Here is a 288,358-nt window from a genome sequence, read left to right as displayed (position 1 = left end):
TTTACATTTCAAACGCATTTAAAGTGCGGAAATGTCAGACGTTCTAAGTTCCAAATTTCACATTTGTCAGGAGAAGCTAATGACAATGTTTTGTTATGCCGGAGCCAAGGGCCTGCAACCCAATCACTCCACAAAGGACGGGGTTGTCTATGTCCAAGGCGTACCAAAAGCACCATGGTAATCACCGGCTATTTACATACAAGATAATGGAAACAGACATTCCGAGCACTACTTCCTGCAGGGGGAGCTCCAGCCACGGCCTGCAGGAAGTATCACTACGCCAAAACCTGATAGGCTGGAGACAGCTTCAAATGGATCAAATGGCTTTGAGCACTGTGCGACTTAACTGCTGAGGTCATCATTCGCCTAGAACTTAAAACTAATTAAACCTAACTAATTGAGGACATCACACACATCCACGCCCGAGGCAGGATTCGAACCTGCGACCGTAACGGTCGCTCGGCGCCAGACTGTAGCGCCTAGAACCACACGGCCACTCCCGCCGGCAAGGAGACAGCTATTTAGGGGCTAGAACCAGCCCCGAATTCAGTTCACTCCCGATGCCGACCTCGTGGATTTAGACCGCTAGTGTGTGTGTGTGTGTGTGTGTGTGTGTGTGTGTGTGTTGCCACGAACCTTTGTGAAAAATCGGAAGTGAACTTTTGTTTGCCTCAATTAGCAGACTTTTACTAGAATCGTTATTGTTATCTTTCTTTCGTTGTTCAGTCATCAGCCTTGTAAACTTACATAAATAAAAGTTCTGTTTGTGAAAAATTGCGAATTGTCAGTCATAACACAATGCACCTCTTTTTTACCTAATTATTTGTATCCAAAAAACTGAGAATGTACACTCCTGGAAATTGAAATAAGAACACCGTGAATTCATTGTCCCAGGAAGGGGAAACTTTATTGACACATTCCTGGGGTCAGATACATCACATGATCACACTGACAGAACCACAGGCACATAGACACAGGCAACAGAGCATGCACAATGTCGGCACTAGTACAGTGTATATCCACCTTTCGGAGCAATGCAGGCTGCTATTCTCCCAAGGAGACGATCGTAGAGATGCTGGATGTAGTCCTGTGGAACGGCTTGCCATGCCATTTCCACCTGGCACCTCAGTTGGACCAGCGTTCGTGCTGGACGTGCAGACCGCGTGAGACGACGCTTCATCCAGTCCCAAACATGCTCAATGGGGGACAGATCCGGAGATCTTGCTGGCCAGGGCAGTTGACTTACGCCTTCTAGAGCACGTTGGGTGGCACGGGATACATGCGGACGTGCATTGTCCTGTTGGAACAGCAAGTTCCCTTGCTGGGCTAGGAATGGTAGAACGATGGGTTCGATGACGGTTTGGATGTACCGTGCACTATTCAGTGTCCCCTCGACGATCACCAGTGGTGTACGGCCAGTGTAGGAGATCGCTCCCCACACCATGATGCCAGGTGTTGGCCCTGTGTGCCTCGGTCGTATGCAGTCCTGATTGTGGCGCTCACCTGCACGGCGCCAAACACGCATACGACCATCATTGGCACCAAGGCACAAGCGACTCTCATCGCTGAAGACGACACGTCTCCATTCGTCCCTCCATTCACGCCTGTCGCGACACCACTGGAGGCGGGCTGCACGATGTTGGGGCGTGAGCGGAAGACGGCCTAACGGTGTGCGGGACCGTAGCCCAGCTTCATGGAGACGGTTGCGAATGGTCCTCGCCGATACCCCAGGAGCAACAGTGTCCCTAATTTGCTGGGAAGTGGCGGTGCGGTCCCCTACGGCTCTGCGTAGGATCCTACGGTCTTGGCGTGCATCCGTGCGTCGCTGCGGTCCGGTCCCAGGTCGACGGGCACGTGCACCTTCCGCCGACCACTGGCGACAACATCGATGTACTGTGGAGACCTCACGCCCCACGTGTTGAGCAATTCGGCGGTACGTCCACCCGGCCTCCCGCATGCCCACTATACGCCCTCGCTCAAAGTCCGTCAACTGCACATACGGTTCACGTCCACGCTGTCGCGGCATGCTACCAGTGTTAAAGACTGCGATGGAGCTCCGTATGCCACGGCAAACTGGCTGACACTGACGGCGGCGGTGCACAAATGCTGCGCAGCTAGCGCCATTCGACGGCCAACACCGCGGTTCCTGGTGTGTCCGCTGTGCCGTGCGTGTGACCATTGCTTGTACAGCCCTCTCGCAGTGTCCGGAGCAAGTATGGTGGGTCTGACACACCGGTGTCAATGTGTTCTTTTTTCCATTTCCAGGAGTGTATTCTGATACGACACAATTACGCTGCTCACCTCATTACGGCAAAAAATAATGAGACAAATTAGAAGATAGATATGAAACTTCCTGACAGATTAAAACTGTGTGCCGGACCGAGACTCGAACTCGGGACCTTTGCCTTTCGCGGGCAAGTGCGGCAAGCGGGTAGCTCAGTTGGTAGAGCACTTGCCCGCGAAAGGCAAAGGTCCCGAGTTCGAGTCTCGGTCCGGCACACAGTTTTAATCTGCCAGGAAGTTTCATATCAGCGCACACTCCGCTGCAGAGTGAAAATCTCATTCTAGAAGATAGATAGTTTATTAAGGACGTTGTAAGTGCCAAATCAATTTACTGTCTGGTTCTAAGAGCCAGTAGCACTGCGTTTTATTTGTGATAATACAAGTACAGAAATAGAGAAGTTATGTTTTAACTAACAGAACTGTAGTGAGGAAGCACCATTTCTAACATTTTTCAAACTTATTTTACAGGAAAACAACAAAATTAAATCGATGAAAAAATTACTGAGTATTGGTTTCTGTTTTTTACACAACTCCATTCTTGAGGTCAAATGTTGCGAAATTTACAGTAGAACTCCCTGTGTTGTTGAGGAAGACATGACAACATCCTCAATAGATCTTTAGGTTTTGCAAATGTAAACATAACTTGTGTTTCAGATAAAGTAAAATATGGCATACGTCAGCCATGGTCTTTCCTCTTTTGAACTCACTGACATTTTTCCATTCTTCTCATTTAGAATAAGAATTTTTAATAGCTATTTGAGCTTGATGAGTACGTGACACTTTGATCGTACTGCATTTAGAGGCCTAACACCATTACGTTGGCAATAATGTCTTGGTTCAAATGGCTCTGAGCACTATGGGACTTAACATCTATGGTCATCAGTCCCCTAGAACTTAGAACTACTTAAACCTAATTAACCTAAAGACATCACACAACACCCAGTCATCACGAGGCAGAGAAAATCTCTGACCCGCCGGCAATCGAACCCGGGAACCCGGGCGCGGGAAGCGAGAACGCTACCGCACGACCACGAGCTGCGGACGGCAATAATGTCTTACCAGTATCTTTAAAATGAAAGAAGTCACCTGTGTGCATTGGAATTAGGTGGAATGGGTTCATAGCTTTGACTGCCTAAAAAAAATGGTTCAAATGGCTCTAAGCACTATGGGACTTAACATCTGAGGTCATCAGACCCCTAGAACTAAGAACTACTTAAACCTAACTAACCTAAGAACATCACACACATCCATGCCCGAGGCAGGATTCGAACCTGCGACCGTAGCAGTCGCGCGGTTCCAGACTGAAACGCCTAGAACCGCTCGGCCACAACGGCCGGCGACTGCCTAAACAAACATGTGTAAATCTTGCGCAACAAAAGCCTTTCATATATATATTTTTTTCATTTGCCTATACCGTAACTGTAAAATACCTGTCGCAGTTCAAAATCCTGTGCCCAATCACACGAAACCGTGCCAGACAAAATGGAGGAGACTTTAATGCATGGCAGTTGGAACTCCAGAGAGAAGCACTTCTTTGCAATAAGATCGCGCGCCACCCAGCAATGAATGTTTGAAATATTTTCTCTATGATTTCATATTTGGAACAAGTTTAGAAACATGCAACAGAATGGTGAGAACACAATAGCACTGAAAACACTTTTTTTGACGAATGCAAACATTTCTAACGTCCGCTCGTTGTCAAATTAATTCCTACTCTGAATTTAACAATTGTGTTGCTGACGAACGCAACAAAAATGCATCTGCGGCCTCAGAGTGAAGTTAGCACGTTAAGCCCTAGATGACAAGGTATAGTCGAACGTAACGCACTGTTGCAGCAAGTGGCAGTTTATAGCGGTGTGCGACATTATACTGACGACCTACCTGCCAGTACTGCGTCCTTGAAGGCCAGCCTCACTTCCTAAACCTGTCAAAGTCACCTGACTTTACCTCCACACCAACACGTGAATTCTGCCTAATTAAGTTTTCAATACAACCACTCTTGGGGAATTTCAATACAGCCACAGATAAAGACAAACTAATTCTTTTGAAAGCTATATCGTAGAGGCCTAATGTTCTAAAAATAAGCGGTTGTACATTCGTAATTACATCGAAACCTAATCAAAGATGGCGCTTATTGGAGTTCACAAAGCTTCCTCAACGTGAGCTTGCCAGTACCAGTGGCACAAATTTCACACAAGTAAACGTCACTCACGTAAGATTTTATGTTTTACTAACTCATGGTTGCACTCGCATATTATTTGCTTTGTTATTTTTATTGATAGGTGAGTAAGTCTGGAACCGAGCGACCGCAACGGTCGCAGGTTCGAATCCTGCCTCGGGCATGGATGTGTGTGATGTCCTTAGGTTAGTTAGCTTTAATTAGTTCTAAGTTCTAGGCGACTGATGACTTCAGAAGTTAAGTCGCATAGTGCTCAGAGCCATAGGTGAGTAAGATGATTATTGTACGTGCAATAACGTCAGCTGACCTCCCGTGTGTACCTGTCTGAGTAAGCATAGCTTGTGATGTCTGACCCTGACCTTCCCCTGACCTAGCTGCCTCAATGCACAATATTATCGAAACATCATAGATATGCTAATGTGTTAATGCGGAACCGATTTACGCCGGAGAAATATTAGTTTCAGTTTTGGCCAGCAGGTGCAGATTTGGCACTCTGAATGCAAGAGCCTCGCGCGTTTAGCCGAGCGGTCTGAGGCGCTGCAGTCATGGACTGTGCGGCTGGTCCCGGCGGAGGTTCGAGTCCTCCCTCGGGCATGGGTGTGTGTGTTTGTCCTTAGGATACTTTCGGTTAAGTTATGTGTAAGCTTAGGGACTGATGACCTTAGCAGTTAAGTCCCATAAGATTTCACACACATTTTTTGAATGCAAGAAAGACATACAGAAATGTTTCCACACGCAATCAAATACAAATTATAAAAACTTTGTATACAACTTTTTAAAATTTTTAAAATGCTCCATATATTGTCCTAATCGGGTTTAATATTAACAATGTTTACATCGAGATGACCAGTTTCGGTCACAAAGATGACAGACTTCCTATAATTACAAGTTACGATCAGAAGGTCATCAGCGGTAGCAATATCATAAGACTTCAGTAGTTAATAGCTTCATGCCATGCCACGGGCAACCTACCTTCATACTCGAAAGGGATGCGCTGCATACGACATAAGCTTCGCTACTTTCGTCTAAGTTTCAGCAGTTTGTCGCGAGCACAAATATACTCCCTGCACGACTTAGACAACACAACCAGCCCAGTATGAGGATTAACAAAGCCGAATGTCCGATCGAGACCGAGCGACACTCATGGCACATCCATCCAGTTCAATCTCCGAGCCGTGTCTCCCAAAGGCCTGTCACCCCACCACTCACTATTCTTATTGACTGTGACACAAGATACTACAGCTTACTAAAAATCAACACTACCTGCAGCTGTATCATTCTCTTCGACTGAATGGGCTGTAGGCAAACTCTTTACTTTGACGAATGGTACAAGTTCTTTAATGGTCACGAAATTAAAATTTATGGTGGACAATTTTCTGCTGTGCTTATTCATTGAGTTGAAAAAAGTCGTGAGATACTTCCTGATATAGAGTCGGACTTCCTTTTTCCCGATGTGGAGCAGCACCTCGTCCTGGCATCGACTCAACAAGTCGTTGGTAGTACCATCCAGAAATATTGGGCCATGCTGCCTCTACAGGCGTCCAAAATTGCGAAAGTGTTCCCAGTGCAAGAGCTTGTGCACGAAGAGACCTCTTGGTAACGTCCCATAAATGTTTGGTGGGATTCATGATGGGCGATCTAGGTGGCCAAATCATTTACTCGAAGTATCCAGAATATTCTTCAAAGCAATCGTGAACAACTATGGCCTAGTGATACGGCGCATCCTCATCCGTAAAAATGCTATCGTAATAGTCTCCAAGTAGCCGAACATAACCATTTCCAATCAATGATCGGTTCAGCTGGACCAGAAGACACAGTTCACAGGCCATACCATTATGGAGTAGCCACCATCTTGTTGACAACTTGGGAACATGGGGTCTGCGATACACTCGAACCCTACTATCACCTCTTGCCAACACAAATCGGGACTCATCTGGAGAGGCCACGGGTTTCCAGTCGTCTAGGGCCATCTCCTATGGTCACAAGTCCAGGAGAGGCGCTGCAGTTGATGTTATGCTGTTAGCAAAGGCACTCGTTCTGTCATCTGCTGCCACAGCCCATTAACGCCAGATTTCGCCGCACTGTCGTTACGGATACGTTCCTCGTACATTGATTACTTGGTTATTTCACGCAGTTTTGCTTGTCTCTTAGCACTGATAACTCTACACAAATTCCGCTGCTCTCGGTCGTTAAGTGGAGGCCGCCGACTATTGCACTGTCCGTGGCGAGACGTAATTTTTGAAATTTGGTGTTCTCGGCACACTCTTGACGCTGTGTATCTCGAAATACTGAATTCCCTTACGATTTCCGAAATGGAATGGCCCTTGTGTCTAGCTCCAAGTACCTTTCCGCCTTCAAGGTCTGTTAATACTGGTTGTTCAGGCAGAATCACGATGGAAACATTTTCATATGAATCATCTGAGTACAGATGACTACTCTGCCAATGCAGTGCCCATGTATATGTCGCGTATGCGATACTACCGCCATCTGGGTATGTTCGAATCGCTGTTCCATGACAAAACTCGTACACAAAATCCAAAGTGAAGGTTGTCCACCCCTGAAAACTATGTCTTAACTTTGGCTTTCAGTCCTCTTTCAGCACTTCTGTCACTGCTCCTCCTCTTTCCAGACAACTCTGGCTTGGCTCGCCATGCTGACCCGCAATACTGCGGGCCGCCGGCTCTATCTGCCGCTGACCGCGCTATCTTGCGCCTTCATGCTCCAACCGCTGCCGAGTAAATTTGATAGGCTCACTGAACTGAAGCTCACATATGACATGTTCAAAAAGTCTCTCCGCAGTGCCGTATGATTGTTAGCCGCGCGCGCCGTATGTCGCAGTGAATATACCGTAATGAAACTCAGGGAAATACAAGTTATTAATTTATTGAATATTCATTTTTACTTACAAATTTTCACATTAAATGTTGAAAGTGTCCCCCCAGTTGTTGAATACACAATTCAATTCGTCTAATCATGTTTACAAACACAAGGCGTAACATTACTTCTGTAATGGCTCTGAGCACTATGGGACTTAACATCTGAGGTCATCAGTCCCCTAGAACTTAGACATCACACACATCCATGCCCGAGGCAGCAATCGAACCTGCGACCGTAGCAGTCGCGCGGTTCCGGTCTGAAGGGCCTAGAACCGCTCGGCCACTGCTGCCGGCTTTCTTCTGTAACAGAAGCAGTGAAAGTGGATATCGCAGTTTTCAGTTCACAGATGGATTCTGGACGGTTTTTATAAACAGTTGCTTTCACTGCACTCCAGAAGAAAAAGTCAGATGATGTTAGGTCAGGCGGTCGTGGAGGCCAAAGTCCCTGTGATATTATGCGATCATCAAAAACATCAGCAAGCAGTGACATTGAAACGCGAGCTGTATGGGCGGTTGCACCATCTTGTTGAAAATAACCGTTCAGTATTTCACTTAATGCAAGTTCTCCTATGAATGGGTACAGAATATCCCTGCAGTATCGTTGAAAAATATGGGACCCACAATCCGACGTCTAGAAATTGCAATCCAAACTCCAATCTTCACAGAATGAAGTGGTTCCTCATGAATACACACTGGATTTGCAGTAATCCACATACGAGAATTTTTCGAGTTCATGTACCCGGATAAATGAAACCTCGCCTCATCAAATGGCTCTGAGCACTATGCGGCTTAACTTTTGAGGTCATCAGTCCCCTAGAACTTAGAACTACTTAAACCTAACTAACCTAAGGACTTCACACACATCCATGCCCGAGGCAGGACTCGAACCTGCGACCGTAGCGGTCGCTCGGTTCCAGACTCTAACGCCTAGAACCGCACGGCCACTCCGGCCACGCCTCATCAGTGAAAAATGTTTCATTAAGAATATCCCTTCCATTTCGTTGAACGAAATTTTTGAACCATTGACAATAATGTAGTCTCTTGCCATGATCAGTATTTTTCAGTTCTTGCACGACTGTCACTTTGTATGGGAAATGTTCTAATTTTTTCCTTACAGCTGTGTGGGCCGTTCGGACACTAACATCGATTTCCTGGGCGAGTTGTCTTACTGACTTGTTCGGACACACGGACATTTTATCAGAAATATCGAGTAGTTTATCCTCAGATAAAACGTTAGGACGACCACTTCTCGTTGCGTCTGCCATTGGACCCGTACTTCGAAATTTGTTAATCAAATCTCGCACAGTATCGCGAATTGGGGGTGTTGTCTCCGGGAAAACTGAATTAAATGTTTGACGAACTGAAACTGTCGATTTACCGCCAGCTTTGAACACTTGTTCGACTAAAACACACGTTCTTCAATGGTTGCCATTTTAACAGTGACAAAAACGAAACAAACGAACAAAGGAACTAAACGTTCACGTCAACACGTAACGACACACACCAACGATACTACTGACGCTGGCTTAGATAAACGAAACAGTGGAATGAGAGTGTCCACTTGAAGGGAAGTAACCCAGGCAGGCGAACAATCACACAGCACGCGAGGCGAACAATCATACGGCACTGTGGAGAGACTACTGGACGCCCCGTAACTCAATTATACTCGTATATACTCCGATCCTTATTCTGTTTTCACTATTCTTATTGTAATGAAATAATGCATCAATTCACATGTTTTCCATCTAATTATTTCTTTTAATTATTATACTCAATTGTTTAATTCGTTTAATTCTCAACGCAAGCATTTACAGTGTTATGGCCATACACTTCCATGTCTCAAAATGGCACTTAGAACGTTTGACATTTCCACTCTTCATTTGCACAAACTGGACAATTTTAATGCTGGAGTCAATGGTTGTTCACAAATGCACATTCGGAACTAATTCACAAATGGCTCATTTGCTGATTGATCTTTAGAGGATCGTTTGCTTCTGTCCTCATATCCTTTCACTTGCTTCAGTTTTCACTATTAATTATGACAGACTCCATATAATGACACCTTTCGCTTTTCTATGAAAATACACGATAGATCTAATGCAACATTGACATTCAAATACTCAACTATTTTCGGAAAAATTTCGTCTGATGTCCATGTTAATTTTTTTTATTGGTTTTATTAGAAGCAAAGTTGGCTACCAGTGAGTAGTTCAAAGACAGGGTTTAGGACTGCCCAAAGAAAGTGACAGACTAGTCATCCTATGTTGACGAACGATTAGTTACAATAAGTAGCAACATGGTACACAAAAGTACTACTTAGAGAAATTATTCATTACATATGTTTGCCAACACTGTTCACCAGATGTTCCATTGTTCCCTGTCACTGTCAAAAGACAGTGAGAAGAATGTCGGCTGTTGGTGTTGGAACCATTCTTCATCTTATGATTTAGTATTGGCAGCTGTCCAGAATTCTGAAAACGTGGAAGTCGCAAACTGACACATCAGTAAGGTAGGGAAAATTAGTGGACGATATAGTGAACTGTCACTTGTCGAGTTTTCTCTATTCTTATATCCAATTCATTAGTTCGATATTGAGCAGCAGAGATTTTTGTAAGACGTAAATACTGATTCCCGTTCTGTCTAAGAATACGTAAGACTCGACTTAACTACACTTCTTAAAAGTCTTAACTAAATAGGAATTAATATAGCAAGGTGATGATGACTTTAATTATTCCAGAAGCAGAGATGATCACGTCAGTAGTGTAAATGAAAAGCTATTACGAAAATTGGATTCCACATTGAGAAATGACAGTATGAACTCCTGCATTTTGTTGTGAGCGGACCTGTAATTGCAGTGTGGAGAACAATGTTCTGAGTAACTTGTGCAGGCGTTCCAAATCAAGCAAACCGTCACTGGAGGACTTCTGAGTGTGTGTTCCTATGTGTTACGGAATTCTGGAGAAGGGAACTGCACATAAAACAGTTAACAGAATGATTATTAAGCCACGAGCTCGTAATCCTCTTTAGAAAACTTTGGTGGCAGTTCCTTTAGAAATATTGCAGAACAGGACTTGTCTATGTGCAAACCGGACAGCAGCATTTCCAGTTCGGAAAATCTGAAGGAGGTGATATTGTATCAAACGCGCTCTGGTGTGCGATTTAATGAGTCAAGACCAGCGGAAAAATGCTCCTGTAGCAGTATAGAAATGTGAAAATACTCCTGTTTATTAAACGATTCTGACTCAAAAGTGGGGTACCAGTTGAGTCATTCTACGAGGGGCGTCCAATAACTAAATGCAACACACTTTTTCTGAAACCGTGTTGGTCTTATTCATAATTCCGAAACACCATATTATTCCCCGCTCTTTTGGGTACGAAAACCAGTTTTTCAATATAATCTCCGTTCAATTCGACGGCCTTACGCCACCTTACTGGGAGGGCCTGTGTACCCGCATCATGGTACCACTCTCCTGGTCGACGTAAGAGCCAACGTCTTGTTGCATCAATAGCCTCTCTATCAAGCGCGTATTTCTTCCAACAGAGAGCTTGCTTCACAGGGCCAAATGGATACAAGTCGTACGAAATCCTGTCTGCAGGGTGGATGAGGAAGAAGTCCAGCGATGTTTTGTGAGCTCCTCTGGATGTGCAGACTTATGTGAGGCCTTGTCATGGCGTTGTCATGGAAAAGGAGAAGTTCGTTTGCGTTTTTGTGGCGAGGAACACGCTGAAGTCGTTTCTTAAATTTCCAGAGCGTAGCACAATACACTTCAGGGTTGATCGTAGCACCGTGAAAGAGGACATCAAACTGAATAACCTTCAGACTTTACCGCCCGCCGCTGTGACCGAGCGGTTCTAAGCAATTCAGTCCGGAACCGCGCTGCTGCTACGGTCGCAGGTTCGAATCCTGCCTCGGGCGTGGATGTGTGTGATGTCCTTAGGTTAGTTAGGTTTAAGTAGTTCTAAGTTCTAGGAGAATGATGACCTCAGATGTTAAGTCCCATAGTGCTCAGAGCCATTTGAACCATTTGAACTTATTGAAAGCACTCGTGTCTTCCTCAGCACCTTTAAAAATTTTTCCAAAAATTTTGGCTTGCGAACATATTCGTACTCTCTTTAACATGCAACTCACCTCTCACTCACACAGGTTCCCCTAACTGCAGCTCGCTCACAGCCACTAGTCTTTCGCTGTAAGTCGTTCACAAACATCCACTCCCATATGCCCATTCTTACCCACTCCTTCAGGCCAATTCATTGTCACAATCTCTTTGTGTCTCTCCATCACTGTGTGCTGTCTCACAGCCACAGTCTCCTTTGTTCTTTCCTACAACTACTGTTTCATTCATTTCCTCCCACTGCTGTTGTCTCCTCTCACTATTACTATCTCTCTCTTCCTTGTTGTCGTTGTCATAGACTGTTTCTCATTATCACTGGCTCTTATTCACTTCCACTTTCTCCTTCTCTTTGTTCTTCTCTCACTGGCATTGTCTCCTTTGCTCTTTTCCTAGCACTGTTCTGTCACTGTGTGTCTGATGTATAGGTTATTTATAAAGAAAATCGAATTTAAAGCATCATGTAGGATATAGTGTAAACATAGTTAAAACTGATTAAGCGATTGCCCACAAAGCTTCTCTCAGGAAGTCCCTGATCACTGACACATTATTAACGGCATGTATAGTATTTTCCAGTACCCCTTCAACAAAACCGTAACCTGTGGCTAAAATACTAAGCATTATTTTTAAATAAGCTTTCAGGAACCATGGGACCTTTTCCGATCGTGTTATTCGCGCATCAGTCCAGAAAAACAACCAAATACGCATAAGGAAGTGCTACATTTCATTGTAGTAAAAACAGATATACTAATTAAGGAGTGTTTTATAATACGCTACAACATTAAGTAGTAGTAGGTTTCCTGAAAATTACAAACAAAATGTCTGTAATCTTTTCCCACTAATACGCAAATCTAGGAAGTTAATAGTACAGTTTTGTTCGAGTTCTAGGATGAACTTACTATTAGTGTGCATGTCATTCAGCAAAGCAGCATAATACTGTATGTCATGCTCGCTACATCTGAACAAAATTAGGACGTCATCAACGTGACGTTTATAATAAACAGACACAATATGGAGCTACTGCATATAGAAAACCGGACTTGTTAGAGGAATTAGAGATTTACAGTGCAATTAAAGAGCCGGCTGGAAGTTTGTGGCCATCGCCACATCTCTTCTGCTTCGCCCAGTCAGAGAGCTGAAATGTCGGGATACAGCTCACGTGCCTATGGAGTGAAGATATTGTGCTCATTTTGCAGCCTAGCCGACGTTCTCTCCTGTTTAATTAATTATTGTATTTTTCGCTGTGTAGTACATAAAAATATTTGTTTTGGTGGCTGTATCTATGATGTGTGTTGGCCGGACATTCGCAGTCATCACAGTAACACTTCAACTTCGCCTACTCCATGACTGTAGACATCAAGCTATGATACCTTATCTGGGGAGTGTTGGCACTGCACTAATTTTGCAGCATATTCTGCGTTGTCTTCCATTTAATTATTTATTGCATATCCCTTTCCTTCATCCCTGTTCTCTTCTATTTATCTCACATACGGATGGCCAAAAAAGACCTTTTATGTTTATATTTTTGCACATATTTTCTTCACTTTTGTATTGTGTTACGAAGTTATAGTTCGATATGTGAACGATGGCGGTTCGCGCAGCTCGAGACACAGACGGGGACTGGATTGTTGCCGGTTCCAAGCGACGGTTGCGGTAAGTGCATACAGGTGCTCCGCTCTTGAAGAAAGCGTACATACTGCAAATTACGTCTCTCGCTTGCTCGTGCAGAATTTGTCCTTTACCATCATCATGATCCGTGACAACTCGCAACAAATGGAATAAAAAGTCACTAAATAACACACTATGACCACGTTTAATGCTCGCATTGACTATGACATTCATAGTAGAGAGCTGAGAACACCAATGAACACTCATTGGCTGTCGGAGGACGCGTGACGTAGATGCGCAAAACAAGCATAAACTCGATCGCCATCGTTCCGGACTCCAACTATAGGTATATAGTGTTTAATACTTTCATCCACTATTTACTTGTTATATTTTATTGTATATGCCATATCTTCGTATTTATTCTGCCCCTGTGCACTAGCGCGCCACCTATCGACATTTTGCATTCCCTTGTGGGCCTATGAAAGCATGGATAGTCGATTAGCCTCCTTACAACCCTGAATGGTGCACATACGACTAGACGCACTGACATTCCTGTACCTAACATTATTTGGTTGACAGGTTACTGGTGTAATGACACTGTATGCAAGATAGTCACGTCCGAGCTGGCTTGTAAGATGGGATTCTACTCTGCATAGCTGTGCTTGTTTTTTTGCATTTAATTGCATTTTCTATTGTATTTTGTACTGACGTCACTGTTTATCATGAATACCTAAAATTTTATCTCGATGCTATATCCGTTATTTTATTGCGATCCGACTATTACACGAGCGTCTGTTGTGATGCACCCATTGTCTCTTACCCTCATTTTACGAGCAGAAACTACACATGTATATTTTATAATCGGTATGTAACTGACCTTAGTTGGTTATAATTAAACTGATAATGTTTCGAGTGCTGTAGTGCGGGCTATATGAAACATCGAATGTATGTTCATTAATTGGGGCACTTATGGATTACGCTGAAAAAATTAATGCATCGGCTTTCTGCCACCAGGTGAAAATACGGCGCTGTAAGCATACAGAACGTGAAATGTGTCCTGTTTTGACGTCAGTATGCTGCTAGTCATTTGCTGACTCGTGTGTATTTCTTTAGTGAAGTGACTCTTGATGTAAAGACAAGAAAGTTGAAGTTTTCCGTACGGAATGCAAGAAAGACCGTGCACGTGGCAGCGCCGCGCTGAGGGAGTATCGCCAACAGCAACAGCTACGAAGAGGTCCCGTGTCAGTATACAGGCTAAAGAATATTATCAAGAAATTTTTAAGAAACAAGTGCATTGGGTGGTTGAGCAGGAAGGAGGAGGTGGCCCATTCCCATGTCAGTTGAAGTCGTTGTAGCTATAGCCGACCGTGCAGCACAGAGCTCAAATTCTGCAGCGTAAAATCTCCTTCTGTGTGACTTTCGTTTACTGGAGGGGATAGAAAAATTGTTGACTGCCTGGTGAGATCAACATCATTTAATAATTTTGAAAATCAGAGACGCCCGCACTTTGAGAATGTTTCTCGATGGAATCATTAGTCGCAGCACACAAAAGGGATTTACATTTGCGAGAAAGGTACGAACGTGTTATTTTCTAGTGCCATATTTCATGATCTAGGAAAAAGAAAACTGTCGCTCTTTTGATCGGTATGCTAGAGGCAGAGGCCTTCTGTGATGACCTGATCTTGACTGTGAATTCGGGAAGTTAAAGATTGCAAGCTCTTGAAAAAAGTGAGAATTATACTCGCTTAATATTTACTTACCGCGCAAGCGGCCATTTTGACACAGTCAAAGCCAGCCTGGAATAAATCCCGTTTCACTAACCTCCTTTTACAGCCTCGAGGAACCGCTGAACTCATTCGCCTTCTCTATAGTAAAAGGTGCCATAAGACAATAATAATTTTGTACTCCGATTTCTTAACTTGAGTGTTTATTATTAAACAATGAACGGACGCACTCCCGCCTGCCCAACCTGTATTCAACGCTAAAAGTAAAGATACGAGAATGTGACAAAATATGATCAACTTTAACATCTACTGTTTCTCTACAGAGACCATAATATTCCATCTGGCTCCGAAATCACGCATTCTAGCTCTTCGGCAGGCATTGCTCGAGCTCTCGCCCCTGGTCGACAGTTCAAACAATTTTGCGCCGCATTTTACACTTGTATTCCTATTACATACAGAATGAGTACCAGATGTAGCCTCGAGATACACTAGAAAGCCGTGACTGCCCTTTTTTTTTGTTCTGATGGAAATGGATATGACATACTCTTTGGATGGACGATGCACATTTTACTCTGAGCGGAGCCGTGAATCACAGCACGGTCGTATACGAAATTCTTCTTAGCCGTGTGTTGTGCAGGAACGTCCACTGTACTCAGCTTATGAGACTGTGAGGTGTGGTTTCCCGAACTCCTTCATTCTTAGTCCGTTCTTCTTCGGCCTGTTAGGTGTACAGTGACAGCTGCGCGTTGTAAGGGCCATCTTGTGTAACACGTGATTAAAGCTCTGCAGGAACGCAACTGTGTCCACATCACTATTTTCATGCAAGACGGGGCAACACCACATGTCGCTTACCAGGTGGAAGACTTGCTTCGAGAAATCTTCTGTAATGAACGCATCGTCTCTAGAAAATCTCAGGATGTGTGGCCTTCCAGATCCCCCGACGTTAATCCGTGTGACTTCTGGTTGGGGGGATATCTGCAACATCGTGTCTATCACGGATATATTCATCTCATCCTGACCTGAAAGGTAGCATACGATGACACATAACTGTCTTTACACTGAATATGCTGCGAGCAACTTTCGACTGCGCTTTGTTATGGCTGCAGCGTGTTGCTGAGTGTGGGGACTATACTGAACACCTGTTGGAACTTGTGACCGTATCCTAATAAACGTGCCAGAACTACCATTATCTTGTGTTTGGTTGCCGCTCCGCTTTTCCTGAACCCACACCACATTCTGACTGCCTACAGGAATATATTTTCACCTGGTGGCAAAGAGTGGAATTATTATTGTTTTCAGCATACTCCGTGAGCGCACTGATTAATGAAAAATACCTACGATGTTTCAGCACCCTACAGTGTATACTGCCTGCGCTGCAGCAGTCGGAACGCCGTCAGTTTAATTACAATCAACCGAAATTATTAACGTTTATATAATCTCCTCTGGTACTTTTCCTTAGTGCAGTTATCAGTTATTTTTCCAGATCTGAAGATGGTTGCGTGATCAGCTAAGATGGCTATTCAACAAATGAAAATTACTTTTCAGCGCAAAAATACTGGTATAAGCATGAGTATTCAAATACAGAGGAATGTAAACAGGCAGAATATGGCGCTACAGTCGGCAACTGTGTCTGGAGCACTTGTGAGATCGGTTACTGCTGGTGAAATGGTAGGTTATCAAGATTTCAGCGAGTTTGAACGTGGTGTTACAGTGGGCACACGAACGATGGGACACACCATCTCCGAGGTAGCGATGAAGTGGGGATTTTCTCGTAAGACCATTTCACGAGTGTACTGTGAATATCAGGAATCCGGTAAAACATCAAATCTCTGACATCGTTGCCGCCGGAAAAAGATGCTGCAAGAGCGGGACCAACGACGACTGAAAGTGGCAGAAATGCAACCCTTCCGCAAAATGGTGCAGATTTCAATGCTGGGCCATCAGCAAGTGTCAGCGTGCGAACCATTCAACTAAGCATCATCGATATGGGCTTTCAGATCCGAAGGCCCACTCGTGTATCCTTGATGACTGCACGACACAAAGCTTTACGCCTCGCCTGGGCCCGTCAACACCGACATTGGACTGCTGATGACTGGAAATACGTTGCCTATTCTGACGAATCTCGTTTCAGATTGTATCGAGCGGATGGGCGTGTACGGGTACGAAGACACCGTCATGAATCCATGGACCCTACATGTCAGCAGGGGACTGTTCAAGCTGGCGGAGGCTCTGTAAAAGACAGCCCTGCAGGATTCATGGTGTCAGTTCTCTCCAGCATTACTTCAGACATTAGTCGAGTTCATGCCACGTGGTGCTGCGGCACTTCTGCGTGCTCGGGGGGCCCTACACGATATTATGCAGGTGTATCGGCTTTTTTTGTTGTTGTTCAGTAAGTGAAAATGTGGTGATTTAACCAGAATTCTCAGATGTATCACAAGTATCGATCAGTTTCCCATTGACAGTAGTTAAGTATAATACTAATTTTTAAACAATGAGGTGAAGTTCTGCAGCCAACACAATAATCAAAAAATGACAGTGAGCTGTGGTTAACCTATATCACAAGGCATCATACTGTGACCAGTGTAAGCATAACACTGGTACCACACCAAAACCTACATCCAGGCTGGCCGACACACCGACGTTCATCGTTAATCCGTTGGGCGAATTTAATGCGGCATCCACAAACCTCCCCATCCTAGAGGCGGCGCTTATTTCGCGCGCGGCTATCCGAGTGGAAAGATGCAGTAAATTACACAGTGAAATATTTGCAACCATAGATAATGAACACAAGTGAACATTGTAAGCTGCAAGCGTTTACACACGTTGACAATATACATGTAATACGAACAAAAAACAGTCACATACAAAAGACAGAATGAAGTGTTAGCTAAATAATTAAAGAGTTAATGAGTAACTAGCATAAGTGACAGACATAGATGCCCATGGAAAGCTGTAGGTGTGTACATGTCTTGAACTTTAATTTGTGGAAAAATGGTAATACAAAATAATAAAGAACAAAATACACTGAAGAGTCAAAGAAAATCATACACCTGCCTTATATCGTGTAGAGCCCCTGCGAGCACGCAGAAGTGCCGCAACACGACGTAGCATGGATTCGACTAATGTCTGAAGTAGTGCTGGAGGGGAATAGACAACATGGATCCTGCACGGCTGTCCATAAATCCGTAAGAATACGAGGGGTTGGAGATCTCTTCTGAACAGCAAGTTGCAAGGCACCCCAGATATGCTGAATAATGTTCAGGTATGGGGAGTTTGGTGGCCAGTGGAAGTGTTTAAACTCATAAGAGTGTACCTGGGGCCACTTCGTAGCAATTCTGGACGTCTGGGGTGCGGTATTGTCCTGCTGGAATTGCCCTAGTCAGTCGGAATGCACTATGGACATGTGATCAGACATGATGCTTACGTACGTGTCACCTGTCAGAGTCGTATCTAGCCGAATCAGGAGTCCCATATCGCTCCAACTGCACGCGACCCACTCCACTACAGAGCCTCCAACTAACTAAACAGCCCCGTGCAAACATGCAGGGTCCATGGTTCAAATGGTTCAAATGGATCAAAGCACTATGGGACTTAACATCTGAGGTCATCAGTCACCTAGAATTAGAACTACTTAAACCTAACTAACCTAAGAACATCACAGGATTCGAACCTGCGAACGTAGCAGCAGCGCGGTTCCCGACTGAAGCGCCTAGAACCGCTCGGCCACAGCGGCCGGCGCAGAGTCCATGGATTCATGAGGTTGTCTCCATACCTGTACACGTCCATCCGCTCGATGCAACTTGAAACGAGACTCGTCCGGGCAGGCAACAAGTTTCCTATCATCAACAGTCCAATCTCGGTATTGACTGGCCCAGGAGAGACTTAAAGCTTTGTGTCGTGCAGTCATCAAGAGGACACGAGTGGGCCTTCGGCCTTCGTTGAATGGTTCGCACTCTGTCACTTGCTGATGTCCAGCATCGAAATCTGCAGCAATTTGCGGAAGGGTTGCACTTCTGTCACGTTGAACGATTCTCATCAGTCGTTGTTGGTCCCGCTCTTGCAGGATCTTTTTCGGTCGCAGCGACGTCGGACATTAGATGTTTTACCGGATTTCTGATATTCACGATACGCTTGTGAAATGGTCGTACGGGAAAATCCCTACTTCATCGCTACCTCGGAGATGCTCTGTCCCATCGCTCGTGCGCCGACTATAACACCACATTCGGACTCACTTAAATCTTGATAACCTGCCATTGTAGCGGCAGTAACCGATCTAAGAACTGCGCCAGACACCTGTTGTCTTAATAGGCGTTGCCGACCTCAGCGCCGTATTCTGCCTGTTTACATATCTCTGTATTTGAATACGCATGCCTAAACCAGTTTCTCTGGCGCTTGAGCGTAGTTACAGTTAAACTAACATAGTTTAGTAGTTGTTACATGACTAAAAGAATGAAAAGGTTAGAAACATGCGTGACGCACACAATTGGAAACTGAAAGCTATAGGTGTGTACAAGACTTGGTTGTATTACTGACTGTATGTTATTAGACTAATAAGTTACGAAGCATGATGAATGTATCTTATTATTACCTTTTTTGAAGATATTTTCGTGCTAGGATGTCTTGAAAATTCTGAAACAAAAATTTATGTGTTATTTCAGTTTGTTGGTACGGCATTTCGTGAGGTGGTCTGAGCTTGTGAATGTATGTCTGTAATTTATCAAGGAGATCTATTTGCAGCCCTTTTTCAGAAATGACAAAAAAGTTGTCATTGTTATCACCAACACAAAATTCACGATGTGCGACGAGTGACACAAAACTGAACTTGTGTAAGGTTTTGAGTCAGAGGGCATCCATATGCTCGTTGTAGCTGATTATAACGGTTCTCCTTCTTTGTCTTATATAGAAGGAAGAACAAGAGCATGTGGGTCTGTACATGCTGGACCCTTTATGCCAATGCCCAGTGTATTTATTATTGTGAATAATTTTATTATGTAGTTTATTAATTTTATGAAAGAGTATTTTTATATTATGTGATCTGCAATGATTTTCGAGATTGTATGGTTCTTTACTGAGGAACGGAAGAGCGGCTAATTTTGGTATTTTCTTTTTCAAATGGCTCTGAGCACTATCGGACTTGATATCTATGGTCATCAGTCCCCTAGAACTTAGAACTACTTAAACCTAACTAACCTAAGAACATCACACAACACCCAGTCATCACGAGGCAGAGAAAATCCCTGACCCCGCCGGGAATCGAACCCGGGAACCCGGGCGTGGGAAGCGAGAACGCTACCGCCCGACCACGAGGTGCGGACTATTTTCTTTTTAGCATGCAGTTGTGGTGCTGGTTGCTACAGTTTGCTTTAGGCTGGTTTAAATATGGGTCTTATGAGTGAGGTAATGTATCCACTGTTTTTGGGTCTAGCTTTGAATGTGTTCACTTCATTATGTGCATCTGCTTCACTAATGAGGCCGAGCGGTTCTAGGCGCTTCTGTCTTGAACCACGCGACCGCTACGGTCGCAGGTTCGAATCCTGCGTCGCGCATAGATGTGTGTGATGTCCTTGGGTTAGTTAGGTTTAAGTAGTGTAAGTTCTAGGGGACTAATGACCTCAGAAGTTAAGTCCCATAGTGCTCAGAGCCATTTTTTCACTAATGGGGATGCAGAGTATACGGTTCACAACTGACATAGAGAAAACTAATTTATGTTGGTTCAGGTGGCACGAGGAGTTGTTAACGGCAACCTCAGTGGTAGTGGCTTATCTATATATCTGGAAAATAGGCTTGTTATTGTGACTGGAAGTAGTAATATCAAGGAAATTAATTTCATCTGTTGTCTGTTATTCAAGTATAAACTTGATCTCTGGATCCATCCTATTCATTTCATTGCTAGGTTATTAAGTTGTGCTCTTGGACAATTAAAAAGTATTATTTTATCATCCATATATCTTCAAAATATAGAATTTTATCTGCAAAAATTTTTATCTACTCTAGCGAGTAATGCAGATGATCTGGAAAATTCTGCTCCTGTGTCACCTCCAGCTGATGATGAACTTGCAGCGGCTCGAAAGCTGGTCAATAGTACAATAAATCGTAAAAAATCAAACACGCAACCTGTTGCGTATTATACCTACATAAACGGCCATTTTAAATCTCAAGTCCGGCTCGCCATCTACAATGGATATAATGAATCTGTTTCCTGCCGGACTCCTGTAAGTAAATTTGAAAAGATGTTCTCTGTTTCACCTTATGTTTTAAAACAGCAGGACACCTGAACCCTCAGAGAAACACTGCACGTACGTTCCTCGACTGGTCACACACATCATTAAAAAAGAGGGGGCAAGCACAAAGGGGGTTCAGATAACGAGCAAACGCTGGGTTTTTTAGCTACAGTGCAAACATCGCAGCGTGCATAACGAGAAAACCCCCAGTGAAACGCGTGTGCACCGAGAGCATTGTTAAACTTTCCCCAGGTGTCGGATACCGGTACCAGCATAAAGCGTGCTCTGACGTCAGGTGCCCTTATCGCGCATAAGCACAGCGTGTGGAGAGGCGCGCAAGCTCGCCACTGTGTGTTTTGTGCTGCGAGGGAGGAGTAGGAGGACATTCCAGACTCCTCGATACCAAAACTCCGCCATTCTCTACGTTAATCGTCTATATTGTTTTATCTTCCCACCGTTACAGGCTGTCGGGGGATTTGAGTTACAAGACTTCGATACAATGTAAAGTAACATTTGAGAAAAACTGCAGAGTTACTGCACCAGTACTGTACGATGGAACCAAAGGAAACGTTCAACGTTCAGGAGTTTGGATTCAAACTGAGAATGAAAGGATATCTACACTACTGACCATTAAAATTGCTACACCAAGAAGAAATGCAGATCATAAACGGGTATTCATTGGACAAATATATTATATTAGAACTGACATGTGATTACATTTTCACGTAATTTGGGTGCATACATCCTCAGAAATCAGTACCCAGGACAACCACCTCCGGCCGTATTAACGGTCTTGATACGCCTGGGCATTGAGTCAGAGCTTGGATGGCGTGTACACGTACAGCTGCCCATGCAGCTTCAGCACGATACCACAGTTCATCAAGAGTAGTGACTGGTGTAATGTGACGAGCCAGTTGCTCGCCCACCATTGACCAGACGTTTCCAGTTGAGAGATCTGGAGAATGTGCTGGCCAGGGCAGTAGTCGAACATTGTCTGTATCCAGAAAGCCACGTACAGACCTGCAACATGCGGTCGTGCATTATCTTGCTGAAATGTAGCGTTTCGCAGGAATCGAATGAAGGGTAGCGCTACGGGTCGTAATACATCTGAAATGTAACGTCCATTGTTCAAAGTGCCGTCAATGCGAGGAAGAGGTGACCGAGACTTGTAACCAGTGGCACCCCATACCATCACACCGGGTGATACGCCAGTATGGCGATGACGAATACTCGCTTCCAATGTGCGTTCACCGCGATGTCGCCAAACACGGATGCGACCATCATGATGCTGTAAACAGAACCTGGATTCATCCGAAAAAATGACGTTTTGCCATTCGTGCACCCAGGTTAGTCGTTGACTACACCATCGCAGGCGCTCCTGTCTGTGATGCAGCGTCCAGGGTAACCGCAGACATGATCTCCGAGCTGATGGTCCATGCAAACTTCCTCGAACTGTTCGTGCAGATGGTTGTCGTCTTGCAAACGTCCCCATTTGTTGACTCAGGGATCGAGACGTGGCTGCACGAGCCGTTACAGCCATGCAGATAAGATGCCTGTCATCTCGACTGCTAGTGATACGAGGCCGTTGGGATCCAGCACAGCGTTCCGTGTTACCCTCCTGAACCCACCCATTCTATATTCTGCTAACAATCATTGGATCTCGACCAACGCGAGCAGCAATGTCGCGATACGATAAACCGCAATCGCGACAGGCTACAATCTGACCTTTATCAAAGTCGGAAAGTGATGGTACGCATATCTCCTCCTTACACGAGGCATCACAACAACGTTTCACCAGGCAACGCCGGTCAACTGCTGCTTGTGTATGAGAAATCGGATGGAAACCTTCCTCATGTCAGCACGTTGTAGGTGTCGCCACCGGCACCAACCTTGTGTTAATGCTCCGAAAAGCTAAACATTTCCATATCACAGCATCTTCTTCCTGTCGGTTAAATTTCGCGTCTGTAGCACGTCATCTTCGTGATGTAGCAATTTTAAGGGCCAGTAGTGTATTATAAGATCTACTGGGTGAAATTGAGCAGAATAACTGGGTCTACTGAATGTAATCAACAGTCTAATCAGCACGGAGTGTGGACTGACCTTAAACCAAAGAAAGAGGAAAGTGTTGTGTGGTGGCGGAATGAGATTTAAAATAAACTTAGCATCAAAATTAGGAACTGGAAGAAGAAGTGAAGAAATACTGCTGTCTTGGAAGCAAAACAATGCATGACAGCTAAAGCGTAGAGGACGTAGTAAGCAGACAAGCACAGAAAATGAGAGGTCACTCCTCGGTAAAAAGAAGCCTATACTTATAAATAAGAAAGGCTTTAATTTGAAGAAGGAATTTCTGAGGATGCCACTCGCGAGCACAGCATTGTATGGAAGTAAATTATGGGTTGTGGAAAAAAGAAAATCGAAACGTTTGAGAGGACTCGTTACAGAAGGTTGCTGAAAATTAAGTGTACTGACAAGTTAATGAATGAGAAGCTTTGTTGCAGAACCACAAAGGAAAGGTATAAGTGGAAAACACTTGAGTGGAAGAAGAAAAGGGTAAAGGAAAACCTGTAAAGAAACCAGGGAATAACTTCCACGATACTAGAGGGAGCCATGGAGGCAAAAATCATAGAATGAAGAAAGAGATTAGAATATATCCATCAAATGACTGATGACTTCGGGTGTAAATACTATGACTCAGGAGAGGAATCCGTAGCGTGTGGCATCTCAGCAGTCAGAAAACTGGGGACACAAAACAAAAGAATAATGACAAAAAGGTCGCTTTGTGACTCAGCTTGTAGCTGCAATGGGCAAGAAGCCGATGGCTATTGTAGCTTTTTTCCCCTATTTATTCGCTTTCGGGACGCGGCCAAACAGCCGTCTCAACAGCACAATGTTATATCTTACGATCCGAACATATGGACGACACAACACCGAGTCCCTGAGCTGAGAAAATCTCCGACCCGGCAGAAAACCGAACCCGACTCGCTTCGGTTAGCAATCCGCTGCGCTGACTGCGCAGCTACCGGGGCAGATCCTGTTGTAGATTTGGTATGTCTCTCAACTGTGGAGTAAGAAGCGTGTTTATCTTATCAAGTCTCGTAAGACATACATTATTTACGGTGAGTTCGATAGGAACTATTGTAGGGTGTGTTTCGTTCTGCTTTTATACAGAGAAAGCGGAATCTTGATTATTCTTATGCGGTCCTATATGGTGTGAAATATATAAATATGGATGGAGGTGAAGACGACGTTCTCTTAATATTAATGGACACTTGTGAGCCAGCCTTTATATTATCGCTTTAGAATAGCACACATGAAAAAATCGCGGCTGTTACACAAACAAATCCAGTAATAGTACAGACTGAACCTACTGACGTTTCTGGATACTGTAGGTCTGTGGACGTAAGTAAGCAGAAAATCATTCTAGTCACATTGTCTAGGCTCCAAAATCACTAGTAGCAAAACCATGTTAGCATCTCGATACTTTACTTAATATCGCCCAAAAACTAGTCAAATGTTCGTTGCCAAGTGGATTCTAATAAACAGTGTCATGCACTCATTCCTACAAGGAAGCAGTGGTTCACACGAATCAAAATATTCGTCAATTCAAACTAACAACAGCGTAAATAATGTTAAAACCGTCCGATTTCAAGTTGGCTACTCACTTCCGTACATTTCAGCTAGTTACAAAGTGCAGCCACTGTCGGTGGTCCAATGTGGGCTGTTATTACCGTATGGCAGCGGAAGTAGAAATGCTAATGTGTTAATGCGGAATAGATTTAAAGTGAATCTGTTTCACATTAACGGCAGTAATTACAGTGCCGCACGGAGGGAGAATCGCTGACTGACTTCTCTGAGGAGAAGATGATAATGAAATTCAGAAAACGGGTGAACTTGGTGTGGCACCTGGAAGGAAAAGGCGTGATATCTCGCCGGCAGTTATTGACGAGGTTGATGTTGCTGCACGTGACCAAGCAACAAGTGCCCCGGATAGTGCTGTGGCTCGTGCAGTGTCGCAAGAATTTTCAGTTCCATGGTCAACAGTACAGAAAGTTTTCGGTGAATCTTGCACTAGTACCAGTAGAAGATCCAGCTGGTGCAGCAATTGAAATCTCATAATCCGCAGCAACATTCTGTATTTAGTCTTCGTTTCCTGACACGGATCGAGGTTGATGACATGCTGCCGGGGAATATTCTATGGAGTGACGCGGCCCAGTTTACATTACATAGTGCAGTGAATAGACACAGCTGACGAATTTAGAATTTGGCCTACTGTTTAATAGCATTATGTGCACAGTTAGCTAATGCGCTCGCATTATGTGACTGTGAGGTGTGGATTCACAAGTACTTTTATTCTCGGTCCTGGAGCAACATCTCTTGTCGCTCGCCAAGTGAGCGATCTGCTTAATGTAAACCTTCCACGTACGTATTACTTCCGGTGATTTTCCAGATACACAGGCTTCAAGATCACCTGATCTGAATCCGTGTGACTTTTGCCTCTGGGGATATCTAAAACAACGAGTTTACCAGGGACACGTTTGGCCTCTACCTAATCTGAAAGCCAGTCAGTATACAGCAACATATTGCTCAGATTCCACTAGAACTGCTGCAAGAAACTGTTGATGACAAAGTTTTACGGATGCAAAGTTTTGTCCGTACCATCAGTGCTCATATTGAACAAATTGTGTAAGCAGTCGTTAGTTAGTAATAAAATCAAAGTTATGCCTTTTTCGCTTGTTTGACATTTTCTGCCCATGTCCCGTTCCTAATCCATTCCACATAGAACCATTTCCGTATATCTTCCTTGCTTTCACAGCGCCAGATTTGCGCCTGGTGACAAAATTTGAAGTAATTTTTTCTCAGTGTAAATCGGTTCCTCAGTAACGCATTAGAATATCTACAAACTTTCGCTGCCATTCGATAATTACAGCCGACACTGGACCCCTGTTAGTGGCTGTACTTCAGTTATAACCACTCGGTACTAGTGAGCCTATAGCGTTACATGTTTTTAAATGCTGCAATAAAATTGTTAAACGTATTGCTAGCAATTATTTAAACATATCATTGGTACGTTCCATTTCCTGTCTTGTGTATGAGACAAAAAGTTTACTATATCAGTTTCTGACTTCATTTTCACCAGTATTCCTTTATTGTGGTGCAGTACTTGTCACCTAAGCTGGTGCTCACAACTTCACATTCGCAATCAACTCAGGTTATTAAAGATCCTGCGTACTCTTGTTTCCTAGATGTAAGAACTGTTTCACTTCTCTTATACTACCCTCCCCAATTTTCGTCTTCAGCAGCTTTCTCGCTAATTTTTTTACTACTCTTCGTACTTTTCATCTTAGTTGCTAATTAGTGAGAGTTACAGATTTTTCTTATCTCTCTCTCTCTCTCTCTCTCTCTCTCTATCTCTCTCTCTCTCCTACAGCAAACTATGAATATCTATACTGCCGAATGAGAAGCATTTGAATAGCACGTTTTAGGCATTACGTTACTCGTATCGGTGATCACGACTACTGCCTCCATTGCTGTAGTGTGGAGTAGAGCCCTACAACGGTAACTTAACAACAGTGTCTGTGCCTTGACAGGGCAAACCGAGCGAGGTGGCGCAGTGGTTAGCACACTGGACTCGCATTCGGGAGGACGACGGTTCAATCCCGTCTCCAGCCATCCTGATTTAGGTTTTCCGTGATTTCCCTAAATCGTTTCAGGCAAATGCCGGGATGGTTCCTCTGAAAGGGCACGGCCGATTTCCTTCCCCATCCTTCCCTAACCCGAGCTTGTGCTCCGTCTCTAATGACCTCGTTGTCGACGGGACGTTAAAAAACACTAACCTAACCTTGACAGGGCATCGAATATTTGTAAATGCTTGACAGTGGCACAATGCTGAAGTTACAATAGCAGAATAAAATCTTCTGCAGTCGTAAGCGGGAAATTACATCTTTTAAAGGATTCATGCAGGCTGAAGTGAATAAAATTCTTCTGCATGCGGATCTCATCGTAACGGGTCGGTGCATAAACCCGTGCCGTTATTCATCGGTTTGGCACCATTGCGATTTGAAACCTTCATCTTTTTCGTTATGCCATTGTTTGTCTTCAGTTTGGAGTTCAATTGCTGCGAATAGGATCTTGTATGTCGTTAACAGCTCGTTTCGGCTATTTTCAAGGCTAATCAGTATGAATGTTAACCGTTAATTACAAGAGACCATCTGTTAGAAAGCTGCCATTTTATCTTTCGAACCGAGGTGGACTCTTCTGTGTACTTTCCTATTGGATGCCAAGCTACACAAGCCAGAACTTTTCCAATGTTGCTGCGCTTGATGTCTTATTTTTAGACCTTCGGAGGTCCCACAGACGTAATGTAGCGTTTGAGTGTCGTGTTTTTGTTTAATGTTGCCGTTTCTATATGGCTGGAAAAGATGGATCTTCTATGTAACGTGTTCTATGTGAGACAAATGTGGATACTCATGAGCGATTTTTATGTGAGACGGATGTGGATATTCGAGAATGATTCAATGAATCCTGAGATGAAGACTTTGATGACACTAATAATGACCCTGTTTGCGACATATTTAGTGATCCCGACACTAATTAGAAGCAGGAAACTGAAAGTGATTATGATTTGACAGTTGCTAACGATGGTGGAGCTTACATATACAGTAAGAATAGATGTCTTCAATGGAGGAAACAGCAGCTGTTAACTGACGTCTGAACAAGGCAACACGACATCGTGTCGCTGTTGCACTGTGACAGGTGACGAATAGTATGATATTGCAATGCCTGTGATGTTCTGATTACGATGCAAAGTTCCTTTGGACATGCGTGAATCAGAATAACAGAGGCACTGTAACATCGTATTTCTCTGTCGGTATCGGACAAGCGACTTTCAAGTACCACGTCTCGCCTGTACGAGAATATACAGGATGGATGTACAAGTCATAGACGCATGGCTGACAACGTATGGAAGTTTGCGTGTGTGGCCGCGAGTCGTGCACAGATAGCCAAACTGTAAGGCGATCGCTCGAGATAAGCGGGAAATCTGGGTTCGAATCCCGGTCCAGCACAAATTTTCATTTTCGCCATTTCATTCTACAGCTGATAGTTGTCCTTATTCGCAATTGCGAATACATGCAATGGGTGACGAAAAGTGTAGGAGAAAACCTTGCTGTTTTGAAGGTACGGACTCCGTTGTATACATAAGGAAGAAATCTTTAAAAACATGTGCGTCTTGCCATCTTCGTTTCAAAAGGAAAACTAGATATCGCTGTCAACAGTGTGGTGTTTCGGTTTGTTTGGAGTCTTCCAGGAGAGCTTGCGGAAATGCATACAGGGTGAAAGTGATTCAAATATCACTCAGAGCCTCATAAGAATACATAATTGCTTCCTACTTCATCGTTTACAATTCAAATATAGCAAAGTTTCTCCTAACATAGATTTTTTAAAATTAATGTTATTGGCTTTTTGTAGCAAACAATACAGGCATTACAATTATTGCTTAGCTAAGCGACTACAACTAAATTTTAAAGACCCAGCTGTTAGGTACACAATATAAAATTAAAAATGCAGTATTTAATATGTAGAGCTTTATCTCTCCTTCTTGCAGATAACGTCCTGTTAAACCCTTAATTGTGACGTTGTTCTCACTCATTAATGTTTTAATATTTGTTGTTAAGGGAACCTTTATTTATACGAGGTTTTCCCGCAGTTTATTTTGATGTGGAACATATTTGGAACATCCCGATATGATGTGACCCAGATCTCACCTGTCTTCTAGATGTTCCCTACATTGAAATTCTGTAGAGGTGTGCAGGGACACATGTGTGTCTAATAATTGATGTTACATACCTCCTTGGCAGATTTTTCTGCCTATACCACGGTTTCGTTGGTTTAGTGTGCTGAACTGAAGCAAACGAAAAGCCCTTTTCCTGCTGCGATATTTACCACTTCTTTCCGATTGATGGCAAGCCACTTTTTATGATACGTGTCGGAATATGGAAGCTATATGAAAGCGGGTCGCATGCTTTGATACTTTCTTTAGCAAGAACGTCTACTACTTCACTATGCCGAAAATCTGAGTGTCCCTTTTCCTTTATCCACATTAGATGACCGGATTTATTTTCTTTGTTAGCCTTTGTTATTAGTTCTATTACATTACAGATACAAGTGTCATCAGCTTTCCATTTTAGATGCTCCAGTTGCTCCTAAGAACTTCTAGAGTCAGTCAGAATTAGTTTTTTGTTCCCCTTTTTCAGATCGAAATTTAATTACTTCTTTTACTGCTGTCAATTACTTCTTTTACTGCTGTCTCATCCGCAATGTAAATACAGCACTATTTAACGGTGGTAATAAAAACTTTTCAGCCATCTGCAACCTAGAGCAATAACATGAGCAACCAACTCATTCGTGTGTTTTGGACACGTCAGTACTTACGAGGGCTATTCGTAAAGTAAGGCCCGATAGGTCGTGAAATGGAAACGACAGAGAAAATTCGACGAATCTCTGCACAGATGTATTGGGCAGCATCTCTAGTAAGCTTGTCGATAGCGTCACGTCGCTCCTTTCAGTTCTGAGCAAACAGTGAACACATAAAGATGACTATAATAATACTGTCTCCCGCCACGTATGATGGCGAGGTTTCAGCTGATTTCACGCAGCCCCACATAATGAACTTGTCAAGCATTTCCTTCTTCCAGACAATTCTCGGCCGCACACTGTAGGATCAATGAGGACGATCCTGCAGCGATTTCGATGGGAAATGTTTGATCACCTATCATACAGAACAGACTTGGCTCGCTCTGTTTTTCATCTTTGCTCACACAAACCGCTAGCTATGACGACAACATCTTGGCACACAAAACGAGCTGCAGATCAGCATAGAGAAGTGGCGGAAAGTACAGGCGGCAGCCTTCTGCGACGAGCGTAGTGGAAGGTTGGTACAACGCTACGACAATGTGTAAGTCGGAGCGGCGATTATGTAGAGATGTAGCTGGAAGGTTTAGCAAAATGTTGCAAATAAAACATTTTTTACTTTCGCTGCGGTTTCTGTTTCGCCACCGATCGGGTCTTACTTTCCGAACAGCCCTCGTACATGCAAAATATCTGCTTACTTGCTTTCCACATATTTTTTTACATAATTATTAGCTCTAAATTCTAGAACTATTCTCTCTGGCAGATAAAAGAACTTATGGTTGGCGAATTGCTGTTTCTTCACATTTGTTACTGAACGATGGTAACTTTCGATTCTTCCGTGACAAAGGAAACTTACAATACGGAGTTCAATAGTCGCTCTACGTTGAAACTTTAAGTAGTAAACTCAAAGTTGATTTCATATACAATTTCTCATAACTGAACTATGTTTCTCCATACAGTTAAATTGATAGTCTGCGCTATTTTCTCCGAGATGACATGTGTGGGGAATAGAGAGGTAACTACCCATTTTTATATTAGTAATACATAAAACAAAAACAAACTGCAAATTTTGGTGTATTTCAGTTCTGTAGTTGTTTTAAATGCGGTATTGTTTAAAAAATTCAAATTTTTGTGAAGTATGCTTCCAAGAAGTGTAATGAACAACAGGAACTCATAAAACAATGTATTCACCAAAAGAATGTGTTGAGGCGATCTGAGACACCTCTCCATAGCAACTGTGTTCCTGTCATCGTCTATAGTACTTAATGGTTAAGTAGAGAAAAAGGCACGCTTCAGACTCACTTTATTCTTGGAATTCGGTCGAGGATGTGGTGCTGCAGGAGCCACGAGTGGAATTTGTAGTGCGTACAGGAGGCACGAGCGTCACCGCTGGAAGACGGGAGAGGCAAGGGGGGGGGGGGGGGGGGGGAGGTGTACGGGGCTGATGTGTTTCCCCCAATATATTTCGGAAAAGCAGTTTCAATATATTTTAGTCTTAGTTGACAAAAAATGACACCGTTGAACGAATATATCCAAGCCTAACTAATTACACACACCAATAGCTCTTCTTCAGTGAGAATTAATAGATTTAATATCGTGCAAAGTAAATCAAAGTCACTTGTTTTTCACTAAAAAGACAATATTCCACACTTGAACGAATTCTGCTGATACTGCTGCTAGTGGTGATGGAGCGGAGTAGATAAGCATGATTCTACTTGGTTTTGCTGTGACATTTTAGGAGGTGTGGCCAGGAGGCACACGGTTAACAATCGAACCCCACACGACCATTACTTATAGCTCAAATGGTTCAAATGGCTCTGACCACTATGGGACTTAACATCTGAGGTCATCAGTCCCCTAGAACTTAGAACTACTTAAACCTAGCCTAAGGACATCAAACACACCCATGCCCGAGGCAGGATTCGAACCTGCGACAGTAGAGGTCGCGTGGTTCCAGACTGAAGCGCCTAGAGCCGCTCGGCCACACTGGCCGGCACTTATAGCTCGGTATTCGTATAGTAATAGAGTTATCGTCAATGTATGTGTCAAGAGGAGCTGCTACTAAGAGAGTTACAGGCAGCTCATCCATATGGTCTCTTTTTTAAAGACAAACGAGTGATGAGAAGTAAATATTTATTACGAAATATCTTCCAGTTTACTCAGTTTTACTATAACATTGTAGTAGATCACTTAGGAGCGAAAGAAGACCTCAACATTTTAAATGCTGTTTTAGTTCGATTATTAAAATAATCCAGTTGACAGGAATTTATCAACTGTTTTTCAAATTCATCTAAATACAAGGTATAGCCTATTAAGGTCTATACATATTATTTTTCCTTTATTCTTCCCTACAAAAAGGCTTATAATAAATTAGCAATTTATCCCGTCTCGGTTTCGTCCCCAGTACACAAAAAAGGAAAACTTCGCAGTGCGAATTTTTGGAGGCTGTTTTTGCAAAGTAATAGGTTTCCAGCATTCTCCTTGTTTTAAAAGCATAGGTCTGTACATAAAATTGTCAAATGCATTGTTTGCTGTCAGATTATTTTAATAATGAAACTAAAACAGTTTTTAAAAATGTACAGTTCTTCATCTATTACTGTTTCAATCAAACGACTGAGCCGAAGTCTTGCACGAGGAAACTTCTACTTAGTTCAAAGGATAAAGATTATTTTGAAATAGTTTCAACGGTTGTAACACATAATTAGCATGAATACACTGTCGATAAATTTAAAAGTCAATATAACTTTTTATACTCGGTAATCACACAATGTTTTAATCCAGGTTGGGTTCGATTCCCGGCTGGGTCGGAGATTTTCTTCGCTCGGGGATACGGTGTTGTGTTGTCCTAATCATCATTTCATCTCTATCGGTGCGCAAGTCGCCGACGCGGCGTCAAATCGAAAGACTTGCACCCGGCGAACTGTCTACCGGACGGGAAGCCCTAGTTACACGACATTTACATTTTAATGGCTCGTTTTAGAAGTTTTAAGTGCCACTAGAATATACGGTCTAAGGCATCTAGAATATTTCAAAAAGTGGTTGTAGGTCCTAATTTTTTTAGCTTTTTTTCAAGAGGGTCTCTCGTTTAGACTCCTTGTGAGCTGCACCCCTATTTAAATGCAAAGAATTGAAAATGGAATTCCCATTAGACCTACATGTTTGTTGCTAAAACCGCTTATCTTCCTCTTTTATAACTTAACACGTCTTGGAATGCAGATTAACACCACAAAATTACCTGCCACGAGTGTATGGACCCTTGTGATCAAGGAGAACACCCTCTGTCGCGTCTGTGTTCTCTGGCTTATTCCTTGAGGGATTGGCGTGTTGGTCTGAAAACGCATAGTGTTCCTACCACTTCAAAGAGCGAATTCCCTAGAAAGAAAACGATGACGAAATTTACAAAAATGTAACTCAAAATATGCAACTGGGTATGAGAGTGACGAAATGGCTAGCCTTACTGTATATCGATTATGCTGTAATTGGAATATTTCTCTTGTTCAGAAAGTAGCGAATGAAATGGTGTCTTACGTAATATAAAATATGAAACTACTAAAAAAAATATTTCTGATGGATTCTGAAAAGAAAGAACCGAATTTTAATTTCTCCTCTCTCTCTTTCTCCATTTCGCCTTCATGTTTCATAAACGCACGAGGAAGAAATATATTGATTGACTGCTCTAGGAACTTTTATTCCCTGTGTCAACCTCTCCATCTCAGGATAGCACTTTCAACGCACATCCTCAATTATTTGCTGGATGTGTTATAATCTCTGTCTTCCTCTACAGTTTCTACCCTCTGCAGCTCAATCTAGCACCATGGAAATTAATTCGTGATGTCTTAACAAATGCCCTACAATCACGTCCCTTCTTCTTGTCATTGTTTTCCGTATGTCCCTTTCCTCGCCGATTCTCCGGAGAACGTCTTCATTGATTAACTTATCAGTCTACCTAATTTCCAATATTATTCTGTAGAACCACATCTCAAAAGTTTCGATTCCATGTTTACCTACCATGCAATTATTCTGTGGTCCAATCATACACTCTAGGAATGTAGGCACCCGTAACTTTAATAGATAAACAGCACTGTGATGCACTTTTCTCCCTGCCATTAAGCCATTTTTTCACGAGTTTCTGTCGAGAAATGAATGTTATCAGTGTTTTTTAACTGATTGTCTAGTGTTTATTTACATTTAGAGCTTGTGTATTTATTTCCTGAAATAGCTTCGCTTAAGCTAAAGTTCTAGTGAAAAGTAACTATGATAAGACTATTCTCAGTACTGCAATTTATTTCTGTTTCAAGAGCTTGCGGAAATTGCTATCTTAGGATATAATGATAAGTCTGCAGAACAGATTTTAGTCGTAGAATGAAGGCTGTCACGACGGGATGACATAGTTGCTGGTAAACCTTTCGGGGTGTGAGGTCGTGGTCCAAGAAACTCTTCTGTTCCCGACGTTTCATCTAGGACTGCGCCGGACATCCTTGCCGACTCGGCAAGACTCAGCGGAGGAGCGCCTCTGAGGATGTCCAGCGCGGTCCTGGACGAAACGTCAGGAACAGAAGAGCTTCTTCGACCACGACCTCACACCGCGAAAGGTTTACCAGCAACTACATGTTTTAGTGTTTGTTTATTCTGCTCGTTTATATTTTGTGTACATCCCAACGTCAGTAGCGCCATAATAGGATGATATTCTACCCTGCGGGAATCTGTTTGTCATTTCTCAATTACTGGTGGCTGCTTTGTTTATACTTTTTTAGAATTTATACAGATTTTTTACACCGTACGGTATGGATAGGGACTGGCAGGGTCCACATGTTGCCAATATTGTTTTGAGCAAGCTGCAGAAGTTTCGCTGGGAAGTCCTTAACCATCTTCCATTGAGGTTTCACGCGAGATGGGACTGCCAATTTTCATAACCAACAGTGTAGATTGATGCAAATCCACACTTAGGTGAAGACGCAAGGGATCAGCGCCGATTTTCAATTAATGTATGGTTAGGAATCATTGGCGATAGACTAACAGATCCTTACATACTACCAAACAGATTGACTGATGCAAGGTACCCTCGGTTCCCGTCAAATGACTTGCCTCTCTCGCTACAGGAAGTACCATTCCAACGGCGGCTAGAGACGTGTTCATGTGTGATAGAGAACCAGTCCATTTTCTGCGAAATGTCCCAGGACACTTCACACGGACATTTAAAAGGCAAGGGGTTGGTCCGGAGGGTTTTAGTATGTTAGGCAGCTCGTTCCCCGGATCCCAATCCCGTCGATATTTGGTTGTGGGGAAACTAAATGTTTGGTGTTTGCAGTCTCCATTAATGATGTACGATGGCGTGTTGAAAAGTAAAGCCTCCGAATTTTTTAAGTGAAACTCGAGTTTTTTTTTAAATAAAACAAACGTTATTAACATTCTACGTCTTTATTCTTCGTGTCTGCATATTTGCAGCCTCTGCCGCTAGAGTGTTCCGATAGGTAGCCTGGAACATGGCGGTGTATAATGTAACCATGTCGTTGCGCGAGAAAGATCTTATTGTAATCGCGTTTCGAGTTCGAAGAGTTCGTCCACATATGAAGCACCCTCTCCCTCAGCAAGACAATGCCAGACTACACACAAACACAGTGACTTCTGCAACAATCCAACTCCTTCACTTCAATGTCATCGATCATCCTCCACAAAATCCAGATTGGCTTCAACCGATTTTCATCTGTTCCCAAAGTTTGAAGAACTTCATTTTGATACTGATGAAGCGGTGCAAGCAGAGGTGAGGTGTTGGCTCCGGCAACCACATCAAACAGTTTACAGCGATGGTACCAACAGTTGGGAGAAAGGTGTTTGTTACCTGAGTGACTATATTGAGGAATAACTACTTAGACATGAAAATAAAGATGTATAATGTTGATAACGTTTGTTTTATTTAAAGAGCCATATGGGTTTTCACATAAGAAATTCGGAGACACTACTTTTCAGCACGACCTAGTACAAAAGCTACATGAACGCTTCATAACATCTGCCAGCGCATCCGTGACCAACCTGGAGTTTATCAGACAGTGCGTGATTCACTAAGACGTCGGGCAGATGCGTGCCTTTTTATGAATGGACACTATTATGAGCAGCTTCTTAAGCGACGCCTCACAAATGCGGGTCGTATGTAATAGCAAGCAGATTACATTAGAAGCTGCGCTGTTACACAGTAACACAATACTGTGTTATCGTATGTTTACTCATTTGTTTACTGCATCTGTTGGTCATTTGTAACGAAGAGCTCGCTGTGGAAGAGACGTTGTTGACAGTAGCGAAGCTGAACAAATACTCATAGTTCTTAAGGTATGAATTTTACACGACACGTATACTGTACATTTTTTTTCTTACTTCGGCCCATACTAGTACTTCTCGGAATATGGAATACTTTTTTAACGTTCTGTAGGTACGGCACGGGATTGAGGTTCAAAGAGCTAGTCGGCAATATAGCTGTGCCTGATTTACGATGCCCGATTTTCTGGTCTGTGCGGAGTGACAAAATTGTGGACCTTCAATAGTTTCGGCCAAGTTGTGACGTGTTGAAGAAGAACTTCAAAAATTTACAATATCGTTTGGACTGTGTTTTTGGATAGTGGCAATGTGCAGATATTAAGTAACTACACTGTGCGAATTATGCTGATAAACGTTTGGGAATGTGATGGTCTTTGATTTTTCCTCAATAACGTCGAATTGAGACTTCAAATAACTTGAAGTAACGTATGCATGTGTGGCGCTCAGCCGGCCGCAGTGGCCGAGCAGTTCTAGGCGCTACAGTCTGGAACCGTGCGACCGCTACGGTCCCAGGTTCGAACCCTGCCTCGGGAATGGATGTGTGTGATGTCCTTAGGTTAGTTAGGTTTAAGTAGTTCTAAGTTCTAGGGACCTCAGCAGTTAAGTCCCATAGTGCTCAGAGCCATTTTTTTGTGGCGCTCAAAGCATTTCTGTATGGATTCCGTTCCGTGCTATAAAAACCGCGTCGCAGCACTAGCGTATTTCGAACAGTTACTATCATCAGTGTTTACGGCGGCAAATGTTTCGTAAACGTTTACTGGGTGTCTGGATTTAGGTAGCTCTGTATTTGGTTGTTCCTAGTAAGAATTGTTCTTTTAGCGCAACAATACATCATTTACTGATAATAAGCTGCGTTTCAAATTGCAACCCTACGTCATTATCAGCATCCTAATCACCAAAATTTAGTGCAGGCGTAGGTGTTCTGGTTAGGCATAGTGTTTTACCATTTCGTCCTATTCCCTTGTCGTAAGCTAGAATACATCTCATGCTTAATGGGGCAAAAGAGAATTTAACTGAAAAATAGACAATATTAAAAAATTTCAAATACGTAAAAGGATAGTTAATTGCGATAACTGCGTGCACATCGAGGCGTTGTTCTCGTTGGTGTTCGCACAAAGACTGCTACCAACACCAACTGTACGCAAGACTATTTGTCGTAAGCTTTACGTTTGTCCGCCACGTGCTGGTGGCTGGGCAGCGTGGAGGATTCTCCTCATGCATGTCGACTACCACTCGAAAAAAAAAAAAAAAAAAAAAAAAAGAAAAAAGACCATAACTGCCAGAACTGACCGACAGTGGAAAATGATCAGTTTTGGCAGTTGAAAGAGGGTTCAAAAATGGTTCAAATGGCTCTGAGCACTATGGAACTTAAGATCTGAGGCCATCAGTCCCCTAGAACTTAGAACTACTTGAACCTAACTAACCTAAGGACATCACACACATCCATGCCCGAGGCAGGATTCGAACCTGCGACCGTAGCGGTCGCGAGGTTCCAGGCTGAAGCGCCTAGAATCGCTCGGCCACAACGGCCAGCTTGAAAGCGGGTATGTAGTCATTTCAGTGCCTATTAATTCTATGATACATTATATAACGACTTACGCTGCTACATTAAAGAAAAACGAATTAATTGGTTTGTACTTCGTTGCCCTTTTTTCTCCCGAAATTTACTTCTGTCAAGGGACTCCAGAGATCAGTATGTTTGTGTCATCATCCAGTCGGATTCTATATCGAGCAGACTATCCTGCAGAACACCAAGTTTGCAGGAAATATCAAACGGTCTTCATAAGCCTTTATTTGCCGTAGCTGACCATGTTACCAATTCTCATTCCTCAAGTGGTTTTTGCCGTGCATTTCTGTTGTTCTTCCAATTATTTATAAATGTTCTGTGCAGAGTGTTATTTTTGTATCATGTTCCTTCAGTCGATTATTCAGATGTTTGGCACGTGGGTTACTTTGCTGCATTGTTAAAGACAATAATGCCAATTAAAATACGCAGAAAGCTTCATTTTAGGCAAACTGAGTCGAATAATTTCATCACATTAACAACAAGTAGCCTTTGGTGTTATTCTCACTGCTTTTTGAATCGTCCACGACAGACACAATCCGTATTAATCTCTGATTCTTAGTAAGTCCAACACATAAAGATGACTGAAAATTCAGAGCCTGCGCAGAACTCTTGAACTTTAGTTTCTACAGTTTTCATACAAAATAACGCGGGCTCGTCCGGGATTTGAACCCGGGACCTCTCGCACCCGAAGCGAGAATCATACCCCTTTTTTCTTTTTTAACTTTTTTCTTTTTTTTTTTTGTTTTTTTAAACACGCTTTTTTTTAAGCTTAATTTTTTTACCACTTTTTTTCTTACTTTTCCCTCCTCTTTTTTTTTCTTTTAGAAATCCCCTTAATAAAACGGAACTAAAAAAAAGAAAAAAACCTAAGTGCCACCGCCGCTTTTCATCCTATAACAAAAAAATCTGGTCCGCTTCAGGCGTTGGCTCCTGGCTAAACCTACTCCAGAGAGCTGCCTATATACCAGGGGAAACATGGGAAATCAAGGGTAGGGCTATCCTTACAACAACAAAATCTTCCTTTTTTTTAATTTTTTTTTATTTTGTTTTGTGTAGTTTTGTTGTGTATTTGATCAGAGGCCTTCTGCGCCCCACTGGTAATATGTTGAGCCACGTCTTCTCGAAATTGATGTGTTCCGTCGAATTGTTCAGAAATGTTCATTGGTTCAAACAGGAAACCGTCTTCTCTCTTGGCTTAACACATTCCAGCTGAGAGGCGGTTCGTGGAAAGCACTCCCAAGGAAGTTCGAGAAAAATTGTCTGTATTTTGGGTGACGGACAACGACATAATGACGGTCATTGAGGTATGTCCAAAAATCGAGTACAGAGTCTACAGTTTGTCCAAATAGGTAGTGAATGGCATGTCCGCGAATCCAATTCACAGCATTGGTCTTTGTCCGAGGAAAATAATCACATTCCGGAAATAATAATGAAAGGGGAGTAATCCGATGGGAATGTCCCACGTTAGAAAAGCCACAATACGTCGAACCAAGTGCCAAACCTCCACCGCCGGTCCGCAAACAAACCGATGTTCATCATTGTCTGGCACTCCACACGTGGAACATAGAGGTGATTGGGCGAGGTGGATACGATGAAGGTGGAATTGGTTGACTTGCTTACCATTGACAGTTAGGTACCAGACAGATTGAACATTCGTTGGTTGGTTGGTTGTTTGGGGAATGAGACCAGACAGCGTGGTCATCGGTCTCATCGGATTAGGGAAGGAAGTCGGCCGTGCCCTTTCAGAGGAACCATCCCGGCATTTGCCTGGAATGATTTAGGGAAATCACGGAAAACCTAAATCAGGATGGCCGGACGCGGGATTGAACCGTCGTCCTCCCGAATGCGAGTCCAGTGTCTAACCATTGCGCCACCTGAACATTCGTGTCAAGGTAACAGGCGAACACCACGCGCCATACATGACGCCAGTCAACCTGGGGGAACTTTTGTTCAATCGGGTTATGTGGACGACCTAATTGGAGGACATTGTGTACTGCCTATGTCTTGAGTAAAAGCTGTCTTGGTAAGGTGAGGCGTAGATAACTGAGTTCAAGAAAGAAGTACCGTATATAATGGAACTCGGCCGGAACATCCGAGATCATCACTGGGGCTGACAGTGAGACCGGCGAATATGCCGACAGGAGGAGACCAGTGAGGCTCGTTGGGCAACGTGTCCATACCGTCATCTGGGAGCTGACAAATAGGGCGCGAGCTCTATCCGGCACGTGAAACAGACCTATCCCACCTCGTTCACGGGGAAGAGTAAGGGTTGCATAGTTAACTTTGAACAACAGCCCAGAGCTGACGAAAGATGCCATCGCTGCCAACATGCGACGTGCCACAGTAAGCGGGAAAGGTAGAACTTGTGCTACATGGGGAACTCGGGATGCGATATATATATTGACATATCGAGCTCGTTGGATAATATCTAGGGATCGAAGGCGATGGTCCATAAGACCTGCTCTGATCATGAAAAGGAGGCGTCGGCAGTTGATGGTGGCTGAACGCCAGAGATCAGATGAAAAATCTATTCCCAAACAGCGAATGGTATCAACGGTGGTGAGAGGTGTAACGCACTCCACGGGAAGTCCCGTGCCAATGAACATAACTTGTGACTTACGTACGTTTAAAGAGCTACCCGACGCTTCACCATAAGTCGCTACCCACGTCAAAACAGCTCGAACCTCGTCGGCATTACGTAAACAAAAAATGGTTCAAATGGCTCTGAGCACTATGGGACTCAACTGCTGTGGTCATAAGTCCCCTAGAACTTAGAACTACTTAAACCTAACTAACCTAAGGACAGCACACAACACCCAGCCATCACGAGGCAGAGAAAATCCCTGACCCCGCCGGGAATCGAACCCGGGAACCCGGGCGTGGGAAGCGAGAACGCTACCGCACGACCACGAGATGCGGGCATTACGTAAACAGAAGACTACATCGTCAGCATAGGCCGTGCAACAGAATCGGTAGCGATCTATGGACAACTCTACCAAACGTTGTCTTAGTCCACATAGCAAGGATTCCAAGGAAAAGGCGTGCAAAATTGCTGATAGAGGGGAACCTTGACGTACGGATCGACCTATGTTTATCGGTGGAGTGAGTCTGCCATTGTACATAATCCTGGATGAGGCACCCCGCAGAAGGCGCATCACTACCGTGATAACGGCGACTGGGAAACCCATATGGTGGAGAACGGCCGTAAGGAACGAATGGGCAACCCTATCAAAAGCTTGACTAAAGTCCAAAGACGCAAGTGCCCCAGAGAGGCGTTGTGCCTGGGTAACGGCGATCATATCCCTGTAGCGGCATAAAGCCGTGAGGATATTATTATCCCCTCCCAAAAATGCTTGGTCTGGCGACACAACATATCGGGCAACGTTGTTAAGTCGTGCCGCCAAAAGGCGAGTGAAGATTTTCATATCACTGTGAAGGAGCGTGAGGGGCCGATAATCACTGATATTGTTGCCACCATGCGGTTTATGTACAGGAATAATAATTCCTTCCATGAAAGCGTCCGTCACAGGTACTTCCGGAGACATCAGTTCCCGACAGATGGAGGTGAAGGTGGACTCTAACAAATTACGGAAGGTGCGATAAAATTCGAGGGGAAGACCGTCGGGTCCTGGGGAGCGATTGATGGTTCCTGCAAGGATCGCATCGCGGACTTCCTGATCAGTCACCTCTGACATCAAGTCAATCGCCGCATCTCCTGGGATACCACCGAAGTTAAGCTGTGTGACTTCCTAGATTAACTCTGGGGAATGTGGAATTGCGGCGTATAGCTGCTGGTAGTGGGCGTGAAGCACATTCCCTATTGCAGATTGGGTTACGTAGCGACGCCCTTCTTGATCTGTTAGGACGTGAATCAATTTTCGGCGTCGATTTTGGCGTTCTTGGATAGTATGGTACATCGACGATGTTCATGAGGCATGCGATCAGCAGTACGAGATCGTACTAACGCTCCTTCCAAATGCCTTCGCATGAGATTGGAGATTTGGGCCTTAGCATGGTTCATCCTTGTATGGCGCTCAGGGGGGAGGCTGGCATCGTGGAGCATTCTCGTAGGATCCTGTAGTAAAAGTCCATAGTGCTCTTCCTCCAGGTGACAACATCTTTGCCATCCGGATTAAAGTTTTTCGAAGAGCAGGTTTTGCACACTGGATCCACCAGGATATGGTAGACGGATACGTGGGTCGGCGTCTATTACATGTGATCCAAGTGTCTTCTATTACAAGTCGACAGTCAGGTGAATTAAGAAGTGCCGTGTTCAGTTTCCATAAACCACGTCCGTGCCATACTGCCTGTCTTGTGAGAACAACATCACAGAAGTAAGCCTCATGATCTGAGAAAGCAACAGGCCAGATTTCAGCCTGTCGAGTGTGTTGAATTAGGGATTGCGAGATGTAGATGCGATCCAGTCGGCTAGAGGAGTGCACAGTGTAGTACGTAAAACCCAAAAGATCACCGTGAACATGTCTCCACGGGTCGACAAATTGTAGCCGCGTGACGACTATTTCCAGAGCTGCGCATGGTGAGTGACGCGGCAATTGATCCTGAGGTCGCTGGGTGCAGTTGAAGTCTCCACCCATGACCCAGACATCGTGTGGTCCAATAAAAAGGGGTGTAACTTCATTCGCGAAGAAGGCATTGCGTTCACGACGGTAGCTGGAGCCCGACGGCGCATAAATGTTGACGATGCGTACACGAAAGTGAGTAAGGGCCATACCTCTGCCGTTGGGGAGGTATAGGACATCTTCGGCAGGAAGACCTGCGCGTAAGATGATGGCAACACCACTACCGGTGTCCGAAGCGGGAGAAAGATGCGCCGTGAAGCCATGTGGTGGTGAAAAATCGGCGACATGCACTTCCTGAAATAGCGCAATATCCATGTCCGCATTATAAATCATATCACGGAGCGCTAGTTTGTGGGGCGCACGAATGGTCGCGAGGTTAATCGTTGCGACACGATAATGCTGGTGTTGGAGTCCCACAGGCACAGGTGGGGCTTCTTCTTCAGGAGCGAGAGGTCGTCGATCTTGCCGGTCCGCTGAAGAGGCTGCTATTGTGGAGAGTTTGCGGGCGCGGGCGCAACCGATGGGGGTGCCCCATCAGCAGCAGCGTCCACCCCAGTCCCTTCGATCTCCACGTCGTCTGCCCAGGAGACTGATACTACGGTGGGGCATCGGATGTGCACATCATCCACGTGGAGAGGAGACGTAGTTTTCGTCTCATCGGATAGGCTCTCTTCAACGTCGACCTGTGGGGGCGACGGCGCCAGTAAGGAGGGGTGTTCGTTGCCAGTGGTCGCCTGTGGCGGGTCGTTCGCATCAGACTTTTGGTAATCAAAGAGCGGTTTGCCGTCAATCTTCGGGTCTGCATCCCTGGTATCCATCCGCAGAATGGATTCATCAGGGGGTGTACGGCTACGTTTCTTTCTCTTTCGTGTCGACCCTTGTTTTCGAACATGTGGTTCAGAGTCTGATTGCGGGTGGCTTTCGTCTGACTCCGGACCAGTCTGAAGGAAAGCAGAAGTAGGTACCACTCCCAGATCAACGTCCATCTAAGTAGCATTTTCAGTCACAGTGCTGCGAAGATCCGGCAGGTCAGGATCTGGCGTCTGTGGCACCTCAGAAGGAATCTCAGTAGCGATTGCATCTACCTGATCAGACGACGTCAACGAAGCAGGAAGACCCTGTGGAGAGGTGCTACCTTCCTTGGCAACCTTGGCATGTGTGACCGGGATCTGAGTGATCACCGCTGGGGACGCTTCCTCGCCGACCGGCGTCGGGATCAGGTGGCGTCGCATGCAGGCGGATCTGACCTGGCCTTCTTGTCCACAACCCGCACATGTTCGGGGTTGGCGGTCGTACATGACAATGGCTCGCACCCCGCTAATTGTCAGGTATGATGGTATATGTTTTTTCAGTTCAATTTTGACCTGACGCACACCATTAAGGATGTGGTAGGTCGTGAAGGTTTGCCATTTTTCCTCTACGTAACCGATGACGTTACCGTATGGTTGTAACGCAGAGACAACTTCGTCCTTCGGCACTTCAAAAGGTAGTTCAAACACTCTAATCGTGCGTTGACCGTACTCTGCGAGTTCAAGTGTTACAGCTCCGACGTCACCATCAGAGTATTTGAACTTAAGTCCATTGGCATGGCTGCGAATAACAGCTTCACACACCTCGGTGTTTGTCATTTTAATATAAACGACACTACTCGTGATCGAAAAATGGATTCCGATAACGTGGTTAGGATCTAAACGAACTTCTTCACGTATGAACGTTTCAACTTCATGTGCACGAGGTCGCGCATGTTCAGCTGGGAAGGAAACTTTAAGGGTCGCACGGCGGTAAGCGCTCGACATGTTGTTCACGGTGGACGGACACAAGCCTTAAAGCTACGACGCGGGAGTAAACAACGCCTGCAGCGGAGCACTGGCCGGCGCGCGGGGCCGTCCGCACGCTGCCACGGCTGAGAGCCGACTGACACCTAGACCAACGAGCCGACGTTCTACAAGTTTTTGGTTCAGCATTGTGGAGGACCGCTTTCTCCCCATTGTCCCTCGGGGTATGTAACTGGAAGTGAGAGATGGATCCGAACGCATGTTATATAAAGGCTGCGATAACCGCGTCAACAATACCTGGAGCTGACTGGAGTTTCGTGCATACTTTGCAACGATCACGACACTGTACACGACTAATTTCTATCACAAAATAAAATCTGAAAGTAATATCGTCTTCCAGCTGTAAGAAACAACTTATTGAGGATTTTTGTTGGAGAACGCAGCCGACCACAATTACTTCTACGAAGGTTTATTTTACTGCTATGACTTGTTTCCGGCTATCACAACCATCTTCACCATCTTCAAAACGGCTAACTTGTTTTAGGACAGTATTAGATTCGTCAACGGCGTGTCGTCTGCTGTTGTACTGCATAAGAATATTCGAGTAGTTAGCGACGCTTTACGTGCTGTGTGGGTCAGTGGTATAATATAGAAAAATACGTTGATGCGCTCTTAAAATTAATGAGTTATATTTACTTATATCTATTCCAGTGAATTGCGCGTTGCCTTCTTTTTGCCTTTATGCATTTCTAGGAGGATGAACAATGTTGTAAACAGCACACACATGTTACAGAATCAACTTTGTGCACAAATTGTTCACTATATTTCTCACGTCAGCTGCAGCTTCAGTTATGCGTTGTAAAGTGATGTTTTCGTTTATAACGAAAACATTATCCACTAAACAAAGTCGCCACTTATTTCCTGACAAGCAAAGGTCTCAACTACCTTAAGCTAGGAGAAAATGTGTCTCGGAAACGCAACTGAATAGTACAAAGAGTACTTTATCTTTAAGAGTAAACATATTATTTAAAAATTACGAAACAAATTTTTACAGCGTTTTTGTTTTGGGCGTAACTGATGTCCCAGGAGGAATGATTAATATTCGGCAATAAGGAACAATCGGTCATTCGAAGCAAAAAAGGGGCTCTAAAATGCAAATAGCTTAAGAGCTACGAGCACGCATTCAGTAGAAGAGATGTTTTTCACAGCAGCGAAAATGAACAAGTGCTCGTAGCTCTTAAGAAATACATTTTAGGGACCATGTTTAATAGATTTTTTGCTTCGAATAACTGTTCCTGTCATATCTCTGAATATCATATTAAGAGAGAGGCTCGGTTACAAAGGTATTTTGATTTACCTGGTTAAGACTTCCACTGAAAGACCTGAGTCGAAACAAGGCTCCGGGAGTAGACAACATTCCATTAGAACTACTGACGGTCTTGGGAGAGCCAGTCCTGACAAAGCTCTACCACCTGGTGAGCAAGACGTATGAGACAGGCGAAATACCCACAGACTACAAGAAGAATATAATAATTTCAATCCCAAAGAAAGCAGGTGTTGACAAATGTGAAAATTACCGAACTATCAGTTTAATAAGTCACGGCTGCAAAATACTAACGCGGATTCTTTACAGACGAATGGAAAAACTAGTAGAAGCCAACCTTGGGGAAGATCAGTTTGGATGCCGTAGAAATGTTGGAACACGTGAGGCAATACTGACCCTTCGACTTATCTTAGAAGAAAGATTAAGGAAAGGCTTGACTTGAAGAAAGCTTTTGACGATGTTGACTGGAATACTCACTTTCAAATTCTAAAGGTGGCAGGGGTACAATACAGCGAGCGAAAGGCTATTTAAAATTTGTACAGAAACCAGATGGCAGTTATAAGAGTTGAGGGGCATGAAAGGGAAGCAGTGGTTGGGAAGGGAGTGAGACACGGTTGTAGCCTCTCCCCGATGTTATTCAATCTGTATATTGAGCAAGCAGTAAATAAAACAAAAGAAAAATTCGGAGTAGGTATTAAAATACATGGAGAAGAAATAAAAACTTTGAGGTTCGCCGATGACACTGTAATTCTGTCAGAGACAGCAAAGGACTTGGAAGAGCAGTTCAACGGAATGGACGGTGTCTTGAAACGAGGATATAAGATGAACGTCAACAGAAGCAAAACGACGATAATGGAATGTAGTCGAATTAAATCGGGTGATGCTGAGGGAATTAGATTAGGAAATGAGACACTTAAAGTAGTAAAGGAGTTTTGCTATTTGGGGAGCAAACTAACTGATGATGGTCGAAGTAGAGAGGATATAAAATGTAGACTGGCAATGGCAAGGAAAGCGTTTCTGAAGAAGAGAAATTTGTTAACATCGAGTATAGATTTAAGTGTCAGGAAGTCGTTTCTGAAAGTATTTGTATGGAATGTAGCCATGTATGGAAGTGAAACATGGACGATAAATAGTTTGCACAAGAAGAGAATAGAAGCTTTCGAAATGTGGTGCTAAAGAAGAATGCTGAAGATTAGATGGGTAGATCACATAACTTATGAGGAGGTATTGAATAGAATTGGGGAGAAGAGGAGTTTGTGGCACAACTTGACAAGAAGAAGGGACCGGTTGGTAGGACATGTTCTGAGACATCGTGGAAGGTAAAAATCATAGAGGGAGACCAAGAGATGAATATACTAACCAGATTCAGAAGGATGTAGGTTGCAGTAAGTACTGGGAGATGAAGAAGCATGCACAGGATAGAGTAGCATGGAGAGCTGCATCAAACCAGTCTCAGGACTGAAGGCCACAACAATAACAACAACAACAACAACAAGACTTCCTGAGATTTTCTAAAAGAAAAGGAAAAGTAATTATACAAAATTACAAGTTAAGGGGCATTGTTATAAGCTGCACTAAACTTTTAAAAGTTATTTTTAAAATTTTGATAAAGCAAACTAACACCCACGAAAGGCTATCAGAGCATTACATACGACTGACTGGTAGCGAGATTAGGCCGCACGGTGGTAACAAACCCACTAAAGGAAGAATCGTCGAACAAAATACACTGGAACAAACCCAAGTGTACAAACGTAAAAGGGTAAAAACTGGGGATAACTAAACGCGTGAAGACAAACATAAAAGGGAGGAAGGGGCACATATAAATAAAGTACGTCTAACGGAAAAGATCATAAAATACTCTGAGACGCCAGGTGAAGCACGGTGTAGAGCCGCATGTACATCGAATGACCTGCATATCAGGTGACTAAACGATATAATAGATGGCCACGTTGAAACTACAGTGAAAAATGGGTCTGAGCACTATGGGAATTAACTTCTGAGGTCATCGAAACTACAGTGAAAAGGAAAACCATGTTGCCTGCGCTAGTGTCGGAAAAACTTAAACTAATCTAGGCGCCAACACGTATTCAGTGAAAGAGATTACATAGCACCTTTACTAAAATGCATAGGATTAGAATTCAAAATGCTTGAAAATTAAAAGAATCTAAGATTAACAGATATAAGACAAATGTTGCCATAAAATGAAAGCGTAGTCGACAGACTCCAGCGCCAGTCTGGCGCGAGCTACATTTTTTTTCGTGGCCTCTTGCTGAATTTAAATTTTAACTCTATATAAAAATATCTATTATTATCAGTTTAATGTCTGATACGTCTTGCATTATAGGTCATTTAGGTCATTAGAAGCTGACGCAGGGCTGACACTGTAGTCGGAGGTCCTTACATACACTGAAGAGCAAAAGAAACTGGTACACCTGCTTAATAACGTGTAGGATCCTAGCGAACACGCAGAAGTGCTGCAACACGATATGGCATGGACTCGACTAATGTCTGAAGTAGTGCTCGAGAGAAACGACGTCCGTGGATCCTGCAGAGCTGTCCATAAATCCACAAGAGTACGAGGGGCTGGAGATCTCTTCTGAACGGCACATTCCAAGGTATCCCAGATATGCTCAATAATGTTCATGTCCGGGGAGTTTGGTGGCCAGTGGAAGTGTTTAAACTGAGAAGAGTGTTCCTGGAACCATTCTGTAGCAATTCTGAGTGTGTGGGGCGTCGCATTGTCCTGCTTTAATTACCCAAGTCCTTCGGAATGCACAACGAACATGAATGGATGCAGCTGATCAGACAGGATGCTTACGTCCGTGTCACCTGCAGGAGTCGTATCTAGACATACCAGGGGTCCCATATCACTCCAACTACACACGCCCCACACCTTTACAGAGCCTCCACCAGCTTGAACTGTCTCCTGCTGATATGCAGGGTCCTCGGATTGATCAAGTTGTCTCCATACCCGTACACGTCCATCTGCTCGATACAATTTGAAACGAGACTCGGCTGACCACGCAACATGTCAATGTCGGTGTTGACGGGCCCAGGCGAGGCGTAAAGCTTTCTGTCGTGCACGACTGGGCCTTCGACTACGAAAGCCCAAATCGATAATGTTTCGTTGAATGGTTCGCAAGCTGACACTTGTTGATGGCTCAGCATCTTCAGTCGTCGTTGGTCCCGTTCTTGCAGGATCTTTTTTCGGCCGCAGCGATGTCGGAGGTTTGATATTTTAACGGATTCCTGATATTCACGGTACACTCGTGAAATGGTCACACGGGAAAATCCGAACGTCATCGCTACCTCGGAGATGCTGTGTCCCATCGCTCGTGCGCCGAGTGTAACACCTCATTCAAACTCACTTTAATCTTGATAACCTGCCACTGTGGCAGCAGTAACCGATCTAACAACTGCGCTCGCGTGGATCTCCACGGAGACAACTTGTCCTCCGATGTGTGATGGAGTTCGCAGCAGTTATTGCTTTGCCTCCCACGCATGCTGATGTAATGCGTCCTCACTTGTTGATTGTCTTCACGGGTGTTTCCTCAGAACAGTTTTGCAGTGTTAGCTAGACAGCTAGCAGGGGTGGCCATCTGGTGGTGACGCTGCGCTGCAGTTTGCGGCCCAGCGTCCGGATTTTGTTGTTGCCTGACCGGCCAGCACGTTCGTAAAAGGTGTGGGCGGTCGTCTTGAAGAGGTCAAGGAGCAGAGGTACTTCTGGTATGTCGTGAAGATGTGCGCTTGGGAAGTCGTAAGGCAGGTGTAAGGCCAGCCCAAGTATGCGATTCTGCAGTGTCTCCAGCTTCTACAGGTTGGTGTCGGCGGTGTTCCCCCAGACGACGGCGGCTCATTGTAGTACAGGGCGAAGCAGCGCCTTGTACAGAGTGATGCCCAGCCGTGGTGGTTGTTGGAACTGGGGTTCAGCACCGGGTAGAAGTTGCGGAGCCTGTTCCACACTTCGTTCTTCACTTCGTGGATGTGTGGACGCCACGTGAATCGGAGGTCGATGGTGAAGCCGAGGTAATGCGCCGTTGGACGCCACGGGACAGGGCTGCCACCGACGGTGAGCGGTTGCAGACCTGCGTCTTGGCCCCATTGAATTGTAGGCGCCACTTGACTGCCCAGGTTGCCAGGGTGTCAACGGCGAGCTGCAGACGGCGGCGCAAGACAGCGGCATTGAGGCTTCTTGTATATAGAGCCGTGTCATCCGCGTACAGGGCGAGCCGCATACGGTCGATCATCGGTGCATCAGAAGTGTGCAGCGAGTACAGGAGTGGCCCCTATACCCAGCCTTGCGACACACCGGCGTTGATGCGTCGGACGGTGGACAATCCGTGCACGGCCCGCAAAGGGAAGGTCCGATCTTCAAGATAGGAACAGATGAGACAGACGTGCGATGCCAGTACCCCAGTTTCAAAAAGTTTGAATAAGAGGCCACGCTGCCACACACTGTCGAAAGCATGCGACACGTCCAGGAACACCACGCCGAAGAACTCGCTCTGCTCGAGGACACGACCGCATCTTCCACTAGCCGAAGGTGATTGTGAACTGCCGAGTGGCCCCTGCGAAATCCGAAGTGCTCTTTGGGCAGGAGGCCTTCCTCGTCAACGTGGCGCTGCAATCGCCTGATGTACATTCTTTAAAAGACCTTGGAGACGGCTGGCAGTAAACTAATAGGCCTGTAGTTCGCGGCCTGGCGCAGATCTTTCCCCATCTTCGGAAGCGCCACGATCTCTACATGCTTCCAGGACTGAGGAAAACTGCAGGACCGGAGGATTTCATTAAAGATGTTGGCGAGATGAGTAACAGCCACTGGCGGTAACTTCTTGAGAAGGGCGTTGGAAACTTCGTCTGGACCTGCAGCTTTCCTGGGGTTTAAGGCGCGCAGGATGGACGACACCTCTTCCGCCGTCGTCTCTTCAATGACGTCATCGTCGTCTCGTGCCTCCAAGTAGCGCGGGAGCCGGTCAGAAACCAGGTCGTCGTGTACAGCATCAGTCGGGTCTTCTATCGGCGTAAACGCAGCCTCAAAGACGTCTGCTAGGGCATCCGCTTTCGCAGCTGGTTCACAGACAGCTTGACCATTGGCCATCAGCGGAGGGACGCGTTGTGTGCGGCGTAGGAAACTATTCGCCAGGCCGAGCCATCGTCAAGGCAGAGGGTGGCGACCTTGTTATTCCAGTCTTGATGGCGATGGTTGTGAATGGCGGCCCAGATGTCCCGACGCATCCTGCTGAGGAGGCGCTTGGTGTCGGCATTTCTTGACCTCTGCCACTCCCTGTAGACCCAGTTCTTCTCAGTGATGTCAGGCGGCAGTTGTCGGGAGTAGTCAGGCGAAGCTCGTTGTATGGGCGGCGTTTTTGCTTTGGCTGCGCCTATCATGGTTGCTGCGTCCGCTCCAGCGTCCGCAGGGGGAGGGGCGGAGGCGAGTGAGTCCGTCACAGTTGCTTGAAACCTGTCCCACTTGATGCCAGCAAGTGAGATGCCTCGCCTGGGCTGTTGCAGGGCGTCCAGATCTACGTCAAAAACCACTGGGACACGATCGGAAGACAGTGCAGTCCTCGTCGTGGCAGTTATCTGACGTGGGATGCCTTTGACGACCGCGATGTCTATTATATCTGGTTGGCCACGGGCAGGGAAGAGCGTCAGGTCGTACGGCCCTACCACAAGCGCATGGTGACATTCTGCTACCCTGAGCAGGCAGCGTCCAGTGGTATTGGTGATCCTGGAGTTCCAGGCGACATATTTGCTATTGAAATCCCCGGCGACGAACACCTGCCCCCTCAAGTAGAGCAGAGCATCGACATCAGCAGGGTCCAGCAGTCGGGATGGCGGTCTATAGGCAGTGACGAACGTGATGGCGCCCGCCGAGGTATGAACGACACCAGTGGCCTCCAGCGTTGCTAGTGGTGGAAGTTGTATCATGTGATGACGAATGCCATTGCGGATGTAAACGGCTGTTCGTCCACCCACCGTCAGTTGATCGGTGCGGTAATTGGAATAGTTCGCCGCCCTGCGACCCCAGGCTTCAGATGGGTCTCGTTGATAAGGCAGACGTCGACGGTTTCGTCGCGAAGAAATTGGCGAAGTTCGCCGGCTCGGGTGCGGACGCCGTTGGCATTCCACGTGACGACTGTGAGCCCTCCAACGCTTCCCATGGTGCAGCTGTTGTGGGTTGACAGTGGTAGTGGCCGATTTGGCCGTCGGCACTGCAGCGGTGAGTTGCTGCGACAGGACCTCGATCAACTTCGTGGCGCTGGTCAAGAGGGCAGTGAGCTGCGCGACGAAGTTGGCCAGGTCGGCGGTGGAAGCAGCAGGTGCAGCAAGGTCGCTGGAAGGCGCGTCCGCTTCGCTGTGAGAATCCACCTGGGGCTGCTCGACTGACGTTGCAGATTGCTGGGTACCCACGGGGCGGCTACCCCCGCGCCGGCAGTTGGCGGGGCGTGGCCTGGCCGACGTCGTGGGAGAGGCAGTACTCGGTTCCGCCACTGTCGGCTGCTGTGGAGGCGCAGTGGCCTCAGGTGTCGGCACGTCCTCGGATGCGGCGGGAGCAGGAGCGTCCGACGCTGTCGGGAGGGCGCCCCTGATGCTGCCGCCGCGAAAGAGACGCCAGGCCGCCTTCTTCGGATGCGGCGCTGGTGTTTGGCCACGTCGGCGAGCGATGGCACACTTCCACATCACACACCCACGATAGCTGGCCACGTGTGCGTCGCCACAGAGTGCATATGTCGGTTTCTCGTTATGTGGACGGGGTCACGCTCGTCCTGCATGAGCGCCGGCGCATTTAACACATCTGTCCGACAAAGAGCAGTGGCGCGCGACGTGATTTATCCCCTGGCACCGAAAGCACTGCACTGGTCCTCTCCTGGAGCGAAGATCTTCGGTCCGAACCGGGAAGTCGGCAACCCGTTTCAATTGGTACAGCTTGCGGTTCTCCACTGTGTCGGAGCAGACGACGAGAAAGAGCGGCATATCATCTCGTGATTTAGGTGACTTCATCTTCACGACTGTCCGAATGTAGAAGCCCAGGTCAGCGAGTTCCCGATGCAGGTGATCGGCTTCCATGTTGAATGGGCGGTCGCGTATGACGATCTTCAATACCTTGTCAGGTGCGGAAGCATGTGTATAGAATGGGATACCACGCTCAGATGCCTCCCGAGTGACCCGGCGATAATCGTCAGCAGTGCGGAGTGTGACCCTGTACAAGTCACGCCCGGCAGGCTTCACGGTGTACACGGCCGTTGTCCAGTTGCGCAACAACTTCTGCAGTTCCGCATATGGCGGCCGATACTGGAGGACCACTGGCGGAAGATGTGAGTCTTTCTTCGGGGCAGGATCGCGCGGCAGGTGTTCCGGCGCGTCAGCGAGCGCGTCGAATGAGTTGGCGACGGCAGGTGGAAGCGTCGTCGATGACTGTATGCGTCTTGCAGTTCTCCAGGACGGGATGAAGTCGTCGGCGTCAGGGGCGAAATCTTGCTTTGCCCTCTTCTCATTCGGCGAACTGCCATCAGCGGACGTCGTGGCTGTTGCTCTCCTCTTATTTTTCCCGCTTCGTCCGCATGGCTGAGGCGCGGTGGAGCTCTCATCTTATGAATTGGGGAGCGGAGCACAGCGCTGTCTTCAAGGTTTCCGTAGCTGTGTCCATCAAATCCGTAGCCATAGCACTGGTCGTCGTAACCGGGGGCCCAGATGGGGCCGCCGACGGCACAAGCGCGGCCGGACGGCGATCTGCCACACCCTCCGCGTCGCTAGCAAGCGCAGGTGCGTCCTTCTCGCAGCTGCACATCTCCGCGACTGCGTGACTGATAACTGCGCCAGACACTTGATGTCTTATATAGGCGTTGCCGACTGCAGCGCCATATTCTGCCTGTTTACGTGTCTCTATATTTGAATACGCATGCATATGCCAGGTTTTTTAGCCCTTAGGTCTCTATATATGCCCATTACGTGGTTTCTGCCTGTATGTTCAGGAAAATCCATAGACAATCCACTGATATGGTTTCTGCCTGTATCTTCATATACACGACGCCCGGTATAGACGAAGGCGTCGATTTTTCTTGCTCTAACGAAAAATATTTTTAAATCGAAATTTTACTTGCCCATTCGACAGAGCTGTCCCAAATTAGCCTAGTGCAACATTTGTTTTACCGACATGTGTTAACAGCAACAGTAAAAGATGAAGAATAGCCGGTACTCCAGCAGCGGCTGCACAGCCCTGTCTGCCCCCGCTAGCTGAGTGGTCAGCGTAACAGAATGTTAATCTTAAGGGTCCGTGTTCGATTTCCGGCTGGGTCGGGAAATTTTCTCCGCTCAGGGACTGGGTATTGTGTTGTGCTATTCATAATCATTTCATCCACATGGACGTGCAAGTCGCCGAAGTGGCGTCAAATCGAAAGACTTGCACCCGTCGAACGGTCTACGCGACCGTACGCCCTAGTCACACGACTATATAAGCACAACCCTTGCTCACGCTGCCTGCTTCCGCCATGCAGAAGCAATGCTCTGTCGTTGCTGGTATACTAGGTTATTATTCGCGTTTTTCCGTCCCTCTAAATACGTATCGGTGGAACAAATCCGCATTAGACTAATTTCGGACCGCTCTGTTGAATGGGCGTGTAAAATTTGGATTAAAAAGTAATTTTGTTTGTAATGGGAAAGAAACCGACGTTTTGCGTCGAAACTGAGCGACGCATGAGAGACATAATTAGCAGTATTTTTCTGGGCTGAATCCAGCTACACATTGCCAGAACTAAATTGCAAATATCTGCCGAAACATCAGAGAATATATGCCTGACAACACAATGCCTTTGTGTGTTATTTCACCGTTCCTGTTACAAGCTTCAGGAATTTACAAAGGGGACTAAGTAGATAAAGTTTTGATAAGAAACTCGTGCCTAGAAATGTAGCATTTGTATGTAAAGTAAATTTAAAGACCCAATCACTTCCAAATTTCCCACTTCACATTACTCACACTGTGGAGACTACGAACTCTTAACCTGAGTGATCTTCAGAAGCCCATGCCATCAGTAATGTTTCATGTACTCGTCATTGGCTGCTCTTGCACGTGACGAAGGATGTGCTCTTCAAAGGCGAGAGTGCGACTGTTCTGTGATGCACCACATTCAACCCTCCCAGTTCAAATGGCTCTGAGCACTATGGGACTCAACTGCTGAGGTCATTAGTCCCCTAGAACTTAGAACTAGTTAAACCTAACTAACCTAAGGACATCACAAACATCCATGCCCGAGGCAGGATTCGAACCTGCGACCGTAGCGGTCTTGCGGTTCCAGACTGCAGCGCCTTTAACCGCACGGCCACTTCGGCCGGCCCCTCCCAGTTGCGAACCCACTAGTTCCTCGCAGCTGTAGTTATACGAAAATGGTATGTGATGTAATTATAGTCTGCGCAGAATAAAATGACCAGTAGATGCATAGTCAGCACAACATGCATGGCGAGAGTGTTACTTAGTGGGGGGTTATGGGTAGGCGCTGTAGGAAAAATGTCGAGCGCTGGAGGGGAAGTACTGTTCTAAACTGAAGTCAACACTTACTTGTTTTTGTAAATATTAAGTAAAGCGCCTCCAGGCCCACATGTGCATTGTGATGAATCAAAATGATCTAACACCTCTGCTTTCCTTAGTATCTGAAAAGAATTCTGCTGAAAATGTAAGAAAAGCGTCGATTTATTTGCGGCTGGATTGTCAACAATCTGTAACTTTCAGGAAAGCGACATGAATGGCGAATTGTGAGTAAAACCTATACATTTCTCTTGTTGCCATATTAATATTTGCTTATTTTGCTAAAACATAGCAATCCCTATTTTTCATTGCAAATTTTTCGAATTTCATACCGTGTCTTACTTCCATGCCAACTTCAAATAACTATGACCATTAACGAACGGGCACATCACCATGAAGCTCACATACATGGTTATAAATAACTCAAAAATAAAATATTTTGCCGGTCGCTGGTGGCCGAGCGGTTATAGGCGCTTCAGTCTGGAACCGCGCAACCACTACGGTCGCAGGTTCGAATCCTGCCTCGGGCATGGATGTGTGTGATGTCCTTAGGCTAGTTAGGTTTAAGTAGTTCTAAGTTCTAGGGGACTGATGACCTGAGATGTTAAGTCCCATAGTGCTTGTGAGCCATTTTTGAATAAAATATTTTACCTAATAAACAATATCAACTCGCTAACACGTGTGCAGATGCAGTTGCCAGAGAGTTCTGAAACAGTGGTTTATTAGTTTTATTAAATGAGGGACTGGGGAAAAGGAAGTTCAGCAGCTTATGAAAAAGCACATCCTCGCTACAAAAATGAATGTGCAATATCTTCTTCACTTTGGTAGTTCCAAAACCCATAGTATTTCTCGTTTCACCAGGTATCTATGACCCTTAAAAATTACATTATTTCGTCGAAAAAGTCTGTAGTTAGCAGAATAATAAGGTAGATAATGAAGTTTTGCATAATATCCACATGGCAAAATACTCTCCTCTTTGCGTGCCATCATTTGCCAAATTCTCATTTCAGTACCTCAAAACGTTTATTAAGTATGAGGAACGTTGTGGACATTTCAGTCTGGCTTTATCGCTGCTGCTCGCTATCGCAAATGAGTGTGCTACGTCGGATCAGTTTTTCGAGAATGGTGACAGGCACATCCATCGACCTAAAGAAAAATTCAGTTAAAATTATTTTGTTATATGGACCAAAACGCAAAATCATAGCAATCCCTATTTTTCATTCCACATTTTTCGAATTTCATACCGTGTCGTACTTCCATGCCAATTTCAAATAACTATGACCATTAACGAATGGGCACAGCACCATGAAGCTCACATACATGGTTATAAATAACTCAAAAATAAAATATTTTACCTAATACTTTCTGTAAAATTGATTGAGAAATATTGCAGGGCGTTTGCTCGATTCTGTAGTCGCCGACTGGCCGAAAGGGTGCAAACACTTTTCGGCCTCCCCTTCCGAACAAACGAATGAACTCGCCCGGAACTTTGGATCAAAACTGATCCGCAGTGGTTAGACACTGGACTCGCATTCGGGAGGACGACGGTTCAATCCCGCGTCCGGCCATCCTGATTTAGGTTTTCCGTGATTTCCCTAAATCACTCCAGGCAAATGCCGGGATGGTTCCTCTGAAAGGGCACGGCCGCCTTCCTTCCCCGTCCTTCCCCAATCCGATGAGACCGATGACCCTTCTGTCTGGTCTCCTTCCCCAAAAAACCAACCAACCAAAACTGATCACTGAGCATCGACCATCGTTCCCCGCACGGCCTCTACAACACTGGCTGACGACGGCGCCCTCTTCTCAGCTTGCATACATACCACGAAGTGGGAGGTTTGAAAGTATTCTTATCTTCAAACTTATTTTATATCCAAGCGGTGCATTCCCGGATCTGGGTTCCAGATCAAGTCCCCTCTACAACCCCTAGATAAAAGGAGTTGTGAAACATCCAATATCTATAACGTCTTTACAGTTTAATGGTTAGTTATGGGGTGGGGGAGGACAGACATATTTACTCTCTACAAACATTGACATTAAGTTTTCAGCACATCATCAAGAGAATGAATGGAACATAAAATGTGCATAAACTCATTCTACGTTTCTAACGAATACTGTCTGACCATTGATCCATTACCCATAATACACTACTGTTCGTTACCTTCAATATTTTTTACTGCTGAATATGCTTCCAGGCAGAAACGGCACAAAATCCAGTCAAATTTCCCAGCATGCTCAAAATCATTGTGTTGTATATGCTGGCCGGCCGGAGTCGCCGAGCGGTTCTAGGCGCTTCAGTCTGGAACCGCGAGACCGCTACGGTCGCAGGTTCGAATCCTGCCTCGGGCATGGATGTGTGTGATGTCCTTAGGTTAGTTAGGTTTAAGTAGTTCTAAGTTCTAGGGGACTGATGACCTCAGACGTTAAGTCCCATAGTGCTCAGAGCCATTTGAACCATTTGTATATGCTGTATAAATAGAAAAGTGTAAGCGTTCGCTAACAAGGTTGTCATGAATGTAACACGTATATTATAATTTAAGAACCAAATTTGAATCAGTAAATAAAATTGTTATTTTTCATCATTTCCTAGTTTGTATTTTGGTAGTTCATTCTCTTCAGCGTCTTTGTCGATGGTGTCCTCCTTATTCTCAAACTCCCTCCACTCCTACAGCGAACCTGTGCTACCATGATTAGAGGAATTCTACGGTCAAGAATTCTCATTACATGTCCATTCCACAGGAGTTTCCTCCGTTTCATTTTGTTCACGATACTTAGTTATGAATAGCAAGTCATCAGTTTCCTGCTATTTAGTAGCCTCCACTCTTGAATTATGAGGTCTCGACGCCTATAGTAAGCCAAGAAATTTTCCGTAGACAATTCGTTCGAACGCTGCTAAAGATAATCTCTATTCCAGACAGTTGGTGTTTCGAATGCCTGGAGGACCGTTTGTGAACAACCTTGTCAGAACCTGATTTTTTGAAGATTTTCTCTGCTTAGCAGTAGGTAAGCGCGCCTGAAATTGACTCCACTATGTGCCGACTGCTTTGCCTTACTTTAGATTTCACAGCAACTATATTCACGAAAGCTTAGGTATCTAAAATTCCCCTGTTCTTTTGAATCCCGGGTCGTCATCGTGTAGAGATGCCCTTCCATTGTCCACCATACTGATCGCTATGCATCCTATTTGCCTTAACTGATAAGTAAACCTGCTTTTAGTGCAACGTTACCGTCGAAACCAACCATCTCAGCAACGTTTTATTCTTTTTCTTCATTAAACCCATACCTCACGAATAGGCAAAGCATGCAAACCTAATAGTTAATTTTTTTAAATTCCTTGTACTGTGATAAAAATATGTCTCCTTATCTGAGGCAAGTTCTGATATTGAAATACTTAATTTCTTCCACTGACTTTATGGAAAAAAATCTTACTAAACACAGTCAGACTTACCAAATTAGCTTTGCCCACTTTTGAAACATCATAAAATTTAATAAAAGAAACCCCCAGTCACATTCTTTGTTTAGCTTTGGCAGAATGAAAGTTCCCATTATACGATGTATTCGTCAAAATCAATAACAGCTGCTATATTTTCAGAGGAAAATAGCTTTTCATGCTGTTGATATGCAGAGAAGCAACCCAACAATAAAGAAAAACAAAAAAATTGCATAAAATGTATGGTGCCTGACAGCCCTAGTATGAAAGTCACATTATGACTACTTGCTGGAAATATGGACGTGGATTAGCTCGGTTGGTAAGTGCACCCATTGTCTGCAGGGACCACAGTATACCTTTTGTACAGTTCATGTTGAGCAAACAAGAACACTCATACATCTGCCTAGAGTAAATTGGATCTGCAAAGCAACACTGAACTACGTTACGAATCATAAATAGACCAGGGATTAAAGTTTAAGTGATGCTGTGCTCTATGGTGGATGGTCATGGCCTTACAGTTCCAGCTATTTATAATATTTCATGTCAGCTTGGTAGTATTTTTGTCGGACAATATGTTCGAGTGTGCATCACAGTTGTATCGATCACCAACAGAAAATCAATCACAGTAATCGGGAAACACCCACAGTGGATGGACAGACTTATGAATAAACGCTTATGTAGATTGGCCCGCACTTCAAATTACTGAGGTTCAGTCATCAAGTAAGAGTTGGAAATCAGAATGTTTAACAGCTTTAAAAGAGATATGGACAGTACACTCAACAATGTATGGAACTGGATGCTTGAAACTGAGACTAAAGAATACATGAGTAGTGGAGGAGGGCTGGATCTAGTGCAGTCTGCTTTGTTGCCAGCTCTCCTTATGTAAGCAAACACACATCATATTGAAAGTCATTCCCTCCCCTGCCCTCTCCTGTTCCTCCATCGATTTAGGCGAATTGGGTGAATTAAAAATCGGGGAAAATTCAAATGGGCTTTATCATATTGACTAGAGAATGAGCACACCCTGCATGGTTGCCAGATATCAAATCCACTCACTTGGTCTATCGCCCTATGTAAAAAATGAAATCACCATTATGTTTATCTTTGTGCAATTTATGACCCTAATGTAAACAAACTGTGCACCAGGGCTGCAACCTCTCCTGTCATTCCACATCGGTCATGACCTTGTCTATAATCAGATGACCCACAATTACATCCCATTGTTTGTGCTTATAATCTTATCACCTCTTTCTTCCTCCAGCAGCATTTTCTCTTGTCTCCAATTGTTTCTCCTCTATTTTTATTTGTGCAAATATTTGTTTGTACCTGCTCCACATTTTCGTTTATCATGCCTGTTAAGTGACTATAAACTTAACGCAGCAGGTGTCACATCACCCAGCATAAAATGTGGTTTTCTTTGTTTGGCACTTCCAAATGCTGATTTCGTGCTAGTTATTTTTCCAGAAATTCGGCATACTTTCTGTTATATCTCATTTTGTGTGAATGGTAGCAAATTGAATGTAAAATTTCATCTTGTTTGTTTTTTAGACCAATATTTCTCCTGGAACATCATCTCAAACTCTACATATAACCAACTTTCTTTTTCTAACTGTGTTCCCTACTTATAAGCATCGTAGTTCATCTGATTTATGGTGTAAGCAATTTTGGCCACATAATTCCATATTTCTGGCACAGTAAACAATGGAAATTATGTACGAGAGAAACCAGGAGTTATTTGTGCTGTGACTGAACGACATTACAGCTATTTACAAATAGAGCTTGTGGGTTCTCTTCCACCCTAATTTCAGTATTATTTGCAACACACCTTACTTCGTTCTTTGCCAATTTCTTTGACGCAGTGGCAACATTGATTCCAATCAGATCACTGAAGGACCATCGGTTTCAGTTAGCACTTGGACGGGTGACCATTCCTGTCTGCCGAGCGCTCTTGGCAAGCGGGTTGCACTCAGCCCTCGTGAGGGCAATTCGGGAGGTACTTGATTGAGAAGCAGAGGCTCTGGTCACGAAAACAGACAATGGCCAGGCTGACTACATGCCCCTCCATACCCACATCCAGTGACGTCTATTGGGTGCAGCTTACACGGCAGTTGGTCGGTACTGTTCCCGCTCCGAGGCCAGTTCGGATGGAGACTTTTACTTCCGTCTTTAGCTTCTCGCTGATAGTTTGCTAAAAGCGGCTGTCAGTATTCTGGTGTACCTCCATTACTGCTGTGTTTTGTGTATCTACCTATCTTATCACACCTGATACCTGTGGAACTACTTTTTCCTGCCTTTTAGTATGTACTTCTGTCGCTTTTGGGATGTCTGCTCCCATCTCAGTTAGGATTTTGCCTGCTTTTCTATGACTTGTTCTACCTTACATCAGCCTCTGTGACCTGCTACCATACGGCCACGTGTTTCTTTTCCTGTCCCTATCCAGACTTCATGATTATCGTTTGTTGCTTTTCTTGAAAGTTTGTGATTAATTTCTATTGACTTTCTCTAAATAGTTTACATTCTAGAGTAGTTTTCCCTGTCTCTCCTTTAATTATGATGTAAATTCCCTTGTAGTTTTCCCTTGTTTGCTTTGCGATTTCTTTTATCGCACCGAATAACACTGTTATATCTAAGTGATCGACAGCTGGTGGAAACTGTTGCTCGGTGTTACTAAGTGAGATCCCCTCTGGCTCTTACCTGTTTTATATCTGTGGTCTTGGGGTCTTACTCGCACTTAATTGGTCGTCTCAAACTGCTGCAATACAAGATGCTGTAGACGGCCGTCTTGCGCACGATTATTCCTGTGGAGCCATATGGTCACAGTCGCCACCTGCGGGTGACTACAGATTCACCCTTAGTCACTTCTTCAAAACCAGAACCTTTTAATTCTGCGTTATAATACTCTCCCTCTTTTCTAAGGCAAGTGCCCACAACACTATCTAGCTCCTTTACCATCACGTTAGTATAACTGCAAATCAAAAATGCAGAACACAAGTCTCGGTTCTCTTCGCAACAAATGGTTCAAAAGCTTCGTCCAGAGCAGCAACTGGCCTTTTTGCGATACTGTCTGCGACTGTTGATTGCCGTGCAGCGATGTGGTGCTGAAACTGAGCCGCTTATTGTGTGTTGTCGTGTTGGTCGTCTCAGATTGCTGCAATCCAAGATGCTATAGACTGCTGTCTGGCGCACGATTTTTCCCGTGGTACCGCATGGTCAGTCATCAACTGTATCTTCGCTTCCCTGTATTTTAAATTTAGTTTGCAGTTATCGGGCATAGGTAAGGGATCGTTAATAAACAGAACACGATTCGTATGGGAAAAAATGGTCGTGTTGCATAATACGAAAACGTTTCTCTTCCTTTTAGGAATACTGAAGTTCCTCAAATTTGGTTGGCAGAAATGTTGCTTTGAAAGGAACATTGCAGATAATTGTTAATTTGTTTAATGCTTTTTGTGCGTAATACGCTACCTAACAATGTCTGAATCCAATGATGCATGTATTAATAGTTAAATTTAGTCTACTTTCATGCTGAAGTTCACCATTGCTGTATTGCTCTTCCGGATTAATCTTTCACGTTATAACTGCCCATGGTCGCCCTTTTATAAACGCTCAAATAATAATATATTCCGCCAAAGAAAGCTACTGACTAAGATTGCCGATACCATTTTGTCCGTTGACCTCATATGTAATTACTCGCACCTTTTGCGAAAACCGAGTCTTTGTACACTATTACCCTACCAACCGACGAAATATCCTCCAAAACTGAAAAGTTATCGTTTCACCAGACTGTTCTAATAACTTCGGTGTGACAAAACTACACGCGGCCTTTCAACATGACGACCCGAACAACGACTATTGCCTCCTCGCATACTGGCATGTGTGCTGGTAGTGCTTGGGCGTTATTGAACGAAAAACAGCAGGACTATTACCCTGCCTGGCAAAAGGCGCCCTGCTTCGAAAGCTTCAGAAAACCAGTAATGTGTAATAAGTACGATTTACTAGGTCATCCACCATCAACAGTAGTACCCCTTACAATAGTGATGCCTCAGGAAGTGTTCTGTGCCACAAAATTTGTTTCTCCCCAGTTATATTCAGAATCTTTTCATTAACTCTTCGATCTACCCGTCTAGTTTTAAGAAATCTTTTGTAGCATCACATTTAAGTACCTCCTGTTCTCTTCTTATGTGCACTGCTTATTGTCCACTATTTGCTGCCACACAAAACTTCTCTCGTATCAAGAACTGCCAGAAAACACTTCATAAGCTTACATTCGTATTTGATGTTTTCGTATTTCTCTTTTTCACAGAGGCGTAAATGACAATCGATAATCTAAACCTTGTATCCTTTTTGCTTCCACCGAAGGCAGTCTTCCCAAACACCAAAACTCATTTTAAGCGTCTCGTTTTCTAATCTAATTTTTCTAGCATCATTACCTTTGTTACACTTTTATTGGTATTCATCTCATGACTGAGACCCACATTTTAATATCCTCAAAAACAACAAAATAGTCAGGCGTTTAAGACCTAAAGCTTACACAAATAAGACCGAAAAAAACAAAATATGACTTATTAAAAGTTTATTTAAGACATTGATATTTCATATACCACATAATACAAAATTCACTTCTGAACAAACTGTGAATGTAGTTCTTATTATTTTCAGTGTCTGAAACTAACCAGTTCTTATTTTTGAATGTCTAGAAGTGTCTGGAAAAAGAACACCAAGAACAGTGAAAACAACTGAAACAATAAATCCATGTTTTACTACCGCACACCGCTTGTATAAAGTATCCCAAATTAGTCAGATAACTTACGGGAATGGAGCAGGGTGACGTCATCGACAACCACCGATATTTCGACAGCAGCACACACTGTCATTTTCAACGCAAAAGCCGGCCGCGGTGGCCGTGCGGTTCTGGCGCTGCAGTCCGGAACCGCGGGACTGCTACGGTCGCAGGTTCGAATCCTGCCTCGGGCATGGGTGTGTGTGATGTCCTTAGGTTAATTAGGTTTAAGTAGTTTTAAGTTCTAGGGGACTTATGACCTAAGATGTTGAGTCCCATAGTGCTCAGAGCCATTTGAACCATCAACGCAAAACTTCAGCAAGAAAGTGTTGCGCAAGGGAATTTAAAACCTCAGTTGCCAGAGAATCTCCGGAAAGACAACACTACTTGACAAACGTCAGAAGTTGCCGATAGTGAAACAAATTTTTTTTATTTTTTTTTATTTTTTTTTTTTTTTTTTTTTTTTACAAGGGTAAGATCAGGATTCCATGCAGGATTTCAAAAACCACCATCTCTGTTTATAAAGTTACTTACTAATTTAATTTCAATATATTCCTTAATAACACTATCCCAATAGCTGTAAGTGCATGCCAGAATCTCCGTGTTTTTATATCAGAACGGGTGATCCGTGCCAAGAGAATGTTGTGCTATGGGGGATTTGCTAGGATGCTGTAAGCGTGTGTGCGGCTTATGCTCAGTATACCAGTCCTCCATTGTCCTGCTAGTCTGACCAATAATAGGACATGCCACATCTGCAAGGAATACGGTAGACACCCGCGTTGTGCAAACCAAGATCATCCTTTATAGAACCTAAAACGACCCTGACCATAGATGATGATCAGAAAACACACTTCACCTCACATTTCCGCAAAATACGACCAATCCTGCTCCAAATACTCCCTGTGTAAGGCAAAAAACCCGTAGACTTTGGTGCTGCTGCAATATTATCATCACTCACTCAGTGCACAGTTGGTTGATAGTGCAGTGCACATCTGATCTGTCTTTCACTATAATGTTTCTGACGAAAAGTGACTTCGAGATGGGCTGACTCACCTGAGAAACTTTCAGTGTCCTAGATGGTTCAAATGGCTCTGAGCACTATGGGACTTAACATCTACGGTCATCAGTCCCCTAGAACTTAGAACTACTTAAACCTAACTAACCTAAGGACATCACACAACACCCAGTCATCACGAGGCAGAGAAATTCCCTGACCCCGCCGGGAATCGAACCCGGGAACCCGGGCGTGGGAAGCGAGAACGCTACCGCACGACCACGATCTGCGGACGTCCTAGATGGAATGCGCCCTGTGAACCAGGGTACAAAGGCGGATGGTGACAATTATAGGTCTGCAGATACAAGTCAGTGTGGGTAGGCAACCTATAAATGGCATGTCTTAAAGTACCACCCACCTTCCTCCTATCCGACACATCAAGGAAGGGAAGACAGCCATCCTTTTGCACCTCCATCGTGAAACAAATATTCGGGTGGACTGAATTTAGATGTCTTAAAACGTCACTCAGATTCTCACTGCCATGAGGCCAAACAACGAAAGTATTGCCTACATATCTGAAAGAAAAATACGCTGGTTTCAAAGTCGCCGAGTCCAAGGCTAGTTCCTCAGAACCTTCCATAAACCACCGCAACTCCAAGTGCTAACCGAGACCAACGGCACTTAACTTCAGTGATCTGAATTGAACCGATATTGCCACTACAATAAAGCCATTGACAAATAACACAGTAAGATGTGTTGCAAACCATATTGAAATTAGGGCGAATGGGAACCCACAAGCAGTACTTGTAAATAGCTGTAAATTCAGTGAGTTCGTCCTAGCACAAACGAAACCTGGTCGCTGTCATACACAATTTCTTTTGCTTGTTGTGCCAGAAATGTGGAACTATGTGGCCGTAACTGCTTACACCATAAATCACATGAACGATGAGGCTTATAACTAGGGAACAAAGTTAAAAAAAGAAAGTTGTAAGGTGTCAGACAAATAACATGCCTTCTATTGAATTCCTGAAAGAACTCTGGTTAAATTGATATGTCACATGACATAGTTATGTGAAAATGTACGAATTTTATTGATATGCAAATCGAATAAACAAGCCGACATTTCATGACTTTAAATCACTGACACTCACACTAGGAATTGCAAGCAAGTAATTTCCCAAACCCAAGCTATGATATGCAGTTCTGAGGAAAAGAGAATTTTACTACAGCCACAGCCGTCCCGTGTTTGGCAAAAACCTTCACAGCAGGAGGTCCAGAGGACACAATGCGATGCTGTAACTGCTGCGCAGGGCAGACTGCCGGCGAAGACCGCTCTTGTCCCTGGGAGATGCTCAATAAATTTAGCTTTTAATGACCACCCCTTGGAAAGCCTTTCTGCAGGAATGCGCATGGAGATGGCAGAAAAAATTTTGGAGAAACCCAACTCAAAACACTGGTGACTCACTGCGGCCATCTGCATGACAACCCATATGGAAAAAAGCTGTTTGTCTCACTATTACGTAGCAGAAGTTAAACTCTGCCCTACAAAAAAAAGGAAGCCTTTGATAGGCTACAGAAACTCTAGTGGGTGGAGTTATAAGAAGTACAAACGCTCTGATTGGCAAGAAAGAAAAAGGGTGGCCACCAGTTTGGTATAGGCAAAACGCAGACAGAAAAATTCTCTCTTTTCTTGTAGCAAATCATCGAGTGTTTGAGCAAGGCGACTTGCACCGTACTGAGGCGATTGCGAGAGTAATTATGTGAATACTTGTTCACAGGCTTGTCTTAACTCATAAGGAGTTAAACTGCAAAGTCTCCTAGTACGGAGAATTGCACCGAGCACTGACAGTAAACGCTAGCGAGCGATTTCAGGGCAATGATGCAGCTACTGCTGCCGCTGAACAAAGGTAAATATGCGCGCCATGTCAGTAAGTGATATTCAGTTTCCACTCGGGACTTACTCTGGGAAAAACTCAAGATCATATTCCATGTCCCATCAGTCTTCAGTTTCTGTAGGGTTGTACTGTATCACAAAAGGCATTTCCAGATTTTCTGCTTTCAAAGATATACAGTTGTCACTGAGGATAGTTTTATACATGGAACGTTCCTGTCCACAAAATTTCAATCACCAACTTTCTCTTCCGAATGCGAAAATATTTTGTTGACACCCACCTACGTACGGAGAAATGATCATCATAATAAAATAAGAGAAATCAGAGCTCAAACGGAAAGATTTAGGTGTTCCTTTTTCCCACGCGCCATTCGAGAGTGGAATGGTAGAGAAGTCGTATGAAAATGGTTCCATGAACCCTCTGCCAGGCACTTAAGTGTGAATTGCACAGTAACCATATACACTCCTGGAAATGGAAAAAAGAACACATTGACACCGGTGTGTCAGACCCACCATACTTGCTCCAGACACTGCGAGAGGGCTGTACAAGCAATGATCACACGCACGGCACAGCGGACACACCAGGAACCGCGGTGTTGGCCGTCGAATGGCGCTAGCTGCGCAGCATTTGTGCACCGCCGCCGTCAGTGTCAGCCAGTTTGCCGTGGCATACGGAGCTCCATCGCAGTCTTTAACACTGGTAGCATGCCGCGACAGCGTGGACGTGAACCGTATGTGCAGTTGACGGACTTTGAGCGAGGGCATATACTGGGCATGCGGGAGGCCGGGTGGACGTACCGCCGAATTGCTCAACACGTGGGGCGTGAGGTCTCCACAGTACATCGATGTTGTCGCCAGTGGTCGGCGGAAGGTGCACGTGCCCGTCGACCTGGGACCGGACCGCAGCGACGCACGGATGCACGCCAAGACCGTAGGATCCTACGCAGTGCCGTAGGGGACCGCACCGCCACTTCCCAGCAAATTAGGGACACTGTTGCTCCTGGGGTATCGGCGAGGACCATTCGCAACCGTCTCCATGAAGCTGGGCTACGGTCCCGCACACCGTTAGGCCGTCTTCTGCTCACGCCCCAACATCGTGCAGCCTGCCTCCAGTGGTGTCGCCACAGGCGTGAATGGAGGGACGAATGGAGACGTGTCGTCTTCAGCGATGAGAGTCGCTTCTGCCTTGGTGCCAATGATGGTCGTATGCGTGTTTGGCGCCGTGCAGGTGAGCGCCACAATCAGGACTGCATACGACCGAGGTACACAGGGCCAACACCCGGCATCATGGTGTGGGGAGCGATCTCCTACACTGGCCGTGCACCACTGGTGATCGTCGAAGGGACGCTGAATAGTGCACGGTACATCCAAACCGTCATCGAACCCATCGTTCTACCATTCTTAGACCGGCAAGGGAACTTGCTGTTCCAACAGGACAATGCACGTCCGCATGTATCCCGTGCCACCCAACGTGCTCTAGAAGGTGTAAGTCAACTACCCTGGCCAGCAAGATCTCCGGATCTGTCCCCCATTGAGCACGTTTGGGACTGGATGAAGCGTCGTCTCACGCGGTCTGCACGTCCAGCACGAACGCTGGTCCAACTGAGGCGCCAGGTGGAAATGGCATGGCAAGCCGTTCCACAGGACTACATCCAGCATCTCTACGATCGTCTCCATGGGAGAATAGCAGCCTGCATTGCTGCGAAAGGTGGATATACACTGTACTAGTGCCGACATTGTGCATGCTCTGTTGCCTGTGTCTATGTGCCTGTGGTTCTGTCAGTGTGATCATGTGATGTATCTGACCCCAGGAATGTGTCAATAAAGTTTCCCCTTCCTGGGACAATGAATTCACGGTGTTCTTATTTCAATTTCCAGGAGTGTAGATGTAGATTAATAAAACCTCGCAACTTCATGCTGCTTGAGCACTTTACTTTCACCATGTTGAGCTAGACTGAATTTGTATCCAAATGTGTGTGCGAAGCTTATTACATAGAAGCTGCCTTTGTTGGCTTTGACACCATTTTGACCAATTCGTTCAACAATATCTTACGTCAGGGAACCGAATGGAGCGTTTATGCCTTATGCTGCTTGTCTACTGTAGTCCTGTTAAATAAAGCTTTGAAGTTATTGTTGTTTTTATTTGTGACATTGTCACCTGAAATATTATCACGTGAGCAACATTTTCATGCTTTCATTCTTGTGTCCTTAAAGATATAACAAATATATGCAATTTTTGGCAAATGTTGTCCGAAATTTCACACTAAAAATACATTTTTCTACACTGTAATACCAGGATTTGTGCATAAATTGTAAAATTCACCCTAAAAGTCAGGGGAAAGAAATACGATTTGTCACCAAAATCTAGCGCGTATTCATAACCTGTTTTCAAGATACTATCCATTCCATTCTACAAGTCCTTACCTCCCTAAACGCTTTGCCATCTGTAACAGAATTATGGTCGCATTGGCAGACCTTAAAGTTTTTATTTCTTCTCTCTGAACATTAGTTCGCTTTCCAGGTTCCTCAATACTATCTTCTCCTGCTTTAAACACGAGCTGAATAACATTGAGGATAGGCTACAGCACTATCAGCGGTGGGTTATCAACCTGACTGTCACCCATCATATGGCGCGACAACGACAACCCGGAGGGGTGGTCTGGGATACCATTTCTTCTCATAGCAGGACCCCTTTGGTTGTCATTCGCAGCACCCTTACAGCACATTGGTACGTGGACGATATTTTCGCCAGAAGTGGCAAGCCATCCTGGGTTTACGTTTCAGCAAGATAATGTGAGTGTTTCTACTGTTTGTCTTCGTGCTTGCCAAACCCTGCCTTATCCAGTCAGGTCGGCGGATCTCTACCCAGTTGAAAACGTTTGGAACATTATGGACAGGGGCTGCCAACCATTCCGATATTGAGACGATATAACGCGACAGTTGGACATAATTTTGTACTGTATCCCTCAAGAGGGCATCCAACGACTATGTCAATCAGTGCCAAGCCAAATAACTGCTTTCATAAGGGCCAGATGTGGAACAACACGTTACTGACTTGCTCAATTTGTGGAGCTCGTTCTCTTGAATACATCATCCAATACTCCAGAAATTTATTTATTTATTTATTTGTTTGTCTGTACATGTACATCACACTCACCGATTTATGTCCCATTCCGATAATTCCTTCCTGGTGCATCGATTTTGTCTTAGAGTTCTGTCATGTTGATTCTTCTAAGAATCTTAATAATTATGAGGAAATGGATTCTACTCCAGGTGCCTTGTTTGGTGTTCAGGAAAATTTGGTACAAGTTCAGTGATAACATTTTAATGACCGAAAATGTCGTTGAAGACTTCTTGGTTCATCTGGCAAGAGTATTCCAAGAGTGTGGAAACATGTGACAGGTTGAAGCTGTATTCAGATCCGCTACTGAAACGGTAAGTTCTGTTTCCCGTGTACGATACCAGTTCGATTTTACACAGAGTACGAGAAGGAACTTGCCCCCCTTCTTGCAGCGGTGTACCGTAGGTCTCTAGGAGAGCGTAGCGTTCCAAAGGATTGGAAAAGGGCACAGGTCATCCCCGTTTTCAAGAAGAGACGTCGAACAGATGTGCAGAACTATAGACCTATATCTCTAACGTCGATCAGTTGTAGAATTTTGGAACACGTATTATGTTCGAGTATAATGACTTTTCTGGAGACTAGAAATCTACTCTGTAGGAATCACCATGGGTTTCGAAAAAGACGGTCGTGTGAAACCCAGCTCGCGCTATTCGTCCACGAGACTCAGAGGGCCATAGACACGGGTTCACAGGTAGATGCCGTGTTTCTTGACTTCCGCAAGGCGTTCCATACAGTTCCCCACAGTCGTCTAATGAACAAAGTAATAGCATATGGACTATCAGACCAATTGTGTGACTGGATTGAAGAGTTCCAAGATAACAGAAAGCAGCATGTCATTCTCAATGGAGAGAAGTCTTCCGAAGTAAGAGTGATTTCAGGTGTGCCGCAGGGGACTGTCATAGGACCGTTGCTATTCACAATATACATAAATGATCTTGTGGATGACATCGGAAGTTCACTGAGGCTTTTTGCAGATGATGCTGTGGTGTATCGAGAGGTTGTAACAATGGAAAATTGTACTGAAATGCAGGAGGATCTGCAGCGAATTGACGCATGGTCCAGGGAATGGCAATTGAATCTCAATGTAGACAAGTGTAATGTGCTGCGAATACATAGAAAGATAGATCCCTTATCATTTAGCTACAAAATAGCAGGTCAGCAACTGGAAGCAGTTAATTCCATAAATTATCTGGGAGTACGCATTAGGAGTGATTTAAAATGGAATGATCATATAAAGTTGATCGTCGGTAAAGCAGATGCCAGACTGAGATTCATTGGAAGAATCCTAAGGAAATGCAATCCTAAAACAAAGGAAGTAGGTTACAGTACGCTTGTTCGCCCACTGCGTGAATAGTGCTCACTGGTGTGGGATCTGTACCAAATAGGATTGATAGAAGAGATAGAGAAGATCCAACGGAGAGTAGCGCGCTTCGTTACAGGATCATTTAGTAATCGCGAAAGCGTTACGGAGATGATAGATAAACTCCAGTGGAAGACTGTGCAGGAGAGACGCTCAGTAGCTCGGTACGGGCTTTTGTTAAAGTTTCGAGAACATACCTTCACCGAAGAGTATATTGCTCCCTCCTACCTATATCTCGCGAAGAGACCATGAGGATAAAATCAGAGAGATTAGAGCCCACACAGAAGCATACCGACAATCCTTTCCACGGACAATACGAGACTGGAATAGAAGGGAGAACCGATAGAGGTACTCAGGGTACCCTCCGCCACACACCGTCAGGTGGCTTGCGGAGTATGGATGTAGATGTAGATGTACGATTTGCTTTCAAAAAAATCTTAACGGAACAGCTCACAGCGTCAGTCTGCCACTAGAAATCTAACTACCCAATAACCTCATTTTAACATTTGTTGGCCTGAAAGAAAAAGGTTTTGGCTGATTTTCCATGTTTTCACGCATTAAAAGGAATTATCTTCCAGAGCTTCAAAAAATGAGTTCAAATGGCTCTGAGCACTATGGGACTTAACTTCTAAGGTCATCAGTCCCCTAGAACTTAGAACTACTTAAATGTAACTAACCTAAAGACGTCACACATATCCATGCCCGAGGCAGGATTCGAACCTGCGATCGTAGCGGTCGCGCGGTTCCAGCATGCAGCGCCTAGAACCGCTCGGCCACATCGGCCGGCCATCTTCCAGAGCTGTGCACCTAAGGTAAATAAAGGAAGTATTTATTCAGGAGAATTGAGCAGTAATGGACTTGCCACTGTTCCATTGGGGCAGGCATGGCATTTGAAACTCCCATAAGATACTCATCAAAATTAATTTAATAAATTTGACGGAAAGTTCATAGCTGAAATGCAGTTACATCTCGCCCTCCCGGCTGGTTCCTCACGTAGGTCGTAAAGCGCGCACGATGAGACCCGTTTCTCTCCGTGCCCGTAAACTTGGCTACAGTAAAGCTCACTTTCTCCAAGTATTAAAGAGACTTATTGCCCTGTCACAGCTCCACATAAAGCACGGGAGAAGAGCAGCGTTTTCATCTCGGAACTGATGGAAGGAGGGTGGAATTTCTAGCTGACTCTAATTAGTCTAGAACACTTTACGTAAATGCAGCAATGATTCTGTAACTAACGTGTACGAACAAGCACTTTGGTGGCTAACACAAAGGCAAGCTGCAGTCACTACAAACATGGACTCGCCTTCAGCTACAAAGGATAAATATGTACACGGGGTATTTCAAAAGCTTTCTGACAATCTTAGGGCTAAGAAAGGTCACAAACGGAGGATCGTTTTTTTCTTAAGAATCCTATTCCTGCCACTCATGAACCACTGACCTTGCCTAGGTGGAGTAGCTTGCGTGCCTCAGCGATATCGTACCACTATCCAACACGGCTTTACTTTTTGATAATGCGAATGGCTGAAAGCGAGGGGAGACTACAAGCGTTATTTTTTCCAGAGGCCGTGCATCTCTACTGCATGTTGATGGCTTCCTGCTCGATAAAACATTCCGGCCGTTAAATAGCCCCTATTCGCATCTCCTAGCGGAGAATACTCAGAAGGCTGCCGTTATCAGGAAAAAAAACCGGCTTTCTACGGGTTGGAGCGTGGAATGTTACATCCCTTACTCTTGTAGGTAGGTTAGAAAATTTAAAGAGGGAAATGGATAAGCCGAAGTTAGATATAGTGGGAATTAGCGAATTTCGGTGGAAGGAGGAACAACACTTCTCGTCTAATGAATACACAATTATAAATACAAAATCAGATGGAGGTGGAACAGGAGTGGATTTAAAAATGAACAAGGAAAACAGAAATGCGGGTAAGCTGCTATGAACAGCATAGTGACAAGAACGAAGTGCTCGGGTTAAAAAGGGTGTAAAACAGGGATGTGGTCTTTCGCCGATTCTGTTAAATCTGTATATCGACGAAGCAATGACAGAAATAAGCAAAAGATTCAAGGTGAACAGATATCAATGGGAAGATTCGTTGGTGACATTGCTATCCTCAGTGAAAACGAAGAGGAATTACAGGATCTGTTCAATGGAATGAACAGGGTAATGGGTGCAGCGTGTGGACTAAGAGTAAATCGAAGAAAGGCGAAAGGAATTAGGTGTAGCAGAAATAAGAATAGCGAGAAACTTAACATCAGAACTGGCGATCACGAAGTAGACGAAGTCAAGTAATTCTGCTATCTATGCAGTAAAACAACCCACGCCGGACGGAGCAAGGAGGACATAAAAAGTAACCCAGCACTGGCAAAAAGGGCATTCCTGGCCAAGAGATGTCCAGTAGTATCAAACATAGACCTTAATATAAGGAAGAAATTTCTGAAATGTACGTCTGGAGCACAGAGTTATACGGTAGTGAAACATGGACTATGGGAAAACCGGAACAGATGAGAATCGAAGCATTTGAGGTGTGGTGCTACAGAAGAATGTTGAAAATAAAGTGGACTGATAAGGTAAGGAGTGCCAATGGCCTTCCCGCAGTGATAACACCTGTTCCTGTCGGTTCACCGAAGTTAATCGCTGTCGGACTTGGCTAGCTCTTGGATGGGTCACCATCCGTGACTGCCGACTGCTTTTGGCAAGAGGGCTGCACAAGCTCTTGTGAGGCTAATTGAGGAGCTACTTGGTTGACAACTAGCGGCACCGGTCAACTGACAACGGCTGGGAGAGCGGTGTGCTGACCACATGCCCCTCTGTATCCGCATCCAGTGACGCCTGTGGGCTCAGGATGACACGGCGGCCGGTCGGTACCGTTGGGCCTTCAAGGCTTGTTCGGACGGTATTTGATTGCTTCTGATAAGGTAACGAATGAGGAGGTACTCCAGAGAGCCGGCGAGGAAAGGAATATATGGAAAACACTGACAAGAAGAAGGCCAAGATGACAGGACACTTGTTAAAACATCAGGGGGCCAAAAAAAAAAAAAAGTGAACGCATTATCGTAGACACAAAGCCAGCATCCACTGCAGTAGTACAAGATTATATGCAGACGATGAAAATACTGAAAAAAAGTATGGTGAGACAAAGGAAATTATTCAGATGGTCAAGGGAGTCGAAAATGTAACGGTTATCAGTGACCGGAATTCGGCAGTAAGGAAAGGAAGCAAACGAAAAATAGTAGGGGAACATGAAAATAAATCTAAGGGGAAACGGGAATAGTATTTTGCACAGAGCGTAATTTAATCATTGCTAGCTATTGTTGTAAGAGTCATTAAAGAAGGTTGTATATGTGGAAGAGACCAAGCGACAAAGACAGAGACTTCGAAACCAGACTTTAAACTGTGAGACATTTCTAGATGCAGATGTGGACTCTGACCATAATTTACCGGTTATGAAATACAGATTAAAACTGAAAAAACTGCAAAAAGGTAGGAAACTAAGGATATAGGAACTGGATAAACTGATGGAACCGGAAGTTGTTGAGAGTTTCATAGGGAGCAATTGACAACGTTGGCCTGAAACAGGAAAAAGAAGTACAATAGAAGACGAATGGGTAGCTTTGAGAGATAAAATAGGGAAGGTAGCAGAGGATCAAATAGGTAAAGGGTCAAGGTCTAATAGAAATGCCTGGACAACATAGTAGATGCTGAATTTAATTAACGAAACAATAAAATACAAAAATGCGGCAAATGAAGCAGGCAAAATGGAAGACAGACGTCTGAAAACGCTATTGACAGAATGCGCAAAAAGAGTAAGCAGGAGCGTCTGTAGAAGCATGCACATCGACGACGAAGGTGGATGCTGCATACAGGAAAACTAAAGAGACTTTCGTAAAAAAGTAAAGCAGCTGTGTCAATATCAAGAGCTCGGATGACAAGCCCGTACTAAGTAAAGTAGGGAAAGCCGGAAGATGGAAGGAATATGTAGAGTTTCTATAGAGGGGGAAGAAACTTGAGGACAATATAATAGAAAGATAAGATGAAGTAGCTGAATATGAGATGTGGAATATGATATTGTGAGTAGAGTTTGGCAGAACGCTGAAAGACCGAAATGGAAAAAAGAGTTTCTATACAGGGGAAAGAAACTTGAGGACAATATAATAGAAAGAGAAGATGAAGTAGCTGAGTATGGGATGTGGGATATGATATTGTGAGAAGGGTTTGGCAGAACGCTGAAAGACCGAACTGGAAAAAAGTCCCCTGGAGTGGACGGCATTCCATCAGAATCGTTGATACCCTTGGGAGAACCAGCCATGACAAAACTATTCTACCCAGTGTGCGAGAAATATACTTCAAACTTCAGGAAGACTGTGATGACTTCAGTTCCAACGAAGGCAGCAGGTGCTAATAGGTGTGAATAATACCGATACATCAATTTACTAAGTCATAGTTGCAAAATATTTACAGAATAATAGAAACACTGGTAAAATTAGACCTCAGAAAAATCAGTTTCGATTCCGGAGCAGTTTGAGAGTACTTGAGGCAATAATGACCCTACGAATAATCCTAGAAGATAGGCTGAAGAAAGAGAAATCTAAGTTTATGGCATTTGCCCCTGTACGAATTGTGCAATACACTTTGCAGTTCCTTCTGGGAAATGGCAGCAATTTCTTGACGAATGTTATTATTAAGTACATCTAAGGTTTTTGGATTTGACTTGGACAGTTTCTCTTTAAATGCCCCCTACAGATATACTCTCAGGACGTTAAGTCGAGGAAATGAGGAGGCCATAAGATGTTAGCGATAACTCTTTCTTGAAACACCTCATGAATTTCCTCATTGAGAATTTGACTGTACGTGCCGTCACGCAGTTCTGCTGAAAGGTCGTGAAAGCACTTTCTCAATTAATTGACTAAAAAAAGCTGCAAAATGTTTTCAACATATCTTTCACTGTTAATTATTTCCTGAAAAAAAGGGCCCATTGTTGTGTCAACGCCAATAGCACACCACACCCCTATTTTTTGATCATGCAGGGGTGCCTCGTGTATTAAGTTAGACCTTTCAGAACTCCAGTAACGGTTATTTTGTGAATTAATGGATCCTCTTATGTGGAACTATGATTCCTCTGAAAAGAAAATTAGTCAATTTCTCCGTTATGCATTCTATTCAAAATCCATTCACAAATCCATAACCTTTTAGCAGGGGCATCCGATTTAAGCTCCTGCGCTGCAGTTATAATATAGGGCTGTAAATTCAGTAATTTTTTAGCCATTTGAACAGACCCGTGGAAAATTCCCATTTGCTGAGAAAGACGTCGAAATGATTTTCTAGGAGACCTTTACAGAGCGTGCCCAATGTTACCAAGAGTTTCTTCTCCGAGCATTGTACGTGGTTGTCTGTTTTCCGTCAAGAAAATTTCTCGCTCCACTATATTTTATTTATTTATCAGTCGATGATGGTGCTCTGATTACGAACTTGAATATCAGGAAATACCTCTTGAAATAATCTTGTTACTGCAAGCGCTTATTCTGTATGCAAATACGAATCATACCACGCGTTGACATATCTAGCTGGGACCTAGTCGGGACACTGAGATGGCGGAGTAGAAATCAAGTAAAAAAATTATATAATATAATTACTTTTTATTTAGAATACAAGTACATGCAACTTGTTGCGTCATAAGTAGTTGGTACGCCTCAATTTTCGGAAGATTTCCCCTTTTTCAGCAAGTCTTTCCTCCCTTTCACGTATTTATAACACTCCATGCAAGTTAGCTTGTACTTAAACTGGCACTGTAAGACATTCCACGGTCCCTGACAGTAGTAGATATCTTTAATCGGCCCACTGGGCCGGCATCAACGAAAATACTCTTTCCGCAGTGGCGTTTTGTGCGGGAAGAAAACAAATACTCACATAATAGCAGCTGGCATTTGCGTTCAGGATTTTCGGTTTCCTTTAGAAAGTAAATCCACATTTCTTAGACTTACATTCTTGCGAGCAACGCCTAGTTTCTAAAAGCTTTTCAGATTTATACAATATATTCCTGAAACCAATTGTCGCCTGAAATCTTGACACCATTTTTAGTCAGATCTATAACAGTGTTTTCAATCATCACGCAAACCAGCGTTTCAGGGAGAGGCATGAAATCAAATACTTGATATTCATTGAAAGAAATAGCCCATTTGTAATCAAATGCTGTGATACAGAAAGCTATTGTCTCTTGCTCAAATTTTGAAATCAAATTAATTACTTCTTGGTAAGGGTTCTCATTCTTTAATTTGTTCAAATACGTCTTGGTTTGCATGCCAATAAAACTGGCAGTCTTCCTTTCATCCAGACATCTTTGAGTGTCGATTAATATATTTCTTATTTCAATCATCGAGACTTTATTGTGCTCGACGGTTTTTTTTTTTTTTTTTTTTTTTTTTTTTTTTTTTTTTTTTTTTTTTTTTTTTTTCAAACAGAGCCAAGTTTGACTGCGGAAACATGAAGCAAATTTCGCTGATCAGAATACTGAAATAAATCTGAATTTATTTTAGGTGGTCGGTCTTCGACGTCAAAAAATTATTTTCAGTGGAATCCAAAGCTTAAAAATACTCTCAGCTGCTGGCATTAATGGTAGCCATCTTGTTTTTGAGTGAGGTTGAAGAGTCTGATGATTGACATCAACATATAAGCAGAACTCTTTCAGTTTTTCTGTCCTTACCGTGTATATTTAAAAATAATTAAATATTTTTATGACCATTATTCCAATATGAAGAGTTAAAGACACCAGCAGCGCTTTATGCAGCGTTGTTTAGAATATGGGCAGGGCATCTCATTCCTTCTACATTTTTTTTAGTTCTTCTTTAATTTGGTGAAACACAATCCGCTGGCCGCGTCGATGAAGCCCTCCGACGTTGGTGTTGGTATTGCCTCCACAAAACGCGAAATCTAACGAAATTTGCAGTTGTCTTAAAGTATCTAGACAAAACGTTGCGATTGTCTCCGAAGTTTCGTTATTCATCGAACCAAACTTCAATATCTTCTGTAGGATTCCGTCAGTTTCAGTAATGTACTGAACAACTAAAGGAAACATTCAGCCTTGTGGTTCGATGCATTTTGCCCATGCCGTAAAATGCAACTTCTTGCAATTGTTTTATGCATGCGGAGACGGATTGTTGCGCGAGAATATTTTTAACAATCGCTGTTGCTTTGGTCCTGGCTGTAGAGTGCTTTGGAGTCAGGATACGTTGCGCCATTCAGTTCTACAGTACAGTCAAGAGACCTGAAGGATTGATGATGGATGCTTGACAACTTTGTAAGCTTTTGTTAGTTCTGCAGCAGCAACGAGTAAGTTTTCCTGGGTATCTTCTTTAATCATGAATGTACACGATGCGGCGCTTAAATCCGGACAAATGAAACTTTTTTTTTTTTTTGCAAAGCAAATTTATTAAAACAAAATACAAATGGAAATGATAATCCCTTTACGTATAAGTAGTGGTATCTTTAAAGAGTAACATTACTCGATGTAATCCCCTTGAGCCGCAAATGACCGCCTTCAGTCTTGTCCTGAAGCAATTGCATGCACTCCTTAAAACAACTATGTCCATATTGGAGAATGCTGCTTCGCAAGCGGTGCGTAGAGATTCGACATAGGGTGCCTCGTCTTATTGGTTACTCTGTCGACTACGCTCCCAACATAGTAGTCAAGCGGGTTCAACTCCTGGCTGTTTGGGGGCCAAAACTCCTTTGACCAGAACATGTCAACGTTATCCGAGGGCCAGTTTTGGACTAAATGGCTCGTATGATGTCTTTCTCTGCCATCCGACGCATTGTTCGCTCGCTGACATTCAATACCGACGCCAGTTTCCTCAGTGATTGCCCCGGGTCCTCCGAAATCAGCGCCTGAGCCTTTTCGATGACTGCGGCGGTTCGCGACACGCGTTTCCTTGAGTAAGGTTTCCTCGGCGTTTTCGCAGAACCTACCCCAGACTTCTACGAACCATTATACTTGGCCACAATATCGTAAACAGTTGATCTCTGGTGTCCGAAGAATCGAATAATTTCAGTGGGAGAACGCCCAGCGTGAAGACTTTCGATAGTAGCGGCTCTTCGCCTGTACTCCGAACTTGTCCGTAACATCTAAGCTATTTTGATGTTCTGACTGTTTACTAGATGCCTATGGCTTTCAAGAACGCCAATCGCGACCTCCGGCGGAACTACGATATGGCGGAAAATTTAAAATAGAAATTTGTAAATTTGTCCCGATTTAAGCGCAGCGCCCTGCAGAAACAGGCTTTGATGTGGATGCTACCGCGAATGTGTTTGTATGATTCTTCGTAGAAATGTGATACCTCACATCTGCCTTACCTCCGTGAGTTAGTGAGATGAAACAGCTACAAATTTCACACAGCCCTTCCTGATCCGTAAGTCCTTTTTTGACAAAAGACGTCTCTTTTGTGTAATCATCCGAAAAGTGACACATTCCATCCAATTTCGTAAGCTACAGTCGACAATAAAACTTTAGTCATCGAAGTACACTTCACTACTCACTTCACGCCCTACATACCCGCAGTGAACACTTCAGACCTTACTAACCTGCATGTTCGCATTACGATTAGAAAGAATCGTCGTATCAGGTGGCTACTCAAATGGGACCTGCTCGATTCTCCCACGTAGCGCTCCTTAAATAGATCCAGCCCCGTACTACTGGATAAGCCTGATATTTTCTCGAATGATGTCGCTAGATCTAGGAAGTGCTTGGATCATAGATACAGGATAATCAACATGCCACGCCATCCATGTGACGACCTTGTCAACGTAAACTTGTAGACATAAATAAAACTAACTGAGGTTGCATTTACATCTTGCGCTAACAGATGGCGCTATTTCGGTACTGAGCCAAGCTCGCAACAGTATTTTGCAAAATCGGGACAAAACTGGGTCTTGTCGGGATGTTGGGACAAGAATGTCCATAACGGTGGCAGTCCCGATGTATCTGGACGGATGGCAACCCTAATCATACACAATACTCTTTGGCCAATAGAATTCCACTTCAAACGGTTTCACTCAGTATACTGCACTGCGTCACCTAACTAACACGTGCTACCTTTGTAAGATTTCTACACAAACAAAAAGGCCTCGCAATGGAGGGGAAATACGTCGATACTCCCCACCAGCGGCTCTGCCGGCTGGGGAAAAAAGTCCCCGCCAGGCGGTTGCGTTAAGGGTTGACCATCCTGTAATAAACGACCGAGTTCGACTAAATTACGAGATGCACTCTTGGAATAACTAATTAGTTACTTAGTGGAAATGTCCACAGTGTTTTATAATAATTATTTGTTCTTTCTTATTTTGACGATTTTGACTATTAATTCAGACCAACATTACCAGGCAATTCCATTTGAAGATGAAAAGGAGGGGAGTGAATATACATCTCCTTTCGGTTGTTTCGGAATCGACTGCTGTATTCACGGAACATGGCGACTGAGATTTAACCGAAGAAAATGCGGGGATTTTACGACTCGTAGCAGAAGGACCTAGTAGGGGAGAGCCGGACAGCGTGGCCAGGCTAAGATATTCCTGTTTCTTAACCTGAGTAGCAGTAGATGGAAATGCATGAAAAAGAGTGATTATAATCTGTAACTACTGAAGTATAACTTCGAACAGTTTAATTACCTTGTGACCAAATTAAGTACTTTACAAAATTCAATTTTCGCAAAGTGGCAAAATGACCACTTTGTCCGACATGAGGATGCAAAGTGGCCACTTAGTTTTAAACTCAAAAATAAGGGACAAAAAGCTGCTTTGACAAAGAACTAAAAACGTTTTATTGTAAAACATGATTCGAATTAAATTATTTATACTTTGTACAAATAAAAGTCAAACTGTGTTTCTCAACTTAGGCCCAGAGAGAGCACAATTGGCAGTAAGTGCACTGCTCTTCTCGCCATCAATGTGAAACATTTTCTTCGTAGTACATATACTCTCTGTCTTTATCGTTGTCAAAAAGAACTCTTCTAGGATTGGGTTTCTTGCGCTTTGCACTCCTTCTTTCACTGTCTTTATTCTCTTCAGTTACTTTCTGTTTTTCTTTCTTTTTATTTTCTTTCTTTATTTGCCGCTTCTAGGTCACAGTCATCAAGACTTTATGTACGGATCGCCATTCTGTCGGCCGCTGCTTTTACGTTTTGCCCCTACGCAGATGCTGGAAAAGCTTGAACATCGAAGGGAGACAGTTCCAGCACCTTCCTACTTAAAGTACGTAAGTTATGCATGCTAGAAATAACTTAGGCGACAAATCATACTGTATTTACCGAGGACCTCCTGTCATCCATACCGCGAGCATAGCAGCCGGCCGCACGCCGCATTGATTAAACGCCCTTCATCATATAAATGAGTCTCGCCCATATGAAACTTAACGGTATAATTTTTTTCTGCCTTATCCTTGCCGAAACTATTAAAATAACTTTTCTGGATGACAAACGATATTAATTTGCACTGAAAATGACAATTCGACTCCGGGAAACTGCACACCAAGTCAGAACAAGAACAATACATGAACATAGTGAACAAGTCAGAAAATAGAAAAAATTCGTACCTGATTAATTGCCATAAAACTATATTTAATGTCACTGACTACTTTTCAAATTTAAGACTGAATATCGTTACCAAACACTTTCCTTGTTGAGCGAGTTCACTTAGAAAGAAATTTACTTTTAAAGTACTTTTCCAAACAAAATTAGTGGCTTATTTTTATAAGCTGCCTGTTTTGACCAAGACCAACAGAAAACAGGGGCTCAGGAAATAAACATAAATGTGTTCTAGCAACTTCATTAACAACCGAGAGACAGGCATCAACTTTTTTTTATTTTTTGCTAATGCAATTACGCTATTTTTTGTCACCGGAAAAGCAGATATTATGACAAAAGTTGATACAAATCGTCTATAGATCTGACAAGAAATCTTTGAGCAATAATGCAGTGCATATAGAGATTTTTGTGCTGTTATTGCAGCGTTGAATGACCCGCTACCCGGAAGTTTACGTGACTCTCCGAGGAAATTTTCGTCACCGAGGCAATAGGTACGTCATGTTACCACTCTCCACGGAAACTTGTGTCGTCGAGCTAAGAGGTACTCGTCAGGTGTGTATAGCCCTTCAGAAGAGTTAACAGAAGTGCAGTGGAACCACTGTCTACATAGATCAGGTTATTTGTGAGGAATACCTCAATTCATTTCAGTTTGTAGCTTGTAAGACTTCCATATGTTCAAATGGTTCAAATGGCTCTGAGCACTATGGGACTTAACTTCTGAGGTAATCAGTCCCCTAGAACTTAGAACTACTTACACCTAACTAACCTAAGGACATCACACACATCCATGCCCGATGCAGGATTCGAACCTGCGACCGTAGCGGTCGTGCGGTTCCAGACTGTAGCGCCTAGAACCGGTCGGCCACTCCGGCCGGCTCCATACGTTCAATCGCTTGTAATGCATAAACTATTTCCAGGAGTACGTTACCGTTTACTAATGGAGAACTGATTGGCCTGCTCTTAATTAACGGCGAATATCACCAAAATGCACCATGGACAGCAGAACTGTGATTCCCAGGAAGACGCCATCCAACTCATCTCATCGTCTTCAGACCATCAAGACACTGGTAGTTTTGCCCTAGGGCCCGCCGCTGTGGCCGAGCGGTTCTAGGCGCATCAGTCCAGAACCACGCTGCTGCTGCGGTCGCAGGTTCGAATCCTGCCTCGGGCATGGATGTGTGTGATGTTCTTAGGTTAGTAAGGTTTAAGTAATTTTAAGTCTAGGGGACTGAAGACCCCAGATGTTAAGTCGCATAGTGCTCAGAGCCATTTGAACCGTTTTTCTTTCCCCAGTAAACTGTAGACGAAGGAAGATTGCTAACTATGAAGCTGCAGAAGTAGCGTTTCTTTAGCTGCTGCAACAAATCTGTATGCCAGTTCTCATCAAATGCAAACAGTGGGTCATGTTAGCCGAAGAAGTGTTCTGCATATTATTTACTCGTTACATGTTTCTGTACGTCAAGAGGTACATCGCAGTGATTTTTGAACATCGCTACCGTTTTGTGATTAAAAAGAGACTAATGGGAGAGATTCTTCAATACAAGTAAACGAGCATAAGCGCCCTTAATGACAGTGATTCTGCTATGCAAGCGTTGTCTGTGTGTCCTACATCTCACTATCCTACTTTGCACACACTGTGAAGGAAGAAGTTTTTCAACATTGCGGCGTGCAAAGACATGGCTGAGGTCGACAATGAAGGAGGGGAGGCTCAGCTGTGTTGAACACTCACCCTGACATTTACTGTCCTATTGATGATGTAATTAACCAATTTGCCAGGAAGAATAGATGCATAGAATTCATCATTTAAGGAAGAGAACAACAATTGTAACTTTTTTTATCACAAGATGGCATTGTCTTGTATACGTGTATAATCAGTTTAAATTAAACTTTCTTAAACTTTGTGAGTGACTTGATCATTGTAAAAGTAAAGGTAGCTCAAGATTTTTTAGCGCCCCCTCCTTGAGGTTTTTCTGTATCCGCCACTGATAGGGCTACCCCTTCCCACTCACTAATTTGAAAATAAGCCATTTAACCCACCTCTTGTTACTGAAAAATTGTGAGGAGAACATACATTATGTTGGAACTACATCATTTGACGAATTCTCAAGGTAATATTGTCTAATAACAAGGGCAAAGTACTTATCAAAAAATGTCCGTACTTTTATCCGTCCAACGTACCATCAACGAAATGGACGATCACTTGTCCGATTATGCCGCACCACACATTCACGGTCCACTGTCGGTAGTTAAACACCTGACGCCGCCAATGCGATTTTTCCGTTGACTAACTGTGCATTTCTCTCATATCTTGCAGCCACGCTATTTGTGGACAGAGCCTTATCACGTATCAGTAGAATATCCTATTGGTTTGTGATTAAAAAGAGCCTAATATTCGCGACTTTTCTCGAACAAATGCCAGACAGAGTAACGTATTGAGATCACTAGAATGGCCGCGATTTTTCTCATAGGTATGCGTTAGCTATCCATGTGCCAGACAGGAACGTATAAAATACGTTGACGCGGTCGCGCGTGATACATAGGAAAGTACAACTACTCGATAACTCGATTCAGTCGAGTCGACTGACAAAAGAAACGAACGAATAGCGTGCGAGCTGACTAGCGGGAGGTGGGGCGGCGTGGGGTTGCAATGCGGGGGCGCCCCCCCCCCCTTTCATATGTATCCACCACTGAGTCCTGTTCAGAGGTATCCACCACGATCAGTTGACATGACTCCGTTATTTTTCCTCTGAGGTCATGTAAAGCACATGACCTCCTAGAAGATTCCGTCGGCTGCAGAGGACATGTGAGAGCAAATTACTGCTGCTTGTAATTTCTCCAGACACGTTGACAGCAGAGAGTTCATCAGTGATGCAGCTTATACAAAACTATCATCATGCAAATGGTTCTCACTTCGAAAACATGCTTTAAAAAAATTCAACAACTCAAATGTGGCGGCGCATAAGGCGAAGAAGACCAAAATGACGTACTAAGAAGTAATCGTCTTTCACAGTTCATTTGACAAATTACAGTTACATAAATACAATTTTACATTAGAGTGATGTTTGGTTGGTTGGTTGGTTGGTTGATTTGGGGGAGGGGACCAAACTGCGAAGTCATCGGTCCCAAAGAATTAGGGAAAGCTTGTCCCTTCAAAAGAACCATCCTGGCATTTCCCTGAAACAGTTTTGGGAAATCACGGGAAACCTAAATCAGCATAGCCGGATGCCGATTGGAACAGTCGTCCTTCCGAATGCGAGTGAGCGTGCTAACAACAGAGCACTGCGCCATCTCGTTCGGTGGTGTAAGGTTCGTAAAGTGACAAATGTGTAAAGGATAAAATAGTTTCATTATCAATTCACAATTTCAGAAATGTTGCCAGCGTGTCATGTCGGGCTATCTGATGGGGCGCTCTTAGTAGAGTAATACCTTTTTTTTTACTATTAAACAGTTACCGTAAGCACAAATTACAGCACCAACGTCCTTTTATGTTATATCTTAATTAAGTGTTAGAATAGTAGTCCTAACACATTAACAGTGTGCATTAGTAAAATACACGAAAATTTATGACAAGGTATTTCGAGGAACTAAGAGTGGTTTTTGTTGTTGCTGGCAAATGTTTTAATTTCTAATAGGCTTTTAACTAACAGACACACTGCATTTCAGCAACTGGTAAGGGATGTCACGGAATAGTGCAAAAACGACAGTCCTGTGTCCTTTTTTGTCATCTTTGGTCACAACCTCGTTAACTAACAAACACAGAATCAAAGTGTTGCTACAGATTTAATGACTTGTCTTTATAAGATATTCCCTGATAGTAAATCTTGCACAGAAATAATCAACACTAATCAATTTTGAATAGTTCCTAAGAGAAATATTGGTTTCGTTTACTTTGGAAATGGTCTGCCGCACCTCGCGTCGCCAAATGGAAGCAACCAAAGATTAATGGCTTGTGGGCAAAGTGTAACAACCACAAGCAAACCAAAGAGAATGATCCTGTTGGCTGTCAAATTACAAACAAAAGACGACTATGTCATTTTTCCCTTGTATGTCATTTTGGGCCACTTTAACCTAACAATTTCTTCACTCCTTTACGTTCACAATCGTTGGTTTCATTTCCTTCGTATATCTACATCTACATCCATACTCCGCAAGCCACCTGACGGTGTGTGGCGGAGGGTACCTTGAGTACCTCTATCAGTTCTCCCTTCTGTTTCAGTCTCGTATTGTTCGTGGAAAGAAAGATTGTCGGAATGCCTCTGTGTGGGCTCTAATCTCTCTGATTTTATCCTCATGGTCTCCTCGCGAGATATGCGTAAGAGGTAGTAGTATACTGCTTGACTCCTCGGTGAAGGTATGTTTCGAAACTTCAACAAAAGCTGTACCGAGCTACTGAGCGTCTTCCACTGGAGTTAATCTATCATCTCCGTAAAACTTTCGCGATTACTAAATGATCCTGTAACGAAGCGCGCTACTCTCCGTTGGATCTTCTCTATCTCTTCTATCAATCCTATTTGGTACAGATCCCACACCAGTGAGCAGCATTCACGCAGTGGGTGAACAAGTGTACTGTAACCTACTTCCTTTGTTTTCGGATTGCATTTCCTTAGGATTCTTCCAATGAATCTCAGTCTGGTATGTGCTTTACCGACGATTAATTTTATATGGTCATTCCATTTTAAATCACTCCTAATTCCTACACCCAGATAATTTATGGAATTAACTGCTTCCAGTTGCTGACCTGCTATATTGTAGCTAAATGATAAAAGATCTTTCTTTCTATGTATTCGCAGCACATTATGCTTGTCTACATTGAGATTTAATTGCCATTCCCTGGACCATGCGTCAATTCGTTGCAGATCCCCCTGCATTTCAGTAAATTTTCCCATGTTACAACCTCTCGATATACCACAGCATCATCCGCAAAAAGTCTCAGTGAACTTCCGATATTATCCACAAGGCCATTTATATATATTGTGGATAGCAGTGGTCCTACGACACTCCCCTGCGGCACACCTGAAATCACTCTTACTTCGAAAGACTTCTCTCCATTGAAAATGACATGCTGCGTTGTGTTATCTAGGAACTCTTCAATCCAATCACACAATTAGTCTGATAGTCCACATGCTCTTACTTTGTTCATTAGACGACTGTGGAGAACTGTATTAAACGCCTTGCGGAAGTCAAGAAGCACGGCATCTACCTGTGAACCCGTGTCTATGGCCCCCTGAGTCTCGTGGACGAATAGCGCGAGCTGGGTTTCACACGATCGTCTTTTTCGAAACCCATGCTGCTTCATACAGAGTACATTTCTAGTCTCCAGAAAAGTCATTATACTCGAACACAATACGTGTTCCAAAATTCTACAACTGATCGACGTTATAGATCCTCCGCCACGCACCGTATGATGGGTTGCGGAGTATGTATGTAGATGTAGATATAGGTCTATAGTTCTGCAAATTTGTTTGATGCCCCTTCTTGAAAAGGGGGATAACCTGTGTCCTTTTCCAATCTTTTGGAACGCTACGCTCTTCTAGAGACCTATGTATGGTACTCCGCTGCAAGAAGGGGGGAAAGTTCCTTCGCGTACTCTGTGTAAAATCGAACTGGTATCCCATTAGGTCCAGCGACCTCCCCTCTTTTGAGCGATTTCAATTGTTTTTCTATCCCTCTGTCATCTATTTCGATATCTACCATTTTGTCATCCGTGCGACAATCTAGAGAAGGGACTACAGTGCAGTTTTCCTCTGTGAAACAGCTTTGGAAAAAGACATTTAGCATTTCGGCCTTTAGTCTGTCGTCCTCTGTTTCGGTACTATTTTGGTCACAGAGTGTCTGGACATTTCGTTTTGATCCACATACCGCTTTGACATAAGACCAAAATTTCTTAGGATTTTCTGCCAAGTCAGTACATATAACTTTACTTTCGAATTCGTTGAACGCCTCTCGCATAGCCCTCCTCATACTACAATTCGCTTCGTGTAACTTTTGTTGTCTGCAATGCTTTGACTATGCTTATGTTTGCTGTGAAGTTCCTTTTGCTTCCGTAGCAGTTTTCTAACTCGGTTGTTGTACCACGGTGGCTCTTTTCCATCTCTTACGATCTTGCTTGGCACATGCTCATCTAATGCATATTGTACGATGGTTTTGAACTTTGCCCACTGATCCTCAACACTATCTGTACTTTTAATAGATGAATTTTTACCGGTGGGTAAATGACACAGCATCGTAAAACAGCTGGAAGAAATCATCTGATTTTCATTTGAAATAATAAATTTTATCATTCAAATTTTCATAATTTTGTCGCTAACAAAACAATTCTTTACGAGCATCTAATGTTCTCATGGGCATCCGATCACTTTTTTTGGTATGAAATATGTTTAAGCCTTTGTAAAGTCCAGCGCAGAAGCATGACATCGTTTCTCAAACCGAAGACGCAAGTTTCCTTGGCGAGCCCTTCAGTGTTGAGCACTTCACCGAAGCTGGCAGTGTCAGCTCACCAGCCTGTATGCGGTTGCAACCCTCTGGCCTGGAGGCGTGCGCTGATTCGACTGGAAATGGTGTCTTAAAGTAGTTGTATCCTCTCCAGACCCAAGCTGGCACACAACTGTTGTAACTGATCCTCGATATTCTGGATACTGGGAAGGAGTTCACATCCGACCTAGTGCAAAACGTGTTCTATCGGGGACAGATCTTGGCGTCTTGCTGGCCATGGAAGTACCTCAACATCACGCAGACAGTTCATAGAGACACGTGCTACGGGTGGACGAGCATTGTTGCGTTGAAAAATGGCACCACGCCACCCCCGCATAAGAGGGAACAAATGAAGAGCAAGAAGTCCGTTAAGCACTGTTCTGCCTTCAGAGTTCCCTCAATCACTACTAGCCGTGACGTGAAATCATACGCGATGGCTCTCAGCACAATGAAGCCAGAAGTAACGATGATGATGTCTGGTTTGTGGCACGCTCAACTGCACGGTTATCGGTGCCCGGACAAAATCTCAGGCTTTGCTCAGTCCAGTCTCGCTACTTTCATGAATGATGATGAAATGATGAGGACAACACAAACACCCAGTCGTCTCAAGGTAGGTTAAAAGCCCTGACCCCGCTGGGAATCGAATCTGGGACCCCGTGCTCGGGAAGCGAGAACGCGACCGCGAGACCACGAGCTGCAGACAGGAGTAAAAATGCTGTGCCTCTCCTAAACATGGGAAGAAAGAAACCACTCCGTAGGTTACTGCCATACTCGCCGACGGTGGTCATCTGGGTTGTGGGAAAACCGCGATCCACTGCTGAACACAATGCGAGGCCCTTCATCAGCATTCCATGCTTCCCAATCACGGTACCACTCCAAACACAACCGTTTGTGTTGTGTAAACGACAGTCCGAGGCGACGCCCAGAAGAGGTCGTCTGCGGTGCCACTTCATTTCATTACAGGATCCCTTTGGTTGTCATTCGTGCCACGCAGCGGTACATCGACAGTATTCTATGCCCCGTTTTGTTGCCGTTCATGGCAGGCCATCTTAGGCTTACATTTCAGAAAGATAAGAGGTCCCCGCACATGGCGAGAGTTTCTACTGCTTGTCTTCATGCTTGCCAAACCCTACCTTGGCCAGCAAGCCCACCGGATCTCCCCCCAACTGAGAACATTAGGAGCATTATGGGCAGGACTCTCCAACCAGCTCTAACTAGCCAGTTGGACAGAGTTTGACACGAAATCACTCCGGAGGACATCCAGCTACTCTTATTAATCAATGCCATGTCGGGTACCTGTTTGCATAAGTGTCAGAGGTGGACCAACGTGTTACTGACTTGCCCAGTTTGCGAAGCTCTTTCTTTTGAATGAATCATCCATTTTTTCTGAAATTGTAATAATTTGTTTGTCTGTAAATATACATCACATCTACTGATTTCCGTTCCATTGCCTGCCGCTGTGGACGAGAGATTCTAGGCGCTTCAGTCCGGAATCGCGCTGCTGCTACGGTTGCAGGTTCGAATCCTGCCTCGGGCATTGATGTGTGTGATGTCCTTAGGTTAGTTAGGTTTAAGTAGTTCTAAGTTCTAGGGGACTGATGACCTCGGATGTTAAGTCCCATAGTGCTTAGAGCCATTTGAACCATTTTGAACCGTTCCACTCGAATAATTCCTTCCTGGTGCGTCGTTTATTGCCTTTTGAGTGTATTTTCTGTGGTATTAATTATTAACTTCTTTAAAAACCACTGTACATGAATGTAATTCGTGATAGATTTAATTAAATTAGAAATTCTCAATTTCTCTGTCCAGTATCCTCCAATGAACCACCATCAGCATGGCGGGATAGGACTTAATTTGAGGAGAGCTAATTACTTTTGGAGCTGGTCGGTACTGTAACTCGGGTGGGAGTTGTCCGATTTTCTTCTAACAACAATTCGTCCCAAACCACTTTAAGCCCGATTTACATGAACTAAGGTCTGGTCAAAAATCGATTATACATGGGGGCAGCGCGTCATGCGCCAGCGTGTAAATCAGTCATCAACCTCATCACTAGTGACATTGATGGTCGACTGACTGCACTGAATAGAGAGTCCTACAATACTGCATTTGCTGCAGACTGGGCATGCACAAGAAGAGACGAATGTGGTGTTGTAGGCAAACATAAACAACACAGGTTATACATCTTCCGCCCCGGATTGGCGCAGTTACAGCACAGGTGTCACTCCTCCGAAAATCTGAAACATATGTGAAGCAGAAACTTCTCGGGTGAGGTGTCTTCTTGCTGCCCCTTCTTTTCAGGTTTGTCTTCATTTCACCATCAACGAGACTGACAGCCCATGTAGATCTGTGGACTGGCCTGTCCTCGCTGCTCCACGTGTAGACGGTATTGGGAACATGCTGAAGGTGCCGTTTGTGGGGCAGCAGGCGTTGCTGTTTAGGCAGTCCTCATCACTGTGTCTATCATCTGCTGCAGCGTCCCAGCACGGCGCAAGATCTAGCTGAGTACTGCAGACAGCAAGGCAAGCAGCATCGGCAGGTCGCTGGTTCAAAAATGGTTCAAATGGCTCTGAGCACTATGGGACTCAACTGCTGTGGTCATAAGTCCCCTAGAACTTAGAACTACTTAAACCTAACTAACCTAAGGACATCACACACATCCATGCCCGAGGCAGGATTCGAACCTGCGACCGGAGCGGTCGTGCGGTTCCAGACTTTAGCGCCTTTAACCGTTCGGCCACTTCGGCCGGCCAGGTCGCTGGTGACAGCTGCCTAAAGCGTGGGGTCAAAGAGACACATGGGCCCATGGTATGCGTCACAGCACCTGACACTATAGGTCTTACGAGTTCCAGCGATAGACCATAGTGGGGAGTAGGGGATACCATTTCAGATCATTTGAATACTTTGTAGCATTTAAGTAGACTCATGCTGTAGAAAACACATGACAGACTTAAGGACTTCATTGGGTACCTTTTCATTGACATACTGATTTCCCTTTTGGCCCTGGACATAGCCGAGTTCTTGTGATGCATGTCGGATAAGGCAACTAGTGTGACACCGCACGTTTGTTGCAAGGCCCGTTTTTCCATAGAGCCCCTGCAGCTGCGCTAGTGACGTCTTCGGCGGGGAGGTGAACTTTCTTCATGTAACGAACATCTCGCCACTCCTTTAGTGTGCTAGTCCTTGCAGATTTGCGTACACACGCAGGTCGCCTTCTTTTGCCCCCAGGGCCAGTAGCAGTACCAACAGAGGTGGGATCATTGCTGTGGTGCAGTGTTGGCCAGCCTTTTCACCAACTGTGAGCTTGGATACAGACGTCAGTCAGAATGAGTAATCGACGTCTTTGGATGCAAGCTACGCAGCCGAGCTTCTGTGGCCTGAAACATCTCACAGCCGTGGTAGTTTACAATGTGGCTGAACCTGGGTGGGTGCGTCTTACAATTTGGGCACTGGGAGCTCGTAACAGTGAGCCACGGTGCCCTCTTTAACAGCTCATTTATTGCCACCTGTGGTGTAATCACCTACCTGTCCCTTCTTTTGTGGCGAGTGTTTACTCGCAGGCGGCTGTTCTGCAGTTCTTGAGTGGCATCTTTGCTCGTGGTTAAGGGGAACAGTACCAGCTCGGCTTTTCTTCCCTTAGGCCGGTATTACACTATCAAATTTCTTTGTCCAAAATCATTGTCCAATATCTTTGTCAAAGATATTTGATAGTGTAATAGGGACTTTGTCAAATGTCGTCCAATATTTGATCAAATCTAGGGCCTCGCTGTATATTTGATCAAAGAAACCGCTTGTCTTCTGTTCACTGCAATGTGACATGATACCACATGGAGCGCTAGCATCGCTGCAGCGTTCTGTCGTCTGTAGTGTTTTTATAACCATTGCCGGTAAATACAATTGGTGTGTGCCGACAACTACAAAATTAATAGAGATGTCTGAAGCTGATGAGGCGCTTTACAACGTGAGGCACCCCGAATACAAAAATAGATCAAGAAGATAGGAGACCTAACCTGACCTAATCTAACCTAACCTAACATAACCCTCTCCTGTAGCAAGGAATCGGAGTGTTATAGTTAGCCTGTCTTCTGAAGATGTAGCAGTTCTTAAGTGAATATTGTGCTTTGTGATATGAGGATACACTTCATTGAGCACATACAGAAATGTATGCTCATCCATTCTTAAGTAATTGATGTACGACTTGACGTCTTCCACTGTAAGCTCACGTAACAAGTTTTGTTGAATGCTTTTATCGTGTCGTCGTAAAACCCACGGCTTCACCCAGATTAGATTAGTTTTTCGTTCCATAGATCCGTGCTGAGGAGATCCTCCTGGATGTGGAACATGTCGATTTTTTTTAAGCTGAAATAACAATACTAATAGTATGAATAAATACAATACATCATTTGTTTCTATTAAAAATTTCGCCAATGGAGTAGAAGGAGTTGGCCAGTAGTAAGTCTTTCAGGCTCCTTTTAAACTGATCTTTATTTCTAACTAAATTTTTTATGTTTCCTGGCAAATTATTGAAGATGAGTGTTCCTGACTAGTGGACCCCTTTTTGAACTAAAGTAAGTGCTTTTAAGTCCTTGTGCAGATCATTTTTGTTCCTGGTATTGTATGTATGAACTGAGTTTGTTGGAAAAAGAGATATATTATTTACGACAAATTTCATTAAGAAGTAAATATACTGAGAGGCAGTAGTTTGTATTCCCAGTTCTTTGAAGAGGTTTCTGCAGGAGGTCCGTGAATTTACTCCACAAATAATACGTATTACACGCTTTTGGTCCTTGAAAACTTTTGTTTGACTTCAAGATTTACCCCAAAATATTATCCCATATGACATTATGGAATGAAAGTATGCAAGCTTTTTCATTTTCATGTTGCCTATGTTTGCTAACACTCGAATTGCAAATACAGATTTGTTAAGGCCTTTCTGCAGTTCTGTGGAGTGCTCCTCCCAACTGAATTTATTATCAAGTTGTAATCCCAGGACTTTTAAGACTGTCAACCTCGTATGTATGGTTCCATTTTTTCCCCCACTTCTTTTCCGCATGTGCACACAATGCAATTGGAGTACGTAGAACTACTGCTGTTAATAACAAGTTGTTGTCAGCCATCTTGAACTTTGACGAAAAATTTGATGACAGTGTAATACCCCTTCTAGCGCTACGTCAAAGATCTTTGTCAAATATATTGGACGGAATATTGGATCACATCTTTGATCAAATCTTTGACAAAGAAATTTGATAGTGTAATACCGGCCTTACTCACCGCAACCAGTATTTGGACTAGCGACTGGGCCCAGAACAAAGGTCCTCTGCACCAACGTATCTCTTTTCTTTGTGGTCCACGTCATTGTCTGTCGTCACAGACCGTTTCGTCGTAATTGTAGGACCAGATGGGGTCGTTGGTGAAGCGAGCCCCAGTGGACGGCGATCCATCACACCGTTCGCTGGGTTGAATGCTGCCTTGAACTCAGACCGCGTCCGAGCCGCTACTGAGGCAATGGAATGAGAAGGAGCACCCTCCAGGAAGCCAAGCGGCACTGCGGAGGTGCGAATGCCGCCCCATCCCTCAGTGTCTGCACGTGTCATGAGTTGGTCGATTTTCATGAAACAGTAGTTCGTCCCCTAACCACTTCAAGCACGTCCTACATCAACTACTGTCAATTACTAATGATGGGAGTGCGTCAGATGCCTGGGTGTAAATTGACCACCAAACTCGTCGTAAGTGACATAGCAGTTGTTTGCTCTAGACAACGGCGTGAATACTAATGATGGTTAATTTGGAGAGAGGTGGCAAAATAATTACTTTTGCAAACGATTTCTCTGTTTTCCTGCTAGTGGTAATGTTTGTCATTCGCCTACCTGTCGGCTGCTGTCCTGACTGTGGCTGGTATCAAACTAATACCCTCTTCTAGAAGAGGTGCAGTTGATTGTTAATTAACGTAATGGATAGGACTACAGGGAAAATTACAGAGTCGAGAAAATACGTCTGTTTTCGTAAAATCTACTATATTGTTGCTCCAATAAAACACAATAAATTGGCGAAGTATAGTGTACATGAGTATAACTGTAGATTTATGAAAGCCAGGTCGTAGTACTTCTTGTTGCAAGACAAGAATACAAAATATAAAAAAAACATTCATTCACATAGAAAGCACTGAACTAAAACGGTCAAATCCTTGAACTACGAGAGATTATGAGGAGGGAAAACATGGAGAACTTTGTTCATTAACGTGAAAGATAACAGAAGGCTGGGCAGAGCACGCCAAACAACTATTCAGGTAGCATCGTAAATAGCGCCCTGTCAATTGCGTGCCCAACAATTAGCAGCATGACTAAGAACGCTACTGAAAGTGAACTCTGATATTTATTTGACCATCTGCAACCTCGCGAGCGGAAAGGTTCGTGGCGGCAAACGGTGCATAAAGCATCCTCACCGACGCTAAGATAGCGGCCGGCCCTGAACTCACGACCGTCATGACTGCTCACCTCAATTCAGTTCGATCATGGCGTCTCTCGTCACGTTTGTGGCCAAAGAGCCCTCGCCCCCTGTAGACTTCCGACGACAAGAAAAGGACTGTATGGCCAACCTACCCAGCCGTGGTTACCGTTGGTTCTGCTGTGCAGCGATCAGAGCCTGCCGCCCAGGGGCTGGGACTGCTGAAATCGCGTCAAGTTCGGCCTTTTTGGCGGGCACTTTCGTGTACGTCCGTGGCATATAGACAGCTGGGCAGCCTTTGCCAATATTTACATATATGGATACGGTGTCTGTTCTTTCGGAGATGTCCGAAAGAACAGGCACCATATCCATATATATTGGCCATCGCACTTTGCTGATAACCGTAGCTGTAGTTATTTACTGTTCATCTGCACAGACGTAAAAGCACGGCGCGCACAGTGGAACGTTCTCCACTTAACTACTACCTGAAATATCATTTCCGCTTACACGAACATCTTTCGTCAGCCTAAGAGGATAATATTGGAATATGTTACTCTGAAGAATGTCATGTTACCGTACACGATCTCTCTATGGAAAGTATCCCTATTTCCTTTTTCATAGCTATGGACTTGACTATTGAACACTAAAAATTTCTGGTGTGCTTTCAGAAAACATATGCTTTCAAAAACATAAATACACGGTAGAGTCATGATTTGTTAATAATGTTAAACAATAAAGTTGCTTTGATGAGCTCGAGCTGTTATACACGGTCGCTGAATGAACCGACGCCCTTGAAGTAAGACTGTGCAGAACTTTCCATACGAAACCTTGAAATAAATTAGGCCAAGGGGGATGAAATTCCGATTTATCTGAGGTTAATACAATGTTTTCGTAGGTGTAACAGTTGGTAGAAAATACTCCTCTCCGTTTTTAGGCAAACTCCGAAATTGCAGCGGCTGTAAAAGAATTGACAATATCTACGCCACCAAATCGGCTACAACTTCCCGAACTGATCACAACGAGCTAACGATTCGGTACACCAAGAGATATTTTGAGTAGTCGGGTTGACACAAATTTCGCTTGTACAGTTACATATTTATTGCTTCGACTGGTGCAGGTTCCACGCACAAAATCTGTCAGAAAAGTGGCTTCCTCGTGGCTGATTCGCCATTGCTTATACATAATTTCAATAATTTCATTACTAAGATAGAAAATTTGAGGGGTACAATCAATATCATGACGACATTCACAAACCGATAAAATTTAAATGAAATTAACGACAAAATATGAAACAGAATAACAGCGCTTCAAAATGACCAGACAAATGAAATAAGAATGTTGCAAATTTTTTGTATGTTTATAAAAGTGGCAACCTGACTCTTGAGGTCTACATTTCATGGTATGCTCATCCTAACGATCATACGATGGTACATTGCAACCTACATACGCTACGTATAACTGAAGGCCAACGACGGGTCTCGTCGCGAGCTACTTGCTGCGGCTGTGCCGCCGGTGGCGGGCCGTGGGGGCGGTCGGCATTCAGTTGCGCAGTTTATCTGCGGAGCTCTGGGCGGGCCGGCCGCAAAGTAAGTTTCTGCGGGCTTAGGAGCAGATTACTGGCGAGTCCACGAGCCGCGTCGGACGCCACCTAACCGCCGCGCTAGCGGAACTGCTGTGCCACGTCCGCCTGTATTACAGGCCAGAGGACTGAAACGTGGCAACGTTACGTTAAGGCCTACCGTATGGCTGTGGCTATAAGGTAGCAAATGGAAGCAGTTGTTTGCGTACTTTCGCGGTGTCTGTTTTATCCGACATTACAGTGTAATTATGCTATACTGGACGCTGCAAAAATTATAGCAAGTAGTCGTGACTACAGTCGAAGATATAACACAATCTAAGTATACAATTCTGTGAAGTTTGTAGCGTTTTTACAAGTATGTGTGCAAGCGTGCTACGTGATCGACTTTCGTCTATACAACTGCAACAAAAGTTCTACTATATTCTAGATATAATTTGAAAATAAAGTTTTGAATTCATAAGTTTAGTATCAAAATCTTCTCCTAAGTGATTTTGTGTTAATATTATGAATATTTCTACACATTTGATTCTATTTGTAGACTTGTGTTTTGTGATGTCCAAGCAGTAGAAAAACCAGTCCACCCAAATTCTCATTTGCTATTTTTACATAATAGTATGTTGATTTAAGATGTTTGCAATTAATGCATCATCCTATTTGCAGATGTCAGAAAAATGTGTTCCTGGTTGCAACAGCAACTACAAATCCAGCAAGGAAGAGGGTTACATCTCAGTGTTTAGATTCCCTACTGATTCCCTAACAGATTCATGTCTCTGTGGAAGGCCACTTACTGATATCTCGTACAAAAAGCTGGTTTCCATTATGTGTAACACATTGTTAAATAATTACACCAAACTCCAAAATGATCATTTAATATGTTCCAAGAAGGAGGAAGTTAATAGAAAATTAAAAACATTACATAACTTTTGACACAAAATTATGAAACTTTTTTCTTACCCATAACCTCTGCTCTGATTAGTACTGGCAAGGAGGAGGTGGCCACTATGAAATAAACTTTAATGCACTGATAAATTTCAGTCATGCTTCTTATGCAAATCCTACAGCAAGGTCCCCAGTTCATTCCGCCTCAGAAAGATGTGTAGATTGTGTATCACCTGTGATTAAAAAAAATCTAACCTACTAATGAACAATACACAAAAAAACGCTCGTTAAAAATATTGTTATTATGCCACCCTCGTATATGAAGGTGTGAAAGATATGTTGCAGCTGTGAGAAACTCTTATATTAGTTTGTCATTTATATAGGAAGGAACATGATAACAAATTTCAAATAACAGACTGAAATAATTGCAAGTCTGCAAATAATGTTAATAGGCATCTCACAAAATTGTTTGCTGAACTTGTATCTCCAAATCTCGGGTACGAAACGTCATAATATACTGCTATAAAGCACATGTGAGTTATTGTAAAGTTCATCGTTGCAAGGAAACGAGAATAAAATGCGTAATTCCGACATAAAGTCGGCGTAATACTGCGAGAAATTAGCTTTTCTAGGTTACTGTGTTACTTATAGGGACCAAATCTACAAAAAAAGAAAGTGATTGCGTATTTATATCTGACAAGTCGTCTGCAATCGACGAAATCTAAACTTCAGTCTCGGCCTAGCTGGTCACGCTAGCCGGCCTACTGACGTCACAGGCTACGACGTTGTCAGCTTGACGACTCCGGCCTCTAATACAGGCGGCCGTGGCTGTGCGGTGTCCTGGGCCGCAGATACATCCCCAGGACGGCAAAGTCTCGCCGGGCGCATACCCGAGGTCCTTGCGTAGTGTCGTCCTATGCAGCGATCGTGGAGTGCTTCCGTTTCGGCGTTCAGGGCCGCACAGTAGGGATTACGTTAGGAGTACCCCGGAACCAACCAGGCAGTTTCAAATAGGGCTTACGATAGGTATCAGCACTTCCATCCGGAGCCATGGCGTAAACAAACTGATCAAAAAATGGTTCAAATGGCTCTGAGCACTATGGGATTTAACATCTGCAGTCATCAGTTCCCTAGAACATAGAACTACACTCCTGGAAATTGAAATAAGAACACCGTGAAATCATTGTCCCAGGAAGGGGAAACTTTATTGACACATTCCTGGGGTCAGATACATCACATGATCACACTGACAGAACCACAGGCACATAGACACAGGCAACAGAGCATGCACAATGTCGGCACTAGTACAGTGTATATCCACCTTTCGCAGCAATGCAGGCTGCTATTCTCCCATGGAGACGATCGTAGTGATGCTGGATGTAGTCCTGTGGAACGGCTTGCCATGCCATTTCCACCTGGCGCCTCAGTTGGACCAGCGTTCGTGCTGGACGTGCAGACCGCGTGAGACGCCGCTTCATCCAGTCCCAAACGTGCTCAATGGGGGACAGATCCGGAGATCTTGCTGGCCAGGGTAGTTGACTTACACCTTCTAGAGCACGTTGGGTGGCACGGGATACATGCGGACGTGCATTGTCCTGTTGGAACAGCAAGTTCCCTTGCCGGTCTAGGAATGGTAGAACGATGGGTTCGATGACGGTTTGGATGAACCGTGCACTATTCAGTGTCCCCTCGTCGATCACCAGTGGTGTACGGCCAGTGTAGGAGATCGCTCCCCACACCATGATGCCGGGTGTTGGCCCTGTGTGCCTCGGTCGTATGCAGTCCTGATTGTGGCGCTCACCTGCACGGCGCCAAACACGCATACGACCATCGTTGGCACCAAGGCAGAAGCGACTCTCATCGCTGAAGACGACACGTCTCCATTCGTCCCTCCATTCACGCCTGTCGCGACACCACTGGAGGCGGGTTGCACGATGTTGGGGCGTGAGCGGAAGACGGCCTAACGGTGTGCGGGACCGTAGCCCAGCTTCATGGAGACGGTTGCGAATGGTCCTCGCCGATACCCCAGGAGCAACAGTGTCCCTAATTTGCTGGGAAGTGGCAGTGCGGTCCCCTACGGCACTGCGTAGGATCCTACGGTCTTGGCGTGCATCCGTGCGTCGCTGCGGTCCGGTCCCAGGTCGACGGGCACGTGCACCTTCCGCCGACCACTGGCGACAACATCGATGTACTGTGGAGACCTCACGCCCCACGTGTTGAGCAATTCGGCGGTACGTCCACCCGGCCTCCCGCATGCCCACTATACGCCCTCGCTCAAAGTCCGTCAACTGCACATACGGTTCACGTCCACGCTGTCGCGGCATGCTACCAGTGTTAAAGACTGCGATGGAGCTCCGTATGCCACGGCAAACTGGCTGACACCGACGGCGGCGGTGCACAAATGCTGCGCAGCTAGCGCCATTCGACGGCCAACACCGCGGTTCCTGGTGTGACCGCTGTGCCGTGCGTATGATCATTGCTTGTACAGCCCTCTCGCAGTGTACGGAGCAAGTATGGTGCGTCTGACACACCGGTGTCAATGTGTTCTTTTTTCCATTTCCAGGAGTGTACTTAAACCTAACTAAACTAAGGACATCACACACATCCATGCCCGAGGCAGGATTCGAACCTGCGACCGTAGCAGCAGCGCGGTTCCACACTGTAGCGCCTAGAACCGCTCGGCCACCCCGGCCGGCCGAACTGATCATAAATATTCGGACACCCCTATGTAATGGGGGATTGATCACTAGATGTCACGAGAGGCGGATTCACTGTTTTAAAAGGAGCCGGGGAGTATTGCGTCGGCAGTAGACACGCAATAGCAGCGGAGTGGGTCGGGCAGAACAACTCCGTACCTTCGAACGTGGACTAGTCGTTGGATGTCACCTGAGTAATGACTCCATCAGGGACATTTCAACCCTTCTAAGGCTGCCCAAGTCAATTGTTGGTGATGTGACTCTTAATGGAAACGCGAGCGAACAACGACGGATAAATCAAGACCAGGCCAACCTCATCTACAGACAGGTGGGAGCTGTGGAGCATTGCAGAGGTCGGATGTAAAAAGTCGCATGAAGTAAGTGGAAGAATCACTCGTGAGCTTCAAAGTTCTACCAGCAGTCTAAGTAGCACAGTGACTGCGGGCAGAAACTTGAAAGTTGTGCAACGGCCGAGCAGCACCTGATAAGACACATTTGTGTAGTCAGTGTGTAAAGAACGGCGCTAGTGGACAGCGGATGACAGGGAAAGGGTGCTCTGGAGTGAAGTGTAGAGTCTTGTACCGAAAGGAAACAAGGGAGAGGGTGTAGTTATGGATGGCTGGTATCCTCATTCCACAACACGAATGCACACGTTGATTAATACGGTTTTTTAGTTACAAGAAGCTGCTACTTAACTTGAATAGTCCATGTTCGCAGTACAAGCTCATCAGTAATAGTCTTCTTGCAGACAATACCGGTAATCTTGCTATTACAAACTTTAGTCTCGCTAATCTGATCGCTAAGTACTGTCGTAGCCTGACTGATCCAGTGAGGCCCTCCGGTCTGCGGCGGCGGCGGCCTAAATAAATGCTGTCGAGAGGGCGTTGGCAGCGTGTTGCTTGTCAGTATGTCTCTGGCCTCTCTCGTGATAGGCGTGTTTGATCCATCATCTACCACAGATCTTCGCACTACATCTTTGCTGACAGGTGTGCTGGCGACAGCTTACGCCAATACATGAAGAATCATACTATATGTTGTCGCAATCCATTGGAAGGGTCCGAGTTTCACAAATGCGTGTAGAACATTACCTGCCATCGTGTGTATTGCCAACAGTGAAGGACAGAGGATGTGGTGTTACATTACAGGGGTGTTTTTCACGGTTAGGGTGTTTTTCGCGGTTAGGGTGTGGCGGAGCGCTTGTTCTCTCGACCGTCGCAGCTTGGCGGTGCGTTCGAGGACAAGCAGCAAAAAGAGGCGCGCAAGAATGTCAATTAAGAAAACAAATGATTACTGATAAGAAATGTCTCAATCGTTGGCTAATGTCAAAGTGAGACGTATATATGTTGAAACTGGGCGAGATCTGTCCACCTGGAATTGTTACTGGAGTTGTACATAGAGAAAAAGTGAAAGTAAAATATGTAAGAGTTAACGATACATTGTTTACGTCAGATGGAGACGAAGTCACACGGCCAGAAGTAGTGGCACTGCACAGCAGGTCCACAGCATCAAGAATCTGCAAGAAGCCGACTGTCAAGTTCGAATAAGGAAAAGGTGATTACGCGAAGTATCAGTGTGACAGATTGATCGAGAAGTGAGGACTCAGTTACAACACGTAACCAGAGATCCCGTTATTTCACTTCAACACATACAAAAGTCATGTTTCAATAAAGTGCATTTTATCAGGCAAAAATTCTGTTTACGTAATAGATTACCAAAGAAAACAAAAAATATCTGGCTTCCACATATTTAAAAAGCTCAAAAATGCTAATTAGCCAGAGTTCTTATACGTAGCATTAAAGAATAGTTGAATCATCAGCAATCATAGTAGAGCAGCTTATTTCTTTCAGTGTAGTCAACCGAAGTGTTATTTAAAAGAAAAAATTATTTTCTTTTATTATTTTGATTTAGTGTATTCTGACTTGTGTAGGATTTCACGTTTTACACAATAATATTTCACTAGCCAAAAAACAATTGCAAAAACTAATGTACCCATTTACGACAAATCTTGTAATATAAGATGATATGAGCTACAAGGATTGGTAAATAATAAAATTCAATTGAATAGAACTGATGCAAACTTGGATAAGGGAGGAGGGAAGGGCGTGACCCCCGTTTATATGATACACGTGAAAAGTAACAGGATTTAAAAAAAAAAAAAAAAAGAATGTTTTCATGTACTAGTCGACGGCAATGTTACGCCCTTCCAAACAGTCCCATTACATACAATACATTTATGCCAGTGTTTTGCCAATCCCCGAAAGATTTCTGGAACCCTATCTTTGAAGTAGCTTCTTCCGCTCACAGCTATGAGTTTTCAATCTCATCTATATTTGTAAAATGTCGCCTCTTTAACGTTTTTTTTTTTATGGAAACAGAAGAATGTCATGTGGCGCTTTATCTGACGAATATGGAGCCTAGGGTACCATTACAGTACTGTTCTGTACAAAAACTCACGAACCGGCAATGCGTGTGAGCAGGAGCATTAAGGTGGTGCAAAGCCAAAGTTTGCTTTGCCATAGACGAGGTTTTTTGTCGGATCGGTTCACGCACAACGGCATTGAACGTGGAAGTAATATTCATTGATCGTTCGACCTTGTGGGACGAACAAATGGTTCACTGTTGTTAAAATCGACAATCTTCGCATTTGCCTGCACATGCCTTGGTCTTTGCGATCAAGAATGCTTCTAAGTAGACGACTAACCTTTAGTTTAGAAGTCATGTCCGTAAACACGTGTTTCACCAGCTATTGATATCTTTCAATAGTTCTGCGTCGTTATTGGCTTCAGTGAACAACTTGTCTTCTTCAAAATTCAGCAATTCTGGAGCGTATTGCTTGTCACACGTTACATACTCGAAACAACCGTAAAAATAAAAAATGTAGTGGCAGCAGCGAATTGATAAGCCGCCGCCATCACCCATTATCAGCGCCTTCTCTGCGATTCGGCGATCGTTCGTAACCATTTATTTCAGCACGACATCATAAGTTGATGATGTGCTGGGGCTACCAGAGCGCTTGTTATCTTCATTATCTTCCAGACTACTTCAAAACACTTACATCACTTGTTTTACTTTCAGCAGTCTCACCATAAGTAATAATGAGCAATTCTAAAACATGTTGCACTTTATTCCGTTTTTATAGCAAAATTGAATACATATTCTGTAATTCATTTTTCTTATAAATTAAGTAAATAATCGACGCTGCTTTCAAATCAGAGGTAACCTTTCAAGACTATTGTAACACCTGAAATTACAAAATTCACGTTACTTTTTGTATACATTTTGTGTATCTCTTCCAACGCCTGCCACTCGACATTGTTTATCATCTCCGTGACGATTTTGCTCTAAATTTATGTTTGGATCTTGTGTGTTTCCTATCGGGTACGGATGCCAGCCTGTTAAGCAATATTCTAGTATTTGTCGAACTATGGTTTTGTAAGCTACCTCCTTTGTGGGTGGACTGTATTTCCCTCGTATTCTTCTACTGAATCTATCTGGCATCTGCCCTACTTGCGAATTGTTTTATGTGGTCGTTCCAGTGGTCTGTCTCCCCGTTTATGCGGAATACGTTACATTTGCTTATGTTGAGGGTCAGTTGTCAGTCCCTGCACCAAGCGTCGACCCTCAGGACTTCCTGCATTTCGCTACAGTTTTGTAGCATTGAGACTTCTCTATCTACAACAGCATCCCCTGCTAAATGTCTTATGGAACTTCCGACGTTACCCACTATGTCATCTACATATACTGGTTCAAGTAATAGTGGAGAGTAACACTCAGCCGGCCGAAGTGGCCGCGCAGTTCTGACGCTGCAGTCTGGAACCGCGAGACCCCTACGGGCGCAGGTTCGAATCCTGCCTCGGGCATGGATGTGTGTAATGTCCTTAGGTTAGTTAGGTTTAACTAGTTCTAAGTTCTAGGGGACTAATGACCTCAGTAGTTGAGTCCCATAGTGCTCAGAGCCATTTGAACCATTTGAGTAACGCTCAATTGAGGACACGCCCGAAGCTATTTTTACGTCTGAAGATTTCTCTCCTTTGATAACGACGAACTATGTTCAATCTGCTAGAAACTCTTTCCAGTCACACAGCTGACGATATTCCGTACGGTGGAATTGTGTTCATTAGGCCGCAGACGACAATTATCTAACGCTTTCCGGAAGCCAAGGAATGCGTTATCAGTCTCGGCGCTAGTATCTACATGTTTCTGGGTCTCGTGAAGGAGAAGAGAGAGATGGGTTTTACACGATCGTTGTATTCAGAAGCCATGTTGATTCTTGCAGAGGAGATATTTCTGTCTCCAGAAATATTATAATACGCGAGTATGTATGTTCCAAAATTTTACAACACACCACAGTTAGATACAGAGACGTGCGTCTGTTCGACGAGCCTACTTGAAAACGGGAGTGGCCTGCTCTTTTTTCCAATAATTATGAACGCTTCACTTATCCAGCGACCTACGGTACACTAATGCTAGAAGAGGAGCAAGTTCTTTCGCATTCTCTGTGTGGAATAGTACTGGTATCCCGTCAAGTCCAATGGTCTTTTCTCAGTTGAGCGATTTCAGTTGCATTTGTATCCCATAGTCATTTATTTCGATTTCATTTCAACGTTCGTGCAGTGATTTAAAGGAGGAACTACAGCGCGATGCTTCTCTGCGAAACAGTTTTGGAAAAAGGCGTTCAGTTTTTTCGTCTTCTTCGCTTCATCTTTCGTTTAAATGCCATTATGGTCTCCGTGTCTGGACACATGGCTCCGATCCGTTCACTGATTTCACGTAACACCAAATTATCTTAGGATTTTCTGTCAAGTGGTAGGTAGAACTCTATTTTCCAATTCGTTAAACGCTTGACGCATGGCTCTCGTCCCAATTTTGGCTTCATCCAGTTTTTGTTTGTGAGGCTATGGCTGCATTTGAATTTGCAGTGAAGCTCTCTCTGCTTTTGTAGCTGCTTTCTAACACTGCTGCCGAACCACGACAGGACTTTCCCAGGCTTCACAACTGTACCCGGTACATATCTGCCTAACGCTTATTGCATGTCACTAACGTTGTCCAGCCGGCCATTGGTGGCCGAGCGGTTCTAGGCGCTTCAGTCTGGACCCGCGCGACCGCAACGTCGCAGGTTCGAATCCTGCCTCTGGCATGGATGTGTGTAATGTCCTTCGGTTAGTTAGGTTTAAGTAGTTCTAAGTTCTAGGGGACTGATGACCTAAGATGTTAAGTCCTATAGTGCTCAGAGCCATTTGAACCATTTAACGTTGTCCACTGATGCACCAAGCGAGGTGGCGCAGTGGTTTGCATACTGGACTCGCATTCGGGAGGACGACTGTTCAAACCCGCGTCCGGCCATCCTTACTTACAAGGGAACCTCCCCATCGCACCCCCCTCAGATTTAGTTATAAGTTGGCACAGTGGATAGGCCTTTAAAAACTGAACACAGATCAATCGAGAAAACAGGAAGAAGTTGTGTGGAGCTATAAAAAAATAAGCAAGATTTACAAACTGAGTAGTCCATGCAGAACATAGGCAACATCAAGGATAATGAGTAATAAGCAGCGCCGTGGTCCCGTGGTTAGCGTGCGCAGTTGTTGAACGAGAGGTCCTTAGTTCAAGTCTTACCTCGAGTAAAAATTTTACTTTCTTTATTTTCGCAAAGTTTTGATCTGTCCGTTCGTTCATTGACGTCTGTGTTCACTGTAATAAATTTAGTGTCTGTGTTTTGCGACCGCACCGCAAAACCGTGCGATTAGTAGACAAAAGGACGTGCCTCTCCAATGGGAACCGAAAACATTTGATCGCAAGGTCATAGGTCAACCGATTCCTCCAGAGGAAAACACATCTGATATATTCTATACGACACTGGTAACGGCATGTGCGTCACATGACAGGAATATGTTGTCGACCCACCTAACTTGTACACTTGGCGAATGGGTAAAAAGATTCTTCTACCTTGCCCGATTTAGGTTTTCTTGTGAATGTGATAATCACTCCCAAAAAAGTGATGAAAATATAAGAGTTTGTCACATAAACTGAAAATAAAAAATTAAACTTCTGACTCGAGGGAAGACTGGAACCGAGGATCTCTCGTTCCAAGAGTTGCTCACGCTAACCACGGGACCACGGCGCTCCTGCGCTCATATTCTACTTGATATTGCATATCTTGCACATGGACTACTCAGTTTATATATTTTGCTTATTTTTTCATAGTTCCACACAACTTCTTCCTGTTTTCTCTATTGATCTGTGTTCAGTTTTTCAAGGCCTATCCACTGTGCCAACTTGTAACTAAATCTGAGGGGGGTGCGATGGGGAGGTTCCCTTGTTAGGTTTTCCGTGATCTGCTGGGGAGGGAGGGACGGATTCTTATCTTTCTTTATATTCCTATTTACAGCCATATTCAGTGATGATGTACCTGCATTGTGATCACTGATTCCGTGCTCTGCATTAACTGTGTCTGAAAGTTCGTGTCTATTTGTAACCAGGAGAGCTAAGATGTTACCTTCACTAGTCTGTTCTATGATCACTCACATCAACAAAGTAATTTTCGAATTAAATCATGTAAAACAATTTCACATTACTCTCTGTCCCTGCTACACGTCTTGATCACTCGAGTCTCGCGGTCTGTTACTGGTACGTTGAAATCACCACTTAATAGTATTAAACGACCCGAAGTATTATCCAGATTTCATCTTCAATGTTCCGTGACTATTGCTCCTGATGCAGATTGTTTATACACACATCGAATGATAACGTTTAATCCATCTTTATCATTAGGTATCTTATTTTTCTACTACTATAAACACATCACCACCGGCGTTCAACCTATCTTTGCAACGTATATTCCAATTCGAATTTAAAATTCCATTGCTGTTAACATCTAGTTTCAGCGAGCTTGCTTCTAGTACTATGGGGCATTGTTACTGTTCATAAGCAAGATAGCTCTCGGATCTTTCCATATTCATTCCTGCAGTTAAGTAATACTAACATTTTCTTTCTCGGATCTGCCGTGACGAGTGGAAATACTATTCTTCCCCGTCTGAAATCTGAACGTATCTTACGAGTCCTCTGGAGCGATTTCTCTAGCCTAAACTGCACATGTGCAAGCCACACGTACCACGCTGCCGGCCGGAGTGGCCGTGCGGTTCTAGGCGCTACAGTCTGGAACCGGGCCACCGCTATCGTCGCAGGTTCGAATCGTGCCTCGGGCATGGATGTGTGTGATGTCTTTAGGTTAGTTAGGTTTAATTAGTTTTAAGTTCTAGGCGACTGATGACCTCATAAGTTAAGTCGCATAGTGCTCAGAGCCATTTGAACCACGTACCACGCTGCCCCGCTATCCTGCTAATGAACCGCGGTCTGCCACCTACCTTAAATGAGACTCAACTTGTGTGACCTCCCTATTTCATATCCATAGAAATATTTACGTACCTAGGTTTTTGTGTGAGCTGTATGTTTCAAAGTGCGAATCACTGAGATTGTAGTAGGGTTCTAAGTTTGTTTATGTGTTGTGAAGTGTATAACTTTACATTTCTGTACATATGAAGCAACTTGCCTGCCTTGCGTCACTTTGAAATCATATCATGATGTGACTATGACGTCCATAACTGGGGGTAAGGAGGGAGACGCACCCTGCCCGTCCATAGCTCTCAGGGAAAGGAAAATATATGGTGTATTACGTAGGGTTCTAACAGGGTCAGAACTGGAATTTTTTTGTGCCTCCTTACAAGTCTCTCAAAGTATTAAAAATACTTTTTACACCCAGGTCGAGCCGAGCCGCCCCCCTCCCCCTCCACAAACTATGCTATAGGTGCTCTTTATCTGACTAATATTTCTGCAGCTTTTTACGGACAGTACATCATAGATAACAGCATCAACTGCGAAAATTCTGGGGTCCGCACATCAGTAATATACAACATGAACAACAAGGGTACCAACACACTTTCCTGGGGCCCATCTGAAGTTACTATTTCTTCCGTCGATGACTGTCCACTCAAAAACCTGCTGATAATGATTCTTGCCTACTAAGAAATCCGCAACCCAGTCACGAATTTTGTTTGATGCCTCCGTACAGTCGCTTTTTTGTCAGTAAATGTAGATATGGTACCGAGTCAAATTCTTTCCCAAAGTCAAGAAATACCGCATCCTTTGAAAAGTAACAGACCAATTTGGAAAGTATATTGAACAGGTTGGTACCACAACTCTCAGTTCATTGAGGGGGCAAGCCTTCAGCCGGGTATGTGAAAATCGCACGCAGCCCAGTTTGCTGGAAGCTACCTTCTCAAGGGCAGAGCCTCCCTGCGACCCCGGGAGTTGCCATCCACAGGAAGTGATCCCTGTGCGGCACGCCCTACCTGCACTCGGGAAGTCCTCGTCCACTCACGTGACTGACCGTTTGGCTAGTCACTGTCAGTGTAAGTCTAACTTTCGGCATGTTCAGCTCGTTCGTCTTGGCTCTCTGTGTGCTTATACCTTCGATATGAAACTGTCAACAACCACCCACAGTAAACCATGTGCCCACTATGATGGTTACTCGTACATCGTAAAGAGAACCAGAGCAGATGGAACTGTGATATGGTGCTGTTTGAAACATATAACAACATATTGTGGAGGAATACTTTAGACCAAAAACTGTATCGTGCTTAGTTCAAACGAGCATCAGTGTGGGGCACCGGATGACGCTCGCTTAGAAGTAAAAAATGACGTTGAATCAGGCGAAGAAGAGGTCACGGGGGGAAGAGACTTCGATTTCTAAAACATATACCGAAGAGTTGGGCGACTTGCACAATCGAGGGTACGATTTTGTTACCGAAATGCCAGAACAGCAAGCAATGAAGAGGATATTATACATGCACTGGGCCACATCACACGGCAATCAGAATGAGCCAGAAACACAAGAAGTTGATCTCCAAGTAGAGTTACTAAACATGAATGCCGGTAACAGTTTCCTCTAAAGTGATGACAGATTTGGAGACAGGAGCATAGTTTTTGGCGGAAAAGCAGGAAGAGAGGCTCCAAATACTGTAGCAAGCAATTTTCACAAATATATGTTATTCATGCAGACTTCGGAAGTTCAAAGTACGAAACAAACATCTATTCGGTGGCTTTTGCATTCTTACCAAACAAAAGAAAAGAAACATATATCCGCCTTTTCCACAACATTGTGGATAATGTACAATAATGGAAACCTAATGATGTCACCGTTGATTTCGAATCAGCTGCGATTTCTGCAACTAAAAGTTGTGATACCGTCGGTTCAAGTGCATGGCTGCCATTTCCATATGAAGAAATCTCTCTGGAGGAAAGTGCAAAACATGGGACTTACTTGCGAACAGTCCGCCCCCGGTAGCTGAGTGCCCAGCGCTGCAGAATGTCAATCCCAAGGGCCCGAGCTCGATTCCCGGCTGGGTCGGAGATTTTCTCCGCTCAGGGACTGGGTGTTGTGTTGTCCTAATCATCATAATTTAATCCCCATCAACGCACAAGTCGCCGAAGTGGCGTCAAATCGAAAGACTTGCACCCGGCGAACGGTCTACCCGACAGGAGGCCCTAGTCACACGACATATCAATTGTGAATGCAGAGAAAACGAAGAAGTAAAGATGCACATGTGTGCTGCTCTGGCGTTCCTTTGACCTGAAGATGTCTGCGATTTGCAGGCGCGTGATACATTCGCAAGCACCGGATATCGTCAAGCTTTCTCAGTTTTTTGGTTATTTTGTAACTAGATGGTTGGAAAATGGCGAAAACCCCATCAGTCTTTGGAATTGGAACTGGAACTGCTACAGACGGCGCCATCGTACCACCAACGCTGTACAAAAAAATTAATAATCTTCTTGGAAAACCGAATCCTAAAATTAAAGATGTGGTCGAGTGTATGAAGTTAGAAGCAGAGAACTCGGCATGTGCATTACTGAGGTCAGAATTAAGTATGGAAGGCAAACGAAATAAAACAACTTATACAAAACATGATGAAAGGCTGGAAAAAAAAAAAGTAGGAAAGTATGAAGAGGATGGTGACATCTGGGCTTATTTGAAAGTAATCTCTTATGTTCAAAACTTTGAATGAAGCCCTGTTTGGTGTTGGACGATATATATGAAAAGAATATATAAAATGTAAATATTCATAGTAACTTACAAATTTAATTTTAAAATATAATATAAAATTTAAAAATTTAACACAAAAATAAAATACGAAAAAAACTGGCTTTAAACACGCCTAAATGACAGTTTGCTCTTACCATTTAACCAGTCCAAAGCCTGGATAGAATGTGATGGGAGTCTCTTTATTACGAAAAATCCATAGAGACAACATTATCACTTCCTATAAGAAACGACGTTTCATGTATGGAGTAGCATGATTGACATTTTTTTTATTTTCTCTCTGACGTAATCACAAAATATTATATATTATTTCACTTTATGTTTCATGTGTCTCATAACTAAGAACTACTTAAACCTAACTAACCTAAGGACATCACACACATCCATGCCCGAGGCAGGATTCGAACCTGCGACGTAGCGGTCGCGCTGTTCCAGACTGAAGCGCCTAGAACCGCTCAGCCACCAGCGGCCGGCTCAGATTTTAGTCTCTGAAGGTATAGTACTAAGTAAAAATCATCTAACAGACAAAAATGATCACTTCTCATAATAAGTAATGTGGCATTACGAATCTTATTCGATCATCACTAGTCCCCTTCACCTGTACAGCACTTAAAAGTACATTTACGCGGACTGTAAAAAATGGGAGATTGCTGACAATATAGATTGGTTGGTTGTTTCGGGGAAGGAGACCAGACAGCGAGGTCATCGGTCTCATCGGATTAGGGAAGGACGAGGAAGGAAGTCGGCCGTGCCCTTTGAAAGGAACCATCCCGGCATTTGCCTGAAGCGATTTAGGGAAATCACGGAAAACCTAAATCAGGATGGCCGGACGCGGGATTGAACCGTCGTCCTCCCGAATGCGAGTCCAGTGTCTAACCAGTGCGCCACCTCGCTCGGTGCTGACAATATAGACCGGCGATGTCTGGCAATATCACGGCCACACGGATTACCGGCAAAAATACGACAACATTGACGGCCACTGTTGCCCGGATGTTTGCCGCAAAACATTTCCGGGCCAAATGTGTTTACATGGGCCACGCTATGACCGCTTAATGAACAAAGGCAAGATAATGCATGTGAGTGGAGCTCTCCTACATTTGTAATCTAAGAGGAAAAATATTAGCAAGAACAAAAGAAATATGGCATCATGGATGCATTCTTTTTTTAAAGCAAGCGAACTGCTTCCGAAACTTTGACTTGTTAACTGATACTAGGAACATTTTTCCCAGAATACTGAAATCCGATTTCGAATATATCTTTTAAAAGTAATTCGTCCAAGAATTGGTAAAACCAATTCCACCACCATTATCTACTGCGTTGCAACCGTTCAATTTTCGGCTAGTGGGGGTTGATACAGAGGTCTAATCTTCCTCTTTCAAGAGTGGAAAAAAATACATTTTTAAAAGTGTACACCAGAGCTGCTAGTTATTTAGTGTCGGTTGACAAATATCAGGCTTTTCCTATTTTCAGATGCCACCTGTTACAGAGAATAAAATTTGTACTGAGTCGATGCGTGGAATGTTATAATTCTCATTGTATAGATTGCGATTCATATGCTGATTAAGGTATTCTTTAAGGTTTCTATGAATCGTTCGTAGTTGCGTATTCGATGATTAATGAATGGTGGAGTACCATTCGTGTGCTGATTAAGTTGCTATGAAAATTTTCTATGATTTTTTTCTGCTGCACGATTCTGTTTGTTGAACGTTTGTTCTGGGAGCTCAGCCGTGTGAATGTAGATTTGTACAGGTATTTCTTATAGCATGTCCATCAATTGGCCTTTGAAGACATCTGTAAAGTAGTGAAATTTCTCTCGATATTTTCAATGGAGTGTGTATTATTCTCAGAGGTGCGTGCAGAATATTGAAAGGCTATTTTCGCTTCTGTTTATGTATTCTGTATATCTCGTTTTAATGGGACCTGGAGTTCAACGGGCTGCAAATCTACGCCTCGGTTTCATCGCTTGTTACTCTTGATCTACAACGCGATGGAAGTTGCGGTTTTGTACCGACACGGAATGGGATTAACTAAAGCTGTACAAGGAAACTTATTTAATTAAATGTTGTAGTTTAGGAAATACGACATTCTGTATAATAGACGGTTCACTTTGCAGGAATTTGGTGAACATAGCTCAAATCATTGTGAAGATACATGTACCTAAGGTCCTGAAAATGTAGTTTCGAGAAAATGAGAAAAGATTGTTCTCAGTGTTTTTTGACTCATCGTATGCCTCTTTCAGAACATTCCAGCAGCACTATTCTTGCTGTCCATCTGCTTCTTCACCCTCTGTACACTTTTTCAGGAATCTTCCTTACTCTGGACCCCTAATGCTGACTTTGGCAACCCTTTCAGCTGTAAGTACTTGCTGTCAATCTTAGGCATTCAGCACAGCTATCATGTTATTTCCTGGTTGGATGCCTAAATTGTTCAAGGTTTTGTCTTGCTTATTACACTGTCACTGAAACAGACGACAGCATCCATTATACCTGACTCATTCGAACAAGCACTGTTTTTGGTACTCTTTGCCACACGCAGCTCTTGAAACTCACATTAGGGTTTGGTGTATGGCCATGTAGACATCTAAGTAATTTTGTATGTACGAGGTCCCTGTATATTGGCTTTATTGTATCCATGACTGTGGCAGGAAAGGAATGTTTATGGTGATATTCCTTGCCTGTCGCGTCAGCATGGCTGGTCGCAGACATTTGCTCATAGAGCGCTTAAGACCAAATAAACAATTGAAAAGTAGATAAAAAATACAATTTTTGAAGCGTCATTTCTCGTCCACGGCCCCTTAAATATCCGTCTGTCCACGGTAGACTTTATTACATTCATTGCATTCGTTTTTTTAACTGCCAGAATAGTTATATTGTACACGGCAGGGTAGCCGAGAGTGCTAATGTACTGCTTCCTGGACTCGGGTAGGGGCGCCGGCCCCGAATCGAATCCGCCTGGCGCATTGACAACGAGGGCCGGTACGCCAGCCAGCCTGGCTGTGGTTTTAAGGCGGTTTTCCACATCCCGATAGGTGAATACTGGGCTAGTCCCCACGTTCCGCCTCAGTTACGCAACTCGCAGACATTTGAAAACGTCTGCACTAGTCCATGGCTTACGCCACACGCAGACAGCTGGGGTACACTAATTCCGTCCCGGGGAGTTCGGGATGGCGGTAGGAAGGGCATCCGGCCACCCTCCGCAACTGGGAGTGGTGGCGTGCTCCTGTAATCCAGTGACGTGGCGGCCTGGTGTGATGGATTGTCTGAGGATGGAGGCACTGTTTCACAGCATCCTGTGTTGATCTGGCGTCCACACTGAGATCGCCATCAATATGGTCACTCAAGAGGAGTCTTGGGCGACCAGGTTAGCTAAGGAGTGGCGCACCGGGAAAGGCAGGAAACGGTTAGATTAGAATCTAATCTAATCTGATCCTGCCAAACCGATAGTAACACGGGCGACCCCGCGTGAAGCCTCACATAGGCCCCAAGAAAGAAAGAAAGAAAGAAAGAAAGAAAGAAAGAAAGAAAGTTATATCGTCATGTTTTGGCTACTTCATAAATGATGGTGTCGAGTGTGTTTCTGTCAGAAATGCGATAATGCCTGCAATAAATACGCCGGCGTAATCCAATGAGAAGAATTCTCTACTGTGTATAAAATATGGTCATTATGTGAATCACATCATGCTGGATAATGAAGGTATTTTCAGATACATTAACGTAATACAGTAAAGTAAGGTGTACATACAATTGCGACATCTTCGAACACAGATCTGAGATACATCGAAGTGTGGTGACATAAATAGAACTGTCCACACCAAACATATCCTAAATACAGAGTACGTGAATAGTTACCATATGGACCATATTATTTAGGATACCTTTATTGTCTACAATTAGCGTATGCGCTCTTCACAGATTTTATTCTGTGTAAGAAGTGGCTTGTGAAAATGGGCGAAGTCCGAAACTTCTCAACCAAAGCAAAATAATTAATTAGCAACTTTGTTGTAAATATTTAAATATGTCTTCTTCCACATTTTTGAGCTGTCAGACGTGATGCACTGAAAAATTTTATATCTTTAAAGTTCATTTCTCATCCATATGCTTCGTAGTACAAGGCATTTGCAATGCTTTGGTGGAAGGGCTCAAAGAATTTACTAAAGTAGTTGACCAGAGTTACAGGATGTGAAAAGTAATGTACGCAACCATTGCAATAAAATAACAGTTGGCAAATTGATGTCCATTTAAAACACGTGATGAAGCTTCAAAAACATTCAGGCGTCTTAATAACCGACGTAGAATAAAATTTGTTCAGTACTGCAGATATTCTAAAACGATAGCAGTGAGGACGTCCTTTTTCAGAAATCGCTCTTTGTACACATCATCTTGTTTCTTTCGCTCTAGTTGTAGATGTATTTATCACGTTCATGGATTTTTCGTTGGTTGTCTCGTTTGCCAACTTCTACTCGCGCTGTGTATAAATGAAGTACGAATATATCTTTCTAACAATATATTCGACGTCTACTGGTAACAAATCTGCTAATGTTTGTATAGCGTTGTGTGCTGCGCACCACACACCAACCATCGACCTTCACGTTCAACTCCACCAAAATTTGTACTGGCATTATCAGTATAAATTCGAATCACTCTTTGAGGGTGCGCTTTTCAAGAATGTCCATTAAATAATCATATATAACGACTGCAGTTTCACCGGATTAATTCAGGGTAGCCTATCTAATGTTTTGACGTTAATTCCAGTTGTAGGATGGAAGTACCGCGCTAGCATTGGAAATGTTTTCACGTCTTTATAGTCTGAAAGATCGGTACATACACAGATAAATGGGACATCATTAAGTTCTATCTTCAGGTTGTGTAAAGATACGACGCAGTCACACTCTTTACACTTACCTCGCACTTTGTTTTCCCGCAGCGTAAGTTCTTTTCTAATAATTTTTGTATTAAATTAGGCCATAAGACTGATTGTGACATACTCTGTAGAAAGCCCACAAACCTTAGGCTCTTGCAAGTTTTTGAGCACCGTACTTTTCTTGACGGAAGTTAGGTGACAATGACTATGTATTTGCAGCAATCAGCGCTTTTTTATGCATTTCAGATCTTAAATGCCGTTGTATATTTGCCGCCGAGAGGAACGGTAAACATTCCTTTGCTTCTGTAGAAAAAGAATGTTTTTGTGTTGCGTGAATTTACATCTTCGCTTTTTCTCAGTCGGCGGCAATGATTAAGTGAAACAAGTAGATTACTTCACGAAACTGGGCAAATCAGGCAGACACAAATTAACAGTGCCGACTAACCGCTCGGACTAATTTAAACCCTAAACGATCGCTTCGCGTCAAAGAACTCGGTTCTTCAGATCGCCGCCAACCTCGGTGCTCTTACAGTGTTTGCTATTTTGCTTTTGGGCTTATGAGGTGCTTTTCTACCCTTCTACCTCAGTCTTCTTGCGCACAGTCATTGTGCTCACTCGACTTCTGGCATCACTTTGGAACTCACAACTGATTCCTTCCACAGATTTCACTTGTTCTCCTATGACAACCCTCCACAAAGTTGAACAACCCCTGTCTGTCGGTACATGGGATTTGCCTGGTCTCTGTTTAGCTGTGGTTGCTCCTTCGCATTTCCAGTTCACAACTGCATCGCCAACAGTCAACGTGGCCAGCTTTAAAAGCGTTGAAATGCTACTGATGGATTTGTTGTTCAGTTGACACATTTGAAGTCACTTAGCAGTCCTTACCGACCAGTTCTGTTTTTACTGATTTTGTACTGACAACACAATGCTTCCAGTCACTTTTTATACTGATTGGTGCACCTCTCATGACACCTAAGGGTCAATTCTGCATTGCATAGTGGTGTCTGAGAAGTTTCTCGAGTTTAGTGTATTGTGAGAGGGTGGGAGTGGGGGGAGGGGGATCCTACAGTTCTTCACCCGATAGCAGAAGCCAAGAAATTTGCACCCTAGATCACATACCTTGAACCTCTGATTTTAGTCCTTTTCAAAACTCCAAACCAGAGTACTAAGACAGGACCTGGGAATTATGCGTACAAAACGCTAGTGCAGCTTCCATCCAATATGTGACACTAACTGTCTTGCCAATCCAGCCAACTACCTGTAGAAACCAATGAAAGCATCTGAATCCAGCTGGCGATCATCATTTAGTGGTGACAAGTCCAGCACCCAGCATGCTCCATAGCTGCTGGCAGAGCTACCTCTGAAGCTCCCTGTAACAAGCATCCTCTGCTTTTGCCTCAGTATTTCAGGGAGATCAGTGCATCATTACAGACTTCACCCTGTGCTTTCTCAAATGTATTCTCAGCAATTAGTAAAACTTTAAATTGTTTTTAAGGTGTAAGGGAACAGCTACGCTCCAACTACCCTCTACTGCCTTCACTTCGTGATGCATACTCCATTCATTCAGAATTATCATCTCTGTCATGCATATTGAGAAAGGTACTGGAACTTCAGGGATTTCAGATAATTCTAGGGATCCCAGAGGTACCCAGACTTTCAGCATAGGTGTTTTAATGACATTTGCAGCTCAGGGAAGCAACCCAAAGCCTGCCAACCACAACCAATGCAGCTTCCAAAAAGCATGTTTTTATACAGTGGCCAACTTCTCCCGCACCCTTATACAACAGAAGAAGTCCCTACCTACCTTTATCTGTGTTCATACCTATAACAAGAAACCTGCTACTAACTCAAGCAGTCACAGCTCATGGCTGACATTTACTTGTAAAGGACTGGGGCATTACTTACTATATGCAGTGACTGCTACTTGAATTTTGAGGACAATTTTGAGCAAGAAAATAAAGAAAGACTATTCAACACTGATAAATACACTGAAGAACTAAATTAAAGGGTCATTTTTTCAAAACCCTGTAATTTTCCCCCACTGCAACAAAGACAATTGACATTTGGCTCAAAGGTGCCTACAACCTTCCTCAGTAAAGGTAAGAAGTGTGGCAGCCTCCAATGTCACCCTCAGTCTCAGTGATGCTTCAGACACCAATGTGCCATTACACACGAAAAGAAAGTCCAGAGCACAGAAGTTCATGTTAGGCGTATAGCGTGTTGATGACATCAAAAGGGATGCCTGTCACATCAGCACTTGGTGATCAGTGACTGACTGTCCACATGAAAGTACATTTTTTTAAGAGCTCAACAAAGGTATGCAGGTGACACAAAGTGTTGCTGAACTGGGGTGTCTTAGAGGGACACTTTGCCATTTTATTCACATGTGTGTCAATGTCACCTGCCTAACTTCCCCCCCCCCCCCTCCCCCCTGTGACCTACCACAGGAAGGTGTGAAACTGGAAGGCTGAAAAATCATGTACACCCTTTTGTGCTTTGGATCATGTTCAAATTTCAACAAATGGTTTTGTATGACCCCAAGTAGTTCCAACTTGTACACCATAGCAAAAGTTGAGTTGTACTACACTCCAAAGGGTTGGAAGATCTGGGAGTATCAGCAATGTCAAATATTGGCAAGAATGTTGCCCTGTTGGTCATTACATGTGAACTCTCATTTTCAATCACAAAATGTGTGGGAATCAATGCCCCAATGGTAGGGTTGTTTTTATTGAGGCCCTTTATGCCATCCCAATGATTTTGCAAGCTGCCGCTGAGCAGGACTGTGAAATGTTTTCTTTGGACACTCATAAGAAGACAGTGTTATTACAACATTGGGCATTACATTTCCAACTTCCAATGCAGAGGTGTCCAAAGAAGGGATGAAATTTGTGTAAGAGGAGGAGTGTGATGACCTTCCAATCTTATGACCCATCCACAGTGGTGTTGGGCAGAATTGTGGTGAAATTTGGTGGTAATGTGATGTTTTCCTGCAATACATTTAACAAGAATTACTGAGCTCTGACCTTTTTTTTGCACGTGTCAACACCTTTTTGTTTGAAGTGTTGCTGAGCCTGAAGGTAATGTTGCAGGGTACCACGCTTTTACACCATTACAGAGGAAGTTCGTAGGCACCTTCATAGCACATTTCAAACTTTTGCATTGCAGTGGGAGGCAGTTATGAATTTTCACAAAAGCGATCCTTTAATTATGTTGTACATTGAATGTAGTTACTGTTCACTTCTTCACAGAAGCAAGGCAGCAATTAAATTAGGTAAAACTGTTGATGGAAATTTTTTACTGCTTCAATATAGCCAATAACTCCAAAGAAAAAACACCAGGCTCCAAACACTGTTAACACTGTTGGATGTTCTTGTCACATAGTATTGTTTGATCAATATCAAGGTTGTGGTGGCAATAACACAATCTTGAATAAGTCTCATTACGTGAACAATAGTTTAGGATTAAGTGGGTTTTGGGCACATATCTGCACAGAAAGAAAATCCATTTACAAACAGAATTTTGTTACAAAACATGCTATATCACTAACAATGAGATAAGAAATTAAGTTTCAAAAACTGAACACAGAAAATTTGGAAACCTGAAAATTTACCATCATTTATTACATAAAAAATTCATGATTATTATTATGCTCTCATCATTTACTCAAGTTAAGGAACTGCTTTCTTCACACATTAAAGAATGGCATGTACACAATGGAAGCCAAGATGCCACAGATCAGACAAGATGGAAGTTTATATACAAAGAATTAGGCCGTGTGCTGAAGTAGGAAGATCCTGAAAACAAAACTAAATGCAGTCAACATTCATATTTCACTAGCGATAAAACATTGAAACTAAACAAATAGAAAATACTTTGTAATAGGCTGAACATGTCCTCTTATTTTTCCTGTTTTCTATTGCACACACAGCTTCAACCAACTCAAATCCATCACTTTTCAATATCAGTTTTTCTCTTGTTAATCAGCCCAGCCCATCACCCTTCACCCCCCCCCCCCCTTTTCCATATTATTTCATTCACACTACAATAGATGCCTATCTAAAATCAGTTGAATGGATGAAGAAAGAAAAAGCAATTGAGAATATTTAAGATGCAGAATAAAGCCCTCCGCACAAACATCATGATGAATTTTTCTTGAAATTTGGTTAGATTCCAAGCAATTATACAGACCTTTTTGTACACATGAATAGCATATTTTCCATCATATGTGACCTGTATCTATTCCAGTCTATTCCAGCTATGATAATTTAATAAACATTTTACCCTTCATCCAAAACCATTCGTGTTCCTTGATGCTTTTTATAAATATTGAAGAGAGTAGTTTTCTCTTAAATTTTGTATTAAGAAACCAATACATAGATATAAGTGGCAACGGAAAGCAAACAATTTAAAACTGTGATGCAATGGCTTTAAACCTAATTGACCTTATCTAAATTTGATATTGTGAGCTTTCATGTTTTGTTTTTTAAAATGAAAGTTTATTTTTCATGTGGTGTATTGTTGCGAAAGAGTGAGAGTCCCTGGATACGCATTCTCTCGCAAGTATTACAGGACTGCCCTTGGCCCATTACCATCTTATTTTAATGATACATAAATTCTTACCTCTGAAGTTACTTTTATTCCAATACTCTCCAGCTCATAATCTTATGATCTAACTCAGGAATGTATAGACAATATTATGGAAAAGATAGATTGCTCCTAGTGACACACACACACGCAGAGACACACAGAGACACACACACACACACACACAGAGACACACACACACACACACACACAGAGACACACACACACACACACACACAGAGACACACACACACACACACACACAGAGACACACACACACACACACACACACAGAGACACACACACACACACACACACAGAGACACACACACAGAGACACACAGACACACACACACACACACAGAGACACACAGACACACACACACACACACAGAGACACACACACACACACACACAGAGACACACACACACACACACACAGAGACACACACACACACACACACAGAGACACACACACACACACACACAGAGACACACACACACACACACACAGAGACACACACACACACACACACAGAGACACACACACACACACACAGAGACACACACACACACACACACAGAGACACACACACACACACACAGAGACACACACACACAGAGACACACACACACACACAGAGACACACACACACACACACAGAGACACACACACACACACACAGAGACACACACACACACACAGACACAGAGACACACACACACACACAGACACAGAGACACACACACACACACACAGACACAGAGACACACACACACACACACAGACACAGAGACACACACACACACACACAGACACAGAGACACACACACACACACACAGACACAGAGACACACACACACACACACAGACACAGAGACACACACACACACACACAGAGACACACACACACACACACACACACACACACACACACACACACACACACACACACAGAGAGAGACAGAGACACACACACACAGAGACAGACACACACACACACACACACAGAAGTTAGAACATAGTGGGCAAGTTAGTGGAATACAGAGCTGTATAGTTCTGGAATGGGGACAGGAAGGGGACGATGGGTGAAGGACAATGACTTATGAAGGCTGGGGCCAGGAGGCTTACGGGAACGTAGGATATATTGCTGTATATCAAGGGTCTCACTGATGCCTTCACAGACTGTGAATACCCTCCCAACCTTGTACAAAAACAAATCTCTCTTGCCTTACCTCTCAGTCACCCACCATTTCCCAAAATCTCACAATCCCACCACAGAGGAGCATTTCCCTTATGACTCAGTACCACCCAGGACTGGAGCAACTGAATCACATCCTCCACCAGGGTTTTGACTACTTCTCGTCACCATCTGGAACAAGGAATGTCATACCCACTACCCTTCCCACCTCTCCCACAGGGTATCCTGCCTCCCACCAAACCTACACACTGTCCCTCATCCATTCCTACACAATTCCTGCTCCCAACCCCTTGCCTTGTGGCTTGTATCCCCATAACAGACCTAGATGCAAGATCTGTCCCAAGCAGCCTCCCACCACCACCTACTCCACTCCAATCACAAGCATCACCTATCCCATAAAAGGCAGGGCTATCTGTGAAACCAGTCATGTGATCTCCAAGCTAAGTTGCAACCATTGCGCTGCAATCTGTAACAACCATTAAGCTGTCTGTCTGTGTGAATGGCCACCAACAAATTGGGCCGTGAGACAGCTGGACCACCCATTGCAGAGCGTGCTGCCCAACACAATGTTCTTCAGTTCAGGGACTGCTTCACAGCCCACATCATCTGGATCTTTCCTACCAGTATCAGTTGTTCTGAATTGTGCAGGTGGGAACTCTCCCTGCAATATATACTATATTCCCACAACACTCCTGGCCTCAGCCTTCATTATAGTCCAATTCTTTTATCTTGGCGGCTCGCGCATGCCCGCCCAGACGCTGGAGATTGCTGCGTTGCCAGTTGCACACGACGCACGCGCCAATAGAAGCAGCGCCATAGTATAGCATAGTTCGCAAGCTTACCTGTAGGGGGGAGCGCGCAGTTCATTAAGTAAAGCCACCACGGCCGCATTAACCCTTTTGCTGCTACAAAGACGTGCTCCCTGCATTCCGCGCTGTGGGCGATTTTGTCACTGCACTGCTCGTCTGTGCAGACACATTGTGTTCCGACTGCTTTGACACTATCATTCGATTCCACAAAAACTATTTGGCTCAAAAATTAGATTTTTACCTATCTTCTTGACTGATACCTTCCCCCCATAAATGACTTAATTTTGTTTCGATGTTCAACGCAGTTCTTATGCAGCATTAAATATAGTAAACCTTTGCACGAAATTTTGAAGAGTTTGCAGAGATAAAAGTCCATAGAGTATACTTTCCGTATGGTCGATTTTAGTTGCCACAATGTTGAGAATGAAATGTGGACAAGATACCTATATATTTCAGTTAATTTAAGTACCACATAAGTGTCGTATGTAATATTGAGAAATATTCCACCTTTCGCGACTGTAACAAAAGTTTTACTTACACTGGGCACGTTTGGCTTTATTTTAAATCAATCAAAAGGAAGTAGACAAAATACATTAAACAAAACTGTGGACTTACAAAAACATTAGGACTTGAATATACCGTCTGTCAGTGAAGTGCTCAGAGCTATGTCAAATATAATTTTTTGTGTGGCACACACAAACAGCATTTATTTGCTAAAACACTGATGAGCCAACACAAATGTTGAATATTGTGCTACCGCAGCACAAAACTGGCAATGGAGGACACAAAATACAGTCCTCTTATGATGCTTCAAAAGAGAGAAACGCGTCTGGTCTAAATAAGTCGCTTATTACAGTTGCAGAAGAGGGATATATTTCAATACCATTGGTAAAACTGCGACTGTGGAACAAAAACAAGAAATAGAACATGAATACCATTGTGTATGTGCCATACCTTTCACCGATGGAAGTGCTTTAAAATAAAGCCAAACGCGCCGTGTGTATATAAAACTTTTATTACAGTCGCGAAAGACGGAATATTTCTCAATATTACATACGACACCTATGTGGTACTTAAATTAAATGAGATATTGTCATACAGTAAATACTATATGAAATTTAGGTATCTTTTACACATTTCATTCTCAACATTGTGGCAACTAAAATCGACCATACGGAAAGTATACGCTATGGACTTTTACCTCTGCAAACACAAAATTTCGTGCGATGGTTTACTACATTTAATGCTGCACATCAAAACAAAATTAAGTCATTTATGGGGGGAAGGTATCAGGCAAGAAGACGTGTAAAAATCAATTTTTTTGGCCAAATAGTTTTTGTGAAATCGAATGATAAGTGTGTCAAAGCAGTGGGAACACCATGTGTCTGCACAGGCGAGAAGTGCAGTGATGACAAAATCGCGCACAGCGCAGAATGTGGGGAGCACGTGTCTGCAGCAGCGAAAAAGTTAATGAAAAGGCAAAGCACTAGAAATTTCATTCAAACGAATAAAATTCGTGAAGTAAGGCACTCCAACATTGTTTTTAAATAAAGAAAATATTAAGCACCACTCAAGGTTTGAACTCATAACCTTTCACTTGGCAGCCAAACACCTTAACCGTTCCACTACCTCAGCAAATCAAATAGTGTAACTCCATATGGACTAACACCTCACGCAACTACTTATAAACACTGTTGGTATGACTATGAATTACTCACGCTTCGTCGAAGTACAATAGGAAATAAACAATTACCGCTGTTCTTTATAGCGGAAAAGCAGTTCGTGAGATTGAAACAAACACCTTTCCTTGCTATCGCCTGAAATAGGAGTCTTATTGCTTGTTTGGTTTAATTAATTAATAGAATATGAAGCAATTGGTACAAAGAATGCTTTTTCCAAACTTTCTGTAAAAGAAAGTCTGCTATCAAGACATTGCTTTTGTTCTATTACTTTATTTATGACTGAACGTTTCTAAAACTAAAGACACTCGTCCGTGCTCTGCACTGCTGTCGAGATCTGGCAACGTAGTTTTCTGTTCATTGGCTGACTGTGTTTTGTGACGTCAGATGCGCAGAACGAACCTAAACTCGGCCGCCAAGATATATGACACGCACTTTAGTCATTGTACTTTACCCACCTGAAGTGATCTTCAATTCTGTATGAAATGCTGACGTCACAAGATACATTTCAAGAAAGTGACAGCTTCCTTTAGAAGCTATGGCATGTGTTAATAAAACAATGAGTAACTATATCAAAATGTTAAATGAAATGATGACTGCTAAGGTATGATAGTGTGTTTAATAATACTCCAAACAAAAATTTGAAAGCCATTGCAAAGCTAAAATAAAGAACTAGTTAATCCCCAACTTGGATGTTGTTGTTGTTGTTGTTGTTGCTGCTGTGGTCTTCAGTCCTGAGACTGGTTTGATGCAGCTCTCCGTGCTACTCTGTCCTGTGCAAGCTTCTTCATCTCCCAGTACTTACTGCAACCTACATCCTTCTGAATCTGCTTAGTGTATTCATCTCTTGGTCTCCCTCCACGATTTTTACCCTCCACCCTGCCCTCCAGTACTAAATTGGTGATCCCTTGATGCCTCAGAACATGTCCTACCAACCGATCCCGTCTTCTGGTCAAGTTGTGCCACAAACTCCTCTTCTCCCCAATTCTATTCAATACCTCCTCTTTAGTTATGTGATCTACCCATCTAATCTTCAGCATTATTCTGTAGCACCACATTTCGAAAACTTCTGTTCTCTTCTTGTCTAAACTATTTATTGTCCACGTTTCACGTCCATACATGGCTACACTCCATACAAATACTTTCAGAAATGACTTCCTGACACTTAAAACTATACTCGATGTTAGCAAATTTCTCTTCTTCGGAAACTCTTTTCTGTGCAGAATTGGTACCAAGTTTGAATACTGAAATATTTCAGAATCATGCGGACAATAGAGTGTATATCTGTGGAAAGTGATTACTTTTCTTACTCTTTATATGTAAATTGAAGATGGAGAGGGGAAGAAAGGAAAGGGAAAGGGGGGGGGGGGGGGGGGAGATCACAGCTGTCAACTGCATTGGGACATTACATGGGATCAGCAGTGGCAAGTGAAAATGTGTACTAGACCGAGATTCGAACCCAGCACCTCCTGCTTAGTAGGCAGGTGCAGTAACTATTACGCCATGTGGCACACAGTGTTACTGCAAGTGCACAGACCACCTTGGCTCACCTCACAGTCTATCCACACTCCCATCGAGCACCACCTATCTGCAGCTTTGTCCATTTCCTCCATATTTGCCCTTCCGAGATTCCCAAAGGAGGTCGGACATATTTGTGCATTTGCACTGAAGAAGATGGATTCATTGCCCACTTATGCTTATCAAATTATATGAATGTGTGGTGCCTGTTCTTTCGGACATGTCCGAAAGAATGGATACCACACATTCATACAGCTTTCTTATTCAGGAAGTGACTAAGGTAATCAAAAATTACAGAGTTAATAATTTTATTGTGTTTCATTATTAATTAATAATGTGCTAGCCAAAGATAATGACACTCACTGATCTTTGTATTGGCAGTAATCCTTTATTGTCATAGTAATAACAATCTATGTATGAGAGAATCTTTGGATCAAGTTACATAATTATTTTGAAGAATTTTTTTAAGTACAAATACTATTCATTGCCCATAGTGTTGACTGCAGAAACAGAAAAGAACCTGTCTTAATCATGATAATACAAATCTTTGGAGGTATATATGGTTATGTGCAATCTCTGGTAAGCAAGTAGCAGACACTTAGTTTTGCAGCTGAGCTACACAAGACGTGCTTGACCAGAAGATTAAATAAGCTACTGCTCTATATGATGCTTATACAAAGATCACAATGTAACAACTGTGTGTCTCCCAGCATGACAGGATGTTGCAGGAATAATGCGGTGTGGTAACTGTGGAAATGGTGAAACTTGTGGACACCAGTGAAGACAAGAAAAAGTCATTGGCAAAGCCTGAGACATTTGCAATGGGAAGTTACATCCTGAAGAAAGAAGACATCTGGAAGGACTAAGAAACAAGTACAAAAATTAAAGGGGGGGGGGGGGGGAGAGAGGAGGAGGGTGCACCTTTGTATAGGTGAAGTTTCCGAGTCAATGGGGTGAGCATCTGCAAGATCAAGCAGCTGCCCATGCTGCAAGCTGCAGCCGTTGCAATACAGCTACATAGCCGATGCCACTTGCCGCCAAGAAAGGGTTACTGATCAACGCATTCACAGTGACTCGCCCCAATGTGGACAATACATAAATGTCGTGAGTCAGATTAATATCTGGAATGTTTTTCGAGAGTGGCATCGTTCATTTTGCTATTGAGGGAAAACTGAATCAATGTTTGATGGATGGTAAATTTAATTTAGTATCTCACAAATTCAGTAAATCATCAAGGAAATTATGGCCTCATTATCAGACTATTCCCATAAGATGATAGGTATAAAGGAGAGGATTGCTACTAGAAATGAGATACTAGATAATTGTTTGCAAGAAATGAACAATCTGTTAGCTGGAACAACTGATAAAAATTCCCTACAGGTCTTAAAGAAACAAAAAACTGTTGAACTAATTGTAGTAACGAAATAGATAATAAAATGATAGCATGTAAATGTTAGTATGAATTCTGCAACATTGCGACAGGTGAAAAAGCTAAAAATTGGTGAAAAAAATTATGTTTTACAGGTAACACTAAACTACCAATTGACATGATTACATTTAAACCTGACAATGTGATTCACCTAACAGTAATTTTAAAGGCATTTGAAGACACATTTCCCAATTCTTGGAATGATGAGAGAAAGATTCAGCTTTTTATTTCATACTTAACTAGGGAAGTGAAGAAGTTTACTAGCTGGAAAGAATTTTTTAGGCTATTTAAAGAAAAGTATTGGTCTGAATGACAATAGGAGAAGCTTAACATACAGATATATTTTGGCAACAAATGTGATAGGAAATGTGGAGGATATGAATGTTTCTTTGAATGGCATGTAAATAGAACTAAATGGTTAGATGATCCCACACACGAAAAACATCTCACTGAAGTATTAAATAGTCAACCACCTATCCATTAGTGGAACGAGTATGTTAGGAAAGAAATTAAAGGAAGTTAATGATACCATAATTCACTTAAACAACTGGATATTCTAGAGAGATATAATGGAGATACATGCGTCACTAGGAAGCAAAAGATTTCTGTAACAGTTAAGGAAATGTTAAGATATCTTGTAGAAAGAAATAATTGTGAAATTGTTATTTACTTGGGTGAAGAACAAGCAGAAATTCTTAAATGATGATGAATCTGAATTTTTAACGCAGCTGAGCGCCAACAATAATTTTAAAAAATTCTATCTGATGGTGTACAACAATCAGCAGGATTACAGATTTCTGCAGATCCAGAAGATATTGAATTTTTAGATGAGGAGGATCCAGTACACTAGTCTGAAGGCATTTATATGCCAGTAGCTGACAATTATTACACAGTTTACTGTTAATAACTATTGGTTGTTATCAGGACGAAGAAAAACATGGCCTTGTCAGCAATTGTTGCTGAAATGACAGTGGAGAGCGTATCAGTTGCTGTAAGGAGAAAAAACAGATAATCATGTTAGAAAATATAAAGGAACCATTAAGAGGTACAGTGATAACACTCGTCTATGGATGACAGCATTAATGGTCCTCAGGAGGAAGAATCGATGTGTATCAATAGAAACATGGAACCCATTAATTAGTATGATATTGGATGATTATGATACTGATCGTCTTCAGCAGGGAGAATTAAGAGCTATGTCAGGAGAAATAGATCAGATAGTGGTGAAGTTGTCATGCCACCACATCCCATGGACAGCAATGTTGGTTGCCCTGTAGGTATGAGTTGGAAACGTTCATTAGATGTTGCAGAAAGTAAAGCTCTTGGTGAGCATAAGTGGTGTAAATTACTAGGCTCATCACAAAACGTCAAGAAGCTCATTATTTACACCCATATTGTTAAACTGGTAAGGAATATCAGTGGGAAAAATAATAAGCACACCCATGTCTTCTTCCTTTTCTTTATGGTATCACTGAAAAAGTTGGCAGGAAGTATCTGAGCACTGATCAAATAACTGCCCGTACAGCATTTAGCTGTGGTAAATTAGTTTTACTATGAATCTATAACTGGGCAGATAAATCAACCAACAGAACTATGGGAGGCTCTATGTGTTTTCAGTTAAGGCAGAAAGATGCAAACTTTAGTAGCCTTTAAGGAGAATATAGTATCAAACTTTATTAACCAAATGATTACTACAGTCATTTTGTCTAACAGGAGATTAGGAATTGTAAATGTCCCATCCGAGTAATCAGAGAGAGTACTAATTAAAATGTAGTAACTATAAATATAATATTTTAGCACTGTTAAGATCATGGGCATCATGCAATGATTTTTTAGAAGTCAAATTGTTTAATTATAAAGGCTATGAGGAATGTGTAGTTGAACATGGAGCCTAGAATATTGATGCAAACACCAATAAAATTATACAGAAGAAGTGGTACAGTAACATTTCAAAACTTAGTGTAATTTCAGTGGGGCATAAACATAAGTGCTTTGAATCTAGTATGACAATGTAATAACTCTAATACACAGGTTGGCAGATCAGATCAAACCAATCACCTTAGATACAATGAAACAGGGGATACATTTCTGTTCAGTTTAGTTTAAGAATGAAAGAGTGACAAATGTTTGTCTCACTGTGTGCGGACTTCAAAGGATCAATGGCTACATGCAAGAAGATGTCACAAGCTTCCCTTAGATGTTATGACCTATGTTAATAAAACAATGAAAAACTGTATTAAAATCTTGAAGTAATGTTTATTCAGTTCTGAGATAGCCATACTTACTGATTTGTATGTTAAATTACATGGCAATAAAGCATGCATAGTGTTCTGTAATGAAACAGTTTGTGACTTAGGAAAAGACATTTGAAGGTAAGTGTTCATGTACTCAGTATTTTGGAAGAAACTGAATAAAAAATAATTGCCAAGAATGTATTTAAAAAGGTATGCTCGTAAGAGATTTTTTCCAGATGAAGATTTAAAAGCTATTACAAAGCTGCTACACATTCTGTTAACAGCAAAGGAAAAGAAAGTTTCCACATTGCCATCTGAAGTAAGAACGTCATCATTAAAGCCTAGAGGCTTCCTTAGCTGGACATTTACTACTCCATTTACGGTTCCCTCAGCACAGCCTGCCACCAAGAGATATCACCTCAACCACAAGCGAGTCAGTGAAGTACCATGACAAAGTTCCACAAAACATGTTGGGGGACCTCTTAGTTGAAAGAACTATAGGGTGTGTCTAAATTACCTTAACAGCTTTAGACCTTACTAGCTTCAAAACAATGCTAAATAACAACTGTTTTCAACTCGTTACAAGGTAACTATTTTTCTAATGTCTGATATTTTCCAGGTGCAGATTTGACATGAAAAGTCAGCGTCCTACGATGAAGCTCAGTGTGTAGCCTGATTTATACATACATACTCAATATTGAAGCGCAGCTAAATTTTTGCATTTTGTTTGGAGTGGAATGATTAACCTTACCAACTAATCAGGCTTGGCATATGTGGCATGTCATCCATCTGTTTCAGAAACCATTGTGGACACGGTATAGGCATTTGCAAGGAATCCAACAAAATCAGTGCATCTGGTATCCGGTGTCAGATATGCTGTAATAAACAATCCACAAAGGGTTGCATAAGAGGTTATATATTTATTTCTGCAAGGTTCAGTAGCTTCAGGCACTAAAACCCATAGACTAACCTCAACATAAACGGTTCGCAGCAGATACGCTAGACATGATACACAAAAACAATGATTTTTTTGGGAAAGATTTATTTCTTCAATGAGCCAACTTTTCTGTTATCCAACAAAGTGAACCGTGATCATGTTCATATATGGGCATCACAGTGTCGTCATGTCACACACAAAACGGGAAGTGACAGTCCCAAGGTCAAGTTGCGGTGTGAACTTATGCTTTTTTATCTGTCGTCAATTCTTTTTCAGTAAGCCGACATTCAACAGTGATGTTTACATGGACACGTTAAGAGTGTCCACTCTGCCACAATTGAAGCACCTGAAGCTTGACACCACATTTTAGCAGGTGGGGTACCACCTTAAAGGCTCCTAAGGGTTGCTCAACTTCTGATGAAAATTTTATGGGTGGGTGGACTGGACAAGATGGTCTGACTTTGTAACTGCCTTGATCACCTGTTCTCATTCCATTAGACTTCTTCCTATGTGGTTTGAAAGGGATTAGATACAACAAGCCACGATTATATACCTACACGACTTTAAATGCATTGCAAATGTGTGTCTTAAACATGTCGCCATGGAGTTCCTGGAGCATGCATAGAGACAAATTTAATACTGATTGACTTTTGTACACACTAAGGATGCACACATTGATATGACTGACTGTGGAAACAAAACTGAGCTATTTCTCACATGTTGCAAACCATAACCTAGCAGGGTTTTAATGTTTTTAGACTCTAATGTTGTAAAGGTAATTTATAGACACCCTATATTTGCCCCACCAACTTATATTTGCACCTCCCTACAGTAATGGTCTCATGTATCAAGTAGAAATTTCTAACTGCTTTAACATCTGTGACTGTCTGTTGAAGATTATTATTTTCTAAATTTATTGAAGTGTTTGCCTCTGGCACATCTTAGTAACTGTGTTTGTTTCTGAGTAACAGCTATATCATTTTCTGCACAAGAAATTATTTCCTTATTAATAAAAATTAAAGTGCAATAAATTTCATCAGAATTTACAATTGGTCATATGTTCAAACACTGAACCATACAAAAAACTGTTTTACAGTAACCCAGTTTGAAATTTAGGAACCTAGTATTGCGAGCCCCCTGGAGAGAGTGTAATTTTAGCAGAACTGCTAAAAGGAGGTAAATATAAAGCACAGTGATACAAAATATCTAGTCTAAAGGAAGTAAAGTAGGTTTTATAAGTCTATCACTGACAAGCACCCAATCAATAGTGAATGGATGAAAACTATGTCATTCGATGAGAATTTGGTGAACACTATTTACTAGTTTCACAGTCTGATTAATGTAGGCAGTCCTATCTTCAGTAAACAAAGTTCAGTAAATATGAGCATATATTTAACAATTATTTAAATCTCAATTTTACAGAGTAAAATTATGACTTTTACAATAACAAGTAGCAACTAATATGACTCCATAAGTTATTAATTTTTGTATAATATTAAACATTATACAAGGCACTCTAAAACTAGTTTCAGCAATGTCAATTGTCCTTGGTATTTTCAAAAGCTGGTGACTAGCAAATAACTAAGCACTAACATCACACTGCTTAGGTTATTGTTTCATTTCCACTGACATTCTTCAAACTCTTCAATTTTTTGCACCATCTACACACAGGCAGCACAAAAAGTAGGAGACCAGATAAAATTATAAATAATCCCGCTAAATAAAATGACAGATCGTAACTTCCAGAAATATCATAAAGCCAACCTGCAAAATGAAATAATATGTTAGTGGAATAAAATGTTACAGAACACAAATTATGCATCAGTATGACACCTAAGGGTGTGCAAGTTATTTTGACATTGATGTATCTTTTGTTTGAAGTGGAATATTCTATACTGTAGTTCCTTTAAATCTATAGCTCAGAAGGATTTAAATTACATTACATCAATAAAGAACAAATATCTATGTTGTAATACTTTTTATTACTGTGCATCATGGGAGGAACATGCTCAATTACTAGTTGATGAAATGGTAAATGTTGTCCATTATCTTCTCCTTCCAAAGAACTGGCATTCCTGAAACCTGTAGACTGATTTGCCACTCTTGTTCCTGTGGGCCTCAGTAGTAGTAGTAGTAGTAGTAGTAGTAGTAGTAGTAGTAGTAGTAGTTGGTGGTGGTTGTTGAACCGAATCCTAACACACTGCCTTAGCTCTGTTTCACTTATCTTCAGTTTTTGTTTCCCTTCTTTGATTACTGACTACTATTGTAACTTCTTTCTAGCTTCAAATCAGAGTAACCATCCTTAATGCAATTCACAGTGACTTTGAACTAAATTGCAGATTACATTTGCTTGTTTACTACTAAATCTCCATTTCATATTTGTCGGTATCCCTTTCATACTCCCGAAACTTAACAGAAGTTCTCATGCATACATTTCTGCACTAGCGTTCTTCCACGAGAAGTAAGATTCCAGAGTAAACTCCTGGTCCAGCACAGTGTTTTAATATGCAATGAAGTTTTATCTTGAGGATTTATTTTGTAGCGCCACCATTTTGTAACTATTTCTTACTAAATTAACTCAGTAACCCAAGAGACACTCATAGGCTTTATAAATAAAAGTACCTTTCATGGTACTATGCAATCATGTCTCCTTTATTTATATTGTCAAAAAAATCTTAGGTTGAACTCGAGAAGTAAGAAAACATTAAATGTGATATTTATGGGACACACAAATCTTGTATTTTTAGAGTGACATTCAGAGAATAGAATGGTCTAACTCGTATAATAACCTGGAAGAACTAAAAAGAAGCAACAATGATAAGGACATTCCAGAATGTCAAACTCTGACCAGTGAATCACTTTTCACAGAATTTTATGACACTTGCATAGTTAAGGAACATTTATATTGATCATAATTACACACTAGTTTTCCTCTCCCTTGTTCAGTGATAGAGTGACACATTTAAATTGATTTAGATGAATGTATTAATTGAATGATGAAGATAATACTTGCGAGATGCTATTTTATATCAAAACTCAGTTTTGTAGTTAAATTTATTTACAATTTACTTTACTTTTCTGGACTGCAGGGTTCCCTAGTTCTGAATTGCTAGAAGTCTGAAATAGGTTTAGGATTTCAGTTTATCTGTATTTTATGTCTAACTCCAGCCAGTATTACAGATCTAACAACAAAATACTCTGTACAGGAGAGTAGTAGCCAATACATTGGGTAATATGGGTTGTGTTATGCTGTTGAGGTAGTATTTACAAGTGTGTTAAAGCAATTCCAGGCTCATAACAGGAGCCATCTACAACTCTTTTTGGAAAGGAGCTTAATAATGTGGACTGAAACAAGGAAAATAAGTTGCTGAATTCAGTTGTTAATAGCTGGTATGGAATATAAAAGCTGTTGACCAGACACTATGGAAAGAAGTCTTAGGAGACTCAAATGTTGCAGTGGCACAAAAATACATCTGAGAATAATTCAGCACAATTTCAAACTGAAGTTTAAACTGTTGTTGACAGTGAAATTTGTGAATGAATATTTCCATTTTCTGATCAGAAGAAGTTGTGACTGACAGTATTTAGTTGCTCTTCAGCATCACAAGAATACTGATTTTTGCGAATTTTTATGTTGTTTTAGTGAAATTTACATACTGAAATAAGATTAATAATCTAATATCTCAATGTGTTTTTTTGTACATAGAGTTTTCTGCTATTGGCTTATAGGAAGAGTCTGCCATGGTGTGCTAGGAACTTCTTCCAGTCATACTGCACATGACACTTTTAGCACAACGTAGACTTTATTCTCAAGAGCAATTGCACATACATCTGCATTAATCGTAGTATACTATGCACTGTCTTTTCCTCCAGCTCTGTCCGAAAATCATCCACAGCACCCTGGCCAGAGAAGTGAGTCTTGCATTGAGTTTAATATCCCTACAGGCTGTTTATTAATACCAATTCAGTCTCATTACAAGAAAAATGATGTGAAAACTAATTTTCTTAATACAATGTGAAGCACACAATTGCATAGATGTGTCAATATCTACCTACAGTTTTGAGTTGACAAACACTCAGATGTGCAACATAACTGGACAACTGAATTTATTCACAAATTTCAGCTTTATTACTCACTCCATACCAAAAAACTTAACTGATTTTTTTAAAGACTCTTAAGAAACACCTGAAAAATATTCAGTGTTCTATACCATACAGATCCCTGTAGTTTTTGTTTCAACTGTAAAAGAAGTGATATATGGGTTTTTCCATCTTTGATAAGCTGCTCATTTCACCTCCAATGGCCCCACTCTCCTCTCTCTTAAAGTACCTAAATTAAGCCTAATGTATTCTGATCCTTTGTGGTATCATCACCCAGAAGATTCATTCACGTGAATGAATACTATTTGACAGTAGTAATCCTGCACTGATAAATCAGATGCCTGCTCAATTTCAGTGCTACAAATAATGGATGTGTGTGTGTTAACCATATTATTCATTATTGGCAACAACTGCCTATTTTTCTTTTAAGTTTCAAACATTTTTATATAATTTTCATAAGCAAACAGTTTTATTGTACTGTATATCCACATCTGATAGGTGCTAAATGTTATATTCAGCATTCACATTGCACAGGATGTCAAAAATAAAAAATATTGCCCCCTTTTTAAAGGTTTCTTCTTGAGAAGCAAAATGCAGATGATTGGCAGGAGGCAAGATCTGGCAAATAAGGACCGTTCAGTCAAGAAATGTGTGTGTGTGTGTGTGTGTGTGTGTGTGTGTGTGTGTGTGTGTGTGTGTGTGTGTGTGTGCGCGCGCGCGCGCGCGCACACGCGCGCGCGCGCGCGCGTCCAGGAGTCAGGTCTTGAGATACAAACTTAACGCAGTTTAAATTTTCTCAAGGTTTCAATTACATTTGAATAAGCACTCACACAAGAAAATGCTTGTACCACCTTACACCCACTTTTCAATAAAGTATCATCATCACACACCCAGCACAACATTAGTCACATTGCTTTGTCATTTACCTGAGTCTGAACCAGATTTTAACATTTGTACATTGCTGCATTATGCATAACAGTACTGGTGTGCAACACAATTTCTGCAACACACTGAAAACTGGGTGTCTCGACAGATGGTGAATGGCAACTGACCAAGCTTGGGCAAGTAGTACCAACTACACTGCACCCACCCAAGACATTCAATATATTTGTCAAAGGTTGTATATGGCTTCTAGTGACCTGAAAGCTGCTTGTTCACCTTGGGGAATTTCTTGTTGTCAGGGCAAAATATTGAGATACCAATAAATAATGAACCATCCATAACCTTTAGTGTGTGTATCATTTCATAGAGTGTGTAGAGATCGTCACAACTGACCCCTACCTGCTTTCTGAAGTTGAGAGGAAGTACAATTACAGCTCACGCCTTTTCAGAACTAATAAATCAAAATGTTAGGCACTAAGATTTTTTTGAATAAACTGATCAAAAGGCCATTACAACAGATTTTTATTGTCAGTTTAAAGATTAAATAAACTAGAAACTCCACAAATCATTCAAATACTTGTCAGAAGGGGGGAAGGGGTGTGGAGTCTGACTACAGCATGTTAGCTGGTGTGATTAATGTTTCAAAGTTTGTTCTTTGTGAAAATTCATACCAAAAAATAACAGAACAAAGGTATTTCATTACCAGATAGAATAATAATTATTTAAAAGTTTTCAGTTATGAATATTGCTTTAACTAATAAATAGTAATGTTACACGAACTTCTGACTAAAGAATATTCAATTACAAGACAATATGGCTTTTGCTTAAAAAAAAAAAAAAAAAAAAAACAGATTCTTACCTGCTAGAGGTGGCCCAATTATATTCCCAAGACCTTGTACAAGCAATAGAAGGCCATAGCCATTTGTGAATCTTTCTAGTGATACCATTTCCACCAAAATAATTGATGCAAGTGTGTAATTTGCAGAGATTGAGAGACCAAATATGCATGCAATGATCATCAAACCTATGTATGTATGCACTAGTGGCACAACAGCAGTGCACAAACCACATACAGTCATGCATACTGCATAGACAGCAACAGCATTCACTTTAGGTCTGTCACCCATCCACCCAAGTATCACCTAGAAACGTGGAAGAAGTGTCACTGTAACTTCATACTGTAATATTTTTGCTCTTAAGCATATAACAATTTTATGTCCAAAAAATAATTTCTTTATTCTGTTAAATGAATAAAACATGTATTTTTCCTTATGAAATGCAATTCTGATATTTGTACAGCATTCCAAAAATGGCCAGTACTGTCTGCCAATTTCAAGCACTTAATCTAACAGTATACCTTGTGGGTTTCTGTCATTAAACCTATAATTAAGCCTACTGAAGCACTATTATGTAGACAAAAAATTTCTGATGTTATATTTCAGACATGTGAACTTCACTCTCTCAATGTTTCAGAAAACAGAAAGAATATTTCCTTTATACGAGAACCAATCACACCCTTTGTATCCTTTTCAGGCAGTTAACATGTAATTTTGGATTACTGAGAAAAAAGCACTAGATTTTTTTACTGAAGAGAAAACTATCCAAAAAGGTTCTAGAGGAACATGGGAAGCTCCTTGCCAGCTGAATACAATACGAAAATGAAATATAATTTATTATTTGCATTCCCCCCCTCCCTCTCCCACATTTGAACTTTATGTAGAATACATGCTGCTACTACACAGTATGTTACACAATTAAAATTTAAGAAATATTATATTGTTTGATTATGTAGTGATTATAACATATCAAATGAAAAAAAACTGTGCTTATTCCCCCCCCACCCCAACCCCCCACCCCCACACCCCCAATTTTTAATTGTTTTCAAATGTAACATTTAGAAGATGGTAAATGAAAGAAAGATTACTGTTTAATATCTTAAGAGATGACAAGGTCATTAGTAATGGGATATGAACTCTGAATGGGCAAAACAGAGTAAATTGGCTTTGGTCTTACAAAGGAAATGACTAAGGATTTTACTGAAGTGATGTGACATGGATTTAAATTTCACAACATACAAGTCTAAGTGCCTTAATCACTGTGGCAGCTCAGAGTATTTAGAATTTTTAATTTATAACAATTCAGCTATATCACTGGCATCACTTTATCTTAAAGAGTGAAAAGTTGTAGAAAATCACTATCCATGAGGAGAGACAAGCATTCTTAGAAAATGTTTCATAAATTATTTTAATTATTAGCACTGCTCGATAACATTTTGGGACTGATAACACAGGATGATACAACAACAATATTATGAGAAGCTTAAGATTGTTACTATATAGAAGAGGCACTGAATCACAGACAGGCACAATGAAACAACAGGGGTCACGTGTTCAGATTGTCCTAGTGTGAAGGTGTGTGCTTGTTTTCTATTTGTGGAGGAGGATTCTTTTGTCTGACACCTTCAATGTTTAGCAGACTTTTCACTGTGCCTGTACAACTCAACACCTCCTTTACATCATAATTAGTTTTATTTCAAGTGCACAGCATCCACAATATACAAATGTCTGGTATTATTGTGCAACTACTTCTATCAAAAAAATTCAATAGTACTTGATGACAGTTTATCGCTTTACCAGAGTTTGTGGTTTACATATATATTCTATGTATATTCTGTTTTTTCTATGACCCAATTCCTGCCTTACCATTCCAACCATATTCAGCAGTCCCAGCGCACTGATAAGCAGTGATGCATCATTTTCACTGATACCCATTTCCACTGCCCGGTCTGTGAGGAAGACATATGGAACTTCATACCAAGTATACAGCAAGAAGTTGGATGCTGCAAACAATGAGAAACGTGCATCTGCAAAGTGGGAAACATCTACCATGCCTGCAAGGATCCCAACCATTTCACTCAAGCATGGTTGTTCTTGCTGAAAAATGAAGAACAAAAATGTTTTTCAAGATAATACACTTATTTGTACATTTATTGTTAACAATGCTAATCTTAAAGAACATTGTTGGCCAGCACTAAGCACTCAGTAAAATAGATATGGATATATTCACTTTCTTGCTGGTAACTCAGCACTGATAGGTAGCACCCGCAAACAATTTACTTGATTGAGTGTTTGGTGTACAACGTGAATGCTGACATCAGTGTCAGAAATATAGCAAGCAGAAAGTACTAGCACATTTTCAATATTTTGTGTTTCCTCTGTTTCCCATTCTACTGCCAAATGAACTGTTAAATAAAATAGTAGAAGTTCCTCCACAATGCTTTTACCCTTCATGTTTTCTGACCTTTCTTCAGCTTTTGATTAATAATAAAAAAAAATCTGCCATAATGAAAAGGATAGAAAGAGAATTAAAAATGAGTAGAGCTTCCTCTAACAAGAAACAAAGTGGACCAAAATTTATGCACTCCAACACCACAACACATTTCCTTGCATACCAATAGTACAAAATCTGTGTAAATTGTCCCCCATGCAGACTTTCAGTGGAGAATGAATATCAAAGAAATACAATCTGGCAACATTGTAATCAGATGCAAGAAAAGTACCTTCAGTCAATATTGTGTAACTGCATTGCCCAGTTACTGCAGAACTCATAAAACCTGTACTTACAATACTCAAGTTCTAAAGTTCGATTCCAGGTCTAGGGAGGTACCCCTTGAGTGCAAGGACAAGGAAGGGCAATGATGTTTATAGCATTCGAAGACCCACATACTGTCTTCCGTGCAACTGCACTATTGGCTGTTAGTGGCAACAGGGGACAGGACTCGAGGTAGCATGAGGCTGCAGAGCATAGTTGAAATGCTTACTCAATGAGTAACTCACAAAAGTGCTACAGTGCTAGTGGTGTTGATACAAAGCAGAACAATGGCAATCATAAATAAAGTAAACTTTATATTGTATCTATAACAATAGTTGTTAAGGTTCACATTTCATCAGAAAAGAACCCAATGAATTTTGTAGAATGAGGAAGAAGTGGCAGATGAAATATTTGCAATTCTGCACGATGTATCAGTGGAATGTGCAGTGTCACATACGCTCAACTACGTGGACAATGTAGATGAGGAGGACAATCAGAACGACACATTCTTAACAAGTTAAAGTGAAACTGAAGCAGGTATTGAGCCATGTAGTTCATCCTCCTTGTTAGAGAGGGAGCTGCAAATCCCATCTCCAGTGACACACAGTAAAGAATGATCAATGTCCAAGGAGCAGGTACTAAACATAATTATGTACATGGAAGATAATCTGCAGCATAGTAAAAAACAATTATGAACAGATTTGAATAAGTTCACAGCAATATAAGCAAACAATGCATAAGAAAAACCATCAATATTAAAGGGAGGACAAAAACCAGTGTTTGCACATTTTCAGGATTCTCAATACAATTTACAGGATACACATGATAGTAATGTACTACATTACTCATGTCAAACTACACATGACATAGATTACAGAGATTCCAAGAGTAGTGGATGGTTTCATCACTTAAAACAGAATTGGAAGACATAAGATAATGAAATTTCAAACCAAATGTCGACAGTGCACAGCAAACTGCAGAATTTGCATGATTATTTGTAGATGAGACAAACAAATTTATTCCATCATCCAGTAAGGAGTGTGTGTTCAACTTTGACAATTCAAGTTTTGAAGAGGGAATGCACATGTAAGGAACCCTGGGGATTACAGGTACAAAGAGGGCTGTACCAAGATCAACTAACATCAATGCCTTAACACATTCACGTAAAGTTATGCTGACTGTTGATCTGGTTGGTAAATTGGCTAGGAAGTTATTTATTGTGCTGTAATCAGTTGGAGATGCTCTGCCCCCACAATTCTCTCTCACATGTGTATTCTTGCAGGGGCAGTAGGAAATATTCACATCACAGCAAACAAGAGTGGAAAAATGGGCATAAGAGAACTACATCTATGGTATAAGCACTGCTTATGGCCAATAGCTCCTCAAAATAATTTTTTTTCCTAGATTTCCTGGTCTGCATATAAAAATCATACTCGTTCAGAGCAAATTATTTCTCCTGAGAAGTGTGTGACATTCAAATTCATGCCAGCTGGAAACACTGGAAAAATTTTGCCTCTGGATGTTTGTTTTTTCCATGTCTCTAAGACATTATCACGCTATCTGCAGCTACACTTTAAAGGATAGCCAGTTTCATATAGGCTCCACAACAAACTGTTTTGCATTCGGTTGCATGCCATCACATTCAGTCTGTTATCATCCCGTTACACCAATATCGTTTTATATGCATTCCTTGTGAGTGGATATTGACTATCCTACACAGTTTGGAACTTTCAAGGAGTTCACCTTCAACCTAGATGGTAAGAATCTTTGTGGTCGCTGTGGTGTGCCATTTTTCATTCAGTGTTCATGGTGGAAGTTAATGATTTTTCTTTAACATTTATTGAGTGTTGATGACATCCATTTTGGGAAGTGCAGTACAGACACCCCATAGAAGGTTGATCTCTGTACATCCCAGACTCTCATTTTCTGTCACTCTCCTGATGCACTGGGTGAGTCATTAGCAACTAACATAACACTTTCAAATGAGCCTTACTAAAGATTGAATTTGCATCTGTACACTCAAGGGTTCCTTGTAGTTAATTTTTTTTAACTCTGATCTGGCAAATTATGCTGTAGTAAACTGTTTCTTAAATAGTACATAGTCCTTGACTACAGTCTTTTTTATGTTGAACATAACAATTATCTGTTTTTGGGTGGAAATAATTACGAACCTTACCAATGTGTATTCACTATGAATGGCCAGGTATTTGGTTTTGAGGGGCAGAGGGGGTGAGGGGTATGCTGAAGGATTCAACTGCAGACTGAAGGGGGAGTAGCAATGCTGTCAAATGAGTGGAAAGTATGAAGGGGTGGAATGTATGGAAGAGAACAATAAAGTGGAATATTAAGAATGATTATGCCCTCATTTGTTGCTGATCACATTGTTTTACAGTGAAGCATTTCACTGATGTCTCCAGTGCTCATCCTGAACAAATTTTGTACACGAAGATCAATAATGAGGTCAACATTATGCATGTCTCACTTATTTGACCTTTTCTGCTCATGTCCCATTCCATATCCATTATATATGGAAACATTTCTATTTGACTTGCTTGCATTCACAGTGCCAGATTAGCATCTGGTGGCCAAAATTGGAACCGATTCATTTCCAGTATAAATAGGTCCTCGATTAACACATTAGTTTATTACCAATTTTTGCTGCCATGTTATAATCACAGCCAACACTGGACCACTCTCAGTAATTGCACTTTAATTACAACCACTTGATACCAAATAATTGCTTGTGTTTATGTAATACCTGCTGCAGTAGCTGCATAATAGTTAATAAGCCAGATACCATGATAGTCTAAAATCTAAACAAAAAAGAAAAAAATCTTGCTGCTGGAACTGGAATTAAACAGCTTTAGCAGAGTTATCATGTATCCAACCAGAGCTGTTTAAAATCACTTTTTGTATTCTGTCTGCAATATATGATTGTAGCTTATTACCTGCAACACCATTTATTCCAACTAATTTAGCTTTGTCCAAGAGAGATGCAAAGACATCATTTGCAAATGCATTTTCTGTTTAACAGCCCTTTACAGCCAAACTGGCTTTTGTTGAGACCTTCCACCTTCATGAGGTGTTCAGTAATTGTTATATGCATTAACTTTTCAGTAATTTTAGAGGAAGTTGTTAAGTAAATAGGGTGAAAGTGAATTCAGTTTCATCAACTTTCTTTACATAGGTCAATAAAGTGATTAGAACAAAATTCGGAACACACATTTACTGAGAAGTTCGAAAGGTACAAGGTACAAAAAATGCAATGGATGGAAAAATGAAAGAGACGAGTGAACATGTGAACAGATCTTGGTAAGAAAATAAAAGTATTTCCACCCAAGAACAATCAAGCTCTTCAGTTGGGAAAAACATATTTATAATAATAAATATAAATGTTAACAAATAATGTTCAGTCACTCTTCACAAAAAGTTACTCATAATAATTATTGTTATTTACCTCCTTATACTCCAAAAAAATTGGCTCTGACCACAGGTTAGGACATGACAGTGTCCTTTGAGTTTGTGTAGGGAGAAGAGCACCCCGAAATGTCAGCGAATGCCTGCCAAAGAAATTCTTCGTGACAACAGACACAACCAACGATAATTGTAGCTTTCCATATGAATAACAATTTAAAAATATTTAATGCTGAGAAAATTTTTTATGAATCTGGGTAGAACAGAATGTAGAACAAAATGCAAAACCTCATTAATTTGGTACTTTATCGATAAGATCCATGAGAAATATTTACTTGGGCAATTATTTTCTTTTTCCACCATTATTTTACTGTTAGAAAAAAAACTGCAGTCACATGGAAAGACATCTGGCTATTTAGATGATATTTTTCTCTTGTTTATATTGTTACGTCTACAATGACTTCTCCAGTGTTCCTTCCTTCTACTTGGATTAAGTGCTCTATTTATTATTGGTAGAATATTTTATACAGGGTTACTACAAATGATTGAAGCGATTTCGCGGCTCTACAATAACTTTATTATTTGAGATATTTTCACAATGCTTTGCACACACATACAAAAACTCAAAAAGTTTTTTTAGGCATTCACAAATGTTCGATTTGTGCCCCTTTAGTGATTCGGCAGACATCAAGCCGATAATCAAGTTCCTCCCACACTTGGCGCAGCATGTCCCCATCAATGAGTTCGAAAGCATCGTTGATGCGAGCTCGCAGTTCTGGCACGTTTCTTGGCAGAGAGGTTTAAACACTGAATCTTTCACATAACCCCACAGAAAGAAATTGCATGGGGTTAAGTCGGGAGATCATGGAGGCCATGACATGAATTGCTGATCATGATCTCCACCACGACCGATCCATTGGTTTTCCAATCTCCTGTTTAAGAAATGCCGAACATCATGATGGAAGTGCGGTGGAGCACCATCCTGTTGAAAGATTAAGTCGGCGCTGTCGGTCTCCAGTTGTGGCATGAGCCAATTTTCCAGCATGTCCAGATACACTTGTCCTGTAACTTTTTTTTTCACAGAAGAAAAACGGGGCGTAAACTTTAAACCGTGAGATTGCACAAAACACATTAACTTTTGGTGAATTGCGAATTTGCTGCATGAATGCGTGAGGATTCTCTACCACCCAGATTCGCACATTGTGTCTGTTCACTTCACCATTAAGAAAAAATGTTGCTTCATCACTGAAAACAAGTTTCGCACTGAACGCATCCTCTTCCATGAGCTGTTGCAACCGCGCCGAAAATTCAAAGTGTTTGACTTTGTCATCGGGTGTGAGGGCTTGTAGCAATTGTAAACGGTAAGGCTTCTGCTTTAGCCTTTTCCGTAAGATTTTCCAAACTGTCGGCTTTGGTACGTTTAGCTCCCTGCTTGCTTTATTCGCAGGCTACGCGTGAAACTTGCCAGCACGCCTTCAACCGTTTCTTCGCTCACTGCAGGCCGACCCATTAATTTCCCCTTACAGAGGCATCCAGAAGCTTTAAACTGCGCATACCATCACTGAATGGAGTTAGCAGTTGGTGGATCTTTGTTGAACTTCGTCCTGAAGTGTCGTTGCACTGTTATGACTGACTGATGTGAGTGCATTTCAAGCACGACATACGCTTTCTCGGCTCCTGTCGCCATTTTGTCTCACTGCGCTCTCGAGCGCTCTGGCGGCAGAAACCTGAAGTGCGGCTTCAGCCGAACAAAACTTTACGAGTTTTTCTACATATCTGTAGTGTGTCGTGATCATATGTCAATGAATGGAGCTACAGTGAATTTATGAAATCGCTTCAATCATTTGTAATAGCCCTGTACATTATGAATGAAATAGCACATGCATTTTAAGTTAGTTCTCTGTGCAGTTTATATGAACTGCTTCCTGAAATACCACAACACTATTCAGGAAGGGGGAGGGAAAAAAAATGGAAGCATCTTGGGCTGGAACACTTGCAACAATCTGCAAAAAGCATGATCACCTTAGGTAATGACAAATGTGATTCCCATACATGTTAGCCTTTACCCAATTAAACCATTTCAATTACACTCTCAGATCCTACAAGAATTTGTAATTACCTTGAAAAGGTTACACCAGTCCATATCCATTTAACAGATGCAAAAATATGTAATTTCAAACGATAGAAGATGGTGTTGGTTTAATTTATGGGGAAGTAAATGCTGACAGAGGAACAAAACTGAAGATGCTTTGAGAGTGAGTTCTATTGATGAACTGAAATTTCTGCAAACAACAAATGCAAAGATGCACAAATTGTAAACTAAATTTCAAACATGAACTGCAAAGACAAAGCAGTTCTTTTTAGCAACAGTGAACACTACCAAGCAACAATTATGACAGTTTGCATAGCTAGGGTACTTTGCTTTATCGATAATTAAATTCATCCTCAATCTGTATTGTATCTAGTAACTACGAAAATTTTGTCACCATTCAGCTGAGTAATGGAAACATAAAAATACATACAGCTTCAATTCTTCAGGACAGTGTCAGTTAAAGAGGAATAAAAGATTCTGTGCTATGAACTCCTTAGTGTTTTTTTTTCTTTCTTTCTTTTCTTCTCTCTTTCTTTTCAGATGGCATTACTGAAGAAGACACTGGCTTTGTACATCAAAGAGAGGGGGGAAAATGTGCAAGTTCTTAAAGTGTGACATTACACTATACTAATATATATAGCTTGTGAAGATCTTTAAGCAGAAGTAGATGTGCAAAGGCTAGATGAATCCTCAAGAAGTTATCTCCTCAAGTTTTCAACAATTAGAAGATATCCATTAATTATAGGAAATAATCTAGTAGTAGCAGAACAGGGGTGATTACCAAGTTTAAAACCAGAGGTGCACAACAAAGTTTTATGTTTGGAAACAGAACACTGTTCACAGCACTATTGTTATGGCCACAATTACAATAATGAAAGAATTTTTACATAAAAAAGCTAATGTCATCAGATGCCTGAGACCATGTTACAGAAAAAAGAAAAGGAATACCAACACACACTTGTCTGATCAAACTAAGTGTAAAGAAGAACTGGCAATTAAATTCTTGTACAAACAAAGATCAGTGAACTGAAACAGACTGACTGTTTAATACAATGTTGGGCCCACCTATGAAATGCAATACAGTAACAATTATGTATGCCTGTATTCAATAAGCCTTTGGTAGGTTTCTGAAAGTATGTGGCATCAGATGTTTGTGCATAGATCATACAATTCCCATACATTTCATACTAGTGGTTTATGGGCGAGAAGTTGGTGCCTAATAGAGTTGTAGGTGCACTCAGTCTGAATCAGATCAGATAAATTTGGTGGCTAAGACATCAACACAAGTTCATTGACATGCTCTTCAAACCAATATAGCACAATTCTGGAACTGTGGCAACTGTTTTGCTACTGGACGCTGCCATCACTGTCGGGAAGGGCAAGAAAAGTGACGAAATGCAGTTGGACAGCAACAATGTTCATTTAGTCCATATTTTCATCACACCTTTGATTACCAATATGAGTACCACTGCAAAACATTGCCACCACCCATTGCCACCACCAGCCTGTGGTTGTGACAAGGCGTGTAGTTTTGAGCAACCATTTCCCTGGATGATAGTATCCAGACATGACCATCAACTTGGTGTGCAATAAACGTGATCCATCTGTCCAGATGGCATAGTCCAGTCTCGATGATACCATGTCCACTGCAATTGCCATTTATGATGGTTGGGTAAACAAGGGAACACACATGGGCTGTCTGCTACAGAGCCTCATATTCCACAATGTACACTGTACAGTGTGCTCCAAAACATGTGTGCCTGCATCAGTACTGAACTCTTATTAGATCTGCAACAGATTGCATTCTACCCTGCTTCACAGAATGGGCAAGCCTCAGATCTCGACATCCTGTGATGACATTTAACATTGCATTAGAGAATAGATTATTGAATTCATATATTTATATTGAGCTCACCGATGGCGATCTATACCCCGTGGTGGAGGTGGAGAAAGTGGTTCCCTTTGCTTGGCCCTAGCTGCCACATCTGGTGGCAGGTGTTGGTCACCTGCATGAACCCATGTTGGAATGTTGAGGACAGAATGGAATGGCCTATTCTCATTTTCACTCCTTGTCACTGCTCTCACAGCAGGATTAATGGCACGTTGTACTGACTGCTTGGTAGAAGTCTCACGAAGACCTGGTAATACAAATCAAAATAAATATGATTATCACTTCACCATCACTCAATACTGTGTATCAAAATCACTGAAATTACACAAAAATACAGCTTATTCATTGTCTGACTATCTGTTCTACAACTTTATTGTAATGTGGAAGTGCTGAGCAAGATACCTTCATAGTTGAAAGTTGACTTAATTTATACAAGAAGTTACTAGATGTCTGGCTTTTAATATTTGCTCAAAGGCTGAACTACTTAGTTGTAACAGTGTGTGGGGTGAATTTATTTCCTAAATATCCAGTCAAACATGTTCACTCTTATTTAATTCCATTCCATTCCTTTTATTTGTGGAGAACCTTCAGAGAACCTGAACTGACAGTATACATTAACAAATAGGAACAATGGTCATAAATTTTGTGAATGATTATTATTAAACTGCTATAAATTGACTCTGATAAGCATCATCAATTTATATTTCACATAGCTAATTAGCGGGAAAGCTCTCACTGTTAGCCTAATACCTACACTATCACGCAAATTTGTCAGAGGGAAATAAAGCAGTGTACAGTATTTTTCATGCAGCTAGCACAAAACTTCAGTCATTGACTCTAAATCATAAATGGGCAACTTGCAGAGTGAGCTTCAGATGATTACAAACTTAAATTAATTTAACATGTAATTTTGGCACTATATGAAGTTAACCTCAAGTTTAAAACAAGAGTCAAAGACTAATTTCAGTAGGTCATGGTCAGTAGGCATTAAGAAACCCGTATCCCAATGCAACACTGAGTAACAAGTTGATGTGGCACATCTTTGACGATACTGTAGCTACAATATCCTGGAAGACCAGGGATGGCTGAAGACATTCAATCACATGACAGCATCTTGTATTCATTTTTATTTATTCACTTGTTACCACAGCATGCTCCACAAATCCTATCATGAAGGAGAGTCTTCGAGGATGTGGGCTGAGTCAGTGTATAACTAGCAGAAGCAGCCCTCTACAGGATACTTCTTTAAAATGTACTAACAACAAGTAATGACTAGTTTTGTAGCCACTAACACTGATATTCTAGGAATTACTTCTAGACTACTTCATACACTGTGTATGAAAAATCAACTACTTTGAAAATAAACCACTGCGGCTCCTCTTACATTACTAAGTACTTCAAATGAAGCATTTATGTAACTTTACATGGAACACTATGAGCCACCTATACACTACCAATGTCAAAACCTGTTTAGTACAACTGTTAGAATTATGCAGAACTCGCACATCTTAGTTTTAATATTGTAATAAAGTGTCAGGAGTAGCTAATATGATAAGCTCTCACTTCAACTTAGAATATCTGAAATTTTCAATTTCTTGACTGATGTCTAATGGCAGTCTGTTAGAGACTTATGCATCAGAATATGAAAGTCTGTTCTGAATGCAAGATGGGAATGACTACTCTGTATGAAAATAGTTTCTAATTCTTTCTTTCTTGTTTTTGAGTACTTTGATGACTCCATGAATTTCTAGCTCTGTTATTACAAAATCTCCTGGATTTTGCCATGTTACTAGAAATTCCAAGTTGAATTGTACAGTTTAAGCACATGTCAAAATATTTTGCAAATATTTCAGTATTATCTTTGCTATTTTATCCTTTCTTGCCATTTTTACCTTTGAAACAAATACTTTGTGCTTGGTACCCTTTAAGAAAATGCTTAAAAGTTTGATAAGAATTTCTAGTATTATATCTGAAGAAATTCTCTTCTGTTTCCATAAGCTGAGATTCTCAAATTTTGATTTTCCAGATAATTTTTTATATTTCTTTTCTTTATTGTCTGAACTGTTCTAAGATCTACATTTCCTTCATTTTCAAGCTCTTTGTTCTAGTGCTTCTTCACACTCCCCAATCCACTGTGACTTCTTTTTATTCTTGGCCAGACCTGACATTTCCTCTCTGCCATTTTAGTAATCAAGAATTGTTTTTACAAAAGTCAATATCTTCGAGAAACAAAGTTTTTGAAAAATATTCTATTGAACTGTTTGTATAATATACAGTACATTGCTGATTTCTTACAAAATTTTATTTGACAAACTCGACATACACTCTACAACCATGGAAAAAAATTCTATGAGCATTCAGCTGCAAATAAAATTATATAAAAATTAGGATTTTTTCCAAAACTGAACATCTTCACATAGATTCTTTTATAGCAGCAACTGCTTTAGTGTCTACTGCTCTGCTCACATAAATGATATGGCTTGCAGAGATTTTTTTCCCTTTTTGTTTTTATTTAATCAAATTTTTATGTTGCTCACAAACTGCAGCCCCTTCTAAGATTTTTTACAGTAATTAAGGACCTACAAGCATGGTCTGTACTGAATGTACTTCCAACCAAAAAGCGATTCTAGCAGCTGGAGTCCAAAGTTTATGTTAATCATGCCCTTTGCATTCTTGTGGAGATATTTTCAGAGCAAGTTTCATCCCCGAACAAATATTTCTTTATACCTAATCGAGATCAATTTTCAAAAATTTAGCTTCAAAATTTTTTTTTCTATATAACTAAATATTTTCTTAAAAATTTTCATTCCCTATTGCACTTCCTTAGGGACTGAATTTACAGAAAAACAATTTTTTTTTTAACCAAGCAGTCAAGTACCAATCACCATAGATGTAGCCTTAAAAATTCTTTAATAGTTCTTTAGCAATTATTTTCAAAGAACTTTTGGCCACTATTTTACACCCTTGGTGGTAAAGTTTCCATAAATGCTGAAACACTTATATTTTTTTCTGACAGAGAAACCAACTACCAGTTTCCATAGTTCTAGCTTCAAAATTCCCCTAATAATTGCTTACATTCAAAAAGCCTTTAATATCCCATTTCAGTCCCTTAGAATTGCAATTTCAGACAGTCCCTTCTTAAATGATGCCTATAATATAAGATTGACACCCTCTCCAAACTTCAAGTTTCCATCTTTAACAGTTTGGACTGGGTGATGATTCAGTCAGGTCAGGACAGTTCCTTTTACATATAGAGATGTTCATGTTTATTTTAACCTATGGAACAAATAATAATTTAATTAATTGGTTTATTAAGGTGCTGTACTTCATCATTTTCATTGTCACATTCATTGAAATACTCTAGGGCCTTCCAATATAGAAGATCTAGTCTCTTTACATCATCAGCTATTTTGACACACAGTTTCCAGATTTTATTGCAGCTAATTGATGAATAACATGATCTACATTATTTTTTTCACTTCAACAATGATCGGAAAGGAAACATATGTTATGACTTTGCAGATGGCTCAATCTTGGTTTGCTTTTTCGTAAATAAGAACTCTGGCTTCAGACATTTTGAATTGTAGCTTCTCTTGTTCATCTGTTAGCAGTGATCTTGAAATCTTACACATGATAGTCCTTGGCCAGAACCATATATGTACCATGGTTGCTCAGAACCTCACGACAATGAGATGGCAAGGTAATAGTTTCAAGTTTTCTCTATTTGTCTTCTATGGTGTCAGGTACCCTATCAGGGAGCATGCAGCTGTGACCCCTGATTGGGAAGTAGTGAGCTACTTTCCCAAAATCTAAGAATAAATGTCTACCACAAGCAGTAGATGTTCACATTTCACGAAACTCATTTTTGTAGATGGTGAGTTTAGAAAAGTTTCACAATTTTTTGTTAAACATTAAAGAGGCAAATAGTAAGTTTTCATACAATCTGTGTACTTCAACGGATTTATCTCGTTTAGCAGTACACAAATACAAAGGTGGTTTGATAATTCTGGTAAATATATATATATATATGAATGAATGAATGAATGAATGAATGAATGAATGAATGAATGAATGAATGAATGAATGAATGAATGAATGAATGAATGAATGAATGAATGAATGAATGAATGAATGAATGAATGAATGAATGAATGAATGAATGAATGAATGAATGAATGAATGAATGAATGAATGAATGAATGAATGAATGAATGAATGAATGAATGAATGAATGAATGAATGAATGAATGAATGAATGAATGAATGAATGAATGAATGAATGAATGAATGAATGAATGAATGAATGAATGAATGAATGAATGAATGAATGAATGAATGAATGAATGAATGAATGAATGAATGAATGAATGAATGAATGAATGAATGAATGAATGAATGAATGAATGAATGAATGAATGAATGAATGAATGAATGAATGAATGAATGAATGAATGAATGAATGAATGAATGAATGAATGAATGAATGAATGAATGAATGAATGAATGAATGAATGAATGAATGAATGAATGAATGAATGAATGAAATATTTCTGTTGAGCCTCTATAGTCAGTAATCTTGATTATGCCAAGGATTGTATAAAGAATTTCAACGATGTACAGTTCGCTGTAGAAAGCTGTATGAATTGGTCCATGGGTGTGCTATGACTGAAAATGGAGAAGATTGAGTTTTGTACTGTTATTAAATATTTTCATGAAGCATTTAACTGCTGCACAAATTGAAACAGAATTGGATGAAGTTCATGCAGACTCTGCACCATCATCGATGATCATTTACTTTTGGATTAATTAACTTAAATGTGATCGGACAAGCATGAAAGACGAAGCACACACTGGCCGTCCAATTGAGGTCACGACAAAGTAAATCATTGACATAATCCACAATATGGTTATTCAAGACCGCTGAATAAAAATTCGTGACATTACTGAGACTGTAGGCATCTCAAGTAAGTGAGCGCATAATATCCTGCATGATGTATTGGCTACGAAGAAGCTGTGTGTGAGGCGAGTGCTCAGATTGTTTGCAGTCAACCAAAATAATTTCCGGTACAACAGTTTAACACAATGTCTGTCAATGATTGGTCACAATCTGCAAGAACTTTTGATAGTTTGTAACTATTTTTGAAACCTGAATCCTTCATTAAACACCAGAGTCAAAACAGCAGTCAAAACAATGGGTAAAAGCTGGTGATAGAGCGCCAAAGAAGATAAAGACCATTTTGTCAGCTGGTAGGGTGATGGTCACCGTTTTTTTGGCATTCCAAAGGAAGAATCCTCACATTACTTGGAAAAAGGCAGAACCATAACTAGACCCTATTATGCTTCATCGTTCGACCATTTGAAACTTGCATTGTCTCCACAAAGACCAAAGTTGGCACGCAAAAGAGTGCTCTTTGACCAGGAAAATGCACTGTCCCATACATCAGTGATGACAATGGTGAAAGCAGATGAATTGGGCTTTGTATTGATTCCTCATTCACTCTATTCACCAGACTATACCCCAAGTGACCTCTTTTTCACCAATTTGAAACTTTAGTTCACAAGGAAGAAATTTTTATCAAATGATTAAAGATAGTTGTAATCAATGAGTATTTTATGAAGTTTGACAGATTCTATTTTTTTGATGGAATCAAAAGGATGGAGGATCGCTGGACCACATGTATATGCCTCAAAGGAGTCTATGTTGAGAAGTAAGGTGAGGTTTTCTTTAAAAGCTGTTTTCCCTTGCTTTTTTTTTCAGAATTGTGAAACTACCATTGTAATTACATACATCCACATCACTGTTTTTGCAAATTCCGTGAAAACTGTTCGCAATTTGTATCTATAGTTTGTGTCAATCAAATATTTTTTGTCAATTTCTTTTCCACGTTTTTCTATAGTTTTTGTTGTATTATTTTTGATTTTACTCAAGAAACCATCCTGACACCCATTTCGAATCATGTACAACAGATATCACCGTGCAAACAGGCCACGGAAGGCCCAATGATATTGACTGACTGCCATGTCACCTTCAGCCTACTGATGTCACTGGATGCAGATAAATTGGGGCACGTGGTCAGCACATCACTCTCCTAGCCATTGTCAGTTTTTGTGACCAGAGCCACTACTTCTCGATGAAGTAGAGCCTCAATTTGCCTCACAAGTGCTGAGTGCACCCCACTTGGTAACAGCAATCAGCAGGCCAGACGGGAGTGATGGGATGGGAACCGATGATGTACACTAGCTAAATTAAACACTATATTACAGAACAGATTCAGTAAGCCAAAAATCTTCCATGCGACTTCACTCTTTCAAGGATGTTCTGAAGTTTAACACCTTGGCAACAATAAGTCCGTAATCAGATGCAAAACTGCACTGCTGAAACAACTGGCACACAATGAATCCAATCATTAATATGGTTGAAGCTGTGGAAGACAGTTGCCCCATTATGTCAAATTCAGTGAACTGAATGTGACCTCATTAGACCCTACAATGTTGATTATGTGATGGGCTGAGAGCAATTATGCCAGTTATTGTTAACCTTGTCAGTTCAGAAATATACAATTCTCAGTACGGTCAGTACCAGGTCTTACATCACTAAGGTGTAAACAGTTTCCTGTAGTCCTGGGAAATGGCGCTATTACATGCACATTCTTAATTTTAGGTCTGAAAAGGAATGCGTCATTGGCATTGAATTTCTATGAGAGAGGGACACCAAATTAGACCCTTCTAATGGTAACTTCACTTATTAAATTTTGTAGTAAGATGTGTTTACATCCATAATCCCAGTGAGAGCCCTCAACTCCAGGTAAGTTTGATGAACTGTTTTAGTAAGCAAGCACACAAAATGTCACTGTAAGCGAACAGTAAAGGGTCACTGTATCTGCACCCACTGTAGGCAACTATACTACAATTCATTAAACTCATCTGGAGTTTAGGTCTTGCACTGTATCAGAGGTGTGAACAGTCTTACTACAAACTTGACTAAGGCAGCAAAGTTCTAACTTAGCAACCCTATCTCGTAGAAAATTCAATCCCAGGTAAAAAGTCCTGGATCACACCTTCTACAATTGGGAACACCCCTCTAATGGCTCCATTTCTCAGGACTACCGAAAGTTGTGTCTGTACCTTGACACTGCACTATCTGACACACCACCAACACGCGCGCCCCTCTAATGGCACCATTTCTCAGGACTACCGAAAGTTGTGTCTGTACCTTGACACTGCACTATCTGACACGCGCACACGCACACACGCGCACACACGCGCACACACGCGCACACGCGCACACGCGCACACGCGCACACACGCACACACGCACACACGCACACACGCACACACGCACACACGCACACACGCACACACGCACACACGCACACACGCACACACGCACACACGCACACACGCACACACGCACACACGCACACACGCACACACGCACACACGCACACACGCACACACGCACACACGCACACACGCACACACGCACACACGCACACACGCACACACGCACACACGCACACACGCACACACGCACACACGCACACACGCACACACGCACACACGCACACACGCACACACGCACACACGCACACACGCACACACGCACACACGCACACACGCACACACGCACACACGCACACACGCACACACGCACACACGCACACACGCACACACGCACACACGCACACACGCACACACGCACACACGCACACACGCACACACGCACACACGCACACACGCACACACGCACACACGCACACACGCACACACGCACACACGCACACACGCACACACGCACACACGCACACACGCACACACGCACACACGCACACACGCACACACGCACACACGCACACACGCACACGCGCACACGCGCACACGCGCACACGCGCACACGCGCACACGCGCACACGCGCACACGCGCACACGCGCACACGCGCACACGCGCACACGCGCACACGCGCACACGCGCACACGCGCACACGCGCACACGCGCACACGCGCACACGCGCACACGCGCACACGCGCACACGCGCACACGCGCACACGCGCACACGCGCACACGCGCACACGCGCACACGCGCACACGCGCACACGCGCACACGCGCACACGCGCACACGCGCACACGCGCACACGCGCACACGCGCACACGCGCACACGCGCACACGCGCACACGCGCACACGCGCACACGCGCACACGCGCACACGCGCACACGCGCACACGCGCACACGCGCACACGCGCACACGCGCACACGCGCACACGCGCACACGCGCACACGCGCACACGCGCACACGCGCACACGCGCACACGCGCACACGCGCACACGCGCACACGCGCACACGCGCACACGCGCACGCACACACACACACACACACACACACACACACACACACACACACACACACACACACACCCCCCTCTTGTCAGAAAAATATTGCTTAGAACTCTTTCAACAAAAATGAAGATGTACACTGAAGCCATTCTTATGCATTAGTTACTATTACACATGACTTACAACCAATATCTTGTGAGGTTTATACCATTAGATTAATAAATGTAATTCAGTGCTTAGTGAACCTAACTCTTAAGCTAGCTTACTAGCTTTTTAGAGAAAATGAAAGTTTTTCTTGCTAGCATGAAGTTAAGGCCATTTTCGCTGCATCGTACTGACAGATTAATGAACAATTTTCACTTCTTGAAATTGAAAAACAAATGAAATACACAACAAAATAGTATGAAATTTTGTACTAGTTGTTTACTATATCAGCACACACAATAAACAAAAAGTAATAAATATGTGATACCATGAGGCCCAAATCATTGGTCGATTTGATATGGACTTACTTATCTGTAGAAGTACCTTTACATTTACAATGTTGTTTACTGATATGAGAAGTTGACCTTTGTCATTTAAGAACCTCCCCATGTATTGATGGCAAAGTAAGAACTATATTATGATTATTAGTCTTTTTGCTATCCAAGCTGCCATCTTTTGTTTCTCCAAGTATTTTTTCAGGGGGCTTCACATTTTGAGTTCTATTGAGCACAGAGTTAATGTGTCAAGTGCTTTACCCTTAACCTAGTCACTATTTGTGCGCCTGTTGGAAGAAAGGTCATACTGTAGCTATCTTACAAAACAAGATCAAAATTTGCACATTACACACTTCCTTCAGCCCAGGGAAATTGAGCAAATTCATTGGTTCCTTTACATCTGGTGTGGTCCAGGGTGGGCCTTAGGTGACCTAAAGTGCCATTTGCTCATGGGCGGTTCCTAAAGGAACTTTGAAGAACTCTGATTTCTGGGTACCTAAAGAACCAATAGTGAGGATGGTCATTTCTATAATTTCTATTCATGACAAATCTAAAATTTTTACAATATGTTCTTAAGACACTTTTTTCAATACAATCATTCATTGCTGAGAGCTAGAGGTTCAAAGTTACCATACTTATGCACGTAATGTCCAGTCTGAGGCATTAACATAGTTTAAACTGATGCAGTTAACACGTCACGGATTCTGGGGACACTGTAAGGGTTCAGATGTCGCCAAGTTATGTTTATAGTTGCCATTTTTTTCGTGAATAAAGTTTTATGGTGTGCTGTCCCTGTATGATGGAAACAGGATGCTTATACTGTCTTGACCTGGCGACACCATCTGGTGGTACAAGCTCTATACAAAAAATTTTGCTATGCAAAATTCTTTGTACTTTCAAATGAAACTGCATTTTTTGGTATACTATTTGTGTAGCCTAAATTGGTATGTAAAGTAGTGTAAAGTGAGCTTTCATTGGATGGGAGAGATTGTGTGTTAACCTTATATTATGTGTACTTATTTGTTGTATAAATGTGTCAAAATATGTGAAAGGAAAGTATATAAATGAGCAGCACACACTGCTGTAACAGGGAAAAATGCTTCCATCTGAGCACAAAAAAAGGAGAATATCCTCCTCTAACAGACACTGAAAAGTATGGAACCAGCTACCTCAATTCTCATTCTGTCCCCCTTACCGAAAGTTTTCATAGACATACATTTTCACACTTTTTTGTGCTGAAAGAGGGTGACAGTGACAATGGAAGAGAGAGGAGACTATGATGTTGGGAGAGAGAAATCACAGAGTCAAAACCTCCAAGAATATCATCCCCAGATGTGTGGCGATTAGACAATGGCGTTTTGAGAGAGAGAGAGAGAGAGAGAGAGAGAGAGAGAGAGAGAGAGAGAGAGTGAGAGAGAGAGTGTGTGTGTGTGTGTGTGTGTGTGTGTGTAATGGATGAACACAGCAACACAGAGAGAAAGGTATGAGGAAGTGGCAATGGGGAGAAAAGGAGACAGTGGGAGAGAAAGAAAGACACATAGACAGTGGCAGTGGGGGTGATGCTGAATACGAAGATATCACTACAACGAGCGACTGGACAAAAGGATTTAGAATGTACTTTCTGGAAAGAACATTCTGTGTTGAAAGAGTGTGAATCTGTTTTTTATGTGGAAGGCAGAATGAGGATTTAAGCAGCTAATTCCCCATGTTCTCTGTCAGAGTCTTTTAAAGAGGGGCAGCATATTAAACTTTTTTGTGCTCCAACAGCATTGTCCTCATTCATTCATTCATTCATTCATTCATTCATTCATTCCACCATGGATCCAACTGAGAATTTCACATGGATGCAGAGTGTGTCAATTTTTACATTGTCAAGGACAAGTATTTATACACTATGCTTACAAGTAAAGATTAGAAAGTTACGTAACTACTACAATGATCCGTAACACAATATGATGAAATGAGAAACCTTAGGTCTACAGATTACAAAGTATAAAACATAGTAAATTAAATATCAAAAGTATATATAACCCGAAGTGTTAAAATAAGCAGTTAACACTGAAAGAGTTACATATGTGACAGGAATGTGTTGCTTAATGTTCAATTTATATGATAATACATCTAATTTTATTTTAAGGTAGTTTCTCACTGTGTTTCATAAATTCTTCCAAACTGTAAAATGTTATGGCTAAAAGAAATTGCCTCAGAAGCTCTTTAAATGTAGATTTGTTGGCTATTTCACATTTGATTTCTGGAGGAAGCGCATTAAATATCTTTATACGAGAGTACTGTACACCCTTCTGTGCAACCTTCAAATTTTTACCTTTAGTGTGCAAATCATGTTTCCTCCTTGTGTTGTACTGATGGTATTCACTGTTACATTTGTATAAATCAGTGTTTTTACTTACGAAATGCATAAGTGAATATATGTATTGAGAAGTAGTTGTAAGAATTCCCAGATTCTGGAACAGGCTTCTGCAACTGCATCTAGGGTCTGCAGCAAATATCACTCTTACAACACGCTTCTGAGCAATGAATATTTTCTTCACCATAGGTTGATTTCCACAGAAAATAATTCCATATGCCAAAAAAGAATGGAATTAACTATAGTATGGTGCTTTTTTAATGCTTAAGTTTGCACTGTCAGAGATGATTCGCATTGGAAAAATTGAAGAGCTGAGTCTTTTGTAAATATCTAAAATGTGATGGGACCAGTTTACTCTGCAGTCAATCTTCGTGTCTAGAAGCTTTGTTACTTCCACTCTTTATGACCTGAGTGGCATATTTAACAGTCACTTATTCCTCAGTTTTGGCAGTTGGGGTGATCTTAACATAATTAGTCTTACAAATTACTTTTGAATGCATTACGGGAACAGCAGTGATCAATGTCTTGCAAATAATTACTATTAAAAACAGTCTTGATCATGATTTATTTAACAAGGTGACCGGTTTCGACCACTACTGTTGTCATCTTCAGACCATTGAGTAGGAACCCCTTTCTGTTGGAGAATCACTTAGTCTTACTAAGGTTTAGTGAAAGACCATTTGCAGTAAACCATTTCATTAAATCTATAAGGATAATATTAATAGACACTTGGAATATTTTCCCATTTACGGCCATTAACCATTATATTCGTGTCGTCTGCAAAGATGGTAATATTACTCCGTATCATGGTAGAATAAGATAAATCATTTATAAATAACAGGTGATAACATTCTACTGGGAACATTCAGATGTATGCCATACCATTTATTTTATTTATTTAATCATATGGCTAGGGCCCCCCAACAGGCAGACCATTCGACGGGTGCCGGTCTTTCTATTTGACGCCACTTCGGTGATCTGCAGTCGATGAGGATGATGATGATGAGGACAGCACAACATCCAGTCCCTGGGCAGAAAAAATTCCCCGACCCAGTCGGGAATCGAACCCGGGGCCAGAGGATAGACAATCCATCACGCTGACCATTCAGCTACCAGGGGAGGGCATACCATACCACACATGATGTGATCATGTGAGGGACATTGTATCAGTCACATCCTTGTGTGATTGTCCCACTCTTAAGTGATTCTTGAAGCTCTGAGCTCTGCATTTACACATTCAACAGAACACTTCAATCAACGTCTGTATTATTGCTCAGAATGTAACAATCTTCACATTTGGGAGAGGAGCATTCACAGCAATGTGCCTGATGTTATCCTCAATTGTGTATGTGAGGTTATGGTCTAAACTGTTTCCAACACCGCCATTAGTCAGAGAATGATGATTACCAAAATTTTTCTGCAGATAACCTAAACAGCATGTGACATTGCTGAGCCCTGCACTTTGCTTGGACGTACTCGTCACCTGGTATTCATCTCACACAGATTTTCGCACTAGTTCAGACAGTACTCTTCCACAATTACTCCCTAGTAGAAAGAGCTTCTTTTGTCTATTTCTCTGACTACAAGTAACCTTATATTGCTATTTTTCCCGTAATTGTTATACTGTCTCTGAGCTCATATTGCTTGCACTCTTTGTTGAAAGTCTCCAGAGCAATGACAACACTGGATGCATCTAGTGGAAAGCTAACAGACTTGCAGAGTCTCTTAACCACATTTAATCATCTACCCTATTCCTAATTTTACTTCTGCAATTGTCCATTGTTCTAATTTTACTTATGCTACTGCCACATCAGCTTGGGTTATAAATTGGCTCCTATTTCTCCATGATTGCAGTAGGCACATTTAGTACAGTACCAAAGGCTAGACATACCTTCACTTGAGATACAAAATGCACCACTAAAGGCAGTCTCCACACTGTCTACTATTTCTCAATGTCCGCAGTGACTATTGTTTTTTCTTAGTCTTAAAAGATTTTTTAGCAATAGCTATACAACAAAGTATTATGATTATGTGACTTCTGCAGTTTAAATGCCAGTATGTAATTTATGGAAGACACATATTTATGTGATGTATAAATGTAAGTGAATTGGTTAAATATTGGGTTACTAAACTCTTTCCACAAAAGATTTGACTGGGACTAAAACAGAAGAAGTTAAGTTGCCCTCGTCATTTATTTAAATGAACTTTTATCAAAATATAGCAAAAATGTTTATTTTTATCCTCTAAATTGATGAAAAGCTCATAATAGTTTTGCAAGAGCAGCACTTTAAAACACTGACTACAATTTACAACAATACTACAGCTTTGTTGTCCTTTGAGTGCTTACTTATCACTACTTGATAATTAGTTACCACACAGACACACACGCACACGTGCATGGTTATAATAATGCTAATGCTACAGTAGCTGCGGAAGTGCTAAAATCTGAATTTTTCATTATTTTTTCTGAATTTTTTTTTTTTTTTTTTTTTTTTTTTGTAAACTATCAAATTCAGTGGTGCTTGCAAGTTTCAGTTACATTTTCAGCACTACTGTTGCTAACTCCATGTTTCCCGCGCGTAGATTAACCACTTTCAAGAAAGTGAATTAAATGATGGAAACTCCAGGTTGGAATATCAATAATGTAGGAAGAGACAGATTGCTACTTACCATAAAGATGACACATTAAGTTGTAGATAGCGCACTTAAAAGGATCTTACACGTGAGCTTTCAGCCACAGCCTTTGTCAGAAGAAGAAAGAGAAACACACACCATTCATTCACACAAGCAAGCATACCTCACGCACACATGACCGTGAACTCTGGCAGCTCAGACCAGTAAATTGTTCATCTTCATTTAATACAGGTAAAGTGCACATTAAAAAAATGGCATAAGTGGAAAAGTAGCTGCATATTTTTCAACTATCACTTTTTCTCCACATAGCATAAGCTATTACTTTAGAACAAGATTATACCTTCATTTGATAGAACGAATTAATTTAACATCAAAACTATTTACTACTGTGTTGATGCTCTGTACCTTAAATCCCTTCTACACTATAACTATAGACAACCAGTATTATGAAAACATGAAACTAGAAAAATTTTATTCTGTCAAAAGTCAGTTGATTTCTTTACTAGGCATCACATGGTGGTATCCTTTAAGGTTACATATGGAAACTGACTGCACAATAAGCTGCTCCTAAAGCTCAGAGCAAGAATATTCTTTTTATGTTTCAGTATCTCCGGCCCCCAGTTTGTCAGCAGGAATGTGTAAATATTAAATCACAAGATGATGGTGTTAACCCAGTCATTCATTTTTAGAGCAATATGAAGTGTTCCAGAGGTTTTCAAACTATTCAGGTGTTCTATAGACTACAATTGCACTCACCTGATAAAAGTTCTTTTGTTTCTGGTTTATTTTGCACCGACTCGCCTTTCAACTTAGTCTTCTTAGACTGAACATTTTTCTTCTTGCGCTCTGAAACACATAAACAATGCTGTCTTAAATCACTTCTTTGACATTCTCTATTTGAAACTTTAAAAACGTATGAAAGTAGCCTAATTAGTAATTTGTCATACAAGTGCTTTTAAAAATATAAACAGCTGTATTACAAATAAGATTGGTTTCTATGTTTTCCCCCTGTAATGCCTATCATGAATAAAATATTTTTGTAACTAGTTGTCAGACTTCATTTGTAAATACAACTGATAGATGCTCATTGTAAATACAACTGATAGATGCTCAGATAGTGAGGCTGATATGCAGATAATGAACATAAAGCATTAACCCATTAACTGCCACAATCACCATTTGGGGACCGGATAGTTTTTGTCCCATCAGTTGGCAGCAGTGTCTTTGTTTTAATGCTGAATAGCTTATAATATTTGACAACAGTCTAACTGAAGTGAGTGACAGCAGAATCAAAATATTGCATGTGGTTTCTTGTGTAAAGTTAAATAAACCATAAATTGGATGGTAAGTCATGTAACACGAATACCATAGATTTTTAGTTGTGTAATTTTCGTTATTTTTATTATTCCATCAAATGTTGTGATCATATTGTAAATTTGTAGCTTACAGTAGCTCACAAATGTTTCTTCGTTCATTTATTATTAGTAAATATTGTTCTATTACAAATTTTAAAGTGATACCCATTTGGGGATTGTGGCTGATACAAAGTATTTTCATACAACCACGATCATTGTATCTTTTATTTTATATTTATTTTTTTATATGGGTGCCAGAAAGTTACACAGACTAGCCAAAGTGGAAGATATGATAAATGATTCTAACTTTCTCAGCGAAGATAATGATCATGGTGTGATAGATATTGTAGAACTTCCCACTGACATTGTGGATCATGATTCCGACACTGAAGAATTCGATGATGACTTTTGGGAGACACTTATCCTAATGATGTTCCTGATAAGCTGAAAGTTCATTCAAGTGCAATTGCAATTGCAGTTGCCGATCCCAATACAGAACCTCTCGCCAAAAAAGACCCTAGTACTTCATGGCCTAAATGGTCAAAGAAATGCGACTCAAAAATGGTTAAAACAGTTTCAGATTGGCAAAAAGTTCAGCCCGATTATGAAAAGACATTTGGGAATAATGACTACATAAACAGAGCTATGGAACAAATAACTTCACTAAAAGGAAAATCAACGATCGAAATTTTTGAAATGCTATTTGACCAAGAAATAATTAATTTCACTGTCAAAGAAAGTGTCAGATATGCTGCACAAAGTGACAGGCATGGATTTAAGCTTTTGGTAGATTGTCTTCGAAAATTTGTAGGCTTTTTATGCCTTACAGGTTACCATTATTTGCCTCAGGAGCAAATGTATTGGTACAAAGATGAAGACTGACATTAGATGGGTCACAAAATGTTTCTCCAGAAACAGGTATTTAGAAATAAAGGAAAACTTGCACTTCAGTGACAATTCTAAACTAACATAATAATTTGGCAACCACAGATTTCAAGATATGCCCCCTCATTGACAAAATGAATCGAAACTATATGAAGTTTGGCGTTTTTTTGAAAATTATAAGCATTGATGAGCAGATGGTCAGATATTACGGGCATCATTATTTCATACAATTTACTCTGGGTTAACCCATACAGTTTCGGTTCAAACAGTGGACAATGTGCTGTGCAGAAACAGGATACTGCTTTCATACAGAATTGTATACTGGTAAAAGGGACAATGTCAATGAGGTGCAAGGTTTGGATGCATCAGTTATAATGAGCTAAATATCTATGGTAAACAATCCCTCTAACCACATTTTCTTTTTTGATAATTTTTCACTAGTTTTGATCTAATGAAAACTTTAACAGACCAAAGTGTAGCAGCAACAGGAACAGTTCGATCAAACTGGGTAAATAAATGCCCTCTCAAGTCAGATAATGAATTCAGAGAGGAACCTCGTGGAGCTATTTATTACAGATTTGATGTCAAAACACAAAATATTCTGTGCTGCATGGAAAGATAATAAATGTGTATGAGTCTTATCAAACCATCATGGAATATATCCAGAGAAGAAAGTAGTTAGATGGTCCAGATTGGAGAAAAAAGATGTGCAAATATCTCAGCCTCTCTGTATACATATCTACAATAAATTCATGAGTGGAGTGGAGTGGACAAACTTGACCGATATATAAAGAAATATAGAATAAAAATACATGAAAAGAAATGGTATTTTCCCATATTCACAAACATAACTGATACTGCAGTAGCAAATGCTTATGTATTATACTGTCATGTTAACAGCAATATACCCCTTTTAGAGTTCAGGAGGCAAATAACTAGAGGCTACCTACAAACACAGTCTATTTCTAATCCTAAGAGTCTTGGTAGACCATCACTGCAGAAAAAGACCCAGAAACCTGTTCCAGAGACAGTGAGGAAAAAATCCACTGCGAGATTATCTAGAAAGAACCTGCCAAGGAAAACAAAGAACCTGTGTGACATGCAAAAGGAATGTAAGAAAACAATGTAGAAAATTTAAAGTAGGCTTACCTACGGAATGTATGGAACAGTGGCATAAATAAGTTTTTTATTTACACAAATGTAAAACTTGAGTTCATACGAGATGTAATGTAATTTATGCCCAATTAATTAAAACTAAACAGAATTGTAATGGATTATAGCAAATAAAATTTGTTTCCAATTATTCCTTTTTTTCCATCTCATCTGCCACCATCCCCATTTGGGGCTTTCTAAAAAAATCTGCTATACTTCTGAAAAACATTCTGTAGATAAAAGTGGTATGTCAGGTTCAAATCTCTTACACAAATAAACAGAATTTCTCAGGAAATTAATAAAAGTGGCTGTTAATGGGTTAAATAAATGAAAATCTGAAAAAACTTACTAGCCAAGGCTCTAAATGTACAACATATTGGTAACACCACTCTCGGTAGCAACTTAGTGAAATGTGAATGTTACTGACAACTGAAGGATTAAAAAGATGAACAAATGTGCACTGTTAAAATACCGGTAGTATGTAAATTATCTTCCTGCGGTAGTAGAAGAGTACTGAAATCTAAACTTAATAGCCACTGAATTTCACACACGCTCGATCCCCCTCCCCTCCCCTCCCCCTCCACCCGCTCCCCTGAAAACCATGAGAAAGGCGGCTTCTATAGATCAAATGTACATAATGTAAGTAGAAATAGCATTCAGAGCCAAAACTTCCAGCAAAACTGAAATAATAAGGTTTGCTGAAGCCAAAGAGAAGCATCAGCTCTCTGGAAACATGTATCAGTAATATTGCAGATAATATCGCATGCAGCCAATCACTTACTGCATTATTTTTGTGAACCATTCACAAAATGTAATGCAGCCAGCAAAGTGAGAAGCACCCAATTCACAATCAGCAACTCTCCTGTTTTCTAAGTTGTTCAGAGCAGTTTAAAGGGTTTGAATGATAGGATGTGTTGACACACAACACGGAAGATAAATTGTTCTAAAATTTATCATAATAGATTATTACATATAGTCAACAGGAATGCTTCAAGACATCATGGAAGTTAACACAAATGGTTTTGTTGTATCAACAAGCCATTTGAAAACTCTTGCTATGTTCAGAAAGACGTAGTGCTGCTTATGCTAAAACATCTCTCAGATAATGTATTTGAATATACTTTGTTTTAGTACACCAAAAGAAACACACCAAGATTAGCAGCACAGTAGTTACTTTATATTCGTGCAGATCTTTTCACATCTCCCTTTGAAGATGACCACTGGATATCTTGAGGACACAAAGGAAATGAAGAAGGGATCCAAAAGACATGGCTTTATATTAAGGCGACAACCAACTACAATTGTTCAACAATGAGAAGGCATCTGAATCAGGTGAAATACCAGTACTACTATAAACATGTTATGTGGAACTACCACATGCCCATCTAGGAACATTTCATCTTAGATCAACAAAAAAAAAAAAAATGCCTGATTGGGAAAATGCACAGGCCATTCCCATTTTCAAGTAGGGACTGGAGCATGTAACTGTAGGCCTGTATTGCTGATGCCAGCTTTTTGTTGAATTATGGAACATTTTTGCTCATACACTATAACCTTTTTGGAAAGTAACAAAATCTCTAAAAATCAACACAGATTCCATAAACAGATCTTTTTGAAATGCAGTTCACTCCATTCCTCAACTACATACAGAGCATCAAAGACAAGGGCACCCAGATTGATGCCATGTGTATTAACATCTGCTAGGTATTTGACACAGTTCTACATTTTATTTAGTCACAAGCTTACCAAGAATCTGATTACATCTAGGAATTCCTGGGACAAAGTCAATCAAGGAACACTAAAGAACCAAAAACATTGGTATACCTGCCTAATGTCATGTAGGCCCGCACAAGCATGCAGAAGTGCCACAACATGACATGGCGTGGACTCTACTATTGTCTGAAGTGCTGGAGGGAAGTGACACAATGAATCCTGCAGTGCTGTCCACAAATTTGTAAGAGTACGAGATCTCTTCTGAACAGCATGTTGTAAGGTATCCCAGATATGCTCAATAACGTTCATGTCTTGGGAGTTTGGTGGCCAGTGGATGTATTTGAAGGCAAAAGAGTTTTCCTGGAGTCACTGTAGCAACTGTGGAAATGTGGGGTGTCACAGTGTCCTGCTGGAATTGCCAAAGTCTGTCGGAATGCACAATGAACATGAATGGATGCAGGTGATCAGACACAATGCTTACGTACGTGTCACCTGTCAGAGTCAGTCTTATCTAGGAGTCCCGTATCACTCCAACTTCATATGCTCCACACTATTACAGGGCATCCACCAGCTTAACAGCCCCCTGCTGACATGCAGTGTCCATAGATTCATGAGTCTCCATACCTGTACACATCCATCCACTCAATAGAAGTTTATACGAGACTCGTCCAAACAGGCAACATGACTCCAGTCATCATCAATCCAATGTTGGTATTGGCAGGCCCAGGCAAGGTGTAACGCTTTGTGTTGTGCAATCATTAAGGGTACCGTACACATGTGGGCCTTCAGCTCCAAAAGCCCATATCAGTGATGTTTCGTTGAATGGTTCACACAATGACACTTTTTGATGGCCTAGCATTGAAATATGCAGCAATTTGTGGAAAGGTTCTACTTCTGTCACGCTGAATTATTCTCTTCAGTTGTCATTGGTTCCATTCTTGGAGTATCTTTTTCAGGTCACAGTGATGTCTGAGATTTGATGTTTTACAATATTCCTGATATTCACGGCACACTCATGAAATAGTCATATGGGAAAAGCCCCACGCCACCGCTATCTTTGAGATGCTGTGTACCATCACCCATGCACCAGCTATATCACCACATTCAAACTCACATCCTTATGACCTACCATTGTACCAGCAGTAACTGCAGTTACAAGTGCACCAGACACTTGTTGTCTTATGTAAGTGTTGTTGACAGGAGTGCCATATGCTGTCTGTTTACCTGTCTCTGTGTTTGAATATGCATGCCTATATCAGTTTCTTTGGCACTTCAGTGTATAAGTAACTTAGGGAGACAACCATGTGGTTATTACAGTTTATAATATATGTGAATGATCTAGTGGTTCAAATGGATCTAAGCACTATGGGACTTAACATCCGAGGTCATCAGTCTCGTAGACTTATAACTACTTAAACCTAACTAACCTAATGACAACACACACATCCATGCCTGAGGCACGACTCAAACCTGCGGCTGTAGCAGCAGTGCGGTTCCGGACTGAAGTGCCTAGAACCGCTCAGCCACAGCAGCCAGCGAGTGATCTCGTGGACAACATCAGAAGCTCTGTGAGAATGTTTGCTTGCGATTATGCCTACTGTACAGTTATGATCAAACAAAACAAAAACTAGTGATATGCAGGATGACCTGCGAATGTGTGACAAAATGTGGAGAAATCGGTAGCTCCAAATTTACTCTGCCAGAGACGATGTGGCATGTAGTGCCCCCCCACCACCCATCCAACCACACAACAATGCTCCTTTCAGATTCCAATATTGCATCTCTGTTACAAATATTTGGCCACCCACTGCTTTTGGTCGGGAACGAACACCCATCACACAAAATGAGGATGTGAGTGCAATGATCACAATGGTGACAAAAATCTAGTGCTGTTGATTAACAGAACAAGACTAACCCTACCATTACAGACAAGATCAGCCATGGACCCCAGCTTCGTATCATGTGGCACTACTAACTGACTGGGTAGTGCATGCCAATCACCTGCCAATTCATTTGGCTTTTCCCAGAGCAGAGGAAGAACCATCCTGGATCCACCCTGCACAGTGTTGGAAAATCAGGAAAGGCCAACTGGAATGACAGTTTAAAAGTCAGCCTCTCACAATCAGAAACGTAAGATGATCTAGTTTCTGACTACACTAAATCAACAAAGTGCACAACAGAGGCTGCCAGAGGCAATTCCTCAACAGAACCATTTTGCATTATTAGCACAATGAGTCATCTGTGTCTACAATTATTGTAATTAATAATATTACAACCATAGTATGGTCATGGAAGGATGATAGTTGCTCCATTAATGGTGAAGCTCCGTCTTGAAGAGATAAATATGATCATGTTGCCATTTATTGGTTTCTAATAAAAGGTCAAACCTTTATTTGTAGATCTTAAGTCTACTGCACTAATCTGCCATATTAGAATCTAGAAATTAATGGTAATTCTGAGTAACTATGTTCTGCAGGTCGTCTGTGGTGGGATACCAAATGTCTGGGAGCCATCAAAGAACATAAGGAAGCAGTGAGGAACTGCAAGAAACATTGTACTTAGCAAAACTACATCAGCCTGCAAAAAATACAAGCAGAAACCAAGAGGATCTAACAAATTCAGTAACTAGGTGCCAAACCTAGCTAACAACCAGACTCAGAATTAACCATGGATGTTTCCACAAATATCTTCACAGGCTACACATCGTGAAGAGACCTTTCTGAACTTGTGGAGATGAGGATGCAGATCACATTTTCTTTGTGTGTCCCAGACTACACAGAAGTATTGCAATCCTTTTACAACAGCTTGTTCAGCTTGGTCCAGTTTAGTCTTTGGTCACTAAACTGAAGGACAGCTTTGTTAGCAACCCAAGACCACAGACTTTTCTAAACAAATAACAGATTCACTGTTGCTACAGGTATCTGCATCAAAGACCAATGTATCCTTAACAATAGACTGCACATAAATGTTTTGTAACATTTGATTTCGCAATGATTATATGGTATTTGTCAGTAGTTATTTTTGTTCAGTCTACAATGTGCGTGCACAAGCAAAACTAATACATATTCTAACACTAATTTGCTCTCAATAGCTGTATATTTTGTGCGAGTGTGAGCCAGCTGTGTGGTGTAAGCTAAAGGCCAATAAATTCAATTCAACTATTCTTAAGCCTTGCTCCTGTAGGTTCAATATAAGGGAAAGGAAGAGTGGCACGTTTCATCCCAAGTTCAAGTAAGAGGATTCCAGAGATGCCCAATCTAACTCAAATGGTGGACACTTCAGGAGAGCTGTTCTGCATTGTGGAAGTTTACTGTCAGAAGTTCAACAGTTTGAATTTCAAGTAAATTCATGTAATAAATTGCTTTCTCCAAGGTACAGATCACAAAATGATCATAATGAGAAAAATCAAATAAATTAATCCTATGTGGAAGCTTAAGCCCATTTTACACAAACGACTTTCAGGTCAAAATCAACTACATGTAATGGGTGTGCATTATGTGCCTGCATGTGAAATGTGTGCCAACCATGTTGTGAGTGGGAGAGTAATGTCATAGATGAATTGATTGTGCTGAAAGCACAGTTCTGAAATCCTGAGTATCCTCCAGACTGCATATGCACAGAAACAAATTATTATGGCATCATTTGCTAACAGATGAAGTTAACATATTTTGACAACTCTCACTCATTTTAGAGTAATGTGTCATCTTTATTTCATTGTTTACTTCATTTCTGTGTGTCTCAAAGGTCGCATTAGGTCTTTTACGATCTTCCTACTAGGGTTCTCCTACAAGGGAGACCAAATTTCTGACAGCAAATAGGTATTTAGACTTTACAACATCTGGAAAAAGAAAAAGCCAAGACTATGCATAAATAAGAACATAAACATAACATTTTTAATGAAAATAGGTAGCCACTGTTTTATTCTGTGTTAGGCCATCTTCACACAGGATGAGGCAGCTGATGTTAATGTGAATGCAGGCAGGAAATATAATCACATGAGACAGCATCTGAATCACATGGGATGTGCTAGTTAACGTGGTTTACAACCACAGTATGCTCCAGCAGCAGCTGTCTACTGTATCTCGTTCACTAACCACAAGCGGACATGCATATCATTGCTACATTTGCTGCACGTTTCCTGCCTTGTGCATGTGGTAGTCATGTCCCAACAGTAAAAACGTAAATTAAACATTCAATATCCATGAACTTGTTATGAGAGAAAGGAAAGTTAAATGTCCAGTCAGTAACAAGATCAACTTACAAACTTAACAAAGCCTCCCTCTTAAAATAGCTCACTTTTATTTAGATAAGATCAAATTTTACAGAAAATATTTCCATTACATTAATAAGGAAGTCTCTCAACCTTTTATAAAACATGAATACAACTTTGAATACAAGAGGATGCAAACCAGCTACATAGTAGTTTGTAGCTCAGTGTCCCTAACCATTATGATGGATTACTATAACAGACAACATTGTATTATACTTTGGGAAAATTTGCATTGTATGCAGAATGGACATGTTCTGGCACCACAAACTCGGAAAAAATTACCCATCATAGGAGCGTCCATTATGATACTGAGCAGGGTCTGTCGAACAAGCAGCCACTCGGTAAAGACCACTGTGCACAATCCATGACTTGAGCAACCACCGCAGTCAATGACATATTTTGTTGCAGAAGCTTCAACTGATAGCACTACACAATCCATCACTTGAGCGACCACTGAAATTACAGCACTGTAACAGCACACACAATCCAGCACACTTGCATATGCATTTTGGTTTGTAGTTACATATGGATCTAGTGAAGTTACAGCAGATGGACGACAGTATTCTCTGCTATGTAGCCATGCTGAGCTTCCAAAATTAGGCATACTATGGGACAACACTAAAGTTAGTAGGAGTCGAGTGCCACACTAGCAAATACTATTATTGGGTCCTGTATTTTTGTGTTTATGTCGACTGGCCTATCCACCTAGTAGCAGCACCCCACTGTAGACTATGCTGAAAGCTCATAGGTTGCCTAAGGCTTTTAGCAGCACTGTATTTCTGCCTGTGCTGTAAGTTTGCATATTTGCACCTTGGTTTACAAATGGCGGTACTGTGGCTGGCTGTGCTTTGACATGTGATGGTAGTCACCACACACAGGAGCACCACATGGTTGATGTTCTGAAGGTTTAGGACTGGGTGTCTCTCCAGGATGGCATTTTGTATTAAGAGCATAGTAGCCACCATAGGCTTGCCAGGATGCATCATCCTTTGGTACAAGGTGGAGAGAAGAGGACCAGATGTCTGAAGCGTTACCCTGAATTTGATTTAAGACGCATCCAATCACTCCAGTGTGAGGTGTCAATCTGTCAAAAACTGGAGGAACAGACCAGGTGGAGATGTAATGAACTGTGCTGCACTGTACCTTTCTTGTTGCTCCAGGCAGGCATGTGATGGCTGGGAAATGGTCAAGAAGGTGCTGGTACTGACCTGCATCAACATTGTTGATTAACTCCAGCACAAAGTTTTACACAGCACGGCAGAACTTTAAGGTTAAACAACTGGAGTCACCATTGACAAGGTGAGAGCCAGAAAAGTCAGCAAGGAGCTGAAAACATACCAAGAAATCAGCACCAATGATTGGTTCTGTGACTTCTGTGATGCTGAAATGCCACATGAAGATGCAGTGCAGTCCTCATCCAATTTCATCGTGTAAACAACAAAGGTGGTGGTGGTGGTGGTGGTGGTGGTGGTGGTGGACAAGTAGTTGTCAGCTGACAGCCAAATGGACTTGCTGGTCGACACCCAGGGAGCTATATGCCTGGATACACATGCAGGTCAGACTCAGTGTCAAGCACTTTGAGGCAGCCTGCCCTGCCACTGCACACTCACCTGCGGATGCTGCTGGCATGTGGACAGTTGCACAGTGGGTGACAGCATGAAGCTCACTTGCCAAATGTGCAGTCTTACCAACAGATATGGGTTGGTTTTTCAGCGTAACATTGGTCCTGGGTACGCTGGTGAAGGCATGGTGGTGTGGGAACATCAATCAGTCTGGCATGAAGTGCAAATAGCTGCACTTTGAAGGCTTCGATCTGGACTGAAATCCTGCCGGCGGCGGGTGCCAAGGCAGCGGGTGCCAACACATTGCGGCCCACTGTGCTGCTGGAGGTGCAGTTGGGTCAGAGGAGGTATCAGTAAGAGTAACAAGCAGAGTCAGAATGTGGGACTGCAGTGAGGGCATTGTCAGTGAGGGTCGCCAGTTGTTTCAGTGAAGGTCACTGTTGAATTGCGAGGATTTCACATGCTTGGTTAGTCAGCCAGTTCAGTCAACGCATGTGAAATAGCTCTTCAAACTGTGGCAGTGTCAACTATGCAATGGAGATAGCACAGGAGCTGTGGCAGAATTCTGTCACCAATGTCATTGTCTAATCAGCCAGTGCACGTTCTCAGCTGGTGATGTACAGAGATATACAGAGATAGTATATGAGCTCCCTCTTGGTATGGCTTGATGGGTGGTGGCACAGTGATGTCAGCAATATCACAGCATAGCAATGGTCTAACTAGCTGACAACATCAGTGTACTTCTTTTGTTTCGATATCATGTCACTGAAACAGAAGCTGGTGTCGACCTGGATGAACCAGAGGGCTGCGGATAGTCAGGTGGTAGTCAGACAGTGGTATAGGAAGCCACTGAATCAAGCTCGTCGGGCAATGATGCAGCAGTAGCATCAGAACTGGCAGCACAATTGGTGGGAGCAGCATCTTCATCTTCACACTGTCTGTTGCTTGGGTGACGACTCAAATCGCAGCACTGTGACCACACACATAATGAACCAGCATACTCTAATGATGGACTGTGCTGTATGTTCACAACTTGGTCAAAAAATGACAGTACTGAGGCTCGCTGTGCTTGGCAATCATGAATGGTAGGCACCATAGTATGTAACACTTCCGAAGCCTTTAATCAATGTGTTATTAGCCACTATTTAGTTATATCAAATTCTACCAAGAATAACACATTTTTGATGGAACTGAAATGTGCTACTGCCTTAAACATAACAGGCACATTGTAATATGAAAATAACTAAATATAAAGATTCTTTAACTACCATATCATGTTCCCACCATTTTATTATGCCTATTATTGGTTCAACATTTTGTAGCACACTGCCAAAGTATCACAGAACTTTTTTTATGTTTCACATATGGCAATACCTCCTGAACAAGAAACAACAGAAAATGCCATCACAAAACTCTTACAGCCCCATGTCGGTGTCAGCTAACTTGTCACATGTGAGGACAGCTTTACAGTGTTGCCTTTAACTCTGTTTTTTACTGCTTACTTTCCTTGTGGTAAGTGTATAATTGTTTTAGTTTATATCTCTATTAAATACATCAATACATAACGAGATTTCAGTTTTGATTACAAACATTTAAGAAATTTTTTAACTCGGTGCAGTTTGTTTGTTTGCAGGAGTATGGAAGATGGGTTATTAAGGTGCCTGCACTGTGTGAGGAGATGGAGCTTTCTCCCCCTCACAACTCCTGAATTTGTTGTAATCAATGTGTACACTGGGCTTGCTTCCTCCACTCCCAGCAACTCACTCTGTGAATTTGTCAACTTACAGTTAACACATACACTGTACCTAATAACAAAGAACTGTGTAAATGGAAACTCAAATCCTGTTTTAAATCAGCAACTTTCTGGTCAAGATGTACTACTGATGGTATGTACTTATCACATGCCTATGTGTTTATTTAGTTGAGCTAATAAATGATGATTTTTGATGTTTATATGACACCAATTATTCCTTCAATCAGCAGCAGTGTAGATGATTCATCATACATTTTGTCAAGAACAATCACTATGAAGTTAGCTTCTGTTATTTATAAATGCTTACTATCATTCTTTTTTTTCTTAATGATGCTAGTATATTTCAATATTTTGTCAGAAGGGTGGTCCTCTGTAACATTACTTTTACAGTAGACAGCACTCTGAACACACTATTTTGACATCAATGTTTAAACAAAAATGACCACTTGTGACAAGGGAGTCAATACAGGAAAAATACACCAGGGGCACTTCAGTAGACTAACTTACCAGGAGTAGTCGATCAAGGTGAAATCAGTTGTTTAAAAAGGATTTAAAGGAATAGGGCTTCACTGAGTAGATGACACACAATGGGTACGATCTATTCATATAATGGAATGGAATAGAAAGGACTCCACATTGCATTTCAATTGGCAGCATTCACACAGGTTCTCAATAGAACGAAACAGAACAAGGTCAAGGTCATGGTTTCCTGCGAGAAAGTTTTGATATTGATGTTTGTGGGAGGGAGTGGTGTCATCTGCTAAGATAGGAAGGTAGCCTATTTATCTTGCAGTCTTAGTAATGGGTTTAGTGTTTTCGAACCCTCTTTATTATTTTGCTTTGCTTTCTTGACAATACAAATGTTACATGAGGAATATTTTTATGGAAAATGTTTTTCAGTATTTGTAATCAAACAATCAGTTCAGTTTTACACTAACTAGACAAAGGAAAGGCCACTGTATAAATGAGAACACTAGCTGATGAACCGATATTTACTTAATAGCTTTTGTAACAGTGAAAAGACTTTGCCTATCAAAGGAGGCAAAGTATTTTTTGACTTTATTCAGTACTCAGAAAAGAAAAACCTATGGATAAAGTAAACAGGCTATATGTAGCCACACAAAATTGTTTGATCTGTTTTATGCTTTAATTTTAACTATCAAATAATTTGACAGAATCATTGTTCCACTGATGTCTGGAGTAAACCCACATCCAAGAAACTTCAGTGTAAGGGTCTACAATCGAATACATGTTTATTAATGACTTACTTTCAACGTCCACACCAGCCTCACAAGTGACAATGCATAATCTTGCAACACTAACTGGCCCCCACAGTGCTTCGAGGACACACTTTTGCAAGAAGTGCATGGGCCCACTGCCTGTGTCTAATAACCTAAAGAAACAGTGTGGCAAGGACACAGGAGCATACTACTCAGACTGTTGGGTGCTTTAGGCACCTCATTAGTAGAAGTCATGTGTGTGGTTCTAGGGACTTGCTACATTGACATCACTATCTGCCACAGGGCATCGGCATATTGACTAAAGAAAGGCAGACACAACAAGGCCATGAAGTAACAGGAGAAAACATTGTAGGCATGTGTCAAACAGCTGGCATCTTGAGACACAGCAATGGGAGTGGGAGGAGGAGGTGACCAATGAAGACCATTGCAGTTTCTTCTTCCCCAAATTACAGAATGACTAAAGTTGAATCATGCAGACTGAAGCCATGTCTTGGTGAACTTTTTGACCAGCCCCAGCCCATACCCAGCATACACAAGCCACCTGAGCCTCAGGCTGATTCCTACATGCACATATAGGGCCTATGGGTATCCTTAACACGTTGCATTAGATTGTAAGACACTTACACACATGAGACCTGTAACAGAATATGACAACACCAAAGAAATGTTACGGGACCCAGAAAAATTGTGTGCTCTAGGCAACATCAGTGTTATCAAGAACACTGTGTGATGTCTATAGGCAAGAAAATCCATATGGCAGATCTCTGACAGACACGATAACACGATCATTATAAGGCCACACACTCCATACTGACACAGTACACACACACACACACACACACACACACACACACACACACACACACACACACACACACACACACACACACCATTTGTTTCATTTAGTAATATAAGAAGATAATTTTGTATGCTACATTGGGTGAGACAGGCTCTGCTTCTGTTGAGGCCCTCCAACCTGGAGTAGCAAGAACACTAACCATAATTTGTATGCTGTATTTCATTTTAATAGCAAAAGAAAATCTGAAGATTATCCCTTTCCTATCTTTGTATTAGTTTTGTTCTAAATTAGTAACGTACATTATTTTACACCCTCCATTTCCTTCAAATACTTTAATTTTCTTTGTAGGTCCTCATTACTCTTGTTTCTGTTGCTTGAAATAATTTTTCCTAATAATGTGGAACAGCGTATTATTGCCACCAAGAACAACTTCGAAAGTATGATACAAGCTGAAAAGTCTGGACGAAAGTTACATGAGACAAAGGGGGGCCATAATATGACTGTGGTATTTTGTTGCTAGGTGGGGTCACGTCAGAGATGAAGGTCAACTTGTTTTTTTTTAAATGGGGTGCTATAGTTTGGTACTCATTTTCTCATAGCAGCTATCAAGACAAATCCAATGATGTATAACAGTAACGTCTTTGAAGGTCAGCAAAGGTCACAAAGGTGGCATGAACGTCCATTTACAGAAGGTGTTCGAAGGGATTACCATTAGTATCAATGCAATGCTGAAATCATCTTATCATGGATTGAGAGGTATCCTTATCACATCGGCACTTATTGAAGCACATGCCCTGACAATTCTCTCTCACATATCTTCAGGTGTCGTTGGAACATCTTTATAAACAATGTCTTTTACAAATCCCCACAAGAAAAAAAAAATCCAGAGACGTCAAGTCTGATGAAAAAGCTGGCCATGACATCTCCTCCATGTCCAATCCAATGATTTGGGAATTGTCTCTGCAAGTCATTTCTAGCCATCAGCAAAAAATGTACCAGACACCCACTGTGTTGATACCAGAATCTGTTCCTTGTTCCTAAAGGTATTTCTTTCAATAACAGACCTAATATTTCTTGCAGAAATCTGGTGTACTTCCTAACATTAAGATTTCCTTTGATGAAATAGGGGCCTATAATTCTGTCCTCTAGAATTTCCTACACCATGCATTAACCGACCATGGGTCCTGATGTGCAACTTCATGCAGCCAACGTGGATTTTCAGTTGCCCAATAATGCATGTTATGCAAATTAACATTTCCATAGGTCATGTATGTAGCCTAGCTGGTAAATAAAATCAAATAAATAAATGTGTCATCCCTTTGAATTTGAAGGTGAGCCCATCGGCAGAATTCAATGCTTTGATAAGTGCTGAAGTGGTAAGGAATACAACTCAATCAAGATAAGAAGATTGCAGCACTGCATTGATATCAATGGTCATCATTTTGGATACCTTCTGTAAAAGGACATTCATGCAACCTTTTTGACCTTCATTGATTTTCAAAGACCTTACTGTTAAACATCGCTGCATTCATCTCAATAGCCGCTACCAGAAAATAAGTTGACCATATCTCTGAAGCGACCCTAACTAACAACAAAAAACCAACAACATATTATGGTCCCCATTGTCCCATGCAACATTTGTCCCAAGAACTTTTCAGCTACCGTCGTACTTTCGTAGTTATTCTTGGTGGCAATAGCTAGTGACTCACCCTGTATATAAAACTGGAAAATGTACAAAATGCTGTCACAACTGTCTGCAAAAATTTATCCCAGAGGGAGGAAAGATTGTAAAATTCCTATTTTTCTATGGAAATGATTTGGTGAGTTTGAGAACATATTGTGTCCCAGGAAATAAATTTGCTAGTTGTTTCTCAATATTTTTAAGATGGATAGCTTTGATGTCTAAGTGGTGTTCATATTTTATAAGTCTATTGGTGAATGATCTAAAATTAAATCTTCACGATTAAATCCAAGGTGTCCAACAAGTTTTTACTCATTCACCAATAATTTCAGGTCAAAAACTAAAACTAGAACTCAGAAACAAAAAAATCAGAATCATTGAAAAAGCCTGTTGGATAGCAACAAAGTAACTAACAAAAATGCAACATTAAGTCTCTACAAAGTGCAAAAACAAGAAACTATGAAATACTCTTATTGAACTATGATGCCATCTATAATAACTCGTTTGCTTACACAATTTCACATTTGTATAGGTAAATGCATTTATTACACAATTTTCACGATTTCTGCTGTTTAATGTTGACTAGCATAATTGAAGTTGAGCAAAATGTATTTTCCAAGTTACATTTTTTTTATTCTTTGACTAGACAGTTGTTGCAAACCTCACAAAATGACACTGAAATGACAGCTATGATCAACTTTTAAAGACTACAACCAGACCGAAGTGGTCTTTGTCTCCGCAGTCTACTGTGCAGCCATGCCAGCTTTACTGGGAAATTTGGTGCTACATGTCTATGACTGCATGTGGCGTTGTGTTATACCCCGTAAACTTTGAGAAGAATCCAGCTCCTGGAGACATCATCTTTTCACGTGAGAAGACTCTCTCTCTCTCTCTCTCTCTCTCTCTCTCTCTCTCTCTCTCTCTCTCTCTCTCTCTCTCTCTCTCTCTCTCTCTCCCCCCCCCCCAAAGTGATACATTTGCATCCATAGATAAACTGTACATTAGCATGGCTGAGTTGTTCTTAGTCAACTGCAATAACTCTGCTGTGTTCAGCTGAATGCAATGTCAATAAGCCATCAGGGAGTCTCCTTTGTCTGTAGACAGATGGTAAACCAGTTATAATTATACTGTGCAGGAATTGGGATGGATGTTTGGCAGATATTACGCCTGGAAATCCGTGCCGAGATGTTGGACTGGTCCTTACCTACATCTCGATAAGGGCTCTGTGGGGAAGTGACAGAAAAGTTTGTGGGGATAGTTTTGGCTCTGCTCTGCAATGGTTTGCATTCGTCTTAACTGTGTAACTATCTCAAAACAACCATTGTGCCAAAGAAAAGCCAATATATCCTGTGAAGAATATGACAACCAAACAGATGTAAATTATAGAGTGCTCGCATTGAATTTTCACTCTGCAGTGGAGAGTGCACTGATATGAAACTTCCTGGCAGATTACAACTGTGTGCCGGGCCGAGATTTGAACTACAGACCTTTGCCTTTCACGGGCAAGTGCTCCAATGGAGCTACCCAACCATGACTCTCAACCAGTCCTCACAGCTTTACTTCCACCAGTACATCATCTCCTCACTTCCAAACTTCACAGAAGCTTTCTTGCTGAACTTCTGGAAACATTCCCCAGGTTTTGGCTAAGCCATGTCTCCACAATATCCTTTCTTCCAGGAGTACTAGCCTTGAGTGTTTCGCAGGAGAGCTGCTGTGAAGTTTGGAAGGTAGGAGATGAGGTGCTGGCAGAAGTGGAGCTGTGAGGACGGGTTGTGAGTTGTACTCAGGTAGCTCAATCAGCAGAGGGCTTGCCCACAATGCAAAGGTCCCAAGTTTGAGTCTTGATCTGGCACACAGTTTTAATCTGCAGGAAGTTTTTCACATAGTACTTGAAGCCACGATACTACCCATTACTCTCAGCAATTTGGAATCAAGTACTTTAGTAATGTCCCAATCATTGGTAGTAATGAGTACCACATGTCTGTACACCAGATTCGGCCTTGATACACCTGGGCATTGAGTCAAACAGAGCTTGGATGGCGTGTACAGGTACAGCTGCCGTTGCAGCTTTAACACAATACCACAGTTCATCAAGAGTAGTGATTGGTGTATTGTGACGAGCCAGTTGCTCGGTCACCATTGACCAGACGTTTTCAGTTGGTGAGAGATATGGAGAATGTGCTGGCCAGGGCAGCAGTCGAATATTTTCTGTATCCAGAAAGGCCCGTACAGGACCTGGAACATGTGGTCGTGCATTGTCCTGCTGAAATGTAGGGTTTCACAGGGATCAAATGAAGGGTAGAGCCACGGGTCGTAACACATCTGAAATGTAACGTCCACTGTTCAAAGTGCTGTCAATGCAAACAAGAGGTGACCGAGACGTGAAACCAATGGCACCCCATACCATCACGCCGGGTGATACGCCAGTATGGCGATGATAAATACGCACTTCCAATGTGTGTTCACCGCGATGTCGCCAAACACGGATGCGACTATCATGATGCTGTGAACAGAACCTGGATTCGTCCAAAAAAAAAAATGACCTTTTGCCATTCGTGCACCCAGGTTCGTCGCTGAGTACACCATCACAGGTGCTCCTATCTGTGATGCAGAGTCAAGGGTAACCGCAGCCACGGTCTCCGAGCTGATAGTCCATGCTGCTGCAAACGTCGGGGGCGATACGATAAACCGCAATCGCGATAGGCTACAACCCGACCTTTATCAAAGTCGGAAACGTGATGGTACACATTTCTCCTCCTCACACGAGGCGTCACAACAACGTTTCACCAGGCAACGCCAGTCAACTGCTGTTTGTGTATGAGAAATCGGCTGGAAACTTTCCTCATGTCAGCACGTTGCAGAAGTTGCCACCGGCGGTAACCTTGCGTGAATGCTCTGAAAAGCTAATCATTTGCATATCACGGCATCTTTTTCCTGTAGGTTAAATTTTGCGTCTGTAGCATGTCATCTTCGTGGTGTGGCAATTTTAATGGCCAGTAGTGTATTTTGCCCCTCAGACCCACCTCCTTGCAGATGCCTATGCCTGCTTTTAAAATACTAGGCAACTGGTAAACGAAACGACATACCACTCTGTTACGGTCTACAGCTGTAACAAGTTGAGAGTAACTTACGAGGTGGGCGCATGAGCGCGCCGCAGACGGCGATGTGCAGGAAGAGGGCGGCAAGCGTGAGCGCAGTGGGCCGCCAGCCGAGGGACTCGAGCAGGCGCGCCGACAGCGGCGCGAAGGCGAGCGTGCCCATGCCCGAGCCGCAGACGGCGAGCCCCGTGGCGAGCGCGCGCCGCCGCCGGAAGTGCAGCGCCACCGTCACCACGGCCGCCACGTAGCACAGCGCCAGCCCCGCGCCCGCGACCACGCCGAACGACACCAGCAGCTGCGCCAGCGAGTGCGCCCACGCCGACGCCGACATGCCCGCCGCCGCCACCACCGCGCCCACCATGCACACCTGCCGCACCACACGACGCACGCGGCCTAGTCTCGCACGTCCGAATAGCGCACTCCACAGCGTATTTGGTATAAACGAGGCGTTTTCAGAAAGTAAGTGTACTGTGACAATAGCGGGGTGTGCTGCTGTTTTTGGATGTTGGCAACAGTGAGAGGTAGAGGGGGATCCCCTGACCACAGCGAGCATCGCTGGAACACGGGAGTGCGTAAACCCACGTTGTGGTGTCCAGTTGCGTGAAAGATGTCGTTAAGAAATCCCACCAAGTGTGAGCAACATGCTGGCTGTGATCCACTTCCTACTCGCGGAAGGAATAAAACCTACCGATTTTTTTTTTTTTTTTTCGCGAATCGAAACGATTTACAGCGAAGAGGTTATGAACAGAACGAGTGCATTTAAGTGGTGTAGGAAATTTAATGGAGGCATAACAAATGTTCATGATGAACAGAGGAGTGGAAGACCTTCCATTGTGACTGATGAGCTGGTGGGGGGAAAAAAGAGATACTTGTTTGTGAAGAGCCCCAACTGACAGCGGATAAGATTTCTGCAATGTTTCCACAAGTCTCCAGAAGTCTCTTATACGAGACACTTGCATAAACAGGGACACCGAAACTGTGGGCAAGACAGGCCCCAAACCAAGTGACAGAGCCGCGCAGCTCCCCCCCATCGGAGGTTCGAGTCCTCACTCTGGGGTGTGTGTCGTCTGTACCGTAAGTTATAGCTAGATTAACCCTTTCGTGAGCCTTGGGAAGCATGCTTCCCACTACAATGAACTCGCTCCCAGCTCCGTGGGATTCACGGATCCCACCTCTGTATGGTGCTGCTACCTAGTGAAGAGTATACGGTACTACTTTCAATCGGAAGTTCCCGCCGTTTTTGCTGTACCTTCGCGAAGAGGCATTGTATGGCTGAGTGTTGCTCTGTAGAGGAGCCTTTCTGTGCTGTTTGCGTGACATTTTTGTGATATTTTCCTCAAAGCAGTGTGCCATTTGCGCTTTTACCAGTGGGGAGGGGGGGGGGATGTCTCAGGGGGGTTAGTATAATTACATATGTTACTAGCTTGGACCGTGGCGTTACCCATGATTAAACAGTTATTTATAAATAGATGTTAATGCCGAAACTCACTATTCACGTGTATGCACTATCAGAAAAGCCATCCCTTGTTATATCTTTAAAAGTACATTACGGGTAAAGCTTATTTACAAAATCATCTACATACAGGTATACGTCAGGAATTCAAAAAGTAAAATTCTGATGATAGAAAACTGGAACACGCATTATTTTTCTACGTAACCTCCCTGGACTTCAATGCAGTTTTCCCGACGTTTTACGAGTTTTTTTTTTAATTTCATCAGAAAATACGTTTTTCGGTTGCATCTGTAACCACTTTTGCATCGCAGCAATGACGTCTTCATCACTTTCAAATCTTCTTCCCTGTAGTGCTTCCGTTAAGGGTCCAAACATGTGAAAATCACTTGCAGCTGGGTCTGTAGTGTATGGTGGATGTTCCAGCACCTCGAATCTCAACTCCTTTATTGCATCAGCTGTCCGTTTGGCAGAATGTGGGCGAGCGTTATCTTGCTGCAGTATGACACCTCTTCAAAGTTTTCCACGACGTTTCAATCTGATTGCAGGTTTTAGTTTCGTACGCAACACATCCACCAAACAATACAGACCTGGCCCTAAAGCCTTGTATACGCTGGGGCGACGTCTTGCAACATTGTAGCATGCTACAGAAATGTGGCGTGCGTCTTCTTGTAGCATGCTACAACGGGCAACATCTTCTGGCGTATGTTGCATGCGGCAGGTTAATTTATACCAAAGCAACAGAATTTGTGCCTCACGTGTGTCGGTCTTGCAGTATAAAGGATGTATCGCAGCGGCGGCCTACTTGGAACTTGCAGCTAACAACGGAAATGAAAACCAAAGGAAAAGAAAACGATGGTGGAAGAGAAGAGTATTTAAAGAAGACCCACGAAATAGTATCCTAGGAGCTAGAAGCAGACGATGGTGCGTTATTTAGTAATGTGTGCTTTCGTCCCAGGTGCGTTAGTCTGTGCCATACCGTTGCCAAAAGGTGGCCTAACGGTAAATGTTCGCACAGGTACCGGGCCGGTCACCACCCTGTGTCAGGGCCCGGGGTGGGACTTTCAGCCCCCAGCTCACCCAACTCTGTGGTATGACTGCCACACTACTTTCCTCGCAAGCTCGCAAGTAAACGGATGACGCACCTTAGACTAAAGCAACAATGACAACATGAGAATGATGATTCAGTTCTAAATGTTTTGAAATGCTTAACTACTACATAACACTTTTTCAAAATTAATAAGCAAACATATTAATAGTATTAGTAGTAAGACTGTATTAAAAACTTTTAGTGTTCGGCTTCACAAATTTAAATTACGTGTAAAGTTTTACTCCAGTGCGTGGGAAATAAACATCCCAGGTTGGTATGCATAAACTAAAGCCAGAGGATGGGATGGTCTGATGCAGAGGGGGGGGGGGGGGGGAATCCCCCCTGCAAATCGCACACTGCCTTAAAGCTATAGTATAAGATAAATACTTTTGATTTTTGCTATGGTGTCTTATTATTTGGTGTTCCCTGTTTGTTGTAAAATATGTTTTACTTATATTACTTGTGGACTTTACTTGCAGTAATTGATTTTGTTGGTGGGAAGTATCCTTCCCAGGGTGAAATACCTGAAGATGTTCATGTGGCTGTAGGGGAGCATCAACTCTATTTAGGAGAAACCTACAGGAGGTGGCGTCATTTTAGTACCAAAGCCGCAGAAAAGCGCACTCGTTGTGTTTCTACATATTGTCAAATACCACTTTGCATAGACCCATGCTTCAGAAAATTTCATGATAAGTAATTGTGATCAATCATTGTAACAAAAGAAGTAAATTGATCAAATACATTTGACATATATTGAAAAAGTTATTTCTGTCAAACTCCAAGCAAGGGCAGTGGGAAGAATATTTCCCACCTTGTTGCATGACCTCACTTTCACAGTTGGAGCAAATTTGATATTCTGTATGATAAATATACCTATCTGTTAACTACTTTCTGCTCTCCATTCATTAAAAAAAATGCTCAATTATTTTGCCCACGAAAGGGTTAAGTATTGTGTAAGTCTAGGGGCCGATGATCTCAGCAGCGTGATCCCATAGGAACTTACCACAAATTTTCTAGCTGACAGAGCATCACAAGAAAAATCACGTCTATAATGCCTGTGAGTTTCATGAGTGACTACTGGAAGGTGAGGATTTTTTTGATCTCTATTGTAACTGGAGATGAACCTTGAGTGGCTCATTACACGGCTGAGACAAAAAGACAGCCGTCAGTGCCCCATCTGCCAATAAACTCAAAAACACAATAGCAGCCGGAAAAAAAGCTACAGTGTTCTGGAGCCGAAAAGGCATCATTTTGGTCTAATTTCTGCCTTGGAGAGACCATCAATGCACAAAAATATTGCGAAACCCAAAAAAAGAGCATTCAGAACAAAAGAAGGGACAAGCTCATAAGTTGAGTGTGCATGAATGAAACAGTCATCACACACCATTTGGCACGAAGATGCTCTTTGATTCATTTGGTTGGAATGTTTCGAACCACAGCCCATTTTCTCCTGACTTGGTACCTCCAGATTATCATCTTTTCGTCTTCCTGAAGGCACATATGGGTGGAATTAAATTTTCGACGGACAAGCGGGTGCAGAAAGATTCTGAAGTGGAGCTGTTGGGACTATTCTTCGATGAGAGCATAAAGAAGCTTGTGTGCTCACCACATGCACCGAAAAGAATGGCAATTATGTCGAAATATACACTCCTGGAAATTGAAATAAGAACACCGTGAATTCATTGTCCCAGGAAGGGGAAACTTTATTGACACATTCCTGGGGTCAGATACATCACATGATCACAATGACAGAACCACAGGCACATAGACACAGGCAACAGAGCATGCACAATGTCGGCACTAGCACAGTGTATATCCACCTTTCGCAGCAATGCAGGCTGCTATTCTCCCATGGAGACGATCGTAGAGATGCTGGATGTAGTCCTGTGGAACGGCTTGCCATGCTATTTCCACCTGGCGCCTCAGTTGGACCAGCGTTCGTGCTGGACGTGCAGACCGCGTGAGACGACGCTTCATCCAGTCCCAAACATGCTCAATGGGGGACAGATCCGGAGATCTTGCTGGCCGGGGTAGTTGACTTACACCTTCTAGAGCACGTTGGGTGGCACGGGATACATGCGAACGTGCATTGTCCTGTTGGAACAGCAAGTTCCCTTGCCGGTCTAGGAATGGTAGAACGGTGGGTTCGATGACGGTTTGGATGTACCGTGCACTATTCAGTGTCCCCTCGACGATCACCAGTGGTGTACGGCCAGTGTAGGAGATCGCTCCCCACACCATGATGCTGGGTGTTGGCCCTGTGTGCCTCGGTCGTATGCAGTCCTGATTGTGGCGCTCACCTGCACGGCGCCAAACACGCATACGACCATCATTGGCACCAAGACAGAAGCGACTCTCATCGCTGAAGACGACACGTCTCCATTCCTCCCTCCATTCACGCCTGTCGTGACACGACTGGAGGCGGGCTGCACGATGTTGGGGCGTGAGCGGAAGACGGCCTAACGGTGTGCGGGACCGTAGCCCAGCTTCATGGAGACGGTTGCAAATGGTCCTCGCCGATACCCCAGGAGCAACAGTGTCCCTAATTTGCTGGGAAGTGGCGGTGCGGTCCCCTACGGCACTGCGTAGGATCCTACGATCTTGGCGTGCATCCGTGCGTCGCTGCGGTCCGGTCCCAGGTCGACGGGCACGTGCACCTTCCGCCGACCACTGGCGACAACATCGATGTACTGTGGAGACCTCACGCCCCACGTGTTGAGCAATTCGGCGGTACGTCCACCCGGCCTCCCGCATGCCCACTATACGCCCTCGCTCAAAGTCCGTCAACTGCACATACGGTTCACGTCCACGCTGTCGCGGCATGCTACCAGTGTTAAAGACTGCGATGGAGCTCCGTATGCCACGGCAAACTGGCTGACACTGACGGCGGCGGTGCACAAATGCTGCGCAGCTAGCGCCATTCGACGGCCAATACCGCGGTTCCTGGTGTGTCCGCTGTGCCGTGCGTGTGATCATTGCTTGTACAGCCCTCTCGCAGTGTCCGGAGCAAGTATGGTGGGTCTGACACACCGGTGTCAATGTGTTCTTTTTTCCATTTCCAGGAGTGTAGTTACCAAGTGTATTAACAATATCCTGTATTTTTTCATATATACTTTCCTAAAAACATATAAAAATCTAGTACACTTACTTTCTGAACATACCACATAATTTTTAGGCCAGCATTTCTCAACCATCATGTCGTGATACACGTCAAGTGTATCACGAGACTTAATGTAATCTTTTCATAAAATATCTAGAACATAAAATATTTATCGCAAAATCGTTTATTGGAGCAGCCCTCTTTGCAAGAAATAGACCATGATTAATGATCACTCACATAATAATAAATGTGTGTACTTTGTGCTTTTTAGCATCTAGAGAAAAAAAAAATCACATGTAGGGATGTCGTGAAAGTTTCAATCTAGTTTGTTTTGTTGTGTTCTGTTCCAGAGGGAAAAGATTGAGAAACGCGGGCCTGGGCAAGATAGAGAAGGCTTTGGCAATATATAAAATGCCTAGAACTTTAGGGCAAGGTGTTTAATTTTAAATTAATACTTATTCTAGTAAATGTAAAAACTGCTTACGTATTTTATAAAATGCGAAATGGACACAGGCGAAGTATGATAGGTTCGATGTTCCATTAACTGGACGAACTGTAAATCCACACTCCAGTGATTATTTTGTTCACTCTGCATCCATGTTGTCATTCTCCACACAGTTCTCTGTCTCAACACATCCTTTACTTTGACTATGTGGTTTCCCATGTACGATTTTGAGTTGGAATCAGAACTCTTGTAAATAAGAAACAACTTGGCACTCTCACTCCTGTCGTCAGACTGGAGTATTGATGGAGCTCCGAGAAGAGTGAATATACTTGTCAAGTGGTATGCTACATCCAAAACTGTCTTTTTTTAAAAGCTTGGAGTACAAAAACTTAGTCACGTGAGCTCGGTATACTAGAAAGAGCTTATATGCACCGTCTGGATGAATTCGAAAATGAATTAGGTCAAGCTGGCACTGATAATTAAATTCAGAAGGAATCAATGGTTTTACAATTATCCCTTTTCTACAGCCCTTCTGCTGGAAGGGCTCATCGGTTTGTATGAAAAGCTCTGTCATGGCGAGTTATTTTAACGGATCTGGCAGACAACTCCTTTACCATCCTGCCTCGCGCACCATGTGCAATAGGGTATGTTTTAAAGATATGTTAAACAACTCGCCATCCGATGTGTAAAATTTGATTGTACCACATTTCAGCAATTGTGTCAGTTTGTGTGTTCATCTACATCTACATGGATACTCTGCAAATCACAATTAAGTGCCTTACAGAGGGTTCATCGAACCACCTTTACAATTCTCTATTATTCCAATCTTGTATAGCGCGCGAGAACAACAAGCTCCGATTTCCCTTATTTTACCAGGCGATCGTCTCCCTATGTAGATCGGTGTCAACAAATTTTCGCATTCGGAGGAGAAAGTTGGTGATTGGAATTTCGTGAGAAGATTCCGCGGCAACGAAAAACGCCTTTGTTTTAACTATGTTCCCCCAAAATCCTGTATCATTCAGAGACACACTCTCCTCTATTTCGCGATAATACAAAACGTGCTGCCCTTCTTTGAACTTTTTCGATGTACTCCGTCACTCCTACCTGATAAGGTTCCCAATCCGCGCAGCAGTATTCTAAAAGAGGACGGACAAACATAGGGTACGCAGTCTCCTTAGTAGATCTGACGTTCATTACACTGTACTCCATTAACCAATAATGACGAGATTGCTTCTTTTACACAGTGTTAGCAGTATTCACATCCCTTATTACATCATTATAGCAACAATCTGTTAGAAAAAAGTACTGTTTTTGATGAATTTCCCCTCATTAACTGGAACATAATAAAATCTTTGTGTCACTGGATTTGCACGACTGACCACAATATTTTCACAATAATCACGTGCCGCTTCCCCTTTTAGCGAAAGTGAAACTCACAGCTGAACTCCAACCGAACTGAACTGAAGATGTTACGTCTATGTCTTTGGATCTTGTAACAGCCAAAATATTTAAATTATCTTTCTCTCATACTTGTCTTAAGGGTAGACAGCGTTCTGTTAATACCCAGGCAAAGTATTAATAAGATGTATTTCATACCATAATAAGGTATTCGGATTCTATGTATTGCCTAGGCATTCCATAAACTGGAAGTTTTCAGTTTGCCGGTAAAATATATAGACACCCTAAACCAGGGCCGGTTTAAAGTCACAAGCAACACAAGCGGCCGATCGGGCAGCCAAACAGAGGGGCATAATGCGTATACAATGTCGTGATTAGTAGCGGAAAATGACACGGGTACAAAAATACTATAATAGAAGCGAACACTTTTCGTAAACCTAGGTCAGCAACGAGCCGTTTGCGAGATACCTTCGAATGCGTGGTTACGAGCTGCCGCTGTCTTTAGGATCTGTTGCCGTCCTAGTGCAGGCCTGTTCAAGAGTCGACTAGACGAGCATGAGCATTCACGCTCGCTCGACGATTACGTAGTAAGCGGTCGCGGTAAAATGTGGCAGTCGGACCTCATTATGTAGTGCAAGAGAAGCGCAGACTGTGCACTGCCTTCCGAGGAATGACTTAAGTTCGCCGTAGTTTCAAACCCAAGAATATATGAAGTCTGATAAAAAGTAACGGACATTTTCATTTTTGTTAAAGGAACCTTATTTATTCATCGATATCAACTTTGTCTCCTTCGAAGTAACCCTCTCAGATACAGTAACACTCGTGCCTGCGCTTTTTTTTTTTTTAATTCTGGCAGCACTGCTGGGGCCTACTTTCCATTGTGGTTTTCAGCTCCTTCAGCACTGAGGTGTGAGAGGGAGCATTATCGCGATGCAATTTCCACGAGTGGTTTTGCCACAATTCTGGTCGTTTTCTTCGACCTGCTTCACGCAAACTGCGCATAGCTTCCGACTGGTATTCCTTACTGAGCGTTCGACCATAAGGTACCAACTCATGATGAAAACAGTGAGAAGAACCTTCACATGTAATCGAACTGGTCTAATTTTTTCGGCTTTGATTCTTCGGGTAATTTCCATTGGGACGATAGAGCCTTGGTTTCGATGTCATACTCTTACATCCATGTTTCGTCAGCTGTTATCAACTCCTTTAGACACTCTGGATCGTTGTCGATTTCATTCAGCAATTCCTGAGCGCTGTCTACGCGACGTTTTTGGTCGAAATTCAAAAATTTTGGAACAAACTTTCCTGCTACACGTTTCATGTCTAAAATACACGAAAAAACTGTTTAGCATGTACCAAAGAATATGCCGATATCAACAATCTCATGGTGATTCGTCCATTTCGAGAACCATATTCTGTACTTCCATATTGTCGTCAGTAGTGTATGTGCTAGGACGTTGATAGCCGTCTTCAACGTCTTCTCGACCCTTTTTGAAACATTTATACCAATCGTTAACTGTTATCTTACTCTTAGTAGATTCGCAAAAAGCCAAAATCAGTATTTTGAATGCGTTGCTGGCTGCACTTTCATTTTTCATGCAAAATTTAATGCAAATTCTTTGATCCATCTTTTCGAAAGTAAAAATTCGCCGAGCACTCCAAAACATGCATAAGCTTTCTGGTTGTCAACAATAAACTAAATATTCGAAATAGCTGAAAATACAAAGAGACATCGGGAAGATGTGTACCAACAAGACAAAAAAATTTAAAAGTCGCATGTATGAAGTCCGCGAAATTAAAAATTCCCTAGTTTTTGATCACACCTTGTACACATAAATGGTGCAATGGTTAAGGTAGTGCTTTGAAAATGTAGGAAACGCAGCATTATGGCCGTGTTTGGAATAACAAAGCGACAGTCAGACACATCAGTATCAATCAACGTACAACGCTTCCGTGCAGGATGCAGACAAGCACTGAAGACTAAGCACGCTCCAATTGAGGTCGGTACAAAGGAAACCAGTAATGATATTGTAATAGAAGACCGGCGAATAAAAATATCTGAAATTGTAGGCATACCAACTGAGCGAGTGCGTAATATCCTGCACGGGGAATTGTTATGAAAAAGCTGTGTGCGAGGTAGTTCCGCGATTGTTCTCAGTCGATCAGAAGCGCACTCATCCCAACATTCCAACACAATTGCTGCCGATGTTCATAGCAACCCGCAAGACTTTTTGACGGCGATTTGCGATTTCTCCTCCTCGTTGTTGTTGTTGTTGTTGTTGTTGTTGTTGTTGTTGCTATTGCTGCTTTAGGGCGCAACACAGCTGAGGTCATATGCGCCAGTGTCATAAATTTAAATGATCAATTATCGGATGAAGTTGAAGTCTATAATACTCTGAGCTTAACCAACTGGAGAAGAGCGATAGCTAAAAACGATCACTTCCCCTTTGAGGAGGATGCTTAAACTGTTGAAAATTATATCCTTCGCCATATTACTATGACGAATAACAAGTGAAATGTGAGCTACAGCTCTTGGTGTATCTGTTAAAAATCTGATACTCAAATGGCAAACATACATTAAAATGTGAACCGTTATAAAACGGCGTTGGCTCTGTCAATGGTTGGCTCTGTCAATGGTTGGCTCTGTCAATGGTTGGCTCTGTCAATGGTTGGCTCTGTCAATGGTTGGCTCCAGTAAGCACAGAGTGGTACAGGGTCTCCTATTAACAAATGACGGTGACTGAAACGACAGTGCCCAATACGCAGCCAAGCTAAAAGTATCTCCTCGCGACGAGAGGGGGCGAGAGGAAGTCGTCCAAGCCGTTGGGCGGTGTTTAATTTCCTGGAGTTTTTTCCCATATAGAGAAGATCAGTCTTCTTAAGTGCTGCAACACAGAGATCATGTGAATCGACAGAATAGCTTTATGGCTTAAGTAGTATCTGCAGTCTTTGCAGCAGCGGCGGCAGCTTCATTCCCCGACACTCCGATGTGACCAGGTACCAATATGAAGATTACGTTGGTTTCATCATCAGCGAGGGAGTGGAGGCATCAGTGGATTCGTTGTACCAATGGGTGGTATGTGTACAGTACACAGAGGCTCTGGAGTGCACTAAGTGCAATGGAACATAATACACAATTGAAAACCCTGTGTCGTTAGATGTATTGGGTGGCCTGATAGAGGATGGAAATCTCCAGAGTAAAAATCGAGCTCGGGTCTGGAAGCCAGTATTTAATATGTTTTTTGCCAACGACAAAGGCGCATCTGACACTACAGTCGATCTGGGAGTCATCAGTGGAGACGAAGGTGCTGTCCTCAAGTTGTGGACAAAGTTCAAGAAACTTACAGCGACAGGTCGAATCTAGAGTAGTGTCCTTGTGAAATGAACTAAGTTGAACGCGAACCTGTGCACGAAGCTAAGGTGGTGAAGGGCTCTCACCCATTGGGAACTTCCGATTAAGCTTCTAACGCAGTACACGACAGCGAACTCCAGTAGGCAACAAAGAAGTTGCACTTACTCCGTACTGCCGGTCAAGGGAGTTATCAAAAAAGGACGCACAGGATGGATGCTTGGGCGTGGAGGACAGACGGCACACGTCTCTGCTGAGGAGAACATCACACTGGTAGGACAGCAGTAGTTCGCCAGTGTCTGCATAGAAACTCATTACTGGGCTAGTGTCGGAAGTTCCAACGGCCATACGTATGCGCCTATGGTGGATTGTGCTGACACAGTGAAAATAAGACAGTCGTGCAAACGAGTAAACTAAACACCCTTAGTTTGATCGGACAATGGAATGGTACAAATGGAGGATTTTCCGATCCGCTCCTCTCGAAGTACTGTTTAAAATATGTCGGACATTTAGAGACTGGGTGCAGCGTGATGCCAGGTAAGATATGTGGGAGGACCAACAGTGTTTCCCGTCGAGGCTAAGCCCCAAGAATTTCTTGGTTTCGACAAACTGAAGGACAACAGGACCGAGATGTGAGGACGGTGGAAGAAACTACTTACGCCGCCAAAAGTTCAGGCAGACAGCTTTTTTAGTGGAAAAGTGGAAGCCATTGTCGATACTCCACGAGTAAGGACGGTCGAGACATCGCTGAAGTAGTCACTCAAGCGAACAGGTCCGTTGAGAGGTGCAGTAGGTCGCAAAGTCATCGACGAAATGGGAGCCTGAGATGCCTGGCGGGAGGCAGTTCACGATAAGGTCAATTGCCATGGCAAATAGGGTTACGCTAAGCATAGAGCCCTGAGGTACCTCGTTCTCCTGAATAAAACTGTTTGCCAAAGCCGAACCCACACCTATTTGAAAACCCGAATACGGTGGGGCAGCCGGCCTTGGGTGACGGGCATCTCCGTACAATGCACATGTGGGGCTTCCAGCAGGTATCGCCTTCTTCAAAACAAAAAACATAGCTACAGTCTGGTATTTCCGCAGAAAATTTTTCATAATGTGGGTTGACATAAACATACTCACTAGCTGATCTAGTGCAGAGTGGTTCTTACGAAATCCACACCGCGAATTTGTTAGCAAATTCCAAGATTCAAACCACCTTGCCAGACGACTATTGATCATGCTTTCCGTCACACTGCAGACACTGCTGGTGAGGAAAACTGGGGGGGGGGGGGGGGGGGGGGGGCAGTTGGATAGATGATGATTGTCCTTATCGGGCTTGGGTATGGGGACTACACTGGCTTCACGCCTATGATTGGGAAACTCGCCGTCAATCCAGATGCGATTATGCATACAAAGGAGAAAGTGCTTGCCATCGAGAAATGGGTACTGTAGCATCGGAATGTGAATATTGTCCAGACCTAGAGCGGAGGATCGTGACGAGGTGAGAGCATGTTTGAGCTCCTCGAGCCGCTTCCGCTCGTTTCCTAGGTAGGTAATGGGCGGAGCTCGAGAACTCGCATCGACACAAGGTGTTGGAAATATCGACAGGGTCCACAAAGATATCGTTCGCTACAGTCAGGACAGAAAACAGATGTACCTTGTTTCCAGAAATCCGAAGTAGGTTACCTCAAACAGAAGAGGGAGTAAATCGGTTAAAAGAATTAGTAAGAGAGATCCCGCTGGCTTGTTTTTGCTACTTCTGATAATGCGATGACACTTTGCGCACAATTGTTTATAACTAATACAGTTCTCCTCTGTCGTATGGCGTTCAAAGACACAGAGCACGTCTCTACAAGCGAACCACATCGCGGCATTATTTAGTCCACCGGGGGACTGGGAAACATCGCAGTGAGACAGAGGTTCAGGGGATGGAACATTCTGCGATGGTAAGGATAATATTCGTAAGGTACTCTACCTGATTGTCACTGCTGTGGGAATGCTATCCGCCGAAGGCTGCCGGCGAAGAGTAGAGCCTCCAATCAGCTTCAGAAAGTTGCCAGTTGGTCTTGCACACAGGGGAGACGAATTTGCATAGGAATTACGCACATGAAATGGTCGCTGGAGTATGTGTAAGAGGACGGCGCAGGCGGGACACGAGTTTGCAGACGAAGTGAGCAAAGGAAATGGTCGCTCGAGTATGTGTCAGAGGACATACCACCCTAGAAGATGGGCAAGCTGTGCTGTACAGAAGGAGATCCAGGAACGAGAATGTATGGAATCTGAAAGAAATGTGGGTTCACCAGTGTTGAGAGAAATGAGAGTAAGCTGGTTGAGAATATCCGCCATTTGTGCAGGTTCTCAGAGAGCCCCAACTGGAATAGTGAGCGTTGAAGTCTCCATGTATCAGAAATGGTTGAGAGAGCCGAGTGGTTAAACTGCAGTATGTCTGCCTTGGTGAGCTTAGAGGATATGAGTATGCAGGTATTACAAACAGAAAAGGGGTAATTGGGGAGAGAAATCTGGACAGCAACAGCTTGTAGCTGGGTGTACAATGAAATGGTTTGGCTATGGATGTCGTCCCGAACGAGCGTCAAGACTCCCCCATTAGCTGGGCTCTCCTTTTCTCAGAAGGCAGATTGAAAGGTACTAGAGTGAAATGTACGACGTCAAAACGGTCTTGAGGGCGTAATTTCGTTTCTTGGAGGCATAAAACAACTGGGTAGTGCGATCGCAATAGCAACTGTAGATCTGCCTGGTGTTATCTGATGCCACGGATGTTTCATTGGAGAACAGCCATATTAGATGGCAGCAGATATTTCTCTTATAAGGGGCTGTTACTTTGGTGGCTGCTGAGTGCCAGATTCAGACTGCGTACTACTACTAAAGGTTTCTGAGATCGGAGGAACCCATTATTTCTTAAGAGGCACTTAAACCACCATGGGTCGGCGAGCTGACTGCAGGGTGGAGAATTGGTTGATAATTCTCAGCAGTGAAATGGGGGTCGAACAGACAGAGGCGTCAGTAGTGTCTCTTTTTTAGAGGCCCTATAAGTTGGCGAAGGGGAAGAAAGTCTGTCTTTGTTCTATTTCTTAGTGCCTTTGCGTGTGTCAGACATGAACCAATACGTTTGCTGACTTGAGGGGCGCAAAGAGTAATCTTTGAAGTATTTCTTTTTAAATTTCCATTCTTCTGGTTGCGTCACAAATGATTTTACTGGTGTGGGCGAAGGTTTTTTGGGAGTGCTGGGCAGCTGTAGTGGACAGAAGTGAGGACGTTACCTAAGAAATAGGCGATTTCATAATCGTAGCACTGAGCTGGATGTCGCTGGTCTCCGTTGTATGGGCTGTAACATGGTAACACCAGTACTGTAACTGCCAGATAGTGGTATGCGAGATTATCGACTAGCTAAGATTTTACGTTTCTAGCATTTGTAGACTTAGAGAAAGGTTTTGACAATGTTGACTGGAATACTCTCTTTCAAATTCTGAGGGTGGCAGGGATAAAATACAGAGAGCGAAAGGCTATTTACAATTTGTACAGAAAGCAGATGGCAGTTATAAGAGTTGAGGGGCATCAAAAGGGAAGCAGTGGTTGGGAAGGGAGTGAGACAGGGTTGTAGCCTCTCCCCGATGTTATTCAATCTGTATATTGAGCAAGCAGTAAAGGAAACAAAAGAAAAATTTGGAGTAGGTATTAAAATCCATGGAGAAAAAATAAAAACTTTGAGGTTCGCCGATGACATTGTAATTCTGTCAGAGACAGCAAAGGACTTGGAAGAGCAGTTCAACGGAATGGATGGTTTCTTGAAAGGAGGATATAAGACGAACATCAACAAAAGCAAAACGAGGATTATGGAATGTAGTCGAATTAAATCAGGTGATGCTGAGGGAATTAGATTAGGAAATGAGACACTTAAAGTAGTAAAGAAGTTTTGCTATTTGGTGAGCAAAATAACTGATGATGGTTGAAGTAGAGAGGATATAAAATGTAGACTGGCAACGGCAAGGAAAGCGTTCCTGAAGAAGATAAATTTGTTAACATCGAGCATAGATTTAAATGTCAGGAAGTCGTTTCTGAAAGTATTTGTATGGAGTGTAGCCGTGTATGGAAGTGAAACAAAGACGATAAATAGTTTGGACAAGAAGAGAATAGAAGCTTTCGAAATGTGGTGCTACAGAAGAATGCTGAAGATTAGATGGGTAGAGCACATAACTAATGAGGAGGTACTGAATAGGATTGGGGAGAAGAGGAGTTTGTGGCACAACTTGACTAGAAGAAGGGACCGGTTGGTAGCACATGTAGGCTGCAGTAGGTACTGGGAGATGAAGCTTACACAGGATAGTGTAGTATGGAGAGCTGCATCAAACCAGTCTCAGGACTGAAGATCACAACAAAAACAACAACAACAACAACATTTTACGACCAACATTGAGGGGTGCCCTTTCTTTCACCTAGATCTCTTGCACCGCTCGCTCATAAAGGTATACAAGGCATTCATGGCACGAGGCTGCACAGTTGCCAGTATAAATGCTGCAACAAGGAGGAGGAGATGGGCGGTCTCCCTGCCACATTTTTCTGCGTTTTCACAGGAGATGCAAATACGGTTATAACGCTGACATTGGTAGCAACGCATTGGGTTCGGTGTGTAGGGTCTGACAATGATGACTTCATAGTATGTCTTGATCTTCAATGGGAGGTCCACTCGATCAAACACTATGAAAAGGCTGCGGGTAGGCGCGAATTCTGCATCGACCCTTTTCATAACCCGATGGACTGCCAGTGTGCCCTGATCACAGAGATAATGTTTTATATCTACCTCAGTTAAACCATCAAGCAGCCGCGTGTGTACGACACTATGTGAAGAACTCTGTTTTCGATGGGCCTCTAAGCGAACAGTATATCTGTGGAAGAGCATAGCTTTAAGCAGTTTTGGGGCTTAAAAGGCACTGTCTGTTTAGAAGCAAAGTTGCATTGCCTAAACGAGTGCAGGACTCTAGTGGGCCTGTAATTGTGTCCACAGCTTTCTGAATGATGAATAGGTTCACTGAAGAAAAGTTCTGACCACCTCCTGTGCATGAGATCACAGGGAATCAGGGCGCACCTGGAAGAATCGTCGTGTCTTTGGCCTCATTCTATTTCCGTTTATTTGATTGAGGTAGCATCAGTGGAGTTCATGCACTCGTTTGGGTGAATCCCCATGATTACCAGCATCTCCAATGGTGTGCTCCTTACTCCCCCCCCCCCCCCCCCCCCCAACAGTTCTTTCACAAAAACTTATTTCACGTATTACTTTATGTGATGGATTACCTACCGCTGTTTCTGCATTGGAAGTGCACTTAAATGGTGAGACTGGGTCATCTATTTCCGTGTGTTCAGTTGCTACTCTCCAAGGTGAGCTACAACCATGATTATGTCTATGTTTTAGGTGAACCGCTACCTTTGCGGCACAAACATTGTTTGCTAACGTGGACATCGCCTTCCAGTATGACATTCACGTTGCTGGTTCTGTTTATGTGTTGTGACAAACACGGCACTACCACTGCTTATCCATTTCTATCGTACCCATCAAATGTGAAGTAAACAATTTTAGAACATGCCCTCATCACTAGCTGCAGAAACACGCTGTACGTTGGCTAAGAAATGAAATCAATTTTCAAGTAAAAAATGTATTATTGCTACCTTCCAACTCTCGTAAAGAAGCACAATAAGTTTTCCGTGTTGGTCATTTATGTTGTCGCAAGTACTTCAATAGATGTTGATATAAGCCACCATACAAAATACAGCGGATGGCAGTTTGCCCCATTATTAATCACAACTCCAATTGTTCAGCCAAGTATGAATCTAGGGAAGGTAACTATGGTTACGTGTTTCCGTGATCTGGTACTTAACTTCCCATCACGAAATATGAGATTGGAATAGTAAAACTATTTACATTTCATTTGAGACAGCATTTCTGTATTTATATTACAGCCTTTCGCGACAAGAACGTTGCATACTTTTAAAAAATTCACATTGCAGTTGTGGAACAGCCAGGTAAGCCCTCCAACTGGAAAATAATTTGAGAGTTACAATTTTAGCACACGTTTTATTCTCTTCCTTATTTTCAATCATAGCTCAGTACTAGGTCGCTCTATTGTCTTTCATTCTGATTTCATTGTAGGCGCGTTTCTATCAGGGAATTCTCCGCTATACAACCGATCATGTTGGCCCTTTCATTTAATCTAACTTGATAATATAATTAGTTGTTCATGTTACTGAAACTCTTCGGTAGAACTGCAATGCAAAACCACCCGATTATATTTTACACAATTCTTATCAACTTTAAAGGTCATTAACGTACATAGATACCGTAGTAGGGTTCTGAGAAAGTGAATGTTCTACAATCCTTGCCATTATGCGAGTTTTTTTAGCTTTATCTAACACAGACTCTAGCAGTGATAAATTATACCTCTGTCCATTCCAGTGCTAAATATCTACTGCAGATATCTACAAGATGACTTTAAATGTTAGACATTATGTCAATCTTGCTTCCTTTGTCAGGTCAGGATCATCTTTAAGATCTCTAACATCTCGCTCTCACAGACCTGAAGCTAGTGATACACCACCACCACTCTTGCTGATGGCCCCAATTTCGCGATTAAAATCGTTAAGTTTCTTCAGTTTATATCCAGATGAAACTACTCATTGATGGTTAGATCCCTTTGAACTGTCACGGAAAAGTAATAAGCGCAGAAAGAAAAAACCTGATGGAGAGAAAGTGAAAATTATCACGATACCATACCACGGAACAGTCTCACAAAAGATAGTACATATTTTTAAGCCATACGATGTTAAAATAGCTTTTCAGACTAATAACCTAGTGAGGTACATCCTTAAGCACGATATTGGCGAGAAGAGAAATAAGTTTGAAAGATCGGGAGTTTGTAAGATTCAGTGCAGAGCTTGTGATGCAACGTGCAACGTGCACAAGATAATTTTAAAGAAATGAGATTTTTAGCGGGTTTTTAGAATTATTTTAGGGTAGGTATGCGACTTTAAACTTGTAGCATGTCACTGACGGAGTGCGAGAGGCTAACGAGGGCAGACCAATGAAATAATGAAATAAGGCGCCCAATAGCATAGCGTTACCGTCAAGCACACGGCTGTAACCACGCCACAACACCTAGGCACGTCAGTCCACAACAGCTCCCGAGCCGGCGCAGTGCGACAGCATACTTGGTAGCTATGGGACGGCCATCGACTTGTGTCAACAAGTTCAATGTAAGACGAGGACCCACAGTCCAATATACTTTTAATTCTGTTTTACTCTATGGACTTCCCAACTATTTGTGATGGTATTTCGTCTTTTTAGTACGTTTAATTTCATGACAGACTTTTCAACCTGATGATGAGAGCATTGTCTCTTGAAACGCGTTGTTAAAATATATGTATAAGAATCGCGGTTGAATGCTAACAGTGATAACCAGTTTTACCGACAATGTTTTACTCTTTTAGCAACGAAGACAAAGGTGTACAAGCTCCTATACGATTTTAAAATAGGTCAAACAACCGCACAGGAAGAGAGATTTTAACAAATTACAGTTGATTTCCATACATCACTGGCGTAAGTTCGGTTTAAATGGATGCAGCATAATGATAATTATGGTTCCGAGGCTGTCTGCCATGGTGATGCACAGAGACCATTAATGACTTTAAATAAATAACGCGAGAGTGGGTGCCGGAGCAGATGAGAGGCCATAAGGCCTGCTGCGATTTTGAAGTGATAACAGCCCTTCGTGAGAGGGCAGATGGATTGCGAAACGTCGGATTTAGCCGACAGGGCGGCGGCACGTGCGCCCATTGTTGACCATCCAGAGTAGAGTTGGGCAACACGATTCTTTTTCCCGATTCGATTCCTACGATTCAATCTCACATTGCGAATCGATTCCTACGATTCGTTCACGATTCTTTCACGATTCATTCTAGCCTGCTATGGCACGATTCTTACAGAATACAAAATGTTCTACATCTTACAGATGGCAGGACACGTCAAATTGTCAATGGGGTTAGAATCGAACTGTCTCATGATAAGATATGCCAGAAATAGTTTATTTATGAGTAAACATGCATATGACGTTACAAGTGTGATTCTCGATTTATACGTTAATGACTTAATTGATGAAAGGTCACGTTTGATTTGATTGCACCTATCGTTTTATTTCAGTATGCCAGGAAAGAGGAGCCGATTTGTGCGAAAGGTGGTGCAAAATTACGTGGTATGCCAGTTTGGTTGTGTGGCTTGAACGTATCTAACTACAGACGTCTGTTTTATAGTAACAAAATCTAGCAGTGAGGCAGACGTGGTTTGTCTCTTATCATCCTATGTTTTTCTGTGCTAAGATGTATTTCCAAGTCCACATCACCCTTTTAATTCATAACGCAGCTGACAGCCCTCCCACAAGGCAAATTTAGCTTAACTTTCATTTCTTCTAAATACAAAGCATAGGTATTTTGCTTTTAATTTGTCTGAGAACTTGCCCCTGTCACTACTATTTACGTGAGAAGGCGACACCGCCAAGTGTCAGCTTGGTTTTCACGGGTAGTATTACGGCCCACGAACTTCGTTTGTTCGTTCCGAACTTCGTTTGTTCGTTCCGAACTTCGTTTGTTCGTTCCGAACTTCGTTTGTTCGTTCCGAACTTCGTTTGTTCGTTCCGAACTTCGTTTGTTCGTTCCGAACTTCGTTTGTTCGTTCCGAACTTCGTTTGTTCGTTCCGAACTTCGTTTGTTCGTTCCGAACTTCGTTTGTTCGTTCCGAACTTCGTTTGTTCGTTCCGAACTTCGTTTGTTCGTTCCGAACTTCGTTTGTTCGTTCCGAACTTCGTTTGTTCGTTCCGAACTTCGTTTGTTCGTTCCGAACTTCGTTTGTTCGTTCCGAACTTCGTTTGTTCGTTCCGAACTTCGTTTGTTCGTTCCGAACTTCGTTTGTTCACATGCGTCCTCCACTTGACTGCCATCTGACGGTCGTAATCATTCGGCACGGCTCTGCATGATTCGGAAGTTGCCTTCGAAGCATAGCGTACTAAGAATCGATGAATCGTTGGAACTTGGAATCGTCACGACTCGGAAACACACAATCGTTCTTACGATTCTTTTGAACGACGATTCGTCCGTATCACGATTCGATTCTTATGATTCTTTATTTAGAGGCGTTCAAATGAACACCTCATTCACGAATCGCCACAGCTCTAATCCAGCCAACGATCAAGCCTGCCTTGCGCGCCTAAAAGATACTGAAGTGCGCCAAAGCAACTGAGTCAACGATTCACAGCCCTGCATTTAAAATGCGCGTATCCCATTTACTATGAAAACCATTTTCTCAATTTAAGACACACTAGCAAAAAGGGTCAGTTCCCGCCAACCCATCTGGAAAGACGAATGACTTTCAAATCCGTAATTAGTATAAAATGACATTACAGACTAAGCAGTGTGGGCGGAGATGCCAGCCTCTGGCTAGCGTGAACATTAGTTGTGTGAGCCACTATGGAGACGATACTTCTTGGAAAAGGCACATTGTCTTTGGCACTCATGAGCAGCGGATGCGCAAGACTTAGGCATCGACATTCGTGAGCTACTGAATTCGTAACACAGTATTATACTGGTACACAATGCTGCTAAGATGGTGTGTATCAGTTACATCGCTCCGCTCGCGCTTGTTTTAGCTATCCTTAAAGCAAATCTGTGTGTTGAAGTTTGGGTGTGACGATTGTAACAAAATATAGTCGTATCCTGACTTAGCTATGTTTATTTGAGTTGTGAACTCGTTAACGACCTTTGTGTTTCTATTGGTTTCTGCTGATGTTGCACATGCTGTATACCGAGTTTTGGACGCATCCGTTGTTAGACAGGGCCCAGAGGTATAGGAATAGATAACGGTACAGTCCCCAGTCAACTGCAATTTAGTACGAGTGCTATTTTTCCCCTCTCAACTTTCGACCGGCCTCGAGATGGAAACTGCTGCAAAAATCAAAAATGTTTATTTGCGAAGTTTAGCTACACCTTCCAGTCACTTCTCTGTACAGTCACTAATCCGACTTTGACATTAGTCGTAGCGCGGTACGAAATTTCGAATACCGTCGTGATAGAAGGCAGCCGCCTGTGCTTTCGCACAATTCCCTACTAGGTCTGCAGCTCAGTGTCTGTGCGAAAAATGCTGTCCTCATAGGAAGTGGTTCGTTTGAGTAGAGAGATGAAAACCAGAGGGAGCTAAGTCCAGGCTGAATAATGGATGATCACACGCTTCCCACAGTAAATGCTGCAGGAGGGGCATCTCCGCACCTGCAGTGTATGGCCGAGAAATGTCATGAATAAAGAAACGGATGACAGTTGTGTTATCTAGCCTTCGTGAAAGCAGACTGAACCCCTCAGCAGGCACTTCACATTTTGCGGGAGACGTTTCAAGCATCTTTACACACTCAGTGTGCATTCAGAACAAAGTGAAACGTGGCGCGATCGATGGGAATACTAGAGATCTTGTGCAACAAATTTGTAAAGCTTCGTTGTGTTTTCACTGAGCTTTTAATTTCGCGACCGATCGGAGGTTAAAAAAATAATAACCCTTACATAAAACAGATTTCGCTCCGCTGGATTCCACACATTACGGAATCCGCACATGCAAGCACAATACGATACCAGCTTTTGACACCCCCTAGTAGCAGAGGCAACTTTACTATCGCAAGGTGTGATTAACATTTTGAGCAGTGAATTTACCGAAGTACAAGGCCTATAAAAAGAGATTTTAAAAAAGCTTAACTACACTATTATGTTATTTGAGATATGTGCGTGAACAACGTACTGTTGGAAAGAGAAAACACTCGAGTTTTACATGGTTCCCGCTAGGTATCAGCTGTGAGCGCCCATTTCAGTTCTATTAAAAATGGTGTTGGGACAACAGAAAGCATTTTGTGTTCTACGTTTTGCTCAGTGCGGGGCAGTAATAACTGTTCAGTGTGACTTACGTACTAGGTATGGTTTGGATCCTCTTACAGTACAGGGCATTAGACGATGACATGAACAATTTCGAGAAACAGGTTGTTTGTGTGAAGGCAAATCACCGGGCCGTCCCCGAGTGTCTGACACAGTCGTCGAATGCATCCGCCATAGTTTCACGAGGAGCCCGCAGAAATCCGTTTGCCATGCAGCTCGACAGTTCAACATGTCCCCGATGTCTGTCTGGCGTATGTCGCGTCGACGTTTACACATAAAACCATACAAAATTCAGCCACTGCAAGCTCTTCGTGAAGGTGACAACAACGAGTGGAGTTCTGTAATTTCGTTCTTGGTAAGATGGAGGAGGACAGTTTTTTTTTTTCACGCTTAGTGTTTGGTGACAAGGCAACATTCCATTTAAATGAAAATATGAACCGTCGTAATGTGAGAATATGGGGTACGCAATAACCACATGAAATTTTACAACATGAGAGGGGCTCTCCAAAATTTAATGTGTTTTGTGCAGTTTCACTGGAAAAGGTGTACGGTCCATTTTTCTTTGCCGAGGGTCCATTTTTCTTTGCCGAAAACACTGTTACAGGAAGCGCATATCTCGATATGCTTGAGAACTTTCTTTCCCACAGTTGGAGACTAATTGTTCGAATTAGTCTCCAACTGTGGGAAAAATTTCTCAAGCATATCGAGATATGTATTTCCTGTAACAGTGTTCTCGGCAAAGAACAGGATGGAGCACCGACACACTGGCAGATGGAAGTGCGGGAATTTTTAGATCAAAGGATTACCAAACAATGGATCGGTCGCAATGGACCGAATGATTCAGCCTCCAAAGTCACCGGACCTGGCTGTATGTGTGTATTTCTTTGGGGGAGGGGGGGCTTATGAAAAAATGTTTATGTGCCTCCGTTACCAGCAGCAATGAATGAATTGAGACATCACATAACACCAGCTGTGGAAGCTGCAATTCAAAACATGCTCGCAGCAGTGTGGAAATCATTTGAATACCGCATTGACGTACGCTGTGCATCACAAGGGGGCGCACTGAACACCTATGAAAAGGTATGAAAAAGAAGTGAGAGTTTCCTGTTCATGAAGAAACAAAATTCATTGTACAGGATGATCAAAAAGTCGGTATAAATTTGAAAATTTAATAAACCACGGAATAATGTAGATAGAGAGGTAAAAATTGACACACATGCTTGGAATGACATGAGGTTTTATTAGAAAAAAAGTTCGCAAAATGTCCGACAGATGGCGCGTGAAAGATCTCTTGCGCGCGTTTGGTGGTGATCGTGTGCTCAGCCGCCACTTTCGTTATGCTAGGCCTCCCAGGTCCTCAGACCTCAGTCCGTGCGATTATTGGCTTTGGGGTTACCTGAAGTCCCTAGTGTATCGTGATCGACCGACATCTCTAGGGATGCTGAAAGACAACATACTACGCCAATGCCTCACCATAACTCCGGACATGCTTTACAGTGCTGTTCACAACATTATTCCTCGACTACAGCGATTCCCGAAGAATTATGGTGGACATATTGAGCATTTCCTGTAAAGAACATCATCTTTGCTTTGTCTTACTTTGTTATGCTAATTATTGCTATTCTGATCAGATGAAGCACCATCTGTCGGACATTTTTTGAACTTTTGTATTTTTTTGGTTCTAATAAAACCCCATGTCATTCCAAGCATGTGTGTCAATTTGTACTTTTCTATCTACATTATTCCGTGGTTTATTAAGTTTTCAAATTTATACCGACTTTTTGATCACCCAGTACGTGTTTATTAGTTTCAGGAGTATATACATGTCAAATCGGAAGATTCCTTTTTATACATCTTGAATTATTCCATCTCCCATATGGCCCTCAACGGATCGACGCAGCAACTACGGCTAAAGGCGCAAAAAGAGGAGGTACTCACGACCCTGCAGCCGTAGCGCTCGGCGAGCGCGCTGGCCACGGGTCCGGCGAGCAACGGCATGGCCATGAAGAGGCCGCCCACGCTCGCCGTGTGGCTCTTGGCCTCGCCGAAGACGCGCAGCAGGTCCACGAAGAGCACGCCGAACGTGAAGGTGACGCCGTCCGCTATGAAGTTGGTGGCGAACGCTGCGAAGACGACGACCCAGCCGTAGCCGCCGTCGCTGTCGTCCACCTCCTGCTCGTCAGGCTCGGACGCGGGGTCCGGCCCGGCCGAGTACTGTTTGCGCAGGTCGCGCGACCGCTGCTGGTGCTCATCCGAGGACAGTTTGTCCTGCTGGTGTTGGGACTCCATGGGCAGCGCCGTCTCGGGCACCGTCCACAGCCTGCTCTTACTGAGGCTGCTGCTTCGACTCCTCGTGGACATGGCGGCAGCGAGCTGGCGGCCATGCGGGCTTTCACCTGCACAAGTGGAAATAGTAGTAGCATTACAGTAAGAAGTAGCATGAGAAGAGAAAGGAGAAGCAATACAAGAAGAAAAAAGAGGATGAGGGCGACAAGGAGGAGGGGAGAAAGAGGCGGCGGCGACAAGAAAAGAGGAGGAGGAGGAGGACGAGGAGGAGGAGAGTAGAAAGAGGACGAGGACGAGGAGAGTAGAAAGAGGACGAGGACGAGGAGAGTAGAAAGAGGACGAGGACGAGGAGAGTAGAAAGAGGACGAGGAGAGTAGAAAGAGGACGAGGAGAGTAGAAAGAGGACGAGGAGAGTAGAAAGAGGACGAGGAGAGTAGAAAGAGGACGAGGAGAGTAGAAAGAGGACGAGGAGAGTAGAAAGAGGACGAGGAGAGTAGAAAGAGGACGAGGAGAGTAGAAAGAGGACGAGGAGAGTAGAAAGAGGACGAGGAGAGTAGAAAGAGGACGAGGAGAGTAGAAAGAGGACGAGGAGAGTAGAAAGAGGACGAGGAGAGTAGAAAGAGGACGAGGAGAGTAGAAAGAGGACGAGGAGAGTAGAAAGAGGACGAGGAGAGTAGAAAGAGGAGGAGAGTAGAAAGAGGAGGAGGAGAAGGAAGCGGCGGCGGCGGCGAGTAGAAACAGGGGGCGGCGGCGGCGAGTAGAAAGAGGAGGAGGAGGAGGAGGAGGAGGAGGAGGAGGAGGAGGAGGAGGAGGAGGAGGAGGAGGCAGCAGCGAGTAGAAAGAGGAGGAGGAGGAGGAGGAGGAGGAGGAGGAGGCAGCAGCGAGTAGAAAGAGGAGGAGGAGGAGGAGGAGGAGGAGGAGGAGGCAGCAGCGAGTAGAAAGAGGAGGAGGAGGAGGAGGCAGCAGCGAGTAGAAAGAGGAGGAGGAGGAGGAGGAGGAGGAGGCAGCAGCGAGTAGAAAGAGGAGGAGGAGGAGGAGGAGGAGGAGGAGGAGGAGGAGGCAGCAGCGAGTAGAAAGAGGAGGAGGAGGAGGAGGAGGAGGAGGAGGAGGCAGCAGCGAGTAGAAAGAGGAGGAGGAGGAGGAGGAGGAGGAGGAGGAGGAGGAGGAGGCAGCAGCGAGTAGAAAGAGGAGGAGGAGGAGGAGGAGGAGGAGGAGGAGGAGGAGGAGGAGGAGGAGGAGGAGGAGGAGGAGGAGGAGGAGGCAGCAGCGAGTAGAAAGAGGAGGAGGAGGCAGCAGCGAGTAGAAAGAGGAGGAGGAGGCAGCAGCGAGTAGAAAGAGGAGGAGGAGGAGGAGGAGGAGGAGGAGGAGGAGGAGGAGGAGGAGGAGGAGGAGGAGGAGGAGGAGAGTAGAAAGAGTAGAAGGAGGAGGAGGGTAGAAAGAGGAGGAGGCGGCAAGTAGAAAGAGGAGGAGGAGGCAAGTAGAAAGAGGAGGAGGAGGAGGAGGAGGAGAGTAGAAGGAGGGGGAGGAGGAGGCGGCAAGTAGAAAGGGGAGTAGGAGGTGGCGGCGAGAAGGAAAAGGAGGTGGACGAGAAAAAGGAGAAGCAGAAGTAGCGCTAGTACAGAAAAAGTAGTAATAGCAGTAAAATTAATAACACAAGAAACACACAGGTCACTCCTAAAGACTGGCACAATATTTTTTTTGTTCAACAACTCTGCTACTCACAGAGGCTAAAAAATTCTTGCCGATTGTATTCAAATTTAATTCCACCAGTTTCGCCAAGTCGTGCTGCCGTAGCACCCTGTAAATATGGCTGTTGCACTTCATGTTCGTCTGTGAGCGAGCGAGCGAGCGAGCGTGGGAGTGTGCGAGTGTGTAGGAGGGAGGGGGGGGGGGGGGTGCGTGCGTGCGCAGACCACAAGCAGTTGAAGTTTTAAGTAGTCTGTGCCAGGTGGGTTTTGAAAAGTGTTGACAGATGACCATTAAGAAACACGGGAGACAGAGTGCAGCGAACTTTTGGAACAGTAGAAGAATTCTGGAGATGGTCTCTTTGCAAGAATTGTGACGGGAGACGAAATCTGCATGCATCACTTTGATTTGGAGACGAAAAAGCAAAGATGGAATGTCATCATGCAAACTCGCCAAACAAGAAGAAATTCGAAACTGCTCCTTCAGAAGGAAAGGTAATTGATACTATGTTTTCAGATTCAAGACTTGCTTGTGAACGTCATGCCGAACAGAATCACTATCAAACCTGAATCATATGTGGCAACCTTTGAAGTTCAAACCCTAATGCATCGCGCTCGACATCAGCGAAGACACAATGTTTTACTGTTGCGTGCTCTCTGGACACTTGTCAGGGAGAAAACCACCACAAATCACAATACTTATACCCTTTTTGTGGCCTGTTTTTCCAATTTATATAATTACATATTTTATTCTGTGGTTAAAGAAACTATGAATTCTGTTGAAAACGCTTGAACGTTTAGCTTTATGTAATGATACACTGTGTGACAGCACACGACCAGTAGTAATATACCACATACTAGAATGAGATTTTCACTCTGCTGCGGAGTGTGCGCTGATATGAAAGTTCCTGGCAGATTAAAACTGTGCGCCCGACCGAGACTCGAACTCGGGACCTTTGCCTTTCGCGGCGAGTTCGAGTCTCGGTCGGGCACACAGTTTTAATCTGCCAGGAAGTACCACATACTATTTTGTAATGAACTGGGGTTAAAAGAGTCTGGACTTTTGTGAATATATTTAGTGCAATTGTTCGAATATATTATGGTTGGTAGACATCAAATACTTAATTGACAGAATTAAGTCCGATTGTGGACGAGTTTCGAACTGTGATTGTGCCTAAAACTTTTAGGAATTATTACAACTGATTTCAAGAAGTTTCAGGTACATGTCCAGCGTTATTGTTGCAATTTTGCTGAACTTCACTTTTCATGTTTAAAGACGTCCCACTCTTGTCGTATCAACTGAAGTGGAGGGGAGAAGTCTATCTAAATCTGCTTTTGCTCTCTCATCACAACATGGAAGACTCTCACTGTGCATGTAGTGATTTTTACGTCAGAGGCATCACAGTCTGGGACTCCTCTCACCGGAGTATGAAGCCTTGTATTAGGGCAGCCGGAGTATGCAGCCTTGTTGTGTTAGGGCACAGTTTCCTACTTGGAGGAGGGAGGTCAGCATCACTTCGTCCTGTGAGTGTCTGGTATGTGGAGCGCGTTGTTCACACAGTCGGCTTCTCTGAGCGCAGTTTATTATCCCTCACGGCCAGCCAGCCACTCATCCTCCCGTGGCTGCATGGCGCCCTGACTCAACAATAGCCTTGACTCAACAATAGCCTTGACTGAAGCGGCAGCATACAGGGGAATGGCTCACCGTGTCATTCCCTGCAGATCATCTTGAATGCACCGAACATTATGGTGTGGAACTTCCGCATTACATACACATTTCATTTCTAGACTAAGTTTTGTTAGTGTAGATATATGAAGTGTAACAATGCAATTGGCGCGACGAAAACCTCTCACTGTCCTAAACAATAGTCTTAAGTGACGCGATGTTCATTAGGTGACGAAATCGGAAACTTTTTATACGCTAGGCGATTAGAAACTGTTTCGTCAACAAACTAGTCATTCCAACGAAAACTTCAGCAATTTGACAACATGTGCTGGGTGCTCGGAAGTCCACTAAGTTATTTTCAAGACAGATAAAAACAAAGATTCGGATGAAAGCTGTTAAGTATAAGATATCAAAGAACAATATATTTGTATTATTTACACAACTAGTGGGTCCTATTTTAATAGAATATCAAGTGAGTGTAGCGCTCAGTGATGGTTACCCCTCCAAGTGAAGCGAGGCGATACTTTATCCTGCTGGGATCGCATTTCCGTTGCGCCCGAGAGTACGTCGTGAAGCTTGTGTTATGTGTCAAGCAAGCCTACCTCGTGTATGATAGGTCAAATAGGTTGCCTGAAACAGCAATCAATTTGCAGTTACAGCGGACGTGTTCACGTCTCCTTAAACTGGTTTTGTAGTCCAAGTGCCGATTGCAGCATCATACTGGACACGTAATTAATTGCAGAAAAATGGAGTAAATACTTTAGTATTTTCGGATAAATTGTGTAGTTTAAGTGAATCAAACATTAGATCCCTCTAGAGGTTTTAATTTGACTAAAATGTTTCAAAGTAATTTGTATTATGAAATAGTGATTACATGTGAAACGTTTTAAAAATACCACAAATTATGTCTTGAAAAATATAGAAAGCGAAGAATTTATTTTGTTAGCAACAAATCTGATGGTTTAAAATATTGTTAAGACTTTTAGAGCAAGATTATGGAATAATAATGTTGCGTGCCATTCGAGAGTTGACCCTAGCTATAGCTCGAGAGACTAGAGACTAAGTTACAATTGGACGTTACATAAATGGATAAAGTTAGTGATACCAACTTTGTAATTCAACAGCCTTTATGAATTAATATCTGTCAATCATTGTGAGCTAGTAAAATAACTTCAGCAAGGTATCTGAACTTATTTCGACGTCGTCTTACACTGAAAGAGGCCAATCAAAACTAACACTGCCGTTTCAGTTGCCTTCACAACTATTTTACACTACGCTGTATACAGCCATGGGATGCGTTTTTACTCCACGTTGATTTATTATTAATCTTAGATAATTAAAATAACATCGTCAACTGGAATGGGATTGGTTCTTCTGGGTAATATCATTCCACTGTGGATATTTTAAATTTAACTTTCACTTGATAAAATCAGAGCAGAAACTCGTTTCATGGTTGCCCCTTTTGTTTTAGAACTGTTGCTCACATTGTATCTACTGTTCGAACTTCAGGAAGAAGTCACTAGAGACAACACTACTTTGTTTTGGCTCAATTTTTTTGTTGAAAGGAAACAAGCTGACAATTTTCACACATGTGATCGAAAAGACAAGCTACTAGGAACTGGAAAGAGAACATTTAATATTTAGTATTAGGATAATGAAGGATGGAACCTGAAGTTTCTCTAGTAACAGAAAAATAATATTCAGATCGGGAGGGGTGACTGGTCCTGGAGTATCTGGAACTGTTGAAGTACTGCGTATGTTTTGAGGAGAGACTTAGGTAGAAAGGGAAATAGAATCCTGAACATCGAAAGAAAGTTGTAGATCTGGGGTTTCCAACCTTTTAACTTACCTGGGCCACAATGGAAGTAGAATAGTATTTTGGCCTGCATATAACATACTTAACACTACTAACAATAACCTCTGAGAAAAAGAAAAGGGGAGTAAGGAAGGGGGGGCGGGGGGGATGGGGAGAGGGGGGGATGGGATGATGGGGGGAGAGGGGGGGAGAGAGAGAGAGAGAGAGAGAGAGAGAGAGAGAGAGAGAGAGAGAGAGCGCAAATTAGTATCGTGTCGCGGAACTGCCAGACTGAAAATATTCAATTTATCGTAACTGTTCCTGTTGGTGACAAAGAACGCACAGGTAACGGTATGGAATAGTTTGGGAGAAGCTGGTGATGCCCTGCTAAAGAAGATTCTTTAGGACGATAATAAATGGGTATAATCAGAAAATGCATGCAGGGATTAAGGGAACTATTTACACAAAATCTTAAGGGTGTTTAGAGGAGATAAAGAGAGACTCTGTGACAAATGAAAGGTGCGCCGTTCACCGCCAGAGGGTCCATGAAGGTTTTGCGCTAGTGCTATTCAGAAACGGTGTTCAGTCTGCCGTGTGACATGGTTTTAGAGACATTGTTTAAAATTTCGTCCGGTTACGTTAATTCACAACTGGCACCTGCGTGCAAATAATTGTGGAACACGTTCAAAGCTTGCAGGCTTATCAAGTTTAACAGCTGCAGTATCAGCCAAACGGGCAACAAGCTCTTCTAGAGCTCGTATCGGTGTCTCGTGCACCAAACGCTTCAGCTACCCTCACAAAAAGAAACCCATAAGAGTGAAACATCTTCAGGATGTTAATAGCCAGCTGGACGAAAGGACATTGAACTTTGTAATAATTATTCCATTTTTAATGAGGACTACTACTGTACTTAATTTTTAGACGGGCCAACTGTTGGTTCCTAAATTTAAATTTTTACGATTCTGTGCTTTTAATTTCTGTGCTCTGTCCAGTGAAATTAAGTGTTAAGATTGCTGAATAGTATTACCTTTAAATATGCATCCATTATTGGAGCTTGGGTGTCTACTCAACAACAGAACAGTGATCAAACACTGTTCATAATGTGGGTCTAAGTCACACAAAGTCTGGGACACATTGCTCCACAAACTTATGATACACATTCCGTGTAAAAATCTACACTCATTAGAGACGTAATTTGATGTTTCTTAATCTTATACAATTGTAAGTAATCAATGGAGAACTAAAAAGTAAACGCATCTGTAAGAATGAATCTATCAACCTCAGATGATAAAAACTGAAACAATCCAATTCACCAATGAAGGCGCCTAACGATTCTGGTTTCGTCGTTATACAGCGTGTTCCCAGGAGGAATGGTCAATATTCATGGATACAACGAGAATGATCATTCGAAATAAAAAAGTCAAGTAAACAAGGGTTCTAAAAAGCATACTTTGAGAGCTATGAGCAATTCTTGATTTTCGATACTGTGAAACAAAACCCTTCTACTGCAAGCTCTTTGCTCTCCATATTTTGCGATGTTGTTCTATGGAATAAAGCAGAAAAAATTCCAGTAAACATGTGCTCTCAAATGCATACACGAAAGTTATGAGCACTTGTTCATTCCAGGAGTTGTGTTTCAAAGTATCGAAGATGAAGAAGTGCTCATAGCTCAAAAGGTTTTAAAGAGCCCATATTTACTCGACACTTTCGTTCAAATGATCATTCCTTTCATATCCCTGAGTATTGATCACCACTTCTGAAACACCCTGCATCAAGTACTCGGTGGTTCAGCTGTTTTTTTTGTGGTTTTAGGGCGCACAACTTCAACGGTCATTAGCGCCCAGACTACATTAGGAATGCACCGCGAGGCACAAGTTTAAAACAGCAACTAAAAGGGAAAACACGATAGAAGATCGACAGGCATAGGATTAAAAAAAAAACAGCATAATTAAATGTCCTTAGACAGGTTGGTCAATTTGATAAAATGAAGAACGCGAGCAGCTGCTCCTGGGTCATCCGCTAAAATGGCATCGAGAGTACATGGCAGGCCAAGATCAAGACGCAGTGGAGTAAAATCCGGACAGGACGTTAAAATGTGGCGGAACGTCAGCAAGTGCCCACATGGGCAGAACGGCGCCGGCGCCGTCGTCAGCAGATGGCGATGGCTGAACCGGCAGTGTCCAATTCGTAACCGGGCCAAAACTACCTCCTCCCGCCGAGAGGGGCGTGAGGAGGACGTCCAAGCCGCGGGAAGAGGTTTCAAGTCCCGAAGCTTGTTGTCCGTAAGTGCAGCCCAATCGGCATGCCACAGCGATAAAATGCGCCGACAAATTACCCTGCTACAATCTGATGAAGGGACACAACAAGAAGCTGTCCGAGGCTGGAGGACCGCAGCCTTGGCCGCGGCATCCGCAGCTTCGTTCCCAGGGATACCGACATGGCCAGGAACCCACATAAAGCTAACCGGAGAACCGTCGTCCACCAGCTGCTGAAGAGAGCGGTAGGGCAGTGGCAATTCGCCGGCTTCAGCATGAAGACTCTCGACGGGACTAGTATAAAATGCTCCGATCGCATGACGTAAACCGCGATGTTGTATGGAGTTGAGGCGACGTAAGATGGATGGCCGTGCAGAGGAGTATACGAAGCTCCCATAATCCAGCTTGGAGCGGACGATCGACCGATATAGGCGAAGTAGGACGGTTCGATCCGCTCCCCACGATATACCACTGAGAACACGGAGGACATTTAGAGAACGGGTACAACGGGCAGCCAAATAAGACATGTGGAGACCAGCTAAGTTTCCTGTCAAATGTAAGACCTAAAAATGTTGTTGTCTCCACGAATGGGAGAGCTACGGGACCGAGTCGTAAGGACGGTGGGAGAAACTCACTGTAGCGCCAGAAGTTAATACAGACCGTCTTCTCGGCAGAAAACCGGAAGCCATTGGCGACACTCCAGGAGTAAAATGGCCAAGAGAACACTGAAGACAGCGCTCCAGGAAACATGGACGCTGCGCGCTGCAATAGATGGTAAAATCGTCCACGAAAAGGGAGCCTGATACATCAGCTGGGAGGCAATCCATTATTGGATTGATCGCTATGGCGAAGAGAGCGACGCTCAAAACTGAGCCCTGTGGCACCCCATTCTCCTGGCGAAAGGTGTCCGACAGGACAGAACCCACACGTACCCTGAACTGTCGATCCATTAAAAAGGAACGAATAAAAAGAGGGAGGCGACCGCGAAGGCCCCATGTATGCATGGTGCGGAGAATGCCCGCCCTCCAACAGGTGTCGTAAGCCTTCTCCAAATCAAAGAACACAGCCGCGGTTGGGAGCTTCCGCAAGAAGTTATTCATAATGAAGGTTGACAAGGTAACCAGATGGTCAACAGCAGAGCGGCGCCTACGAAATCCACATTGTACATTGGTAAGTAGGCGCCGAGATTCGAGCAGCCAAATCAAACGAGAGTGAACCATGCGCTCCATCACCTTACAGACACAGCTGGTAAGCGAGATGGGTCGATAACTGGAAGGTAAGTGCTTGTCCTTCCCCGGCTTAGGAATCGGTACAACAATAGACTCGCGCCAGCATGCGGGAACATGTCCCTCAATCCAGATGCGATTATAAGTACGAAGAAGGAAACCTTTACCCGCAGGAGAAAGGTTCTTCAGCATCTGAATATGAATAGAATCAGACCCTGGAGCGGAGGACCGTGACCGGGTAAGTGCATTTTCGAGTTCCCGCATGGTGAAAGGGGCATTATAACTTTCACGACTCGAGGAGCGGAAGTTAGGTGGCCTAGCGTCCTCTGCCCGTTTTCGGGGGAGGAAGACAGGGTGGTAATGAGCGGAGCTCGAAACCTCTGCGAAAAAGCGACCGAAGGCATTGGAGATATCCTCAGGGGCCACAAGGACGTCATTCGCGACCGTGAAGCCAGAAACTGGTGAGTGGACCTTAGTGCCAGATAGACGGCGCAGGCCACCCCAGATGACAGAAGGAGTAAAACTGTTGAAGGTGCTTGTGAAAGCAGTCCAGCTGGCTTTCTTGCTTCCTTTAATAATACGACGGCACTGCGCACGTAATCGTTTATAATTGATAAAATTCGCCACTGTAGGGTGGCGTTTAAAGGTGCGTAAAGCACGTCGACGAGCACGTAATGCGTCTCTACATGCTGCGGTCCACCAGGGGACCGGTACGCGACGTGGAGAAGAAGTATGGTGAGGGATGGAATATTCAGCAGCAGTGAGAATGACTTCCGTGAGGTGTGCGACCTGACTATCGCAGCTTGTGAAGGTTTGATCCTGAAAGGTCGCCCTGGAAGAGAAGAGCCCCCATTCGGCTTTGGAGATGTTCCAACCAGCTGAGCACGAAGAGGGGGTATGATGCAGGAGATGGATGACACACGGAAGTGGTCGCTCGAATATGTATCAGAAAGGGCATACCACTCAAACCGGCGTGCAAGTTGGGTAGTACATATAGAGAGGTCTAAATGGGAATAGGTGTGAGATGTGTCCGAAAGAAAAGTAGGGGCGCCAGTATTGAGGCAGACAAGATTGAGCTGGTTGAAAAGGTCTGCTAACAGGGAGCCCCTCGGGCAGGATGCTGGAGAGTCCCAAAGGGGAGGGTGGGCATTGAAGTCTCCAGTTAACAAAAATGGTGCAGGTAGCTGAGCAATAAGTTGAATCATGTCTGCCCTGGTAACGGCAGACGACGATGGAGTGTAAACGGTACAAATAGAAAATGTAAAAGTGGGGAGAGTAATTCTGACTGCAACTGCCTGCAGGCCAGTGTGCAATGTGATGGGATCGTAGTAAATATCATCCCGGACCAGCAACATAACCCCTCCATGAGCCGGAATACCTACCACAGGGGGTAGGTCAAAACGCAGAGAGGTGTAGTGTGCCAAGGCAATGTGATCGCATGGGCGGAGCTTCGTTTCCTGGAGGGCTACGACGAGCGGACGGTGCAAGCGGAGCAGCAACTTCAAGTCCTCTCGGTTGGAGCGAATGCTTCGAATATTCCAGTGAATAAGTGCCATCGTGAGAAGAAAAGGAAGATGAATGAAGGGGTCACCTCGAAGGCCTCTGAGGGCCTGGCTTCGAGCGAGTACTGCCGCCGCTATCAGTAGGCGGACAGTCATCGTCCATCGGTTCTATAGGTTCATCGGCCATTTCGTTAAGATGGCCGGGAGGAGCAGCTTCCTCCGCCGGTGAACGGCCAGATGTTCGGCTACCAGCGGTGAGGCCAGGCGAAACGGATGACGGCCTGGGGCGGCAACCGCTGGGTGGCGTAGGAGAAGAAATGCGCCGTGGAGGAGAAGGTGAACTGTGCTTCCTATAAGCCTTCTTGGAAGGTCTTTTAGTGGAAGTACTGGTCGACGGCTGGGAGTGCGAGGTACGTAAGAAGTCTGCACGGGACGGTTCCTTCTTGAAGGCCCGTGCATCTGATTTCTGGGTCTTCGTCTTGGCAGAAGCTGATGAAGGTGCTTGTGTTGGAGGAGTGACGGGAGGAAGAGGAAACGTCGACCGCGCGATCTTAGCACTGGCCGAACGGACGACCGTGGTGCTGAAGGTCAGATCGGATGTCTGCGTCGCCACCTCCCTGGTAGTCCGAGGAGAGGCGAGGACAGTACTGTACTTTCCCGCTGGGAGCAACGCGGGCTTCCTACTAGCAAATAGCTTGCGAGCAGCGGAGGTGGACACTTTCTCTTTGACCCGAATTTCTTGGATACAGCGTTCTTCCTTGTAGATGGGACAGTCGCGGGAGGATGCTGCATGGTCACCCCGACAGTACACACAACGAGGAGACGGAGGTGGACAGTCAGTCACTCTCATGGGCATCCCTGCCACAAGTGGCAAATTTAGCTGCATTGGAACAAGACTGGCGGGTGTGATTAAAACGCTGACACTGGTAGCAGCGCGTAGGTGTCGGGGCGTAGGGGTGAACAGAAATAACCTCGTAGCCCGCCTTGATGCGCGATGGCAGCTTAACACTATCGAAGGTCAAGAAAAGTGTCCGGGTCGGTACAAGGTCATTGTTGACCTTTTTCATGACCCTATGGACAGCCGTCACGCCCTGCTCAGCGAGGAAAGACAATCTCCTCGTCAGTCAATCCGTCAAGTGATCGAGTATAGACCACACCACGAGACGAATTCAAAGTGCGGTGAGCCTCCACCCGGACAGGGAACGTGTACAGAAGTGTGGCCCGAAGCAGTTTTTGTGCCTGAAAGGCGCTCTCAGTTTCTAGTAATATGGTACCGTTACGCAACCTGGTACAAGATTTGACAGATCCGGCTATGGCATCTACGCCCTTCTGGATAACGAAAGGGTTGACAGAGGAAAAATCCTTTCCATCCTCAGATCGAGAAACGACGAGGAACTGTGGGGCAGGCGGTAGTACTTTTGTCACTGGTGGCTGGTCAAGTTTCCGTTTTTGGGCAGAAGTCGAGAGAGATGGAGTGAAATCCATTGCGGAGGAATCCCCCCATGATTGCCAGCGTCTCCGATGGCGCGCTCCTTCCTTGTGGGGACCCTCTCAGAGGGCACTCCCGTCTTAGGTGAATGTTTACACCTCAGGTCACACCTCCCGGGAAACAGACGGAGGGACCAATCAGCATGGTCAGAAGGTATCAGCTAAGGCAATCACCCCTCCCTGGGCCTGGCCTTTACCAGGGGGTACGTGCGTGCCTTACATGTCTACCCAGGGCGGGGAATTACGCGTTACCCCGTCACCGGCTACGCGTGCGAACGCGTGGGTCGGCCTTCAGGCGCGCACAGGAAGGAAGAAGAGGAAAAAGAAGAGAAAAAAGAAGAGAGGGAGAGAGAGAGGACAGACTGTCTCAAACGCCGAGGCGGAGACAAGAGAAGGCAAGGAGAAGGCAATGAGAAGGCAAGGAGAAGAAGACAAGGGAAAGAGTAAGGAAGACAGTGAGATGGAGAAGAGCAAAGAAAGGAACCAACCAAAGGAAGGAAGAAACGAGAAGTGAAAAAGCAAAATGACCGCAAATAGAGGTCGTGGAACCGTCCGTCTCCGGACGCAGGCGCTAACTACCCCCTTGAGGGGGAGGGACTCCTTTTAGTCGCCTCTTACGACAGACAGGAATACCTCGGGCCTATTCTAATCCCCGGACCCGCAGAGGGGGGTGGTTCAGCTGTCTTCCCTAATGGGGTCTTCGGAGGTGGCTTCCAATAACTACAGCCGGCCAGAGTGGCCGAGCGGTTCTAGGCGCTACAGTCTGGAACCGCGCGACCGCTACGGTCGCAAGTTCGAATCCTGCCTCGGGCATGGATGTGTGTGATGTTCTTAGGTTAGTTAGGTTTAAGTAGTTGTAAGTTCTAGGGGACTGATGACTTCAGAAGTTAAGTCCCATAGTGCTCAGAGCTCAGAGCCATTTGAACCCATAACTACAAAATAATCACGCCGAAGTATACCGAGTCACTAAGGCAGCGGAGCAGCTGAGAAGCCACCGCAATTGGAAGCACCTTTCAATCTGTTTAACAAATGTATCCAGTATGAAAGATTCTAACTGTACGAGGCGCTTTACAGCAGATCCCAAAAAAAAGGCAGAGCTGGTATTCTGCAGGATACGTGGACACGTTAGGATGTGGGGAAATGACGCAGCCGACAGAGTACGCAAGGAAACATGTCGAAGAGGCAGTGTTATTCAGTGTTCGGCCCCCCTGCACGCTGTCATCTCGTTGATGGACACACAGGTCATGTCTCACTGGGCAGATGAGCGGTCGGCGGTGGTAAAAACGAACTGCAGTCAATCAAACCGACCACCCAGGCATTGCAAAAATCATGCCAGCCACAGCAACTGAAGGAAGTGAAGCTCACCAGGTTAAGTGTAGGACATTGTCCAATCAGTTTCCTTCTCCGCCGTGCTGATCTAGCAGTATAATAAGCCTGCGGAATACCGCATTTGATACAACATACTTTAACTACATGTTTTTCATGTGTTGGCTTACTGGCAACCTACTGGTTAGCTGGAGACCTGGCCATCATCCTAGCCGAAAAATGAAATGAAATGATCGTACGGCATTGTTGGCTGGGAGACCCCATGCGGGGTGTTCGGCCGCCGAAAATGCAAGTGTTAAGATTTTGGCGAAATGTTGGACCTCCTGCAGAAAGCGTTGGGGAAAGGTGTACAGGACGACGAGTGGGCTGTGGAGAGGAAGTGGCTGTCTGTGGCGATTGGAAGTTATAAATGCGATGAAAAGAATGTGTGTGTTTATCACAGTTTCGGGTTACAATGTGAGTCTTCAGAAATAATGTAGTTTTACCATATATCAGCGTTATGCGCGACATGTGTGGTTGGCAAAGTTAAGATATTCCAAAGGAACAGCGATATTTCAGGACGAAGTCTGAATAAGAAAGACATAAGAGCCCAGTAGACGGTAGCCGTAAGGGGAGGCACAAAGCCGTTTGTCCTAGAGCAGGAGCAATACAGGAGAGCAGAACGTAATTCAGAAGTGTGTATCCACACGCAAAAGCGGCAGTTTGATAGGCCCTCACTTGCCTCTCTATTGGTTAGCAAAAGAATGCTGGGCTCTGTACTGCCTTTGGACTTCGGTCCATCAAGTTAGCATTCACATAAAGTCACGAGTACTTGGTTCGAACGACTGGATATGGAAAATAAGACTGAGGAGAAACTAAAAGCCGATGATAATGATGATGCAGTATCTATAATATAATTACTACTACTACTACTACTACTACTACTACTACTACTACTACTACTACTACTACTAACTAAAGCTAACTCTTTCCGAACAGGCCTTAGAAGGCCAAATAGTACCAACCGGCCGCCGTGTCATCCTCAACGCACAGGCGTCACTGAATGCGGATATGGAGCGGTATTATGAGGTCAGTACACCACTCTCCCGGCCGTCTGTCAGTTTACGAGACCGGAGCCGCTACTACTCAATCAAGTAGCTTCTCAGTTTGCCTCACAAGGGCTGAGTGCACCCCGCTTGCAAACAGCGCTCAGCAGACCGGACGGTCACCCAGCCAAGTGCTAGCCCAGCCCGACAGCGCTTAATTTCGGTGATCTGACGGGAACCGGTGTTACCACTGCGGCAAGGCCATCGGCCACCAGCACTATCAATATTACATAATTACTTCATTGGGCTTATGGCCTGCTGAAAGTCTTTCAAATGAACGTGGCCTATTGAAAGTCTTTCAAACGAACGCCTCTTGCGAGACTTGCGTTCCTTAATCTCACTTATGAAATCGGGGAAATTGGACCTACAGTTTAACGTGGAATCCGAACCTCCTGTCGTTTCTGGCGACTCATACCACTGAGAGTGAAGGCTTGGTTCAAACGCAAAGTGATAAATCCAAGGTCAGGATTCGATTCCGCGACCTCTTGATTTCTAGTCATTCGCTTTAACGTTAGACTACCACACCCGACAACGGAAAGATGAGAAAATAATTTGTAGTGTTCCACGTTGCGACTGGAGCCAGTAAGCTCTAAGACAGGGGCCGCACTGTCTAAGTATTCAGCCACTCATATAAGATGCGTGTCATTAACACGTTTTTCCAAACGATTCGAGGATTTTAATACATAATGGTCACATATTTGAAGTCAACGTGGCCTGATTTTCCGGGTAGGTCTGCTAATGCGTGTTCTTGGGGAATCTTTACAGCAATTTCACTTGTGAAAAGAGGCATTATTGAAACCCCAACACGTATGTTTATATCCACTATGGACGCTGGTGTGACTGTGCAGCGCCGTCCAAAATTACCTCCATCCACTATGCTGCCAAAATGAGTGGTGTCAGTTTCACTTTGCATATAAGTCACATGAATTGTTGCACTGATCTAGTTAAATTCTTCGACCTCGAACTTGGATTTTAATTTCTCATGTATCAATTTTCACCTCCCGCAATGATTGTTGATGTGGAAAACACCAATTTGCACCATGTCGTCCTATAACTGGGTCAGTCAGTCGGAAGGTCGGAGGAAGGCAACGGCATTCCACCACCAACAGGACCATTCATACTAACGCACTATGATGTTCACAACCAATGTCTGGATTGATGGTAGCTGTACCATGCTTTGGGACACTGAGTACCAGCTCAACTACCCTGTCTCCGTGACTCACGGAAGAGGCGGTGGTACTTACCTGCATCTACAGGCAGCGGTATCTCGGCTGTGGACAGATGGGGCCCTGCAGTCTGCGACCGTTCCCTACAGGCTCCCACCCCAAAGTGAGCAGAGCGCACGCAATGGACACGTGCCACGGGCCGTGATTTACCGCTGTTTGCTACCGCCGCTTATATATGGCGTTTGCATGGCCTCCTAGCCTCCCCCGGACGAGAAGAGTTAGGGCAGCAATCACATGCAGGCTCCTCCTGGCCCGTGTCAGTTGCGCAAAGGTTTCTCTGGGCATATGCACCAAGGCTGCGTCACGTCTACGTCATGATCACGTCCGCCATTCACGTAAGCACAGTGAAAATATTAGCTCTACCGACTCTCTGCTGGCGCGAGAGTTTGAGTAACATACAGGGTATGTTCATAAAGTAATGCAAGTATGGTCATAACAAAATATTCAAGACATATAGGCAGACTGCAGCGACGAATGAAAATTTGTACCAAGGCCGGGATTCGAACGTGGGTCTTCTTGGCACAGTGGATTCTCCTTTGTCGTTTCAGTCTGCATATATACGATTGTTGCCTAGAAAGTAAAGCACCGTATTTTTTTTCTCAGCCAAAAACAATGCTACTGTTTCAGTCCTGAGACTGGTTTGATGCAGCTCTCCATGCCACTCTATCCTGTGCAAGCTGCTTCATCTCTGAGTAACAACTGCAACCTACATCCTTCTGAATCTGCTTAGTGTATTCATCTCTGTCTCCCTCTACGATTTTTACCATCCGCACTGCCTTCCAATACTAAATTGGTGATCCTTTGATGCCTCACATGTCCTACCAAACGATCCCTTCTTCCAGCCAAGTTGTGCCACAAACTCTTCTCCCAAATTCTATTCAATACCTCCCATTAGTTATGTGATCTACCCATCTAATCTTCAGCATTCTTCTGTAGCACCACATTTCGAAAGCTTCTATTTTCTTCTTGTCCAAACTATTTATCATCCACGTTTCACTTCCATACATGGCTACACTCCACACATATACTTTCAGAAACGACTTCCTGACACTTAAATCTGTACTCGATCTTAACAAATTTCTCTTCTTCACAAACGCTTTCCTTGCCATAGCCAGTCTACATTTTATATCCTCTCTACTTCGACCATCATCAGTTATTTTCCTTCCCAAATAGCAAAACTCCTTTACTACTTTAAGTGTCTCATTTCCTAATCAAATTCCCGCGGCATCACCCGATTTAATTCGACTTCATTTCATTACCCTCGTTTTGTTTTTGTTGATGTTCATCTTATATCCTCCTTTCAAGACACCAGCCATTCCGTTCAATTGCTCTTCCAAGTCCTTTGCTGTCTCCGACAGAATTACAATGTCATCGGCGAACCTTAAAGTTTTTATTTCTTCTCCATGGATTAATACCTACTCCGAATTTTTCTTTTGTTTCCCGCGCCCCTCGACTCTTATAACTGCCATCCGGTTTCTGTACAAATTGTAAATAGCCTTTCGCTCCCTTATTTTGCCCATGCCACCTTCAGAATTTGGAAGAGTATTCCAGTCAACATTGTCAAAAGCTTTCTCCAAGTCTACAAATGCTAGAAACGTTGGTTTGCCTTTCCTTATCTATTTTCTAAGGTAAGTCGTCGGGTCAGTATTGCCTCACGTGTTCCAACAATGCTACGAATGCTAAATGTTACGTATGTATTATCTGAAGTCTCCTGAGTGAGCGCGCCAAGTTTTCGTCACTTCCGACGGATGACCGTTTCAAAATGGCGTCTGTAGGTGTTGTACGTTAGAAGCAACGTGCCGTCATTAAATTTCTCACTGCAGAGAAAGAAAGTGTGGGGGAAATTCATAAATGCTTGTGCAAAGTCTATGTAGCATTTAGCACAGTTAGTCGTTGGCACGGAGGGTGAGGCCATCAGAAGACGGTTCGACGGAGATCCATGATTTGCAGTGGTCGGGGAGACCATCCACGGTTGTCACACCTGATATGTTGCAGCGAGCTGATTTAGTCATTCGCCATTAAAGGATGCCATTCATGGAAGACATTTTGAGGACGATGGCGAGGTGATTCACAATTTAAGCACTGGCTCCGCCACCAGGACAAGGATTGGTACCGAAAGGGCATCCACGGCTTTGTTTCGCACTGGAGGAAGGCCATAGATGGATGGAGATTACGGGGAAAAATAGGGTGTGTAGATAAAACACCATTCTTTCGTTTAATTCTCAATAGAGAATTGTTGAAGAAAACAAATGCGGTGCATTACTTTCTGGGCAACCCTCACATATAATTGTTTGAGAACTGAAAATTTTTCTGGTACCATGTAGTTTCATTTGAATGTTCAGGAGACTTACAGATGATTAGAACTCTTAGAAGAGCACTTCACCCGCCACGCCCCTTGTGCATCAGCATTTTTTTTTTTTTCCGGCAACCTTCCCTATGCACGGTAGGAGTCCTGGAAAGTCTCGACGATACCCTCGTCCAGTGTGGTCATCAAAACGGAGACCTTAAACGATGGTCTTTAGTCCTTTTAAAGTATCTACATTTGGCCGAAATCTACTACACGCTGAGAGTGCGAGTCACGTGCTTGCGTGTAAATCAACAGACAGCCAGTGGGGCAGAGACGTCAATGACCAACTGACTATGCCGAGTGTGCGGTTTCTACAATCTTGAGTGTACTGAAGCTTGCGCACGTGCAGAAACACGGGATTGTGGCGCTGGAAGTTACAACTATTCTCACCGAGCTTACTCCACTCATAGTTGTGGGATTTCTATTTTTGTATCTTCTTAATCTTCAGTTTGTTGTTTGCTTTGTTTTCGTGACACACTGATAAGGTTGCGCGAGGGCTTGCCAGTTTTCCTACTAACGTTCTCCCACAAGAGAGACGAAATAGTAAAATAGATAAGGTGCTTACGTTTTGCAGTACCTAGACAAAGAAAAAACCTTCACTCTACATGAATAAGAACACAGACAGACGTCTTTTAATGAAAACAGTTCTAACAGTGAAAAAGCCTGATCCATTAAACCAGAAAAACAATTTTCGATGAAAGAAAATGAAATACGAAGACTAACGTAAAAGGAGCCATTTCTGCTTCTAAATACTGTTCGACGCGGTTGTATGTACGTACGTTTTCGAGCAGACAAACAGATGTTTCCACGACAGGTTTACTATTTTTTTCAATTTGAGGAGTACGGAGAATTCATCATACGACCTCTTCGACGTGCAGGTCGCCGAAGTGGCGTCAAATCGAAAGACCTGCACCAGGCGACCGGTCTACCCGACGGGAGGCCCTAGCCACACGACATTTCCATTTCCATACGACCTCTGTCAATAACACCCAGTATGATTTTTGGTTTAGTAATCAATAAACCCTATTATCATACGTTGTTTCGACATTGTGTTACCATATTTAGATTTTTCGTAAAAATGGTGGCCTCTCAAGCTCACTTTCACTGATGTGGTGCCAAACTGCAGAGCAGACAGCCTTCACCAGGCTCTGAAGTTTAGCGCTAACGTGTAAACGGAAACTACCACTCGTTCTGCAGTGTACTCATTTGCAACGAGAAGGATCCTTTATTGTATGATTATATTATAGCGGAACGAACACTGGTAGCAGTTACTTCTGCAAAATATCTGGGAGTATGCGTAAGGAACGATTTGAAGTGGAATGATCATATAAAATTAATTGTTGGTAAGGCGGGTGCCAGGTTGAGATTTATTGGGAGAGTCCTTAGAAAATGTAGTCCATCAACAAAGGAGGTGGCTCACAAAACACTCGTTCGACCTATACTCATCAGTGTGGGATCCGTATCAGGTCGGGTTGACAGAGGAGATAGAGAAGATAGAGAAGATCCAAAGAAGAGCGGCGCGTTTCGTCACAGGGTTATTTGGTAAGCGTGATAGCGTTACGGAGATTTTAACACCCAGGTACTTAGTTGAATTGACAGCCTTGAGAATTGTACTATTTATCGAGTAATCAAATTCCAACGGATTTCTTTTGGAACTCATGTGGATCACCTCACACTTTTCGTTATTTAGCGTCAACTGCCACCTGCCACACCATACAGCAATCTTTTCTAAATCACTTTGCAACTGATACTGGTCTTCGGATGACCTTACTAGACGGTAAATTACAGCATCATCTGCGGACAACCTAAGAGAACTGCTCAGATTGTCAGCCAGGTCATTTACATAGATCAGGAAAAGCAGAGGTCCCAGGACACTTCCCTGGGGAACACCTGATATCACTTCAGTTGTACTCGATGATTTGCCGTCTATTACTACGAACTGCGACCTTCCTGACAGGAAATCACGAATCCAGTCGCACAACTGAGACGATACCCCATAGGCCCGCAGCTTGATTAGAAGTCGCTTGTGAGGAACGGTGTCAAAAGCTTTCCGGAAATCTAGAAATACGGAATCAACTTGAGATCCCCTGTCGATAGCGGCCATTACTTCGTGCGAATAAAGAGCTAGCTGCGTTGCACAAGAACGATGTTTTCTGAAACCATGCTGATTACGTATCAATAGATCGTTCCCTTCGAGGTGATTCATAATGTCTGAATACAGTATATGCTCCAAAACCCTACTGCTAACCGAGGTCAATAATATAGGTCTGTAGTTAGATGGATTACTCCTACTACCCTTCTTAAACACTGGTGCGACCTGTGCAGTTTTCCAATCTGTAGGTACAGATCTATCGGTGAGCGAGCGGTTGTATATGAGTGCTATGTAGGGAGCTGTTTTATCAGCGTAATCTGAAAGGAACCTAATCGGTATACAATCTGGACCTGACGACTTGCCCGTATCAAGCGATTTGAGTTGCTTCGCAACCCCTAAGGTATCTACTTCTACTTCCTCAATCCTCCTAGGAAGTTTCTTCGAGGTTGTCACATCCAGGATACGCCACTGTTGGTTAGAACCCATACATCTCCATGGATGCTCTGCAAATCACATTTAAGTGCCTGGCAGAGGGCTCATCGAACCACCTTCAAAATTCTCTATTATTCCAATCTCGTATAGCGCGCGGAAAGAACACACACACCTACATCTTTCCGTAAGAGCTCTGACTTCCCTTATTTTACCGTGATGATCGTTCCTCCCTATGTAGGTCGGTATCAACAAAATACTTTCGCATTCGGAGGAGAAAGTTGGTGATTTGAATTTCGTGAGAAGATTCCGTCGCAACGAAAAACGCCTTTCTTTCAATGATTTCCAGCCCAAATCCTGTATCATTTCTGTGACACTCTCTCCCATATTTCGCGATAATACAAAACGTGCTGCCTTTCTTTGAACTTTTTCGGTGTACTCCGTCAGTCCTACCTGGTAAGGATTCCCCACCGCTTAACAGTATTCTAAAAGAGGACGAACAAGCGTAGTGTAGGCAGTCTCCTTAGTAGATCTCTTACATTTTCTAAGTGGCCTGCCAATGAAACGCAGTCTTTGGTTAGCCTTTCCCACAACATTTACTGTGTGTTCCTTCCAGTTTAAGTTGTTCGTAAGTGTAATACATAGGTATTTAGTTGAATTTACGGCTTTTAGATTAGACTGATTATGGTATAATCAAAGTTTAACGAGTTCCTTTAAGCACTCATGTGGATGACCTCACACTTTTCATTATTTAGGGTCAACTGCCACTTTTCGCACCATTCAGGTATCTTTTCTAAATCGTTTTGCAATGTGTTTTGATCTTCTGATGTCTTTATTAGTTGATAAACGGCAGCGTCTTCTGCAAACAACCGAGACGGCTGCTCAGATTGTCTCCCAGATCGTTTATATGGATAAGGAACAGCAAAGGGCCTATAACACTACCTTGGGGAACGGCAGAAATCACTTCTGTTTTACTCGATAAAATCACAAATCCAGTCACAAGCACGCAAATTCACCATGAACCGCTTATGTGGTACAGTTTCAAGAGTCTTCCGGAAATCCAGAAATACGGAATCTATCTGAAATCCCTTGTCAATAGCACTCAGCACTTCATGTGAATAAAGAGCTAGTTATGTTTCACAGGAACGATGTTTTCTAAACCCATTTTGACTGTGTGTCAATAGCCATCCCTGCTTAGCCATTTTGCACTTCCTGTCGATCTCATTTTTGAGACGTTTGTATTCCTTTTTGCCTGTTTCATTTACTGCATTTTTATGTTTTCTCCTTTCATCAATTAAATTCAATATTTCTTCTGTTACCCAAAGATTTCTACTAGCCCTCGTCTTTTTACCTACTTGATCCTCTGCTGCCTTCACTACTTTATCCCCATTCTTCTTCTACTGTATTTCTTTCCCCCATTCCTGTCAATTGTTCTCTTATGCTCTCCCTGAAACTCTGTACAACCTCTGGTTTAGTCAGTTTATCCAGGTCCCATCTCCTTAAATTCCCACCTTTTTGTAGTTTCTTCAGTTTTAATCCACAGTTCATAACCAATAGATTGTGGCCAGAGTCCATATCTGTCCCTGGAAATGTCTTACAATTTAAAACCTGGTTCCTAAATCTCACAAGTATATACTCGAGAGAAAAGGTGTAAATATTACACTGAAGTTTAATCGTTAGTGATTCCCCCCCCCAAACTTTTCGACAAAACCATAAAGTTACAAAAAATGAAAATGATATAGAGGCACATTCTCGTAATGCACCTTGGGTAATGTTGAAAACTGTGGAAAGTACTCATCCTACCCACACGAAGGATGCATAACCAGCTAGTACAGGAATATTTGTTTCGTTAACCTGTTCTCTTTTACTAGGAAGAGTTGCCCAAAGATCAGCCTTGGCTTTATTGTTGCGTCTCATTTTCCATCCACTTTCAGTTCCTATTTTTATTTTATATTAGGTCTATCATTGCCTGCTTGTGAAAGAAGGATGGCCTGTTGTAGAACTTGGTTTGTCTGTCAGGTAGCTGGGAGTGGGACAGTGCTTCGCAGTTGGAAGTAATTTGGAGGCGACAGTGTGTTCCGGCATTCACCGGATAACATAGGGTTTTGGTGAGGTGCTCCACTGACAAAATGTCTGGTTAAGGGCCACTATTCTGAACACTACATGAAACTAGGCGCCTGCGATGGGCTAAATACAGAAACTGGACAGTGAGTGGCTGACTGCGTGTTGAGAGATCCGATGAGTCACAATTTTGCCTCTTCAAATTATGCAAGGCTAAGAGTTAATCGACGGCGCAATTAGGCGTTTAACCCTCAGCGTGTGGAGAGGGAGGGGCGGGGTGTAATTCACGCCAGATGTGATTGTTGCTCTGTTTTTTGTTCCATGACTTGGCTCACTCTTTGAAGTTAGCGTGAACATGTGCCAGGATGTGTGTTTCAGTATTCTAGGCGACTAGAGGGTGGCACAACATAGGTGTCAGAACGTTTTCCTCCACTAAGACGTAATAAGGGCTGATAAATCCTCGTTATCACATTTATACTATTGCGGACATCCGAAAATTTAATACGGAAGGTTTACAAAGTGATTTCCTCCTGCAACAATGTGTATGTACAGCTTCGAAATAAATTCCGTAACGATGTTCTGAAGAACATCATTTTCGGTTGCACGAATGTCTCTGGAAATTGCAGTACCAACATCTTGGAATCTTCCAGGAACGTCTTTGAAGACTTCATTGTTTAGACAACCACATAAGGAATAATCTCACGGATTGATATCGTGATCAGAAGGGCTCCATTTCACTTCACCTCCAACGAATGCTAAGGTGTCCAGGGTAACGAACCTATGTCTGAATGTCGCCTGGAGGAAATTGAAGACGCTTGCAGTAAGGTGTCGACGTGTTCCATCCTGTATGAACCATTAGTTTCAGAGCGTTCGGCGGCGTCGTGTATCCGGTAGAAACGCATGATCCAGAACTTGTCTGTACTAGTCTTCTGTGACAGGCTTCTCAAGCAAGCTTGTGGTGGCTCCATAATGGTGTTGGGTGTGTTTCCGTGGAATAGACTGTCCTATGGTCCAACTGAACCCATCATTGGCTGGAAATGGTTATGTTAAGCTACTTTCAGACCTTTTTTAGCTATTGGTGGATTGCATGTTTCAAACAACGATAGAATTTTCATGTATGACAATGTGAACATTCTGGATAACTCAAGCGAATGATCTGGCCATCCACATCGCCCGGCATGAATCCCATCGAACATTTACCGGATATAACAGAGGTGTCAGTTAATGCACAAAACCCTGCACCGGCAACACTGTCACAGCTATGGACGGGTTTAGAGACAGCATGGCTCAATATTTATACAGGGGACTTGCAACGGCGTGTGGAGTCCATGCCACATCGAGTTTCTGCACTACGCCGGGCAGACGTAGGTCTGCCACGTTATTAGGAGCTATGCCATGACTTTAGTCAACTCATTGGAACTGCCATGTTCACTGGGCGTGTCCACGTATACGCTCAAAGTTCGACGAACACTCAAGTACCTATCGCATCTTGACTGGCCTTCTGAACATCCGATCGTAATGCAATAGATAATGTCTGGGACTATTTGCAGTCAACGTCCAAGTGACTTCGTACACTTGACCTCTTATCAACAAATAATCCTGAGTTAATAACGAGCATCAAAACCGATTCAGGGATTAGGAACACAGGGCTGTCGTAGCGAGATTGAATACTGTAAGCCCCAAATCCTCGAAAGATAAGCGAAAACTATACATATTCAAAAATCAAATAAAAATTCACTTGACGCCTTGCTAAGATACAATCTCCACTCATTCCAAACTAATAATATAAGTTTAGACCAGATATGGCTTGAATTCAAAGAAATAGTATCGGTAGCAATTGTAACAGATCCACTTTGGTGCACAAAACGGGTAGAACACTGTTGCAGAAACAACGAAAAAAACATGTCAAATTTAAACGGACGCAAAATCCCCAAGATTGGCGATCTTTCACAGAAGCTCGAAATTTAACGCGGACTTCAATGCGAGGTGCTTGTAACGGTTTTCACAACGAAACTTTGTCTCGCAACCTGGCAGAAAATCCAAAGAGGTTCTGGTCGTATATGAATTATGAACACTTGGTTCAAGAATAATAAAAGAAGGCTGTATACATGGAAGCAGCCTGGAGATACTGACAGATTTCAGATAGATTATATAATGGTAGGACAGATTTAGGAACCAGGTATTAAATTGCAAGACATTTCCAGGGGCAGATGTGGACTCTGACCACAATCTATTGGTTATGAACTGTGGATTAGAACTGAAGAAACTGCAAAAAGGTGACAAAGGAGATGGGACCTGGATAAACTGACTAAACCAGAGGTTATACAGAGTTTCATAGAGAGCATAAGGGAACAATTGACAGGAATGGGGGAAAGAAATGCAGTAGAAGAAGAATGGGTAGCTTTGAGGGATGAAGTAGTGAAGGCAGCAGAGGATCAAGTAGGTAAAAAGACGAAGGCTAGTAGAAATCCTTGGGTGACAGAAGAAATATTGCGTTTAATTGACGAAAGGAGAAAATATGAAAATGCAGTAAATGAAGCAGGCAAAAAGGAATACAAACGTCTCAAAAATGGGATCGACAGGAAGTGCAAAATGGCTACGCAGGCATGGCTAGAGGACAAATGTAAGGATGTAGAGGCTTGTCTCACTAGGGGGTAAGATAGATACTGCCTACAGGAAAATTAAAGACACTTTCGGAGGAAAGAGAACCACTTGTATGAATATCAAGAGCTCAGATGGAAACCCAGTTCTAATCAAAGCAGAAAGGTGGAAGGAGTATATAGAGGGTCTATACAAGGGCGATGTACTGAAGGACATTATGGAAATGGAAGAGGATGTAGATGAAGATGAAATGGGAGATACGATACTGCGTGAAGAGTTTGACAGAGCACTGAAAGACCTGAGTCGAAACAAGGCCCCGGGAGTAGACAACATTCCATTAGAACTACTGACGGCCTTGGGAGAGCCAGTCCTGACAAAACTCTACAATCTGGTGGGAAAGATGTATGAGGCAGGCGAAATACCCTCAGACTTCAAGAAGAATATAATAATCCCAATCCCAAAGAAAGTAGGTGTTGACAGATCTGAAAATTACCGAACTATCAGTTTAATAAGTCACAGCTGCAAAATACTAACGCGAGTTCTTTACAGACGAATGGAAAAACTGACAGAAGCCGACCTCTCGGGGAAGATCAGTTTGGATTCCGTAGAAATGTAGGAACACGTGAGGCAATACTGACCTTACGACTTATCTTAGAAGAAAGATTAAGGAAAGGCAAACCTACGTTTCTAGCATTTGTAGACTTAGAGAAAGCTTTTGACAATGTTGACTGGAATACTCTCTTTCAAATTCTGAAGGTGGCAGGGGTAAAACACAGGGAGCGAAAGGCTATTTACAATTTGTACAGAAACCAGAAGGCAGTTATAAGAGTCGAGGGGCATGAAAGGGAAGCAGTGGTTGGGAAGGGAGTGAGACAGGGTTGTAGCCTCTCTCCGATGTTATTCAATCTGTATATTGAGCAAGCAGTAAAGGAAACAAAAGAAAAATTCGGAGTAGGTATTAATCCATGGAGAAGAAATAAAAACTTTGAGGTTCGCCGATGACATTGTAATTCTGTCAGACAGCAAAGGACTTGGAAGAGCAGTTGAACGGAATGGACAGTATACTGAAGGGAGGATATAAGATGAACATCAACAAAAGCAAAACGAGGATAATGGAATGTACTCGAATTAAATAGGGTGATGCTGCGGTGACGCTTAAAGTAATAAATGGGTTTTGCTATTTGAGGAGCAAAATAACAGATGATGGTCGAAGTAGAGAGGATATAAAATGTAGACTGGCAATGGCAAGGAAAGCGTTTCTGAAGAAGAGAAATTTGTTAACATCGAGTATAGATTTAAGTGTCAGGAAGTCGTATCTGAAAGTATTTGTATGGAGTGTAGCCATGTATGGAAGTGTAACATGGACGATAAATAGTTTGGACAAGAAGAGAATAGAAGCTTTCGAAATCTGGTGCTACAGAAGAATGCTGAAGATTAGATGGGTAGATGACATAACTAACGAGGAGGTATTGAACAGAATTGGGGAGGAGTCCGTGGCATAACTTGACAAGAAGAAGGGACTGGTCGGTAGGACATGTTCTGAGGCATCAAGGGATCACAAATTTAGCATTGGAGGGCAGCGTGGAGGGCAAAAATCGTAGAGGGAGACCAAGAGATGAATACACTAAGCAGATTGAGAAGGATGTAGGTAGCAGTAAGTACTGGGTGATGAAGCTTGCACAGGATAGAGTAGCATGGAGAGCTGCATCAAACCAGTCTCAGGACTGAAGACAACAACAACAAATATTTGTGCATTGTTCTCAATGGAAACAATGGATCAGCTTCTCGCACATCGTAAACTAGCTGTTGCCTACCGCTGTGCTCGCATATCAGTATTTCTGTTATGATGGGTGATGGTGAGTAAGTAAGCTACTGAATGTGGAATAACATCAGCTGCCCTCACGTGTCTGCCTGTTCACATAAGCATAGCCTCTGATACGCGCCCTGCTCTACCCCCTTCCAAGTTGTCTCAACAGACGATGCGTCACCATACGTAGCATTGTTGCTGTTGGGCAGTGCATACAGAGGGGCATGGACAGGACTGCGCATCTATGTATCGTGCTTTAGAGGTAGCTACAGATTATATAACGTCTTCATTTTACAACAAATATATCATAAACACATTGAAGATTGTATTCTTTTTCTTTGAATTGTATCACATAACACCACTTTTTGTGGCCTTCAGTCCAAAGACTAGTTTGGTGCGGCTCACTGCTACTCTACGTGCCCCTTCATCTCCAAGTGACTGCCACAACCTACATCCTTCTGAATCTGTTTACTGTATTCATTTCTTCGCCCCCATTTTTCTCCTCTCTCTCGCCCCCCTCCCCCAGATGCCTCCAATATTAAATTGGTGATCCTTTGATGTCTCATAATGTGTCCCATCAGTCGATCCCTTATTCTAGTCACGTTGTGCCACATTTCTTTTCTCCCCAATTGATTCAGTGTCTTCACATTAGTTACGGAAGTCCGTCTGATGTTTACCATTGTTCTGTAGCACATTTGAAGAGCTTCCGATCTACATCTACATGATTACTCCAATTCACATTTAAGTGCTTGGCAGAGAGTTCATCAAACCGCAATCACACTCTCTCTCTACCATTCCACTCCCGAACAGCGCGCGGGAAAAACTAACACCTAAACCTTTCTGTTCGAGCTCTGATTTCTCTTATTTTATTTTGATGATCATTCCTACCTATGTAGGTTGGGCTCAACAAAATATTTTCGCTTTCGGAAGAGAAAGTTGGTGACAAATTTCGTAAATAGATCTCGCCGCGACGAAAAACGTCTTTGCTTTAATGACTTCCATCCCAATTCGCGTATCATATCTGCCACTCTCTCCCCCCTACTACGTGATAATACAAAACGAGCTGCCCTTTTTTCTGCGCCCTTTCGATGTCCTCCGTCAATCCACCTGGTAAGGATCCCACACCGCGCAGCAATATTCTAACAGAGGACGAACGAGTGTAGTGTAAGCTGTCTCTTTAGTCGACTTGTTGCATCTTCTAAGTGTCCTGCCAATGAAACGCAACCTTTGGCTCGCCTTCCCCACAATATTATCCATGTGGTCTTTCCAACTGAATTTGTTCGTAATTTTAACACCCAGGTACTTAGTTGAATTGACAGTCTTGAGAATTGTACTATTTATCGAGTAATCGAATTCCAACGGATTTTTTTTGGAACTCATGTGGATCACCTCACACTTTTCGTTATTTAGCGTCAACTGCCACCTGCCACACCATACAGCAATCTTTTCTAAATCGCTTTGCAACTGATACTTCTTGTCTAAAATGTTTATCGTCCATGATTCACTTCGATATACGGCTACACTCCATACAAGTACCTCCAGGAGTCTTCCTAGCACTTAAATCTCTATTCGACGTTAACAAATTTCTCTTCTTCAGAAAAGCTTTTCTTACCATTGCCAGTCCACGTTTTATATCCTCTCTATTTCGGCCTTCAGTAATTTTGCTGCCCAAGTAATAAAACTCGTCAACTACTTTCAGAGTCTTGTTTCGTAATCGACTACATTCGATCTTCCTTTTTTGTTTCTGATTGTCTTCATCTTTATCTTCATCTTCATTTCAAGACACTGTCCAGTCCATTCAATTGTTTTTCGAATTCCCTTGCTGTTCTGACAGAATAACAATGTCATCGGTAAAGCTCAAAGTTTAGTTTACTGCTTGCTAACTGTACATATTGAATAACATCGGCACTTGGCTACAGTTTCACTCCTTTCCCAACCAATGTTTCCGTTTTATGCCCCCCGACTAATGTAATTGCTGTCTGGTGCCTGTAGAAGTTGTAAAAAGCCTATCGTTCCTTGATTTTACCACTGTTACCTTCAGAATTTCAAAGAATATTCCAGCCAACTTCGAAAGCTTTCTCTAAGTCTCTAGTGCTATCAATGTAGGTTTGCCTTTCCTTAACGTATCTTCTAAGATAAGTCGTAAGATCAGTATTGCCTCTCTGGAAGCCAAACTGATCTCCCCCGAGGTCGGTTTCTGTTACTTTTTCCACTCTAAAGAATTTGTGTTAGTATTTTGCAACGTTGACTAATTAAACTGATAGTTCAGCAAAATTTTCAGCTGTCTGTATATGCTTTCCTTGAAATTGGAATTATTTTCTTTTTGAAGTACGAAGGTATTTCGCCTGCCTTACACATATTCTACAAGATGGAAGAGTTGTGTCATAGTTGGTTCTCCCAAGGCTACCAGTAGTTCTGACGGAATGTTGTCTACTCCCGTCGCCTTGTTTCGACTTAGACCTTTCAGTGCTCTGTCGAACTTCGCTCACTGTATCGTAAGCCACCCATTCGTCTTCTACCATATTGCTTTCCCCTCTTCTGGTCAATCGTTACCTAATGTCCCTCAAACACTCAACCTCTCGTTCTTTCAACTTATCCAGGTCTCGTCTCCTTAAATCCCTACCTTTTTCCAGTTTCTTCAGTTTTAATCTACAGTTCATAATCAATAAATTGAGCCCAGAGTCCATATCTGCCCCCGGAAATTTCTTGTAATTTAGAATCTTGTTCCGAAATTTCGGTCTAACCGTTATATAGTAACTCTGAAACCTCCTGGTGTCTCCCGGTCTCTTCCAGGTATACAACCTATTTTCATTAGTCTTACACTAACTGTTAGCAATGATTAAAATATGCTCTGTGTGTTACTCTATCAGGTGGCTTCCTTATTCATTCCTTTACCCCAGTCCACATTAACTCACTACTTTTGTTTTTCTTCCTTTTCATACTGCCGAATTCTAGTCCATCATCACAAATTTCTGTCTTAACTGTCTGAATCATGTATTTCGTCATATATTTCTTCAATCTCTTCATTATCTGCGAAGCTAGTTGGTATATAAACTTGCTTTCCTGTGGCGGATGTTGGCTTTGTGTATCTTGGCTACGATAATGCGTTCACTATGCTTTTCGTAGTATTTTATCCTCATTCTTATTTACTTATTCATTATCAAATTTACTCCTGCTTTACTCATTTTTTGATTGGGTGTTTATAACCCTGTATTCGCCTGACCAGAAGTCCTGTTCCTCTTTCCACTGAACTTCATTAATCCCCACTATAACTTTAGCATATCGATGTCCCTTTTTAAATTTTCTAACATACCTGCCCAATTAAGGGATCTAACATTCCACGCTCCGATCCGCAAAACGGAAGTTTTCTTTCTCCTGATGACGACATCCTCTTGAGCACTTCCCGCTCGGAGATCCGAACGAGGGACTATTTTATCTCCGGAATATTTTGCCCAAGAGGATGGTATCATCTTTAAACAGTACAGCAGAACGGCATCCCTTCGGGAAAAATTACGGCTTTAGTACCCCCCTGCTTTCAGCCGTTCGTAATAGCAGCACAGCAAGGTCGTTTTGGTTGATGTTACGAGGCCAGATCAGTAAATCATCCAGACTATTGCCCCTGTAACAATTGAAAAGCCTACTGCCGCTCTTCAGAAACCACATCTTTCTCTGGCCTGTGATAACTGCGGTACAGCTATGTGTATCGCTTAGGCTCGAAAGCCATATCGCCAGTGGTAAGGTCCGTGGCTCATGGAGGGTGGACGTAGCATGTATCAGGCAATAAACTCATCCTCAGAAATTTAAGAAAGTCAGTAGTCAAAGCGTATATAGCTTTTTCAAAGACTATTTTTCCCTAATTCGCGTAATATTCTTCAAATCTATAAGCATCTTTTACTATACTCTTTCCATAGTAACCTATTTTGTTCTTCAGGGTTCCAGCTGAATCTATATCAAATTTCATGGAAAACTGTTCACCGGGTTAGTCGTGAAAACCAACAGTTACTTTCCCATTTATGATATTAGTATGGATAAAACTTCCAATTCCAAAATCTTTTTTCCGTGATCCGATTCTGATCAACTGAAGCCTGCACGGTGTCTCAGGCTGTACGCAATGTATCACCTATAAAAATTTGTCTACTAGTTTTGGAGAAGCGTGTTCAGACAGACACGATAGTTTTACAAGCTTAGTATAGGTTACTGGAAAAACAGTAAGCATTATAGATGAAAATACGTAGAGAGAGACCAAGAAATCGTTAACAAACATTTCAAAGAAAGAAATACTGAACTGAAGGCTTTCGAGGCAGAAAAAATTAACTAGGCGCAAGATCGACAAAAACAAGAAAGGCACGGGAAGGTGGAGTGCTGGAGACGATAAAGGAGGAAAAGGAATTACTGTCACGCGATACTAGCTGGTCAATATCAAGCTTAAAAAAAAAAAAAAAAAAAAAAAAAAACACACACACACACACACACACACACACACACACACACACACACACACACGTGCTCCAAGAGGAACTGTCAATATTCCAAGACAGGATAGATCATTGGAAGCGAAAACGTATAGTGAACATGGGCTCTAAAATGCACATCTTAAGCGCTGTGAGCACTATGTCTTGAATACTGTGAAATCAAATCTCTTCAGTGCAAGCTCTTGGCTTTCCATATTACGGAAACAAGAAAAACGTTATCTAGTAAACTTGAGCTCTAAACCGCATAACTTGAGAGGTAATGAGCCCTTGTTCAGTATGTAATGGTACTTTAATTACGTAACCATTATGGCACCTCATCTGAACCTCTCGGTACCAGTAATATTCTACTGTGTTTCTGTTAACTACTTAACATATTTCTGAGACAACATACAGATTTGATTTCATTTGTGATACATCGATATGTTTATATTGCAATGATGATGTTCTTATGTGTATTATTTCTTTTGTCACTACGATCTTTGACGTACTTTTAACTCTGATTTTTGGGCGCGTAAGCGATAGTTAGTTGTTGAGTTGTTAGAGAGTCGGACCTTGAAAAAGTCAAGTGTTGGACGTCATGTTGGAAAGACGCATAACGTAGTCCCCTTATAAAATGTGAACTTTAACAGTGACTGTAAGAGAGATGTTTTCAAGTATGTTTTGTATTGTGAAGTGATTTTTGTGTTTACGTGATATTGCAATAGAAGCAATTAAAAGGAAGTAACTTAATTTCGGAGTGCTGATTATTTTTTTACATCACCATTGTCCAGCAAAAGTTTAATCTTCAAGGATGGTTTGTGAAGCGCATCTACGTAACTTTTGAATATAGCAGAATAAAATCTAGGCCTTTTTGCATCCGAGCTTGGAATCATAACCACCTAGATTTTCAACGATTGAGCCATGATTTTACGACGAGACCAGCGTGGGAAACACAAAAAGATGAGTGCCTAGTTTTTTTTATTATTACATGAAATGACTTTATTAACACTGCTCTAATGACACATGCCACATAATATGACTGTTGTTGCCCGAAAATGCAGTATTTAGCAGCGTGAGCAACACCACAATCGTTATTAAATTCTGACCTTTGTTGTGGTAGGGTTGTTAGAAGACATGTTTCGCACGAACAGCCATGCTTACTAGACTTTTTGCTTTGATCGTTTCTGTCATATCCCCGAATATTTACCATTTCTCTTGGGACACCCTGCACATCTGTTAGCCGGTTAGCCGTTATGACTGGCATATGCCACAAGATAGCCATTTCATTTCGCACACAGCGAGAGTTCTCAAACACTGCCTGAATTACATGGAAGTTTGCTTTAGGGCCGCGGTGAGTGTGAGCCATTGTAAACTTGCAGGTGATGGGGCCGTTAGGCGCTCACAGCGTTATCACAGCAAGAGGTGTGCGTCATAAGCGGCCTCTGCGTTTAACTTGGCCCAGGGTTCACTACAGTAGGTGCCGGTACCGGCTGACGAGGATCTGCTAACGACCGGCGAGTGTCCCAACAGCCGCTGTGTCGCAAACGCTCTGTCTCGCATTCCAGGACCCCGGCCGTGTCAACAGGTGGCCAAACAAGCAGACTCGTTTCAGCGCAACATCCTTCATCCTTCACGCATACACTGCTGATAACTTTCAGACACAGGAGCTCAAGTGCCACTGTTGCCATAGCGCAAGTCGCGGCAGCAAATTTACTCGTAAGATATTGAACTTAACTAACTAGAGAATTTTTCTGCACTGGCACGTAAATGAACAGCGCAGAATTAGAGTTTTACATTATTAAAGAGCTTCTCTGGAAGAATGTGTACACAAAACAGAGCCCCATGAATACAACACACAGAAATCAGACAGCCCGCAACTCCCTATACACCAAGATTTTAATGTAGGTCATCTTTCTGGAAAATCTGGGAAGAATTGCAAGGCTTCGATTCAAAAACAGCTTGAAATGAACTATGAGCTGGTCATTGGATCCGAAATTTGGTGGTCGACCTCATCAAGAAGATCGAAGGATTTATCCTCTTCAGGATACTGTGGACACCTTTGAATCGCGTCGGAATGGTTGTTGGTACAGGTAAGCAACTGATGAACAAATTGTCTACTGGAAAATCCTGAATGGGACTGCGGTGAAATACATTCAATGGACAGGTTAAATGAAATACATTGGTATGAGGGTGAACTGAAGGACCTACTCTGACACAATGACTCGGCCATAGAGCGGCTAAAGAGTATTTGCAACATGGTTTAGAGTTTTAAGGACATTTTAAAGAATGCTATCATCCAGCAAAGAGCTGTAAAAATATTGTAGTTGGTACACTGTGCTAAGCATTTAATGTCATGATTACCTCTGTATATGCCGAACGACATAATAAAATAATTTTACACTACGAACAAACCGACTGGGGTTGCGATATTTTAGACAGTTTTATTTGGAAGGATGGAGGTTTTAGTATCCATCCTGCTATCGTGGTTTTCCTAAATTATTTCGGGCAACTGCCGGGATGGTTTCTACCGTAAGGCCACGACGACTACCTGACGACTCCATCAAGCTAAACCAAGTATAGATAGCTGTAGTGACACACAGATGATGATGAAATGACCATCAAACCTTGAGCGTGACCGCGCTTCCCTTCAAAATAATGTACAGTAAAGACGACCAAAAACTGCAACAACGAAAGGAGTATCCAGGTAGTGCACGTGAATAACTGGGAGAGCTTTGTGCAATATGTGTTGAACAATGTCGAATCGTAACTAAAAGCAACTACGAAAAAGTATTTCTTAGTAATAGTTTCGTGGTTTTACTTTCAAAGAATCCACCTAATTTTGTTGTTATGGATGAGACATGGGTCTATCACACGGCGACAAACTAAAAACCAGTAAAAGAAATTTGGTGCAAGCCGATGGTCCAGGACGACAAACTTTATTGTGGCCAGTGTTTTCCAGCATTTCAAAAGGGATTTTCCTTACAGAAAAAGAAAAAAAGTAACTGAGGAATACACTACAATTCCACTGCACCACAAAATCATCTTCCTTCATGACAAGGCACCTGTCCTAGATTGCGAAACATTGGAAAAACCGAGGAATTTTAAAACGAGTTGTTTGAACATCCATCGGCTTTGGTAAACGCTGATTTCCACATATTCCCATAGGTAACACAACTTATGACCGGTAGAAGTGGAGTCTAAAGAATTAATATTAATTATGAATACTTTGCGGACCTCTCAACGGAAACAGGTAAGTTAACTAAAGACCATTACCTTAAAAAATCAGAGTTAGCAGAAATATAACTGTATATTTAGGTAAAAAGTCATTTCTAGGTTGTCATCGCTGATATGAGATTCAGGGTTTCCGGGTATTCAAATTAGGCGGGATTGTCCCGAATTTGAATTTTAGACGTTTATCTGTTGATTCTGGCTTTAGAGATCAAATTCGTAAAAGAAAGTATTCAGAAGACTGGCAATCCTGGTCAGCTTGCCGTGAGGTCTTATAGACGATAAATTATGGGGACGCCGTTTCAGACATTTAACTTACACGACGGTAGTGGTTTTAAATCCTTGTCAATCTATCTTCAGTCAAATTTCACATGATTTTATAAGTAAGACTAACACGTAGTATTATCAATTCGTGCTGCTAATTTTCGCAAATGTTTCATCTTCAGAGCCTGTCAAACGAAGCAATGTTATAGCTGCAAGCATTTCTCTGTAACTAATTAGGTGTTACGGCACCACGTGGAAATCCAGCCAAAGCCGAGATGATAGGCATTTTCTTCCGGCAACACTTTCTGCTGGATGACTTTACATTTCATTCTGCACTACTAAGCAGAACAATGAAATGAATTTATCATTGGCCAAATGCTGTTGCGTCGTTTATAATCACCTCCATGTTGACGTGACACTAATCTTTTCCCTCTATAGGCGACATTAACGTCATATAGACATGCTACTTCATTGTAATGGAGTGCTATCACTCTGCAGGCTGTCTAGTGCCACATTGGGATAATATACAGCAAATGAACAAGACGACAATGTCAATCAGGTGATACGACGTTTGACCCATAGTAGAGAGCACGAACATTAACAGACATCGACAACCATTAACTGTTCGTGAAGTTTTGTGAAAGACAGTAATCTGTTTCAGTTGGTTCCGCGAAAGGTTACTGAATGCGAATCATGGCACACCAGCTAGAAGTTTGTTAGGCTGCTCTCCCAATACGTTGCTGCGCGCAAAATATTGACACATGGCGCAAAAACTTACTTCAATCCTTGTGGCTGTACACATTGAATCCATATGGCATTTAGTAAAGCGGAATTTGAGGTTTAGTACGGTAAACAAGGTCATTTCATTTCAACCGAAGGTGCAAAACTTGTTAGAATTAAATGTTCCGTCGTCGTTAGATACCGAACATAATCCCAAATGGCCAAGGATGGAGCGGAGGAAACCATTCCGATATTCATATGAAGATCTTTAAGAAAGCCAAGAAAAAGCTAAATCAGGATCGGAACAACCAGGTTTTAACTGCGCCCTTCCTGAGTACGGTCTCATCCTAGCTACTGTTCGTAGTTTCACTTTCAAGGCTGACATTTAGTGCACAAGATTAAATAGATAACATGTAGAATATGTACGACAACCAGTGATATCTGTTTTAGCTCTGACACTAACTGCAAAGGAGAACATTTAAATTAATGTTAAGTAGGAAAAATGACAAACTTATGGAATTAGATATACGCTTTATATTGTCGTTCCTGTTGCCTTCTACAAACTTCGGCGTTAGTCAGTTTTAACTTAGAAAAAGAAGTCATTTTACTTGAGACGAGACGAATTTAACGCGTTTGTCATCTTTGAGCCATTCTAGAGAAAACACTTAAAGAGTTATACTGTTGTTTCACCTGCTTGGTGCAGAATGAACTGTGAAGTCATCGTGCGGGAAGTGTTGCTGGAAGAAAGAACTAACCATCTCTGCCTAGGCTGGATTTCCGCCTGGTGCCGTAGCACCTAATTAGATACGGAGAAATGCTTGCAACTGTAGCACTATGTTCCGTTATACTGACGGGTTCTGAAAGTCACATTGTTAGAATGGTGCTACAGAATGCTCGCAGAATCTGTTATAATGCTCTTAGGGTGTGTGACAAAGTACATTCAACGTCTACGAAGGTTAGTAGCACAACTTGCCGACATTACGAAACGATCCGAACCACAAACTGACTCAGAGGTGGTTACCGAATTTTCTAAATTGCAGAGCCGATTCTTAGGAACCAGTGCAGCAGGCTCTCATCTGCCCGTGGTGACGAGGCAGCGAGCGTGAGCTGAGATACGGGGAAAATAACCACCGATTGCTCTACACATTATCCCTGAAAGAGGGAGGAACCATACCGTGCGAAGGTCATTAGACACGACGTACAAATTTCGGTATGAAGAATGGAGGAGGAGTCGTCAAGTGAACGTGAAGGATCTATCCTGCTCCTACTTTTCAAAATATGTAGGAAAACCAAGTAATTTCTGAACCACAGGAAGTGTCCTCCAGTGTGGTGGCTTGCGCAGTACGATTATAGTACAATCGTCGATAGGACGGCTACGATGCCTTAAGTATCAATAGAATTTTTTTCGGGACACTTCTGAACCAAATGTGTCCCTAAGATCACTCTGGTACTTACCCGACTTCCGGCATCGCGCCGAATCCGTTGCACTAGAGGTGAGAATGAAACGTCCGGCAATTGCTGAACTGTTCACTGCGGGACATGCCCCACTTCAACATAACAGAGCTGGCATCAGCGTCGGCGCTTGCCGGCCATCCGTCGTATCAGCGGCGCCGAAGCTTTGGGTGGACTCGGCCGCTGTAGAGCAACACGACTGGAGCGGCCACCTCCTGATAAAAAGACAGTTATATCACGGGAGCCGCCGCCTCTGCTCCTGTTGCGACAGCCGCGCCGCACCGACTGCACTGGGAGGCCGGCTGGACCCGCGCTTCCAGCCGGCCAGCGCCGCCGATTTCCGTCGCCCGCCGCTGAACGACAGTTTGAACTCTGACCCAGGGCCAATCTACGGCAAACTGCGGAACGGGCGTGCAGGAGGCCCCGTATTGCGCTGCGCCCCACGGTGATCCTGCTGCTGTCACATCTCTGGGAATTTTCCTGTCTTTTAGTAGTTCTCGTAACAACGCCCCAAAATGCTACTTTCGGCCATCTACTGTTCCCTGTATTTTAACATACGCCCATTATATAAAAGGGAGACAGCACAGATGGGACAAAACATTCTGGGTCGCCTGGCCACATCCTATTTACTTTAGATTTCTGTACATTGATCCACCACCTCCACATAATGGTCGCAACTGCAGAGAGAGAGAGAGAGAGAGAGAGAGAGGGGAAAGAAAGAGAGAGAGAGAGAGAGAGAGAGAGAGAGAGAGAGAGAGAGAGAGAGAGAGAGAGAGAGAGAGAGGGGGGAAAGAAAGAGAGAGAGAGAGAGAGAGAGAGAGAGAGGGGGGAAAGAAAGAGAGAGAGAGAGAGAGAGAGAGAGAGAGGGGGGAAAGAAAGAGAGAGAGAGAGAGAGAGAGAGAGAGAGAGGGGGGGGGAAAGAGAGAGAGAGAGAGAGAGGAGAGAGAGAGAGGGGAAAGAAAGAGAGAGAGAGAGAGAGAGAGAGAGAGAATGGGGAAAGAGAGAGAGAGAGAGAGAGAGAGAGAATGGGGAAAGAGAGAGAGAGAGAGAGAGAGAGAGAATGGGGAAAGAGAGAGAGAGAGAGAGAGAGAGAGAGAGGAGAGAGAGAGAGAGAGAGAGAGAGAGAGAGAGAGAACGGGGAAAGAGAGAGAGACAGAGAGAGAGAGAGAGAGAGAACGGGGAAAGAGAGACAGACAGAACGGGGAAAGAGAGACCGGGGAACGAGAGAACGGGGAAAGAAAGAAAGAGAGAACGGGGAAAAAAGGAAAGAAACAAAGGTGGGGGAAAAAGGAAAGAAACAAAGGAGGGGGGAAAAGAAACAAAGGAGGGGGGAAAAGAAACAAAGGAGGGGGGAAAAGAAACAAAGGAGGGGGAAAAGAAACAAAGGAGGGGGAAAAGAAACAAAGGAGGGGGAAAAGAAACAAAGGAGGGGGAAAAGAAACAAAGGAGGGGGAAAAGAAACAAAGGAGGGGGAAAAAGAAACAAAGGAGGGGGAAAAAGAAACAAAGGAGGGGGAAAAAGAAACGAAGGAGGGGGAAAAAGAAACGAAGGAGGGGGAAAAAGAAACGAAGGAGGGGGAAAAAGAAACGAAGGAGGGGGAAAAAGAAACGAAGGAGGGGGGAAAAAGAAACGAAGGAGGGGGGAAAAGAAACGAAGGAGGGGGGAAAAGAAACGAAGGAGGGGGGAAAAGAAACGAAGGAGGGGGGAAAAGAAACGAAGGAGGGGGGAAAAGAAACGAAGGAGGGGGGAAAAGAAACGAAGGAGGGGGGAAAAGAAACGAAGGAGGGGGGAAAAGAAACGAAGGAGGGGGGAAAAGAAACGAAGGAGGGGGGAAAAGAAACGAAGGAGGGGGGGAAAAGAAACGAAGGAGGGGGGGGAAAAGAAAACGAAGGAGGGGGGGAAAAGAAAACGAAGGAGGGGGGGGAAAAGAAACGAAGGAGGGGGGGGACAGACAAGAAACGAAGGAGGGGGGGGAACAGAATCGAAGGAGGGGGGGAACAGAAACGAAGGAGGGGGGGAACAGAACACGAAGGAGGGGGGGAACAGAAAACCGAAGGAGGGGGGGAACAGAAACGAAGGAGGGGGGGGAACAGAAACGAAGGAGGGGGGGAACAGAAACGAAGGAGGGGGGGAACAGAAACGAAGGAGGGGGGGAACAGAAACGAAGGAGGGGGGGAACAGAAACGAAGGAGGGGGGGGAACAGAACACGAAGGAGGGGGGGAACAGAAACGAAGGAGGGGGGGGGAACCGAAACGAAGGAGGGGGGGGAACAGAAACACGAAGGAGGGGGGGAACAGAAACGAAGGAGGGGGGGAACAGAAACGAAGGAGGGGGGGAACAGAAACGAAGGAGGGGGGGAACAGAAACAAAGGAGGGGGGAAAAGAAACAAAGGAGGGGGGAAAAGAAACAAAGGAGGGGGGAAAAGAAACAAAGGAGGGGGGAAAAGAAACAAAGGAGGGGAAGAAAGAAACAAAGGAGGGGAAGAAAGAAACAAAGGAGGGGAAGAAAGAAACAAAGGAGGGGAAGAAAGAAACAAAGGAGGGGAAGAAAGAAACAAAGGAGGGGAAGAAAGAAACAAAGGAGGGGAAGAAAGAAAGCAAGAAAGAAGTACAATAAGGGGGTGAAACAAAAAGTAAGAGAAAGAAACCAGAAAGAATGATTGAACGAAAGCAGAGGGGGAAAAAGGAGAAAGAAACAGAAAGAAAGAGCAATGAATGAATGACAGAAGAGGGAAAGAGAGAGAATGAAAGGAGCAGCTCATGGGCACTCAATGGCGAGGCGGAGCGGGAATGAGAAGAGGGGGAAAAAAAAAAAGAAATGAAGAGCGAAAAGAAAGAAATGAGAGGGACAGATTTAAGTTCAACATTCTGTCGACGGCGAGGTCATTAGCGATAGAACATGAGTTTGAGTGGGACAACGATAGGAAAGGGAACTGCCAAGTGTTCCTCTGAAAGGAACTCACCGCGCACTGGTGTTAATTGATGTGGGCAAACAATAGAAAAGTTGAATCTCCATGACTGGACAGGAATTCGAACAATTTTTTTCTGGAGTCGAGTCCAGTGTTTTGTCCATGTGCCACATCACTCACCAAAGGATCTTCGTCGTCAAGTTACGATATTTTAAATGCTTCATCATAACGATTACGATATTTTAAATGCTTCATCATAACGAGAAAAATAAATGAACAAAGGGAAACCGATTGCAAGTTGCATTCCATAAAAGTTTTAGTAAGCACAATGCATGCCGTGGCAGCAATCGAAACACTAGTATTTGTAAGTGTGTACCAACTACACTGAAGAGCCAAAGACACCTTTACATCTGCCTAATATCGTGTACTGCCCCCGCAAGCACGAAGAACTGCAGCAACACGACGCGGCATGGACTCTACTACAGTGTCTGAAGTAGTGCTGGAAGGAACTGACACCGTGAATCCTGCAGGGCTAACTATAAATCTGTAAGAGTACATTGAACAGCACATTGCAAAGCGTCCCAGATGTGCTCAATAATGTTCATGTCTGGGGAGTTTGGTGGCCAGCGGCAGTGCTTATACTCAGTGTTTCTGAAACCACTCTAGCAATTCTGGACGTGTGGTGTGTCACGCTCTCCTGCTGGAATCTGCCAAGTCCATCGGAATGCACAATGCATATGAATGGATGCAGGTGATCAGACAGGATGCTTGCTTACGTGTGACGTGTCAGTGTCGTATCTTGACGTATCAGGCGTCCCATTATCAGGCGTCCCATATCACTCCAACTGCACACTCCCCACACCGTTACAAAGCCTGCACAAGCTTGGACATTCCCCTGCTGACATGCAGGGTCCATGGATCCATGAGGCTGTCTCCATACCCGCACACGTCCATCCACTCGATGCAATTGGAAGCGATACTCGTCCGATAAGGCAACATGTTTCCAGTCATTAACAGTACAATGTCGGTGTTGACGGGAGCAGGCAAGGCGTAAAACGTTGTGTTGTGCAGTCATGAAGGGTACACGAGTGGGCTTTCAGCTCCGAAAGCCCATATCGATGATATTTCGTTGAATGGTTCGCACGTTCACACTTGTTGATGGCCCAGCATCGAAACCTGCAACAATTTGCGGAAGGGTAGCACTTCTGTCACACTAACAGCTTCTCTTCAGTCGTCATTGGTCCCATTCTTGCAGGATCTTTTTCCAGCCGCAGAGATGACAGATGTTTTGATGTTTTGATGTTTTACAAGATTCCTGATATTCACGATACACTCGTGAAATGGTCGTACGGGAAAGTCCCCACTACCTCGGAGATGTGTCCCTTCGTTCGTGTGCCGACTATAACATCACGTTCAAACTCACACAAATCTTGATAACCTGCCATTGTAGCAGCAGTAACCGATCTAATAACCGCGCCAGACACATAGGCATTGCCGACCGCAGCGCCGTATTCTGCCTGTTTACATCTCTCTTTATTTGAATACGCATGCCTGTACAAGTTTCTTAGGCGCTTCAGTGTAATATGTAGCGGTACCATGTCCAGAAAATTCGAATGCCGTCTGATTACTGAAGGTTATTAGCCTCAGTGATTCAGCTGTACTCAAGGACGACAGTTTCTGACGTCATGTAAGTGAACGACAATTATGACAGCTTCGCATTAGTTATGAACTATTTGAATGAATAAGATCTGACGTCTTGACTCCTACATACAAGAAGTCTGCAGCACAAGCGTCAACAAGTATCGCTACATTATACTGTACCTGACAGTTTGTACAAAGACAACAAGTACTATGATTATAGGAAGAAAACTAGGACTAGGATTCCCAGAGTAACTTACAAATTATTTTCCAACTACGAAATTTTCTTGCATTGCAGCGCAACGTTATTCAGGGAGAGGAAGATCAGGGTTAGCGTTCGACTACGACATGCCCATTTCAATCGGAATACGACCTCATGTTGGTTTCTTGACGAACAACTGAGCTTCTGGGTGGTGAATTAATAAGTTTGTATTTAGCTGGGCGGACACAAGATAGGTTGGCGAAGATTCGTTTCCTAAACCAGAGGGTGGGGTGGGGGGTGGGGGGGAGAGATCTGGAGGAGAATGGAAAGAGACACTGACCTCACCTGATCCTTGCTGGGTATACCCTAGTGCCGGATTAGCTACGTAGCAGGAGTTAGCAAATGCTATGGGCTCCACGCATTGGGGGCATGGGAGAGGGGGAGAGGGAGAGGTTAGGGGGCGGAGGGGAGGGGGAAGGGAGAGGTTAGGGGGCGGAGGGGAGGGGGAAGGGAGAGGGTAGGGGCGGAGGGGAGGGGGAAGGGAGAGGGTAGGGGCGGAGGGGAGGGGGAAGGGAGAGGGTAGGGGCAGAGGGGAGGGGGAAGGGAGAGGGTAGGGGCGGAGGGGAGGGGGAAGGGAGAGGGTAGGGGCGGAGGGGAGGGGGAAGGGAGAGGGTAGGGGCGGAGGGGAGGGGGAAGGGAGAGGGTAGGGGCGGAGGGGGAGGGGAGGGAGGGGGAGGGGAGGGAGGGGGAGGGGAGGGAGGGGGAGGGGAGGGAGGGGGAGGGGAGGGAGGGGGAGGGGAGGGAGGGGGAGGGGAGGGAGGGGGAGGGGAGGGAGGGGGAGGGGAGGGAGGGGGAGGAGGGGGAGGGGAGGGAGGGGGAGGAGGGGGAGGGGAGGGAGGGGGAGGGGAGGGAGGGGGAGGGGAGGGAGGGGGAGGGGAGGGAGGGGGAGGGGAGGGAGGGGGAGGGGAGGGAGGGGGAGGGGAGGGAGGGGGAGGGGAGGGAGGGGGAGGGGAGGGAGGGGGAGGGGAGGGAGGGGGAGGGGAGGGGAGGGAGGGGGAGGGGAGGGAGGGGGAGGGGAGGGAGGGGGAGGGGAGGGAGGGGGAGGGGAGGGAGGGGGAGGGGAGGGAGGGGGAGACGTGGCGGCTCGCACCTGAGCGCAAAAACTATTGTCAAGTTAGGTTTTTTTTCGACAGTCATTTCAAGTATTGCATGTATTTGTTGCAAGTAGACTAGTGAAAAAGGTGAATTACCTCACCATTTGGTTAAGTTCGTAAACATTCTGCCAACTGATTGATAATGTTTCTGGGTCACGATGAAGAATAGGGTGTTCAGAGTGTCTGAGCTAACCTCGATGACCAGCAATAGCTTCTTGTTGACATTTAATTCACGCAACATAACCCCTTGCATGCAACCAACGCCACACGTCACAACAATTAGAAATGTAAACAAGCGGTAGTGTTGACGTTGGCACCAGAGATTCAACAAGGGCAGTCGACCCAAGTCCCTAGAGGTACAGGCATCTAACAATCGGTGCTCAGAGGCCAGTCGTCAACTTCTTTTACAAAATGGAAGATCATTAAGGGCGTGACATCGATTTTATATAGTGATTCCAAAGTTGCTGACTGAAAAAGAGGGAACCACTGAAGCCTAAGGTAAGGTCCTTGTTTGTTCATATATACCCCGAAGTTTACAGAATAAAAAAGTATGTTGGTTCTCGGTATGTAACTATGTAGGAATCAGCTATTTGTGTTTGATATCATCATAAAACACTGTATTTCTTATTCGGACGATTTCGAATGCAGCAGACATTTATATAGCGCTAGAATTTGTTCACCCTTAGTACTGGTATATACTTGAGAGCTTTTAATACCACAATGGAACGTTATCGACCTGAAGTCATAATTTAAAGAGGAAAACAGAACACTGCCAGCTGCATTCAGCGTGTTATTAGGGCATACAACATGGTGGGAGAAGTTTAACTTCTCCTTGGGCAAAATGTTGAACACTATAGCCTGCATAATTCAAAGGATACACAGTCCTAATCAAAAAGGCTAGGAAGTTCTCATTATTATGTACGCAACTGATATGTTGACAAACATTTTTTAAACCATGAGTATTTAAAACTAAGAACTATTATTACTTTGTTCGAAATTCTACTTCGCAACACCACTGTCACTTCTACTTGAATCTGTTTCCGAATAATCGGATTGTAAATTTACGATGATAGGTCCAAGGCTTATATTCACTTCTCTGTCAAAATTATTCTTTCTGAAGCTTTTCAGCATGCCGCACAGACGGTGCCCATGCTACAGGTGGGATGTTGTCTATTGCCTCATGTACAAGCGATTCAGTGAATGTTATCTCGATTTTTTGGTCTCCCACATAGCCTTATCCTTTGTACAAATTAATTCCACAGGGCTACACTGACAGTGACACATGGGTAAACGCAAAACTGTGACACCACATTCACGTGAAAGGAAGTCAAGCTTGTAACTTCTGTCACGTGACTTGTATAAATTAACGAGCTGCAGGAGATGGGCACTAGTCTGGTTTATACTGCGTTTAAAATTTTTCTTTTTAAGCCAGGGAAAAATATCCTTTTTCTGGTGTTTATACTTTGTGTTTTCTCTGTAACAGTTGAATTATAACTGGCAATAACCAACTTCGAAGCAAGGTACGACAAGAATTGTGAATCACATCACGAAACTGACAACGTTCAATTCCGAATGGTAGACCCTGCTGTTTTTCTTACACGTAAATACAAGTTTCGATTTATGTGTCAAGAAGTCGTTTCTGAAAGTATTTGTATGGAGTGTAGCCACGTATGGAAGTGAAACGTGGACGATAAATAGTTTGGACAAGAAGAGAATAGAAGCTTTCGAAATGTGGTGCTACAGAAGAATGTTGAAGATTAGATGGGTAGATCACATAACTAATGAGGTATTGAATAGAACTGGGGACAAGAGGAGTATGTGGCACAACTTGACAAAAAGAAGGGACCGCTTAGTAGGACATGTTCTGAGGCATCAAGGGATCACAAATTTAGCATTGGAGGGCAGCGTGGAGGGTAAAAATCGTAGAGGGAGACCAAGAGATGAATACACTAAGCAGATTCAGAAGAATGTGGGTTGAAGTAAGTACTGGGAGATGAAGCAGCTTGCACAGGATAGGGTAGCATGGAGAGCTGCATCAAACCAGTCTCAGGCTGAAGACAACAACAACAACAATACAAGTTTACTCTCGGAAACAAAACCAGAAGAGGAGTCAGCATGGAGAATAATTATCCGAGAACCTATTCCTACGAAAACTTTAAAACCGCCAGTATCATCATTCATTTTCCAGCAAATCTTCCTGGAATGATTCTAATTGACCCATGCTTCATCAAGGCAACACACTGTTGAACTACCTCCTCTTGTATTATGAATCTTCATATGGGATGTAGTTCGTGGTGCACTTATGTCACTTCTTTGAACTAAGAACTCTTCTTAATGTATCAGGAAAGAACATCTTTTAAAACTCTTTACATTGACGAAGCACTTACCACTGAAGTTAATTTTCTCCTGCATAACTGTAACTCGTTTTTGTGATGTCAAGCATTCATTCACATGGAGCACTCTAAAAAATCGTTATTAAAACCATCCATTTATGTTACAGATTCCTTGCGATTTCGATGCTTTCCAGGCGACACGAAACCAACTTTTTCTGCAGTTCCTACAGCTCTGACACTTTCGTTTACGATTATCTTTACGGTTCTCTTGCCGAAACCACATGGTTAAAGGGGTCTTGTGTATTCAAATGCCGACAGTATGTGACCTGCTTTCAAACACACTTCTGAAAAAGTTATAAATGCGGTAAACAATCCCCCTCGCCGGCTTGTAAAGCACTTCACATTTATTGCCGTCACCTGGCTTTTTTTAATCGCACTTAAACATTTAGAGACACATTCACACCTATACTGCTACAAAAGAAATACAAAAAAACTGGAAGTTGAATGAATATTTCGGTTGTCGCGAAGTACGGCAACAGTGCAGCATGTAGGAGCGAGATTCTCGCTATCTAGCTGTAACTCGCTGCTAGCCGCTCGTAAAGGAAATGAATATTATTGGCTGCCAGTGGCTAGTGGAGAGGGGAGAGGGGAGAGGGATGCGTAGAAAGGCTGAAAAATTCCAATATGACGCGGACTTGAGTCTTAGTATAAAAATGTACAAAGCAAAGATGTCTCTGGCACCAGTTACAAACTAATAAAGGATGTCAACAGTCTCAAAACTATATTTCACAGGAAGTGGCGGAAAAAAAAATACGTGTTCAGGCGAGCAGTTAAGTGTGTGGAACATTGACTTAAGCGTCCACTGAATGAAACTACACGCACTACGGTCACCATTTAGTAAATTTTTAGCAAAGAGTGTTTATTAATGTGCTGTTTTCAATCATTCTAATTTCTATGACAACAGAAATAAGTCGGGCCTATCTCAGACAGTCCCTTCTCACAATCGACAGCCTTCGATGCGATCAAGGTTGGTTGGTTGTTTGAGGTTAAAGGGACCAAACAGCAAGGTCATCAGTCCCTTGTTTCAAATAGACTCCATTCTGCTAACGGGACATCTCAGTATAGTCAGAAAAATAAAACGGATAAAGGGGAAACGTAAAAGGGCAGTCACGTTGTCATTAGTAAAAACAAATGAGGGAAGTTGGCAAGAGAACGAACCCAACACTATGCTGAAACAGCATAGGCAAGACCACCTGTGACTTGAAAGGTACAACTGCTATAATGCAGAAAGTACGTATGGGAATAGAAAAACTAACCAAGCCTTAAAAAGAAGGGGTAAAAACAGAGTAAAACGGAAAGAAAAGAGGATTCCGGTCAGGGAGGTGAATCGGGAATCTCTGAACACTGCCTACAGTGGGAGACACCCAAACACTCACCGCCCTGCCCCAACACCAGAGGGAGATTAAAAACTTTAAAACTGAGAATAAAAACCACTCTCCCGGAGGAAACCTAGAACCAGAGAGACCATCCGGGAATCGTCAGCCAACATCAAAGGTAAAGTGTGGGGGAGTCTGTACTTAGCACGCAGAGCCAAAAGAAGGGGGCATTCAACCAAAATGTGGGCCACTGACTGGAAGGCTCCACAACCACATAGCGGGGGTGGCTCATCACGCAAAAGGAAACCATGGGTCAGCCTGGTATGGCCAATGCGGAGACCACACAGTGTGGTCGAGTCCTTGCGGGAGAGGCTAAAGGAAGAACGCCATGGGCCTGTATTCACCTTAATGGCACGAAGTTTATTAGACAGTGGAGTAGCCTCCCAAGAATTGGCCCATGACTGTGCAAAGTGGGATTTGATGTGAAGCCGTAAATCCGCTGCAGGAGGGGTTACAGAAAACGGGGGGTAAGTAACTGCTCCCCCAGCCAAACGATCAGCGAGCTCATTACCCGGGATACCCACATGGCCCGGGACCCATAGGAAGTCAATGGAACAAGCAGCACGGTGAAGATCAGCGAGATGGTCATGGATGGCAGAGACCAAGGGATGGCGCGAAAAACACCGGTCAATAGCAAGAAGGCCACTCATCGAGTCCGTACATAACAAAACGCGGTTGTGTTGGGATTGTTTAATAAAGGTAAGGGCCCGGGAAATTGCCATCAATTCCGCAGTAAACACCCCACATGAGGGTGGCAGTAGATGATTTTCCGTTCCAACAAAGGACGTGAAGGCATACCCAACATGATCAGCAGATTTAGAGCCATCAGTGTAAAAAACAACAGCATCCCGAAACTCCCATAAAATTTGGCGGAAAAAGGAACAGAACACCACCGGGGGGATGGAATCTTTCGGACCGCGGCGGAGATCCATCCGAATTCGAGGCCGAGGAACTAATCAAGGAGGGGTGGAGGGGAGGGAGCGAGGAAGACAGGACAAAGAAGGAAGCCGAAAATCACGGGTAAGAGACGCAAGGCGCAGCCCAACCGGTAAACCCGCCCGAGGGCGGGAGTCAGGCGGGCGACGTCCATGGTCTGGGAATAGGATAGAATAGGAAGGATGAGCGGGAGAAGAACGGATAGTAAGGGCATAAGACACCAGAAGCTGGGACCGCCGAACAGAAAGGGGGGGGGATCCCAGCTTCAACCAGGAGACTATCAACAGGGCTAGTAGGGAAGGCACCGGTGGCCAAACGGATACCACGATGGTGGACTGGATCCAGCACGTGCAGCGTGGAAGGAGCAGCTGAACCATAAACTCGACAACCATAGTCCAAACGTGACAGAACTAGAGCACGATAAAGACGGAGGAGGAGGGAACGGTCCGCACCCCAGGAGGAGTGGGCAAGGAAGCGAAGGACATTGAGTTTACAGAAACATCCTACCTTCAGGAGTCTGATATGGGGCAGCCAAGTGAGCTTGTTGTCGAAAAGAAGACCTAGGAAACGAAACTGTGGAACCACAGGCAATCTTTGTGCAGCGAGATAGAGCTCTGGATCAGGGTGGACCGTAGTACGGCGACAGAAGTGGACCACCCGCGATTTTAAAGGAGAGAATTGAAACCCGTGGGAGAGGGTCCATGCAGAGGCACGCCGTATAGCCACCTGGAGCTGCCGTTCAGCAGATGCCATCGAGGAGGAACTAACCCAAATGCAGAAATCATCCACATACAGGGCAGGGGCGACCAAGGGACCGACAGAGGCCACAAGTCCATCGATAGCAATGAGGAAAAGAAGGACACTCAAGACCGAACCCTGTGGGATGCCCGTCTCCTGGGTCCGTGGAGAACTAAAAGCAGTACCAACTCTAACTCTGAATGACCGATGGATCAGGAACTGGCGGATAAAAATCGGGAGTGGGCCCCGAAGACCCCACTGATGAAGGGTTAGTAAGATGTGATGGCGCCAGGCCGTGTCATAGGCCTTGCGAAGGTCAAAAAACACTGCAACCAAATGGCGGCGCTGGGAAAAAGCCTGCCGAACTGCGGATTCCAAGCGAAGCAAATGATCGATTGGAGATCGTCCCTCTCGAAAGCCACACTGGTAAGGGGACAATAGATCCCGAGATTCGAGGACCCAAGTGAGCCGACGGGCTACCAGCCGTTCAAGTAACTTACAACCAACATTGGTCAAACTAATTGGCCGATAGCTGTTAACAGATAGGGGGTTCTGACCAGGCTTAAGGACAGGAACCACAATGCTATCCCTCCACTGAGAAGGGAAGTCACCCTGGAGCCAGATACGGTTAAACACCCGAAGAAGATGGTGCCGTTGTGGAGCACTGAGATGTTGAAGCAGCTGGTTATGAATGGAATCTGGGCCAGGAGCTGTATCATGAGAAGCAGATAGAGCAGAAAGAAATTCCCATTCAGTGAAAGGTTCGTTGTAAGATTCTGACTCAGAAGTGGTGAAACATAAGGTGACAGCTTCAGCCTGCTGTTTTTGATGAAGGAAAGCAGCTGGATAGGAGGCCGACGCTGATGCCACTGCAAAATGGGTTGCAAGATGTTCTGCGAGAAGTAATGGGTCCGTACAAATGCCATCTGGGAGGTGAAGGCCTGGGAGGGTGGACTGCCGATGGCAACCTTGGAGAGAGCGAAGTGTAGCCCATACCCGTGACAGAGGGACAGTGGAACCAAGGGAAGAAACGAATCGTTCCCAACATATCCGCTTGCTCTGTTTGATTAAATAACGGGCTTTAGCGCGAAGGCGCTTAAAGGTAGAAAGGCTGGCTACAGATGGGTGCCTCTTAAAGTGTTGCAAAGCTCGACGGCGATCACGGATGGCAATGGCAATGGCCGTACTCCACCACGGGACTTGCCGACGACGAAATTGTCCAGATGAGCGCGGGACAGCAAGGTTAGCAGCGCGAACAATCGCGTCAGACACGTCACGTAGGACGTCATCAATACAACCCGACAAAGAGGGAGAAAACTCGACCTGTGCAGTATATAGAGGCCAATCGGCGCGGTGGAAAGACCAACGAGGTAACCTCTCCATCGGGGAGCGGGAAGGGAGCGTGATAATCAACGGGAAATGGTCACTATCACAAAGGTCGTCGTGTGGCGACCAGTGTAATGAAGGGAGGAGAGAGGGAGAAGAAAGAGAAAGATCAATGGCAGAAAAGATACCATGACCAGCACTGAATTGAGTAGGGGAGCCATCATTAAGAAGGCACAGGTCGTGGTCTGCAATAAATTGGTCGATAAGAAGACCTCGTCTAGATGGAAAGGCACTGCCCCACAAAGGATGATGAGCATTAAAATCCCCAAGGAGGAGGAAGGGAGGAGGAAGTTGCTGAAGAAGGGTGGTTAAGGCAGCAGGTGTAAGAGTCCTGTCAGGAGGGAGATAAAGATTGCATACTGTGACTGCAGAGTCTAAGTGGACCCTAACAGCAACTGCTTCCAATGTAGTTTGGAGAGGAATCCACGTGCTAGCAATGTCTGTACGGACCAACGTACAAACGCCACCAGAAGCCCGCAAGGGTCCGACCCGATTTCGACAGAAAACACGGAACCCACGGAGGGTCGGTGAGTGAGCATCAGTAAAATGAGATTCCTGGAGAACCACACAAGCTGCTGAGTAGGACGAAAGAAGGGATTTCAATTCCGGAAGGTGACGATAGTAGCCATTACAATTCCATTGGAGAACCACAGAACGATGGTTTAAATGAGGGCTGAACACGCTAAATCCAGTCATACCGCCGGGTCCCCACCTGTCACCGACAAGGAGGGGGCGACATCCATAAACGACAGGTCAGAATCCGGTTGTGAAGCCGGGGAAGGGACCTCCGGTGACACCAGAGGCTCTTTGTCCCGGGACTTATGTTTCTTCTTCTTTTCAGGCTGAGATCGAGGAGGGCTGTGTGGCATAATGGAGCCAGCTGCAGCAAGATCAGGAACAGAAAGAGACCGGGCGACCTGGGGGCCGATAGACCGCGGCTCTCGCGGTCGCCGCGCTGCAGCAGACCTTTGACCTGGAAGGTGCCGGGAAGGGGCATCCCAGGAGAGGCGCCCTTGACCGGCAGACGCCGAAGGAGTGGGACACTTCTCCGGCCGGGGAGGGGGAGCGGCGCCCAGAGGAGAAGGTGTGGGAGCTGCAGGGGAGGGGGGAAGGAGAGGGGTCCGGGACGGGGGTAAGGAAGGGGGAGGAAGGGATGAAGATGTAACCAAGGCGTAACTAGATGTCATGGACACAGGGTGCAATCGTGCATATTTCTTACGGGCCTCTGTGTAGCTTAAACGATCAAGAGACTTATACTCCTGTATCTTTTTTTCTCTCTTATAGACTGGGCAATCTGCTGAACGTGGAGAATGACTACCATGACAATTTACACATACAGGAGGGGGAACACAGGGACTCCCCTCATGGAGTGGACGTCCACAGTCACCACAGAGAGGGTCCTGGGTACAGCGAGAAGACATGTGGCCAAAACGCAAGCACTTAAAACACCGCATAGGAGGTGGGATGTACGGCTTCACATCACAGCGATAGACCATAATCTTAACTTTCTCAGGAAGGGTATCCCCTTCAAAGGCCAGGATAAAGGCGCCAGTATCAATACGATTATCTTTAGGACCCTTCTGAACACGCCGAACAAAGTGAACACCCCGCCGTCCGAGATTGTCCCGAAGTTCCTCATCAGTTTGAAGGATGAGGTCTCTGTGAAAAATCACACCTTGTACCATATTTAGAGACTGGTGAGGGGTAATGGACACGGGAATTATGCCAAGATAGGTACAGGCACGAAGGGCCGCAGATTGGGCAGCCGAAGCAGTTTTTATCAGTAATGAACCCGACCGCATCTTGCTCAGGGAGTCCACTTCGCCGAACTTGTCTTCAATGTGTTCCACAAAGAATAAAGGTTTGACACTGGTGAAAGTATCTCCATCAGTCCTGGTGCAAACTAGATAACGGGGGAAAGGTTTTGCCCCTAGACGACGGGCCTGACCCTCCTCCCAGGGGGTAGCCACGGAAGGGAAGGCCGAAGGGGCAAGAGAAGCAGCACTTGAGGAATCAGTACCACGCAGAGAGACGGCCGCAGAAGAGCGGCCAGAGGTTTGGACCCTTATGCGTTTCATCTGCATAGCGTCCGCCCTGATACCACCCACTCCGATCAGGGGCTCTCCTCACGGGGGCCACCCAGCCACAGCAAGGGCCGTCTGGCACGGCGGCCATTGCCGGGAGTTCCGATGCTCCAGGATGACGAGCAACCACTCCAAGGCATGCATGAGGAGGTCACAGCTCAGGTATCAGAAGTGTGATCCCTGTGTGTTCAGGGGGCTCAACCAAAAGGGTACATAGCGACCCCACCACACGGGCTGGCTACCGTGCTGGCTATGCACCCTAGCATCAGACAACGACGTAGAAGAAAAGGTGGAATATACTAGGAGGGCACACGTCGGAGACACTAGGTAAGGTGCTCTTCCCCAAATGGCTCACACTACGGAAGAGAAATTTTGGAATGGAGGTCAAACCCCAGAGGGGGACCAAGGAATGCCAAAAGGAGGAGATGATTACGCAACAAAGCCAGAGTGTAAAACCAACAGAACCAGGAGGATAGCGGGGGCCAACATAAGCAAGGACACCAATAGAGGGAGAGGAGAGGGCGAGGGGAAAGGGGTATGGAGGGGAAAGGAGGGGAAGGGAAAGGAAATGCAGCCCGGGAGAGAAAGAAGGCTGCAATGGCTCGGGGCCCCGTGCTCGCCACGCACGTATCCACGAAAGAGTTGTGGACCCCCTGGGGGGTCGATGTGATCAATGCTAAGACAAATCTGGAGAAACACTTAACAACTCTAAACCAGTACGCAGTCTTCTTCCACCTGGTTTTATAGTCATTCTGGAAACGGCAGACTCTTTAGTTTTATGTTCTTCATTCACTGACAAGCTTTTGTGACTTGAAAATTATTACGGAATGAAAACTAATCTCTTCTTTTCGCAACATTCATCAGTGTTCCTTGTCTGTAAATGACTTGCCTGCTAAAATATGATCCCCATAAAACGAACTTTTCTTATCTCGAGCCCCTAGTATGCATGTCGCTTCTTTTAAAAGTAGAAATGGAGGTGACAGCAAGTGTCGATCTGCAGATAGAGTTGGCATGTTGTGTAGCTTTATATAGCATTACTGACGCACAGACTGCAAGAGTGTGTCGTCTTTCGTTTCTTTTTCCATAGGACGACGACCACACGTGATTTCTAAAATAAAAATACGCTTATACATATTCTATCGAAAACTCACATTGGCATAGTAGCTAGGTTGTCACTGAAAAATTCTTCACACAGTAAATAAAACTGTTTCGTAACGATACTAGTTGTTTTGTTGTAGTAATATGGGTTAACTTCCGCACCGCGTAACAGTTTATTTTAAAAAGTTGGGCCCATCTGTATTGTGACTACAACGTCCAATTGCTCAACACGTTAACGCAGCGTACCGTCACTTTATTATAGCAAACGATTATTAAATTTATGTAGATCGATTATGTTTTCCTTTGAAAACATTTGCACACGTGTACATCGCTTTTACCATGTTTGCTGTTAATTTACAGATCTTTTCTGTTATAATAATTTTAAAAAAATCACCTGAACGGCCCTGAAAGATTCTCTTCTTTTTAGTCTTCCAGAAAGTAACAGACCGTTTCGTATACTCCTCCGTTATCATCTCGAGCTATTACCGAGTGTTTTAAATCTATAGCACAGTCTTCATTATCACTTACTTCGTTTTAGCGTCCATTGGCCTTACCACCATTGGAGGCTGTACAGAAGCATCTAACGTCAGTCCATTATTTGCATCTTAATTTGGAAACTTGTCTATGATATCTGCAACGAAACAAACGCATAAGAGCGCAAAGAAAAGGCCATACACTTCCATTTGCATGTGAAATAGCCCGGAAAATAATGATTATATTCGGTCGTGTCTTCATTAGCTCTCGCTATTTTACATTCAACCATTTGAATTTGACTGTCTTTCCATTTAATCCAGGAACTGCCGCACTGTATCTCGTGGGTAGCCGGTAAGTCGAGGTTACGTGCGTACTTCAGGCTTAGGATTAAAATGGCTGCAGTGTGGCAGAGCGAGTAACGAACAACCAGTGTGCACGAATATAATCACGTCTTAACTGCATACGTTCACTATATGGCCCACATTCTCGAGCTAGGCTGTTTGTGGCAGCTGACATTTTACCAGCGCGCTTTCCTTATTAAATAAAATACATAATATAAAACATGAAGCCAAGTGGATGATGATTTGTTGAGAGCGCTAATTACGAATAACAAAGATGTGTCCGAGTTATGGGTAGATAACAGCTGAGAGCTCACTCTTAACTAGTCTTCTTCTTCCTGCATAACTTTTATCGGCAGAGATTCAACAGCTCTCGATAGGCGGGAAGCTGTAGAAGTCTAAACTCTTGGAGAGTGATTGTCGGTTTCGCCCGCTCTCGTGTGTTTACACGGCACGTATCATTCGCAAAAGCTCTGTGGATGATTATATATATCTCCTAGCCTTTGCGCAGTCAACTGGAACTAGCTTCAATAGAAAATGGACGTACACGATTTAGAATAATTAAGTGTCCAATCCAATTAAATAGTTGTGTTCCATTTTATTTTGTAATTTATTTTCCCTTCTACACAGATTGAGCTAACCAACATGAGCAGCAAACAGAGATACTGGACGCCACTACGCTTCTGTAACTGCAAAGCGTAGAGCAAGAGATGAAAAGGAGAGAAAGACATGCTGTTATATATAAAACACGTAAACTAAATTTCTTGATGTTCAGAATGATTTCGTCGAATATACAGAAAATGAAATACAAACAAAAGCTGTAGTTGATTGTAAGGACGATATTTATACTGCAGAAGATTCATCAGAATATGCAACTTTTCATATGATGTTACGTTTTCCACAAGTGATACAGCAATTGAACAGACGGCAAGTCATCCCAGTTCAGCCACATCGTCTCCAAGCCAACTGAACTGAAAAGCTTAGGCAGTCCTATCGGCCCAGAGACCTCGTCTCCAAGACAAAGCAAAGTCGAAAAAATGTTACAGGCTTCTGATGTTACTGCTTCTTGTACAAGTGGAATACAAAGTGAAAGTAAAATGTATTCTAACGATACAGGTGAGTGGCCAAACAACTTTGACAGAGATTATTCGATTGTGGAGGGAAGTAGCGAAGTTCAGCATATGAACAGTAATTTTCTGTCTTCAGTGAAAATATATAAGAAGGAAAATAAGCCAAGACTCTGTAGAAAGTCGTTTTTCACATATAAACAAAATAACGAATAAAACTTACATGAGAGATTGGTCGTGCTATTCAGAAAGCAAAGGGCGACTGTTCTGTTTTGTTTGAAAACTGGCAGATTCTGATGGCTCGCCACGACTTACGAAAGACGGATTATATGACTGGCAGAATGCGAATATTTTTCTGAAGAGACATAAAGAAAGCAGTTCGCATAGAAAAGCGATAATTTCCCTGTTCTAAAAAACAAGAATGCTTGTGTGGATTCTCAACTTTTAAGCCAAACTGAGGGCGAACAAAACTAGTGACGAACACTCATAAAACAAATTGTTGCATTTACAAGTTTTATAGCTGAGCGATGGCTAGCATTTCGAGGTACGAGTAGTGATGAAATTGTTGGTTCCCCACAATGGAAATTATTTAAGGTTATTAACAATTATTAGCCAAATTTGATGTGTTTCTGGGCCAACATATACGTATTCGTGCAAATAGAGGAAAGGGACATACGTCACATTCGTCGAAAACAACGTGCGAGGAATTTATCCATCCAATTGCGCCAGCCATACTGGATCATATTATTTGCACAATTAAGAGATTCAAATGCTATTCAGTCACATTGGATCCTACTCCTGATATATCTCACGTAGATCAACTGACATAGTGCGCTATGTCCTACCATCCGGACCTGTGGAACGATTTATGAAGTTTTTGGACATGGAAGGTCATACTGCTGAACATCTCTGCCAAAGCTTATCTTTTTTAACAGAGAATGGCATTAATATCGAAGACTGTCGCGGACAAAGCTATGACAATGCCAGTAACATGAGTGCCAGGTACACCAGCTTAGATGCACGAATCGAAGATATAAATAAGTACACTAAATATATTCCCCGTTTTTCACATTCGCTGAATTTGGTCGCCAAGTGTGGTGCAGCATGTTGTACAAAAGCGTCAATTTTCTGTGATTTCCTTGAACGCCCCTTTACATTTTTTTCCACTTCTACCTATCGATTGGGCCTTCTTTTGAAAGCAATGAAAAATGATAGTACTAAAATTCCGATTTTGAAAAGATGTCCAGCCAGAGCTGATGCTGCAAAGGTGCTTTTATTTGGTTTTCATATGATCAAACAAGTTTTGAATGACGTATCTACGAATATACATCAAAAGGTAAAGTGCCGCAATCAGGCTTACGGACTGGTTTTGAAAATTAGTAAGTTGGAAACGGGAACAATGTGTGTCGCGTAGAACGGAATCGTAGATCGCTTGCAAGCGACTAGCGTTTCACTGCAGTTGTCTGATCAAGATCTGAGCATCTGAGCATCTGATACGCGCTTTATAAATCCTTACACGAATATATTCAAGCAATGAGAGTCACATTTTCAGAGCCTGGGGCAAAAGCCAAATCCCTGACTAGCTGTGCAGAACATCAGCAACAAACTGCAATTGAAATACAAAGTACGACCATTTCAGTGGGTCAACTACACTCAATGAAGTTGTAGAAAATCAAACAGCTGGAGAACATTTTGAATTTCTTCACGTGTTTATTGTGATAATTGACAATGTACTGGCTGCGTTAGCTAAACGCATGGAAAAATACCATCACCTGACGACTTTAAATCTCTTACAGCTGAAGATATCTTGGAAAGAACTAATATCGTGAATGCTTACCCAGATGATTTAGAAGAGTCTGTAGGCGACGAACTGGTACAGTTCGCTTAGCTGCTGTAAACTGATATCGCTGCTGCTATTGACAGAAAAAACGAAGCTTTGGAATAACAAATCTACAAATTTTTAATGGAAAATTCGTTCGGATTGTGTTTTCCAAATGTAGCCTTATGCATTTAGTTATCTTTAATGATCAACTGCAGTGGAGTACGTTCTTTTTCAGCGTTAAAGCATGTTAAAAATGAATTAAGAAATACGATGGGACGGGAACGTCTAAATGACCCGAATATAAAGAGGACTGAATACGATTTGCTCAGAGACATTGATCTAACTTTTATTATTTCTAAATTTGCCGAAATTAAATCGAGAAAAGCTTATTTGTAACAATCTTATTTTATATCCTAAACCATACGACCTAAACAAACTAAGAGCCCCTTCTCAGAATTTGCTATGGGCCCCGCACTTGCTTAATCCGGCACTGGTACACCCTTGAATTGGATGATAAGGAAGGCGAGAAATGGGCTGGACTGCAAAAGGAATATGATTTCATTACAGTAAGTTACCCATCCACATTACTCCTTTGTCAGGTGGGAACTCTGTTGGTAAATACACTTTGTCTCAATTGACAACTGAACGTTAAGTTATTCCCACGTCTCAATTTGAACGTGTGAAACGTTTGCAGTCTAATGTAAAGGTTACGGCTGTCTCGGTCAGTCTACAGATCTTACCGAGTTACACCTCAGGTATGTCGTCTACAGTCTGGATATCTATTTATTACACGAAGTTCGACTTTAGCGTTACTTTATTTGTGTTTTCCACTGATGATACTTCCCAGCAGGCTTAACCATCTCCTGCGAACAATCCGATTGCTGTTGGTACCTGATCAATGGTCATTCAAGATTACTTACTCGGTTCTAGTCAGTGATCTCAGGCCCAGAAAGTTACACAAATCAGTAGTAGTTTAAGGTAAACAACGACCATGCCTGTGTTTGTGCGTACAATGAGTCTTAAAAATGACCAACAATAATTTAGTAGCAGTACCGTGAATTTCATAATCACATCACTTAAATCCACCAGTTAGGCTCCGAACCCTGCCTTTTATAATCAGTGTATCCCCTAATGCAGTGGTTCGCATCCTGGAGGTAATTACCGCCGAAGGGATACAACGAAATTTTCTGTGGGGTAAAAACTAAGCGATTCGATTCTGTTTCAGTCACGAAACTACATTATTTTCAAAAGATCATTACTATTATCACGATTTTTAAGCCTCCAATGTTGACCAATACGTTATAAATAATTACTTTTTCTCAATTAGCAGCATTAATGCGGTGGAGATTAGAAGTTCCTCACATAGTCCATCCACTACATACATGTGTTGCGCTTTCTCCCGTACATTGCTGATAATGAGACATACGTAACAAATGCTAAGATCTCACGAAAAAGTCTCCTTAAAGTTGTAGATAGTATCTGCACTAGTCCAGAAATTGCTTTATTACTCGCTTCGAAACAGATAAATGAATTAATTGACAGCACGACTCAACAGTAACTACGTTATTATTATTATTATTATTATGAGTGATTAGACACAAAGTATTAACAGCCTGAAGTCTTCCTCACACTGCCAGTTCAGAAGTAAGGAGTACAGCAATGAAGTGATTTACGAACAGTAAGGCTAGTGCACACATCTGAACTTTTTACATTTTAAATGGGGTTGCAAGTCAAGCAAATGACGCATTGGAGAGGAATAATGCAGGAAATCATGTCTTGTAACAAGTGTGTACCCTCACTGTGGACTGTTAGCTTTCTTTTCTGAGAAGGAGTTGTGAGTAGGTGACTAAATATCTTTCACCATTTTAAAAGTAAACTTATTCCAAGAAAAGTCTCTTATTCTACAGTTTAGTTAGGTGCTGAAGTTGGTAAAATGTGAGGGGGGCGGGGGTACTGTCTGATGTCTGTCTGCTCTCAGCGGTGTTGGTCTATGAAAGGTTAGGAACTGCTGTCTTAGCATTACACTGAGTATTTCTGCAGCGAAAACAGTGGACCGACTAACCCTGTAAACTTTCTGACTGATTAAAACTGTGTGACAACTATGGAATAAAGCCCCATGCCTTGCCTTAGACAAATTACGCTCTTACCGGCTTAGCTCTTCAAGCACGACACTCGTCACAGCTTCACATCTGATAATACGTTTCTCTTATTTCCAAACTTCGCAGTTTTAATCTATAACGACGTTTCAAAACAATGCATATACTGCTGCAGAGTGAAGTAGTGATTATGGTAACTGTATCCTCTGTACCATGAAGCTAGTCTAATACTACTCTGTTTAATTGATCGTCTTGGAACTGTCTGCTTCTAGTACAAATTATTGTGCTATACTGTGTGTTACCACATTGCTTAAACTCTCGGAATTCCTCTGTTTACCACCTGGGAAGCCTTAATATAAACTAAACCCTACACGTTTGATAACAAGTATTTTCTTGCATTCTGTGTCCTTGTACTACTGCTTGCTGAAACATCACACTCTTCATTTACAAATCACCCAGTCATGTAGGACATCCTTAGGAAAGAAATGGGCATGATCGTAGTTGAGATCATGGATTATGATCTACATGCCAGTATGCACATGATGCTAAAGGTTTGTGCATCTCCACTCGGAGCAGTAGTCCTTAGTGGTTCTCGTCATGGGATGAAATGGAAACTTCTACAAAGTTCTGTTTTTTGAACTGGCGTTGGCTGTTTTGCAACAAAGAACAGTAGGGCTTTCGTAACACCGCCCACTATAACGAGGTGTGAGAATTTGCGGAGAGTAATTAATGCCATGTGAGGCAGGTACAACGCTTATACACTACATTTACACAAGGTTTTCTAAAAGGGGATAAGTGACTAATGATTCCGCAATACTAAATGATACAAATGTTTCGACCATTTATAAAACGACGATTGCTTGAAAAAATTTAAATCTTCATTTCACCTACGCAACAGACAGCCAAACTACAAACCCTAAGTCAGATTCAAAGGCCAAAGCTTGCCGTGCTGCAGCACATCAAAATACCTGCGAGCAACACTACGTAGAACTTTAACTTTCAAGTAGCTCATCTGAAATGTAAGTTATCAAGGCAAAACGAGAAATAACTTTCTATGACTTGCTGGTATCTAATGGGAAGCTAATGTTCATGTTTTAAGATCCACAGCCTTAGTCCTATCATCTGTTAGTGAATACTGCTGTTCGACCTGGGTCACAAACTCGCACACTAAGATAAACGTGACACTATCAGGCAACGGGAATAATTGTGAAATGTATTAGGAGTATAAACACCCTAAGGATCCTGTTGTCAGCAATGTTCTACCTACATCCTTAAGAAGATCAGAAGCTGTCATAGATGTTCATAAAGGTCTGGAACAGTAATCAAGAAGTAACACGCTTTAAATCAAGGAAAAGGTCATGGCGCACAGAAAAAAACTTCATTGGATTCTCTTTCAGTGCATACCACATATGAAAAAACCCAGTAGGCGCAGTCATCAGTAGGTAAACATCTAGGCAGATGCGGATACGATTCGATCTCTCAAGCAGCCAGTGGAGGATGATCAACCGGACTCGAAGCGGACAAAGCAGGTATGATAATTTTACACAGGAACAATAATCGCCATTTATCATGCAACGGATGACGCGATCGAATCAGTCAGGAAACCAGATTTCGAGATGTGTGGACGAGCTTGTTGTGCAAATTTTTCCAAAAGTAGTGTGTACGTGTACCTGTCTTCACCATACGATAAACACAAAATAAAGAAACTACTGAAGTATGGAGATGCACGAATGTAACAGACCCGAAACTTAGGGTTATTTTTACTACTGACACGGCATCTGCTGACAAAATATTTCTCAGTTTTTGTTTAAATCCAACATGTTTCAGAGATTCTACCATTTTCAAGCACTACGCCAAAAAACGTCATGTCCTTGGAAAATGGGGGTTATAGCTTTCAAATTAAATGGAATGATTATGTACTGTAACTGAAGACGGCTCAGTAGCAGTAAAACTTTCTTAACTTAAAATCTACAGTCACAGACAGCCCACGACGAAATTTCTTAATAACTTAAGTAAACTAATTTCTGTATGTAGCAGTAGCAAGAGAGCAATGACGTTACTGTGATCACTACATTGATTCGAATCAACTAATGTTCCAAACAGGACGCACGACTTCCAGATACGCAAAGCGGGCTTCTCTGGCGGGTTGTAGAGACGCTGACACAATAGAACATCGCGTGGAATTCTTCTCCAAGCGTCCAACCGGAAGAAACCGGGCAGGCTCAGAGCCGAGTGTGGTGCGTTAAAAGGCGGCAATATTTCTGAGCAACAACAGACAATTGCCTGTCTGCCTACAACCAGTTTTCCCCGGATCTAATTGTTCGGTGGACGAACGCACAGTGCGAATCCGAAACGGCGAACGGTATCCAACTTGAGAGAAAAGTCAATATGGTTTTCATTCCTCTCACGTTGCACACATTCAATTACACTGACTTTTTCTTTTAAGATTAGAAAAGACAACTGAATGCAGAAATTTTTACCAGCGTGTAAAACTGACTTCAGTCGATACTGTTCATCGGTAATTAATAACACAGCCAGTTGTGTATCTTAGGGCGAAGTTTAAGTTTCCAACACAGAGATGGCGGGTATAATTTTTTAAAGTTACTACGTCATGTTTTCAGTCAGAAGACTGGTTTCACGCAGCTCTACCAGCCTGTTTATCCTGTGGACGATCGCTCATCTGTACGTTAACCTGTGGACGATCGCTCATCTGTACGTTAACAACTGCAACCTACATCCGTTTGAACTTGTTAACTGTAGCAAAGCGCTGCTCTGCCTCTACAATGTTCAACTCTCATTTTCCAGCATGAAATTACTCTTCTTTTACACAACCAAGAATGATTCCTATCATACGACCCTTTCTTTTAGTCAATTTGTTCCTTGAATTTGTTCTCTCCCAGTTCGACCCGTCTACATTTACACTCCGCAGGTGAACTAATGGTGTGGCTGAGGGTAGTTCGTGTAGCACTGCGACTTCTCTCCTTTTATGTTCCAGTCGCAGATAGTGCGGAAAGAAAGATCGTTACTAAGCCTTCGTGTGAGCAGAAGTCTAGTTTTTCTCTCAGACAAAAAACGATACACCACGAAGACATCCAAACGGGACGAAAATCGATGGATGTGATGTACTTGTAGACAAACAAACGATCACGATTTCACAAAAACTGGATGACGTATTCCAGAAAAAATAGAAATGATCGTTTGGGGTCATTGGCCGGGAGGCCCCTTACGGGGCAGGTCCAGCCGCCTTGGTTCAGGTCCTATCACATTCGACGCCACATTGGGCGAACGGCGCGCCGGATGGGGATGAAATGATGAAGATAACACAACACCCAGTCCCTGAGCGGAGAAAATCCCCGACTCAGCTGGGAATCGAATCCGGGCCCGTAGGACGGCAATCCGTCACACCGACCACTTTTATTTCCTTTTTTTAGATCTCATTTTGTTCGTTTTCGTTCGTCGTATCTGCTTCGGACGGACGTTGAAAGACACCCATTTCAGTTCGTTGTTGATCTATTAACTTGGTTTTTTTATTACGGAGGGCAGCTAGCCCTCTGACCAAACACGCTGAGTTACCGTGCCGGCAATGATGTAGACAACACAACAACACCCAGTCATCTCGAGGCAAGGAAAATCCCTGACCCCGCCGGAAATCGACCACTCAGCTATCGGGGTGGACACGTATTCCAGAGAAAGAACCTCACAAACTGAGAAACTCGATAGCGCGTTGGTCCACCTCTGGCCTTTTGCAAGCAGTTATTCGGCTTGGCATTGCTGGATAGCGTTGTTGGACGTCTTTATGAAGGATATCGTGCCAAATTCTGACCAATTTGGGAGTTATCTCGTCAAAATCCCGAGCTGGTTATAGGGCCCTGCGCTTAATGCTCCAAACGTTCTTAGTTGTGAAGATACCTGGCAGTCTTGCTGGCCAAGGTAGTGTTTGGCAAGCACGTGGACAGGCAGCAGAAACACGGTGTGCGTGCGGGCATTGTCTTGCTGGAATCAAAGCCCAGGATTGCTTGCCATGAAGAGCAACAAAAACGGGACGTAGAAGGCTGCCGTAAGGGTGCCGCGATGAGAAACAAAGGTCCCCTGCTATGAAATGAAATAGCCTCTCAGACGCCCGATTGTCTCGCTGTATGGCGGACGACGGGCAGGTTGGTGTCCAACCACTGTGCAAGGCGTGTCCAGACTTTTCTTCGGCCTGGAATCTTATAGACTGGAGTAGAACTGGATCCAGTGGTGAGTTCCACTTCGAAATGAGCCCCAATGACAAGCGGAGACGTGTCTGGAGATGTCCCCGGATAGCGGTGGGATACCAACCTGACTGTCGACCACCGCACAGGCCAACAACCACAGTGATGGTCCGGAGTATCATTTTCATAGCATGACCCCTCTGGCCGCCGGCCCATTTTGTTGTCCTTAATGGTAAGCTGTACTGGACTTACAATTTAGCAAGATAATGCCCACCCGCACATGGCTAGAATTTCCACTGCTTTTTCTTCATGCTTGTCATCCGTACCTTGGGAGCAAGGTCACCGGATCTCACCCCAAATGAGAATGTTTGAATCATTATGAGCAGTGCTCTCCAGCCAGCTCGAGATTTAGAAGATCTAATGCGCCAATTGGACAGAATCTGGCACGACATCCTCAGGAGAACATCCAACAATTATATCAGTGCCAAGCCAAGTAATCGCCTGCGTAAGGGGCAGAGGTGGAGCAACCCGTTATTGACTTAATTTGTGATGCTCTTGAATAAGAGATTTTTTTTTTTTAAATCTCTGCTTGTCTGCATATGTACGTCACTCTACCGATTTCCGTCCTATTCGAATAGTTCTTTCTACGCTCTTGGAATCTTGAAACAGTGAACTAAACAATGGTACAGAACGCCTCTCTTGCAGCGCCTGGCGCTGGAGTTAGCTGAGATTAGGCATGACGCTTCCGTGCTTACGAGGTGCGACAATAAAGTAATGAGACTGATATGAAAAAAAAAATGTTGCTTACCGTTTTAGTCAGGTTTAGTGTTGTCCCCTGCAAAGTAGTTCCCTTCTGATTGCACACACTTTTTCCAGCGCTTCTGCCATTGATGGTAAAATTTATGGAACTCAACTTCTGTAATATCCTCCAATACCCTCGTCACAGCGTTTTGGAAATGTTGTGTTGTTTGAAAATGGTATCCTTCAATGAGATTTTCACTATGCAGCGGAGTGTGCGCTGATATGAAACTTCCTGGCAGATTATAACTGTGTGCCGGACCGAGACTCGAACTCGGGACCTTTGCCTTTCGCGGGCAAGTGCTCTACCAACTGAGCTACCCAAGCACGACTCACGCCCCGTCCTCACAGCTTTACTCCTGCCAGTATCTCGTCTCCTACCTTCCAAACTTTACAGATACTGGCAGGAGTAAAGCTGTGAGGACGGGGCTTGAGTCGTGCTTGGATAGCTCAGTTGGTAGAGCACTTGCCCGCGAAAGGCAAAGGTCCCGAGTTCGAGTCTCGGTCCGGCACACAGTTTTAGTCTGCCAGGAAGTTTCATGGTATCCCTCGATCGCCGTTTTGACTCTTGGAAATAGAAAAAAGTTGCACGGAGCGATATCTGGTGAATAAGGTGGCTGTGGTAGTATTGAAGTTTGTTTTGAGGTTAAAAATTGCTGTACTCACAGAGCAGTATGGGATGGCGCATTACCGTGATGCAGAATCCAATTATCAGCAATGTTGGCACGGACACGAAGAACTCTTTTACGAGGAGTTTCTAAAATTTCTTTGTAGTAATATTGGTTAACTGTTTGTCCAGGAGGCACCCACTCTTTATGAACAATTCCCTTGGAATCAAAGAAGCACACAAGCATGCATTTCACTTTTGACTTTGACATGCGAGCTTTTTTTGTGTGATCCCTTTGAGCACCATTACTAACTTTGGCGTTTTGTCTCTGGATCGTACTGAAAAAACCAGTAAAACACTGCTCAACAATTCTGGATTGATTTCCGTTTGCTCTAACAGATCGGCTGCCACATTTTTCGTGTTTCTCGCTTTTGTGGTGTGTGATTTTTGGGGACCATTTGTGCACAAATCTTTCTCATACCAAGATCTTCAGTTATTACTAGACGAAACGTTTCTCGATTGATGTTAAATTTTGCTACAATCATTTAACGGATAATCTTCTATCAGATCGTACGAGTTCACGCACCCAGGCCAAGTTGACATCCGTCCGTGAGGTTGATGGTCGTCCATTGCGGTGTTCATCTTCAAAATTTGTTCTGCCTTCTCTAAACATTTTATACCAACGGAAAACTTGAGCTTTTGACTTAACCTCCTCTCCAAAAGCCTTCTGAAGCTTACCGTACGTTGACGCGTTTTCACCCAATTTAACGCAAAAAGAAATGGCATACCGTTGTGCAATATTATGCGGTTCTTTTTCGATGATGAGAGACACAAACACGTGTTAACTTATTACAGCACAACTCACGACTGAGCAGTTGCATCGATGTGCTGCTTCGACTAGAAGTAACTTATAGGCCAAGGTCAAAGATATTGTGCCTAAACAAGAATGCAGGGTTGCCACATCTTGCAAAGAAAATCAGTCTCATTACTTTATTGTCGCACCTCTTACGACGAGGGGCCTTCAAAACTTACACATTATGACAGGCCAAGTAAGTTTTATTAAATGCTTTGTTGCTCAGGTGACATACAAATGACAGTCGTTTCAACGTAGTCACCGTGTCCCTGAAAACATGTTCTAACAATCGTTCAATTGATAAATGATAGAAATAAGCTCCTTGGCCACGGAGCCATTCGAGAATCGCTGTGTGAACACCCTCACCACTGTCAAATCTGCGACTGCTGTGGATCAGTTCCAGGATAGCCTGTACATGGTCGTTGTCTGTGGCCTTGTTCCAGGATCAGCATCACCCAAGTCTGGGCGACCTTGGTCATATTGTTGTCACCATTTCACTAAGGCTGGACGTGACACTGGATTTGGTCCATATAGCGACAGAATTTCACAGTTAACATGTGTGCAGTTTAGACGCTTTGCTCATAAGAATCTTACCGCCCTGCGTACTTCAACTGTAAGTACATCTCCAGCTGCCGCGCCATTTCACTCACTGAGATGCACATACAGGATGTCTCACTCAAACCTCCCTGATTTCAAGGACCCAGGAGAGAAAAACCACAGTAGATAACGACAGTGAAAAATGCACCACATTGTAGAAAATCTCAAAGAATTTATATTCTCGCGTCAGAAGTGCCAAGTATCGTCGCCCGAGTGCAGCATGGCCGAATGAAGTGAAAATGGCGACTCCACAGAAGTGCGTGCAAGCAATTGTGTGGTTTGCAGAAACAAAATCGATTGCTGTGCGAAGAAATTATCGTCGTTTGTATGTGATCCACCTGATGTCAAAGCAATCAAGGAATGGTATAGGAAGGTTCTGGCAACAGGAAGTGTTCTGAAACATTGTGGCGGTGCACATTACGGAGTTTCAGAAGAGACAATGGAGGACATCAGACAAACGTTCCTCAGAAGCCCACGTAAGTCAATTCGTCAAGCATCTAGGCAATTTGATGTATCTTAATCAACATTGCATCGTGTAGTTCACCAGCGTCTTCGTATGTGTTCTTACAAAGTGCAAATTCTGCGACATCTGACGCCAAATAACAAACCACGCAGACAACAATTTGCTGAGGATATGCCGCAGCGTTTTGATATGGATGCCAGCTTCCTGGAAACATGTTTATTCTCAGATGAGGCAATCTTTTAAAATGGTTCAAATGGCTCTAAGCACTATGGGACTTAACACCTGAGGTCATCAGTCCCCTAGACCTAGAACTACTTAAACCTAACTAACCTAAGGATATCACACACATCCATGCCCGAGGCAGGATTCGAACCTGCGACCATAGAAGCAGCGTGGTTTCAGACAAGCGCCTAGAACCGCTCGGCCACAGCGGCCGACGCGCAATCTTCCATGTATCATAATGTTCGGATTTGGAGTTCGCAAAATCCGGAAGTTGTGATTGAACATGTTCGTGATAACCCGAAAGTAAATGCCTGGTGCGGGCTAATGCACGACAGGATTGTTGGACCGTTCTTTGCGGAACAAACAGTGAATGGGTCAGTGTCTCTGGACATGTTGGAGCAGTTCGTGTACCTTCAGATACAAGACTTGTAACCCAACATCATTTTTCAACAAGAAGGAGCTCTGCCGCATTGGTCAACGGCTGTTAGCAAGTTCCTGGATAGGAAATTTTCCAGTCGTTGGATCGGACGCAGAGGACCCATTGCCTGGCCACCACCTTCACATAACATTACAGCGCTTGATTTCATCATGTGGGGATTCGTGAAAGATCACGTTTGTGCGACCAAAGTGGACGATATTGCTACGTTACGACATCGTATCACTAATTTGCAACAATAACAGAGGAAATGTTACAAAGAACTTGGCAAGAAATGGAATATAGACTCGACATTCTTCGTGGTACAAATGGTTCACTTGTAGAGGTGTATTGATGATAAATAAATTCTTTGAGATGATCTACAATGTGGTGCATTTTTCATTGTCCTATCTACTGCGGTTTTCTTCCTGGGTCTTTGAGATCAGGGAGGTTTGAGTGGGCACTCATATTTGTAACGCAGCGGAATTGTCTGTAGCTAAGTCAGAACATTTACTCTCTTCTGAATGTTTCGCAATGATCTTTAACGCGCGACTTGTATAACTTACTTATTTAAAGCCGCTTGTCAATGAACCTGTAACGAAACGCGCTGCTCTTCATTGGACCTTTATTTCCTTCAACAAAACTTTGGTAAGATACGCATCCCAAACTAACGATTAAGACTGGAGCATTAATCGAATGAGGGTTTTGAAGCTCTCTCCTTGGCGACCGATCCTCGGTTTCTGAGGATTCTTCCAATGAACCAGTCTGGCATCAGCGTTACCTGCGATTAGTTTTTAAGGAGTTGTTCCACTTTAAACCGCTCCGTACGTACAATCTTAGAAACGTTATCGATCTGACTACATCCAGTAATTATTCTCCAACCGCACATTACTAGTTGTGCGGTCGAGCTATCTGATCTTCACCTTTTTACTGTAACGCCATTTTCCGACAGCTTCAGTTTCTCTCCGTGTCTATTTTATCGTCCACATTTCACTTCTGTACGTGCATCCATCCATACATCCATCCATACATCCGCAAGTAAGTTTCAGTAACAAATTTCGCTGTGATCAGTGGGTTCTTTGATTCTAAAACATGCAGAAATCATACTTATGAAACATTGTAAAACATATGTATGCTGTTTTGTTACAAATATTGTTTTCCGTGAATTATTCATAATACCTTATTTACTATAAGTCACAACATGGTTTTACGAATGTTGCCGCTGTTTCCGAAATATTACCTGCGTTTTTTTGTTGACGTTTGTTTCGATATACATTATGTCATCTGTAACTCTATGAATGGCTGTTAGAAAACAAATATAAAATCGTTAACTTATGTATACCAGCGTTATATAATTGGGTTGCGTTAATGTTGTGGATACAGTTTTTCGTGTGTATTAGGTTTTTACGTAGTTTGTCATGTACTCACGTTCGTTGGACGGCTTGCAGCTACTTTTAGACATAAAGAAATATAACTTTTGCACCAAAACATCCTAGTACACACCAAACCGGTCCACAACACTACCGCAATCCCACTTTTATAATGCTTACACACAAGTTCACTTCTTACATTTGTTCACAAACAGCCATTCACGCAGTAGAAGCTGGCATAATGTATGCCAAGACAAACAGCAACAAAAAAACGCAGAAAATATGCCGGAAACAGAGGCAACAGTCGGAAACCATGCTCTGACGTGCAGTAAATAAGGAATTAAGAAATCATTCACTATTTGGAACAAAACAGCACACATGTAACTGTTTTACTATGTTTTGTAATTATGCTATTTCTATATGTTTTATAATCAAAGAACACCCTGATGATTGCGATATTTGTAGCTGCAACTGATTTGAGAATAAATAAAATTGTTTTGAATCAAGGCGGACTCTCAGTTCCATGTTTTCGTATGCAAGGACGGGCCAATGGAATGGTTTCAAGATAAAATTGTTAAAAATTTTAAATTCATATTCTATAATAATATTCCTGTTTTTCAGGAAATCAATGCTATTTCCACCTTCATTCATAGAACCTATGAGTACGGACGATTCTTTAGGGCTTCGTGTTAGCCTAGTGAATCTAGAAAGTACACATTTTCAGCCAGGTGAGATAAAAATGGAGACAAACACGTACAACGCTGTATTACATACTGAAACTGGATCACTTCCGAATTTCATTGTCAAGACGAAGATACGTTTCACATACTGTTGATGTAAGTATTAACTATAATTAGCAAACGGTAGATGAGTTCGTTCTTATTCTGGATGTATCCCATTGGTGACATACTTTGTTCATTTGTTTACTACCACGCTGTTGCCGTTAGCAGTATGCTAAATGTGATCCCAACAGCAAGCGTATATTTCATAGTCTGTACTACAGAACTGTGGGACATGCAGATAACAACAACGATTCACTGTATGTCAAACGTATTTTTGGTGCACATATTAAAAATGGATAAGCGTTTCAATAGCAGGCTACTTGTGGAAGAGAAAGACCGTATTTAGCGTAGTAACAAAACTAAAATAATAGTCCCGTTACGGAGATCCCTGTGTTTGTTCTTGTTCAAACTCGTCTGATCGGCTGATAATGAAAACCGAGACCGACATTCGGTTTAAAAATCAAAGAGCTTTACACCGCCATTAGATTCTATCGATTAGTTGCAGATGGAAACAGAACCTCTACAGCGAGGAGGAGTCCAAAATTGGGCAGAAGTTCTTCGAAGTCAGTATGGTGATATTCTAAATAGATTATGATAGATAAAATAGATTATTCTAGCAGTGTACTGTAGAGGTCATTGGAGGAGCGAAGTGTTCCTAGTGATTGGAAAATAGCGCAGGTCGTTCTCGTTCTCAAAGAGGGTCGTCGAACACATGCACAGAGCTATGAGACCCTATCTTAGATGCCGGTCTCTTGCAGAATTTTGGAAGATTTTTTTGCTCACATATTATGATATTTCTGGAGACCAATAATCTCCTGCGTAGGAATCTACAGTGGTTGCGTATACAACGATAGTGTTAAACCCTGCTCACTGTGTTCGTTCACGACACCCAGGAGGCATTCGATACAGTTCCGCACTGTCGCCTTATGAACAGAAGACGAGCATTGGAAACAGCAGACAAACCGTGTGATTGGAGCGACGAGTTTCTAGTGAAGAGAACACGTCAAGTCATTCTCAATGGTGAGATACCCCAAGGGAGTGTTCTAGGTCCATTACTTTTCACTATATATATATATATATATATATATATATATATATATATATATATATATATATATATATATATATATATATCACGTAGAAGAAAGTGTAATTAGATGAATGACGAACACTAACTTCACTTAACGAAGGTTTGTTCAGCATACTCGTTTTAATAAGGTTTGAAGCTCCTCTTCTAGTTCTTCCGTGTATGCGATTTAAAAACTGGTTTTTTTGGGAATCAGCCTTATGCAAATACAATTAGTTTATTTTATATTTCTCCATACAAGTTTCGACACCAATGTGTCATCTCCTGTGGGTTAAATTTGTATTTTCTTAGAAGTATATCATCACATTTGTAATAATTAAACTACTGTAGGCCTAAGAAATACAATATTTGCAATTTGCTTCGTTTTGTTTGGACACACCTTAAAATTAAATCGCTAATTTAACTGTATTATCAGACATCGATTTCAGTGGTCGTTTTCGTCGTCTTTTTGACAGCATGTCATCTGCAAACTAGCCATGAAGAAAAATTACGTATTTGTGGAGAGTTGTTTCGAGGCTAGAGATTATGTACGTTTCTGTACTTATATTTTCTGTCCTGTTTCGTGTCCCTGGTTGGTGTCTCAATCAGCTAAAATTTAGTGCATTGCTTTCATTCAGTTCTTCATAAATTTCCGCTCACTACTTCACCTCCGCCAAATGTGATCCGAGCAGACACTTCTGGCAATACACTCAGTGTGATGTCATATTATTGTCGTTGCTCAATCGTTCGCCGTTGGTCTTGTGTGTGTTATGGCGCTGATTTTGAATATATCTCTCCCCCCTCCCACACACACACACACACACACACACACACACACACACACACACACACACACACACACACAATCAGCGCCATAACACACACAAGACCAACGATTATTACAAATGTGATATTACACTTTACAAAAAATAAAAATTTAACCCACAGAAGATGACACATTGGTGTCGAAACACGTCTCGGGAAATATAAACTAATTGTGTTTGCATAAGGCTGATTCTCAAAATAACCCAATTTATTCAGCACTTGCACATACAAGAGCAGAGCGAACTGCCTCCGGCCAGAGCACATACAGTATATATACAGCTACAGATCATTCCAGTACAATGAGTCTTGATATTTGTGGATACTTCCAGAACGTACTCGAACCGAATACAGAAATTAAAATTGTACACTCCAGGTGAGTTTTCAACTCACGACCCTCAATGCAACAGTTCAGTACCAAACGATTACACCACGGAGCTACTCAGCTTCTTTTTGTATATACAACATCGGAAGTACCGTCAGGCGTTTCGCAGATGATGCATTTGCATGCAGGGAAGTCGCGATGAATTTTGTATAGGCATGCAGAAAGACCTTCAGACGATCGACGTTTGGCGTAAGCCTCGGCAGTTCACGATAAAAATGTAACGCATTGCGAGTAAATACGCGGAAATATCCATCACTTCATGATTATACGATTGCAGAAAAATCACGGAAAGTAGTCAGATCCACATAATACCTACCAGTATGTTTACAGCTGAATCTTTGGAAGAATTACCAGGAAATAAGCCTAAGGTAGCTTACAAAACACTCGTTCTACCTATATTTTAATATTGCTCGTCAGTCTGGGTTTCATACCAGATAAGATTGACATAGTAAATACATAAGAGCCAAAGAACGCCAGCGCGTTTCTTTAAGAGGTTAATTTAGTAAGTTCAACGGAGATTCTCAGACAACTCCAGCGGCAGATGTTCAAAGACGGGTGTTCTGCCTCACGGTGCGTTTTGTTAAAATAAAAAAACTTGCGTTCCTAGAAGAATCAAACAATATATAGCGTCCTCCCACGTACATCTCGTGATAAGACCTGAAGGTAAAATTAAAGCTGTTCGAGCTCACACGGAGCCTCACAAACGTCTTGTTTCCGCGAAACATTTGCGCCTGGAACAGAGAAGGTGGTAAGCGACAGTTATCCGCTAAGTACCGTCCGCTACACAGCACAATGTGGCTTCCGAGCACAGTTGTAATGAGTGTAACCGAAAGTTTGCGCTGATTTGAGCACTAAAACGAAGCGCAGAACAACTCAACAGTTGCCCACAATTGCCACTTTCACTTTATGTAGCTACGTATACTGTAAGATCATATGTCTAAGATGGTTAAATTATTACAATGACTTCTGAATTTAAGTTTATGCTTGTTGGACTATGCAGCTTTCTAAATGTAAAACAACAGTTGAAATTATTCTTAAAGTAACAATGTTATCCCGTTGGAGCGGTACTGAGCTTTTGATAAATCCTTTTGCATCTTATCTTTTCCTAACAAACAATACTCTTTCCAGACACGCTGATTTTTATGTTTTCTACCAATGAAGGCTTAGCCAAATAATTTGGTATGGAGATAGTGAACTCCATGTTTGTCATAAAACGGAACTTTCGAAAATGCATCGTTTCAAGGCTGTTGCATTGCATCTGCTACTTCACGTGTCAAAATACATTAAAATAACATTGTATCTGCGTAAATTTGCTTCATTAATTTTAGTTACATCAACTTTAATTTACTAGCGAAACTGAAGTGACAAAACACAAACAACTTGAGTGCTCATGCACCCTTTCTTAGCGCAATGGTTTCCCTAACGTCCTGAGCCATTCCCGAATAGAACATCGTGGTTTACCAAAAAGCATTACAGAACGCTCTTTCTAGTTCTCTTGTTAAAACAGTTTTCACTGTTAGCATGATGTTGCCAGGGCCAATATCCCGAAGAACGGTAGTAATGTATTCAACGGTACGATAATCGTTGTAAGTGCGCAACGCAATCGTGAATGACATGATAATCAGTTTCATAGCTCTTTATATCCTGACTTTACTATGTTAGAATGTTTCCTTGCCCAAGTATACTACAAGGTGTTTACCTACATTACCACTCCATCTTCAAGTTTGGAATATAGAATAACTCTGACGAGCGTAAACCCAGCTTTAAAGTATTGTGCTAGCACTGGTATTATGTGAGAGAGAAATGTTGAAACAATTCCACAGTTTTATTTTCACCTATGTGACGCCTACATTTTTCTGTTCACTAAATTCCTTGGAGTCAGTTTCCATTACATGAAAGCCGGTGACTACCCCCATGCTGAAATTTAGATTTTATGGTTTTAGTTGCTGAAAGTCACTATTTTTGGTCCATAAAAACTTTGATGGTTGTGGTTTAGCGATTCCGGACAGTAGAATGCCGTTTCGAAGCAGTTTATCTTTTTCAGGGGCCCAGAAATTATCACTCCTCTCCCAACAAACAGCTGAAAACTGGCAAACTCTTGTCCTGCTACTTTACCACAGTTCTTACGATATGCTTAAATAAGAGAACTTTTCTTAGTCGGGTGCTACTGCTCTGTAGCGGTCCACCCTTTGTCTGAAGTTCGAGCTGCAAGAACCATTCAGTTCCCACGAAGTGCTAGGGAAGTAAACGTCCACATACGCAGACTACCGCTTGCCTAGGTAAGTTTCACACACCTGGGATATGGTAGTCGCCAAAGAAAGTGGCCGCAAGCGACTGTTTTTGCACCACTGGCAATCTGCTCCGTCGGCAAGTAGCTCAAATTTATGTTAAAGGTTCCTTCTTTCCTTTTAAATAAAAGGCTTTTACCGTTATATTGGTTCAGGCAGTTGCCACTGACCATCTGCTCTCGGCCTCAGACACTCAGTGTTCCAGTCACGCCCACGGTGGTCGTTGGAGTAGGACCAGAGCTTAGGGTAATAGACGGCGGCGCTGACCAGCCTACTGTTCTGGAATCCTGGAATTGGCAGGTCGCATCTAACCTGTACTGGAGCGGCCCTTGAGGAAAGCAATAAGATGGATAAGACTTCTGACACAAAGGAAAGTGGAGCTAAAGGCTCCAGGACGAGTTTATCAATTAAGTAATCACGAAAAATTGAGTCCCCTTGGGGGGATCATGGGTAAGTCACAGGTAGTGTCATAGCTTTTAAAATTTCACAAGTACAAATTTTCAGGACGACCTGTATGCCGTTAGGAATTTGTATGACGTTAGGAGAGGTTATTTAATATTTATTACTCAGTTTTAAATCGTTTTATATTAAAAAGTCTATTTAAATAGTTATTTTCTGTTTTTTAGTTTTGTCTGAAATTTTTCAATCAATTTAAAACATTTTTATGAGTTGACAACTTCAGGTTTACTTCAGTTTCTCTTCAACTGAGTCAACCAATATATTGCTTGCTCATAGGGATATCTCGCGAAAAAACCGCCAATCCAGAAATGAGAGAATCGAAATCACAGGGAAGCATAGCACGAATAGTTCTTACAGCGAAACATTCGCGAATGGAACGAGAAAACAGGGAAATAATAGTGGTACACAAAAGCACCTAAACTTAGCCACACACCAGGCAAGGCGGATTGATGTTGCATTGTCATCCAGTTCAGAGTTAAGTTGAAAGTTTCAAGTCTCTTGCTTATCGGGAAGCTAGTTTAAAATCAATTGCAAAATTTGTACCGAAAAAATAGACAAGAAACCGACCTAAAAAAAAGGTGTTAAAAATGATTGTAGATTACTATATACACAAATCTGCAGTGCAGCACCAGATGTTAACCTTTAAAAATCAACAAAAATTGATATTTACTTCCATAAGTACGAAAATTCGTATTTCGGTAAGTAAATACATTTTGAATATACTTCATTTTTTAGAATTTTTACTTGTCATTCACATCTCCTTGAAATACTTTGTCTCTAAAAAAGTTGTGAGCTAGTCACGTTTCATGTGTAACTGAAAAGTCTGATGAAGTATGCAAACAAGATCACTCAAACCCAATGAGTGAGTGAAAACAGACGGAGACCTGTTTCAGTCCGTTGTCTCACACTGAGTAAAACCACTCCATCGCTGTAAGTGAAAACATTTATACAGCTTAAATGGCCGCAGTGGTCAGTTTTATTCGGTTGTTTCATTGGACTGAAGAAACCTACTGAACGGAAAAACAATGGACTGACCAAACGATTTTTAAAAACAGGCGATTGTCTCCATCACTAGAATCAACCTACTTGCATATTTCATTTGGTAATGTTTTAAGCAGTAATTTTCTGTGATATCTCATCACTTTGTATTGATTGCACAAAAGCGAATAGTAAGGATAATATGTGGATGTAATGTAGGTACGTCTTCAAGTTGTGCATTTTAACTGCACCATCACACTGCATATATTAGCATATTAGCTATTGAAATTCGTCATAAATAATCCATCACAATTTGGAAATAGTGACATCCATACCTACAACACTACAGGAAAAAATGACCTTTTATTACCCATTATTTAAGTTGTCAGTGGTCCAGAAAAGATTTCAATATGCACAAACAAAACTGGTTTTCATTTGCCCAGTACCATAAAATGTGTAAGAGATTGCAAAACAAGATAGGTCTAACCTAAAATAATTTCTCTTGGATCACTCTATTGCAAGAATCAATTTCTATTTAAGAACTGTTAACCTCTACAAAAATTAGTTTTTATCTTCAGGCATGAAGATGACTAAAATGTGTTCATTAATGTTAACATTAATAACGTATATAAATCCTGAAAACTGACCTGTACATAATTTCGATAAAATAATAGTACTGAGTGATTTAGCGCAGTGGTTAGCACACTGGACTCTTATTCGGGAGGGTTAAAAGCCTCGTCCAGCTCCCCTGATTTAGGTTTTCTGTGATTTGCCTAAATCGCTTGAGGCAAATGCCGGGATGGTTCCTTTGAAAGGACACGGCCGCTTTCCTGTCCCATCTTTACCTAATCCGAGCATGTGAGCAGTCTCTAATGACCTCATTATCGACGAGACGTTAAACTCTAATCTCCTCCTCTTCCTCCTCAAATAATCACGCAAGTGATCTATGAAACAACTAATTGCAATAGCGCCGTGTCAGCGCCAACAGCACGCGGACTATCGAGTGACGTAGCAACGTCTTCTTTCAGGTAATGTTGTACACAGTTGTGGACACGTGTAATGGCGTCAACGTGTTGAAAGATTAAATCCCTGCCCTCAGTTTAAAGTAGTGGCATGAGCCACAATTGCTTCATGTCGATATAGGTGGCAGCATTTACATTTCTCAGCAAAGAAGGGTCCTCAGCCTGTCTTATTGGATGCTGTAATTATCTCGAAATCCTGGATGTGTTAGACAGTTGAACGTGGATTCGCTGTCAATCATGAGTGTAGTCTGTCGTTCTTTTACCGACTGATGAAAATTGGCTTAGTCACCAAAGATTAACCTGCATGCGCAGTCATTTTCAGCATGGTTCTGTATGTTATTACAGAACTGCAGACGTCTTATGGCTTGCAGGAGCGGCAGCTTGTACAGCTTCAGCTTCACTCTGAATCGCATGCAAAGGATTTTCTACGCTGTTGGCTGTGGAATACTCAGGTGTGCACTTGCTCGACAGGTAGACTTGGTGGAACTTGGCAACATCGCGCCCTCTCGTGGCCCACTGTCCATCTTGACACACCTGGTCGGCCCGAACGTTTTGCATCGCACAACCGACCATCTTCTTTCAAACAAAATGCTTCCGCTGCCTGGTTCGGGCCACTTCGATCAACTACGGTCAGTGGCGCCCCTATCAGAGGCTTTCCAGACTCTCCTGCCAGCATACAGTTCAAAAGCGAAAAATTTCATTTGTTGCTCTGTATAATTTGTTACCTTGTCCATTTACCTATACCGATTTTTTAAAATGTTGATGTACTTTATTATCACTTTGTGTTATATAAAGGTTGATACAGCTGCCCCTACCGATGTCGTTTTATGCAACCCGCAATGTTACATTTGTCCTGCAAAAATCATGCGCGAGATTTTCAGATTATGTCGCCGGTGGCCTAATGGGGACAGTCTAAAGTGGGAAATAATATGTACAGCTGCAAATTCTTGTACGGTAGAAGGGAGTGCCACGAACAACATAGCAGAAATCCTGACTGGTGGGGGCTGAGTGTGGAAGTGGGAGTGCATTTGAAAGTCACTTTTGTACGTTTTTCTTGTATGACTCTAAAACTAAGACTTCTAGCGAAAACATATCCCAGTACAAAATTTAACTACACTAAACTTCCTACGAAAAGTTACTGTTCAGTTTTTCCGTTGGACCAATTGTTTACTTGTATCGAGCGAGAGAATATGAAAATCTCGTGAGTTGTTTTTTTGAAGGCCTGATGTAACACTGGTAGTTGCATAAAGCATCGGTAGGGGCAACTGAATCACCCATTGTATGGGGCGAGTCGTACAGGCTCCGTGAACAAGATTTGTGAGTATGGCTGCACGCTGATCATATACAGGTTAATGACTACCCCACTGGCTTAAGCGGTATAAGAGTGGACGTATTAGTCTTTAATACTACTCCTGTAACTAGTGGTTCACAGAAATTTTTTAGCGAGATATGTTAAAAAATTTCAAATTGCTACGGTATGACGTCACCTCGTGACTGCGGTTCGGGCATAGCTGTTGCTTGCACCAAATCCGCTGATTGATGGTATTGGGAGTTATTCTTCAAAGCAAATGTCCGATGACTGAAGCGCTCCGCTCAGCGGTGCGAGTTTCTCAACAGGTGTTTGGTAGGCTCAGCGTACGGGCCAGTGATGTGGGCGTTAATTAAACGCAATGAAGAGCGCGTCTGGGGTCAGTGGTGTCAGCCAAGAACCACTCAGCTGACGTCATGACAGTCGCGTAAACAGGTCAGTGACAGTGGGCGGCGTTGTCTCAAAGCGGCAGTGGCCACTTCTGGGAACGGAGGAAAACTGTTGTTTTCGTTTCCGGGGCACGCACGCTGCCATCTACTCGGCTGTGTCATTCAGGTTTCAAAGTAGAGTTTACAGATAGTAAGATACAATTTAAATCATTGGTCGCGAGCGTATTAACAGGTGGTGACTCATTACAGGCTGCAGTGTACTTTTGACATACACTATGTGATCAAAAGTATCCGGCAACCCCCAAAAACATAAGTTTTTCACATCAGGTGCAATGTGCTGCTACCTACTGCCAGGTACTCCATATCAGCGATCTCAGTAGTCAGACATCGTGAGAGACCAGAATGGGGCGCTCCACGGAACTCACGGACATCGGATGCGGTCAGGTGATTTGGTGTCACTTGCGTCATACATCTGTACGCGAGATTTCCACACTCCCAAACATCCCTAGGTCCACCGTTTCCGATGTGATAGTGAAGTGGAAACGTGAAGGGACACGTACAGCACAAAAGTGTACAGGCCGACCTCGTCTGTTAACTGTAAAGAGACCGCCGATACTGGAAGAGGGTCGTAATGTGTAATAAGCAGACATCTATCCAGACCATCACACAGGAATTTCAAACTGCACCAGGATCCACTGCAAGTACTATAACAGATAGGCGGGAGGTGAGAAAACTGACTTATGAGCAGCCGCTCGACCAAGAAATCACATATCACGCTGGCAAAGGAGCGTAAACATTGGATGATTGAAAAGTGGAGAAACGTTATGAGGCGTGACGAATCTTAGTACATAATGTGGCGATCTGATGGCAGTGTGTGGGTATGGTGAATGCCCGGTGAACGTCATCTGCCAGCGTGTATAGTGCCAACGGTAAAATTCAGAGGCGGTGATGTTACGGTGTGGTGGTGTTTTTCATGGAGGGGGCTTGCACCCCTTGTTTTGTGTGGCGTTATCACAGCACAGGCCTACATCGATGTTTTAAGCACCTTCTTTCGTTCCACTATTGAAGAGCAATTTGAGGATGGCGATTGCATCTTTGAACACAATAGACCACCTGTTCATAATGCACGGTCTGTGGCGGAGTGGTTACACGTCAATGACACCCCTGTAATGGACCGACCTGCACAGTCTTGACCTGAACCCTATGGAGCACCTCTGGGATGTTTTGGAACGCCGACTTCGTGCCAGGCCTCACCGACCGACATCGATACCTCTCCTCAGTGCAGCACTTCGTGAAGAATGGGCTGTCATTCCCCAAGAAACCTACCAGCACCTGATTGAACGTATACCTGCGAGAGTGGACGCTGTCAAGGATAAGGGAGGGTCAAGATCATATTGAATTCCAGCATTACCGATGGAGGGAGCCAGCCAGGTGTCCTGATACTTTTGATCACGTAGTTTATTTACTTGGACTAACTTTTAACGTAAGAGTATTCAAATATAATGTCACAAAGATATAGGTAATTTGAATGTGTCTAGACTTCCAGAAACAGTATCATGACTTGTATAAAAATACTTTGGCTTTTTGCAAAATCTGTTCCAAAAAACGTTTTGACATTCGAAATAGGATACACGCTGACTGGACGTGATTCGGCAGTAGATCCTCGCAGAACGTACACACACGTCCGTTATTGTAGGAACAGAGCTGAAATTTCGTGTATGTTCCACATTGTGATGAATTTATACACCCAAATTGCCGGATGTCTGCCTTTATTTGGAAATGTGTACTTCGATACCTGTTTGAGTTTCGTAATGGGAGTTAAGATGTTTGCTTTGTTTATTTGCAGTAATGCTAGTGTCGAAATATCTTGCCGAATAACCTTTTTATAACATGTTTTATTCTTTACACTGGAAGGTCCAATACTTTTCCTCCATCCAGCATTTTGGAACTGAAGAACAAGGGTTAGGCGACGCAGCCCAAAAAACTAGTTTATACATTCACGTAAATTTCAAAATTTCAGATTGTCTAGTTATATGCGTGAGGACCTACCCAAGTAGAAAGGATTGTGGCTGTACCGGTAACATTACAGCCAGGTTGTATTACGTGCACATTCACAAGCTGGCCGTTCCTGCTATCAACAATTTCCTACGTAGTTCTCGAGCCCACAGTTACAACTGGCAAATCGCAGGGAGTTTAGTAAGGAAAGACAGAAAGGGATAGACCGCCAAACAAGGAAAGACTGACTTCAGGTAAGCAGTCGGAAACGACAGACAGCATCACCGTCAGTGACACTCTCACAGTCGTGGTTTGCATACCTGTGTTCAGTCGTAGCTTTTAGTGAAGTGTTGATAATATGAGGGGCGATCAAAACGTTTCATTTCGAAGGCTTTATAACCCAGGATTGGGATGCCAGTCAGACGGAATCGCCGTGAACAGTGAGGAAATCACCCCACCCACGCACTACGTTGAAGATTCCCTTTTGGTAAAACATGTCCTGCTGAGTGAAGACATCAGTGACTGCCTGCTGCACATCTTCGTCTGACAGGAATCGTCGATCATGGAAGGATTTTTTTAAAGGGACCGAAGGCGTGATAATCATATAAGGAGGGACCACGACTATAGGAGGGGACTCTAATGTCTGCCCCTAGAATTGTCGTAAGTTCCATGTTACGACATTTGCGACATAAGGGAGTGCGTTATCATGAAGCACCACCACCCCCCTTGTTCCAGTTTACCCGAGCGTTTCGCATTAACTACACGCCATAATTTTTCAAGCGCTGCGCAGTACTGTTCCCAAGTGATGGAGACAACAGGTTCCTTGAAGTGAATATGTAATGGTACCCGGTAATAATAGAACAGGGTCAGCATCATATTCCCGGCAGATGGCTGGCTCTTTAATTTCTCGGGACGAGGGAATGATGGATGACATCACCGAATCGTCGATTATTTCGACTCCGGTTCCCAGTGGTGGCACCAGCTTTCGTGCGACGAATGTGTTGCCATCAACGTTTGAAATGCATCCGGTGCTTCAGCCGAACTGTTACCCAGTTAGCTTTTGTTCGGCATTCAACGTCCAGGGTATGCATTGGCTGCAAACCTCCTGCCAGATAATGTGTTGCACACTACCAAAGCTGATGTCGAGATGTTTTTTTCTGTTGAGCGTGCAGTATTTTGACTGTACGTGAAGTATCCGAAGAATGTTTTATTTGTGCACGTATGTGCTTTACTATCACATTTAGGACTCTTCTTCATTCTAATTTTAATTCAACTGCCTCTCTTCATTTATTGCATGAATGTATCAAGAATTTGTGTAGGTAAAAGACAACTATTTAGTGTACCTAAATACGGTAAAAATCCCGGTTAAGACCCCTGTGAACTTTGTTAGCTTACCCTCCCTGGTGGCAGTGTGAGGGATGTGCACCATACGCCAGGCCACAGGTTTGCCTCTGCGACCACCTGAAGCACCCGTCCTACACACCCTATCTTAACATCGCTGACTCCTTTCCACAGCCTTCCCAAGAAATGACAGGCTAAAATTCCACATAAAAATATTAATCGGTATTCATACACAATCTGCGACAAAAATTAATCGAGTCATGCCATAGTTCACTTTTATTTTCTCTACACTGCGGAGAAGTTTCTAGTGCGCAGCTTCATGAGATTACTGCCGTCTATATTCCGCAATCCCAGAAGACTGACAAGGGGCGGATTAATGAGGTTTTGCGGGTGGGTGCGGCTGCCTAGAAGAGGTCCTCCCCTTCAAAACGAGAGGGGAAAAAGAACTTCCAAAAACTACTGTTTTAACCTATTTTCATACTTAAAAATATCAAACAATTGCAAAAATGTTATTTTAGACAAAAAGTGAAATGTGTTGCATACAGCAACAAGCTCATAAGCCTTTTGTTAACACAGTTGATAAGCAAACTGAAAGCAAATAAACTGAAATTAGTAACAAACACTTTTAAAACTGTATTTCTTAATTTATTGGCAATTATATTTTTGCCTGATTATATTGAGAATTCTAACTTTAAAGTGTGCTGCTGTGGCAGATCGGGAAACCCTGCTAATATTTGGCACTCACAATTTGAGTGCGAGGGGGAGCCCAAGTCACTGGTACGGGTAGCGCATTCTCTCGGGTACGCAAAGTAAGATGGCTTGGGGGATACCGAATTAAATGACAATCCGCTGATCATGCTTAACTTTGGTGCAGATTACAAAATTACCATTTGATTTCAATTCAGTTTCAACTCTCACGGGAGGGGGGTGGGGGCGCGATTGCCCCCTCTTTAATCCGTCTTGAGACGGACTACGTGCTAAAGGACCTGCACATGATCGACAGTTGGCAAAGCGATGACAGTTGACACTGAATATCGATAAACGTAACGTTTTCACGTCTACATTTATACACCGCGAAGGCATCTTGTGTGTGGTGGAAAGTACTTGTGTGAGTCACTGTCGTTTCCCCTTTTCCCGTACCAGTCGTGAATGGTGCACGGGAAGAAATAAGAGGGCTGTTCAAAAATTTATTTATAAAATCAATCTTTATTCAAACAATCGTTTTACACTAGTCAGCTTCAAAATAGTCCCCTTTAGCTTTTACATACCTCTCCCATACGCTGCTGCCATCGCTGGAAGCATCACTTTAAAGCCTCTTTTGGTGTGCAGCTGCTCCAACGAATTCCGTATATCTTCTCATTCTGAAAGATGGTCCCTTTCAGATTCTTTTCAGTTTTGGGAAAACCTAGAAGTCACTCGGCGCTAGGTCAGGGGGAACAGGGAGGCTAATTAACTACAGCCGCATGGTGTTTGGACAAAATCTGAATTAGTTGACAACGATGAGCTGGCACTTTATGGTGGTGAAGGTACCAACTGCCCGCTGCCAAGTCCGGCCGTCTACGTCTCACTGACATTAGTGTCTTCTGGGACGTACTCCTGATGGAGTCAAGAAAGACTGTAAATATGAGTTTCACATTACTGCGGATCTGCCTTTCTTTTTTTGGCCACGGGGATGACAGCTGCGTCTGCTGAGATGGCTCGAGCTTAGTTTTTGGGTCGTACCCATGATCTCACAACTCATCTACATCTACTTGATTTCTCCGCAATCCAAATTAAGTGCATGGCAGTTAGTTCATCAAACTACCTTCACAACCTATTTCTGTACCGTTCCAGTCTCGAGCGGCGTGCTAGAAAAACGAACACTTAAATCTTTCCGTGCGAGCTTTGATTTGTTATTTTATGATGATCTTTCCTCCCTACGTACATGGGCGCCAATAAATGTTCACACTCTGAAAAAGTTCGTGACTTAAATTTCATGAGAAGATCTTGCCACAGCTAAAAACACCTTTGTTTTAACGACTACCATCCCAATTCGCGTATCATATCCGTGGCACTTTCTCACCTATTTCGTTATAATACAAAAAGAGCTGCCCTTTGAACTACTTCGATGTCCTCTGTCAACAACCTTATCTGATGCCGACCCCACAGCGTACAGTAATACTCCAGAAGAGGGCAGACAAGTGTAGTGTAAGTAGTTTCTTTTGTAGACTTGTTGCACTTTCTAAACAATCTGCCAAAAAATCGCAGTCTTTGGTTTGCTTTCCCCATAAGACTATCTATATGATCGTTCAAGTTTAAGTCATTCGTAACTGTAATCTCTAAGTATTTAGTTGGATTTGCAGCCTTTAGATTTGTGTGATTTATCGTGTATTTGAAATTTAGTGGATTCTTATTAGAGCTCATGTGGATGACTTCACACTTTTCGTGATTTAGAGTCAATTGCCAATTTTTACACCCTACGAATATCTAGTCTAAATCATGTCGCAATTAGTTTTGATCACTTGATGACTTTACATGAAGGTAAATGACAGCATTATCTGCAAAAAATCGAAGAGGACTCCTTGGGCAACGCCAGATATTACTTCTGTTGTACTCGATGACTTTCCATCAATTATTACGAACTGTGACCTTCCTGACAGGAAATCATAAATCCTGTCACACAACTGAGACGATACTCCATAGGCAAGCAATTTAATTAGAAGTCGCTTTTGAGGAATAGTAGCAAAAGCGTTCTGGAAATCTAAAAATATGGAACCAATTTGACGTATCCTGTCGATAGCACTCATTACTTTGCGAGAGTGAACAGCTGGTTGTGTTTCACAAGAACAATATTTCCTGATTCCCTGTTGATTGTGTCTCAATAAATTGTTTTCATCAAGGTGATTCATAATGTTCAGGCACAGTATATGTTCCAAAATCCCACTGAAAATCGATGTTAGTGATATAGGTCGGTAGGTAGGTTGGTTGGTTTAAAAGACGGGGATGGGAGGGACTAAGCTGCTGGGTCATTGGTCCCTCGTTCCGATTAAAATACACTACTGGCGATTAAAATTTCCACACCAAGAAGAAATGGAGATGATAATCGGATATTCATTCAACAAATATATTATACTAGAACTGACATGTGATTACATTTTCACGCAATTTGCGTGCATAGATCCTGAGAAATCAGTACTCAGAACAACCACCTCTGGCCGTAATAACGGCCTTGATACGCCTGAGCATTGAGTCAAACAGAGCTTGAATGACGTGTACTGGTACAGCTGCCCATGCAGCTTCAACACGATATCACAGTTCATCAAGAGTAGTGACTGGCGTATTGTGACGAGACAGTTGCTCGGCCACTATTGACCAGACGTTTTCACTCGGTGAGAGATCTGGAGAATGTGCTGACCAGGGCAGCAGACGAACATTTTCTGTATCCAGAAAGGCCTGTAAGGGACCTGCAACATGCGGTCGTGCATTATCCTGCTGAAATGTAGGGTTTCGCAGGGATCGAATGAAGGGTAGAGCCACGGGTCGTAACACATCTGAAATGTAACGTCCACTGTTCAAAGTGCCGTCAATACGAACCAGAGGTGACCGAGATGTGTAACCAATGGCACCCCATACCATCACGCCGGGTGATGCGCCAGTATGGCGATGACGAATACACGCTTTAAATGTGCGTTCACCGCGATGTCGCCAAACACGGATGCGACTATCATGATGCTGTAAACAGAACCTGGATTCGTCCGAAAAAGTGACGTTTTGCCATTCGTGCACCCAGATTCGTCGTTGAGTACACCATCGCAGGCGCTCCTGTATGTGATGCAGCGTCAAGGGTAACCGTAGCCATGGTCTCCGAGCTGATAGTCCATCCTGCTGCAAACGTCGGCCAACTGTTCGTGCAGATGGTTGTTGTCTTGCAAACGTCCCCATCTGTTGACTCAGGGATCGAGACGTGGCTGCACGATCGGTTACTGTCATGCGGATAAGATGCCTGTCATCTCGACTGCTAGTGATACGAGGCCGTTGGGATCCAGCACGGCGTTCCGTATTACCCTCCTTAACCCACCGGTTCCATATTCTGCTAACAGTCATTGGATCTAGACCAACGCGAGCAGCAATGTCACGATACGATAAACGGCAATCGCGATAGGCTACAATCCAACATCTATCAAAGTCGGAAACGTGATGGTACGCATTTCTCCTCCTTACACGAGGCCGCGCAACAGCGTTTCACCAGCAAACGCCGGTCAACTGCTGTTTGTGTATGAGAAATCGGTTGGAAACTTTCCTCGTGTCAGCACGTTGTAGGTGTCGCCACCGGCGCCAACCTTGTGTGAATGCTCTGGGAAGCTAATCATTTGCATATCACAGCATCTTCTTCCTATCGGTTAAATTTCACGTCTGCAGCACGTCATCTTCGTGGTGTAGCAATTTTAATGGCTAGTAGTGTAGTTGTGTTTCACAAGAACAATATTTTCTAATCCCTGTTGGTTGTTTCTCAATAAATCGTTTTTATCAAGGTGATTCATAATGTTCAGGTTCAGTATATGTTCCAAAACCCTCCTGAAAATCGACGTTAGTGATATGGATCGGTTGGTTGGTCTGAAAGATGGGGGTGGGAGGGACCAAACCACTAGGGCATCGGTCCCTCGTTCTGATTAAAATAATTCCACAAGGGTGGGAGTAAAATAATCGAGACACACACACAACATACACAACCACAAGAATGACAGAAGGGCAAAAAACACAAAAATGGGCAAACTCTGACAAGAAAACCACAGACACGCAAGAAACATGTAGAAGAGATCAAAACAAGAGAGCAGATTACCATGGCGGGATGACCATGAGAATAGAAAGGAGAAGCCAGCCATTCTGCAACACATTAAAACCTCCACGCTGAAAGCAGTAGGGTGGAGGACACAGAGGGACAAAGGACATGCACTAAAACTTAGATGAAATGATAAAACCCACGCTCACGAATAAAACGTAAAACTAGTCTCCTTAATGACAAGCAGTTTGTTGTGCTTACTGAGGTTATGCCTTTTCGTCTCCCAAGGGCGAAAAACCCTGCTACGTAAGTCAGAATGCAGGTCATGTTCAGAGATGCCCATCTCCAGAAGCGGTTTCCGCGTAGCCTGTTTGGCCAGCCTGTCGGCAAGTTCGTTGCCTGGGATGCCGACGTGTCCTGGGGTCCACACAAACACCTGAACGTTGGGACCGGTCCAGGGCATAAATGGACTCCTGGATGGACGACACCAAAGGATGGCGAAGATAGCACTGGTCGACAGCTTGGAGGCTGCTCACGGATTTAGTACACAGAATAAACGCCTCCCCAGGGCATGAACAGATGTGCTCAAGAGGACGAGATGTAGGCACCAGCTCGGCAGTGGAAACACTGCAGCCATCTGTTCAATATGTCCTCCATGGACATACGCGAAGCTGACGTGAGCCTCAGCCATCGAGCCATCGGTGTAAACCACTTCGTGGCCTTGGCACATGTCAAGTACCGAGAGGAAGTGGCAGCGAAGAGCAGCGCGGTTAACAGAGTCCTTAGGGCCATGTGAAAGGTCCAGACGAAGCTGTGGCCTAGGTGTACACACCATGGAAGTGTACGTGAATGGACCTCAAGTATAGATGGTAAAGGCAAGGACTCCAGTTCAGAAAGAAGGGATCGTACACGTACTGCAATTGGAAGCCCTGACTTGGGCGCCAATGCGGGAGATGAACCTCCGTGGGTAGGAAAACGAGATGGTGACTCGGATGCGCAGGAGAACTACGAACGTGTGTTACTTAACTGGCAAGCAGTTGTGCACGCCTAACCTGAAATGGAGGCACTCCAGCTTCCTCAAGGACGCTGGTCACTGGACTCGTCCTAAAGGCGACGGTCGCTAGGCGAACGCCACAGTGGTCACTGGGTCGAGTAAACGCAACGTTGAGGGCGCCGCCGAACCATAAACCACACTCCCATAGTCAAGGCGGGACTGCACAAGGGCTCTGTAGAGCTGCAGCAGCGTAGACCGATCTGCACCCCAGTTGGTGTTACTCAGGCAAGGAGGGTACTGAGGTGCTGCCAACGCTCCCACTTAAGCTGACAAAGGTGAGGAAGCTAAGTCAACCGGGTACCGAAAACCAGTCCTAAGAATCTATATATCTCCACTACAATGAGTGGATAGTCATTAAGGTAAATCTCTGGTTCTGGATGAACG

General features: G+C 43.1%; 1 protein-coding gene and 1 non-coding gene across 2 annotated transcripts; one reads left to right on the top strand and one right to left on the bottom strand.

Moving 5' to 3' along the window:
* Positions 1-129,398: 129,398 nt before the first annotated feature.
* LOC126455575 (monocarboxylate transporter 13-like) lies at positions 129,399-238,380 on the bottom strand. Its single transcript, XM_050091330.1, has 9 exons — positions 238,099-238,380; positions 201,042-201,499; positions 177,355-177,688; positions 158,569-158,658; positions 144,024-144,246; positions 140,060-140,162; positions 135,714-135,944; positions 133,871-134,153; positions 129,399-129,792 (listed from the first exon to the last, which is right to left on the bottom strand). The coding sequence occupies exons 2-9, from the start codon at positions 201,462-201,464 to the stop codon at positions 129,632-129,634; spliced, it is 1,848 nt and encodes a 615-aa protein (XP_049947287.1). The 5' UTR covers positions 201,465-201,499; positions 238,099-238,380; the 3' UTR covers positions 129,399-129,631.
* Positions 238,381-265,236: 26,856 nt separating this feature from the next.
* Trnas-cga (transfer RNA serine (anticodon CGA)) lies at positions 265,237-265,311 on the top strand. Its single transcript has one exon. It is a non-coding gene; the product is annotated as a tRNA-Ser (tRNA).
* The last annotated feature ends 23,047 nt before the right edge of the window (positions 265,312-288,358 follow it).

The sequence above is a fragment of the Schistocerca serialis genome, chromosome 2, assembly GCF_023864345.2.
Source record: "Schistocerca serialis cubense isolate TAMUIC-IGC-003099 chromosome 2, iqSchSeri2.2, whole genome shotgun sequence".
NCBI lineage: Eukaryota > Metazoa > Arthropoda > Insecta > Orthoptera > Acrididae > Schistocerca > Schistocerca serialis.
The sequence above is the reverse complement of the archived record's forward strand: the minus strand, read 5'-3'. Positions and strand labels throughout refer to the sequence as shown.

Coding starts and splice junctions, on each gene's coding strand:
- LOC126455575 (XM_050091330.1), bottom strand. CDS start 201,464: ATGTCCACGAGGAGTCGAAGCAGCAGCCTCAGTAAGAGCAGGCTGTGG. Junction 144,247..158,568: donor AACAAAAGAACTTTTATCAG/GTGAGTGCAATT, acceptor TTGTATTACCAG/GTCTTCGTGAGACTTCTACC. Junction 129,793..133,870: donor AATTGGGCCACCTCTAGCAG/GTAAGAATCTGT, acceptor TTCATTTTGCAG/GTTGGCTTTATGATATTTCT.